General features: G+C 39.6%; 2 protein-coding genes, 1 long non-coding RNA gene, 1 other non-coding gene and 1 pseudogene across 6 annotated transcripts; 2 read left to right on the top strand and 3 right to left on the bottom strand.

Annotated features, from left to right (window-relative positions):
• Window positions 1-30970: 30970 nt before the first annotated feature.
• Window positions 30971-31682, bottom strand: LOC143861460 (uncharacterized; annotated as a pseudogene).
• Window positions 31683-59580: 27898 nt separating this feature from the next.
• Window positions 59581-59686, top strand: LOC143862760 (small nucleolar RNA R71). Its single transcript, XR_013240470.1, has one exon. It is a non-coding gene; the product is annotated as a small nucleolar RNA R71 (small nucleolar RNA).
• A 6475-nt stretch (window positions 59687-66161) lies between these two features.
• On the top strand, window positions 66162-101281 carry LOC143860605 (protein HOMOLOG OF MAMMALIAN LYST-INTERACTING PROTEIN 5-like). The gene is made up of 7 exons (XM_077371330.1): window positions 66162-66318; window positions 66433-66533; window positions 96596-96705; window positions 96828-96903; window positions 97131-97271; window positions 99479-99550; window positions 100117-101281. The coding sequence occupies exons 1-7, from the start codon at window positions 66225-66227 to the stop codon at window positions 100933-100935; spliced, it is 1413 nt and encodes a 470-aa protein (XP_077227445.1). The 5' UTR covers window positions 66162-66224; the 3' UTR covers window positions 100936-101281.
• A 15887-nt stretch (window positions 101282-117168) lies between these two features.
• On the bottom strand, window positions 117169-173531 carry LOC143860032 (S-adenosyl-L-methionine-dependent methyltransferases superfamily protein). 3 transcript variants are annotated; one of them, XR_013239549.1, is made up of 10 exons: window positions 173173-173531; window positions 168302-168363; window positions 159785-159836; window positions 150126-150185; window positions 141930-142044; window positions 141696-141790; window positions 118250-118356; window positions 118030-118124; window positions 117900-117944; window positions 117169-117765 (listed from the first exon to the last, which is right to left on the bottom strand). XR_013239549.1 is itself a non-coding variant. In XM_077370540.1 (10 exons), exons 1-10 carry the CDS (start codon window positions 173368-173370, stop codon window positions 117697-117699), a joined length of 918 nt encoding a protein of 305 aa, XP_077226655.1. In that variant the 5' UTR covers window positions 173371-173528; the 3' UTR covers window positions 117169-117696. The 3 variants fall into 3 exon arrangements, 2 of the variants coding, with proteins under 2 accessions (XP_077226655.1, XP_077226656.1); XM_077370540.1 differs by having other exon boundaries at window positions 118030-118144; window positions 173173-173528; XM_077370541.1 differs by lacking the exon at window positions 150126-150185 and having other exon boundaries at window positions 118030-118144; window positions 173173-173525.
• A 3886-nt stretch (window positions 173532-177417) lies between these two features.
• On the bottom strand, window positions 177418-208241 carry LOC143860045 (uncharacterized). The gene is made up of 3 exons (XR_013239557.1): window positions 208102-208241; window positions 207581-207677; window positions 177418-177702 (listed from the first exon to the last, which is right to left on the bottom strand). It is a non-coding gene; the product is annotated as an uncharacterized LOC143860045 (long non-coding RNA).
• Between the last annotated feature and the right edge of the window lie 80117 nt (window positions 208242-288358).

The raw sequence follows: 288358 nt of genomic DNA, 5'->3' as shown, positions 1-288358 counted from the left end.
AGGGTACAATGTTGCTTGTCTAAGGAATTCGATAGTATGGGTTTGTAAACATGACTCTGGACAAGACTAAAGGTTAGACATAACCTCTAATTTTGGGTAAAGTGAACTGCGACCGTTTGCGCATCGGGCTAGGGTAATGACATCCCTAACAAGAATTGAGGCAACTCAGGACATTTTTCTAGACTCGCTCAACATGCCCGCAGTGGGCTGGGGGTTTAGTGTATCCCTATTTAGGATGACACTCACATCTCTCGAGAGTAACTGGTAGGCTTACCTAACTCTAAGCTCAACATGTCCATAGATAGGACATGATAACATTTAAGTGCGTAATATGCAGGGCTATGCAGGGGATGAAGGCTTCAAGGTCCCTCTTGCCAATGTGCATAAGCAATTCCTTGTTCAATGTACCCGAACGCAACGGAAAGTTAGTACAGCAATGTTTTAACGCCACCACAAGGGCAACGTGCTAAGAGGTGGTGCTTTCACCACAAATGGATGCGAGACCAGCTGCACTTCGAATGATGAAATCCCAAGTAGTACAGAATCCGTTCCAAGGGCTACTCACTGCCGGGTAATATAGATATGCAAGTGGGTGATGAACACCCATAGTGTGTGCGTGAAAAATTTTAAAAAAAGGGGAGCCTAGGTGCCTCCTAGGGCATTTCCGCGCAATTGGCGACAATTTTGAGCATTGGCTCTTAGCAATCCCTGCAGAAGAAAATGTGACAAGTGTATATGTACTGGAAAGTAAATCAAACATTTATTTTATTTCGCTCGTCAGGAGTGTTCGCAACTTGCGAATACCCCTTAAGGCCACATCGGGTTAAGGATAACCCAAAGAAAGGAGAAAATTTGAATTAGTTGATTTTAAATTCTTGAAAGATGCCAATTTAGTTATATAGAGCTACAACCTATTCATTTTGATAACAGGCTCTGCTTGAGAGGGATTATCATGTTTAAATTTTTTTCCCCAGCAGAGTCGGCAGTATGTGAGAGCTGGTTTTTTCCCGTGTTTGCCCAGGACGACAGGGGATCATCACAGTCAGGTTTTTAAGGGGGTGTTATTTGATCCGCGTATCTTATGAACTCGGGACCAAGGTCCTAATTTTGCGAGATAGAGAAACTTAGAGTCGCCACCTAGGTTAAGGCCTAGGACCCGTGTCTATTCTTCCAAGGAAATAAGTAACGACTTGAATTTCGTTGGAAGAATAGTAATCAAGGGTTCCTTTGCTCTCGGCCTAGAACCTCATATTTTACTTGGTTTGTAAGACGTAGTCTTTATAGATATCTGGGTAAGGGTTGTGGTTACAATTGGGGAAGGTATTAGTCATCCCTTTTGCCCGGATTAATCCGGTCTCTTAACTTAGATTTGCATTTTAGAAGGATTTAAAACGAAATAATTTGATTTTATTTCCCTTGTTAGATTACACTTAATTCCGAATGTAAATGAAATGAATTTACAGAAAAAATTGAAAACAAGCGGTAGTTAACCGGATCGATATCGTAAGTTGCTTACGGAAGATCCAGATATTGCAACTACTTACGATCAGGTCAACTCAAATCAAACGGAAAATGACTGTACAGGAGGTAAAAAAGAAATCGAAACAAAGGCGGTGTTCGGTTCGATCCTGTTTGAGACCATATGTCACAGGCTCCAAAGGAACTCTGCAACTGATCCCAAGTAGGCCCCATCTCCTTAAATCAAAAGGAAAATGAAAGTACAGAAAGTAAAACAAAAGAAAGATAGCGGGGTTTATATAAGTTCGACGTGGGCCGAGAACTTATTCACCACCACATACCTTACTTATGTAAAGCAGTAAAGTGCAGAAAATAAAAAATAAGTCGTAAGGATTTTTGTCTCAAGTGCTCGGCCATAGAGGAACAAGTCTCTTTGACATCCCAACCTCGTACCTTACTTGTGCAGAAAGCTGTAAATTGCAGAAAGTAAAAGCAAGTCGGAGGGATTTTTGTCTCGAGCGCTCGGCCGTAGCGGCACAAGTCTCTTTGACATCTCAACCTCATACCTTACTGTAGACACCCCATTTTGACCGGACCCAAGTTCGCTATGCTTGGGCGTGTAGACACCCCATTTTGCTCTGCCTTAAGAAATTAGGGTTTTTCCATCGGTTTTCCAATGTTTTTCCTTCCCGCGTCCGTTTGTTACATTTCTAAATATTTTGGTCGTTTCCGTCGTGTTTCGCATTTTCCCGCTAAATGTTGAGAAAGATTATTCATAAGAATACGAGCAAGAAAGAAGTTGGACCCATTTGGTGGGGCCGCATGATGCATTTTGATTAAATTTGGACCCGTTTGGTGGGCCCGCATTGAACATTTGTTTAAATTCGAATCAACCGGTGGGGCCCACATTGGACCCACCAAACGGGACCCAATATCAGCAGGACCCATTACTTGCGGAACCCCCAAAGTGGGACTCACCATTAGCATGACTTAACTTTCTCTACCATTTCCACTAACTTCATTTTTCCCTTTAAAATAACACCATTATCTCCATTATCATTATATATTCCATTATTCCCACCACCATTCCCACCATTACCATTATATATTCCATTATCCCCACCACCATTCCCACCATTACCATCATATATTCCATTATTCCCACCACCATTCCCACCATTACCATTATATATTCCATTATTCCCACCACCATTCCCACCATTACCATTATATATTCCATTATTCCCACCACCATTCCCACCATTACCATTATATATTCCATTATTCTCCACCACACCCACCATTCTCATTATTTATTTCCACCTCTCCACTAAGTTTTTCACTATATAAAGAGAGGTGATGAGAGGAAGAAGAAGGGAGAGAAAAGAGGGGAGAAAGAAAAAAAAAGAAGAAAAGAGGGGAGAAAAAAAAAAAGAGAGGGAGAGAAAATAAGAGAGAAAGAGAGAGAGGAAAATATAAAAACAAAGAAGGAAGCGGAGCGTATCGCACGTCGGCCGGATTTTCGGATTTCTTCGGCTCTCGGATTCGGCGGAGATCTCCACCACAGGTAGGTACACTGTTCTCGAAATATTTTCGAATTTTTCCAAATTTTTGACGAAGAAAAATAAATTATATACTAAACAGATTCCAAAATTAATGAAATTTCGTGAAAAACTAATATGGTATTGATACTTTCTACCATGAATTTTTAAAGATTTTTGGATTTCGTTTGGTATATTATTTTATTCTTTCTTTGAAAATTAACAGATTTTGGGAGAATTGTTACTGACATGAGATCACAGCTAAAATTCTCAAAATTTTTACAGTAGTCTTTGATTTCATATTTCTTGTTTCTGTAAAAGTTTCAAGTGATTTGGATCTGTTTTCATATGGGATGTAGTGTTAATTCATAATCTGGTATGAAAATTGAAAAATCTGAAATTGGTAGTAATTAGTTTTTAAAATTCATGAAATTCTCACAGAATGCTATTTTTATTGATATCTCATTTCTGTATAAATTTCCATGAATTTAGATTTCTATTTCTAGTAGTTTCTGTGTTATTTTTACAATTTGGTCAATTAATTGTTAAATCAAAATTAAATATGAGCTTAATGTACAAATCTGTCAAAATCTTCCAGTAAGCTACATCTCATCATATCTTGCTGCTGTAGAAGTTTCAACTCATTTCGAATTTGTTTGCAATAGTTTCACTTGTAAAATCACTCATATGCTTAAAATTGATAAAATCCATTGAAAATTCGAAATTAATTAAAAATCATTGTGAAAATTTCCAAAGAACCTTAAAATTCTGTCACATGTTCACTCCTTAATCCATTGAAACATAAATTTTAGGATCTTTAGATTTCCCTGGAAAGATGGCCAGTGCATCCATAATCGTATCCCAATTGCAACCGATCTTTGACAATTTGATAATTTAAGCTATAGCATGTTGTTGGCTCCGAGGTTACTGTCCACGGAAATCCTGAGATCTGCCAGGCAATAAGATGCTATAACCTAAGTATTAAATTGCACATGGAAAGAGCGCACGATTCCCTCCCTTGGATGCCATTCTGGGCCGAAATTGGTGAACCCTAGAACCGTTGGTATTCCTTAAATGTCCAGAAACTGAAAATCTTCGAAATCTGAAATTCATTAACTCCAAGAACTGAAATCGATTCGTCTCGTGTCTCTCGGAACCGTTGGATTACGGTTTCTTTCATAAGAACCATTAGAGCCCAATTTAGGAACACTGGTGTCATGTCGTATCCTACGTTTTAAGGAGTTTTAGGTTTAGGGAGTCCTAGAGTCAGGAGTCCAGCCTCATCACGGACACTTGCTATGAATAGCAACCGTACCATAAGTCTAGTTACACTAGTCACCCACTCTTTCCCTAGGACAAGCCTAGTAAACTAGGATGTAGGCTAACCTGCATTAGTCTAAGGAACAACTTGCATTTAGATAAGAATCATATAGCATCTTAGACGAAATCCTAAGATAATAAAATCCTCAACTTGAATTAAATAACTTCTCATAAAACTATTGAAACAGTCAATCCCGTCTAGATCGGTGTCTTAGTTAAGTTAGGCATAAGTAGCTTAGCTTAGGTGCACCGAACTACGTCGACTCTGATCCCAGTGAGGCTTGGGTAAGTAGGCAGCTTGGATGTCTGATGGCATACCAACCGCGAGTCGGCACCACAACGAATTGTGGTGTTTTGTATATTAATTTTATTGTAAATTCTTAAATAAATCACTTAGGATTTTCCATGAAATTAGAATTTTAGGAGAACTTTCACTTAGATTGAATCCAAACCAATCAAGAAATCAAGATACACATTTAGGATTCACATTGAAATTAGATTATAGGGTGCATGTCACATAGATAGCACATTAACAAGGAGTTGAATGAGCCATTTAAAATAAATTTAAAAGAGTTACTTTTGAAATTGAAGACCGATTATCGGGCAGGAATGGTGCATGTGGTGGATAATTCCCCATACCTTCCATTCTTGTAACCAGGTAGCGAGTCTAGATTTCTGGTTAATTATGGGTCCTAGATCTCACATCTAGGTGGCGACTCTGTCAGTCTCTTTTGTGTGGAATTCGGATTGCCCTAGTGATCCCAAGTTCACATAAAAGACGAATTAAAATCAATAATAAAAGGCACATGCCAATCGCGTGGCTACGAGAGACCAAGGGAGAGTGCGTGGCGGCTCAAGCCCCACAACCCCTCTCGCGGGATCGGGTCCACAGTCTGGCGACTCTACTGGGGATTACCTAACTTCATTACAATTCCAAAGGATAACTCATTTGAATCGATTTTAACTGGCTCATGAAAACTCTATCTCTTTTATGCTTGTTAGATTAGCTTGTATGCTTTATTTTCTCATCACATTTACTCAAACTTAATCTAACAAAACCTGAAGGCATCATAGATTGCGCGAACTTATTGTACACACTTACATCACTTTCATCTAAACCCCTGCATCTCACATGCACACACATCCTATTTTAGGACCCGGAGTGTTATCTAGCATGGTTGACTGGGATTTCATCACCTGGTGCCTCTGTGCTAGAGAAGCATTCCACCCTTAGCCTAGTACCTTTATGGTACGTAAACGGATCTCTTGTTCACGTACTGATACGCCGGACACTAGTACAGTATATCGAACATGGATTCGCGCTAAGGGAACTCTTGGCCTTACCTCTAGATTAACCCACACATGCATGTAGTATACGAACACATGTGCATCACGTGTGTGAGCCTAGTTTAGGATATCTTACCCAATTGTGTGTGTGAGCCTAGTTTAGGATATCCTACCCATTTGTGTCTAGATTAGGCCGTAGTCCATCTTCCAATGGCTACGATCGGTCCTAGGTACACAAACAAAGTCATGAGTCGAGATCCTCTCTCCACTCCGCTAGATTAGGGTTAGGGTTGATGCCTTCAGGTAACACTGATAAAATGTGCGAAGATTAAAAAACTTTTCCTTTGGGATTAGGATGTAAATCCCATTCATTTCCAAAGATCTCATAGGATTAGTCATTCATGATCCATCCGTTGAAAGCAATCTTATGCTATCTCATCTCATCTTGATCTCATCTTGATCGTACGATTTTCAATCTTCTATTATCTGATTCGATCGTATATCCATACTTCCTTTATACTGGCAGGAACTTATCCCAATCTCATGTTCATGTAATCCTGATTATTCCTGTATCCTTTCTCCTGGCTTACAGGCACCATGTCTACTCGTACAATTCTTGACTGGCTCCGTGGTACATTAAGAGAATCCCGTATCTATGCCATAAGTGAGCAAGCAAAAAAATCTCTTCGGCTATGTGGCGACCATTAAGCTCGATTGGGGATTACTCTATGCCGCATCAGAATGTTGGGATCCCGATCATCATGTCTTCCGTTTTGGCAACCAAGAAATGTGTCCCACCTTTGAAGAATGGTGTGCCTTATTAGAATATCCTGTGGATGGCCCTCTGGTGAAGCCATCTTGTGTGTCGGATTATCGTCCTTTATTCCTTCGCTTGATGAATAATCCAGATGAATCCATGAACTCTTTCATCAAACACCAGGAAGTGTCCATGCAACAATTGATTGACATTTACCTCCTGTTGGGTACATTGGTGCTATTGATATTCAAAAAGCCCGACGTCGTGCTCTGAGATTCTGCTCCTTTGCTAGGTTCCTCAGTGTCCAGCCTTCTTGCTTTGCGTCAGCTGTTCTCTTGGACCTCGTTGATCAGATGGATCGTGGCGCCAATTCAATTCCTACTATGCTTGCAGAAACCTTCAATGGATTGGATGAGATGGCTCGTCTTCGTGCCAGCTCAGGTCCAGGCTCTTATGTTCGATCTTTTGCTGGGTCCTTCTCAGGATGTCCTGCATTACTTCAGGTGTGGTTATGCCACAAGCTAAAAATTGCAGCTCCTGTGCATTTTGATCATACGTTATACACCTTCAGTGAATGGCGTCATGATGTTTCTTTCGATCATAAAGGCGATTGGGTTGAATAGTTAAGTTCTCGCCAAGAAGATCAGATCTATTGGCAAATTCCTGGAGTCCAAGAAGCTGTCTTCAACACTGGAGAAGCTAACTACGTTCGTCTTCTTAGTCTCAAAAGGACTTCCTTCTATGTTCCTGCCAGGATCCAGCATCAGTACGGAGGGGAGCAATCCATTGTGCCTCCTTTTCGTCATTTCTATCCACCATGAGGATCTTTGGATCAATATTGTCATTTCTTTTATTGAGTCAAAAATTGTAAATCTGATTCCATTATAGATAAAAATTCAAAGAAATTTTTTTACTTGAGACATGTTATAGACAGTCAGTGATTCAGGGTTTTCAGCATTTTACATTGTAACCGATTGCTGTCAGTATAATCAATACAAAGGATGTTTGTTTTTTCTTTTGTCTCTATTGGTACAAACTATCTTATTTCATTTGTCAATCATTTAATCTAGTTTGATAACTTCCAAACAGGATTCTGAAAGATAGCAACCATCGCTCCTAAAAAAGACTCCCAAGCTAAGCCTGCCTGGTCTAGACCTACTTCAGTGTCTAGACTTGTTCGTCATTTTGATTCTCCTGTGCCATCCGCAGTACACTCACCTTCTTCACCAGAGTCTTCCGGTTCCTTTGAAGTGAACCAAATGGCTGACCCAACTGACCTTTTGCTCAGTATGCAAGAAATGATGAAAAACCTTACTCGGGACATGGCCGGAATGAAAGAAGAGATGGCAAACATGAAGACCCAGATAAGTGATAAGACTTCCACATCCAGACCCGTACTTCAGCCTTCTCATGTTCCAGCTCCGGAGTCGCATAGACCCGTTATCCAGCCTTTTGAGGTTGATATAGATGATGATCAGTACGCTGCAGAGTATTGCGCTCCAAAGGTTGATGGAGAAAAAGAAAATTTTGAAAATTTTGAGAAAGAAATGTCCGAAAAATTTAGTAAGATGGCTCATGAAATGGAGCAGATGAAGGTGCAGGGGCCAAAGAAATTTGATGTCTCTGAATTAATACTGTCTTCAACAGTATCTCTGCCGCCCAACTTCAAAGCTCCTGATTATGATAAATATGATGGAACTGGGTGCCCGCGTAACCACATGAGGTGGTTTATCATTTTATCCCAGCAGTACGGTTTGAGCCGTGAGCAGATGGCCCAGTTATTCCCGATCTCTTTGACTGGAATTGGGAAGAAGTGGTTCCTAAGGCTGAAACCGGAAGAGGTGAGAACCCTGGAAGACATTTCTGAGAAGTTGATAGAACAGTTTTCGATGGAGGAAGGTATTGAGGTCACGAAGAGAGACCTAAAACAGCTGAAGCAAGGTCCTCAGGAGACCTTTACTTTCTTTATCAGGCGTTGGAGACGCAAATCTGCTCAGCTGAGCCAGAGAATGTCTGAAGCAGAGCAGATAAAGATGGTTTTGAAAAGTTTGTCTCCTCAGTACTTTCATTTTCTTGCTCCTCAGCATTATCCGAGCTTTGACCACTTAATCAAGACGGGTACTCAGACGGAAGATGCCATAGCAAAGGGTCTGAGAGCAAAAGTTTCTACAGAGATTCGAGAAGGGAAAAGACCTATGGTCCAGCCCAAAGAAATTCATGCTGTCAGTTACACCAGGCCAGTGACCAGAGTTGCTGCAGAAGCTGCAAAAGCGCCAAGGAGAGTTGCGTATGACAGAAAGTTTGATCCTCTTCCATATCCGATAATAATGATATTCAAGAGGCTTATGAAAGACAGAATGATCCGGCTCCCGGATATCAAACCTCCACCCAATCCCTTACCCACATTCTGGAAGATGGATCAGTACTGTGAATATCATAGAGGTCCAGGGCATTTGACTGAGAATTGTTTGGCCTTGAAGCATGCCATTCAAAATATGATTGACAAAAATGAATTGGCAGTGGAGAGACCAAACGTCACTCAAAACCCACTTCCCAACCATCATGCCATGCCTCCTTCTACTACCAATGCCATCTTTACTGATGAGCCTTCGCTTGATCCTTCAACTCTCATTTGTACCATTACCCCAGAAAAAACCTATGTCATGAAGTTTGATGATGGGGAGCTGGAAGCATTAGAAAGGAGGAAGCCTTATACAATCTCATTTGACGATGATGAATGGGCTGAATCGTCTTCATCTCAGTTTGGTACATTTCAGATTGGCGGTGCTGGAAATACAAAGACAGCTCCTTATGTCTTAAGGGCTGAGGACTTTGAAGAAGATGAGTTATTATTGTTGGATGACCATTGTGACGAGATGCGTCACATGACCCGAGGTGGGCGTGTATTCAAACCTCCAGAGTTGAGTGTAGAAAATCCGGCAGAGGTTGCGCGAAATGCTGAAAACCAGAGACAGAATAAGGTCAGTAAGGTCAGCGCCGATGAAGAAGAAGAGAGCTTGTTAAAGCAGTTGAAAAAGACTCAGGCCAATATTTTCGTATGGGGTTTACTCATGGCCTCATCTAAGCACAGAAAATTAGTCCTTCAAGAGCTTAACTCAGCACAAGTCTCTGTAGACACTACTCCTGATGAGCTGGTAAGCTTGGTTGCCATGACAAGAGTGTCTAAGACTTTATCTTTCACTGACGACGATCTGCCTTCTGAGGGCCGAGACCACACCAAATCTCTGAAAATCACAGTAGTTTGCAACAAGAAGAGAGTACCAGAGGTGTTGGTTGATAATGGCTCTGCTCTGAATGTATGCCCGTTGAGTACTGCAACAACTCTTGGATTTGGTCCAGCGGATTTCATCCCATCTGAGCAGGGTATTCTGGCGTACGATGGCACTCGCCGAGATGTGATCGGAACTCTGGTCACCGAAATACAGATCGGAGGAGAAGACTTTGAGATAGAGTTCCAGGTTTTGGACATCAAAGCCTCATTTTTGTTGTTACTCGGCCGCCCTTGGTTGCACAAGTTTGGGGTTGTTCCATCCTCTCTTCACCAAAAGCTAAAGTTTCTTCGCAAAAACGGAGTGGTAACTGTGAAGGGAGACCCAGACCTGGAAGTAGGGCTGATTACTCAAGACCTGACTATGGAGAAAGCTGAGGATGTTAGTTTGACTGGATTCTCATTAGAGGTGACTGCCATCACCTTTAAAGAAGCTATGAATGAGGAAATTTGTTTTCTGACCAGTACAAACTCAAATGTCGTCAGGATGATTCGTCGACAGGGATATATGCCAGGTGCAGGGCTAGGTAGATACCATCAGGGTTTGACTGAGTTCCCTGAATTCGAATCCTTCAATGGTCTATTTGGGCTGGGGTACAAGCCTTCAAAGAAGGAAGTTAAAGAAATGAAGCTGCTGATGATGAAATGGGCTGAATGTCGCCGCAGGGGGTTAGAATTACCGATGGCGCCCATTAATTTGACGATGAATGGCCGTTTTCGAAAAGAGGGTACGGATGTCCCTTTCTGTGGCTTTGCCGAGACTTGGCTGGATGAGAGTACAGGGCAGAGATTGCCAGGCTTTGAAATCTTCTTTGATCTGGAATTAGAAGACCAGCAGACCGGTATGCAGATAATAGAAGTTGAAACAGAAGCTGATTGGGCAGACCATGTAGAGCCGAACCTTCTGAGTTCATTGTTTCTTGAAGATTCACAGACTATTGCTGTGATCGACCGAAGGATTTCAATTCTGAACCCTACCCATTTAATCATCCCGGCAGAGGAACCATTGACCAACTGGACTTTTCAGGTCATACCTCAGGTTACTTTCCTAAACAGTCGTGCCCCTCCAAAAGAGTCAGTTGTCCATAAGTACATGTCAGTCTTTGAGTCTGATTCAGAGTCTATTTATTCTAACAATTCTTTTGATGCAGGTACTATAAATGTCGAGTCTCCTGAGGTCGATGATGATTCCTCTTCTTCCAGCGGGATCAAGTCAGATGTTGTTTCTATCGTTGATTCAGATATTATTTCCATACATAATTCAGAGTCAATTGACATAAATGTCAATATCTTCGTTGAGTCTGTAAATTTGTTTCAAGAGTCTATTGTAAAGCCCGATGTGGGTGATTTTTCATTTGATGTACTTGATTCAGCATTCAATGAAATAAAAGATTCTTCTGTGTACATTCCTGTCTCTACTTTTATTTCTAATGTTTCTGCTTCAGAATCTGATAAAATTAATAATAACAATCAAGACTCCCCCTCTGATGAGGATACCGACGACACTCCTCCTGAAATCAAATACATGATTCAACAGGATGAGAGTCGCCGAGCAAAACCACTCGAAGAGGAAATTGAAACCGTGAATATAGATGACGAAACCTTGATTCAGGAGATTCGAATTGGCAAAACTTTATCTCTTGAAGAACACGAGGAATTAATCGCCTTACTTAAAAAGTTCAAGGAAGTTTTTGCTTGGTCATATGATGACATGCCAGGGTTAAGTGAAGAAATTGTTCAACATCGCTTACCCTTAATCCCTGGTATTAAGCCAAAGAAGCAAAAACTCCGAAAACTCAAAACTGAATGGGAGTTGAAAGTTTATGAAGAAGTTAAGAAGCTGTTGGAGGTAAAATTCATTCAAGTAGTTGAATACCCAGAATGGCTTGCAAACATTGTACCGGTGCCCAAAAAGGACGGGAAAGTTCGAATGTGTGTCGATTTTCGAGACCTGAACAAGGCAAGTCCTAAGGATGACTTTCCTCTTCCCAATATTGATCTCCTGGTTGATAATACAGCTGGTCATGCTCTTCTATCCTTTATGGATGGGTTCTCAGGCTACAATCAGATTAAGATGGCGCCCGAGGACTTGATGAAGACAGCGTTCATTACTCAGTGGAGTACATACTGCTACAGGGTGATGCCGTTTGGTTTGAAAAATGCGGGTGCAACATATCAGAGGGCTGCTACAACTCTTTTACATGATATGATCCATAAAGAGGTCGAGGTATATGTTGATGACATGATTGTGAAAGGCAAGACTCGACCTGAGCACACTGTTGCCCTGAGAAGGTTCTTTGAGCGGATCATGAAGTATCAGCTTCGCCTAAATTCGAGTAAGTGCGTCTTTGGTGTTACATCAGGAAAGCTCTTAGGATTTATGGTCAGTGAAAGAGGAATTGAAGTAGACCCGCAAAAGATTAAGGCAATTCAAGAAATGAAGCCGCCGAAGACAGAAAGGCAGATCCGATGTTTCCTTGGCAAAGTTCAGTATTTGAGACGGTTCATAGCACATCTGACGATGACGTGTGAACCCATTTTCAAGCTTCTGAAGAAGAATTCGTCGAAGAAGTGGAATGAAGAATGTCAGGAGGCATTTGAAAAGGTTAAGCAGTGTCTATCCTTGCCCCCTGTTCTATCGCCTGTCACTCCAGGCCAGCCATTATTGTTGTACTTGTCTACCACAGATACAGCGATGGGTTGCATGCTTGCTCAGCAAGATTCAGAGTCTAAACGGGAGAAGCCCATTTACTACATCAGTAAGAAGATGCTAGAGTACGAGTTGAAGTATACAGTTTTGGAAAAGACATGTCTAGCATTAGTTTGGGCTACCCAGAGGCTTAGACATTATTTGCTTTCAAGCAAGATCTTTTTGCTTTCACGGATGGATTACCTAAAATACTTGTTTGAGAAACCCGCCCTTACAGGAAGAACCGCAAGATGGTTGTTGTTATTATCTGAGTTTGACATCACTTATGTCACTCAGAAATCAATTAAAGGGCGTGTCGTTGCTGAACAGTTGGCTGATGCACCCATTGAAGAGAATGCTTTTCTGAAGGCAGAATTTCCTGACGAAGAGATTATGGATATTGAAGAAGAAGCTTCAAGTACTAAGTGGCTTATGTATTTTGATGGAGCTGTAAACAGTCGAGGACAAGGAGTAGGAGCTGTGCTTATATCCCCTCGAAAGGAGTATATTCCTGTTTCTATCAAATTACAATTTGAATGTACGAACAATATGGCTGAGTATGAAGCTTGCATCGCCGGGTTAGAGGCAGCCTTAGCTTTAGAGATTCAGGATATTGATGTGTTTGGGGATTCTATCTTGATCATTTGCCAGATTAATGGACAATGGAAAACTCGAGAAGATAAATTGATCCCTTATAACACTTATTTGGAATCTTTGGTCAGAAAGTTCAAGAACATCACGTTCACTCACTTGTCAAGGACCAGAAATCATTTTGCTGACGCTTTGGCTACTTTGGCCTTGATGTTAGACATTTCTGTATCAATGGAGGTTCAGCCGCTAGTTGTCAGACTTCAGTGGGCTCCTTCGCATGTGAATGCTATAGAGATCTTAGCCAGGTGTCCAGATGGGAAGCCTTGGTATACAGATGTCAGAAATCTTATTGCTGGTAAAGGACATCCTCCAGAAGCTTCAAGCAAAGAGAGAAAGACGCTTCAGAAGTTGGCTGCCAACTTTATTATTTGCGGAGAAGAGCTGTACAGAAGGTCATTTGATGGCATACAGCTTCTCTGTGTTGATGAAGATAAAGCTACAGAGCTTATTGAGCAGACCCATGAGGGAGTTTGTGGACCTCATATGAATGGCAAGATGTTGTCTAGAAAGATTTTGAGACTTGGATTCTATTGGCCCACGATGGAAGCAGACTGCTTCGCATTTGTGAAAAAGTGCCATAAGTGTCAAGTCTACGCAAATCTGATTCATGTTCCTCCTTCGGAGTTGCATTCTATGACTTCTCCATGGCCGTTTTCAGTATGGGGAATTGATATAATTGGGAAGGTTTATCCGAAGTCTTCGAGCGGGCATGAATACATTCTGGTCGCAATTGACTATTTTACGAAATGGATTGAAGCCGCTTCGTATGCTTCCATTACTTCGAACACAGTTGCGAAGTTCATCCGTGCCAACATTATTTGCAGATATGGAGTGCCTCATGAGCTAATTTTAGATAATGGGTCGCATTTCAAGAAAGAGGTGTTACACCTGTGTGAAGAATTCAAGATAAAGCATCACAAGTCCTCTCCTTACAGACCTCAAACAAACGGGGCTGTAGAGGCGGCAAATAAGAATATCAAAGTCATTATCAGTAAGATGACTGAAACTTATAAAGATTGGTCGAATAAGCTTCCATATGCCTTATGGGCTTATCGGACATCAATCAGATCTTCAACAGGTGTAACTCCATATTCTTTGGTGTATGGAATGGAGGCAGTCCTCCCTGTTGAGCTTAGAATTCCCTCTTTGAGAGTGATGATGGAAGCTGACTTACCAAAGTCTGATTGGGCTAGAGCCAGGTATGATGAGCTTCAGGATGATAGATGAGAAGAGGTTGAGAGCCTTGTACCATATCCAGGGATATCAGAGGCGAATTGAAAGAGCTTTCAACAAGAAAGTTCGCGTCCGAGATTTGAAGCCTGGAGATCTTATTTTGAAGTCCTACAGGGCACCGGTGTTTGATCCGAGAGGTAAATTTAGACCAAACTGGTCTGGTCCTTATATAGTTGATGAAGTCCTGCCTGGAAAAGCCGTAAGACTCCTCAATGAAAATGGAGAAAAATTAAATGAACCTACAAACCTGGATCAGTTAAAAAAGTATTATGCTTAAATACACCAGGAGGCCGTCTTTGATCGAACTGAGCTTTGAACCAACAGCCTAAATGTTTTAAACCGTTTTGCAAACCCTTTGGACCCATAAAACAATTTGTTTTCTTCGATAAACCCAAACTAGGGGCATTTATATATATATATATATATATATATATATATATATATATATATATATAAAGAGTAGTTTCAACTACGTTATGACCTGATCCCTTTTGAGGGTACGTAGGTAGCCTGATCAATTCGGGTTCGGTCACGTCTTTTACAGCTTTTTGAAGAAAAATTCCTTGAAGTCCAAATGGGGAGAACTACGCAGACCTGATTCCCACTGTCTTCAGGGATACGTACGTAGTCTGGAGGGTCCAGATTCGGTCTAATGACATGCAAATACATTAGGGTTTAGCCTTTTTGAACCTAAGCCTACCTGAAAATCCTTCTGGTGTATATAGGTCCAGGTTTATAGAGAAACAAACAAAAAAATAAAAATAAAAAAAAATGATGGAGTCTTAGACCCGCTAAGCTGAAAACCTGAAAGGGCAGTTTAGGCAAAAATCAGGGCATTGAGCCTGCTGGATGGAAAATCTGCAAGGGCAGACAGTCCAGGCAAAAATTAAGGCATGTGGTTCGCTAAATCGAAAACCCAAAAGGCGATTTGGTCATGGCAGGACTTCATGAAGGGCAGAGCTTTCTGAAAGCCGGTTGAACTTCTATTTTTCTCTTTGGCTCTTCTTTAATGTCTGAGTAAGTGCCATCAGAGCTTCTTTTGTTACTCTTTGAGTCAGGAGATTGAAACTAAGTAATCTGAAGGGATAATAACCATGATGGAGATCTTGAAAAGAGGTTGAAACATCTTTAAACATGTTTTTTTTTTTTAAAAAAAGACTCTAAGAGTGGTGGACTTTTAACCATATTTAAAATGTTTATCAGTTTAAGAAGCAGATTCAGTCTCTTTTAAAGTCTTATTTAAAACTCATCAAAATCTTTGGTCATTGTCTGTCAAAGTCAGTTTGTTGTCAAATCAAAGTCAATTTCCAGAGTCCTGTTTAGTCAGTATTCTTCCCAAAGCCGGGGTGATAAAGACTTAGAGACTCAGAGAAGTGGAGAATTTGCAGTTCATGTGGATAATGTAAAGCAGAGCAGTGTTCAGATATCGACAAGCTTTTAGCTCAGTTCCGATATCAGCAGATGGCGGAGATGAGAAAATTTTGAGCATAACAAGTTTCTAGTGCCTATGAAAAACCTTGTAAACCCAGGTGTTTATCAGAAAAATTTGTTGTAATCTCAAGTGTTCAGTAATAAAAGCCTTTGGCCCATTCCCTTTTTGTTGCTCTCTAATGAATTTTGTCATGGAAGTAATCATACTAGGGGCATCTTTTATGACTTATGTCATAAAAGATGTCAAGTAATCATTGAGATTTGAAATAAATATTTTTATAAAATAGAGACTAGAGAAGTTCGAACACTCTTTATATTGAGCTTCTTAGTCAGGTTATTTTCCTTTGGAGTTGAATTTCTTTGAAAAATCTTTATCCCAGTGGAGTCTAGAATTCACTCCAGAGATTTTCAAATTTCAGTAAAATGCTTTGCGTCTTTTTTAAAAAAAAAAAAAAAAAAAAAAAAGAGGTTTGACCTTCAAAAATTCTTTGAAGTTACTCGAATTTTGAAAGATTTTTAATAAAGATAAAAATTAACAGATTCTGTGTTTCACGATCTGGTCTTTCTTCTTTTGTTCTAAGGAGTTTCTTAACAGAAAAATTACCGAATTTGCGTTACGCGGTTTGGTCTTTTTGAGGATTTTAATAGGGAAAATTTTCGGATCCTGTGTTACACGGATTAGTCTTTTCTTCCTTCTCCCGGGTATTTAGTACCCTGATGATTAGTATTGTAATGTCAAGTAGTGACTTACCTAATCATCGTTCCGCAATATGCAGCTTCCTAACGTGTTAGGAGTCATGTGTATCTGCGAAGAGGTTTGTATGGGACCGTTTAGAAGGACATACGAATTTGGGTTTATGTGGAACTGTTTAGCAGAACCGCGTGATCCGGAGTGATTCGCTACCTTGAAAGAGAGGAGTCAGAATTACTCGGATAGTTAAACAGATTTATTTTCAGCAATGATCTGTATAACTATCGCTGGGCTTGAGACTTAGTCTCGCCTCGGGTATTAGAAGTTTGAGTTTAGCTCGAATATTCGAGTACCCTAATAAGTGGTCGAGTAAATTTTAGACTGATCGATGAGAAATTACCAAACTTGCGTTACGCGGTTTGGTCTTTTTGAAAGATTTTAACAGAGTTTGAAATTACCGAACTTGCGTTACGCGGTTTGGTCTTTTTGAAAGATTTTAACAGAGTTCGAAATTATCAAACCTGCGTTACGCGGTTTGGTCTTTTTGAAAGTTTTTTATTGGAGGAACTCGCCAAACCTGTGTTACACGGTTTGGAATTTTCTTCGGTCTTTTTGTGGGTTGCAATAAGGAAAATATTTCCGATCCAACGTTACGCAGATTGGTTTTTCCTTCCTTCGCCTGGGTACTTTGTACCCTGATGATTAGTAGTGCAATGTCACGTAGTGACTTGCCTAATCATCGTTCCGCAATGTGCAGCTTCCTAACGTGTTAGGAGTCATGCGTATCTGCGAAGAGGTTTGTATGGGACTGTTTAGCAGGACATACAAATTTGGGTTTATGTGGAACTGTTTAGCAAAACCGCGTGATCTGGAGTGATTCACTACCTTGAAAGAGAGGAGTCAGAGTTACTCGGATAGTTACACAGATTTATTTTCAGCAATGATCTGTATATCTATCGCTAGGCTTGAGATTTAGTCTCGCCTTGGTATTAGATGTTTGAGTTTAGCTCAATTATTCGAATACCATAATAATTGATCAAGTCTTAGACTGATCGGCATGATAAAAAAAATAGAAACTCTTTGAGTGATTGAAGTGATTAATTTGTTTGTTTGGTTGGTGCTCTTAGAGCAATTGTTATGTTTGCTTTGGCTTAGCCTGATAAAAAAAAAAGTGTTTGTGTTTTTGTAATTGTTCGTTCGTCTTTTGTTAACTAGTTTAGACAGTTGAGTCAGGAGTATTAGGGAGAGACTATCTCTTCGAGATGTCTTAGTCGCCGAGTTAAGAGTCGGTGAGAGGCTATCTCCCTATTATTGGTAGAGTTTTACCTTTGTGAATATCGTTTTAAAACTGAAAACCCAAAAATTTACTTTGCTTTCGGGTCAGTCAAAATGTGTCGTCTGTTCAGCTTTGCCATTCGCGTGACAAGCACACTCTGCCAAAGAGGGGCATCTGTAGACACCCCATTTTGACCGGACCCAAGTTCGCTATGCTTGGGCGTGTAGACACCCCATTTTGCTCTGCCTTAAGAAATTAGGGTTTTTCCATCGGTTTTCCAATGTTTTTCCTTCCCGCGTCCGTTTGTTACATTTCTAAATATTTTGGTCGTTTCCGTCGTGTTTCGCATTTTCCCGCTAAATGTTGAGAAAGATTATTCATAAGAATCCGAGCAAGAAAGAAGTTGGACCCATTTGGTGGGGCCGCATGATGCATTTTGATTAAATTTGGACCCGTTTGGTGGGCCCGCATTGAACATTTGTTTAAATTCGAATCAACCGGTGGGGCCCACATTGGACCCACCAAACGGGACCCAATATCGGCAGGACCCATTACTTGCGGAACCCCCAAAGTGGGACTCACCATTAGCATGACTTAACTTTCTCTACCATTTCCACTAACTTCATTTTTCCCTTTAAAATAACACCATTATCTCCATTATCATTATATATTCCATTATTCCCACCACCATTCCCACCATTACCATTATATATTCCATTATCCCCACCACCATTCCCACCATTACCATTATATATTCCATTATTCCCACCACCATTCCCACCATTACCATTATATATTCCATTATTCCCACCACCATTCCCACAATTACCATTATATATTCCATTATTCCCACCACCATTCCCACCATTACCATTATATATTCTATTATTCTCCACCACACCCACCATTCTCATTATTTATTTCCACCTCTCCACTAAGTTTTTCACTATATAAAGAGAGGTGATGAGAGGAAGAAGAAGGGAGAGAAAAGAGGGGAGAAAGAAAAAAAAAAGAAGAAAAGAGGGGAGAAAAAAAAAAGAAGAAAAGAGGGGAGAAAAAAAAAAGAAGAGAGGGAGAGAAAATAAGAGAGAAAGAGAGAGAGGAAAATATAAAAACAAAGAAGGAAGCGGAGCGGATCGCACGTCGGCCGGATTTTCGGATTTCTTCGGCTCTCGGATTCGGCGGAGATCTCCACCACAGGTAGGTACACTGTTCTCGAAATATTTTCGAATTTTTCCGAATTTTTGACGAAGAAAAATAAATTATATACTAAACAGATTCCAAAATTAATGAAATTTCGTGGAAAACTAATATGGTATTGATACTTTCTACCATCAATTTTTAAAGATTTTTGGATTTCGTTTGGTATATTATTTTATTCTTTCTTTGAAAATTAACAGATTTTGGGAGAATTGTTACTGACATGATATCACAGCTAAAATTCTCAAAAGATTTACAGTAGTCTTTGATTTCATTTTTCTTGTTTCTGTAAAAGTTTAAAGGGATTTGGATCTGTTTTCATATGGGATGTAGTGTTAATTCATAATCTGGTATGAAAATTGAAAAATCCGAAATTGGTAGTAAATAGTTTTTAAAATTCATGAAATTCTCACAAAATGCTATTTTTATTCATATCTCATTTCTGTAGAAATTTCCATGAATTTAGATTTCTATTTTTAGTAGTTTCTGTGTTATTTTTACAATCTGGTCAATTAATTGTTAAATCAAAATTAAATATGAGCTTAATGTAAAAATCTGTCAAAATCTTCCAGTAAGCTACATCTCATCATATCTTGCTGCTGTAGAAGTTTCAACTCATTTCGAATTTGTTTACAACAGTTTCACTTGTAAAATCACTCATATGCTTAAAATTGATAAAATCCATTGAAAATTCGAAATTAATTAAAAATCATTGTGAAAATTTCCAAAGAACCTTAAAATTCTGTCACATGTTCACTCCTTAATCCATTGAAACATAAATTTTAGGATCTTTAGATTTCCCTGGAAAGATGGCCAGTGCATCCATAATCGTATCCCAATTGCAACCGATCTTTGACAATTTGATAATTTAAGCTATAGCATGTTGTTGGCTCCGAGGTTACTGTCCACGGAAATCCTGAGATCTGCCAGGCAATAAGATGCTATAACCTAAGTATTAAATTGCACATGGAAAGAGCGCACGATTCCCTCCCTTGGATGCCATTCTGGGCCGAAATTGGTGAACCCTAGAACCGTTGGTATTCCTTAAATGTCCAGAAACTGAAAATCTTCGAAATCTGAAATTCATTAACTCCAAGAACTGAAATCGATTCATCTCGTGTCTCTCGGAACCGTTGGATTACGGTTTCCGTCATAAGAACCATTAGAGCCCAATTTAGGAACACTGGTGTCATGTCGTATCCTACGTTTTAAGGAGTTTTAGGTTTAGGGAGTCCTAGAGTCAGGAGTCCAGCCTCATCACGGACACTTGCTATGAATAGCAACCGTACCATAAGTCTAGTTACACTAGTCACCCACTCTTTCCCTAGGACAAGCCTAGTAAACTAGGATGTAGGCTAACCTGCATTAGTCTAAGGAACAACTTGCATTTAGATAAGAATCATATAGCATCTTAGATGAAATCCTAAGATAATAAAATCCTCAACTTGAATTAAATAACTTCTCATAAAACTATTGAAACAGTCAATCCCGTCTAGATCGGTGTCTTAGTTGAGTTAGGCATAAGTAGCTTAGCTTAGGTGCACCGAACTACGTCGACTCTGATCCCAGTGAGGCTTGGGTACGTAGGCAGCTTGGATGTCTGATGGCATACCAACCGCGAGTCGGCACCACAACGAATTGTGGTGTTTTGTATATTAATTTTATTGTAAATTCTTAAATAAATCACTTAGGATTTTCCATGAAATTAGAATTTTATGAGAACTTTCACTTAGATTGAATCCAAACCAATCAAGAAATCAAGATACACATTTAGGATTCACATTGAAATTAGATTATAGGGTGCATGTCACATAGATAGCACATTAACAAGGAGTTGAATGAGCCATTTAAAATAAATTTAAAAGAGTTACTTTTGAAATTGAAGACCGATTATCGGGCAGAAATGGTGCATGTGGTGGATAATTCCCCATACCTTCCATTCTTGTAACCAGGTAGCGAGTCTAGATTTCTGGTTAATTATGGGTCCTAGATCCCACATCTAGGTGGCGACTCTGTCAGTCTCTTTTGTGTGGAATTCGGATTGCCTTAGTGATCCCAAGTTCATATAAAAGACGAATTAAAATCAATAATAAAAGGCACATGCCAATCGCGTGGGTACGAGAGACCAAGGGAGAGTGCGTGGCGGTTCACGCCCCACAACCCCTCTCGCGGGATCGGGTCCACACTTACTGTGCAGAAAGCTATAAATTGCAGAAAGTAAAAGCAAGGCGGAGGGATTTATATCATAATCTCATAGGGCAATTTGAGCACCTGGGGTCCTATGATGTCACCACCTTGTACCTTACTGTGTAATGTAAAAGTACAGAAAGCAGTAAAGTGCAGGAATTAGTAAAAGGCAGGTAGAGCGGCTTGACACCAAAAACCTGGGGGCTAGATGTGCCGGACGTCTTATGATGAAACCCACCCTAGCAGTTTCGTAAATACTCAATTGGAATAAATTGCAGAAAGTAGTAAAGGGGCAAGTAGAGGGGCTTGACATCAGAAATGATGAAACTCACCCATACCCATTTTGTAAATACTCAACTGAAAGGTAAATAGTAGAAAGCAGTAAAGTGGCAGGTAGAGGGGCTTGACATCACGAATCATGAAACCCAACCATACCCGTTTTGTAATACACAACTGAAAAGTAAATGAATTAAATCTTTTTTTTATTTACATTTTTTTAGGATTTTATCTTACCATTGAAGAGGTGGGCAGCGTAACCGCACTTGTTGAAAAGAGGCCTTCGAGGCTGCGAAGAAATCGGCGGTGTAACGACGCTGTATTGATGCGGAAGCTTTGGGTTTGCCGAGATTTCGGCAGAACAACAGTGCTGCTATTGAAAAGCAGCTCGTAGTTCTGTGAAATTGGGCAGAACAACGGTGCAAAAAGAGGGTATCGCTCTGAAACTTCAGAATTTCGACGGAGTGCCGACGCCCAGGGTGAGCTACCTAGTGTTTCTCTACCTTCTCTCTTCTAAAAAATGCAAGCTAACTAGGTTTTTTTTTTGGATTTCTATAGGGGTTCGTTGTACAAAAATATACCAGAGGAGGGTGTATACACCCAAAACCAGAGAGGGAGAGAGAGGGAGAGAAAGGAATGAGAAAACCCTTACCCCCCCCCTTTCCTATTTATAAGCAGAGGGGTGGTTATTTTGGGGATTTTAGACCCTCGGACGAATTTGGAATTCGTCTGGGACTAATTTGGGGGGTGTGGCCCCATTCCCGGTTCCCGCGATGTTTTGTTTTATATGCTTTCGTCTTTTATCGGTAGTTTAAAACGCGCATAACTTCTTCGTTTGAACTCCGATTTACGCGCGGTCAGGTGCGTTGGATTCATCGTGTCGCGTACTTTCCAATGAACCTAATATTGTTTGGTTTTGGGAAACAAAATTTTCTTCGGTTTGCAGGAAAAAGGCGGGTGCTGTGTAGAAACAGGCGTTTTGGTTGCCGAAAAAGGCGAGTGCTATAAAAACAATCTTTCCTGTTTGTTTCTCTAGGATAACAATGTTTTTCGAAAATCATTCCCTTTTGTAAACACCGTAAAGAGAGATTGAGAGAAACACTATTGGTGCTCTGGGACTCGTCATAAGGTTCTTCTTCGCGACACCTATCATTAGTACCGCCTTGACAAAATTGGGTGTCTACACTTCCACATCACAGGCCAAAAGCCTGTTCTCGCACGGCCTTTCAACCAAGAAGTTAGCTTTGAATAAAAAATATTTATTTTTACCCAAAAACACTTTGTGTTCCGAAAACCACCGATATTAGGTTCATTGGAATCTTCTCGGAATAAGGAATCCAACGGATCTAATAACGTGCGATTCGGAGTCCAAATGGTGGAGTTTTGATCTGTCGAAACTCCCCAAAAACCCATCTAAGGAGACAAAAAATCATGTTTTTTAAAACCAAAAAAGATGAAAAATCACATGTTCCGAAGAGTTGCCGACCTGACATTGACATGTCAGTTTCAGTACCCGATTCGTACTCTACAAAATTGGATAACTCCAATTTCGCGAAGTGCAAAAATTTGGCACTCTGCGAAATTTTCTTGTTTTTCAGTTCAAAAACCCTTCCCAATTTCCAGAAAACCCTAGTTCTTTGCTTTAGAAGAGAGAAAGTAGAGAAATTCTTAGGTAGCTCACACTGGGCGTCGGCATTCTATTGAATCTCTGAAGATTCAGAGCGACATCCTTCAAATAGCGTCGTTATTCTGTCGAATTTCGCAAAACTACGAGCTATTTTCCATAATAGCGTCGTTGTTCTGCCGAAATCTCGGCAAACCCGAAGCCCCTTTGTCAAAATAGCATCATTGTGCTGCTGAATTCCGGAGAACGCGAGGCCCTATTATCTAAATAGAGTTGTTGTCTTGGCAAACCCGAAGTCCTTTCATCAACATAACGCCGTTGTACTGCTGAATTTCGGAGAACACGAGGCCCTATTATCGAAATAGTGCCTTGTTCTGCCGAGATTGGCAAACCCGAAGCCCTCTCATCTAATCAGCGTCGTTACGACACCGATTTCTCAACAAGCTCTCTCGCTCCTCTGGTAAATTTACACTTATTTTCTGGCTTTCTGCACTTCTATTACAAAACTCGGTGCAGGGTAGTTACGGGGTTTAGGGCTCCTTTTGTCCTAAATCATGTAACGTAAACCCCACCCCTCTCTATAAATAGGGCTACATTCCCTCTCTCCAGTCCTACCACAGACAAACGAGAAAGAGACAAGAGCCCTGGCGCTCCACGATGTTGGAGAAACGGAGGGAATCATAAACCCGGAGTTTCTTTTCCTTTATACACTGTCTTTTTCCGTTTGAATTAGTTAACAGACTATTTACAAAACAAAAGACGGTAAAAGAAAAGAAAAACAACATTTTATGTCTACTACATAGGCTGGATCAACGACCGATGGACATGGTTTCCTTGAGCACATTCCTTCTGAGCATAGGGTAATAGTCAGCCGCTACTTCATGTGCGATTGCAGTAGCTAAATCAGGTGTGATCATAGCTTCCCTATTATTCCATGCAACAGGGATAGATTTGGCGAGATCGTTAGAGAATTCTCGAGAAGGACGGAAGTGAGAGATTGGTTCAGAGGCCTCTTGCTTGACTCCATGCTGACTCATGATACGGCTTGGGATATAAAATGAGGTATCTTTTAGACCAAGGAGTCGGACATAAGAAGATCCTGGTGTGGATACGACAGCATGACAGTACATATGAGTTCTCCAATAAATGTTATCAGCTTTTGAGCTGGACATCCATGAATACCAGTCGGTGGCTTTCTCGAGGCGCCCAAAATGGTGCCAGTTTTGGTAATTGAAAAAGGAAAAATCCAGCAGGATACCGGGAGTAGCAATGTAGAGTTTCAAGCAAAGCCAAATGTAGAGAAGGATGGTGAATCCTGTAAACTGATGATCGGGATCTTTTTAAATCCTGTCTAATCCATTTAGAGTTTCGGCTAGGATGATAGACACTGGATTAGCTTTGTCTGGAACTTGGTCTACTATACTGAGTATACAAAATGAAGCTATACCGGGGTTTTGCCTTATGAGGTATCTAGCGTAAATGCAAAACAGAAGAGCCTTGTGTTGAGCCTCTTGATAGATGAGATCATCTATATTTTGAATAGAAGAAAAGGCTTCGATGAGCTGATCGATGAGTACACCTTTCGAAGTCATAAAACTAAGAGGATCATGACCGCGTATGCAAAAAAGTCATTTGACTTGGTGTACATAATTGTCCTGATGACATGTCTAATAGCTGACCCTTCCTCTGGCACTCCTAGTATGGTACAAAATTCCTCATAGGTGGGACAGATTTCTTCCAATCCAAAACGAAAGACATGGTTGTCTTTGTCCCAACACTGAGCGGCTGCTTGGAGGAGACTCCAATTGACTTGGATGAAAGGGAGTATGGGAAAGTACTGCTCGAAGAGGTTGGTGAAACAGCAGCTGAAATCTAAATTTTCGACGACGTAGAAATTGTGAATCCAGTCATCCAATTCTTTCTTGCGGTCCATGATCTACCTATACCGAAGACAGAGAACAAAAACACGGTAAACATTTGCTTTTGTATTTTTGTTTTTTTGTATTTTTACAAATTTTCTCAAATTTTAACAGAATTTTGATAGATCCTGGATTTGTGAGAAGCTGGAAGCGGGGTCTGCCCCTGCGATCTGAGAAATGAGAGGACACCCCTGAAAGATTGAATTTGATCAGGATTCAGATAACCCTGCTCTCGAGATGATAACTAGACAGAGGTCCGACACTTTGGCTGACAAAGGTTTGGCTGGGTATATCCTCCCCTGAGAGGTTATACTAATTTGAACGGAGCTCTAGCACGTTGGTCATAAAAAGGTATATAAAAAGTGAAGACAACATGCCCTGAATATGACTCCCAAATTACGAACAAGACACTGGTCGGAAAAGGGAGTCTATCTTTCCAAAGGAAGATAGAGATAATTCGGGCAGAGCTCTGCCGCTGTCTGGACCATGACAGTTGGTCGGGATGAGTCTAACCTTTTGGAAAGACAATGACCTGAAATTGAGCAGAGCTCGGGTACTGTGACCATAACAATGGTCATGACAAGATTGTCTTCATATAAGAAGACGGGTTGATTTGGGCAGAGCTTTGTTGCCACACACCATAACAAATGGTTTGGAAATGAGTCTAGCCTTTCGGAAAGATGGATTGGAATTTGAGCGGAGCTCGGGTACTGTGACCATAACAAATGGTTATGTTATCTTCGTACCAGAAGATGGGTAAATTTGGGCAGAGCTCTACCGCTACTGACCATAACAAAGGGCTGGAAAGGGTATATACTTTCAGAAAAGGCTGGCTTGATTTGAGCAGAGCTCGGGTACTGTGACCATAACGATGGTTAGAACAGGATTATCTTCGTACCAGAAGATGGGTTTGTTCGGGCAGAGCTTCGCCGCCACAGACCATAACAAATGGTCAAGAAGGTTTATCTCTGTGTGGGGAGATGAACTCAAACAGGGATTCAACCGGGATAATTGCGACAGAGCTTTGTAGTCCCAACTAGGCCAATTTTAGGAAGGTCTAATCTCTATGTGGAGAGACAAACTTAAACAGGGGTTTACCCGGAACAACTGGGACAGAGCTTCGCTGTCTTGACCATGACGATGGTCGAGGCATAGCTAGGCTCAAAAAAATAGTAGAGCTTGATGAGGCTGAGACCAGCACGGTCTAAACATTTATTTGAGCAAAGCTCTGCCGTTTTGACCATAACGATGGTCAGGATGGGTCTAAACTTTATAAAAATTAGAGCCCGATGAGGCTGAGACCAAGACGGTCTGGATAAGGAGATGATTGAGGGATTGCAAAATCTTTGAAAGATGGGACCAGAATGAGGGTCGTTTGGTTAAGCGATTAACTGTAGGACGAACATCCCTCTAGGGCACAATGTTGCTTATCCAAGGAATTCGACAGTATGGGTTTGCAAACATGACTCTAGACAAGACTAATAAAGGTTAAAAGTAAACTCTAACCTTGGGTAAAAGTAAGTTGCGACCGTTTGCGCATCGGGCTAGGGTAATGACATCCCTAGCAAGAATTGAGGCAACCCGGGGACACCTTTCTAGACTTGCTCAACATGCCCGAGGTGGGCTGGGAGTTTAGTGTATCCTTATTTAGATGACCCTCACATCTCTCGAGAGTAACTCATAGGCTTACCTAACTCTAAGCTCACCTGTCCTTAGACAGGACATAGTAATATCTAAGTGTGTAACTTTGCAACTTTAGAGAAACTCAAAGTCGCCACCTAGGTTAGGGCCTAGGACCCGTGTCTATTCTTCCAATGAAATGAGTAACGACTCGAATTTCGTGGGAAGAATAGTAATCAGGGGTTCCTTTTCTCTGGGCCTAGAAACTTATATTTTACTCTGTTTGCTTAAGGCACAGTCCTTACGGATATACAGGTAAGGGTTGTGGTTACAATTGGGGAAGGTATTAAGCACCCCTCTCGCTCGGCTTAATCTGGTCTCTTAACTTAGATTGGCATTTTGGAAGGATTTAAAATAAAAGGATTTGATCTTATTTCTCTTGTTAGATTATGCTTAATTCCGAATGTAAATGGAGTGAATTTACAAAAGGAAACAAAAATAAGTGATAATTAACCTGATCGGTGTTGTAAGTTGTTTACGGCTCCGAAAGGAACTAGCAACTATTCACGATCAGGTTAACTTGAATCAAACGGAAAATGACTGTAAAGAAAGTAAAAGTAAGGCAGAAGGGTTTATAACATAAGTTCAAGGGGCAATTTGTGTGCCCAAGATCCTATGATGTCACCACCTCGTACTTTACTGTGCAGAAAGCTGTAAATTGTAAAAAGTAAAGAGCAAGTCGGAGGGATTTACGCCACAAGGTATCGGCTGTAGTGGAACGACTCTTATGACATCTCAACCTCGTACCTTACTTGTGCAGAAAGCTGTAAAGTGCTGGAATTAGTAAAAGGCATATAGAGGGGCTTGACACCACGAATGATGAAACCCACCCTATAAGTTTCGTAAATACACAGCAGAAAGTAAATATAGTTAATCTGAGTGATAACGTAAGTTACTTGCGGGAGAGCCTGATTTCGCGACTTACTCACGACACAGATTAACTTGAATTAAATGGAAAAGGGTCAGATAAAGGGGCTTGACATCATGAATGATGAGACCTACCGTATCCGTTTTGTAAATACACAACAGAAAGTAAATACAGCTAATTTGATTGATATCGTAAGTTGCTTGCGGTAGAGCCTGATTCCGCAACTTACTCACGACACAGATTAACTCGAATTAAATGGAAAGGGGCAGATAAAGGGGCTTGACATCACAGATGATGAAACCCACCGTATCTGTTTTGTAAATACACAACAGAAAAGTAAATGAATTATATTATTTACATTTTTTAGGGTTTATCCTTACCGTTTGGAGAGTTGGGCAGCGTAACCAGCTTGTTTGGAGAGGGAGGCTTTAGAGATTGCCGAAATTTCAGCAGAACCACGGCACTATATTGAGGATAGGGCGTTGCGTTCTCTTAAATTCGGCAGCGCTTGTGCTGAAAGAGGGGCTTTCGAGGCTGCGGAGAAATCGGCGGCGTAACGGCACTGTATAGCCGAATTGCCTTCGAGTTTGTCGAGATTTCAGCAAAAAAATGGCGCTACTATGGAAAAGTAGCTCAAAGTTATGAGAAATTCACAAAACAACAGGGTAAACAAGAAAAAATGACACTCTGAACCTTCAGAAATTCGGCGGAGTGCCGACATTCGAAAAGAGCTACCTAGTGTTTCTCTACTTTCTCTCTTCTAAAGCAAGCTAACTAGGATTTCTGTCTGATTTTCTGCAGGGGTTTAGGGCTTGAAAAGGGAGAAATACACCGAAAGAAGGTGTATACACCTGAGGGGAGAGAAAGAGAGGAGGAGGGATAAAAAAAAACTTACCCCCCAGGGGAGGGGGTTTAAAATATCTTGGAAGAACCAAAATTCATCTCAGACAAATTTGGAATTTGTCTAAGACGAATTTGGGGGTGACATCACCCCAAAAAAGGTGGGTGATATCACACTCCCCCTTGTTTCGCCTTTTGCCTGTTTTGTTTTGTAGTGTTTTTGTCTCTTATCGACGATTTTGATCATCCATATCTCTTCTGATTGGACTCCGATTCGCACGCTGTGGACCCCGATCCGAGGGCGGTGAGGGAACGAGTCCCTACATCCTCTGAATCTCCACAACGTGAAGCAGAGCTCTACCAAGGAACTCTCGAAACGGATGCCACCCTCACAGCATAGCATGAGTGGCGATATAAAAAGAAAGAGATACATCCTGATCTGGAGCCAGGGCTCGAAACCAAGATATATCTAAAAATAACTCAAAGTCGCCATCCATGGACACGCCATGGAACCAAAACAAATGCTCTGTTTGCAATGGATAACCAGAGATACAAAAGGTCCGTGCCTGATGACGAATGGAGAAGGTCTGAAGAGCACCCCCAATTCGCCCGAGTGCGAACACTTGGTCTCTTATGCCATTTATTATAAACCCCGAAGAGTTTTGGGCTAAAATCATGTGAAATGGGAACAATCCTCAGGAGTCGTCTATCTAAGCATGCATTTTCCTGAGAATGGAAATGATGAGCACACAAAAAATAAATGAAAGAGGTGCCACCTAAATATAGCTAGGTTATGAGTGACATACCTAACTGGTGTCTAAGTTCTGGTGGACAAACGCATGCATGCTACAGCTAAAGGTATAAGGTCTGCACAAGAAAGTAAGAAAACACGACAAAATATACAATATAACAACACAACAAATCCTAAGACTCTAAACAATTCAGCCCGAGTCCTCGGATGGTCTGATGTTCATCCAAAGAAGCCTATGTATCCCCGCCTCCACGAGAATCAAGGCAACGTAGTTCTTCGCACCTATTCGAAACTATGATGCCTAAGACACCTAGACCTCTATCTTAGACTCGATCTAAAAGACCGGACTAGTTCTTAAAGTTTCTTGTACGATTATTTAAATTTCAGTGAATTGTAGATTTTAGGACACCCTATATGCCCTAACTAAATGCAGGTTAGCCCTAAGCTAATGCAGGTGGTTCCTACAACCTATGTGTAACTATGCTGTGTTTCCTAATGAAAACAAAGGGGTCACTAGCGCATCCTAGACCTAGTCATCAGTCGGCGATGTGGATCACCAACTGCCCGGACGGAGGCGTAACAGACTCCTAACTCTAACACAAACCACACACAACAAATCAAACAACACATCAAGGAGAAACTCTTAATTCTAAAACAAACGTAAACAAGCACATAACAAATCAAAGACAAACTCCTAACTCTAAAACTCTCTATCTAGGACAAAGTCCTAACTCTAGAGGAAGATCTTTTCGAAAAATAATGTTTTGGAAGATTTTTATATATATATTTTTTTAAAAGGGTTAAAATATTTATTTACAAAGTTTGGCTGGACTTGGGATATGGATCCCAAGCTGCACTACGTACCTCGTGGAAGAGGATCAAGCCAACGTAGTTCGAAAATCGAACTCTCCTAACTAAAGCCTAACACTCCAAATGATTTAAGGGTTTTTAATGTTTTTCAAATATTTTTTTTTTTATATATTTTTAAAGTTTTCAAATGTTTTTGAGTTTCAAATTTCTAATGTTTTTTTGGATTTTAAAGCTTTCCAATGCTCTTAACCTTTAAATGTTTTCAATCTTAAAGGGAACACGCAAGTAACACCACAAACTAGGGTAAAACCCTAACTCTAAAGGGGAAACCCCAAATAAGCAACTAGCGTCTCAAAGAGACAAACCACAACAAGAAAGATAGTGCCCCAAGAACAGAGAAAACAATCTAAGATCCCAAGTAGGGAAGGCTCTCATAAGACTGAGTTAGTCTTGAATGGAAATACTCCTAACTAATGACACCAGGGAGGGAGTACAAATGAGTCGGAGACTCTCTAATAACACTACCAAGTCAAAGACTCGCTCTAAAAGAGGAGGCCACTCTAACATGAGGCTAGGTAAGCCTCCTAAAGGGGAAACTCTCTATATGAGACAAGGCTTGTCTTTGAGACACAAATGACGTAAACAAGGGTTCTGATGAGACTGGGCAAGTCTCCTATATACAAAGGAGGAGTATGCTACTTGGACTGAGCAAGTCCCCTAAGGATGGGCTTGGGCTAGCGCCTTCATCGCCCGAAACCAAGTGAAAACCCTTGGAAATTGATAGCCCATTCCCGAAGAACTGATAGAAGCCTCAGAACTAATAAGAAACCTCAACTGAAAGTAAAGAATATCCCGCAAGCTTGGGTATAACTTTCATTCATTTTTAGCAAGATCCTTGCTATTGAAAAGCATTTCCTCGATCAAAACATCAGTGACAAAATACAAAATGTAGAATTTGAAGTTCAAAAACCAAAATTAGCGTACAATGAAACAACGGCATTGGTTTTGGAAAATCAAACAACTTGATTAAAAGAAAGGGAATTAACAGGGTGATGAGAAAGCTACCTTAGAAATGATATGGTCCTTGGTATTTAACAAACTGTGAAGATATTACCATAATTCTCCAAAATCAGCCGAAGGAATTGACAAGCCTGAGATTCCTAAGGTGGGATCCCTGGCTTCAAGATCAGCTTCAAGGGACTCTCCTTCTCTGCAATTTCTCGTAGTGAATCAAATTGAGTATGTGATCCGGACGAAAGCCAACACTCCCTTTCTCCAACCAATAAACATGGGCACCTCTATCTGACATAAAGCCTTGCCAATCTAAGAACACAACCGCCAAACTCCAGCACTGCATTTTCTGCTTTTAAAAGAAAATTAGTTTGAGGGCTTCTCCCAATCGGAAAAATTGGTGAGTCCTCATCACATAATCCATTGTCATTGCAATCGTATACCGCAGTGCTTGATGTAAATAAGAGAGAACCTTCACCATTCCAGTTTGATGCAGCCATCCTGACATCACTAGGGGAGTCTACACTTTGGGATGGAGGAGCACAAAAAATAACATAAGGAAATTGATGAATTGCTTTCGATCCCCTTAGACATGGGTTGATCCCAACTTTTATCAATTCATCATGATGATCCGAGGTCATTGTTTGTCCAAAAATTTGGCAACCTGGATGTTCCTCTCTCCATTTCTCTGCTACCATTCGACCAAGAACACCCGGACCTACAATCAACAGATCGCTTGCCCCAACCAATCCAGAAGAAGAAACCTCCAATCCTTCATTAGGTGCACCGAGGGCAGAAGATGCAAAGGAGGAAGGATGAGGTTGGAGAGACATTGAGATTGGGGGTCTTCGTTTCGTATGGAGATTAGGGTTTGGGAAGAAGAAGAGAGGATGTATTGGTGGTTTTGACCGGATTCCATGGAGGTGGCCGGCCGGAGTTGCAGAAATGGGTTGAGATGATCGGATTTGATGGGTTTCGGCTGTGGGTTATCCAAATGGGTTTAACAAAAAATTGCAGGTGACGTGGGTTTTGATGGAGGTGATGGTGGTTGTGGAAGTGAGGTGGTGGTGTTGGGAATGGGTTTGGTAGGGAAATGGGTTTAATGGGTAAATGAGAAAAAAAGGGGTTTGAAGGAGATGGAGAGTAAGGTGGATGATGATGGAGCTCGGATGGGGTAGAGATGGAGTTGGTTGGGGATAGAGGTTTCGGTGGGACTTGCCGGATTTAATGGCAGCCGGTGGTGGTTGGAAGATGAAGATGGAGGTGGAAGATGAGGATGGTTGGAGGAGGTGGGAACAGATGGTGGCGGCTGGCCGGTGGCTGGCTTGCCGGAGACGAGGCCAGAGGTGGAGGCGACTCTCTCTCCCTCTTTCTCTGTGATTCTCGCCCAAAATGAGGAGCCTCCCCCTCAACCCTAATTTGTTTTAGTATTTAAAGGGAAATGATAAATTCTCACCCCCCAATATTTCGTGGACAGCCCCCCTTTTAGTGTATTTGAATATTCTTTTATACTACAAAAGGGGGGGCTCGGGTAAGAAATGGGGCATAAATTATTTTCTCTTTACATGCTCTTAACCCTCTGATTTGATCCAGCGGCCAATGACGATTGCTTGCGAAGGAAGCAATATAAAATTGCCAAGAATGCCCTCCTTCACATGGGAAATGACGAATTTCACCCCTCCCCCCTCTGAACTTGCACCACGACACCGCCTTAGCTCGTTCGCTAGGCAAACGAGCTCGGATCCTGATGAAATTTTACAGGGACCTGGTGGGACCCTAACTGTAGTACCAGATCCCGCGAGAGGGGTGGGGCGCGAGCCGCCGCGCGCTCTCTCTTGGTCTCTCGTATCCACGCGATTGGCGTGTGTTTTTTAATTGTTGATTTTAATTCGTCTTTCTTGTGAACTTGGGATCACTAAGGCAATCCGAATTCCACACGAAAGAGACTGACAGAGTCGCCACCTAGATGTGGGATCTAGGACCCATAATTAACCAGAAATCTAGACTCGCTACCTGGTTACCAGAATGGAAGGTATGGGGAGTTATCCACCACATGCACCATTCTTGCCCGATAATCGGTCTTCGATTCCAAAAGCTAACTCTTTTAAATTTATTTTAAATGGCTCATTCAACTCTATGTTAAAATGCGAACTAAGTGACATGCATCCTAAAATCTAATTTCAATGTGAATCCTAGATGTGTATCTTGATTTATTAATTTGTCTGGATTCATTCTAAGTGAAAGTTCTCCTAGAATTCTAATTTCATGGAAAGTCTTAAGTGATTTGATTAAGTATTTACAAGAAAATTAATATACAAAATACCACAATTTGTTGTGGTGCCGACTCGCGGGTGGTATGCCATCAGACATCCAAGCTGCCTACGTACCCAAGCCTCACTGGGATCAGAGTCGACGTAGTTCGGTGCACCTAAGCTAAGCTACTTATGCCTAACTCAACTAGGACACCGACCTAAACGGGATTGATTGTTTTAACAGTTTTAAGAGAAGTTATTTAATTCAAGTTGAGAATTTTATTATCTTAGGATTTCATCTAAGATGCTATATGATTCTTATCTAAATGCAAGTTGTTCCTTAGACTAATGCAGGTTAGCCTACATCCTAGTTTACTAGGCTTGTCTTAAGGAAAGATTGGGTGACTAGTGTAACTAGACCTATGGCACGGTTGCTATTCATAGCAAGCGTCCGTGATGAGACTGGACTCCTAACTCTAGGACTCCTTAAAACCTAGGACACGGCACGACACTAGTGTTCCTAAATTGGGCTCTAATGGTTCTTAGATTGGAAACCATAATCCAATGGTTCCGGAAGACTCGAGACAAATCAATTCAAATTCTTGAAATTAATTAATTTCAGATTTCATGGATTTTCGATTTATGGACACTTGAGGATTACCAATGGCTCTAGGGTTTACCAATTTCGGCCCAGAATAGCATCCAAGGAAGGGAATCGTGCGCTCTTTCCTTGCGCAATTTAATACTTAGGTTATAACATTTTATTGCCTGGCATATCTCAGGATTTCCGTGGACAGTAACCTCGGAGCCAACAACATGCTATAGCTTAAGTATTCAAATTGTCAAAGATCGGTTGCAATTGGGATACGATTATGGATGCATTGACCATTTTTCCAGGGAATTCTACTGATCCTAAGATTTATGTTTCAATGGATTAAGGAGTTAATATGTGACAGAGATTTAAGGTTCTTTAGAAATATTCAGATGATTTTCAATTAATTTCGGATTTTCAATGAATTTTATCAATTTTAAACATATGAGTGATTTTACAAGTGAAACTGTAGCAAACGAATTCGAAATGAGTTGAAATTTCTACAGCAGCAAGATATGATGAAATGTAGCTTACTGGAAGAGTTTTACTGATTTTTACATTAAGCTCATATTTAATTTCGATTTAACAATTGATTGACCAGATTGCAAAAATAACACAGAAACCACTAGACATATGAATCTAAATTCAATGAAATTTCTACAGTAATAAGATATAAGTAAAAATAACATACTGAGAGATTTTCATGAATTTTGAAAACCATTTACTATCAGTTTCAGATTTTTTAATTTTCAGACTAGATTATGAATTAACCCTACATCCCATATGAAAACAGATCCAAATCACTTGCAACTTTTACAGCAACTAGAAATGTGAGATTTAAGACTACTGTAAAAAGTTTAAGAATTTTCGTTGTGATCTGATGTCAGTAAAAATTCCTCCAAAAGCTGGTAAATTTCAAAGAAAGCATAAAATATTTTATTTTCGAAACACTCATGGAGATCATGATTTTGAGTATACATATTTAATTTTTAACTAAATCCAATTAAATACTAAAAATCATGCAAATATACCAAATAATTCTAGAAAAATCTAAAAATTAAGTACCTACCTGTGATCGAAATCCTCGCCGAATCCGAGAGCCGAAAAATTCGAAAATCGCACCGCCGCTTGATCCGCTTCCGCTTTCTTTCTCTTTTTCTTTGTTTTATTTTCTTTTATATTTTTTTTTATATGGAACAAGGGAGAGAGATGGGGAGAAACAAATAAGGAGAGAAAGTAGAGAATGATAGTGTGAGAGTGAGAGAGTGAGAGATATTGAGGGAGGGAGATATTGAGGGAGAGAAAGAGAAAACTATCCAAAAACAATGTGTTGTCTTTTCTCCTCCTTCTTCCTCTCATCACCTCTCTTTATATAGTGAAAAACTTAGTGGAGAGGTGGAAATAAACAATGAGAATGGTGGGTGTGGTGGAGAATAATGGAAATAAACAGTGAGAATGGTGGGTGTGGTGGAGAATAATGGAAATAAACAATGAGAATGGTGGGTGTGGTGGAGAATAATGGAATATATAATGGTAATGGTGGGAATGGTGGTGGGGAATAATGGAATATATAATGTGAATGGTGGGTGTGGTGGAGAATAATGGAAATAAACAATGAGAATGGTGGGTGTGGTGGAGAATAATGGAATATATAATGGTAATGGTGGGAATGGTGGTGGGGAATAATGGAATATATAATGGTAATGGTGGGAACGGTGGTGGGAATAATGGAATATATAATGATAATGGAGATAATGGTGTTATTTTAAAGGGAAAAATGAAGTTAGTGGAAATGGTAAAGAAAGTTAAGTCATGCTAATGGTGAGTCCCACTTTATAGGATGATCTAAACCGTCCAAATGATGGATGATAATATAGATGGACATATCCCACAAATTAGCCATTGGATGAGCCAATCCGCCCAATTGGATGATCCAATCCGCCCAATTGGATGATCCAATCCGCCCCATTGGATGATCTAAACCGTCCAAATGATGGATGACAATATAGATGGACATATCCCACAAATTAGCCATTGGATGAGCCAATCCGCCCAATTGGATGATCCAATCCGCCCAATTGGATGATCCAATCCGCCCCATTGGATGAACTAAACCGTCCAAATGATGGATGACAATATAGATGGACATATCCCACAAATTAGCCATTGGATGAGCCAATCCGCCCAATTGGATGATCCAATCCGCCCAATTGGATGATCTATATTGCAAATTAGTTGTGCAACAAAATTAATTCTAATTAGAACAATCTCAACCATCAATTTGACGATCCACAGCTTTAAAAATCAATTTCAAGAATGGTTCGGATCGTTTGGTCTGCCTCAATATGGAATGGATGTGGACCCAAATATTTTCGTTAATCAACTCCATAGGGCAATCCAATCTCATCCCTAAATCATTTTCATGGGGATGATCCTAGCAGTTCAATGGATCGGCCATAGCATAAATAAATTGTGCCTCTAAAAACTGATACCCTGTGCCGATCCAATCCATCCAACTGATGGCCCATCAAATGAGTAGCTTAGATCATCACAATGCGGGCCCCATGTTTGATCCAAATATAAACAAATGCTCAAGGCGGGCCCATCAAACGGATCCAAATTCTCTCTTGCTCGGATTCTCATAAATAACCCTTCTCAACACTTAGCGGAAAAATGCGAAACACAGCAGAAATGATCGGAAAGATTGAGAAAGCATAAGGGACAGACACGGGAATGGAAAACACTGAAAAAGACTAATAACAAGAAAACTAACTTCTTTGTTTATTAAGGCGGAGCAAAATGGGGTGTCTACACTAACCTGCTCTAAGGTAGAATTTGGGGTTCCAATTTAATGATTTGATGGGGTTGTGCTCAAACAGGGAGGGATTAGGGTACGGTCAAAATGGGGTGTCTACACACGCGGTCAGGTCCGTTGGATTCCTTGTGTTCAAGGCTTTCCAATGAATCAGAAATTGGGTGCTTTCGAGAGACAGGGTGTCCTTTGGGCGCAAAAAAGAGAGTTTCGGACCCAAAGTTAACCTGCCGATTAGGAATGCCGTGTGCAGACGGGCTTACCGGTTTATGCCGTAAATAGCGGGTGTTGTGTAGAGAGGATTTGGGTTTGCTAAAAAGGGCATTTGCTGTGTTTAAACAGGCTTCTGGTGGCAGTGGTTTCTGTCTCTTATCGATAACTTCGATCGTCCATATCTCTTGCGATTGGACTCTGATTCGCACGCAGTCAGGCCCGTTGGATTCCTTGTGTCCAGGGCATTCCAATAAACCAGAAATCGGGTGCTTTTGAGAGACAGGGTGTCTTTAGGGTGCCTAAAAGAGAGTTTCAGGCCCTAAGTTAACCTACCGATTGAATTGCCGTGTGCAAGTGGGCTTACCGGTTTGTGCTGTAAAAGGTGCGTTGAAATACAGGTGTGACAATCCAAGAGGGGGGAGAACTGGTCAATTAGAAATTTTAGGCTTAATTAAGGGAAATTAAAAATTAATCAATTTAATTAAGCACTAATTAGTCTAACCCTTGTTCAAATAGGTATATCAATCAAATCTAGGGTTTAGACTTTCTAATCATGCACATTTAGCTAACCCTTATTCAAATAGATATTATAATGCAATTTAGGGTTTAGACATTTAACTTAAATGCATTCACTAACCCTTGTTAATGAAAGCATAAACATAAGTAAGGTTAGAGATTACCAATCACCACACATACGAGAGAGAGAGAGAGAGAAGAGCAAGCATCCACAAGGCATAAGATTTATAATGGTTCGGTCACAACTTGACCTACTCCACTCTTCCAAGTTTAACTCATTGGGATCTCCACTAAAATGATGAAGCCGTCCACCAGACTCCTTCATCTCCAAAGGGAAGAAACCCTTGCTTTTCCATTCTCAAGGGCCAGAGCGAAGCCCATCTTGTTAGCCCAAGAGTCCCCCATGGGTTCACTCAATCACCTTATTTTGATGATTAACAAACACAAATTTGGTACCTAAACTTGTTTATATTGTCACTTCTAGAAAAACTATGGTATTTTAATACATTGTCTAAGAAATCAACTCAAATCCTTTCTTAGACATCTTTATGTGCCCTAGGTGAATAAACATATTTATTACTTAGCACTTAGTTGTCCTACATATCCATTCTATAACATGCTTTATGTGATAACAAAGTGTAATAGGAAATCATAGATGGGTAAAATCTTGTGTATTTCCAAAAGACCTTTGATTGGATATCTTTTCATGACTTAGATGAACTTTGAAATGTATAGGTATATGTATGTTGTTCAAATAGTCATGAAAGTTCATGTTGAAATGTGTGTATCCAAGGTGGATTTTATCATGTGATATGTATATACTCTAAAATTCTTAGATCTTTTCCTAGAAATACAAAAGGATATAATATTTAGGGAAGTTGAAACATGAATCTAGATTCAATATATGACACTCACTTGAGTTAAAGTAAAAATTTCGTAGCAATCTAGTATTATATTTGGGCATTTACTCACTTGAGTAAAATTGAAACTCATATAGTGGTTGCACACAATACATTGTGATGGGAACACATGTCTCTCACACATATTTGGTTTTCCATGGCCTATGCACTTTGTGCTTAAATGCCTTATCTTTACTTATGTGGTATGTGGATGTAGGAAGTAGATGTTTGGACTTTGTACTTCATTTGTCATGTTCACCTTGTCCAAACATGATTAACTATCCATGAAGGCCTTAATATGGATCATATCTTTCTCATGAGGTATACTCTCACCTTCATGAATCATGGATGTCTCTCTAAGACATGGTACTTTATTGATCATTCTCACTATGTCTTAGTCCTATAGAATTGAACTAAAATTGATTTATACATATTCTATAGTTATCACGCCTTGTTTGATAATATCTAGACGTATGAGATGTTAAACCTTTATCTTAAAAGTCACTCAATTGGTATCCTTAGCCTTCTTAGTTTCTAAGAGGGAGATGGTGCATTCACCTTAATTAAAATACTTAACCATGTGGCTTTGTGTCAACATCTCAAACATGAATAGGTATACATTTATATGTGATCTCCCTAGCAAGTTATATATGTTACATATTTAGGAAAGTAAAGCTTGAATTTGAAAATATGATATCACATTTAGGGGGAGCATGAGCCAAAAAAAATTGTAAATCGTGTGTGCTATGCTTGTTTATCATGATGAGCTAGACTATGGCTATCATTTTACCATGGTAAACCGACACTTGGAGAGTAAGTGTCATTGTAGCCCAAGGTTTGAGTCTAACATGTCATCTTTTGGAAAATATATCCAAAATCGTTTGGAGTCATTGCAAGATTCATTTTCAAACGGGGAGCTTAAAGGTAAATTTGTCCTTAGTTACTTATCATATGATTCCTATTGTGGTTATCACCTCACATATGACAAGTACACTCATTTGGAGCATGGTTGCTCCATATGGGTTGCTCCATATGGGTTGTTCGGGCTTGTCTTGTGCTTTTATGTGTGTTTTTGAGTTTAAGACATGAAGCCCATAGCTTAGGTCTTAGTGCCATATTCTTCTAAGCTTTTTAACTTATCTTGGATGGTCTAATATGATATCATCTATTCCAAGAATGAGTTTTTGTGGCCAAGTATTCCATTGTCATATCTTTGGCCTATTGTGTCATGTTATGCCTTATTTCTTATGGTTTATATAAGGCCAATGACAAATACCAAAGGATAGATCTAATCTTTGCTATCTCTATGTTTATATGGGTCATTGTGAGATGCTCACATTGTCCATTCAAACATATCCCATCTAATTGTGCTAAAAATTGCATATCATTAAAAAAAAGGAGAGCTTAAATGATCTATCTTTTTAACTAAGCACTAAAACTTGCATATCCATCTAGATATACATTCATAGGATTAAATTACAATTGCTAATGGTAATTCCTATGGATTTGATTGCTTATCATATGTACCTTCACTTGGTTATCTAGATTTTCATGATAAGTTGCACTGTCATGCTAAAATAGAGAGTTAAATGTTTTTATTTCTATGCATGACAAATTCAAGCTGAGCATATAAGTTGAAAACATCTATTCTCGCTTATCATGATGGGTTCATTCATCCATCTCTTTATGATAAGATTCTAAAAGGAATTCACAAAAAAAAAAGAGCTTATCATGCTAATCTTTGAACTTGCTTGTTTCTTCATTCATGATAAGTATAAAATGAGCTTGAAATGCAATATTATGTTAAATATTATGGGTCATAGGTTCGATTTATATTGGATTTATACAAATGCTAAGATATACCCTAAAAACAATTGTGGTAAAAATGGAATGTCTTTTTGTTTTTTCTAACATAAGCTTGATTTGTATTAGTTTATTCATTTCCAATGTTGTTATGCTCTTATCATGCCATATATACTTTGATTTTAATTAGTAAATCATGTTAAGAAGTTAGGAGGAGCATCTAGTCTCACTGAATATCTATGATGCTTCATGAATTGTGCTTAAATGTTTACCTTCCATTTTTGCCGATGCCAAAAGGGAGAGAATTTATGTAATTGATTAGATCCATAATCATATGCATTCATGTACTATAATTTGTTAAATATAACTTATGCATATGTTGAGGGGGAGTAGCCACACACATCTTGCTTATCTAATCCTCATGAGAGGATCCTCCCACCTCTCTAATCAATTTGGTTTGTCATCATAAAAAAAGGGGAGATTATTAGCCCAAGGGTTCCCCATGGGTTCACTCAATCACCTTGTTTTGATGATTAACAAACACAAATTGAGTAGTCTTTTATGGACTAATTGTTTGCCTTGAGTGTTGTGCTATGGACAAGACATTCACAGGTCAATCCGTACTAGCACACACCATTGATGGCCTATGCTTGAAGATGAACCAAACATGTGTCACTAGAGCATATAAAAGATCCATCTAGAGGTACCAAGGAGAAGCTCATCATCAACCATCTCAAAGCATTGAACAAACAAAGGAAGATCAATGAAGGCCAAAGCTTGTGGATCAACAACTTGCAAACAAGCTAGAACCAATTGGTGGCATCATCCTTGGAAGGTGTCAAGCAAAGAAGCTCAACCTTGAAGATCCCAAAGCAAGCCATGCACTCAAAGAGAAGATCAAGCAATAGCTACCTCAAGAGTTCATTCAAGAGAGTGGTAAAAAAGGTAGATTGTATCACCCATCTCTCTTGTGTTTTCTCTTATCAAGGCACATCTTAAAACTCTTAAAAATATATTTTTCAAAGAGACTAACACACCCTTTAAGGACTTAAACGGATAAGTGAATGGCCATGGTGGTGTACCAACATGTTGGGACCCATACGGCATTCAACACAATATTGAACAAAACAGAGTTCCAAAGAAAAAACCTGGACCAGCAACTAAATCCTATCAAAACTTGTTTAAAATATTTTTAACAGATAGCTTTCATTTTTCTCATATCCGTAGAATATAAGAACGTCGAAATCCGACTAGAATAGAAAGAGATATGAATTTTTCAAAGCGGACACTGATTGCTGGAAATCCAGTCTCGGAACTCCGAGAATTATTCTCGGAACTCAGAGAAAATTCTCGGAGCTCCGAGAAATGATCCAGGTTCTAAAATTAAAAGCCCTGTTTGGTGTCTCGAATCTCCGAGCTCGGAACTCCTAGAATATTCTCGGAACTCCGAGCAGTGTATTTGTTCAAAAAATTATAGCCGTTGTGGCCCAACGGCTAATTGACTGTTTGACCCGAAAATAACTGTTTTGCCCCTAAAACGGTCATATTGAGTTGGGACACTATATATACCCATCTAATGGGTCTAAAACAAGCGATGAACATTGTCCAACTTCAACAAACCCTAGGAAATCATTTGTGAACTATTTTTAGGTTAATTTCTCTCACCAATCTCTTGTGCCTTGATTTTAGAAAATCATTTGAGATAGGCTTAGGCTTAAACTTGTTTATCTTTGAGAGTATATTAGGAGCTTCGTTGTGCATTGTAGCCTACTTAGAGGCAAAGCTTTCTTCTTCTTCTTCATTCGATCGGTGGCAAGGGCATCCGTGTTTAATTCCCTTGGATGAAACGCTTAGAACTCGGCGGAGAAGGAGAGTCATTGTAAAGGTGGAAGGGCATCCTTATCTAATTCCCTTGGAGTGTAATCACCTAGGAGCCGGGCAATTCTGGAGGTCTCAATAGTGAAAATCCTCAAGTACGACCTTGAGTAGAGTGGAGTAGGTTGTTGGCCGAACCACTATAAATCTTTGTCTCACTTGTGTGATTGGTATTTCTCTCTCCCTCTCACTCTCTTATTTGTGCTTACATTTTTACTTAGAATTGAGTGAGTTAGCATTGGCATTAAAACTTGAATATCTTTACATTGCTAAATTGGCTACCTTAATCACTTAATGAAGTTTGCTAATCAACAAGGGTTTTGAACTTACATTAATTTGTAATATTGTTTTAAGTTCAACCATTTCAAACTTAATTAAACAAGGGATAAAACTAGGGTGAAATTAGTAAAAGTTTTTTAAAGGCAAAAGTTTTATAAACATCCTATTCACCCCCCTCTAGGTTGCCAAACCGGGTTACTCCTCGGATTTCAATTGGTATTAGAGCTAGGGCTCTTGATTAAAACCCTAACCGGTTAAGAGTTAAAAGATCAAATTTTTTGGCAACTCTAAATATGGGGTCTAGGCTACCTATCTTTGATGGTTCGGATTATGGATCTTGGTTGATCCATATGAAGACATATCTTACTAGTCTAGATAAAGATATGATAAAGATAATTCAAAATAGTTTTGTTTTAAATGCTAAATCTAGAAAAATAAGTGATTATGATAAAAATGTTATCTTCATTAAATGTAAAGGCCCTTATTGCTATATGTTGCTCCTTACCACCACACATTAATGAGAAAGTATCCTCATGTACTAACGCGAAATTGATTTTGAACAAACTTGAAAAATCTAGTCAAAGTGAAATCCTATGCTTAAATGGGATAATTGAGAAATCAAATGAAAATGCTTTGAAAAATATTGATTTCACATTTGAAATACTACATTGTACATTTCAAGATTTGAATAAGAAACTTGAGGATGAACTAGTTAAGAATTCAAACTTGAAAAATAATTTATCTAGTATTCACAAGAAGTTTAGGTCACTAGAAATATATCATGCACATCTTAGTGAAGAAAATGAAATGTTTAAAAAAAAATTTATTGAACTAAGTGATACCATTGCTTCACTAAGAGAAGAAAACCAACTCCTTAAAGAAGAAGAAGAGAAATTCAAAATATTTTCATCTCTTGAATCAATGAATTTTAAAAATCAAGAATGAAACATTAGTGTTGGAAAATTATTATTTACATGAAAGTGCAAAACATAGTTTTCATCATAGTCATTCTTGTAAATCATCTTGTTCATCCCGTCCATCTACCTTCTCATATATATCTTCTGATTTTTGTGGTGGATTTGGACATTACAAATCTAAATACAAGTTTAGATTTGTAGAAAGTAGTAAGTTTGTTTGGGTTAGAAAAGATACATCAACTAGAACAAACTTGCTTGGAACCAACATGGTTTGGGTTCCAAAATCCCCTACTTGAATCACATCATATGATTAGTAGATTTAGGGGTAATGAGCTTAAAATGAAATATCATTTGAAAATGAATTTTTGATACAGTATGCTTATGGTTGGTTAACACTTTTGTATCAATATTCAATATGCTTAATTTGAAAATCTTTTCAAAATATGAGTGTATAGATACTATATGCCTATCTTTGTTTGAATAACATGTATCTATATATCTTCTTATAATTCAAAGTCTATATGCTTAAATGTAGTTAATTTAAGACTTTAATATGATGAGCCAAATTGAATATCATTTTGAGTTTTTTTGGCCTAAGTGCTCACATATACTTAAAAATTATCATGCACTTAGAATATGTCATTCATCCACATGACAACCACAATAGAGCATTCAATGTGAAAACCATAATTTATGCTAAATAGGAAAATCAACCACACCATTTCCCCATATGTTCAAATTGTACTTACAAGCATATCCTCAAATTTGAACATTATTTGATAGTTACTAGAAGCTAGGATGTACGATCTATCACATCTCTCTAGCAAAGTCAAAAAGAGAAGAAACCCATAAGTTCAAAGACTTCAACTCAAATGGAAATTTATGGCATCAAATAATATTTGAGTGACATTTGTGAATATGCCAAAATATTATTCTTTAAACTCTATTTTGGACAAATATGGCACTTGCTAGAAAATTTGGTACCTAAACTTGTTTACATTGTCACTTCTAGCAAAACTATCGTATTTTAATACATTGTCTAAGAAATCAACTCAAATCCTTTCTTAGACATCTTTATGTGCCCTAGGTGAATAAACATATTTATTACTTAGCACTTAGTTGTCCTACATATCCATTCTATAACATGCTTTATGTGATAACAAAGTGTAATAGGAAATCATAGATGGGTCAAATCTTGTGTATTTCCAAAAGACCTTTGATTGGATATCTTTTCATGACTTAGATGAACTTTGAAATGTATACGTAATGTTATATGTATGTTGTTCAAATAGTCATGAAAGTTCATGTTGGAATGTGTGTATCCAAGGTGGATTTTATCATGTGATATGTATATACTCTAAAATTCTTAGATCTTTTCCTAGAAATACAAAAGGATATAATATTTAGGGAAGTTGAAACATGAATCTAGATTCAATATATGACACTCACTTGAGTTAAATTGAAAATTTCGTAGGAATCTAGTATTATATTTGGGCATTTACTCACTTGAGTAAAATTAAAACTCATATAGTGGTTGCACACAATACATTGTGATGGGATCACATGTCTCTCACACATATTTGGTTTTCCATGGCCTATGCACTTTGTGCTTAAATGCCTTATCTTTACTTATGTGGTATGTGGATGTAGGAAGTAGATGTTTGGACTTTGTACTTCATTTGTCATGTTCACCTTGTCCAAACATGATTGACTATCCATGAAGGCCTTAATATGGATCATATCTTTCTCATGAGGTATACTCTCACCTTCATGAATCATGGATGTCTCTCTAAGACATGGTACTTTATTGATCATTCTCACTATGTCTTAGTCCTATAGAATTGAACTAAAATTGATTTATACATATTCTATAGTTATCACGCCTTGTTTGATAATATCTAGACGTATGAGATGTTAAACCTTTATCTTAAAAGTCACTCAATTGGTATCCTTAGCCTTCTTAGTTTCTAAGAGGGAGATGGTGCATTCACCTTAATTAAAATACTTAACCATGTGGCTTTGTGCCAACATCTCAAACATGAATAGGTATACATTTATATGTGATCTCCCTAGCAAGTTATATATGTTTCATATTTAGGAAAGTAAAGCTTGAATTTGAAAATATGATATCACATTTAGGGGGAGCATGAGCCAAAAAAATTGTAAATCTTTTGTGCTATGCTTATTTATCATGATGAGCTAGACTATGGCTATCATTTTACCATGATAAACCGACACTTGGAGAGTAAGTGTCATTGTAGCCCAAGGGTTGAGTCTAACGTGTCATCTTTTGGAACATATATCCAAAATCCTTTGGAGTCTATGCAAGGGCATCTCTTTGGATTCATGCATTGCAAGATTCATTTTCAAACAGGGAGCTTAAAGGTAAATTTGTCCTTAGTTACTTATCATATGATTCCTATTGTGGTTATCACCTCACATATGATAAGTACACTCATTTGGAGCATGGTTGCTCCATATGGGTTGTTCGAGCTTGTCTTGTGCTTTTATGTGTGTTTTTGAGTTTAAGACATGAAGCCCATAGCTTAGGTCTTAGTGCCATATTCTTCTAAGCTTTTTAACTTATCTTGGATGGTCTAATATGATATCATCTATTCCAAGAATGAGTTTTTGTGGCCAAGTATTCCAATGTCATATCTTTGGCCTATTGTGTCATGTTATGCCTTATTTCTTATGGTTTATATAAGGCCAATGACAAATACCAAAGGATCGATCTAATCTTTGCTATCTCTATGTTTATATATGTCATTGTGAGATGCTCACATTGTCCATTCAAACATATCCCCTCTAATTGTGCTAAAAATTGCATATCATTAAAAAAAAGGGAGAGCTTAAATGATCTATCTTTTTAACTAAGCACTAAAACTTGCATATCCATCTAGATATACATTCATAGGATTAAATTACAATTGCTAATGGTAGTTCCTATGGATTTGATTGCTTATCATATGTACCTTCACTTGGTTATCTACATTTTCATGATAAGTTGCACTGTCATGCTAAAATAGAGAGTTAAATGTTTTTATTTCTATGCATGACAAATTCAAGCTGAGCATATAACTTGAAAACATCTATTCTTGCTTATCATGATGGGTTCATTCATCCATCTTTTTATGATAAGATTCTAAAAGGAATTCACAAAAAAAGAGAGCTTATCATGCTAATCTTTGAACTTGCTTGTTTCTTCATTCATGATAAGTATAAAATGAGCATGAAATGCAATATTATGTTAAATATTATGGGTCATAGGTTCGATTTATATTGGATTTATACAAATGCTAAGATATACCCTAAAAACAATTGTGGTAAAAATGGAATGACTTTTTGTTTTTTCTAACATAAGCTTGATTTGTATTAGTTTATTCATTTCCAATGTTGTTATGCTCTTATCATGCCATATATACTTTGATTTTAATTAGTAAATCGTGTTAAGAAGTTAGGAGGAGCATCTAGTCTCACTGAATATCTATGATGCTTCATGAATTGTGCTTAAATGTTTACCTTCCATTTTTGCCGATGCCAAAAGGGAGAGAATTTATGTAATTGATTAGATCCATAATCATATGCATTCCTGTACTATAATTTGTTAAATATAACTTATGCATATGTTGAGGGGGAGTAGCCACACACATCTTGCTTATCTAATCCTCATGAGAGGATCCTCCCACCTCTCTAATCAATTTGGTTTGTCATCATAAAAAAAGGGGAGATTATTAGCCCAAGGGTTCCCCATGGGTTCACTCAATAACCTTGTTTTGATGATTAACAAACACAAATTGAGTAGTCTTTTATGGACTAATTGTTTGCCTAGTGTTGTGCTATGGACAAGACATTCACAGGTCAATCCGTGCTAGCACACACCATTGATGACCTATGCTTGAAGATGAACCAAACATGTGTCAAAAGAGCTAGAGCATACAAAAGATCCATCTAGAGGTACCAAGGAGAAGCTCATCATCAACCATCTCAAAGTATTGAACAAACAAAGGAAGATCAATGAAGGCCAAAGCTTGTAGATCAACAACTTGTAAAGGAGCTAGAACCAATTGGTGGCATCATCCTTGGAAGGTGTCAAGCAAAGAAGCTCAACCTTGAAGATCCCAAAGCAAGCCATGCACTCAAAGAGAAGATCAAGCAATGGCTACCTCAAGAGTTCATTCAAGAGAGTGGTAAAAAAGGTAAATTGTATCACCCATCTCTCTTGTGTTTTCTCTTATCAAGGCACTTCTTAAACTTTTAAAAATATATTTTTCAAAGAAACTAACACACCCTTTAAGGACTTAAACGGATAAGTGAATGGCCATAGTGGTGTACCAACATGTTGGGACCCATACGTCATTCAACACAATATTGAACAAAATAGAGTTCCAAAGAAATAACCTGGACCAGCAACTAAATCCTATCAAAACTTGTTTAAAATATTTTTAACAGATAGCTTTCATTTTTCTCATATCCGTAGAATATAAGAACGTCGAAATCCGACGAGAATCGAAAGAGATATGAATTTTTCAAAGCGGACACTGATTGCTGGAAATCCAGTCTCGGAACACAGAGAAAATTTTCGGAGCTCCGAGAAATGATCCAGGTTCTAAAATTAAAAGCCCTGTTTGGTGTCTCGAATGTCCGAGCTCAGAACTCCGATCAGTGTATTTGTTCAAAAAATTATAGCCGTTGTGGCCCAACGGCTAATTGACTGTTTGACCCGAAAATAACTGTTTTGCCCCTAAAACGGTCATATTGAGTTGGGACACTATATATACCCATCTAATGGGTCTAAAACAAGCGATGAACATTGTCCAACTTCAACAAACCCTAGGAAATCATTTGTGAACTATTTTTAGGTTAATTTCTCTCACCAACCTCTTGTGCCTTGATTTTAGAAAATCATTTGAGATAGGCTTAGGCTTAAACTTGCTTATCTTTGAGAGTATATTAGGTGCTTCGTTGTGCATTGTAGCCTACTTAGAGGCAAAGCTTTCTTCTTCTTCTTCATTCGATCGGTGGCAAGGGCATCCGTGTTTAATTCCCTTGGATGAAACGCTTAGAACTCGGCGGAGAAGGAGAGTCATTGTAAAGGTGGAAGGGCATCCTTATCTAATTCCCTTGGAGTGTAATCGCCTAGGAGCCGGGCATCGTGGAGGTCTCAATAGTGAAAATCCTCAAGTACGACCTTGAGTAGAGTGGAGTAGGTTGTTGGCCGAACCACTATAAATCTTTATCTCACTTGTGTGATTGGTATTTCTCTCTCCCTCTCACTCTCTTATTTGTGCTTACATTTTTACTTAGAATTGAGTGAGTTAGCATTGGCATTAAAACTTGAATATCTTTACATTGCTAAATTGGCTACCTTAATCACTTAATGAAGTTTGCTAATCAACAAGGGTTTTGAACTTACATTAATTTGTAATATTGTTTTAAGTTCAACCATTTCAAACTTAATTAAACAAGGGATAAAACTAGGGTGAAATTAGTAAAAGTTTTTTAAAGGCAAAAGTTTTATAAACATCCTATTCACCCCCCTCTAGGTTGCCAAACCGGGTTACTCCTCGGATTTCAATTGGTATTAGACCTAGGGCTCTTGATTAAGACCCTAACCGGTTAAGAGTTAAAAGATCAAATTTTTTGGCAACTCTAAATATGGGATCTAGGCTACCTATCTTTGATGGTTCGGATTATGGATCTTGGTTGATCCATATGAAGACATATCTTAATAGTCTAGATAAAGACATATCTTAAACGGATAAGTGAATGGGCATGGTGGTGTACCAACATGTTGGGACCCATACGGCATTTAACACAATATTGAACAAAACAGAGTTTCAAAGAAACAACCTGGACCAGCAACTAAATCCTGTCAAAACTTGTTTAAAATATTTTCAAATATTTTTGAAAATATTTTTAACAGATAGCTCTCATTTTTCTCATATCCGTAGAATATAAGAACGTCGAAATCCAACGAGAATCGAAGGAGATATGAATTTTTCAAAGCGGACACTAATTGCTGGAAATCCAGTCTCAAAACTCCGAGAATTATTCTCGGTGCTCCGAGAAATGATCCAGGTTCTAAAATTAAAAGCCCTGTTTGGTGTCTCGGATCTCCGAGAATACCCTCGGAGCTCCAAGCTCGGAACTCGTAGAATATTCTCGGAACTCCGAGCAGTGTATTTGTTCAAAAGATTATAGCCGTTGTGGCCCAACAGCTAGTTGACTGTTTGACCCGAAAATAACCTTTTTGCCCCTGAAATGGTCATATTGAGTTGGGACACTATATATACCCATCTAATGGGTCTAAAACAAGCGATGAACATTGTCCAACTTCAACAAATCCTAGGAAATCATTTGTGAACTATTTTTGGGTTAATTTCTCTCACAAATCTCGTGTGCCTTGATTTCAGAAAATCATTTGAGATTGGCTTAGGCTTAAACTTGTTTATCTTTGAGAGTATATTAGGAGCTTCATTGTGTATTGTAACCTACTTAGAGGTAAAGCTTTCTTCTTCTTCTTCATTCGATCAGTGGCAAGGGCATCCGTGTTTCATTCCCTTGGATGAAATGCTTAGAACTCGGCGGAGAAGGAGAGTCATTGTAAAGGTGGAAGGGCATCCTTATTTAATTCCCTTGGAGTGTAATCGCCTAGGAGCCGGGCATCATGGAGGTCTCAATAGTGGAAATCTTCAAGTACGACCTTGAGTAGAGTGGAGTAGGCCGTTGGCTGAACCACTATAAATCTGTCTCACTTGTGTGATTGGTATTTCTCTCTCCCTCTCACTCTCTTATTTGTGCTTACATTTTTACTTAGAATTAAGTGAGTTAGCATTGGCATTAAAACTTGAATATCTTTATATTGCTAAATTGGCCGTCTTAATCACTTAATGAAGTTTCCTGATCAACAAGGGTTTTGAACTTACATTAATTTGTAATATTGTTTTAAGTTCAACCATTTCAAACTTAATTAAACAAGGGATAAAACTAAGGTGAAATTAGTAAAAGTTTTTAAAAGGAAAAAGTTTTATAAACATCATATTCACCCCGCCCTCTAGGTTGCCAAACCGGGTTACTCCTCGGATTTCAATACATCTGCATGAAGCCTTCAGCAAGATGACACACCCTCATACACCGTCTTCACCTTTCTTGGGCTGAAGGGGAGACCCTCGTCTTCACCTTTCTTCACGGGCCGAAGAGAAGACCCTCTTCTTCATAATTATTACCGGGCCGAAGAGAAGACCCTCAATGAAGAACAAATGAAATGAAAAACACTGAATGCCTCTTAATAGGCGGATTACAACTTTGTAAGCTCACAATCACTCTCAAGAAATAGCAAAAGAAAAGCCATATGGAGTGCCTCTTGATAACATATAGAAATGGAAGATCAAAGAGGTTTTTAGCTTTTGAAATAAAAATGTTGAAGCTCAAAGAGAAATGGGATTTAATCTTTCTCTAATATTCAAAAGCTTGTAGATATATGTTTTAATCATGTATATATAGTGTATTTGAAAATATGACCGTTTGGGGTAAAACTGTAAATTATTGGCTTGAAAAAGTCAAGCAAAAAATGCCCCAACGGCTAGTTTGCTCGACTGCGGCTATCGACAGGGCTACGGCGGTCGCCCGCCCATATCGGGCGCCTTATTCTATTTTCAAATTTCTTACTGTCGCGGTCGACCGGCCACATGGCGGTCGCCCGGCCAGGGCTAACTGTTTGTTCAAAAAATTTGGCTCAAAAACCTATCTTGGTCGACCGACCCACGGCGGTCGCCCGCCCTAGACCCAAATTGGATTGCTTCTGTTGAAATAGAAGCGCATCCGCTATCCCCCGGATTATCCCGGGCGACTGGCCCGATAAAATTCGAGATGGCCTGGATTTCCAAGTTCCATCCCGTGGTCGCCCGGAGCAGCCTGGTCGACCGGCCCTGAGTGAAATTCCATTTTTAACTTTAAAATTCAGGGGCTTTTGGGCTATGGTCTTTAGGCTTAAGTCCAAGGTTTTCAAACACATTTTTGGGTGTGTTGATGGTTTTCAAATATGTAGACTGTTAAGTATAAAAACCATTTGAAAAAATTTTGTAAGTGCATTTAAACATAAAATCAAGAGGACTCCAAATACTTTCTAAAAATAGGAACCTCTAGTCTTCTTGCAATGTCTTAGCTCCTTTGCACTTTCTTGGACTTCTTCAGCTTGGGTGAACATCTTGTCCTTGTCATGGCTCTTGTGACTTGTCCTCCAATCTTCAATGCATGTTGAGGTACATGAGGTGTCACCATGGCATGTTCAACTCCAAGCTCCTTCTTGACACTTGCTAGGAACTTGTGGAATCTTCATGATGAGCTTCTTGATTTGAACATCTTCAAGTAAGGATGTCTTCAATGTAGCTGCAAGCTCTTGGTTCCTTTGCTCCTTGATCCACAAGCCATGTATTGTGAAGAGTTGTGTAATGGCGATTATGACATGAAAATCCTGTATACAACACAATACCTCAAAGTAACACATCAGTCCATAAATGCTAATCAATTTAGTTCGCTAGCATCAAAACAATAAGGTAAGGTGAATGATTAACCCTTGGGCTTACATTCTTCCCATTTTTTATGATGGCAAACAAATTGATTAGGGAGGCAGGATATATTAATCAAATAGATGAATAAGCATTAAACACTATAAATAATGAAGCAATGCCCCCCTCACTATATGCACAAGTATAATAAATGAATATAAAGCAAGTGGTGCATATACATTTGAACTACCTAATAAATTTCCAAAATTCTCGCCCTTTTGGCAACAACAAAAAGGTAGGGATATGCAAGTGTGGGTGCAAGTGGGGTGTCAAGATGAAGAACAACTCATAAGAGTCATTCAAAGTGTATATGATGTGTCAATGAAGCTCATATGAAGCTTATCAAAATGAAAACAAAGTGAAATGCATGATAAGCAGAGTTTTTTTTTTTTTAAGATATGTAAGTTAAGCACAATTATGGGAGCAATAGACTATATGAGCATATCACAATGATCTATATAAACATGAAAAAGTAACCATTTGGCTCTCCCCCCCTTTATTTGTCATTGGCCTTAGGTGAAACCTATGTGATAGAGCATGACCAGGCAGAATGGTTTAAAAGGTAAGTGATTTAAACACTTGGGCTTCATTTGTAACTTGTAAAAAGATGAGTCTCTACCTTAGCACGGATATACTCAAGTATTAGACATAACTTTCAAGTTCACAAGTTGCATTGTGTAGAGTATCTCTTAACAAGAAGCAGACAAGTCTCTTTCAAAGCATTGATATGCTCTGAACTATAATATAACATTTTTGAGATGACTTGTTTCTTGCTCATAGAGATTTACACATATCAAAGTGAAAGCCCCCCCTGACTGAGTGCATTTGATTTAAATGCAATAGATTAAGGCACATAGAACCCATGATTTAATTAATCACATTTAACCATTCGGATTGCTTCATTCATAAACCAATCACACTTTGACTATGAATGGATGATTATTAGACATAGAATATGAGTTTAAGGTAGATGGTCTAATAAACACGTGGATAGGAGAATGAAATCAATGAGGTACACATCCATGGCAATCAAAAGATCATGTATACATAGATGAGAACCATAAAGCTCAATATACATGATCAAGATGGAAGATTAATACCACATTTCTTTTATTACTTTAAGAAGTGATAAAAGTGGTATTTGAAAATCTCTCAAAAGAAGTAAAACTAAACTTCTTTTCTTCTATCCGAAACTCTTCTACTGATGAATGTTTAGAAGAGCTTAGATCAATGCTTGACCCTTTCTTCCATGTAAGGGAGCATCATTTGACAAATCTTTTCAGATTGAGAGATTGGATACTTGTTTTAAATCTTCTCCTTCAACAAAAGGTCATCCTTGAAAGGATGATCATGAAGTGCACATGCCAGCTTTTAGACAAAGTCTTCAATTTTCTTAGTCTCTGTTCATCCTTCACAGTGGAAGAATGTAAAGATAGACAGAGGAAAATTGAGCACATCTACCATCTTATTACATCTGGCACGATGGAAGGAGACAAGTACTATAAATAAGCTATGAAGGACATGATCTGAGTGGGGTCCTCCGAAGCTAAAATCTTGGAAGAGATGATGGGACATGAAAAACTCAAAAATATTTAAATCATCCCTCTTTCAAGAAATTGTCATTGGCCTTAAATAATTCTTATAATGCAGGGCTTGACAATACACAATGGCTATAGATAAGAATGTAAAAGCACAGCCATTGGAACTTATCATGATTAAAGATATTCTTATCTTTAAGAGCACATGATAAGAAATTACTTCATAGACAATGAGATGATCATCTCAAGCATTGTCCAATGAAGAAGGGTTCTAGAGATTTTTCAAACTCTAAAACAAGATACTTATCATTGGCAGAGATAGAAAAATATAAGTCTATCCAAGATAAGTATAAGGTCAGAGAAGATATGGCATTGAGGCACAGACAAACGGATCTTGTCAAAAGATGAGAGATGATCACAAATTTAAAGAATAGGACATGACCCAACTACAACACACATGGAGCAATGTGGCTCCACATGAGTGTACTTATCATATGTGATGCACATCAAAAATCATATGATAAGATGGATGGACAGACATTGAACATGTATAGCTCTCCCTTTGTAAGAAACTCATACAGTGTATGAATCCAAAGGGCTGTCCAACCACATAGACACAAAGGGATTTAAAGGTGAATGATTTTCAAACCACCCTTGGGCCACTAATGCATGATTGTTATAGGTAGTCATATGATATCTAAATAGATGACAACCTAGCAAACCATGCTCCCCCTAAATATGTGCAAATAATATATATATATATATATATATATGAGGAAAGTGTTGGTGAGCTTAAGCTCACCAAACTTATGGTGAGCTTAAGCGCCCAATCACATTGGGGCCTACTTTGTTAAGATGATCCAAAGCATTCATTTGAAAGGCCCTTACATAGATAGGGTGTGTACCAAAAATCAGCTCCATAGGATCATCCTAACCCATCCATTTGTGGAGGTCAAAATGGACAGACATTATTTGTCCACAAATCTGCCTATTTTTGTCCTCCACAAATGGAGGGGTTAGGATGATCCTATGGAGCTGATTTTTGGTACACACCCTATCTATGATAGGGCCTTGCAAATGAATGGTTTGGATCACCACAGAAAATGTGGGACCCATGTGATTGAGGCACTTAAGCTCACCATATATATATAACATACAAGGCACATATGACTTCTTATTATGGTTAAGATGCTGACTAATAGCCAAAGAAATTAATGTTTTAATTAAATATGAGTGTACACTCTCCATCTTACAAGGTAAGAGGACTAATAGTACCAATTGAGTAATTTTTAAATTTAAGTTTACCATCTTTACCATGTACCTAGTAGCATGCAAGGGGAAATAACTATAGATTATATAGATTATCAATTAGGCTTAAATTTATAGAACTTAGATATTATGAGAGAGATCAATAGAGTCCCATGTCTAAGAGAGACATCCATGGCTCATCCAATGGAAGCATTCATGGATAGTCTACTATTTTTGGACACAAGAACCATGGTCCAAACATCTATGCATATATCCACAAACCACCATATAAAGATAGGGCATTTAAGCACAAGTTGAAAAGCCCATGAAAAACCAAAATGTGTGGGATACAAGTGTTCCCATCACAATGTATTACATGATAACCACTACTCTGAGAAACAGCCCAATCAATGGTACTAGATTCCTATGACATTTTCAATTTTACTCAATTGAGTTTCATACATTGAATTTAGACTCATTTTTCAATTCTCTACACAAACAAAAATATTCATGCAGGACTGTAGAGAATAATCCAATGACTTCTAGATAATGTCAAGTGATGAACACCTTGGAAATATGCATGCATTCCCAAAAAGAACTACTATGACTAGATAATTTTATCTTAGCCATGAGAAGATATTCATTTTAGCTATTTTTGGAATACATTAATTTAGCCAATCAAGATTTCTTATTCATTTAATGATAATCATTAAGCACATAAGAATGGATTAGAAGGACAACTAGGTGAATAGTAATAAACATACTTACTCACCTAGGGCAAAAGAGATGTCTAAGAAAGGATTTGAGTGAATTGCCTTAGACATGGCTTTTACTACTCAATCTTGCTAGAAATGATATTCTTCCTAAGTTGAATATACTGAGATCTAGGAAATGCTAAGATTGTCTTAAATAGAGTTCAAGAATGATAGGAATGAACTTGAAAGATCAATTTGAACTCTAGGGCAAAAAAGATGGTTAATTTTTATGGAAGCACATATATGGCTTTTACTACTCAATCTTACTAGAAATGATATTCTTCCTAAGTTGAATATATTGAGATCTAGCAAATGCCGTGATTGTCCTAAATAGAGTTCAAGAATGATAGGAATGAACTTGAAAAATCAATTTGAACTTAAGGGCAAAAATGATGGTTAATTTTTATGGAAGCACATATATGGTTTTCACATTAAATTTTCTATTGTGAATTTTCTTGTGGATGCTAAGTGCATAAGTGATATGATTTGCACTTAGATAGGCTTTATCAAGAAAGAGATTCAATAAACCACAAAAATAAAAAAAGGTGTGATCATTTAAGCATAATGAGCAAAGATACAAACTATTAGGAACATGAATAATGATGAGTATCTAATGCTCAAAATTAAAAAGATATATCATTAAGCTCATGAAAACTAGATACAAAAAATATTCAATGAATTAAAGTACCTAGTAAGAAAGTGAATGATAAAATAATTTAGCATAGCCCATTAACAACTCATTCACTAATTAGATTAGAGGGACTCTTTTGGAACCAAAATTCCTTTGGTTCCATCCAAGTTTGTTTATGGGAGTGTATCTTTTCTTATCTAAACAAACTTGTTAGATTTCACAATTTCAAGCTTACACTCAGAATTGTGATGCTCAACTCTACCACAATAATTATGATTGGTAGAAGATGAGCAATTAGAATCATAAGACTATGAAGGCTGTTTATCTTTTTCTTCATGAAGTCTTTGATTATTAATGGAGAGTTCTTCATTCGTTTGTTCTTCATTTTCACAAACATGTTTATATTTTTCAACAAGTTCAATGTTTGTGATTTCAAGGCTTTTAATTTTTTTCTCAAAGGTATTGCATCTTTGAAGTAAGTCAACATTTTTATTTATCAAAAATATGCTCAATTGACTTAATTTTTCATTTCTCTTCAAACTTTCATTTATTTCTAATTTCAAATTTTCAATTAAAATTTCCAAATCATAAATTAAATGTTTGAAAGAAACTTCATTTGCAAAAATTATTTTTAAAGTATCTTTTTGTCTAAGAATTTCATCATTTGAAAAGAGACAAACATTTTTCTCAAAAATATTTTCAAATGAAGTCCAAATATCTTTTGCATTAATGCAATTTGAAATTTTATCAAAAAAGTTAGGAGTTAAACCACAACACAATAAGATCATTGCCTTTGAGTTCAAGGAAAACAATTTTATGTCACCTTCAGTGCATTTTCTTGAAAAACCCTCTTTAATGACATCTAAAATGCCATTATCTATGGATTTGAGATAGGCTTGCATTTGTGCTTTTCAAGCTCCATAATTTGTTCCATCAGAGAATGGAGGAATTAGGGTGGATCGACCTTTCTCAAAATCCATAGGGATTGTCACAGATCTTTTCTCTTTTAGATTTTTAAGATTTAAAAATCTTTTTAAGAGCGTAGGGTCTGATAGCAAATGAACTACAAGTGTGACAATCCAAGTGGGGGGGTGAATTGGTCAATTAGAAATTTTAGGCTTAATTAAGGGAGATTAAAAATTAATCCATTTAATTAAGCACTAATTAGTCTAATCCTGGTTCAAATAGGTATATCAATAAAATCTAGGGTTTAGACTTTCTAATCATGCACATTTAGCTAACCTTTGTTCAAATAGATATTATAATGCAATTTAGGGTTTAGACATTTAACTTAAGTGCATTCACTAACCCTTGTTCAATCAAAGCATAAACATAAGTAAAGTTAGAGATTACCAATCAACACACGTACGAGAGAGAAAGAGCAAGCATCCATAAGGCACAAGATTTATAGTGGTTCGGTCACAACTTGACCTACTCCACTCTTCCAAGTTTACCTCATTGGGATCTACACTAAAATGATGAAGCCGTACACCCAACTCCTTCATCTCCAAAGGGAAGAAACCCTTGTTTTTCCATTCTCAAGGGCCAAAACGAAGCCCATCTGCATGTGAGGACACACCCTCATACGCCGTCTTCACCTTTCTTGGGCTGAAGAGGAGACCCTCGTCTTCACCTTTCTTCACGGGCCGAAGAGAATACCCTCTTCTTCACAATTATTATCGGGCCGAAGAGAAGACCCTCAATGAAGAACAAATAAAATGAAAAACACTCAATGCCTCTTAATAGGTGGATTACAACTTTGTAAGCACACAATCACTCCCAAGAAATAGCAAAAGAAAAGCCCTATGGAGTGCCTCTTGATAACATGTAGAAATGGAAGATCAAAGAGGTTTTTAACGTTTGAAATAAAAATGTTGAAGCTCAAAGAGAAATGAGATTTGATCTTTCTCTAATGTTCAAAAGCTTGTAGAGATAGGTTTTAATCATGATATATAGCGTATTTGAAAATATGACCGTTTGGGGTAAAACTGTAAATTATTGGCTTGAAAAAGTCAAGCAAAAAACGCCTCAACAGCTAGTTTGCTCGACTGCGACGGTCGCTCGCCCCTATCAAACGCCCTATTCCATTTTCAAATTTCTTACCGTCGCGGTCGCCTGGCCACATGGCGGTCGCCCGGCCAGGGCTAATTGTTTGCTCAAAAAATTTGGCTCAAAAACCTATCTCGGTCGACCGACCCACGGCGGTCGCCCACCCTAGACCCAAATTAGATTGCTTCTATAGAAACAGAAGCGCATCCGCGTTCGCCCGGATCATCCCGGTCGACCAGCCCGATAAAATTCGAGATGGCCTAGATTTTCAGGTTCTATCCCGAGGTCGCCCGGAGTAGCCCGGTCGACCGGCCCTAAGTGAAATTTCATTTTTAACTTTAAAATTCAGGGGCTTTTGGGCTATGGTCTTTAGGCTTAAGTCCAAGGTTTTCAAACACATTTTTGGGTGTGGTGGTGGTTTTCAAAGATGTAAAATGTTAAGTATAAAAACCATTTAAAAACTTTTTGAAAGTGCATTTAAACATAAAATCAAGAGGACTCCAAATACATTCTAAAAATAAGAACCTTGAGTCTTCTTTGAATGTCTTTGCTCCTTTGCAGTTTCTTGAACTTCTTCAGCTTGGGTGAACATCTTGTCCTTGTCTTGGCTCTTGTGACTTGTCCTCCAATCTTTAATACATGTTGAGATACATGAGGTATCACCATGGCATGTTCAACTCCAAGCTCCTTCTTGACACTTGCTAGGAACTTTAGAATCTTCATGATGAGCTTCTTGATTTGAACATCTTCAAATGAGGATGTCTTCAATGTAGGTGCAAGCTCTTGGTTCCTTTGCTCCTTGATCCACATGCCATGTGTTGTGAAGAGTTGTGTAATGGCGATTATGACATGAAAATCCTATATACAACACAACACCACAAAGCAACACATCAGTCCATAAATGTAATCAATTTGGTTTGCTAGCATCAAAACAAGAAGGTAAGGTGAATGATTAACCCTTGGGAACCCTTGGGCTTACACAGGAGCTGTGTGGAACAGGCTTGTCGGTAGTTTTCAAAACGGTCTTCAGAAATCGTTTGGTACCCTAAAGAGAGATTGAGAGAAACACAACTGCTGCTCAGGAACTCGTCATAAGGTTCTTCCTCGTGCCACCTATCATTTATACTACCTTGACAAAATTGGGTGTCTACAGTATGTGTGTGGAGGATCTAAGTATTAAGTTCCAACCCATTCAAAGCGCGCAATACCTTTTCCTCAAATGTCGAATTGTGTTGAAGTGGAGGAATTGGTTGTTGCATGTCTCTATAGGCATTCTGTTGATTAGAAATTTTTTGCCTATAAGGTAAATTTTGAGAGACATTGGGTTGTTTCCATGCAAAGTTTGGGTGGTTTCTCCAGCCTAGTTTATAGGTGTTTGAAAATGGATTATTACCCTGATTGGGGAAACCTTCTGCAGCTTGGATGTGGTCTTGGATAAATTCAGGGAATTATGCAGCTGAAGGACAATCACTCATATAATGAGCAGGGCTGGCGCAAAGAGTGCACACCTCTTGGCCGTTTTGAGGTGGGGCCGGTTGCCTGGAATTCTGTCCTACAGCCAGTAATCGATCCAACTTTTGAGCTAGCATATCTACCTTGGTATTTATGTCCACCGATTTGCCTATCTCATAAATGCCACCTTTCTTCTGGGGTAGAGTGATAGCACTTTCAGTTCTAGATGCTGAGACATGATGCAAAGAATTTTCGCTAAGGGTCTCAAATAATGTCCATGCCTCATCCTCGTTTTTATGCATGAAAGTCCCACCACAATAGGCATCTACCATCTGCCTATGTCTGTCAATTAGTCCATCATAGAAATATTGAACTAACTGCCATTTAGGTACAACATGATGGGGGCATTTACGGATAAGGTCTTTGAGTCTTTCCCAAGTCTCATGAAATTGCTCACCATCAATTTGTGAGAAGCTAGTGATGGCGCGCTTGATCTGATTGGTCCGACCTATGGGAAAATACTTTTTAAGAAATTCCTGTTGCATTTCTGCCCATGTAGAGATAACCACTCCGTCCAAGGAATTGAGCCATTGTTTGGCTATATCCTTGAGAGAAAATGAGAACAAGATCAACTTCAGGGCATCATCTGATAGATTCTGGATTTTCGCTATGGAGCTTTGTTAGCCCAAGGGTTCAACTATTCACATTTACCTTCTTGTTTTGATGCTTGCAAACCCAAATTGATTAGTCTTTATGGACTAATGTGTTGCTTTGGAGTGTTGTGCCTTAAACAGGAACTTCATATGTCATATCGCCATTACACAATACAACACAACACAAGGGTTGAGGATCAACATGCGCAAAGGAACTAAAAGAGCTTGCACACATTGGAGGAATCATCCTTGGAAGATTTTCAAGCATAAAGCTCAACTTAAAGATCCCACAAGCATGCCTTGCACAATGCCAAGAGGAGCTTGAAGATGAACAAGTGTTAGTGACTATCTCAAACATTCAAAGTGAAGATGAATGAAGAAAATGAAGTCACATGTACCAAAGCATTCTCAAGTGTTCACATAGAAGCCAAAAGCCCAAGGAAGACCTTTGAAGTCAATACGATCAAGGTGTTAAGTAGTTTAACATTTCTAGATTGTATTAGAGATCTTTTTCATGTGGTTTTACATTTCAAAGTATTTTATAAACATCCATCAAAACCAAACTTGAAACATATTTGTATTTCATGGAAAACCATTTCAAATGTCCTAAACATTAGTAAAACAAAAGTCCATAGCCTAATGAACTAAAGCCCAAGTGCCAACCAAAGTTTACAGATAAAAAAGAATGACATTAGCACTTGAATTGTGAAAACAACACTTTAAAACTGATTTAAATGGTTCAAAACATTTTCACATATTTCTGAAAATAATTTTAACAGATAGCTCTCATGTTTCTAATAAGAACTTTAAAATCCGACGAGAAATGAGGGAGATATGATTTTTACAAACTGGGCTGAAAATATGCACTTTGCTGAAACACCAGACAGTGGCGGGCTACCGCCGAGCCCCGGTCTACCACTACGGCGCGAGAAACTAGCCGTTGGGGCATAACGGGTAGTTGATTTTTTGACCCGTTTTTTGCCTTTTCTTGCCCAAACTACCCCCAAACGGTCATGAATCATTATTGACTATAAATAGATTGTTTTCTCATGGATTAAACAACTTTTGGAGTGATTAAAAACCCTTTTTGAGCTTAAACTTTCAAAACCCATTTTATTCTTCAAAGAGCTTGAACTTGTGAAATCTATTTGAAGAAGATCTCCATAGGCCTACATTGTAATCATTCTTTGGAGAGTTTTGTGAGCGTACTTGTTGTGATCAAGCCTACAAGAGCTAAGAGAGTTGTTATCATTGTTCTTCTTCTTCGACAAGCTTTGTAAGAGGGTCTCCGATTCGGCCCGTTCAGAAAGGAGAATCAAGTCATTGTAATAGGGTATTCGAATCGGCCCAATAATAGAGGTGAATCATTGTAAGAGGGTTTCTTGATCCGGCCCGGTAAGAAAGGAGGATCTTATAGTGGAATAGCCAAGGAGGTCTTGGCAAATGGACGTAGACCTTATTATGGACTAAGGTTGAACCACTAAATCTCTTGTGTGGATCTTCCTTTTCTCTATCTCCTCCCTCATTGGTGATTGGTAACTTCTTCCCTTTACTTTTACTTTTGAATCTATATTAACAAGGGTTAGTTGTAATTTCAATTTAAGGTTAATCACATTACATATCTTTAAAATTTTAATTAATTCCAATTCACCCCCCCCCCCCCTCTTGGGTTGCCTAACCTAATTTCAAGCATATCTCTAGGAATTCATCAAGGTGCTTATACGGTTCCTCATTATTAAGTCCATAAAATGATAGGAGCATCTGAATAATGCTGGACTTAATTTCATATTGGGCTGCCTGTACAACAGGAATCCTAATGCATGAGGCCGACGTATAAGTCGAAGGAGTAAAAACAAACAGAAATAAAAGAAAAATAGATTGAACAAAAAAATTATAACTCAAACTAAACTAAAAAATAAATAAAAAATAACACAACTAAAATGGAAGAAAATAAACTACTAAATCAAACAAAGCAACCGTGCTTCTGGTTCGCCGGCAACGGAGCCAAAATTTGATCGAGTCGTTATCAGATCAATCTAAATCAAGTAACCTAATTTTTACTACTAGAACAGTGGTAAGAAAATGATTGTATCCACAGGAAATCAAAGGCTAAGATGTTATGGAAAGAAAGTAGTTTCAGATTTTGATGAAAAGAAAAAGTTTTGAAATTTAATTGGAAAACAAACAGAGAGTTGAGCAAAAGAATTGAGGGTTAAAAATCTATAAAAAACTGTCTTTAGGTTTTGAATTCACATTGATCCATTAATTACTCTCTGGCGCACACTTCGGTTTACTACGACTACAAGTCGAATGAAACCACAGAAAATTAATTGCAATTTGTCCTAGTTATAATCTATCTTGCCAATCACTATCGCCCTTCGCTATGCTTAACACACTTATTTTGGTCAGTTATAGATTATCATCGGCATAATCACAATCACCCTAAGAACTATTGCTTAAATAGAAAATTTTGAATCACAGAAACATGTTTTCTCAACTGAATTTAACAATAAAAATTTATTCAACCAAATAAGAGTTCTCACATCAAGCAATTAAACGTACGAAAACTAGAAATTAATTAATTAAATTCAATGCTCCATCTACACAAAAGAAAACTTAGCCACTCATGATGCTATTCAACACGACGTAGCAAAGATCATCTTCCACGAGATGCGGTGCAACGAAACTAGTCTGGTCCGGGTTATTGGAATTGGATGGCGAAATGAGGAGAGGGCTGCTGTGTGTGTAACAGAAGAGATGGTGGTACAAGAATGGTGGCTGCGAACGAGGGTAGTGATGGACTGCTATGGGTGGAGGCGAGGGTTATCAACAATTATGGTGGAAGCGAAGGCTGTTTGCTGTCCAGAAACTGACAAAGATGGGGCGAATAGATGGATCTAAAAAAAAATGAAAACGGTATGTGGTGCTGCTGCTCTGCAAAGGATGGGAAAAGGAGGTGTTTTAAAACTTTATGATGTAGGGAAGAGAAGAAATGAGCCAAGGTGTTGGTGGAATCTTTGTGCGTTGCAAGAATAGTAGCAAGGAAAGATTTGATGAGTTTTGGGGTGTGAAATGGCAGCAGCAGAAGAGGTACGGTGATGGGGTGTGAGCTTTCTCCTCTATGCCTCTTTCTCTCTTTTCTGGGCTAGGGTTTCTTGCCTTCTGAAGATTTTTTTTTCCAATTAGATATCCCCTCGGCCCAAGAAAATTGCGCCCTCCCAAAACTCATTTCACAAAACGTGTTCTCCTCCCCTCCACCGGATGAAATTTTGTTTTAAGTTATCCCTGTGTTTGGTTGCCTTAAAAATGGGACTTTTGTAGCATTTGGACGGGATTTGAACAGCCGAACCGCGTTTGGTTGATTTTTTTGGCCCAACACTCCTTTTGAAGATTGGGATTGTTGGAAGCTGGTCGGCGACGTGGAATACAAATGAGAGCCCATTTGCATACCACTAAATCGGTGTTTTTTTTGTGGGATTTATTTTTGCATGGAATTTTCAACCACTTCCACCTTTTGCCTTTACAACCAAACTACACTATTGAAAGACGCCACCTATCTCCTCTTTGACTGACATCCAACCCATCTCCCCATAGACTAGTCCCCAACAAACTTGCTTCCTTAGTAGCATCCCTCCTTTTAAGTAATCCAAACCGTCCATCTAGTTGACCTCAATATAATTAGATGGTGTTCCCAAAATAAATTCAATTGGATGATCAGCCCACCATTGGGTAATCCAAACCATCCATCTTTATGCTCAATAGCCTAAAAACCTCTTCTCCTTTGCAGCCCTTTGCAAAAACGTCCAAATATCACTCAATCAGATGAATTCTAGCTGGACACTTGAGAGTCCCAAATAAGCTGTCCTTTCTTGGATGATCCTAACCATTCATCTTGTTGAGATGCTACACCAATTTTGTTGAGCCACACTGTACAAGTTGTACCCCCAAACCATTTCTATAGGACGATCCAAACCGTCCAAATGATGGGTCAACACCGAAATGGGTTGTGCCCATAAATTATTCCCATGGGCTGATCTGAACAATCATTTGTGGGGCCTCAATGAGGTGCACCCAAAAATCATTTCAATTAAATGATCCGAACAGCCCATCTCTGAGGCCATAATGCAACTACGTTGTTCACCCTGAACTATCTCCATTATGTGATCTGGACCTTCCATTTTGTTAGCTTCAATGTATCAGGTGTGCCCCTCAGATTGTTTCAATAGCATGATCCTTTACGGTGATTTTTTCACCTCAATGTCGCGTATGAGACCCATGGAACCTAGATCCTGCAATTAAAAGAAATAACAAAGTGAGCCACATTAATCACAAATATTTAAGTAAAATCACTCATTTAATAGCACTTATTTATGAATAATTATGGCGCAATCAATTACCTCTTTGAGGGATGGTTTCCTAACTTCGGACGTTGCTATTTATAAGGAGAGAGGATAATATTTTACCCTCTTTCCAGTAGGTCGGTTTATGATTATTCGAAAGTACCACGTGTCGCTCATCAACGGTTAGTGCTAATTTTACCCACAACAGGTCCCACATGTTTTTTTGGTGATCTAAAACATTCATTTGATAGGCCCCATCATAGATAGGGTGTCCACAAAAAATCAGCTTCATAGGATCATCTTAACTCTTCGATTTGTGGAGCTAAAAAATGACAGATTTGTGACGGTTTATAGCCGTCCATTTTATGCTCCACAAATCGTAGGGTTGGGATGATCTTATGGACTTGATTTTTTGTGAACACCCTCTCTGTGTCAGGGCTCATCAAATGAATGCTTCACATCACCCAAATAAGGTGGGACCCATGTGTTTTTGGTCGACGGACTAGAGAATGATCTCTAGTCTGCACTTTCCACAATTACCCTATATTCAAAGAATGTTAGGGATGGCATTATGATATTCCCACACCCCCATGATTTTTAGAGTTTTCAGATGGTGTAAGACATAAGCTTGCATAGTTCATAGACCCGGCAAAAAGTGACCCGGACCCGCAGGTCTACCCGGTCTGTCCGGGTATTGCAGGGTCCGGGTCACAAATTAGAACCCGTTTTCTATTTTTACCCGGCCCGTACGGGTTGTGAAATTGATGACCCGTAGCGGGTTGACCCGTGGGTACCAGCGGGTACCCGTAAAACTTGAAGTTGGTTAAAAGTTAAAACCTAAATGGCTAAATCCCCAAAAAATACCATCATAAGGAAAACAAAGGAAAAAACAAAATCGCCAAAACCAAACTATCAGATCTACAAAAACCGAACCAATTGATTCTTCCGTTTTCCTAATCTGATCGTTTGTGTATTTAAAACCTGCAAAACAAAAACCAAATAAATAAACAAAAAATACCCTTTCCCCCTCTTTTACATAACAAACACCAAATAAACAAAACCCATCAAAATGCAAATGGGTTCTTCCCCGAAAGCAAATTAGACCCAGAAAACGCAAAGAAACCAAAAGAAAACGCACCCAGAAAACACAAAGAAATCAAAAGAAAACGCAATATACGAAATGGGTTTTTGTTTTCCTCATACCTGTAAACGAAGTTGAGGTGGCATTATCAATATGACGGTTGTTGTTTGTTGTTCTATCAACATTGTGGCAGCTCTCTATGTTCTACACTCTCTACACTTTTTTCTACACTCTCTACACTTCTTTCTCCATCATCCCACGGCCCGTGAGAGCTTTTGTTGAAAAAAAAGAAGTGGGAAATATAAATTTAAATTCGGAGGGTTACCTGCAGGTATACCCAACCCGCCGGGGTGAGGTACGGGTTCATGAAAGGTTACCCGTACCCGTGCCGGTACTCCAACCGTACCCGCCGGTACCCATACCCGCCCGGGTTGTACCCGGGCAGGTTACCCGTTTGCCGGGTCTAATAGTTCACTATTTTTTAAAAAGTACAGTCGGACATCACAAGATGATCCTAACCGTCTATTTGTTGGCCCACAATGTAAACAAGTTGTACCCCAAAATTCTATTCCCTTCCATGATCCTAGCCTTTTGATCTATAGAGGAACTGCATGTTATGGAAACCTTTATAGGAAGGCTAGGATCATCCTACAAAATAATTTTTGGGCACAACCTATTTAGGGCTATGATCCAAACCATCCATTTGCAGGCCACGATGTAAATAGGTCGTGTCCCAAAAATTATTTCCGTAGGATGATCCTAGCCTTCCGATCTATTGAGGAACAACCTATTTACGTTGTCGCCCATCAAAAGGACACTTTGGATTATCTTATGGGCAAATATGGAAATACTTTTGCGTTTTGGGAGGAAAGGGTTTTTTTGTCTTTTCAATAACAAGGAAAATAATATTAACGGTATTCCTCCCTCGCTCTCTGTGCACGCTGCGAAAATTCGATTGACATGGGGAGCGAGAACGAGCCAGCAAAGCTCCTTCTTCCATACCTTCAGAGAGCTGATGAATTGCAGAAACATGAACCACTTGTTGCCTATTACTGTAAGCACTCCTTTAGAATTCCTAATTACTCGAAACCCTAACCCTAGCTTTTAATTTTCTTGCTCATTTGGAGGAATTCCTTTTGTTTTTCATTTTTTTTTGTTTCCTTTTTAGGCCGATTATACGCAATGGAACGAGGGCTGATTATTCCCCAGAAGGAACGCACGAAGACGACGAATTCAATCCTCGTCTCGCTCATGAATCAGCTTGAAAAGGTCCCAACCCCAATTCTCAATTTCATATATTTTTTTTCTTTTTTGATTTTGTTTTTCTTCTTCTTTTTATTATTATGTGAAATTATGCTTATGATGAAAAATCTCTAGCGCAAAAACTATTGAACTGTTGCTGATTCCTTCCATGGAGGGCACGATTACCACTAGAACTGTTACCTCAATCTCTTATTAACACATCGAGGAGAGAAATTTGGTATTTTGGGCCTGCCCAGATGCCCAAATTGTAGAAAAAGTAGAAAATCTACAATGGGCAATTCATTCTTTCATTTTGGTGTTGTAGGGCATGTTACATTTTTATCAGCTAACCGAGGCCACTACTTCTCTTCTTTGTTTTGAATGGTAAATTACTTCATCAAAAAGGGACCGAGATGGTCAAAGACAAGAAAAAGAAAGGAAAAATATGAGGATAAAAAACAGAAAAGCAAGAAAACAACAAAGAAGCAAAGGCGCGAGTCAAGGAGGAAGATAATAAAAAAGCTCAAATGCCTCCCTTCGCGCCCCATCCCTAGCAAGCCTATCCACTACCTCATTAGCAAACCTTTTGATATGGTGGAAGGAAATCCTGGAAGATCCCATGATGTCTTTAATCTCGTTAAAAAAGGCGGCGAATCTCCAAGGGAAAATATGGGAGCCGGCCAACCAACGAATCATGTTGAGGGAATCTCCTTCTACCACTACTTCTCTTCTATTACTATAGCTTTTAACTTTCTGCCAATACTTGTTTTTGGCGTTGACGATTCTCCGTCAGTATTTTCTTAAAGGGAGGGTTTAAAGGGCTGATTTTTAAGTTAGGGGTGTTTGAGTTGGAATTGGAATGTTGAATGAAATTGGGGTTGGTAGTTTCTTGATTTATCAAGTTGTCATGATTTCCTGATGTTGGGATTGCAGTAATGGAGATAGGTGAAAGCAGATTGCAAATATGAGGATGAATGCTCAACTGGAAGATGTGGAAGATGTCATCTACTGCAACCTGTGACAGTGCATTTGATTTTGTTTGAATGGTAATGAATTTTACTAGATAATTTTGATAGGGAGCAATGACGTCATTGGGGGGGGGGGGAGCAATGACGTCATTGTCATTGGGGGGGCTGTTGAGTGCAGGGAGCGCCGGGAGGTCGTCAATGAACCAGCCCGCCGGTTTAGGAGGAAGTGTTGGGGAGATCGAAGGTCCGGGCGGAAATGAAACCGTAAGGGATGAACGTAGGTGGGATGTAGCTTGAGGAAGAAGGGGGATGAGATATGTACGAGCTGCAAGCCTAATAAAAGATGGTAGAATGGGGGATTGGATACATTCAAAATGTGCGTAGTTAAATTAAAAAAAGGTGGAATGTTGGAGATGCAAGCTCTAGTCATTGTGTGACTAGAATGTCCCTCGGGGAGATCAGAACAGGAGGATTCAACAAAACAGGGGTCAAGCTTCAGAAGAAACCAATCTCTCGCCTCTAGCTCTAGACCACCACCAAGAATAGTTGGAGGAACCATTTGCTGGAAATGCAGAAGAGCCTTCAGAGCTTCATGAGGGTTGAAATCCAGGCGAGATTACCCCTCTTTCTTTCTTTTTTTCCAACGGCACGTATTTCATTAAAAAAAGACCGAGATGGTCAATTACATATGCAGAAAAGGAAAATATAAAAAGAAGACAACAATGGAGAAGAGCAATAGAAGCCGGAATCAGGGAGGAAGGAAGTCAAACTGCTCAATATCCTCCAAATGCACCCCCCTCCCTAGCATGCCTATTTGCTTCCCCATTGGCCGTTCTCTAAATGTGATGGAATGAAATAGAAGATGCGCCCAATCTGTCCTTTATCTCGTCAAAATACTGAGCAAATCTCCAAGGGAAGATACGAGATCCACTCAACCACCGTATAACATTTAGGGAATCACCTTCAACCATGACTCTATCCAAATCTGCACCCCCGAAAAACTTAATACCTTGATGTACAGCATGTACGTCTGCTTCATTAGAGTCTGCCACACCGATTGGTCCAACAAAGGCCCACTTCACTATTCCATCTTCACCTCTAAGAACTCCCCCTATACCCGCCAGTCCCCCCCTTCTATCGATTCCAAATGTGAAGAGCGGTATGTGGGGAAACTTTGTTGCATACTGAATGGAATCTCATCCGTCAACAGAGAAATGGCTCTGCAAAAGAGGGCTTCAGGGAGCCCATCTTTACCAACTTGATTTGAAAGAGGTTCTATCATCTTTCCTCTGGATGTAAATGTGGATTTTTTGAAACAAGCATGGACATCTAGCGAGGGATCTCCTTTTGAGGAGTTATCACCATGGTATATCAAATTTGCCTTCGTCATCCAGGCAACCTGGTGGGAGATCAGCAGAGTGACACCACATGCGTGCTGTGGGAGCAATTTCAGGAGGATCGGGTTCAAAGTAGGTAGGTTCTTGGCGGTGGATGCATCGTGCATGGCGGGATACAATTACGATAAAGGTGAGATCAATGGAGTTCGACGCATGCTTGATGTGAGCAATTTCAGAAGGATTGAGTTTAAAGTCGGCAGGGTCTTGACGGTGGATGCATCGTGCATGGAGGGATACAATTAAGATAAAGGGACGGTGTTGATACAGACTCCAATTGTCTGCCTAGACAGTGTATCGGTGCCAAATTGCCAATTGTTGTAGATGTCTGTGTTCTGGGCGGAGACAGGGCTTTCTCATTCGATTGGAGAATGATCGGCAATCAGCTTAGAAATTGGTGTTGTTGGGGGTGGGGGTACCTCCTCTGCAGGGAGGAGATGGTTTGGGGCTAGGGAGGTCATGAGGGGCGGTGAGGAGAGAAGATTCTCACCCAGTGGAGGAGTTCAATCGCTATAGACGGAGGAGGTCAACTTAGCCAGTCACCAAAGCTCAGAAACCCATTAGTGGGGAGGGCAGAGTTGTAAATTTTGAAATTCAAAATTTTTCGTGCGCTATTGCAAACCCATCGCATGCAGGGCAGAGAAGGGAGGTGGCAGGATGGGGTCTTCGCCCCCGGCTAGGCGGCTGGACCCCAGAGAATAACTCTTTGCCTCTTTCCGTGGGGGATTGCCAAGAACCCATGGCCAAGTGGTAGGTCCGAGGGTGGTTTTGGTGTCTAGGGTAGATGATCATGAAAGTTCGAAGTGGTTTTAGTGTCTTCGCCCTCGGCTAGGCAGCTGGACCCCAGAGAATAACTCTTTGCCTCTTTTCGTGGGGGATTGCCAAGAACCCATGGCCAAGTGGTAGGTCCGAGGGTGGTTTTAGTGTCTAGGGTAGATGATCATGAAAGTTCGAAGTGGTTTTAGTGTCTTCGCCCTCGGCTAGGCGGCTGGACCCCAGAGAATAACTCTTTGCCTCTTTCCGTGGGGGATTGCCAAGAACCCATGGCCAAGTGGTAGGTCCGAGGGTGGTTTTAGTGTCTAGGGTAGATGATCATGAAAGTTTGAAGTGGAGGGAAGGCTCTTACTCTCCTAGAGACTCGTCTCCATATTCAGGTACGCAATCCTGATTTCCAGCTAATGTACATGGTTTGCCCATTATCCCATGTGTTTGGCAGGATGTAGGGTCAGGACCTCAACGGTAGAGGATGAGACTCCCCCCTCCTCCCAGGAGGGAGTTACCCATGTCCAAACCCTTTGGAAACCGACCTTGAGCAGTTTGAGGAAAGTGAATAAGTGTCTAAAGATCAGGAAGTTAGCTCATATGAAGAGATCCAGGATCTATCAGGTTGATAAATCCTCGGGCTCAATAGCGTGCGAAATCCCAGACCAGAATTATAAGATAATTTGGTGAGCCATATCATGGTGACAAGCAAGGCTCTGGGGCTTTCTTATGTGGGCTTGGAGTTGAATTTGCGATGAATGTTCCACCTGGCAGAATTACGGGACCTATGTTACAAAATCAAACTGATGCATCTAGATTTGAGGTTTCGAGGAGAATGATCAGCGAGCTTGTTAGATTACGTCTTCGGTTAATTATGAAACCACATAGGCCAGTAGATTAAGAGGCTGATGAAGAGGTAGAACAGGTAGGATACAGTCCTAGGGAGGGCAATGGAGTCAGATTGGTGTCTAATGAAGATCATGGTAAGGAATGTAAGAGGCCTGGGAAGACTTGATAAGAAAGCCCATATTAAGCAGCTGATGCGTAAGAATAAATTGTATATCCTGTGTATCCAAGAGACCAAGATGAAATGCATGCATAGAACTGTTTCGAAAGCGTTCTTTTGAAAGCGTTGGGTTGCCGGTCTTCTTGGGACTTCTTGACTATTGATGCAGTGGGCAACACTAGGCGAGTTTTAATGGCCTGGGATAGTCACAGTAGAGATGATTGATAATTATATTGGGAGATTCTCCGTATCTATTGTTATGAAGATATCCAACCACTTTTGCATTGGGCCTAAAGAGCAGATCTGCTACACGATTGGAGGAAATATTTTTTCTATATGGCTCCCTTCAAATTTAAAGCATATACCTCCATCTCTTATTTTTTTTTAAAATTGACATGTCTATTAATAATAACAAGATGTGCAAGAATTGAGGACAAGTAGTCCCACCCCATTACATAATATCATAAGATGCCAAAAGAGGATACTCCAATGGCCAAAAAAAGAAGAGAAAAGAGAAAACACCATTAGTAAGCTCTTAAACACTCCCATTTGTAGCCCCAAAAACGCACCTCCGGGAGAGATATCGGGATTGTAACCATTCTAAAAACTAGAGGGCCCTAGTGTCAGTACGACACAAGACTATCAACACCAACGCTTCAGTCATTGAAAATTTTCAGACCAATTAATACCACCATGGGTTCACCATCTAGGGATCAAGAGAAATCACGAGCAGGGAAGGATCAAGATCCCTCAAGCACCTCTCAGATAGCAATACATTTCATCCCTATCAACCCAACAATTGAAACGCTAAACCCACAAAGACAGATAAAATTACCAACTCCCAAAGAACATCCAGATTCTGATACCCTTAATTTACCTCCCATGGAAATATCACCAACAGACAGACAGAACAACTTCCATGGACTTCTATCAGCATCGCCACCCGCCCAAAAAACCATAGAGTGATCCAAAATTCCTTATCAGTCCCTAAGAGCCTTAAGCTCTCTACTACCACGCCCCGGTGGTTTCCCCTTTTTTTCTTCCTCATCCCTCTTCTCAATTTCTAAGAGCATTTTCTTGTTTTTTACCACATTTCCTTCAAACCCAATCCCCATAGCACTTCCCATCTTTGACATCTCCTCAAATTCCTCTGACAAAGCCTTATCCTCTTCCTCCGAGCTCTCCTTTGCCACCTCCTCAGAGTCTTGCTCAGCCCTAAAAAAGCACGACCTAATATTGCCGCTGAGGTCTGCGTCCAAGGAATCTCGGGGAATTGTGGAACCACTATTGGGGCTCTCACTAGCCTCTTCCATCCGGATATCTCCTCGTTTAGAACCTTCGTGTAAGGCTTTTTCTTCTTCCTCCATAGCTTTTTTGAATTGTGGTTATTCATAGACCGGTTCACAGCACTCTTCTAACTATTTCTTTCCAGTAAGCTCGTTAATCTCCTTCTCCTTTCCTTTGACGTCCTCCTGAAGTTTCTTCCATTGAAGTTTCAGATATTCAAGGGCCACATCCCCTTAAGCCGACTCCCGGTGCTTCCTCTTTCATTTGTGTCCCACTTTCTTGAAGGTTTGCTTTTCTCCAATACCCAGATCCTCCTCCCGGGCAGCTTTCCCTTTTCCTTTTTATCTCTAGGGGCTCCCCGTCCTCTGAAAAGGAGGGATCCCGAGACGAATCATAATTTTCTAGCATTGCAAGGAGGTTGGAGATGAACCTTTTCTTTTTCTTTTCACGTGATTCCAAATGTCTTACTACACCCTTCTTTTTATAAAAAGAACTGACCCTACTGACTAGTAGCAACGAGGGGTTGTAATAATTATCCACAACCCCATAAGAACCGTGCATGTTAGAAATGTTTTTCCTATGAAATCCTTTCGTATTCTGCCTTGGAAACTATTTTCCAGCCGGATGACGCTTAACAAAAGATCTCTATTTCATTTCACAAAGCGTCTTATTATATTTCACATTTACATGATCGAGGTTTTTGACGTCCATTACAGCCTTTGAGACAAGGGCTGGGTTACTATCATTCCTTTGATTCTTTTTAAAGTCCCCTCTTACTTGGTTATCCGTTCCTGATCCGCGCATTTAATTCCTTTGGTTTATCCAAATCACCTAGCCGGCCTACTTCTCTGCTATCTTTTGGAGGCCTTAGCATGTCAGCCAATGATGTTTCAGTCTGATTAAACCCCAATTCAAATTTGAATTCAGAATTTTCCACGGTTAATTTCCTTTCTTCTGAGCTAGAACTGATTTTGCTTTGCTCGCCTCGCCGGAGACTACCATATCATCTTATATCAATATACCGGAATGCGACTTTTCCCCTACCTTAGGTTCGGATATAACTCCCAGAAGGGACTTACCATTAATGCTCATTCCACCATTAATAGATTCTTCATCCACCGTGATCATAACACCTATTAAGGAACTTCTATTCTCAAGCTTCAAACTAATAAATGGGCTTAAATGTTTCTAATATGAGGTGAGAACTTTAGCTGAAGCAAAAGCCTTACAATGATCATGATTCCCTGACAGTTTAACTTGAAGAACTTGGCCAAAAACCCTACCCAACGCTTCAACTGTTGAGGAAGTCCAAGCATGAAATGGAATACCATCGAACCTTATCTTGATAGTCTTGGCACCTGTATGAAATGCCGGATTCCATGTATGTAAAGAAGTGCTGTAGCTCTCCAAAAACTCCCTCCTCGTTGTAGGACCCAGCTTGCTTGGTTCTCCTATTCAAACCTGAATAAAATCTTTAGAGGACTGATTACAAAAGGTTTTGGGAGTTGAGGGATGTTCTATGATTTTTGGGCCCATTCCCAGACCTTCTCAATAGGATTCATCTTCATAGAAGAGTGGCAGAGTTTATGGCTGGCTGCCAACCTGACGCCAACCCTCCTTTATCCTAGCTTGGGCACATCCAACGTAGGCCTTTGGATGCTCCAGTGAGAAGAAGTGACTCGTGCAAGTTGATGGAGTAAAAAGAGGTAGGGGCCGACTGAAAATAACTTGGGTAGAAACAGTGAGGAAAGACTTGATGCCTAGTGTCACGGACCTTTGGTTTGGGATTGAGGTCCGTGCGGCACTTGCGTTGCCTCACAACAAGCAAGTAAGCCTAACAAAGTTATGAGGATCAAACCTACAAAACAAACACAAATGGAGTGCTAAGTTTCCAAACACACACAAAGCAATAGGGCACACGCGTAGGCAAAATGTTAAGCTTTATTGATGATTCTAGAACAAGTTACAATAGGATCATGCCAAAAGGTCTACAACTCCTAAGGGTCCCCGATCACCCGTTGACTAGAATGGAATCCCTGCTAGGATATGCACTAGCAATGCACCACTCAATGGCCAACCAAGATCTCAGGGTAAAGAGCTTTAGCTACCAACCCCCTTAACCACCAGTGGCGACCAAAGGTGCTATAAACAACGCATTTCCAAGACGCAACGAGACGAGACGAGATGGATTTTAATACCAACTACGTCCTCACTACAAAATGTACATAGGCATGAGCCTTACATATTACATTGATAGACCAAGTCACGGGCCATAGGCCATGCGAACAGCGCTGGACGAAATGGCCACGTGACACTCCCCCACCCAATCATGTCGACGCCCTCGTCGACATTGCGTCCGTGTAGGTACGTATTTCATCTTCAGTGAGGTGGAGCTTTTCCCTTGGTTCCCAGCTAGCTTCTGAGTCTGGTAGGCCTTTCCACTTGATGAGGTATTCTAGTGTCGGTCTTCGAGAAGTTCCTCGCGGCTTGGTGCGTTCAGCCATGATACCCTCAACTTCAGGTGTGAAGGAAGTTGCGTGTGGTTCCTCTCGAATTGATGTGTTTCTGGTGTCGTCTTCCTTATCGGCTCGATAGGGCTTCAAACAACTGGCATGAAAGACAGGATGGATTCTGAGCCATGAAGGGAGTTGGACCCGGAAGGAGACGTTACCAACACGCTCAATGATGGGAAGGGGTCCTTCATATTTTCGAACCAAGCCTTTATGCACTTTGTGGGTAAACTTGAGCTGGCTAGAGTTCAATTTGACTAACACCAAGTCACCAACTTTGAAGTCATCTGGTCTTCTATCCTGATCTGCCCACCTCTTCATCCTCCTTGAAGCTTTCTCCAGATACGCTCTGGCGATGTCTACATTTGTGTGCCACTCTTTTGTCATATGATAAGCAGGGGGGCTATTGCCGATATAACCAGCAGCGATGGAATGGGGGGTGGAAGGTTGCCGGCCAGTCGCTAGCTCGAAGGGGCTTTGATTAGATGCAGAGCTCTTTTGTAAGTTGTAGCAAAACTGCGCTACATCGAGCAGGTGAACCCAATTTCGTTGGTTGGCGCTAACAAAGTGCCTCAAGTATTCTTCAAGTAGGGCATTGATCCTTTCTGTCTGTCCGTCAGCTTGGGGGTGTAGGCTCGAGGAGAAGTTCAACTTTGTGCCCAACAACTTAAACAATTCGGTCCACAAGCGGCCAGTGAATCTTGGGTCCCTGTCACTGACAATATTCTGAGGAAGGCCCCAATACTTCACAACATGGCGGAAGAATAGTCTAGCTGCCTCTTCTGCACTGCAATATAATGGCGCTGGTATGAAGGTTGCATACTTTGAAAACCTGTCCACGACCACTATGATAGAGCCAAACTCCCCAACTTTGGGTAAGCTCACAATAAAGTCTAGGGAGATACTCTCCCAAGGTCCCTTCGGCACTGGCAACGGGTCTAAGAGGCCCAGGGGCTTGTCCCTTTCCACCTTATCTTGCTGGCAAGTGAGGCACGTCCGAACATACTCTTCCACATCGTCGCTCATTCAGGGCCAGTAGTAATTACGTTCAACCAGGGCGAGAGTGCGATGAATCCCAGGGTGCCCTGCCCACAGAGTATCATGGCACTCTCTCAAAAGCTCCTTCCTTAGGTCACCTGATCGCGGAATGTATATTCGACACCGCTTGGTCAGTAGGAGACCATTTTGGGTCCAAAACCGTCGTGATTTCCCTGCCTTCACAAGCTGCATGATAGTTTGGGCGAATGGATCTTTCTCAAGCCCTTCACGAATACGGTCTTGAAGGTTGCTCTTTATTTGACACATGGAGGCGTTTTCATCCAATTTCAAGGTGGCCAACTCAGCCTTTCGACTGAGTGCGTCGGCTACTTGGTTCGATCGGCCCGGCTTGTATTCTAGAACCATGTCAAATTCTGCAAGGAAATCTTGCCATCGAGCTTGTTTTGGTGACAACTTTCTCTGGGTTTGGAAATAGCTTGTTGCTACATTATCGGTCTTGACAACAAACTTGGAGCCAAGAAGGTAATGTCTCCAAACTCGCAAGCAGTGTACTATTGCGGTCATCTCCTTTTCTTGCACGGTGTACCTTCGTTCAGTGTCATTGAGTTTGCGGCTCTCATAAGCAATCGGGTGCCCTTCTTGCATAAGCACACCGCCAATAGCATAGTCTGAGGCATCAGTCTGAACTTCAAATGGCAATGAATGGTTTGGCAGCTGTAGCACTGGCTCCACCATAACAACATCCTTGAGATTCTGAAAGGCAGTATTACATTTTTCGGACCATAACCACGGGCGATCTTTCTTCAATAAGTCTGTCAAAGGAGCCGCTCGATTTGAGTATCCTGATATGAACCGCCGATAGTAGTTAACAAGCCCGATTTAATTCAAAAAAAAAAAAAGTAGTTAACAAGCCCGAGGAATGACCGGAGTTCTCCCACCTTGGTTGGAATTTGCCATTCTTGGATGGCACGAACCTTCTCATTGTCCATGCGAATTTCTCCTCCACCCACTTCGTGACCCAAGAACATAATACGCTCCTGAGCAAATGAGCACTTCTCTAGCTTCACATAGAGTTGGTTATTTCTGAGTACCCCAAGGACCTTCTTTAAATGATCGCCGTGTTCTTCGAGAGTGTTGCTCTATACCACAATGTCATCGAGGTAGACCACTACAAACTTATCTAGAAACTCATGAAACAACCCATTCATCAAAGTACAAAAGGTTGCAGGGGCATTAGTAAGGCCAAATGGCATCACCAAGAATTCAAATGCACCATACCTTGTTACGCAGGTTGTCTTGGCCTCATCTCCTTCTGCAATTCGCACTTGGTAATAGCCGGATCGCAAATCCAGCTTGGAGAAGTATCTGGCTCCTCCCAGTTGGTCAAACAAGTCAGCAATTAGGGGGATAGGATACTTATTCTTCACAGTCAGCTTGTTGAGGGCCCTGTAGTCAATACACAATCGTAGACTCCCATCATGCTTCTTTTGGAATAGAACTGGGGCACCAAAGGGGGCCTTTGAAGGCCTAAGAAATCCTGCTTCTAGTAGCTCATTATGTTGCCTCCTAAGCTCTGCTAACTCTGGAGGGGCCATTCTGTAGGGGGCACGGGCTGGGGGTATGCTGCTAGGCTCTAGCTCGATTTTATGGTCCACTGCCCTCCTTGGCGGCAGCTTCTTGGGTAGCTTCTCAGGCATGACGTCTTTAAATTCTTCTATAACATCTTTGATGCTCGGGGGAATGATGATCTCCCCCACCAGTGCCTCTCCCATCTTTAAGGTTGCCACAAAGGTGGGTTCCCCTTTCTTTAAACCCTTCTTCAGTTGAAGGGCCGTCAAGTGTTCGACGTCCTTCCTCTCTTGTCTACTGGCAGGAATCATACAAGGTGCTTCTTCTCCAAACATACATAAGGAGTTTAAGTAGGGCATTGGAACTGCTTTGGCCTGGTTCAAGAATTCTATCCCCAAGATGACACAAAAATCATCTAAGGGTACTGCCATGAGATTGGTTGTTCCAGACCATTCCCCAATCTTGATTGGTACACTCCTTGCTTTCCCAGTGACGGGGCGGGCCTCTGAGTTTACTGCCTTCATTTTCCAGTCATCTTTTTCGAGCTTCAACGCCAAACGTTTTGCCTCTTGTTCCGAGACAAAGTTGTGTGTAGCACCTGTATCGATCATGGCCCGTGTCATCTTTCCATTGATGCATGCTTCACAATATACATCAAGCCTTTGGATGGGACTCCCTTAGAAAGAATTTTCTTGGCACCTTGTCCCTTGATAGCACTGCACAGGCTTAGAGCTGTCATCTTGGGTTCCTCCTCATCTTCTTCCTCTTCGTTCTGAGCATGGGGTGAGGAAGTTGAAGCTAGCAAAGCATTGACAGACCCCTTCTTTGGGCAAAACCGAGTGTAGTGTGGACCGGTGCATATGAAGCATGGCCTCTGTGACGCAGGAGTTGGTGCCTCATTATATTGTCTGGACCCTTCTCTAGGATAGGTTCTCCTATCACCCCCTGAACCCTGGATTCTTCCTTTTGTGCTACTAAAAGACCGATTAGAGGTATTCATGTTGCTGGGAGGCCTGTTGAAGTTGCTAGATGGCTTGTTGTTGAAGTCTTTCTTCCTGTTTGTTGCGTCATCCCCCACATGATCAAACAACTTTTCTGCTTCGCTCATTGCCGTAGCAAGGTTCTGAACTCCTCTTCTTCGGAGCTCTGTCTGGGACCAAGGCTTTAGTCCCTCCATGAATTGAAATAGCTTGTCCTCCTCTGACATGCTCTTTATATCAAGCATGAGAGCCGAAAATTTCTTCACATATTCTCGAATCGACCCGGTTTGTTGAAGGCGCCGTAGGTTCTTTCGGGCAATGAACTCCACATTCTCAGGCATGAATTGTGCCTTAAGTTCTCGCTTCATGTCTTCCCAACTGTCAATAATACATCGTCCCGCTTTAATCTCTTCATAACGGGTTCGCCACCACAATTTGGCATCATCACTGAGGTACATGCTGGCCGTAGTGACTTTGGCCTCCTCATCAAGATGTGTTGCACGAAAGAATTGTTCCATATCGAACAAGAAGTTCTGTAACTCCTTAGCATCACGGGCACCGGTGTAGCATCGTGGCTCAGGCACTCGTACCCTGCTACCCTGTCCATCATTGTGACCACCTATGCCATTACCGATGGTCCTCATGAGTAAATTCACCTGGCCAGTGAGGGTCTCAACTTGCTTTCGAAGATCCTCCATTGCGGCCTGATTCAATAACTCAGCAAGAGCATGGACTCGCTCTTCCACCTCTTCTATCATGCCCTTGGTCTCCACACCAAGGCCTTCTGTCAACTCGGCAAGATTAAACTGTTGTTGCTCTACCGCTGTCACCCTTTCCTCAACACCAGCAATCCGTTCTCTTGTACCTCGCACCGGTATTGGTTCTTGATCATCACGGACCTGACTAGACTCCGGAGGGAGTATTTGGGTAGCATTCTTCTTCGCCATTTCTGAATGTAGGTAGGAACTTCGGCTCTGATACCAACTGTCACGGACCTTTGGTTTGGGATTGAGGTCCGTGCGGCACTTGCGTTGCCTCACAACAAGCAAGTAAGCCTAACAAAGTTATGAGGATCAAACCTACAAAACAAACACAAATGGAGTGCTAAGTTTCCAAACACACACAAAGCAATAGGGCACACGCGTAGGCAAAATGTTAAGCTTTATTGATGATTCTAGAACAAGTTACAATAGGATCATGCCAAAAGGTCTACAACTCCTAAGGGTCCCCGATCACCCGTTGACTAGAATGGAATCCCTGCTAGGATATGCACTAGCAATGCACCACTCAATGGCCAACCAAGATCTCAGGGTAAAGAGCTTTAGCTACCAACCCCCTTAACCACCAGTGGCGACCAAAGGTGCTATAAACAACGCATTTCCAAGACGCAACGAGACGAGACGAGATGGATTTTAATACCAACTACGTCCTCACTACAAAATGTACATAGGCATGAGCCTTACATATTACATTGATAGACCAAGTCACGGGCCATAGGCCATGCGAACAGCGCTGGACGAAATGGCCACGTGACACTAGGAACGTAACAAAGAACATGACTTTGGATAGGAGAGAATGGAAGAAAATGATCCATGTAGCTGAACCCAACTAGTGTCAGGATTAGACTTAGTCAATTTGAGCCGGGTAGATTCTTTCACCTTCTTCATGAAAATTTTCTAAATGATTCATTAGCCGACCCCAACTAGTTTGGGACAAAGGCTTAGTTGAGTTGAGTTAAGTCCCGACCTCCTCGAGCTTCCATTTAGAAGCTTTCATACAGCCCACTAGGCACATTCTGAGAACTGTTTTCCTATCCTCTATCTCTTTGCCAGAGAGTCTAATTTCCGGAAAACGGCCACTAATTCCAGATTTAAGGGCAATCTCCTCCCTACCACTAGTCAAGGGCTTTTGAGGGCTCTCTACGCCAGCTCCACCTTTATCCAGCAAGCATTTTCTGCAACAACTAAGCCTTCCAAAATTATAGTATCCGCAGTCCTTACATTTCTAGTCGCCTACAAGAGGCTTATCTGAAATAATATTTAATCTTGCTCCCGCACCCCATCGACCTGATTCTCCCCTTTCTCCTGGGAGGGTTCTCCTGTCACGAAGTGGCCTCTCCTCCTCATTTCCTGACCCATAAGCAAGTACTTGAGCGCTTCTCGGTGAGGAACAAGGAGAGGAATTTATACTCTTCTCATTTCCGAGTAAGATTAGGTTTTTCCTACAACAATCTCTTTGAATCTCCATGGCTTGAAGAACATCAAAAATAGAGTAACCACCTTCTATAAGATCAGGTAGACATCTTTCAAGCTCTCAATCCTATAACCACATTTACAGAGCCCCCATCCAATGTCACTACCTAGACAAATCACCCCCGGGGATCTCTCGCGTCGGTGACTGAAAAAATCTCGGATCGTCATATTGTCTTGATCCCATCGGTCTTGATCTCGGTCATTTTTGTTTAGGGTTTTTTCACAGGCCCAACATCCATCTCTTATTCATTTGGGGTCTCCATTTAAAAAAAAACAGGATCTCCGACCAATCAAAGTGGATCTTCACAGGTGTATATGGGCCAATCTCAAGAGCCGATAAGAGGTTGTTGTGGCAAGAACTTGACGAGATCAGGATGAAATGGGCCTTTCCTTGGTGCATAGGGGGTGATTTCAATGTCACTAGGTTGGTGGAGGAAAGAGCAGGTTGCAGCAGGACGACTCAATGCTTGGATGCTTTCGCCAATTTCATAAGTAGACATGAGCTAGTGGACTTTTCGCTTAACGGGGCTTAATTCACTTGTGTGAGAAATGAGAGTCGGTGTCGAATATATAGATTTCTTATTTGACCCCGATGGTTGGCTTGATTCCCAGAAGTATACTAGAAGGCGCTGCCTAATACGATATCTAGGTCACATCCCCCTTTTAATCAACCACAGGCCACAGTCTGAGGGTCATATCCCATTCCGTTTTTGAGTTAGTGTGCCTTCAGTCTCCCAAGATGGAGGAGAGATTTGGGGGGTGGTGGAGCGAGGCCTCAGTTTCAGGTCCGATAGATGTAAGAATAAGAAAAAAGCTATGCTATATAAAAAGAAAGTTGGAGGAGTGGAATCAAAAGTCCAAGCATGCACAAAGAAAAAGAGGTTTCCCGACCGTAACTAGGAAATTGCTAGGGCAGATGAAGGTGGTCTCTCGCTAGTCGAGAGGAGGTGGGGGAGATGGGTTCCTTGAAAGAGTAATTCAACCGCTTGGTGCGCTTGGTGCTTCAGGAGGAAATCCTTTGGAGACAGAGATCTAGAGCCCTATGGCTTAAGGCGGGAGATAAGAAAACCACATACTTTCACGGAATAACAAGTCCTAGGAGGCGGGTTGATCGTATAAACTCATTGATGATTTGATGGGATACTTAGGAGGAAAATGAAATTATCGTCAAGGAGATAATGGATTTTTACTTGAGGTTATATTCATCATACCATGTAACCTGGCTAAAACCGGAAGGGGTTCCTTTTGACAAGCTTGGGGAGAGAGAGACAGAGTGCTTCTAAAAAAACCTTTTGAAGAGGAAGAGGTGAGATCGAGTCTCTTTGCTCTAGGTTGAGACAAAGCTCATGGGCCTAATGGATGTGGCATCGCTTTCTTCCAAAACTGTTGGGATTTTGTGAAAGATGATGTTCAATTCTTTTCGGAATTCTATGAAGGCTTGGAGTTAGCCAGAGTAATGAGAGCCACATTCATAGTACTTAACCCCAAGGTAAAGGGTGCAGTGAGCCTTGGGATTTTCGTGCTATCAGTTTAGTTGGATGCCTATACAAAGTCTTGGTAAAACTTTTGGCGGAGGGATTAAAGGTGTTGCCCAAGGAAGCAGGAATCTCTACTCATAATGGGGAATCGTGATTCTCTGAAACACGATTCGGAAACGGGAATCTTATTGATTCCCCAATTTTTGGGAATCCCATTTTGGAAACGTTGGAAGCGTGATTCTCATTCTATGAGAAACGCGTATCCCACTCTATGGGAAGCGCGTTTCCTATCTACCCTCGTTGCCTCTTGCTGATCCTCTTCTCTTCTTGGTGGTCCTCCTCTCTTCCTCTTCTTATTATTTACATGTAAAGTCATTTAAGTAAATGTCCATTTACTTTAGATTTACATGGAAATAAGGGAATAAACCCCATTTGAATTTATTAAAAATAGTTTCACGACCCAAATCTAAAAGGATAAAAAGTCAACTTTCTAGTTCTAGTACAAAATTCGAAAAAACAGGTCGGGTCAAAATCTTAGGTTCCAAACGATAGGGTATTTTTCCAATTTTAAAAATTCATAATTTGTTTTTTTGGTAGGTAAGTTGGGAGCCGACCCTAACTAGTTTGAGACAAGGCATAGTTGAGTTGAGTTGAGGTAGGTAAGCTAGGATCGAACCCCTGACCTCAGGTTGAAAATTTTCAACCTGAGTTCAGGGGTTCAAACATTTTTAAATCTCGAAAGTCAGGTAAAAAAATCTCATAATTTGGTTTCTAAAATTTTTCATCTTTGTCACGCACTGGTCAACACAGGCATTTCAGCTGATAGTGTTTTTTCTTTGAGTAAATGTTGGATCTTTTAACAAAAAGTGTTTTTTTTAATATTTGCTTCATATAATTATTTATTATATTTTTTTTGAAAAGCGATAATTTCATTAATATTTGGAATGCAATCGGGACCAGAGATCCAGCCTGCTTGTACAAATATTAGATATCTCAGACAGGACCAGTAGATTACAAAAACCTTCTTACAGGAGAAAGGATACATGTATCCTTCTCATGAACGAAGTGCACATTAAAGAGATTAAATAAGTTCCAAACCCTCTCGTTCCGCCCCCGCTTTAGCCATAGTGTCAGCCATTTCATTTGCTGTTCATCTTCGGTGCTCAAGTCGTGGGTTGAGCCTCGCATTAAATCCAATATTTTCGCCACAAACTCTTGTAGCCTCCAAGTGCCTTTTAAAGATTCAGAGGCCCAAGCAACCACATTTGAGGAATCGCCTTCAATGATGAACGGGCACTGGTCGTGTTCGAATGCCCATTGTATACCAAAGAGTAGAGCTCTAACCTCAGCCTCATTAGAGTCACATATTCCGCATGGCCCTGAATATGACATAACTACTGCGCCTGAAGAATTCCTAAAAACTCATCCGATCCCCGCTCTTCCAGGATTGCCCTTAGAGCTACCATCGAAGATTAATTTCATCCGTCCCGGTGGTGGGCATGACCACTTTGGTTTGGGCTTGGAGCGAATAGTTCTGTCCCAGATTATTAACCCCCAATCTCTTATAAGGTCACCCATTACATAAGGAGTCTGTTTCTTGATTTTTGTCCATGAAATCATTTCCACTTTAGCATCCGATGCTACACGGGTCACCGTTTTACTTTTTTCTTGAAAGATACGTCTATTGCGCTCTTTCCAGATGTTCCAGACTATGGGATATGGAGCTGTTGTCCAGAGGCATCTTCTCATTTCTCCAAAAGGTCCAGAGCGCCATCCAGAGAGGAGGGAGCAAATCGACTGAGGGAAGACCCAGGAAACCCCAAAAGCTGCGATCGCTTTAGTCCAAATATGATAAGCATACGGACAATGCAGTATTAGATGGTCCAGGGTCCCTTCGCTTTGGTGACAGAGGACGCTAGCCATACAAAAATGTCTTCTCTTGAGACGATCACATGTGTTTATCTTCCTGTGGATCAATGTCCATCCAAAAGCTACTACCCTTGGTGGGGCCAGTGACTTCCAAATTCGTTTTGCCGGGGACGGATGACCTTCATTTAACAAAAAGAAGAAAGACTTAGTAGAGAAGTCCCCATTTGGAGAAGGGATCCAAATTCTTTCATCCTCTTTATGTTGCGAGCAGTAGGTTCCTTCCAGGCTAAGAAGTAGTCTCTGGAATTCCTGAATTTCATCATCCTTGAGATTTCGACGCAAGCGAATATCCCAAAACCCTCTTCCACCCTATCCTTCTCTTACCAAGTAATCCGCTACAGTTGCTTCTTGATTCGAAGCAAGTCTAAAAAGCCCCGAAAATTGCAGAATTTTGATTGACCACGCCACAGGTCCAACCAAAACCTTACATTGGTACCTGTTCCAACTTTATAACGGATTGACCGATCAAAATCCTCTTTAACAGAGCAAATGGATTTCCAAGCACCTGAACCTTTACCACCCGTGGGTTTTTTGAAACTCCAATCCCCCCATTCAAACCCGTATTTTAATCCTGCCACCCCATGCCATAGAGCAGTTTTCTCTTTGCCATATCTCTAGAGCCACTTGCCAATCAAAGATTTATTGCGTAGTCTAATCTTTCCAATACCCAGGCCCCCGTTAGTCTTTGATTGTGCTACTTTGTCCCAGCTGATTAGGTGCCTTACCTTTTTCGATGTACCATCTCCGTCCCATAAAAAGTCTCTTTGTAGTCGCTCAATTCTCAGTGCCACCTTAACAGGTATCTTGTACAAGGACATGAAATATACAGGTAAATTGGAGAGGGTTGCTTTGATTAATGTAATCCTTCCCCCAAAAGAGATATATCTTTTCTTCCAAGTAGCCAATTTCCTTTCAATTCTTTCTACTACCGAATCCCATTGGGAGGCCGATGGGATGCCAAATCCTAAAGGTAGACCCAAGTAGGAGATCAGAAAGGATTCAGCTTTACACCCAATCGATCCTGCCAACCGCCGCACTTCTTGATGGTTGAGATTGATGCCCAAAAGTAGGCTTTTGCCTAAGTTGATTCTTAGACCGGATGCTACCTCAAACCACCTCAGAATTGTCATAACATTAGAAATAGCCCTGGGAGTGTATTGAAGGAAAATCAGTGTATCATCTGCAAATTGGAGATGCGTTATCTCTTCCTCCAACGATCCAACTCGAAACCCCCTATTCTGTCCCGTCCTGTTAGCCCTTGTCAACAATAAACTGAGTGCCTCCACTACCATAATGAACAAATAGGGAGCTAGTGGATCCCCCTGCCGAATCCCCCTTGATGCTTTAAAAAAGCCCTCCACTGAACCATTGATGATGACCGAGAACAAATTTTCAGAGATCAATGCTCTGACCCAACTCCTCCATGATGATCCAAAGCCCATTTTGTCTTGAATGAAATCAAGAACATCCCAATCAACATGGTCGTACGCTTTTTCTATGTCAATCTTGAAAATGAGACCTGGATGGCCACTTCTTTTTGCCGAATCAATAAGTTCATTAGCTATTAAAACACCATCAAGGATCTACCTGGAATAAAAAAGGTGTGAAATGATCTCCCCCATATAATTTTTCACTCTTCATGCTAACAATTTAGCAACTATCTTGGGAACACTGTGCAGCAAGCTGATTGGGCGGAAGTCTTTTACCTCAATAACACCCTCTTTCTTCGGGATTAGAGCAATGAAAGTCGCCTTCGCTGCTTCACTAATGATTCCCCTCTGAGCAAACTCCAGAAAGAACGCCATAATGTCCTTCTTCAAGAGCCTCCAGAAGAACTGGAAAAAAGCCATAGGATAGCCATCCAGCCCAGGGGCTTTGTCTCCCGCCATGGAAAATATGGCCTGTTCAACCTCCTCCTCTGTGAATAGCCGGTCCAGATTAAGTCTCTGATCATCCGAGATTTTCTTAAAACTGAGGCCTTCCATCTTCGGTCGCCACTCCACGGATTTTGAGTATAAGCTTGAGTAAAACTCCACTATTAAAGACTTGATAATATTGGGGTCCTCCACTACGGTATCATCCTGCTTAATGCAATTGATCAGGTTTATCCGTCTTCTTGAATTACCTATTCGGTGGAAGAATTTGGAATTCTTGTCCCCAGCCTTGAGCCATAGAACACGAGATTTCTGTCTCCATCGAATTTCTTCTCTGCGTAAGATTACCTCATTTTCGGTCAGAAGGTCCAACTGAAGTATCTGATCATCCTCTGGCAATGATCCCTCCTCCTCCTTGTTTTCTAAGGATGTCAGCCTGTTTGAAATGGTTTCTTTTCTCTGCTTCTACTCTTCATCAAAGGTTTTTTGCCACTCTCTGATCTTGAGTTTAAGTCCTTTCAATTTTTGACAAAGAACATATCCTTTCCACTCCCTGACCTGTAATTCCTCCCACCAATGCTCGACTTTTTCCGCGAATTCTGGTACTTCCAACAGGTCCAGGCTAAATCTGAAAGGGCGAGGGCCGCCAGTGAAATTTGAGAATTCCAGAACAAGCGGGTTGTGATCCGATTCCGTTCGAGGCATCGCTATCTGGGAGATTAGTGGGAAGCGCTCCTCCCATTCACGATTAAAAAGGACGCGATCAATCATTGCCATAACGAGGCGAGACTGGTTGTTAGACTAGGTAAACTTTGCTCCATTGAGGGGAATATCCAGTAATTCCTGATTCCGGATAAAGTTGGAGAAATTTCGCGTGCTAGTTGTGCTTCTAGACAATGTGTTCTTTTCCGATGGGTATCATATTGTATTGAAGTCACCTCCCAGAATCCAGGGGCCCTGCCATGATTCTCTTAGGGAATTCATCTCTTGCCGTCGGATGAGGAGTATATAATGGATATGAGGAGGACCGTAGACAATTGAGAGCATCCATTCCTCATTGCAGTCGGATGAGGAGTATATAATGGATATTAGGAACCTCCCTCCTCTGACTTCTTTGCAACAGAATCTGCCTTACTTCCAGATAACTATAATTCCCCCTGAAGTACCAACCGCGTCCTTGGCCACCCATTCTCGCTGATTTCTCCCCCAAGCCTTGGTGATTATGATATATGTAACCCCCATCAATTTAGATTCAATTATTGCCACCACATCTAACTGATTATGAACAATAAAAGCCCTCACTGCTCTAAATTTTCGGTCTTCTCTTAATCCCCTAATATTCCAGAAGCCTATCTTCATTGGGAGCGGGGACGTACTCCCAAGGCCTCAAATTATTCAGGTAGATCTCCCCCTCTGGCCTAGGATCCGTACAGGGCCCTTTTCTCCGCGGCATAGCAAGTACGATGTATGTTGCCAAACTTGGTGTTGCCAAAGATCATATCAATCAATTAGTCAGCCTTCGTCCAAGGAAGACAAATCTTAGAAATGTATTGAGTGCAGATGAGGTAGTAGATGTATGTTGCCAAGCAATGGGAGAAGGGTATTATTTGTAAGTTGGATATGGAGAAAGCTGATGACTGGGTGGAATGGGACCGCCTTCTCTATTTATTCAATAGAATGGGGTTTGGAGATAGGTGGTGTGCTTGGATTATGTCATGTGTGTCCTCTACCTTGTTCTCTATCTTTTTCAACGGGCCACCGAAAGGTTTCTTCAAATCTTCTAGAGAGTTGAGACAGGGGAATCCATTCTCACCATTCCTATTTGTGATAGTAGCAGAGACCCTCAACAGATGGATTGAGAAAAGGCCCAAGGGCTGATTGAAGGCTTTATGGTGGATCCTCCCAGGTGGATGTGTCACATATTCAATTTGCAAACAATACCTAGCTGTTTAGTGCTCCTGAGATGGATACTATACTATTTTTTTTTTGAATTATAATAAGATCGTAAGTTTGAAGGCCATTTTGAAGTATTATGAGGTGGTGATGGGTCAGAGATCTAATATGAGGAATTCAAGACTCCTTGGCATTAATATTCCAAACCACGAGATTGAGGGAGTGGCTGGACCTTTTGGTTGTTGTTAAATAGCTTCCCGTCAAAATATCCTCGGGCTTCCTATGTGCATAGGTCGGCTGAGGAAGAGGGCATGGGCCCCAATAGTGTAAAGAATAGAGAAGAGATTAGACACTTGGAAGGGGAATCTAGTCTCCGATTAAAGTGGAAGAATAACTCCGATTAAAGTGGTCTTGGCAAATTTACCATTTTATCAATTATCTATCTTCAAGTGCTCGATGAGCGTCATTAAGTGAATAAAGCATATACAAAGAAGATTCCTTTGGAGAGGATTGAACGAGAAACAAAAATTTCATTTGTTCAGTTGGAAGGAGGTATGGAGTCCCATGAAAGCCGGAGATCTTGGGATCTAGAGTCTGAAGGAAATAGACAAGGCTATGCTTGGGAAGTGGCCATGGCGGTTTAGGGAGCAGAGGGATCACCTTTGGGCTAAAGTCATTACGAGCAAATATGGGGCATTGTTAGGCCATTGGATTTCCGATGGCAATTATAGTCATAATGCCCTAACTATTTGTAGTGAAATTCTCAGACAGAAGCATAAATTTGTTGTGGGAATCCGGTTTAGGGTTTACAAGGGGATAAAATTAAGTTCTGGCATGACAATTGGTGTAATGATGTGCCCTTTGAGGTGGTTTTTCTAGCCTTATTCGTTGGGACCTCATATTAGGATGTGTTTGTGAAGGACTACTTTGAGTGGGAGGGAAATAGAATGTCTTGGAAACTTGATTTCGGGAGTAAATTTTTTGAGAGGCAAGTCGATCAGATAGTCAGATTGTTGTTAGAGATGGTTCAATCTTGCTACATCAAGAGGAATGAGGAGTCTTGTTACATCAGGAGATTGAGGAAGATAAAGGATTGGATCTGGTGCTCCTCCGGGGTCTTCAACGTCAAATCATTCTTCCGCCAACTGGCTCCTGGTCAAGCATCTTTGCGTCTTATCAGGATATGGGATGTACTGGCTCCGCCCGGGGTCCGAGCCTTTGGATGGACAAACTTCCTTGACAAAATACTCACGGTGGACCATCTGTGTAATAGGAAAATGCTAATCATTGATCATTGTGCTTTATGAGTGGGGGTAGCTGAGTTGGTTCATCATATGTTTTTGCACTGCCGGTTGGTCAGGGAGGTGTAGGGCAAAGTGATTAGTGGATTCAGTATATCATGGGTTTTCCCATCCAAGTTGGTTGATATGTTGGATAATTGGTTCTATGAACCATGGAGGAATGAAGGAAAAATTCTATGGCGGGTAGTTCTACTTGCCACCATTTGGTTACTGTGGAAAAAAATGAATGCCAAAGTGTTCAAGGGCCTTGAGAAAAGGTCTCATTTCATCTTTACCAAGGTGATAGCTTTAACAATAGCCAGGGTGAACAGGTTCTGGAATACGGGAAAAACGAAGTTGAATTTTGACCGGTGAAGCATAGGTAACCTTGGGCCAGCTGGAATGGGAGGCCTACTTAGAGATGATTAGGGGGTAACTTTACTAGCCTACTCAGGTTCCTTAGGGATGGCGGACACTAATGAGGCAAAGGTCAAAACAATTCTCCTGGTGCTGAGGCTTATTGAGACCATCTCCCTTGATCACATAATAGTCAAGGGAGATGGTCTCAATAACCCTTGTTCCTTAAGGATTATTCATCATGAGCATAAAGTTCATTCCCAAGAATGAGGCCGAGGCAAAATCTCTCTTGGCGGACCTAAAATGGTACGCTAACAATAGTCTCGGACCATTGATAATTGAAGGTGACTCTACCAATGTCGTTGGTTGGGCAAGGTGTGAAGGGTGGGCCTTGGCGAACTCATGCAATTATTGAAGAAATTCGGGACCTAGTGCGACTCATCAACCCATCCCTTCAGCATCGTAGGAGGACTGCTAATTCCAAAGCTGATGAGCTGGCAAAGGAGGTCGTCAATTTATCAGGCTTGAGAGTATTTTATACGCCTGAATCGGGCTGTTAGGGAGCACCTCCTCTGTTATTTTCTTGTTGAAATACAAGGTGACAATCCAAGAGGGGGGGTGAATTGGCTAATTAAAAATTTGGGGCTTAATTAAGTGGATCATTAAAATCAATTTACCCATTAAGCCTTAACAAGTCTAACCTTTTATCAATCAATAAATATAATGTAGGATAGGGATTAGATATGACTTTATGCTTATATACTCTAACCCTTGTTCAATGAAACATAAACACAAGTAGAGGGTAGAGATTACCAACTACCAAAGTGCAAAGAGAAGGAGATAAGAAAGCATCCACAAGGCACAAGTTTTATAGTGGTTCGGTCACTACTTGACCTACTCCACTCTTCCAAGTTTTCCTCCTTGGGATCTCCACTAAACCAATAAGATTCTTCAACGGGCGAATCTCAAAGGTGTACACCAACTTCTCCTTCAAAGGGATCACACCATTTTCACACAAAGCCTTGCGAGGACGCCTCCCTCTTACAATGATTCACCTTTCTTAACGGGCCGAATCAGAGATTATCACAAACAAATGAAGAAATAAAAATAAAAACTCTCTTTGCCTCTTAGATAGGCTGATTACAACTTTGAAAGCTCACAAACACTCCAAGGAAGATAAAATGTAAAGCCTATGGAGTATGTCTTGATAGAATGTACAAATACAAGTTCTAAGAGGTTTTAACCTTTCATATATTCAAGATAAAATTTAATCTTGCAAAAAGGTTGTTTAGAAAGGTTTTGATAGTGTATATATAGCCCACAAGGAAATATGACCGTTTGGGGGTAAAACTGTAAAATACAGGGTTGAGAAAGTCAACCTTATCAGGCTCTTAATTTAAATTTCAAAATTCATACCGGCGCGGTCGACCGGCCCTAGGGCGGTCGCCTGGCGAGAGCTACCTGTTTGAAATAAATTTTCTGCTCAAAAACACTAACGCAGTCGACCGGACCTACGGCGGTCGACCTCCAAGCCCAACTTGGATGTTTTCTGGATTTCCAGAAAACATATCTGCGGTCACCCGGCTTACCCCGGTCGGCCGGCCCGATAAATTTCGAGATGTCCTGGAGTTCCAGGTAGCATCCCGCGGTCGCCCGGCCCTGAGTAAAATTCTATTTTTAACTTTAAATTTCAGGGGCTTTGGGTTTTGGTCTTTTGGCTTAAGTCCTAGGTTTTCAAACACATTTTTTGGTGTGTGTATGGTTTCAAAAGATGTAAAAGCTTAGGTATGAAAACCATTTTAAAACCTTTTGAAAGTGCATTTAAACATAAAATCAAGAGGACTCCAAATACATTCTAAAGATAAGAACCTTGAGTCTTCTTGGAATGGCTTGACTCCATTGCACTTTCTTTGACTTCTTCGACTTGAGTGAACATCTTGAACTTTGTTTTGGCTCTTGTGACTTCCTCCAATCTTCAATGCATGTTGAGGTACATGAGGTGTCACCATGGCATGTTCAACTCCAAGCTCCTTCTTTACACTTGCTGGGGAACTTGTGGGATCTTCATGTTGAGCTCCTTGACTTGATCATCTCCAAATGGTGATGACTCCAATGTAGGTCCAAGCTCTTTGTTCTTTGCTTTCTTGATCCACAAGCCATGTGTTGTGAAGAGTTGTATAATGGCGATTATGACATGAAATTCCTGTATACAACACAACACCTCAAAGCAACACAGTCCATAAAAGCTAATCGATTTAGTTTGCTAGCATTAAAACAAGAAGGTAAGGTGAATTATTAACCCATGGGAACCCTTGGGCTTACACTTGTTTTTTGGGAACATCTTGTACCCTTTGTACTGTGTTCAACTTTTATCAATAAAAGTTACCTTTCAAAAATAAAAATAAAAGTTCATTCCCAAGAAGCCATGCAAATAAATAGTCATGCATCAAGAAAATAAGGTTTTTATAATAATGGGCAATGAATCAAAATCAAATGTCTACAATCTGAAAATGGCTTGGAACAATTTACTAGTAGGACTAAAAAGTCACTAAGCTATATAATAGGCCTCAAATGGGAAGCAAGGTAGGTAGGGGCTGGTCTAAGAGTGGGATGACAAGAAAAATGAGATCTGGGCAGTCAATGGCTGTGATGAAGTGGATCTCACCCGATGCCGCTAAAAGAATGTCCAAAAAGATTGATGGAGAATTAGATCTGACAGTTGTCACAGCAACAATATAAAAAAGAGCAACAAGGAATAGGTGGACATCTTCGAAAATCATTTGAACTACTTGAGATTGAGAAGGGGGCAGTAAGTGATGAAGCGATGTGACGGTGAACAGCGGAGGGTGAGAGAAGACAGCAGTTTTGTAATTGAGAATGAACTGCTGTTGTGGAGAAATCTGGTCAGAAAAGAAAGCGGCGAGGAGAGGTGGGGGGCCTGGAAGGTTTCAGCTGCATGTAATAGGCCGGTGGGTTGGGGGGTGGGGGTTGAGATAGGGAAGGAAAAGTGGACTGGTGTGGTCGTGGACTGCAATCCAGCCGCAAGGACTGGTTAAGGAGAAAACCGTTAGTAGGGAGAAAGGAAAAGAAGAGAAAAGGAAATGGAAAGAAGAGGAGAAATAGAAAAGACATAAGGGAAGGAAAGAAGAGCAGTTGAGAAGAGACATGAGAAGAGGGAGAAGAAGAAGAAAGAGAAAGAGAGGGAGAAGAAGGCTGTCTTTCTCCTTGACGGCTGCAGTGGTGGGTTGCCTTTGTGCTTTCACACAAGAAGTTAGGTTTTCCTCCTCCCTTGGGTGCTTCTTTATAATAGCTTAAGTGAAAAATGCGTGGGTCCCTACCTAATAGCCAATAGGATAAAAGCTCTCTTAAGTCATTTAACTTGAGTGACTTAAAAGACAAGCGGTGGGCTATGGTAAAAATATTAAAATGTGACAAATGTAACATGGTGAGGCGCGGCCCGAGTTGATGCAGACAACCCCTGCATCTTGGATGCCAAAAATTATAATAATCCCAAAATAGATACTCCCTAAAAATAGAAAGTTCTCAGAAAGAAAAGTATCCAAAAAATGGAAACTAGGCTAAATGATAAGTAGTCATGTCAGGATCACATCACGAGACCAAGAAAGACGAGGATCATAGGAGGGAATTTCGTCTTTAATTTACTAGATCATAAACCAAAATGAAATTTGGCCACTATGACCTATTCATGTTGCTGTCTTTGAGCTGATATATTACTTGTAAGAGGCTGATGCACTCCTTTCACATTTCTTTAAGAACAATATAATATTCCCTATATAAACAAAGGGAGGGAAGGAGAAGGGAGAGTCGTGGAGGTAGAGAAAAGACAGAACGACTCGCCTCTGCGATTCTTCACCTTTTACATAGCTATAACATGGCAGAGGACTCCTCATCCTCCGACAGAGAGATCACGGAAAGAGACTTTGAAAGAAAAAATAAGGTGGATACGGAAGAAGAGGCTAGAGGTGTGAGCGGAAAAAAGGCCAAGAAAAACGGGAGGAATAGGAAGATGAAAAAGGAAAGGTCACCATCAAAAGGAGAAATAGCAGAGGCTTACTCAGACCTTCAGTGGAAAAAGTTTTTGGAGGAGGCTAAGGGTAAAGAGGACGAACTAGAAGCCCTGACAGGCAAAAGAATTTCGCAACTCAACTCAACTCAACAAAGCCTTTGTCCCAAACTAGTTGGGGTCGGCTAAATGAATCCTTTAGAAAAATTTCATGAAGAAGGTGAAAGGAATCTACCCCGCTCTAATCCTGGCTCTAGTTGGGTTCTTCTATGTGGATCATTTCTTCCATTCTATCCTATCCAAGGTCATGTTCTCTGTCATGTTCCTAGTTATCAAGTCTTTCCTCACTGTTTCTACCCAAGTTGTTTTCGGCCTGCCCCTACCTCTTTTTATTCCATCAATTGGCACGAGTAGCCTCTTCTCACCAAAGCATCCAAAGGCCTACGTTGAATTTGTCCAAACCATCTTAAGGTGTGCTCTCCCATCTTCTCCTCAATTGGTGCCACTCCCACATTTTTACGAATGTCTTCATTTTTAATTCTATCTAACCTTGTGTGGTCGTACATCCATCTAAGCATTCGCATCTCTGCTACACTCATCTTATGCACATGCTGCTTCTTGGTGGCCCAACATTCTGAGTCGTACAGCATGGTTGGCCTCACAGCTGTCTTATAAAACTTTCCCTTCAACTTGGTAAGGATTTTACGGTCGCACAGAACTCCTGAGGCGAGCTTCCACTTCAACCAACCTGCTCTTATTCTATGGTTAACATCCTCTTCAATCTCTCCTTCCTTGTGTAAAATTGAACCAAGATAGCGAAAGATATCCCTCTTAGGTACCTCCTGTCCAGTCATATTGACTACATCCTCGTCGTGCCTCCTTACCCTACTCAGTCTAAAACCTGACAGGCAAAAGAAATATAACAGATATATGTGTTCCAATGCACCATCTTCCGTTCTTCAGAAAGCAGCTAGAGGAGAAAAATAAAGCTTTGGAGGAGGAATCAGAGTTGTCATCGGAGGACGAGAAGGATATGGCTGAACCTAGCAAGGTTCCTACACGAGACCCGGCTTTCTCTCGTGACTCCATGGATGCCAAACTTAGTGGGAATGTAAAGGGGTGCATGGAAAGGGCTGCTGGCAAAGAACCTGTGGAGGGGAACAAAGAGGCGTCTGTGGAGGAAGATAAGGCTTTTTCTAAGGAGTTTGAAAAGATGTCAAGGATGGAGACTGCTCTCGGTATCGGTTTTGAGGAAAACGTGGAAAAGACAATGGAAAAGCTGATGGAGATAGAGAGGCGGGATAGGGAGGGTAAGGTGAGGACTCTGGGCAGGGACTTAGAGAGCTCAAAGCTCTACAAAAATGATGAGGGGGTTCCTCATTCTGTAAAAAATTTTTGTTCTGGGATTGGGTGTAGTTTTTTGGGGACTCCTTGACACAAGTGTTGTCATAGGAAAAGTTCAAAAATTGGCAGTGTTTCTTCTTTTGGGATTCTGTAACTAAATCAAATTTTGTTGGGGTGATTACGGGGTTAGTGAGTAGTTTAGGAATTGTTATCTCTACTGCTCAGCCTCGACCCTAGTACGAGGGTTTTTGCTTTGACATGGAGTAATGGAGTCAGATATTGTGACTCAAGATGGGAAGGTGTTCTATCCAAGATTTTCGTGGAAGTTTGCAAAAGTTTGTTGGAAGCTCTTACATTTTTTTTTTTTTTTGGGTTGGATGGGGATTGTAAATGTAGATAGTTTTTGTTACTTTTTCGTTTTTCTTATCTTTTAGGGCTTTGGAGTTCTCTCCTAGGCCATCATACGATGTAATCGAGGGGGACTCTTGGTCCCTTCTTCATATATCTTCCGTATGTATTATCAATATATATTTGTCAATTTAAAAAAAACAATACCCTAACACAAAATCACCCTGTTGTAAAGAGAATATTTTATGATACAATTGGTAAATACGCAAAATATTCTTATCAAATGAATATATTTTACACAGTTATTCCCATATCCTTTTAGCAGCATTCAAAAACATCACATTAGTTCAAACCATGGTTTCAAATTTCGGTCGAAATTAGACAAAATCAATTAAGAAAGAATTTTGTGTTGTACAAAAATTCGGCTCAAACAAAATTTCGGTAATTTCGACTGAAATTTCTAGATAATATTAAAGAATAGATAAATTTCAATTTTTTTTTATTTTCCTTAAATTTCGGACTGAGATTTTAGGAAAAAATGAAAATTTGAAATTTCGGTCGAAATTTTAGACTGGATTTTCCCATTTCGATTTCAGTCTCGACTGAAACCCGAAATTTCGGATTTCGGTTGAAATTTCAAACCATGGTTCTAACAAATGGATCCATACTATTCTAGAGGTATGCCGTCTTGGACCCATTCACCATAAGAAGGTGTAGTATAGGAAGGTTACTTCATTTGATCGATACTATTTTAGAGCCATGCCATAATTTGGGCATTGTCTTGGATCCATTCACTATAAGAAGATGTACTAGAGGAAGGTACATCATTTGTAAGATAGTTCATTCACCTTTTGTGGTTAAGAAAGCTTGAACTGCTCTGGAACATTGGAGATATTTTGATCCATTCAATGAATGGATGTCATCTAAAGTCCAAGTAACTATGAAAGACTAAACATACCAGATCTTCCCTCTTCCAAAAAGAAAAATTAAGTAAATAAATAAAAGAACTTACTGCAATTGAAACACACCACATACGATTTAAAGGAGCACATGCTAGCCAAAATCACTACTTTATAAGTCATTTGGAACAAATCAGCAATCTCTCAAAATTCAAAAAACAAAAAAACAAAAACAAAAACAAAAACAAATCAGCATACTCTCATGACAACTCTGGCACTAATTTCCATCCTGGACACATTTGGTCAGCAAACACAATCTGTCTCTACTCATATATTTCAATTCATTAAAAGAGGAACTTAGTATGCTGGAACACCATTGGAAAACACAAAACTAAACCGTTTTGGTGGCTACAATCAGTCGAAAACCTTAGATTACAGTTTTACAATCCAGAAAACCCTAAATTAGGGTTTCACCAATTCGAAAAATGAAAAAATGGATGTGTGTATAAAGTAGAAGCAAGACTGGGAAAGCTAGAAAGAGGTACAGAAAAGTAAGAAGGAGAGGAACGGGAAAGAACTCATTGGGGTTGAATTCCAACCTCACAACATTCATCTCTTATATATATTTTGAAGTCTATCTAATTACATTTATCTCTTTCATATACTTTCTAATGATGGGTCCCATCCTATATAAACATAAATGTAATTCCATCACTTAAGTGATGGGTCTTTCACAATTACAAGTTCTTCATAACAGTTCGTAAATCTATAATCCCACGTTTGTATAAATTGTAGGTCCTTTGTTATGTTCTTGAGCTCTATTCTTCGTTGGTGCAGATCTGTTGTGGTTATCAATACAAGATCTTTATTTTTTATTTATTTTTGGTTCTGTACTTGTCTCCTCACTCTTGTGGATCTGTGATGATTATCTCACAGGATAAGAAGTCATTGAAGTTAGGGCCTGATGACCACCTACATGTAGAGGGATTTGCCTTAAATGTCTTTTCGAAGGCAGATAAACAAGACAGGGCTGGACGAGCTGACCTGTACAACAACTTCTATTTTATATCTTTCATTTGTTTTTAGTTGATTACTGCCGTTTCACATTTGGCAATAATTTACTCGGTAATTTTGGAAATCGGCACCTAATATTCTGGACTTGTTTCAGGAATACTGCAAAAACCTTTTATGCGGCAAGCATTTTCTCTGAGATTCTTAATCAGTTTGGTGAACTCCAGCCTGAAGTGAGTTCATAGTCTTACAGCATTGATGATTCTGGCAAGCTGTCAGAATTTTTGAGAAGAAATTTATCTAATGTTAGATAATTCTCTTGCCGTCCAAAAAAAAAATGTTAGATTATTTTCTTGTTATCTATTCTTTGTATATGATCTGCAGGATTGTTTTGATTTGATTTAACCAAGTTTATTTTTTATCTCTTTTCGACATGTTTACATGCCCTTTTCTCTGACAGATTGAGCAGAAACAGAAATATGCTGCTTGGAAAGCTGCAGATATAAGGAAAGCATTGAAGGAAGGACGGAGGCCTGAGCCAGGACCTCCTGGTGGCGATAAAGATCTGTCAATCCCCTCAGATACACCAAAAGGCACATACGTATGTTTCTGGAACTGATTTTGGGACATAACTCAAAGATATCAAACAGAAAATCTTAATTTACTTATCTATCTAATCTCTGTCTCTCTCTCTCTCTCTCTCTCTCTCTCTCTCTACACACACACACACACATATAAAGTGAAGCTACACCGCCGGCTTAAAATACAATGGGCCCACATTGTTTTGGTGATCCAAACCATTCATTTGATTGGCCCTCACATAGATAGGGTGTCCACCAAAAATCAGCTCCATAGGATCATCCCAACCCTACGATTTGTGGAGGCAAAAATGAACGTGTAAAAACCTTCACAAATTTGTCCATTTTTGCCTCCACAGTTTGAAGGGTTGGGATGATCCTATGGAGCTGATTTTTGGTGGACACCCTATCTATGTGAGGGCCAATCAAATGAATGGTTTGGATCACCAAAACAATGTGGGCCCATTGTATTTTAAGCCGGCGGTGTAGCTAAGTTAGCTACACCGGCGGTGTAGCTTCACTTTCCTCTATATATATATATATATATATATATATATATATATATATATATAATGCCTTCTTAGTGTGCCTTAAAAGTCTTTTGATGAATCTAGGGAATATTTTGTTAGGAAACACAATTTCATGCGAGTTTATTCAGCTTCTTTTGTTTTCGAAATCCAGATGAGAAAACTTCCTATGTTGAGTTGTGAAATAACAAAAATATTGAAGGCGGGTATATGAGGGCATTCTTTGTCCTAATTTCTTTGTTACATAAGGATTGATAACAACATTTCTTGGATATGTGAATTCCAATGCCGAGATCTCACTTTGATTTTCCAAAGGTTTCCAAATACACCGTAGATTAGCATCTATCCTTCGAATCTGGCTGTAAATACCTTCAATTTTGAGTTCTGGCAATAAGCACCCTCAATTTTGAGTTGTTCTTCAGACAATTGCTTATGTGGAATTCTACTACCAAATTCTTTTCATTCACCCAAAATCTCTCAAGCCACTTACATTTGTCATGCATGTGGGGTGATCGGGGCTATTAGTCTCGTCAACCCCATGGGACGGGACGGCATGGTGTAAGTTGACCTCTTGACTATAATTTACAGTACGCCAGCACTTTTTTTCTAGGGGTGCAACTTGGGTCGGGTTGAACCCGAACCCGACGGGTTGAACCCGAATTTGGGTTGGGTTGGGTTGGGTTGGGAAAAATCAACCCGAATTGGAAATCGGGTTGGGTCGGGTTGGGGTGTTGGGCAACCCGACCCGACCCGAAACCCGATTTCCAATTCCAATATGTATAAAATTTTTACTTCTATGTTTGTTTTGTCATTATATAACTCAAATTTAGAAAGAAATTAAAAACTTGCTGAAAGTTGTCCTAATTAACCCTCTTGTTGGGGAACATCTAATGACTAGGATGAGATGGAAATACAAGAATAAAATGGAGAAATAAAACAAATGGTGAAATCGGGTTGAGAAAATTACAAATCGGGTTGGGTCGGGTCGGGTTGAGAAAATTACAAATCGGGTTGGGTCGGGTCGGGTTGGAAAAATGGGTTCCTCGGGTTGGGTCGGGTTGGCCTCAACCCGACCCGAGTTGCACCCCTATTTTTTTCTGAACTGACCAAAATAACTGATTTCATAACTTTTTATAAAAGCCAAAGGATTGGTACTGCACATTGGTTGGTGGAAACAACGTGGGTTCACAGAATGATAAGGAATCCCATTGATGGGTTCACACTTTGGTTGGTGGAAGGCTGGAAGCATTGGTCTCTTGCTTCCACCAATCATCCTTGGCTCAACAGATGCACTCTACTGAAGGGGGGAATCCTTTATAAACTGCTTCCTAAATAGATGGAATCTTCAATTGTTTTTCCCCTTTTTTTATATTGCAACATTCTGATTCTTTTTATTTGGTAAGCTGCATTCATGCCTATGCTCTCAAAGTTGTGATATGTTCTAAGTTCTAACCACTGGCAAGAGGGTGGACCCATCACCCATCATGGTTTAACAAATAGCATAGCTAGATAATAACTATTATTTCTTGTATTCAGTAATAGTATCTCTTTTCTAATGTAGAAGCTGATAGGCTGTGGTAATCACTGGTAATTTTTTTTTTGATGGTTGTAGTCACCGTTAAAGTTGAAACAATTTTTCCGCCTAGCAAGGAGTGCCTCAAAAGATTTTGTCTCTCCTCATTTTTTTTCTTTTTTTTCTTCAGGATCTGGGACCAAGTGAGGGCTTTCCATCAAGCCATCCAGGAGTTGATCCATCATCTCGACCTTTGGACAAAGTTAATCATCAACCTTCTATAAACACTACACCTTGAGTATTAGTAATAGTAACTCTTTTTCTTTTGTAGAAGCATAATTTAAACCATTTCCAAAAAAAAACATATTTTTAAAAATATCTAACTTTAAGGTAATTTGGAGTACAAGCTGATAGTATGTAGTAACCATGGTTTGAAATTTCGGTTTCGGCACAAATTTTGGACCTAGCGGAAACCGAAATTTCCGCTGAAATCCCAAAATTTCGGCCGAAATTCAGTACAGACACGAAATTTTGATTTATGGGACCGAAATTCAGTACAGACACGAAATTTTGATTTATGGGACCGAAATTTCGGCGGAAATTTGGACAGGTATTTTTTTCAAAATTTCGCCAAAATGCCGAAATTTCGTAAGTTTCGATATTTCGGATTTCGGTCAAAATTTAAAACCATGGTGGTAACCACTGGTATTTTTTTTTTTTTTTTTTAATGGTTTTAATCACTGCTAAAGTAGAAACAACTTTTCCGCCTAGCAGGGAGTGCCCCAAAAGATTCTGTGTATCCTCATTTTTTTTTCTTTTTTTCTGCAGGATCTGGGACCAAGTATTAATCGTCAACCTTCTATAAACACTACACCTTCCTCGTATGGAAGTGGTGATTACCCTTCTAATGATTTTGAACAACTTCCACCCCCACCTCCACCTGCCAATAGACCAGAAAATTCATCTTATCCTCAGCCATACCATCAACAATCCTACTCTCATGAGTCATTGCCACATCAATCCTACTCTCACGAGTCACTGCCACATCAGCCCTACTCTCCTGACTCATTGCCACATCAACCCTACTCTCATGAGTCTTTGCCAAATACTTATCAGTCACATGAACAACAACAGTCTTCGCCACAAAGTTATCCTTCCCATGATCAACAGTCCTCGCCACAAAGTTATCCTTCCCATGATCAACAGTCTGCACCACAAACTTATCCTCCACATGAAAACGGAACCCCTTACACTTTCCCTAATTATCAGTCTTATCCTAGCTTCAACGATAGCACCCTTCCAACTGCTCCTACACACTACCCTTCTTACTATCAGGGGTCTGATCCTGCTCTCCCTCATCAATCAAGTGCACCTTCGCACCATTCGAGTCCTCCACCATCAAACTACCCATCAACAGTGCAATATAATTCTGCCAATGGGAGTGAAACCCGTCCTGGATCTGCACCTCCATCTACCTTTACATTCCATTATGACAGCAATTATCAGCCACCACCAGATAAGATCGCCGACGCACACAAGGCAGCGAGGTTTGCTGTTGGAGCTCTGGCATTTGATGATGTATCGGTGGCTGTGGATTTCCTTAGGCGCTCGCTTGATCTATTGACCAATCCATCGGCACATTACTAAGTCTTACCTGGGATCTTTCAAATGTTTGTTACTTTCTTGCTACAATGGCATTTGGTGTTAAGTTTGGTTGGTTGTACAGGTTGATGGATATATGCCTGCCTGTAATCTCACAGGCATTTATTAGTGATATAAATACTAGTTTCTCACAAAGTTAACTTGAAAATATGCAGCCTCATGTTCATCTATTAGTATATAAACCTTTCCAAATTTGATCTAATTATGATAGTGACAGTACTTGTACGGATGTCAAGCTTGTTTTCTACTCATATTTGTCTCTAGAGCAAGATCACTTTTTTTGTAAGGACGAAGCAAGTTTAATTGTGTGTGATCATAATTTCTTTGAAATCAGCTAGCATTGATCTCAGAAACAGGAAATGAGTGGCATGGAAAGATTGAGTTGTCTTAACAGTTGCTTTTCACGTCTCAAAATCAGTAAGCGTTCCGGGGATCAATGCACTTTGCAAAGAGGTAGGGGAATCCATGGACCGCATCTTTGTTCACTCCAGGTTTGCTAGAAACTTAGAAACGCACCCTCTTGCTTTGGCATTTCGTGGGTCTTCCCTGCTCATATAGGTGGCTTTTTTGAAGAGTGTAGAACTTTGCCCCTTGGCCTCGGAGAGGTTGAATATTATGGAGATTAGTCTTCTTAGTAAATATTTGGGTGGGTTGGAAAGAAAGGAATTATTGGGAAGGTGTGAGTCCACGATCTAGAGGTATCTCTTCTAATGCATTGTGATAGTTTTGGAGAGAGATTTGTTACAACTAGTAGATGCAGTCGTCTGCTCTGCGATGGATCTCCACCTGAAGCTGGATGGATCTCCCCCTGAAGTGGAAAGGTCAAACTCAACTTTGATGGCTCTAGCTAAGGTGTAACTTGGGTCTGGCGGGAGTGGGAGTAATCTTTAGAGATGATGTTAACACCATCAAGTGGGCCCTTCAAGTCCTATTGAAGAGAGAGATTCTAATGAAGCGGAAGAGCAAGCAATATTGCAAGTGATCCTACGGCTGATTGACTTCGAAGTCTATAAAGACATTCTTAGTGGGAGGTTCTTTAAGGGTGATGATAAATTCGCACCCGTGTAGGATGATTCACACCCATGTCACGTGAATCGACATAAAAAAGCGTTAATGTCTGATGTTTTTCGACGCCTTTTGAAGCTCTTTGACGTCAACTCACGTGAAAGTGGTGCGAATCATCCTACAGTGGGTGAATTTATCATCACCCGTTCTTTAAATGTTGAATGGTTTTCCAACAACTCCTACCCTTTTGAGATTCGTTTGCTACAATAGAGGAAGTTCTGGAATGAACGAAGGTTATTTGGTGCTGTTTCAACACGTGTGGAGATCGCCCAACAGTGATGCCGACCAATTAGCTAAATTTGTAGCGGCCGATGGAGCTTTTCGATTTTCTACCTACGTAAGACTGAACCTTTTCTTTATTATTAATCTCCGTTCTTGTTTCATGTGTACTTGTTGCTGTTAGTGCTATAGGACCATCTAGGTAGCTTTGTACTTCCCCCTATTTTATTTCTAAGTTACTTGCCATTCAAAAAACAGGTAAGGCTCTGTTGCTTTTAACTTAAAAATGGGAGTAAAACAGATTCCGAGGGCTGTTTGGATACAAGGATTTTAAAATCCTGGATTTCCTCAAAATCCTACATGGGAAATGAGCGTAAGTGGTCCGTCCTTTTCTTATTTCTTGCTCTCTTTTTGTCGAGTAAGAGTAGTAAGTGGTCCGTCCTTTTCTTATTTCTTGCTCTCTTTTTGTCGAGTAAGAGTAGGAGTTTGTCCTGTGTACTGCTTATCCTACATCTGGATTTCTTACTTAAAATCCAAGAAAACAATTGATATCCAAGATTTTAAAGAAATAGACCGTCCATCGTTTCTGTTTTCTCGCCCTCTTTTACTCTGCTTTCGAACAAAAAACCTGAATTCTAACATCCTCGTATTCAAACAGCTCCCTAAAAGTAGCATACATATTGTTTTACGTCCGTTTTAAATCCAAAGAACCGAAGTCTTACAATATTGTGTTTTTCCCTGCTATTCGATTATATTCCGATGCAATGCCCCTCTGATTTCTGCCCTAGACTTTCATCTGCCCTGCTTGTATGTTTGTCTATACTTCTTCCATGTGTAATATCGGGTTGGTAATTCCCTTACATAACACATCACCACATTACTGCTTAACTAATAACTATTATGTTAGGACGTTAACTAGTAATTAAAAACTCGACTCGGTCAAGAACTAGGCCAAGGTAAAACTGGGTCTAGTTTCACAAGCAGATGATGAATGCAGTTGTGTTTAAACCCGTGAGTTTTTACTTATGTTGAGTATATGGCATGAGTTGAATCTACTGAAGCTCACTTGAGAGCTGAATCTACTGAAGCTTGCTGGATATTTCACCGGAGAACAACCAGGGCTTACAGACATTAAGAAATCTACCTTTGATGATAAGGGTGGTAGAACTCTAAAGAATTGGTACGAATTACCTATTTCTTAGACTGTTCCACTTAGGATGTGCTACTTCGCTTTCTGTAGACACTTTCTTAAGGTTCTGTGGGAGAATGCATTGAACCCTCGTTTAGATGAGAAATTATTTGATGAAATATGATAGAAGTACCACCCTTGATAAGCAGCTCCTCCAAAAGTGAGCAGCTGTTGGATCAAATATCAAGGTTGGGATGATGAGTGCTTGTTTAAATGGCCCTTCATCATATAATTTCTCCGTTTACACATCATAATCACATCTGTCTGATGTGGCGCTAAACACTTTGGCGCGTGTATATATATATATATATATATATATATATATGATGATGATGAAAAAGATTGTGAGCTGGAGGGCACCAAGCTTATGGTACGCTCGAGGGTCCAATCACATGGGTCCCACATTTTTTGTGGTGATCCAAAACATTCATTTGCAAGGCCCCATCATAGATAAGGTGTGTAACAAAAATCAGCTCTATTGGATCATCCTAACCCCTCCAAAAGTGGAGGGCAAATATGGGCAGATTTGTGGCAAACGGTATCTCTCCATCTTGCCCTTCACTTTTGGATGGGTTAGGATGATCCTATGGAGCTAATTTTTTGTACACACCCCATCTATGTAAGGGCCTTTCAAATAACTGCTTTGGATCATCCTAACAAAGTGGGCCCCATGTGATTGGGCCTTCGAGCGCCCCATAAGCTTGGTGCGCTCAAACGCACAATCTCTCTCTCTCTCTCTCTCTCTCTCTCTCTCTCTCTCTCTCTCTCTCTATATATATATATATATATATATATATATATATATATATATATATATATATCACTCACAAAGAATCCAGTTTTTTTGTGAACGTGGTACACATTTATTTTGTGATAATAGTTCGGCTATTTCACTCACAAAGAATCCAGTTTTTCATGGCAAAAGCAAGCACATAAGGATCAAGTATCATTTCATTCGAGGCTTAGTAAATGGTGGAGTTGTCAACGTTTGTTTTTGCAAGACTCAAGATCAAGTTGCGGATATTTTTACAAAGGCTTTAAAGACCGATACATTCATCAAGATGAAGGCAAAACTCGGTATTGTAGTGGTCTAGCTTAAGAGGGGCTGTTGGAAATTAATCTTGACCACTAGATCTTGATCATCTATCCACTTGACTTCTTAGCTTGGAAGATTCTTGACCACATTGGAAATATCTTTTGTGACATTTAATGGCCTAGGGACTATGTTTTGTGTTTTGGAATTGTGCTAGTCATTTACTTTTCATGTGATAGTGTGTTAGTGGTACTTAGGGAAGCTAAGATTAGTTAAGTTTTATTAAATTCGGATTTGGAATGTAGGCTATGTTTTAGACTATGTATCTTCTTCATTTGTAAGTTCTTTTAGTGAAATTTGAAGGGTTTTGAATTGGAGGGAGAAGATGAGTTTCAAGAGAAGAAGATTGTTCTCTTGATGTCAAACACACAAAGAAAGTAACCCAAGTTGTTGTACTACTCAAAACCGTTCAAATTTCACTAAAGAACTTACAAATGAAGAAGATACATAGTCTAAAACATAGAGAGAGAGAGAAAGAGAGAAACGTTGGTACGCTCAAGCGTTCCTAACGTTGGTACGCTTGAGTGGAAAAAACCGCTTTCCATTGGTTGCTGCTAAGTGGGCCCAAAAAGTTAACGCTCGGTTGGGAAATTCAGGGTTTGAAGAGAAACGTATTCTTACAGACTCGTAAAAAAATTCGACAGATACCTTCTCCTCCCTATTCCGACGCACATCTACGCTTTCTCCTCTCTGGAAAAACCGAGCGACATCCACATCCACTTCTCTAAACAAGCAACAAGGTTAGTGTTTTTTCTTCTTTTTTTCTAGAGAACAAGCTTAGGGTTTCTTATTTTTTTTTAGGGTTTCTCTTTGGAAAACTTGTTTTTTCCTTTTTTTTTTCTTTTTAGGGTTTCCAAATCTCAGGGAAGCTTTGGGTTTGTAAGGTTTTTATACGGTTTGTGATGTATTTTTTTCGATTTCTTTTTGGAAAACTTGTTTATTTTTTCTTTTTTTTTTAGGGTTTCCAAATCTCACTGAAAACCCTGATTCGAAGTAATGCAGCTCGACTAAGCCTTTTTCTGTTTTTATCATGAGTTGTGGATGTATGAACTGTATAATGCCTTGATAACAGTGTCCCCTATTTCATGTTTATTTATCCAAGTGTTCATGTTGTTTGAACTGTATATTGATTTTCTTCTGAATCATTTATGGATGATATTTCTTATTGACAAAGCCTTTATAATTCAACCGTTTTTTAGTGCTTGACTTGTGCTTGTAAATATCTCTTTCATTTTCTCTACTTGTTTAGACAAGCTTTCCCCAAACTATAGCATAATTTTCATGTTATGACATGCCAATTTGGAATCAATCTGGGGATCTTGTTATTGCAGCTTCTTGGCATGCCATAACATGAAAAATATTTGTGATTGCAGATCCCCAGATTGATTGCTGGTTTTCTTGTTATTGCATCTCTTCAAATGGTTAATATGTCGTCGTTAATCTGTCATGGATGCCAAATGTTATGTGATCAATGAAAGAGACAGTTAACTGATTGGATTTTATTATGCTATATGACTCATGTTGCAATGTTGAGCTCATGCATTTAACCCAAACTACCCACCAAAAGAAATGTAGTGGTACTGATGCAAATTGGCATGCCATTACATGAAAATTATGCTATAGTTTGGGGAAAGCTTGTCTAAACAAGTAGAGAAAATGAAAGAGATATTTACAAGCACAAGTCAAGCTCTAAAAAACAGTTGAATTATAAAGGCTTTGTCAATAAGAAATATCATCCATAAATGATTCACAAGAAAAGCAATATACAGTTCAAACAACATGAACACTTGGACAAATAAACATGAAATAGGAGACACTATTATTATACAGTTCAAACATCCACAACTCATGATAAAAACAGAAAAAGGCTTAGTCAAGTTGCATTAGTACCACTTCGAATCAGGGTTTTCAGTGAGATTTGGAAACCCTAAGAAAAAGAAAAAATAAACAAGTTTTCCAAAAAGAAATCGAAAAAAATACGTCACAAACCATATAAAAACCTCACAAACCCAAACCTTCCCTGAGATTTGGAAACCCTAAAAAGAAGAAAAAGGAAAAAACAAGTTTTCCAAAGAGAAACCCTAAAAAAATCAGAAACCCTAAGCTTGTTCTGTGAAAAGAAAAGAAAAACAACTAACCTTGTTGCTTGTTTCTTAGATCGAGTGGATGTGGATGTTGCTCGATTTTTCCAGAGAGGAGAAAGCGTAGAGGTGCGTCGGAATAGGTAGGAGAAGGTATCTGTCAATTTTTTTGGTGGAGTCTGGAAGAATACGTTTCTCTTCAAACCCCGAATTTCCCAGCCAAGCGTTAACTTTTTGGGCCCACTTAGCAGCAACCAATGGGAAGCGGTTTATTTACTCGAGCGTACCAACGTTAGGAACGCTTGACTGTACCAATGTTTTTCTCATATATATATATATATATAAGGAATAAGATTGTACGCTCGACCGTACCTAAAGTTAGGTACGGTAGAGTGTCAAATCACATGGGTCCCCCATTTTTGGTGGGCATCTAAACCATTCATTTGCAAGGCCCCATCATAGATAGGGTGCATACCAAAAATCAGCACCATTGAATCATCCTAACCCCTCCAAAACTGGAGGCCAAAATGGGCATATTTGTGGACAAACACTGTCTGTCCATTTTGGCCTCCACAAATGGATGGGTTAGGATGATCCTATGGAGCTGATTTTTGGTATGCACCCTATCTATGATGGGGCCTTCCAAATGAATGGTTTATATGCTCACCAAAAATGTGGGACCCATGTGATTTGGCACTCTACCGTACCTAACTTTAGGTACGATCGAGCGTACAATCATTTTCCTATATATATATATAGAGAGAGAGAGAGAGGAAAATGATTGTGAGCTTGAAGCTCATATAGCTTATATGAGCTTGAGGGCCCAAACACATGTGGGCCCACATTGTTAGGATGATCCAAAATATTCATTTGAAAGGCCCTTACATAGATGGGTTTGTACCAAAAATCAGCCCCATAGGATCATCCTAACCCATCCAAAAGTAGATGGCAAAATGGACAAACACCATTTGCCACAAATCTGCCCATTTTTTCCCTCCGCTTTTGGAGGGGTTAGGATGATCCAATGGAGCTAATTTTTTATACACACCCTATCTATGATGGGGCCTTGCAAATGAATGGTTTGGATCACTACAAAAAATGTGGGACCCATGTGTTTGGGCCCTCAAGCTCATATGAGCTATATGAGCTTCAAGCTCACAATCATTTTCCTCATATATATATATATATATATATATATGAGGAAACTGTTGGTGAACTTAAGCTCACCAAACTTATGGTGAGCTAGCTTGCCCAATCACATGGGTCCCACATTTTGGGGAGTGATCCAAACCATTCATTTGCAAGGCCTTATCATAGATAGGGGGTGTACAAAAAATCAGCTCCATAGGATCATCCTAACCCCTCCATTTGTGGAGGACAAAAATGGGGCAGATTTGTGTGTCTGTCCATTTTTGTCCTCCACAAATGGAGGGGTTAGGATGATCCTATGGAGCTGATTTTTGGTACACCCCCATCTATGTAAGGGACTTTCAAATGAATGGTTTGGATCATCCTAACAAAGTGGGCCCCCATGTGATTGGGCAAGCTAGCTCACCAACAGTTTCCTCATATATATATATATATATATATATATATATATATAGAGAGAGAGAGAGAGAAGAAAAAAAAACGGTTCCTACACATATCTGTAGAGAGTTCTCTACACACTAGCTTAAAATACAGTGGGGGCCCACATTGTTTGGGTGATCCAAGCCATCCATTTTAAAGGCCCTCACATAGATAGGGTGTCTACAAAAAATCAGATCCATAGGATCATCCCAACCCTACGATTTGTAGAGGTAAAATGGATGTCTTTAAACCTTTACAAATTAGTCCATTTTTTGCCTCCACAGTTCGAATGGTTAGGATGATCCTATGGATCTGATTTTTTGTGGACACCCTATCTATGTGAGGGCCTTAAAAATGAATGGTTTGGATCACCCAAATAATGTGGCCCCCACTGTATTTTAAGCTAGTGTGTAGATAACTTATCTACACATATGTGTAGGAACCGTTTTCTCATATATATATATATATATGAGGAAAATGATTGTACGCTCGAGTGTACCAAGCTTATGGTACGCTCGAGTATCCAATCACATGTGGGCCCACTTTGTTAGGATAATCCAAAGCATTCATTTGAAAGGCCCTTACATAAATGGGATGTGTACCAAAAATCAGCTCCATAGGATCATCCTAACCCATCCATTTGTGGAGGTCAAAATGGACAGACACTGTTTGTCTACAAATCTGCCCATTTTTTCCCTCTACTTTTGGAGGGGTTAGGATGATTCAATGGGGCTGATTTTTGGTACACACCCTATCTATGATGGGGCCTTGCAAATGAATGCTTTGGATCACCACAAAAAATGTGGGACCCATGTGATTGGGCACTCGAGCGTACCATAAGCTTTGTACGCTCGAGTGTACAATCATTTTCCTGTGTGTGTGTGTATATATATATATATATATATATATATATATATATATATATATATATATAGAGAGAGAGAGAGAGAGAGAGAGAGAGAGAGAAGGGGGGGAGAGAGAGACCAAGTATTTTAGAAGACCAATTGTTATGATGCTATTTCTTTGTTTTTTATGAGTACCTTGATCTTGAATTTGCTTTTCATGTAGAAGATGGCATCCACGTACCATTCAAAAAATAAGAAGACATCCACTATCTTTTCTTTATGCATTTCATCGGTACTATTTCCAAACCTATATTCTCTACCTTCTCTTTGTCTTTTGTTTATTCTTCTTATCTGCTTCTTGGTATTTTTTATTTTCTTTGCATCTGTTTTTTCCCCGCAACTACATTTTAGCTGGTGTTTGGAAGTAGGATGTTTTCGTTCGAATGAGTTATCCCACACTTTAATTTGTTCCCGTTAGATCTGTACTCTACTTTGATGCTTTTTTTCCTGGCCTTCACTGTCAAATTTGCAACCATCTTGGTATTGAGTTCAGAATGTTTTCTTATGAACTAATTATTTTGTACCCATTATTTCTGGCTTAAAAATATATAGAAAAAAATTTGATCAACGCTGCCCCATTTTCTGTCTTATAACGGTCGGCTTAATGATTGTATAAATCCAATCCTAGTTTAGGTTTTGAGAAGCATAAAAAGGAGTAAATCATACACCCATAAATAGACTTATAATGGTAGAGTGATTGCCCTTGTGGTGTTCCAAAACTTTGGAACCCTCATAACAATCCCATCTATGTGTGAATAGAAAGTCCAAAAGGCATAAATCAAATCAGCACAAAATCTAAAAAATCTGCTCAAAATAGTCTTCTTGGAATTCTCGGAACTCCGAGCATGTCCCCGGATCTCCGAGAAATGGTCCAGGAATCAAATATTCAATACCTGCTTGTATTCTCGGAACTCCGGAAAATTGTCTCGGAACTCCGAGAATTAAAAATAAGTCATAACAAGAAAAAAATTGTACAAAGAAAAAGAACATAAACGAAGAGTCAGGTAAAATCGGAGAAAGACTCGCAGTTATTTGAGCTTAAGGAGACAGTTGTCAAATCCAAGGACGAAACATCACCTGCAAAGTTCAAATGACCATGAGCCCGTCACCAAAAGCAACCCGTGTGATGTTCACGAAAACAGGCATCAAGTACACCCCTAGGTGAACATCCACTCAAGATCTCCTATTAGTATGCATGTGTTTGTTAAACCTGTCGGAAAACACCGCTACATATGCATACTAATCATTTTGTAGGGACCCCGGTCCCTAAAACAATTCATCTTTAGTTGGCCACATTTGAGCTAATTAATAAATAAATTTTTTCCTGGAAAGATATCCCAAAGAAAAGTCTTTCCTAATCTAGGAATTGAAAGAGAAGTTCAAAAGACTTACTCGCCCTACGCGAAAATGCTGCGAGAGGTGCACCGTCGTGCGAAAGAGGAGATCTCCGCCGTACCAAGGAGCACGCTCTTGCTCCTCACCCTTTGAGGCTGCGTCTCTCCCTACCCTCCTCTCTCATGAAATGCGACGAACCATGATGGCTAGAGCGAGAAAGAGAGTAAAAAAATATGCTAAAACATCAGAAAAATCAGAGCGATAACGCGAGAGAAAACGAGTTAGAAATAAAGTGAATTCGGATCAAGTATATATAATACCCGATCCGAATCACAGGTTGCGATTTCGCAATCACAAGTTCAATTTACCAAGGATCGCACCTTGCGATTCGGGTAGTTTCGCCCCCAATTCAATACATTCGCATTCTTTTCGCTGCTCCCCAAGGTCATTTCATTCATTTCTCCTCCATGGATCTCCGAAATCGAGTCAATCAATCCCTTGGTCTCTCTCAAAGCTCCGTAGGGTTTTGAACCCTCAATAAAGTCACTCAGGGTCCTCCGAAAGGATTCTCGCTTTTGCGTCGTGCACTCAATGAATCCATGGAACTCCGGTTTATCCCTAGCAGAGTCAATGCAATCTATGATTGCCAATCCTCCTCAATAGAGTCAAGGCAGACAAATGCCTTTCAATCATTCCTAGAAAAGACACCCCTAGTCCCCGAAAAGGACTCTTGCCTTTACAATCACACGGACAACAAACCAATCAATTTTGGTTTGTCCCTAGCAAAGTCAACATGATTTGTAGTTGTCAACCATCCCCATCGGAGTCGACTACCTCTCAACACGGTCGGTGAATCTCAACTCCCTAGTAGAGTCAGCCCTTGCCAGTTAGAATCAACTCAGGTTGATCCCCAGCCAAAGTGAGGTAATCAAAATGCCCTTTAGTCATCCTTAGCAAGGTTTTATTGGGTTTCCAAACGAGGATTCTTCCATCTATAACAGCTTCTACAATCCTCCCACCGAAGTCATGGCAACCTAATGCCTTCATTCAATCCCCGACAAAGTTAAGGTAACCAAGTGCCTTCCAAATCATCCCATAAAGTTGCCAGGCAACTAAATGTCTCCCGATCAAGCTCCTTCAGCTCAATCGGAATTCTTTCCTACATGGAAAATCAGGGGGTCTTTCCTCCATTTCTCTGAATCCTTGCTTAGACCCTCGTTCTTGAGACCAGGTCTTCAGCAAACATACCTCATCAACTAAACCCGAAACCCTCTAAATCAATCGGATCCCTTCACCACAGATTCTTTTCCCCCACAATCAATCGAGTCCCGTCACCATGGATTCCTTCCCTCTAAATCAATCAAATCCCGTCACCACGGATTCTTAACCCTCTCAATCAATCAAATCCCACCACCACGGATTCCTTATCCCCCTCAATCAATCGAGTCCCGTCACCACAGATTCCTTTCCCCCTCAATCAATTGAATCCCGTCACCACAGATTCTTTACCCTCTCAATCAATCAAATCTCGTCACCACGGATTCTTCACTCCAAAATCCGGTTCGGATCCCAGCAAACGGGTCCCTTCCAAAAACTCCTGGATCGAATCCCAACGAACGGTTTCCCTCCAAAATCTGGATTGGACCCCAATGAACAGGGTCTTCTCTGACAATCCCGGATTAAACACACAACGGGTTTTTCTTTGACAAACCTAGAATTGGACTAGACTCGGATGAGTCTTCTTTGAAATTTGGATTGGACCCCAATGAACAGGGTCTTCTCCGACAATCCCTGATTAAACCCACAACGGATTTTTCTCCGAAAAACCTAGAATTGGACTAGACTCGGACAAGTCTTCTTCGAAATCTGGATTGGACCCTAATGAACAGGATCTTCTCCGACAATCCCGGATTAAACCCACAACGGGTTTTCTTCTGACAAACCTAGAATTGGACTAGACTCGGGACGAGTCATCTTCAAGATCTGGATTGGACCCCAACAAACAGGGTCATCTCTGACAATTACTTCACTTATGACCTTTAGAGGGTCATTGTCGAAGATCCGATCGAGATTGGATACTCCCCCAAACCAGGCCCAGGCATACGTTAGTGCCGCGGGGCTAGATGTACTTCTCCTCTTGGACCCTGGGCGGGTGGGGCCCAACATCATAGTTGCCTTGGCAGAGAGGTGGTGGATCACCACATCTTCCACTTTCCTATCGAAGAGGTAGACATGACGCAGCTTGCTTTCTCCGTACTCTCCGAATTCCCGATGGGGAGAGAGTGAGTCACTCTCACGCCAGTTTCAGAGGTGGAGTCTAGACAGACACTCGGTGTGCCTGACTTTGACACTGACAGGGAGTCGATCCGAGTCACCTATGCTTCTGGTAATACACGGGTGTTTTAAATCTTAAACCCACGATCTTAGGCAACAAAGAGTTGTACAATTAATCCTCATTGTTTTGATATTTTAAGTCAAGTTGATTCTCGACTCTTACCTTATAGATCACAAACAAAGACATATCCTTCTACCTCTGATTAGAGAGACACGTGTAACTATGGCTAGAAAATTTAACCAAAATGGTAACACCTTCCGCCACTAACCTTCAGAATCAAAAGATCCAAGATGTCATTGTGAATGACCTTTAGTGGACCGATACTCAAGGTGACACCCTAAACCGGTTAATCTCTGTATATTTTTATTTAATATACCCCATACAATTACTAAAGTCAGTAAAATCAAGCGAATCTAGAATTCTTCTCTTACCAATCTATCCTTGGATATGTGGTTCAAAAACTTAAGCCCTTGATTGGATGAATTCTTGTCCACAAGATTTCATTTATTTCTAACATTACTGATTATCTCATTCTAATGTAAGGTGGGCCAAGTTTGATCTTGAGAAGAGTGTAATCCAAGTAAATAAGGATTGGCCTGAAGAGAACCAAACTCACTAAATGGGGAATGAAAAATTAGAGAGAATCCATTATACTTACAAACCTTGATTTATAGTCAAAGGAATCAAGTTTTCTAGAATAAGGTTTCTAGTCCATATGAAACCAATATTCAGAAAGGAGTGGAGAGTAATAATGAATTCAACAACTACCTTTATTCTATTTCCCGGTATAATGGTCTACTCTCCTCTACTAAGCCCCTGACTCATAAGAAGACCTCACATAGAATTCTAAATATGAATAGCAATGCCTTAATCTATCTACCAATCTTTTCCAGAGTACTTACTAAATAGGAATCATACTATACAAAGATAGGATGTTACCTCACTTTCCAGCCACAATGAACCTAAGGTGTCCATACTTTATGTGTCATCTGTCACTCAAGATAAAGGCACTTGATACCAAGTTCAATCTCTCTAAATTGACCCCATTGAGCCAATACATCTGCAGGATAATAAATGTTGCCTTTGCCAAGAATCCTTTTGACCACTTTACTCAATGTTGGCATTTAGAATAACAAGAGGAGTAAAGTGACCACAACCAAGGTTCTGAATCTAAAGCCTTTCAAAATGTGCTCAAAACTACTACTTTGGTTAATATACTTTAAGGTTATCAAAACACATCGTAAGAGTACTTGCAAGTGTTTCGAATGATCTTAAAAAAATATTCACTAACTTCATTTAAGAATTCCTATGCATTTTTTGAGTCTTAAAAACATCTCGAATTGCATTTAGAAATGGAGCTCTTCCATTACTACTAGACTGATAGTGACATTGAACTCCCACTATTCATAAGCATCTTTTCGATTTGGGTTTAGTGGGCTTGTCATTCAATGGTGCATAGTCTAGCCTTTTGTAGTCTTTAACTTTGCGGATATATTCTATCATTTGCTAATGTTCTGACCCACTAAAGTACTCGGCATAATCGGTATCTAGAAAAGACACTGAGATACCAATAACTTTAATGTCATAGACACACACTTGCATTTCCAAACATGCTCACTTCTTATAACACCTATTTTGTCCACATTGGAGTTTAATTAAGTCAATCCACGATTTTAATCAACCCAGCTGAAAGGAATGACTAGAATGTATAGAACCACGGTAATATATAAGTGTGCTTCTAATTTGATACCAGACGTGCCATCATCGGCCGTCCATTGGGCCGTGCCACGATGCACAATTGGTTTCTACTTTAGAAAACACAATACCATGATTATGAAGAGACCGGTTGTGTCACCGTGAGTCGTCCGTTGGTCTGTGCCACAATACGCAATTGGTTCCCATATAAAATTCAGTCAATCTATCTTTGGGAAAAATTAGTTGGATTGCCTAGAATCACAAAAACATAAAAATGACTAAACATCAGACGTGTCATTACGGGCCATCCGTTGGGCCGTGCCACAACACACAAACAATTCTCAATTTAGGAAATCACAATATTGTGATTCTGGTGAGACATCAGCGTGCGTCGTGGGCCGTTCGTTAGGCCGTGCCATGACACACAATTGGCTCTCAACCATGAGACCAACTAGGGCCAGATAACCATATGAAGAGACCGGTTGTGTCACCGTGGGTCGTCCGCCAGCGGCATGCCGTTTTCCGGTGATATCAATTAGTGCCCAAAAGTAAATTTTTCTAACTTCAACTGGCCGCCAAACGCAATCCAGACATCGGATTGACGCACCGTTTATTGCATTGGAGTCTATAATCACAAGCAATGTTCTGGTGCTACTCAATCATTGATCCAATTTGTCGATTGAAGGCGGCAATCAAAATACAAGATTTGTTAATGACAAAAACCCTATTTCAATCAATTTCCACCATTTTAATGTGGTTTTCTCGACGTTTTTTCGCCGGACCACGGCTTTGATAACACAATGTAAGCGTTCAACACAATAGAAACAGCGGCAACAGATCTTGGCGATCCAACTTTGAGAAAAGCACAAATAACTATATGGATTGAAATTGAAACAGAAAAGTAACATACTGGAAGCCATGGATATTATTTTTGTTCTCCCTTGAAATGATTCCACTCCGGTATATCTCCTTGCTCAACAACTGACAGTGATGGGGACTGTTTTCCTCTTTCTCTTAGACGTTGATTCACAGAGAATTGGAAACGAATGTTGTGTGCAAGCAGGGACCGAGAGTTTCTATTATAGATGTTTGAGGGAATGGATGCAACTCCTCATTACGCTCACCCTTCTCTTAAACGTCTCTTTATGTTTAAACCTTTTTCCAATTATACCCTTTCACAATAAAGGGTTATGTCCATTCTTTTAAGAGGAAGTCTAAACTGAAGGGAGCCCTTGCAAAAAAGAGGTGAAAGGGTTCCCCCATTGGCAGCACATCACCATCATGTTTGACTTTTCATCCATTATTAATGCATGATGGTGATGTGTAGCCAATAGGAGAGCCCTTTCACCTCTTTTTGCAAGGGCTCCCTTCAGTATGGAATTCCTCTTCTTTTAAACACTTAACTAACTAAATTGACCTCGGCCGTTGATCTTGCTAGGGCCACATCTACCGTTAGGATTAACTCCTAACACGGAAGGGACAGAGAGTCAACATATCTTCTATTCTTTAATTGCTCCTACTCGTCATGGATTTGGAGATCTGCGTTATGGAGATTCTTGTATCAACGGAAGCCATTCCTAAAAATAGATGATAAAGAGCAATGGATTAGACAGCAGTTTAAAGGCCGAAACCAGTCATCTATTGCTATAAAAATTGCCTTTGGTGCTGCGGTGTACCACATCTGGGAAGAAAGGAATGCCCGGTACCATGGAAGCCCCCATATACATAAACACCAAACCCTTGAGAAAATCCTATGTGCTACGAGGCAACAGACCCTTTTTCTTAAGTTGTAGGACGAGGCGAATACTAGAAGCAAACTCATTGCTCACCACCTATGCTGAAAATCCCCACTATAGCGGCGATAAGGGATAGATGCTGCTCTCTCAAGAAGTGGAAAATAATAATAAGTGGGTAATCTCTGGATAGAGAGTGATTCCATGGTGGCTGTCAATTCCATTACTGGCGACTACAAATGCCTATGCAGAAAATCCCCACTATAGCGGCGATAAGGGACAGCTGCTGCTCTCTCAAGAAGTGGAAAATCACTCATTCTTGGCGGGAAGGAAATGGTGCCACTGACTACCTTTTGAAAACAGATTGTCCTTGTAAAGGCCCAAATTTAGATCCTAAAGCTATCCCTACCCCCTGCAGTTGATTATAAAAAATGATAGGGAAGGCTTTTGTTGCCCTTGGTTGTAATTTTCCGATTATTAATTTCTGGTTGGGGTGGGCGTTGTCTTGCCAAACCCCAGCTTCCCCATGGGAAGAATAAAAAAAAAAAACTTTTCCAAACCACCCAAGAGCCCAATATAACTAGATGACTTGTATTTACAAAATCCAAGGCTCTTGATGTAATAGTCCCACTAGACTAAAGCACCTAGCATCAACAAGCTATTAAAAACCTATCTACGTCACCTGCTTGCAGAGTGGTTAGGTAAGTGGGAGAAGTGACGTTAGATTGGAATTCATGGCAGTATGCAGTAAAATGGACGGCTCAAAAGGGTTAATAATACGAGGTACATAATTGTCGACAATTTGGATGGTTAAGATTTTCCAGTGCATGAGATTTCTTGCTATGACACATTATTGTAGGAGCAAACAGATGAATGCTTTACAAAACTACTGGTGGGTCTGTAATTTTGTCTCGGTAATTTTCCTCGTAAAAATATGAGCAGCCCATATAACTAATATATTATGTGCCAAAAATAAATCCATGAATGGAAAGATGAAGATTTTAGTGTCGAAAGAGAAGAAAATAAGACTTGCTTTTAGAATAGAAAGTAGTCCTCCAAAATGCCCAAGGTCTGTTCGATGAAGTTCAGATTGGATAATTTCTGATTATATTTATAAACTTGTGAGAACATGGTTCCCAAGGCATAGTTAATAAAGGTGAAAAGAGGACTTCTCACAATTAGAGTTGTTTTGGCTGTAGATAATTCATATATGGCACTGCATGTGTACGAAAACCAGAGAACAGGGATGAAGCAGGCATGATGGCTTAAAACATTCACCATTTTAAGAAGCTGACCTTGCTTTCACTTGAAGAGTATGAATGAAGAACCAGTCTCCAAATCCTTCTACTTTCTCATCATGAAATAAAACTATCGGGTGAAATTATAACAGGCATTCTAACTCTCTTGCAGCTGTGTTACATGACTAAACAGCCATCGCCATTGTCCCTTGGCATCACACCTTTCAGTCTCTCACACGACAAGTTTGCCCCCTTCATCTTCCATTCACTAACACAAACACTACTATTCCTAGCGTCGCTTATACAAACAAGGCTTCAACTCGGGCCATTCGATGTCTTCCTCTCGACTTGTCTCTGCCTGCAACAAGAACACAAATGGGAAGGAAATACCGATAACCCATTACAGTTACCCAAAACAGAAGATGGCAAATCATCTTTGTGGAAAACAGTAGAGCAATTATTCGACCAAAGCTAAAATCAATCCCACCATACCTTTTTCTTGAAGTAAAAAAGAACAAACATTTTGTTTGAGAAATCCTGCACAACAATATGAGTTGGCGATTAGCAGCATACATACAGACAGATTGTGATTGTTCCTAGAAGATGAGCCAAATGTAGGAACCTTAGATATGGAAGCAAACCCAAGCCTCTGGACAGCATTTGAGAACTTCTCTGGATCTGCTCCTCCATTATTTCGATCAAATCTGCTCCGTATTTCTGCTATCAAAAGCCAGCCACTGTAACATGATATTTATGTATTAAAAAAGGTACTGTGCAACACGAAAGAAGATTACAACATAATTATTCTGCAAATGATATGAGTTGGATAGACTAATACAAACCTTGGCTTGAGTACTCTATGTGCTTCCTGTAAGTACTTTGGGAAGTTGGTTCCCATCAGTGAAAGACAAAACACAGCGACATCTACTGATGATGAATCAAGAGGTGTCTGCGTCACAGCCAATTATATATTAGTAAATGAAAAGTAAAATACTCTTCGTATCACATGTAACTCAGGAGTCCACATAGAAAATGTTATAACAAAGGATCCACATATCACATGCAATTTTAGAGTTCACAAAGAAAATGTTAGAACAAAAAGGGTCCACATCATATATCATTTTCCCATTAGATAGAGGTTCAGTTAATAATAAAAAAGTTATCTCCATCTGTTTAATTGATCAACTGTGTGATACAATAGTACACTAAAAAGAATGTAAAAAAAAAACGATGCCAAGAAAAAAAAGATGGCCAAGTCTATATTCCAGTATTCCACATTAAAATTTTGGCACATCACGAAATCCCATGACATCTCTATGCAATAATGGACCAGAGAGCACCCAAACCACAAGAGATCTAATAGATATGGATATGGAGCGAAAAATCGACTACGAAAAAGGGTAGTAGTACATCCATGAGATACAGCATAAGACATATAAATAAAAACTAGAAAACTAGATAAAACTCAGAATTTTTTTATTTTATTTTTTCTGTTGGGGGGGGGGGGTGCGTGGGAAGGAATGGTAGCAGTTTCTTAATCAAGAAAACAGAACTTACATGGGGTACAGAGGTTGCCCAACAAAATAGTACATCGCTGTGGACCCCGCTTCTAGCAAGTGAGTCCGCTAAGTTGTTAGTGCTCCAAGTGATGAGAGAAAAGGAAAACTCATTTCCAGCACAAAGGTCATATAACTCTTTGATAAGATGTGCTAATTCATGAATCTTAGGGGGTGGTGCCCTGTTTGTTTTGTATGCATGTTGTCTTAGTATTGTTTATGTTTGTGTTGATTTCAGTGGTGCTTCCCTGTCCATACTTTTGGCATTTTATAACGGGTTCAAAGATGCTAATTATCAACTCTACTAATAACCGCCAGTTGGTATTGGTCTTCTATTCAAATTTTTGGATACTAGCTGATCCAAACGAAAGTAGTTTCAATATCTCGAGGTCTACAAGTAGTGATAGGTATCTGCTTTGAACCAGCAATATAGGTGGTTAAAATTGCCCTTCCTCCATGCTGAAGTTAACAGCTGATGATGGTCAATTAATTTCCATCATCAAAACTAGTCTCAGAGCTAAAGAGTCTAATGCCTTTGGGCAATCATTCTCGTCCAGTCACATTGGTTTAATATGCAATGCTCAGGCTTGCAAAACACACTTGTAATTATTATTTCCATACATGTTTTGTGTCGAATAGTGGATAAGCTTCAAAAAAATTGAAAAATTAAGACCAATTTGCTAGGGCTAGCCAAGAGTGGATTGAGCAGGAGTTGAACATAAGTAAACCGAGCTTGTAATTTTTAATTGAGAAATTCATTAACACATCACTCCATGTGAGAATTCTAACCGTCTCCGAAAGTTCTCAGCATTCTAAAGCATTTCAATAGGCTTCATGGCCACTTTCACTCCCATCTCATCCAAGAACAAGGGCTTAAAGAGAGGCTTAAACATTTAAGGCAGCAACACAGTTCTGAGTGAAATCACGTCCTTCAAGGCAACATCCATAGAAATTACAACCATGTCTCTAAGCATTCTTGCCCTTTTCTGATAGTTCTATACCAGCTCTTATCATAGAAGTATCATGGATTGAATTAGGAGGGGCATTTCTCAAAGAGAAACATGAGTAATCGGTCATGGCAGCAGAATTTGCACATGAAAAACTAGAGGGAGAAAGGCTTCTTGATCTGTGATTTTAAGCTTGATCTAGGTGAATATTTCACTAGATCTATGAGACTTGGCATTTGAGGATGTCTCAGAGAAAGATTATCTTCCAAATTCAGATGAAATCAAGACCGAATTTGAAGGAAAAAAAACCAATCAATGTTAAGAACGTGACAGTAAGTTCACACAACTAAACCTAGTTGTCAATATTACTTAAATTCTTAACCATTTGATCCCCAAATTATCAGCCAAATTGCTCCAAATTTGATATAGTATTGCTGAATATGAAGTTTACTTACAGTGACTGGAGCTTCAGGGGAGACCCAGAGCCTGAGAGCCATTCTCACAAGAAGTTCCTCATGTTTCAAGGAATTTGGTTTCAGCGACAGTTTTGGAAACGGAGGGGATCATTCTTGTATAACCTCCATTTCTTTGAATCCAAGGCAAACTTGCACAATTCACTTTCTTCTTCACTATTTCTCTTTTGGAAGGTGCAAAGATCCAGTGATGAGACACTGAATCAAAGGATGAATGGAATCCTTGCAAATCAAGGATCGGATAAACGAATTTTTATGAGAAAAGCTGAAGATTTCAGCTTGCAATCCCTTCAAATTTCATGAATTTTCAGCAAAAAAATTCTTTCTTGCAGAGATGGGAAAACTCCCTCCAAATTCTCCAAATGGAGATCTACTTTCAATTTCAAATTCAAAATTCAAAAGCTACCAAGAAATGGTGTGAAATGGGCTATTTACAGAGCCCTTACAATGTGAAAGACAAAAACACACCTATTAATTACTAAATGACTAAAAGCCATGCACACTAGCAAAATAACCATACTACCCCTACTTATGTAAAAGACCACTAAGGATATGAAAACAAATGAAAATGACTCAGCTACCCTAATAAGACAAATAGACCTAATCTAACGATCGATCACAAGCTGAGCTACCCTAATAAGACCAGATAGACCTAATCTAACAGTCAATCACAGGCTGATGTAAAGATTCCCAAGGGATGCCCTTGCGTCATAACCCAATCACGAAAGTTTCCCTTATCGCTATAATGAAAGCAAATGGCCCACGACAATGACAGAATGCTCCGAATAATCGACCCGTTTACGAAGTACAGTATCATGAAAGTTTGACGGAGTGCAAGAGAAGTAGGTGTTCAACTGGTATGAAGGTAACTGCTTGGTCATCTGACGACAACAGGAGCTACTATTAGAAGAATGAGGGCAACCCTAGCACAAGAAGAGGAACACCATTTGCTGCTTAACCCGTAACAGGAAATGCTATTCATACAGTAGTGGATCAGGGTATGCAATGAGCATAAGTCATGATAAAGGGTCCTGGGCGGTTTTAAGAAACTATATTTACATCTGGAATCGGATTTGCTCGAACGAGGTCCGGTTTTCAATTAACTAGGTCAACTATAGGTATTGGGTTTACCTTTGGCTTTGCTCCTGGAACTCAATCCTCCGTCTCTAAATCACCCCTAGGAACAAGCACTAAAAAAGAATGTTGATCCAAATCGGATGATCCTCAATCCAGAAGATACTAGATGTTGTGGTTGTAAAAAAATGAAAGAATGGGAGAAAGGAAGAGAGAAAAGTAGATATTTGACGCTAGTCAAATTGAAGAGTACTTTAAGAAGAATCATGATCACCCAAAGCCATAAGAAGACCAGAGGGTGATGGGGATCATCATAGGGCTCATATTCTAATTTTTGAGTGTCTTTTAGGTGTTTTTTAAGTCCCTTAAATTATAGGAGGGGCACCACAGTCTTTTCCCATCAAAATCACAAAGTTTTTTGAGTAATGAGTATTTTAAATAGGCCCCACACATGTATTATGAACATTTTAGATAGGGAGATTCATCAAGTCATTAGAGGGTATTTTAGTCTAAAAGTGTTAGGTTTTTATTTAGGGTTTTAAAACTTTCTAGTTCTCTTTCTTTCCCCACACACACACACATATATATAAACTCTTTTTTCTTATGAATGGCAAAAGAATTGTATTAAAAAGTAAAGAAACATGATACCTCACTGATGCAGCACCATGAAGAAAAATTGAGGAAAGGGGAGAGAAATAGACGAAAGGGAATAGAATTAGAAGAATAGGGGAAGCAGAGACGAAAATAACCAGAAGGATAGACGAATTTAGGGAGAGAAGAGAAGAAATCACAAGAGAGAAGAAGAAAATCAGAATTAGAGGGAGAAGAAACTTTATTCAATATTAATAATCATCAAAAGTTTCAAAATAAGCTGTAAAGAGGCTATATAGGCAAATAAACTAGAATTCTACTAAACATGAACTCTTAAAGAAGCCTACTAAAATAAGAACTCTAAATAGAATAAACTGCCCAAAATGGAAAATCAAATCCTAAAAACTAAATAAATTCCTAAAAAATCTAAAGGGCAAATATGCCTCTTATTTAGGCCTAGCATCATTCTCCCCCGGTTGAAAGATATAAACAATCTACTGAAGTAGTAGAAGCGTAATCCGGTGGAAGCAATCATGATGTCCAACGCTCGAGATAATCGGGAGAAGCATCTGCAAGGTCGGCGGAAGAAGAGGGAAAAAAGTGCCCATGTAGACTCATGCGAATAGAATCTGCGCTGGAGAAGTAAACTAGCTGGGAAGATCGCAACGTACTCCTCCTGGATTGGCAAAACAATTATGGGCAGTATCAATCCATGATCAGCATTAAGATGGTCATCTTGTGGACTGAAATCGGTGGGCTCGACCTCCATAATCATCTCAATCAGGGCATCTATTGGAGAAGCAATGCTATCAGTGTGCTCATGTAATGATATGGAATCGGCATCCTCAATGATCAGCTCGTGCTGTGTATGCTCTGGTAATGCCTCAACGATCTGGTCACTCGGCTCAGACTCAGGCAATGGATCAGCCTCACGTAGATCTGCCACAATATCTGCCTCAAAAGAGTGAAGCTCACTCTCTAGATGATCGGCAATCGGTGCGTCAGAAATCTCAGAAGCATCATGTGCAACGATGTCGATATCAGCAATCAACTGAGTCGCTAACTCTGGATCGTCCATCTCAAAGTCTGAATCTGATGGAATCAAAGGCTCAACATCAATGATCTCATCAATACTAGCATCTGGACAGGTAAGAATATCAGCAACGAGTAAGACGGCTGAAGTAGTGGAGCGGCTCTGCAAATCTGACTCACGCATGTGACGTTCTAAATTCACAGCTTCAATTTTAGCGTCGCGTGCACGACGGGCTGCTGCTTTTTCTCGTCGAGCAGCTTCTTCACGCTTCAATCTCCGTAGATAGTGGAGCGTATGAAGAGCCATAAAAAAATCACGACCATCCTTCCAACGACAGATTAGAGGCTCGCTTATTCTACGACGGTACGTTTCTATGTGGTCCCATGAGCATCGGGCCTGTCGTCGTACAGTTTTTTTAGCCCAGTAGATAGTCGCTTGGTGATCATGGCCATTGTACTCATGATATGCATCTAGAGCATCAATCCACTGTAAACATGCATCCTCATAATAGCTAAAGGGAGTGCTTCCATTCCAATAGCTTTCGTAGTACCCATCAAAATATGGAATAAATGGTGGAGGCATAGGACTCGATGTAGAAAACTGAAATCAACTGCTTGATCTCTCTGGCATGTCGAAAGAAGCACAACGTATGTCGTGGATCTGAAATCGGATGAGTGAAAGCTGATGATCGAAAGATCAACGGCTGAGATGGCTCCTGAAACTATGCTGAAGACTGCTGCCCGCTGCTGAAAATAGGCTGCATGCACTCAAAAAGTTGTCACGAACAACTTTCGTGTTGATGGTGAAACCCAATTTTAAGTGGAAACGGCTCTAAGTGAAGAGAGAGAAACTAGAGAGAGAAAATGTAGAGTGTAGAAGAGAGAAGTGCTGACTCTTTTTTTTTCTTTTTTTTCTGTTTTCTGAATTTATTTATTTTTTTGGGAGAGGGGTGCCTAAAGATAAAAAAGGGGTAGATATTACTTATATGGGGGGTGTCCAAGGGGAAGAGAGGTTAAAGCTGCTACTTTATTAATACGAGGGGGTGCCCAACAGAAAATATACGGGTACTTTTACTGTGATTATGATGTAACGGAATAATGGGACCACCCACTTTTGAGAATAAGAAGGCAACAGTAAACGACCACCTTAGTGTTGTGACCTTTTGTGACAGCTGCTTAATTTTGTCACCTACTGTTGTAGGTACACGAAAGATCCTTTTTTGGCTCTCTCTTCAGCCCTATGTCTCTTATCCCTAGGAGGTTCTTCCTCCAGTAGCAGGTTTTTTCGAAAAACTCCCATCTATTCGGGTGTGGTGGCAGGCAGGCCTATATTTCTTGGTTTCAATAGGACTCCTTACGAGTGTTGTTCCTATCTACTATTATCTAAAAATAATCAAGTTATTAATGACCGGGCGAAAGCAAGAAATAACCCCTCACGTGCGAAATTATATAAGATCTCCTTTAAGATCAAACAATTCCATCGAAACTTAAAGGTTAGGTTACTACCCGCCTCTACGGAAGAGGTGTACTTTGTACCGCCCGGAGGTCATATAGATCGGAACCCGGAGTGATAAGAACGAAAGGGTTGGTGTGGCTACAGTTACAACTACTGGCGCTTCAAAGGGCTTAGATTCTAAGGGCGCTACTGAAAGACAGACTATGTAAGCCACGAAAGCCTTTGGTACTTCAGTAGGGCGAGCAGCCCTTAAAAAACAAAAAAAGGCACTCATAAGTAAGCTCCCTTCCCCTATTTCTGCATTTCATTCGCCTAGTTCCCCCTATCAATGGAGTAAGGACATGTCCCCGATTCACGCCTTTCAAAGGTAGATGGCCAGCCTGCTGCCGGAATACTGATCGGAGCCTTTCCAAGTAAGCACAAAGAGACAAGAATAAGAAGTCACCTTGCTATTCTGGAGATGACATCAAGGAGGAAACCCCTACTGTGTCACGGAACTCCTCTCCAAAAAAGGTAACTTGTACAGCAAGGCAACTTGCCTTCTTGGAAGGAAAAAAATGTACTTCCTCTGTACGACGATAAGCCGAGAGGTTATGGATAAGTCGAAGCACGGACAATCATCACGGAGGCAGGCCTCTATTCCGCTAATGGGAGGAGGTTCGTGATGAGTTTATGGGTATTTATGCAATAAGGGCATATCGTTATGAAAGACAATTGATGCGTGAAGCTGCTCGACGAGAAGAAGCAGCTCGACATGAATAAGAAGCTGCAGCCCGCAGTGAGAGAAAAGTCGCAGCACGTCGTGCACGGGAAGCTAAAATTGAAGCTGAGAATTTAGAGCGTCGCATGAGTGAGTCAGATTTGCAGAGCCGCTCCACTACTTTATCCGTCTTACCCGTTGCTGATATTCTTACGGGTCCAGATGCTCGTATTGATGAGATCATTGATGTTGAGCCTTTGATTCCATCAGATTCAGACTCTGAGATGGACGATCCAGAGTTAGAGACTCAGTTGATTGCTGATATCAACATCGTTGCGCATGATGCTTCTGAGATTTCTGCCGCACCGATTGCCGATCATCTAGAGAGTGAGCTTCACTCTTCTAAGGCAGATATTGTGCCAGATCCACGTGAGGCTGACCCATTGCCTGAGTCCGAGCCGAGTGACCAGATCGTTGAGGCTTTACCCGAGCATACACAACACGAGCTGATAAATGAGGATGCCGATTCCATATCATTACATGAGCATACTGATAGCATTGCTTCTCCAGTAGATGCCCCGATCGAGATGATTATGGAGGTCGAGCCCGTTGATTTCAGTGTACGAGATGATCATCTTGATGCTAATCATGGATTGATACTGCCCATAGCTGTTTTGCCGATCCAGGAGTACGTTGCGATCTTCCCAGTTAGTTTACTTCCCCAGCGCAGGTTCTGTTCGCATGAGTCTACATGGGCACTTTCTTTCCTCTTCTTCCGCCGACCTTGCAGATGCTTCTCCCAATTGTCTCGAGCGTTAGACATCATGATTGTTTCTGCTGGATTACGCGTTCTACTACTTCAGTAGATTGTTTACATCTTTGACCCAGGTGGGCTAGAACTCGAGGGCGAGTTTTTTTTTTTTCAACATGGGAGAATGATGCAGATATTAGGATTTATTTCCGCATTATTTAATTTCTAGTATTTTTATTTCCATGTTATTAGTTTTAGGATTTTATATTCCATGTTATTTTTAGGAATTCTTATTTTCCATGTTATTTTTAGGAATTCTTATTTTCCATGTTATTTTTAGAAATTCTTATTTTAGTAGATTTCAATCTTTTAGGTTGTTTATTTGCCTATATATAGGCCTCTTTACAGCTTATTTTGTAACTTTTGATGATTATTGATATTGAATAAAGATTCTTCTCCCTCTAATTCTAGTTTTCTTCTTCTCTCTTCTGATTTCTTCTCTTCTCTCCCTAAATTCGTCTATTCTTCTGGTTATTTTTATCTTTTCTTCCCCTATTCTTCTAATTCTATCCCCTTTCGTCTATTTCTCTCCCCTTTCTTCAATTTCTTCTCAATATTCCTGCATCACTCACGACTGAGATGGTCAAAACAAGAATAGAAGAGAAAAAGAAATGAAAAAAGTAAGGTACAACGAGACCCTCAAGGAGGGAGATAATCAAATACTTATAATGACTTCTTAGAAACGTATGCCCTAGCTAGCCTCACTATTTGCTGATCTTATAATGTGCTTGAACAAAATGGATGAGCCGGCTACACGATATCAAATCTCATCAAAGTAATGTGCAAATCGGCACAGGGAGGTGTGGGACCCCTTGAGCCACATTATCATGTTAAGGGAGTCTCTCTCTATAGTCACCAGGTCTAAGTTGCTACTCTCAAGCAACATGACACCCTGCAGAATCTCTCTAAACTCCGCCTCCTTAGAGCCAACAATTCGTATTGGACCTGAAAAACCCATCCCATAGCCCCGTTCTTATCCCTGAGAACACCAACTACGGTCGGTCCCGAATTTCCAATACGAGATCTGTCGGAACTAAGCTTTTAGTGACCTATACTTGGTGGCTCCAGTCCTGTGAAATCATGCTCTCATGCTCTCGGCTAACCCAAATATCTTTCCATCCATTCCAAAGACCGTAAGTTGACACAAACCTGAAACTTGGAAGGGTTATCAGCCATGATATGGTTAGAGCTATCACCTTCAAGAAAATAAAATGAGAACTCTTTAAGAAATCTTTGAATATTCTAGCATTATGTTCTTTCCAATGTACCTAGATCATGACAAACAATGTTACATTCCATAGAATCTTCCTTTTCTTTCGCCATGGGATATGAGACCAACCCTCCAACAGATCAATGAGGTTGGAGGGGAAGACCCCTAAACTCTTACCTTTCTTTCTTTTTATCATCCCCTTCTCTCTTCTCCCCCCATCTCTCGCTTGGGATTATAAGTCGATAATCCTTTGATCATTCTCTTATCTTGCAGCATTTTCTTCATCTCCCCTCTTTCTTATTGTTAGTAGCATGTGTGAGTGATCTTATATAGCCTAAGGGCATAGTTGTCATTGTACCTCTCTTTTATATAAATACATAGGTGAGGGGGAGAACATCCCAACTCACTAATTCTCCTCTCATTCTCTTTCAGAGAGCCCTAGGGTTGTGATCCTTAGGGACAACCATTGACTTGCATCTTCCCTCCCAAAAACCTAACCCTAGATTTTCCCTCCCAAAACACTCGGCCTCCCCTTCTCCCCCCCCCCCCCCCCCTCCTCTTCCCCCAACGGCCCCCGTAAACCCCACCCGAGCCCTTTTCCATTCAGCGCCCCCTTCCTCCCCCCTCTGCCGTCGTCCCAGTCACCCAACCCCCCGACACCTCCCTTAAGCCTCTTCCCCCTCCCGTACGCCTCACCGCACCCCACCCGCCTCTCTCTGCCCTCCCCTCTCCCCGTCTAACCTCCACCAACCCCCTCGCCTCCCCTATTTTCCGTAAAGTAACCCCCACCCCCGTATTACTTCTGCAACCACCACCACCCTCCCCTCTCTACTTCCGTAACAACCCCCCCCCCCCCCCCTCTATTTTTCCACACCTAACCCCTTCTCCCCTGCTATTTCTGTAACCCTCTTCGCCTCCTAATTATTATTTTTATCTATCTCTCCTTCCTTAAACTTCCAACCCTAATCCCTTCTCTCCTCATGGTTTAAATCATTTCGAATCTTCTCTCTTATCGGCGGCTCCGACCTCGTATATTTTTTCTCTTTATGCCCTAGAGGCTCTCTCATGTCTCCTTGTTGTTTTTCTCTTCATCAGAGCCGCCTCACAGGCTCATCTAGTTGCTCTTCATTCTTCGTGTTGTATTCGTGGTTGAGGTTTTTCATCTTCTTTTATTGCTATAGATTCTCCCATCATTGAGGATTCCTCTCTTGGACAGGCCCCTACAGTCCCGTTCCTCCCACCCTACAGCTTCTTCTTCGTCTACCCCTTCTTCCTTAGTGGATGGATGATTCCCACCGACGACTACTGTCAAATTAGATGGGTCCAATTATCTGGATTGGAAGGTAGCTGTGGAGAGTTATCGCATTGCCAGAGGGAAGGTCTCTCTTATTCATCGTGATCCTCCCTCCTCCTCTGATTCCGCCTATGACAAGTGGGAGCAAAACGATGCTCTTATTCGCACACTCTTGTGGCAAAGCATGACCACTCAGCAAGGTTTTAAATCTCGGTTTCGGTTATCAGCGAAACCGAAATGTTTTAGTTTCGGTACGAAATTTCGGACGAAATCTTGTAAAAATTTCACCCCGAAACGTTTCTACGAAATTTCCGAAAAGTTTCGGCGAAGTTTGGTACTTTTCCAACTCACTGTGAATTTCGTTTCGTTTTCCACCGAAACCGAAATATTTAGACCGAAACGAAACGTTTCGGCCGAAATTTAAAACCATGCCACTCAGATTGCTGGCACCATGATACATCTTCCTACCGCCAAGCGAATTTGGGATCAGACTGCAGTTGTCTATTCTGGGGGGCAGTCTTGCTCGCATTTGTGCCACCTATTCACAGTGGATGCATCTCCGGCCTGGTGATACTCCCCTTTCACGTACTATAGCCAGTTTGTCTCTTATTATCAGTAGTTGGGTGCCCTCATGCCCTTCACAACTGACTTGACTGCTGCCACACAACAACGAGATCAGCTATGTGTTGTTCACTTCTTTGAGAAATTGGGTTCAGAGTTTCTCCCTCTTCAACATCAAATATTTGGTTCGGGTACTATGCCCTCCATGTAGGAGGTATATTTACAGGCTCAGCAGTGCGCCGTTGGTGATTCTATGCCCACTGCCCAGGTTGATGGATCTGCGACAGCGGCATATACTACCAGTGATCGTGCTACCCGTGATGGTGGCACCTTTGGCTGTGGCGGTCGTGGTGTTGATCATGACACTGATGGCGGCCGTGGTGTTGGTGGTCGTCCCCGCTCGTACTGTTCTCATTGCCGACGCGATGGATATTACCCTGAGACCTACTATGTTCTACATCCAGATATTCGTCTACCACCTAAGCCCCGCTCTGGCCGCACAGCACATCTATCTGCCCTGACATGTCTGATTCCTCGGCACCTTCATCCCAGCATGGTTCCACAGCTCCTTCCGATGGTGTCTATCTCTCTCGCGCTGACTATGATGAGTTCCAGCGCCTTAGGTCGGCCAGTCATCCTCCTACTGCCGGTTTTGCTCAGCCAGGTAGCTCTCCTTCATCTCTTCTTACTAGCTCCAGCTCCTGGATCATAGATTCTGGAGCCTCTAATCACATGACAGGTAATTCTTCCTCACTTAGTTCATTTCGCCCCCTTTCCTCTCAATCTATTACTCTTGCTGATGGGAGCACTACTCCTATCTCTGGTGCTGGGAGGATCTCCCCACGCCCTGGCCTTACCTTGTCCTCAGTCTTGTGTGTACCTAAGTCGCCCTTTAGCTTGCTTTCAGTCAGTCTCAGCTTACTAAGCATCTTCATTGCTCTGTCTCATTTTATCCCTCTTATTGTTTATTTCAGGATCTTTCGACTAGGAGGACGATTGGCTCGGGCCGTAAGATGGATGGGCTTTATCGTCTCAACTGTGGACCTTCTCGTCCCATTTTGCACAGCTCCGTCAACGCATATCAGTGCCACTATCGTCTTGGACACCCTTGTCTCGAGCGTCTCAGCGCACATCTATTGTTTCCTCTCATGTTCAGTCTTTTCAATGCGAGGCCTATGAACTTGGAAAACACCATCGTGTGTCGTTTCCTTCAAGGCTTGTTAGTCGGGCCTCGCACCCTTTTGCTTTAGTGCACTCTGATGTATGGGGTCCCGTGAGGACTACCTCTCTTTTTGGATATAGATATTTTGTTGTCTTAATGGATGATTTTTCTCGCATGACTTGGCTTTATTTACCTAAGGATCGATCTGAGGTTTTCTCTATTTTTCGTGAGTTTCATGCTGAGGTTACCAACCAATTTAATTGTACTTTAAAATGCTTGCGAATTGATAATGCTAAGGAATATTTCTCTAAAACCAATGGTTTTCAGGATTTTCTTTCCACTCGTGGCATTCTCCTCCAATCTTCATGTGCTCACACCTCTCAACAAAATGGTGTAGCTGAACGGAAGATGAGGTCATTGTTTGATGGGGCCCGCACTCTTCTACTTCAAATGCGGGCTCCCAAGAGCTATTAGGGTGATGCCATCCTCACAGCCTGCTAACTCGCCAATCGGCTTCCTTCTTTGGTTCTTGGTGGTTCATCCCCCTTTGATCTCTTTTGTCCTCATCAGGATCCATTTCCTCTCACTCCTAGGGTCTTTGGTTGTGTGTGCTTTGTCCACAATCTTGGTCCTGGACTCAATAAGTAGGACCTTTATCGTTGCTATAGCTCTCGCTTGGGTAGGCCCTTTGTCTCGACCGATGTTACCTTCTTTGAGTCAGAGTCTTACTTTGTCACTCCTCATGAAGGTATTCCTCCTGCTCCTGATCCTAGTATTCTGCTTCCTGTTCCGGTTCTCCCTGATCCCGTCATCCCTCCTCCTGCCTCTGGTGCTTTACCAGTATCTGATCCTCCTATTTGTGAGCCCTCTTCCTTACAGGTTCCTGCGACCCCCCCTCTGGCGACTACAAAGACATATCAGCGCAAGTTGAAGTCTACAGCCCCTCAGCCTCCTCCTGCGCCATTGACCTGTCAGCCGGAGATCACGACCACCTCCTCTCAGGTATCTACGGATTCTCCCATTGCTTCGCGTACTCGTTCTCATAGTACTGCTCATCTTATTTCATCAGTTGTTTCCTATGACTCTCTGACCCCTATGTTTTGGAGATTTGTGTCTTCTTTGTCTTCTTTTTCCTTGCCGCAGTCCTTGGCAGTAGCTCTTGGTCATCCTGGTTGGCGTGTGGCTACGGACCTTGAGATGGAGGCCCTTCAGGCTAACATACCTGGGATTTAGGTCCCCTTCCTCCTGGAGCTCGGCCCGCAGGTTGCCACTGGGTTTATGCAGTCAAACAGTTACCTGATGGGACAGTTGAGCGCTTTAAGGCGCGCTTAGTTGCTAAAGGTTATACTCAAACCTTTGGAGTTGATTATCACGAGACCTTCTCTCCGGTCGCCAAGATACCATCTGTCAGGGTTCTCTCGGTTGCAGTAAACAAAGGGTGGCCCCTACATCAGTTAGATGTTAAGAATGCCTTCTTACATGGTGAGCTTACTGAGGAGGTTTATATGGAGCAACCTCCTGGGAATGTTGCTGAGGAGGAGATGTCCTCCTCAATATGCCGATTGCGACGATCTATTTACGGCCTGAAAATGTCTCCTTGAGCTTGGATTGGGCGGTTCAGTGATGTTGTCATGTGTTTTGGCATGAAGCAATGTGCCGTTAATCACCCTGTCTTCAGTTATCAGTCTACTGCCGATTGTGTTTTATTGATAGTGTATGTAGATGTCATTATCATCATGGTTTTAAATTTCGACCGAAATCCGAAATTTCGGATTTCGGTCAACACCGAAACCAAAAAGGCCGAAATCCGAAATTGCCTAAATGTACCAAATTTTGGTATATTTCGGGAATTTCTTTTCCGACAAAATTTAATAAAAAATATTAATTTTTTATTCCTTTACCAAATTTCAGCCGAAATTACCAAAATTTCGGCCCAAAAAACTGACATTTCATGTGACTTTACCGAATTTCGGCCGAAATTTCAGTTTCAGTTGGGTCCAAAATTTATGCCGAAACCGAAATTTCAAACCATGATTATCATTACATGCGGTGATTCAATGGGGATACACAAACTGAAGACATTCTTGCAGAAAGAGTTCTCAACCAAAGATCTGGAATGCCTTTGATACTTTCTTGGCATTGAGGTTGCTTATTCCACTTGGGGTATCTCACTCTCACAGCGGAAATATGTGTTGGATCTTCTTGAGGAGACGGGTTACCTTGGAGTGAAACATGCCTCAGTTCCTATGGACCCAAATGTCAAGCTTCTTCCAGAAGAAGAAGATTTATTAGATGATCTTGGTAGATACAGGAGGCTAGTGGGTAAGCTCATATATTTTACAGTCACTCATCCAGACATATCATTTGTTGTTGGTACTGTTAGCCAACATATGAGCTCACCCCATACTTCACACCTGGCAGCTGTGATTCAGATTCTTCGCTACTTGAAAGGGGCACCAGGGAAATGCCTCATATTCAAGAAGAATGGGCAAATCAGGTTGGAAGGTTTTTCAGATGCAGACTGAGCAGGATCTCCTGCAGATAGGAGATCCACCACTGGATATTGTAGTTTTGTTGGCGGCAATTTAGTATCATGGAAGAGTAAGAAACAGGACATTGTTTCCAAGTCTAGTGTCGAAGCAGAATACCGAGCTATGTCCCATACTAGTGGCGAGCTTATTTGGTTACGTTCTCTCCTATCAGAGATTAGTTTCTCCCCATCTTCCCTAGCTCAGCTTTATTGTGACAAAAGGGCTGCGATTCATAGAGTTACTAATCCTGTCTTCCATGAGAGAGCCACATAGGTTGATTGTCACTTCATTCGCCAGCGAATTCATAAAGGCGAGATTTATATTTCTTTTACTCGGTCTGTGGACCAACTAGCTGATGTTTTCACTAAATCCCTCATTAAGGCTAAATTAAATGACATTTGTAACAAGCTTGGAATGTATAATATATACATTGCAGCTTGAGGGGGAGTGTTAGAAGCATGTGTGAGTGATCTTATGTAGCCTAAGGGCATAGTTATCATTGTACCTCTCTCTTTTATATAAATACACAAGTGAGGGGGAGAACATCCCAACACGCTAATTCTCCTCTCATTCTCTTGTCAAGACTTCCCATATCTCTTTCTTTCTAGTCTCATTTCATTTTCTCCATCCTTCCAGTTGAGTTCATAAATCGCTCCCCTTTTTCTACTCCTCTTTCTTAATTTTGATCTTTATCTTGATCGCTTTCTTGATCTATCTTGTTCTTGTTCTTGATCTTGATTATTTGCTCATTCTTTTGACTGTCATAGATTCACATCAATTTGGTATCAATGCCTAGATTCACACCAATTTGGTATCACATCAACGCTCACATCAAAGCGTGGAGGTAATGGACTGGAAAGTCACCGTTTATGTGTAATCAGGACAGAAGCCCAATCAACAGGCCAGATCATAGATCCTTTTCTACACCTCTTTCTTAATCTTGATCCCTTTCTCTCTTTTTTTCTTTTGAATTGCCTGTACCAATCCTCGAAACCTCAACGTATAAGGTTTAAGAAACATTCCAAGCCATCACAGCAAAGGAGAGAATTGGTATCAATGCCTATAAGGTTTAATCTTGATCGCTTTCTTGATCTTGATATATCTTGTTTTTCATCTTGATTATCTAATCTTTCTCTTGGCTGTCATAAACTTGGTATCAATGCCTAGATTCACATCAATTTGGTATTAGAGCAACATTCACATCAGAGGGTGGAGGTAATGGACCGGAAATGGTCACTGTTTATGTGTAATCTGGACAGAAGCCCAATCAACATGCCAGATCATCGATAGAGCATTGATTGACGAACCCAGGTAAGCAGAAGCTGACAGATGAATAACAACATTGATCAATGGTGCATTTCATCGATCAATGAACCAGAGCATCAATTGACAGTTTCGGGGTCGATCGAAAACTGTTGCGGGATAATGGTGGAAAAACTGTTTTAGTAACTTCTAAGTTTTTATTTCTTGCTTTTTCTTACGCATTTCTGAACAGATTTTGTAGTCTTTTGTCATAAAACTACCTTAGAATAGTAGAGAGGATTTTAGGGCTTCTTTGAATGGTTTGTAAGCATACATAAAGACATTGGTTTGTAAGCTTACTTTTGACTAGTGTTGAATATTGCAGCAAGTTTTCTTAAATATTTTCATGATTTTCTAGGGTTTCACATGAATCATAACCTAGGTTCTAAAAGGCACTTTTGACCAGTTTTGAATATAAAATTGCAGTTCGAGAGTCTGTGGCAAGGTTGCTTGAATATTTTCATGATATTCTAGGGCTTCATATGAACCTCAACATCTCTCTTTTTTTTTTGAAAAGGGCAAAATAATATTGAATAAACAGAACCGAGGTGGTCCTGAAGAAAACTCCGGATGCAAAAAGGATTTCCATCTCCAAGATGTCTCTCCATACCGTGACACCTTTGAGTTTAAAATTATCGGTGGAACACCAGTGACCTTTGGAGAACCCGTACTTACTTCCGATAACTCTAACCCACAAGGAGGACTGTTCTTCTCCAAACCTCCAGAGCCACTTTCCCAGAAGAGCCTGGTTAAAGCCTTGAACCCTCCTAAGGCCCAATCCTCCGCTTTTAATAGGGAGACAAACCGCACTCCACTTAACCAGAGAAATCCCCTTTGAAGTCCCCGATCTTCCCCACAAAAAACGTCTCTGAATTTGCTCAATTCGCTGAGCTACACTCACAGGGCATTTAAAAAGAGAGAAGAAGTATATTGGCATGTTGGATAAAACTGCCTTTATGAGAACCAGCCTACCGCCTTTGGAAACCAAGCTGCGCTTCCAGGTGGCCAATCTCCGTTCGATTCTGTGGATAATGGGGTTCCATAAGTTTTTATTTGGTCTTCCCACTCCTAGAGGTAGACCCAGATAGGAAGCTGGAAGAACATCTAAGGCGCACCCCAAAATGCCTGCAAAAGAGGATGCTTCGCAGTCGGGAACATTGATTGCATACAGCCTAGATTTCGCAAAATTGGATCTTTGGCCTGATGCCATCTCATAACATCTTAAGGTGGCTTTAAGATTTAGAATCTGGGATGCTACCGGAGGGCAAAACAGGAGAGTATCATCCGCGAATTGAAGGATCGATACTTCTACCTTATGTTTACCTATGAGAAATCCTTCAAAGAGACCTAATTCGCAACCTTTTTTCATCAGTCTGCAAAGGGATTCAGCTACAATCACAAAAAGAAAACGAGACAAAGGGTCCCCCTGCCGCAAACCGCGAGTCGATTTGAAGAAGCCTTTGGCTGAGCCGTTGATGAGAACGGAGAACCAAGCTGACGCTAAGCAATTTCGGATCCACCTTCTCCATCGGCCTCCAAAGCCCATTCGACCCAGTAGATAATCTAAAGATCCCCAATCCACCCTATCATAGGCCTTCTCCATGTCAAGCTTGCAGAGAATCCCTCCTTTCCCATTCCATTGATAATAATCAATAGCTTCATTGGCTATCAAAGAACAATCGAGAATTTGACGGTTTTTAATAAAAGCACTTTGACCGTCCGATATTATTGATGGTAAAACTGCTTTGAGACGATCCGCCAAAACCTTGGCGAGAACTTTGTATAGGCTACCCACCAAACTAATTGGACGATAATCCGAAACTTTTGACGCTCCTTCGATTTTTGGAATGAGGGAAATAAACGTCGCGCCTGTCCCTTTATCAAGGACTGCACCCTCAAAAAATTCATGGAAGAATTTTAGAAAGACCGATTTAACAGCTTCCCAACATGTTTGGAAAAAAGCCAGACAGAAACCATCTGGACCGGGGGCTTTATCTTTCGCTAAAGAAAACAGTGCTTTTCTAATTTCCTCCTCAGAAAAAGGAGTTTCCAACCTCGCGGATTCGACCAAGCTTAAACTTTCAAACGGAATCTCTTGGGGAATTGGCCGAAGAATCCTATCTGCAGAATACAGGGAACTGTAGAAGTCAACAATTTCTGCAATAATCTTCTCCTTATCCGTCACACACACCCCTTCTACTACTAAGGATTCAATTCTGTTCTTTCTTCTGCGAGCGCTGGCCATTGCATGGAAATAGGCTGTATTTTTATCACCCTCAGACAACCACTTGACTCGGGATTTTTTACGCCAAGAAATTTCTTCGAGTAGTAGCAGCTCTTTATGCTCGAGGCTTAATCTTCCACGAAGCTCGTAGTCTTCGTTCGAGGCCAGACCACAATCTTCGAGAGCATTTAGCTCCAGCATTCTATCCTCGAGCCTTCGCTTCCTGCCGAGGACAAACTCTTTCTTCTCTTTGGCCCACTCTTTCAATTGTGCCTTAAGGAATCATAATTTTTTACCAATGATCACATCTGCGGGACCATTAAAGACGCTCTCAATCCACCATTGTATTAGTCGAGCCTTTAGAAGGGGGTCTTCCAACCATGCTAACTCAAATCTAAAAGGAGCCGGACCCCACGACTCCATTTTAGGAGCTAAGAGAATAGGGCAGTGATCAGATACTGAATGAGATAAAGCTTTCTGATAGACTTCTAGAAGTATTGCCAACCAATCACCCGAAAGAAGAAATCTGTCAATTCGGCTCCTGATCGACCCTCTGGCCCAAGTAAAAGAGGCACCACCCAACGGTAAGTCCACTAGCTCATTGGATGCAATGAATTCAGCAAAGTCTCTCATGTCTGCATTGACTCTCTGGCTACCTAAGCGGTCTCTTATTGCTAAAATTTCGTTGAAGTCTCCCCCAATGCACCAAGGGAAGGAGCAAAGGCTTCGCAGCTTTGCTAATTCTTCCCATAAAAGACACTTCTCAGTGGATGATGTAGGACCATAGACTCCAGAGAATAACCAACCAGAATTGTCATTTGATTTTTGGAGTGCTACAGAAAGAGAAAAAACTCCACTCCAGACATCCTTGATGGTCCATTTGACTGTATCCCACGCCACCAGAATGCCCCCTGAAGCGCCTTTTGAAGCTAAGAAAACAAAATCCCAGTCGATTTTGAACCCCATGCTTCTCATGTCTATTCTACTAATATGCTCCCTCTTTGTTTCCTGAAGGCACACAACCTCAGGACGCCAAACTTTTACTAATTCTTTAATTTGAATTCTTTTCTCCTGAGATCCCAAACCATTGATATTCCAGGATAAGATCTTCATTAACAACCGTGATCAGATGAAATCTTCCCCGCTCTGGCGCTTAGAGCTCTTCCTTTTTTCTTGGATTGAGGTCCTTTACTATTCGACCCTGAATCATAATTGATGTTAGACTTTAATCTTATCAGCTCTCTTTCCTTTCGTTTCAAGTTTGCTTCAGAAACAGTGTTTGAAGTGGTAACTCCACCGACCTCCCTGAGCTCAGCCTCCTTAATACTGGATCTGTATTCCTCCTCCGGACCCGAAAAAACTAAACCCAGGTGATTGCTAACGTTCAGAGTATGATCCACCATCAAATCAACCACTACCTGAGGGGAGCCTGTCCCAGAATCATTCCTCGTTGGAACATGAGAGTGCTCTGAAACAACAGGCGGCAAACAAGTCACCGCCTTGCTACACCATCTCTGAGAAATGAGATGGGAGAAACTTCCAAGTGATACCTTTACTAAAGAACAAAGAGAGAGCGCCCTTGCTTCACCAGTAAAACTAAATACCCGCCCTCCAAAACCGCTAAAATCAAGCAGCACCTTTTTGTAGCCCAAAGAGCACTGTAGGAAAGAACTGCCAACTGGTAGAATGGTAGAATGCCTAAGCTGGTGACTAGGCTCTACCAAACTGCTCCCCCTTAGACTACCCTCCTCAGTCACTTCGTCTGGCTCGAAGATGGATTGAGAACCACTCGAGCAGTAAATAAGGAAAAGACCTCTGAGATATGGAGTCCATCAAAGAGGAAGGAGGAACATATGAAATGATCTCTTGACAAGAAGGACCTTGAGAGTGGTCGAGGTCTAAGGAAGCAGGAGAGAGAAACTTGGGCCCAGAATCGCACTCTGATTAACACCGAGGCTCGAGCTCATCAAAAATGGGAGAGAAAATAGAGGCCCAATTCTTCTCCTGTCTTTGTGGGCCCTTAGGAGAAGAAACTTGAGGGCCCACTGGGAAAAGGTCTTCGATTCCGGAAGTATCTAGAGGGCCCGAAATTGGCGACCCGAGAAACAAGGCGCGAGATACTTCGTAATGAGGTGGCGGAGATAAAGCTAAAATAATATCCTAAAAGCTATTGACCAGGAAAGAGGGCTGATCCCTTGCAGAGACGTCTCTGACAGGACCATTTAGACTTCGCCAGCTGTAGCCATTTGGGGATGCGGATTTTTGAATTTCAAAATTGGTGCCAGATGGTGTACTGCTATCCTGCGACCCATGCAGCGCACAATAGTCGGAATTCAAGAACACCTAAGATTCCACCCCCCCCTTCTTCCCCAATAGTTAACTCCGGCGCAACCAACGAGGTAGAATCGTCTTTAGTAACATTGAATGTAGCCTTGTCCGAATTTATGGTATGTTCACCTACTTCTTTGGCAAAAGCCCCTTCATTAACTGGATTGATGAAGGCTCTGCTCTCACCGCCCCTCTCCATCCGCTCCTCTAGAGAAAATGCAGAGAGATTTGCAGAGAGGTTATCTTCTTCGCTGCTTTCTCTTGAAGCTAGAATCCATCGGAGGGTTCCATCAATAGTGCTTTGAATAGATATCTCGCTTCCAGGAATTCCTTCTGATAATATTAACAACCTGCCTGCTTCGTAACCAAACCCCGCATAGCACGACGAACCGACCTCCACCACCTTACCGATTTTCCCCCCGATTCTTCGAAAGTTATCTGCGCACCAGGCCTCAGGAGGAACTCCTTCTATCTTCCACCAGAGTGGAGACCCAACCTTAGGGAATTTTGAATCCCATGGCATAAGATCTTCCAGAGGAGAGTGAGGTGGAAGACACTAGTCTTTGATTAATTGAGTTTTGTTAGCACCTACGGGGATGGAGATTTGAGTTTCTAAAGTTGCAATTTTATAAACTACTACCTCTACCCCATGACTACTATTGCGAGACAGTCAGGCCTCCATCGCCTCCAAATCACCATCCCATCCTTCCTTCATCTTTCCCCAAAAACCTAAGTCTGCATTGCTGATAGACTTCAAAGGGACTACTTCGAGACTAAAGGCGATACCGTCCGAGGTAGCCGGAAGTAATGTTGTCACTCGAGCTTTTGCTGCTTTGGGCTTTTGAGGAGTAAGGTCAGGCCTCTTTCTCTCCACCCGATTCACCTTCTTTTCTGGTTGTACTAGGAAGTTGAAATCCAAACTAGACCAGAACTTATTACACTTCCAGCATCGGGCCCTCTTTCTAAAGTTTTTGAAAGCACATTTGCAGCACCGCCAATCTCCCAGATCCCTATTTTTCCTTTTTTTGAAAACATTTTCCATTCTTCTTTCAGATTTGCTTTTTACTGGTAGCCATTTCGCCCCCCCATCACTGTGGGACCGATTTCCCAGCCCAGCTTCAAATGCAGGGCCCAGCGGAGGCGGGTTGACTCCAGGGTCAACAGAAATCCCTACTCCGGTAAAACTTCGCCGGAACCCAAGAGGAATCAAATTGGCCCCACTGGCCCATCTAGATTGAGCTCCCACTTCTCCCCTTACAGCGTCTGGGATCCTCGGAGGGGCCCGATTGGTTCCCCTCATAGGGAACTAACTTTACTAAAGCCTTCTCCTTTGTGAAGAATGTGCCGGCCTCAAGACAGGTTTAATCCACCTGATTCGGATTCCGAAACCCACGAAGACACTGAGATGGAAGGGGACTCCGAAACTGAGGAGACGGAAGAAGCGGAAGCTGAGGAAACGGAGGAGGAATCCGATGAGCCCTACGTGTTCACCGTAGAAGCTTCGACTACAGAAACGTCGGTGACTGGTTCGGAGAGGGAGGAGTTTGAGGCTGAAATGGCAAGAAATAGGGGAGGAGATGGTGCAAGGACTGACAATCCAATGCCTCCTAACTCCGAATCTCTCCGAGTCGCTTACCAATCGCCCATCGATCGCCGGAGAAGAAGATCTCCACGGCCACCAAGTCCCACGGCGTTTATAGATTTATCCACGGATTCTTCCTCGGAATGAGATCATTGACTAGAGAGATCATATCCTGCTGAAAGGGAAGAAGCACGGGAAGGTAAAATGGCATTTTCCGAGAGCTTTTTCACCCTCAGTAGAGAGAGGAGATAAGGAGAGTCTGTTGAGGCACCGTTTTGATTTAGTTTCTAAAGGGGTTCTTGGATTTCAGGGTTTGCTGGTAGGTTTTAGTTCACCATTTTTTTTTATCAAAGGTGGGAGAGAAGAAGTGAAATTGGTTTTCAGTATTTCTTCCCTTAGTGTATTGTTTCTTATATTTTTATCTGTTCACCTTTGTTGATGATTTTCAGCTTATCCAGCAAAAAGAAAATTCTCAACATCTCTCTTCTTCTTTTATTCCTTGTCAAGTGGAAGGACTGATTTCTAGCTTCCAGACGGTTGACTTCTTTCCCAAGAAATCAAATTTTCTCTTCCAAAACCATCACTTCTCCTCTTAGCCTTCTCCTTTGCATTTAGACTTCATGATTTGAGATGAATAGAGAGCTGGTCTCCTCCTCTAGTATAAGCTATGTTATCATTACTAGAAATTACAAATACACCCTTTTTGCGTAAAGACATTACAAACTAAAAGTAACTATTCTTTCCTTCTTATATAAAAAATAAACAAACATACAAACATAGCTTCGTTTAGTGTTTACGCCAATGTTTAAAAATAGGACCGGTGATCGAACTGGAAAAGGTCCCAATTCAATCGAAACCGTCTTGAACATAGGTCAATTAATTACTTAAAAAATGAAAAGAAAAACTTTGATTCTCTCCCATCAATTTAAACAGCGTAGTGAAATCCTATTTTTTCCTTCATCTCGCCTTCCAATTCCCCAACATATGGTCTCTTCCTTTCAAGATGCCAAGGTGAAGAAAATGGGAAAGATGATCATAAAGTGCAATGCACCAATCCCTGATGCCATGTAAGAAGCCTACCTGGAATTACAATAAAATGTAATTTCTCATTAATGGGGATACTAAAGATAAAATTACTCAGGCGAGAAGGTATATATATGCCTCTGAGAAGGAAATGAATACGGTATCAATAAAATCAACTGGAATACGTAGAAAACAAATATAAATGCTCTGTAACGTGAACTAAGTCAAAAAAAAAAAAATAGGAAAGCTGACTCCAACAGTAGAGAAAGATTGAATGTAATCTTATAATTTCTCAGATATGCTGAATGAATTATGGAAACAAATGGCAGTGGCAATAAGACCACAGTAATACACATAGCAGGTTGCACATATGTATGATACTACAAGCCAACTCATTAGGCCAACAAAGTATTTCAATCCAGAGAACTTACATTCGACATATCACAAGCAATTATCGAAGGATCATTTGAGACAAGATCGATGGAGAAGACTTTATTCTTTACATTTCTTGCAAGGGGAGCATCCCCTAAAATACAATGTAATGGAACAAAATCAACACAAAAGAACATAAAGAGTTCTAGTGACACATTTCATAATCTAAGTTCTCACTTCAGTATGAACAATTCCAAAATTATTGTGACAAAGAACTGATTCTAAGTTCTCACCACAGCCAAAATCAGCCACAGTCAAAGAAGGGCTCCGTCCCTTTAACCATTTGATAATGATGTTGACTGGCTGCTCTGGCCAGTGTGACATTTGCTCTTGATATCCTGTATGATACTAAGACATGCAATTAAAATGTAAGTTCCAGTAGAACTTGTCAAGATAAGGTATTAAGTGACAACTAAAATTTTTCTTAATCAGTAAAAGACTTTTTACAAGATTCATCACATTCTAAGGCATCCCTTTTTGTATGCTGAGAAAATAAAAGATTGAATATGTCAAAAGAAACAAATCAAATATTTAACAATCTACTAAGTACGTAAGACAAACACAACACAACAATCTAAACAAATTAGAGGACTTCAAATGAAAATGCACACTATTTGAGTGCAACCCGCAGAAAAGAAAAGAACATGGAATCTATCAAAGAGAATGTAATCATTCTACCAGTATATAACTCTTTAAAAGGGTGAAAAACATTCAAACCAATAAAAACTACGCTGAATCCAGCAGCCGCTTCTTCGGTTTATGAAGAAGATAAAATATGTAATGACTAAACTAAACATGTAATGACTAAACTAACCTAATACATTATTCAACACAGTACATATCAAATTTCACATGTAATTTATAAAAAAAAAAATTTTAAATGACAGCAAATTTTATTAAAAAAAGACCGACATGGTCAAGATACAAAGCAAAAATCAAATACAATCAATAAAAAGAGAGCAAAGGAGGAAGAGAATCGAAGAGAACAAGGGCTTCCTTTGAGGCATCCTCTCTAGCGAGACGGTCCGCCCCATGATATGCAGAGCGACGAACGTGATGAAGGTTCACAAGCACCAATCCATCCAATCATATAGTAAATATAAATCTAATAATATATAAGTAAAACAGAATCCTGCACTCTGTGAGTGCACCACATGGCAATCCCTCTTTATCCAGTTTTTATATTTTCCCCGTTTACCTCCCATTTTTACGCTCTTTCTTCTGAAACGACAATACGGTTCATCCCCTGCCCTATCATCTTCCCTTCTCTTCCTCTCCCTCTCTCATTAATTGTCACAAAATGGAATTTTTGGCTAAAATCTAGGAATCTTCTCTAGGTTTGAGGTCCATAAAACATATTGCAAAAAGGTATTCCATCTGAATCACCTTTGGCTTCATCATAATTCGTTCAATGATAAGGTCTTCTCTCTCTCACTCTAAATCCCATTCAGAGTGAGAACATTTTGCTTTGATGTATTTCCTTTTTTATTGTTCAAAATAAAGATTGGATTTTGTTTGATGGTAAATTTGAGGATTACATGGTTTTGTGTTCTCAGCGATTACTAGGTTAGTTGCTCACAAGGTCTCTCTTTTTACGTTGATAATTCGAAGGTTAGACTTTCTCAGGTCATCACTTTTGTTTATGAAACCCTCTTTTGACATTTTTCCTTTTCACTGTATTTGTATATGATAATCATCTTTTTTGTCAGTGTGATATTTCATAAATCCAGACTATAGTTAATATTACTTTGCATTTGTATGCTCCTGTTATGGATTTAAATTATATTTTCCAGTAAACCAAAGGAGAATTGTTTTGTAGCCTCTAATAAAGATAAAAATTATTCACCATCATCGGTAACATATTTATGTAACATTATACATGTAATGATGTAGTTGTCTTTAGGCATTCACCAGTAAAATCTTCATATTGTCAAGAAAAACGAAATTCTCTAGCCATATGAAGTATACTGTTATCCCAACCAACCAAAGTACACCTAATCTGATGTACATGTGAAAGTTGTATGTAACTAAGTAGCATTTTGTTTCTATAAAAAAATTAAGCAGCATTTTATTTTTATTTGTACCACTTTATATTCTCTCAATTATATTTAGTTCAGCTAATTTGCAATTAAAAGTTAAATCAAAGGAACGCTCAATTTGTCATATCATACTGCACCAATTCTTCCTTAAAGGTAAGTTCTTGGAAATCTTGACTCATATTTTTTATAATATTCTTTTTCCACATTTTTTAATATAATTACATTGAATATATTCTTCTGTTGCATTTATGCACAAGAATCTAAGTTGAATCATAGCCCTCCCCAAACCCCGCAATTTCGAGAGCCTCGTGCAATGGGACGCCTTTTTTTATCTAAGTTGAATCATAACTTACTAAGACACTATCAGTTCTACGTAAAAAAATGTTACAGCATAATTGATGTTAATTCTTTTCTACAATAGTCATCTGCTTAGATGAAAATATTTATTATTTAACCTATATAAGATTTCATTTTTTGTTATAAACTGAAATAGAAGAGGATTAGACTAAGTGATTGAATTTTATAGTTCTTACTTATTTTATAGACAATAATTGCATCTTTTAAGAATAAATCATATTATTTTGTAGGATGTTGAGATTTTTTTATTCGACTACTTTAGTTTTCGTTGTTCTTAATAGATTCAAATTGGCGATGGATCATATGGAAAGATGTAAAGCTGCCCGAATGAATTGAAGGTTAATTATTAATGCACAGAGGAAGAAGCGGCACTAGGCATGTTGAAATTCATTCTAGACATAATAGTGTACCCGCTTCTAGTATAAAGATCAATTTAGCAAATATATTGTCACTCTGTTGTCAATGCAGATAGTAGTATCCAAACATCAGCAAATGTTCGTAGAATTCATACAATTACGATAATATTCTTTACCCATCATGTTTTAATAATAGAGGTAAGATACTTATTAATTTAGTTTGAACTAGGAAATCCGCTGTTGACAATAAGTGAAGAAGAACAAAATACTAACGTTGTTGAAGAAGTCGGCCGAAGTAACTGTCATGTTACTTATGAAAACTTTCATTAATTTAAGTGTTCTTTTAGTGGATGCTTGTTTAAAAAAAATTATAACATTAAAAACCTACAACTTAGAGAGTTTGTATGGTTGATAACTTAGGATAATTCTACGAATCTTAGAACTTTGTATGTCCTGCGTATGTGTGTCCACACTATGCTGCAATACTATGGTACGAGGAACGAGTGCATAAATGTTAGAGGACAACAATTCCAAAATTCTCAATTTGTTGTCAACAAGGAAAGGTTGAGTTGCCTCTCCTACAGCCTCTTGAGTTTTAGGCAGAGCTTTTGAATTATATTAAAGGATGTCGTGCAGCAAAATTTCGAGACAATATAAATAGTTACAATTCAATTTTTGCATCGATGGGCGGGAACATTGATAATAGTATCAACGTTGGATGGGGACCATATGTGTTGGATTGTTAGTACCAAAGTCAGGAAAAAGAGCCTAAATTTGCTCAGCTCTATATATATGACACAAAGAATGAGGTGTCAAATAGAATGAGAGCAATTAGTAAGGATAACAGGTGTGACAACCTAAATATTACAATTGTTGAAGAATTGTTGAACATGTTCGATACTTATAATCAACTTACAAAGGTTTCCTGTATGGCAAAAGACTGTTTCAAGGAATCTAACTTACGTAATGTTCGTATAAGGCTTATTGGGAATCGTAGAATTCATATAATTACCAATGCTGGAAATATTCTTGACCCATAATGTTTTATTAATATAGGTAAGATACTTATTCATTTAGTTCGAACTAAGAAATTTGTTGTTGACAATAAGTGAAGTGGTTTATTTTTTATGCTATTAAACAGATAATATAACTTTTGGAGCGAGCAGAACTAGGACACGTAAAAGTCGTACTAATATTCCAGATTTAAGCATAAGTCCATGCTCTGGAGGTATACCCGTTAGCCAATCATGTCAAAGAAAGAGAACAAATGACGGGAATAGTGATAGTACACATAATTCTCTCCAGCTTATGCCCATAGTACAAATACTATGATGCAAGAAAATGAAATAAGTAATATACATAACTTTCTTAGTTTATACAAAAAGTATCAAACAATAATATTTTATTATTATTATTATTATCAGTTTAGATTCTTATCATAGATAAGCAATACTTATAAGTTATCAATTGATGTATTTTAACCAGAAAACTAGAATGTTTATGAAGAAAGAGATATATTAAGGGAGATGATTTTTTCACCTCCCCCCCAAGGATGATGTGCCCCCTTTTAACATGAATTGTGGGCAGATTTTAACGCTTTTTTACGTCAAACCACGTTGAAGGGGGCGCATTATTTCTACAGGGGGTGAAAAAATCAGCGCCCTATATTAATGGAAGAACAAAATACTAACGTTGTTGAAGAAGTCGGCCGAAGTAATTGTCCTGTTACTTATGAAAACTTTCATTAATTTAAGTGTCCTTTTAGTGGATACAACTCAACTCAACTCAACTAAGCCTTTGTCCCAAACTAGTTGGGGTCGGCTAATGAATGCTTTAGAAAATTTTCATGAAAAAGGTGAAAGGATCTACTCGGCTCAAATTGATTAAGTCTACTCCTCAAACTAGTTGGGTTCATCTACATGGATCATTTGCTTCCATTCTATCCTATCCAAGGTCATGTTCTCTGTTATGCTCCTAGCCCTCAAGTCAGTTGTTTTTGGTCTACCCCTACCTCTTTTTTTTCCATCAACTTGGCATGAGTCACTTCTTCTCACTGGAGCATCCAAAGGCCTACGTTGAATATGCCCAAACCATCTTAAGCGGTGCTCTCTCATCTTCTCCTCAATTGGTATCACCCCCACTTTTTTCCGAATGTCTTCATTTTTAATTCGATCTAACCTTGTGTGGCCGCACATCCATCTAAGCATTCGCATCTCCGCTAAACTCATCATATGCACATGCTGCTTCTTGGTGGCCCAACATTCTGAGCCGTACAGCATTGTTAGCCTCACCGCTGTTAGAAAAACTTTTGTGGATACTTGTTAAAAAAAATTTATAACATTAAAAACTTGTAACTTAGAGAGTTTGTACGGTTGATGAATTAGGGAAATTCTACGGATCTTGGAAGTTTGGAAGTCGTCATATGTGTGTCCACACTGTGCTGCAATACTGTGGTACGAGGAACGTGTGGATAACTGTAAGAGGCCAACGACTCCAAAATTCTCAATTTGCTGCTAATAAGGAAGGCAACTTGCAACCTCTGCCTGAGTTTTTGGCAAAGCTTTTGAATTATATTAAAGGACATCATGCTGCAAAATTTTGAGACAATATAACAAGTTACAATTCAATTTTTGCATTTACATCGATGGGCAGTAACATTGATAACAGTACCAACGATAGATGGGGACCATAAGTGTTTCGAATAAATGGACATAATCATGATCAAATTGGATTGTTGTTACCAAAGTCGGGAGAAAAGCATAAATTTGCTCAGCTCTCTATATATGACACAGAGAATAAGGTATTCAGTAAAATAAGAGCAATTAGCAAGGATAACAGGTGTGACAACCTTGATACTACAACTGTTGAAGGATTGTTGAACATGTTCGATACTTATAATCAACTTACAATGGTTTCCCGTGTGGCAAAAGACCGTTTCAAGGAATCTAACTTACGTAAGGTCCGTATAAGGTTTATTATTGGGAATCGTGGAAGAGACGCAAGTTAGTAGAATACGGCAACTACTTCTGAAGTAGTTGCACTTATTGTTGGCGACTTATGTAATACAACTGTGGAAAGAGATGTTATAGTAGAACACAGAAACTAAGGACTCAGATTTCCTCTCCAGGGGGATGGTTCAAATTCAATTTTGATGGGAGCTCACGGGGCAATCCGGGAAGGGCCGGTATTTGTGGTGCCTTCCGAGATCATAATGGAAATATATGCATGACTTTCTCTGGGCCGTTGGGTGTCTGCGATGCAAATCAAGCGGAGGTCTCGGCTCTTCTTTTTGGTCTTCAATGGTACGCAAAGCATATTCTCGGGCCATTGATTGCTGAATGTGACTCTTCCAATGCTATTGCGTAGGCTAGCAATAAGGCTTATGGCCCGTGGCGCCTTGCCTTCAAGATTGACGAGATAAGGGACCTAGTTGCTTCTCTTCGTCCTGTGCTGAAGCATACGCGGCGATCGGGCAATGATCTCGCTGATGTTCTTGCCAAGGGTGGGGTGGATGCGATTCTTTGGTGGTTGACACCCCTCCTGTTTTGTAACTTCTCCTTCTGTTTTTTTCTGCCCTGTCACTTGCTTCAGATGGGCCTCTTACATTTTCTTTGTTGTCTACGGGGACATCTTGTCCCTTTGTTCTATTTTTGATCTAATGAAATCTCACTACCTTTCAAAAAAAATAATAGTAGAACACAGAAGTGATGACCTGCAACGCATCGGTGATTTGCATCCAAGTTTTATGTCAACGCAGTACCCAATTATGTTCCCTTATGGAGAAGATGGCTTTCATCTAGGAATTCCATATAAAAGTAATCAAGGAAGAAGGCAAACGAAGAGACTTTGTGCGACAATGAGAGAATATTATGCATACAGAATTCAACAAAGACAAAATGAGATCCACACACTTATTTATGGTGGAGGATTGTTCCAACAGTTTTTAGTCGATGCTTATACAGTTATTGAAGAGGATCGATTGAGATGGATCCGTAATAACGAACCAGAGTTAAGAGCAGAAATGTATAAAGATTTATGTGATACAGTCGTGAGAAGTGATACCGCACTAGCTTCAGTGGGCCGTTTACAGGAAGCCCAAGATATATGGTACAAAATTATCAAGATGCAACGGCCATCTGTAGATGGGCTAGAAATCCTGATCTATTTATAACATTCACTGCAAATCCTAAGTGGCCTTAAATTCAACTTTTTAGATCAAATTCCTAGAAAAAAACCAGATGATAGACCAGTTATTGAATGTAGAGTTTTCAAGATTAACCTTGATCAATTAATAAGAGATCTTATTCAAGGTCAACATTTTAGCAGTCATAGAAGGTGTAATTTAGTAGTTTTGACAAATTTGTTTACACAAAATTTTATAAATAACAACCAAATATATACCATATTTTTTCCCCTTCCAGCTATCTATACTATTGAGTTTCAAAAAGAAGCCTATCACGCTCGCCTATATTCCTTTGTCTTCATCAATCAAATAAGTATCCAACACCACCTGAAATTGACAAGATCATTTCAGCAGAGATCCCGATGAGAAATGATTTTGCCACATATGCAGCTATAGCGGAACTTATGATGCATGGACCCTGTGGGGAAGCAAACAAGAAATCACCTTTCATGATCAGAGAAAATTACTGCTGCGAAAAATTACCTAAGAAATTTTACAATGAGACAATACCAACTGAAGATGGATTTCCGGTTTACAGAAGAATAGCCAATGATAAATTTGTACAAAAGGGAGATATAAAAATGGGCAACAGATATGGAGTACCAAATAGATATGCAGTACCACACAATGTTGATTTGATTGTAGAATATAAATCTCACATAAATGTCGAGTGGTACAACTGGTCAAGATCGATAAAATATGTGTTCGAGTACATCAATAAATGACCTGACAGGACAACAATGATAGTGGAACAAAACAAAGAATCAAATGAAGCGAACGAAAAATATATCTTCATAAGCATTATAAATTTCAAATAAGCTTTTATAAACGAAACTAATTTTTTAACATTCCAAAACCAAACATAGTAAAACTGCTAAATCATGAACAAATTTTCACTGATCGAATTTTATCTTTCATTATCAGAGGAAAAATGGCATAGCAGTGGATATGCAACAATGCAAAAGATAAATACCTGCAAATCCCATTTCTGGCAAAAGAATGGGCAAGCTTATTAGTTGATAAGAGCTTAATAAGTAATTTAGATGCTTGACCAAAAATTCCAATTGTCAAAGTAATTATTTAGACTAGGCCACCAGGGTTTAATATCAATTTTTTGTAAAACCTTTAAGAGACGGATACAAATTGGGATTGGCAAAGTTAAAACTAAAAAACCAAGAAACTAAAGGGGTGGAAAAGAAAAAGAAATAAAACACTAATATCCAGTAGGGAAAGATTTAAAAAAAAACAAACAGACAATACTAACAACATAATAAGAAAAAACAACAGAAGAAAAAGAGGGAGGTAGTTTAAGAGAGAAAGTGAGGGTGACCTTTGGTAGATTTTATGCAAAAACTTGCAAGCACCCTCTATGCCATTATATTGTTGTTTTAATCTGCCACTCCAGCAACTTCCTCTGGAGTTTGTCTCAGCCAATCTTGCTTAGAGACAATATTTATTATATGAAGAGAAAAAAAATAGGACAGAGAGAGGAACCTTGAGAGGTGGCGGAGCTCGGAGGAACTCGTCATGCATCTCCTTGCAGTCACAATCAGGCTTAATTTTTTTCAAATAAGTAGTGTAAGGCCAAAATTTCTAAAAAAAGCATTGACTTTTAACATGTAAATAAAATGAGATAAAGTGAACGTATAAATATTTGCTTGGAACATCATCGTGTAAAAAATCACAAAAAAGTAATCATGTTTCTCAAATAAAAGAAGATATTGTAGAGAAATATTAAATATTGTCTGAAGTTGCGCAGTTATGTGTTAAGTAAAATAAGACCAACTCTCACATCAAACTCAAGTTTCCATCAATTAATTTTAATCAAAGGAAACACCGTACCATCTACATTTCCTTGTTTTTAAACATAAACTGAATCTTTCTACATTTTCATACAGAGCATACAATAAATAAAACATGTCTTCCTCCACATTTTCATTTGAATAGAAATAAACTGAAATTATTTGCACAATTCTGCGAGAATAATTCCCAATCTATTTTAAAGACAACTGAAGAGTTTTGCATGTCCCAAAAAGAAAAAATATAAAAGAAAAGGCAGAACTGAAGAAGAGAGAAAGTATCAATCTTTCTGAAGCAAAAAAAAAAAGATATCAACTGAACCCAGTCTCGTATTTCATCTCAATCTCCGGAATCCCGGCAAGAGTCAGCGTTGGCACTTTAGAAAACAATTTGTTTTTGTAATTTATTTTTTCTTTATAGTTTTGGTTACAGCCTGTTGTAGATTTTTTTTTAGTGGAGATTGTTTTGGAGTAGCTGTAATGATAAGCTCTGCATCTGATTCTGCATTCGTCCTTTCTGTCGGTTCTTGACAGTTTGCAGTTCTATTTGCTGACAAATACAAATATTTGGTGTCCTAGATTTGTTTCAATATTTTAAAAAAAAAAATATTATCGACTGAGCGAGTTGTGTTTTAATTCTAATAATATATAAAAATATATTAATTTTTACAAGTTTTGAGAACTTTGATGTAATACCTGTTTTGTCTCCAATTTGCCATATTTGTCGACTTCAAGAATTTGTCACTGTGAAATTCTTTTCTCATTGAGAAATTGTATGCATTGACTCTCATTTAAAAGAGATATGATCTTCCTAATATTTTTTTTAATTTTTAATTGCAAATGACAAAACACTTTTTCTTCTTCCTGTCATTATAGAAAGTTGATCAATTAGTTAATAACAGTATATCAAACACAAAAACTTCAGTCTAGCAAACTTTTTTATAATAATTATGTATAATTTGTTTTCTCGGTTAAAGAGTAATAATGATGTGGTTACCTTTTGCTTGAGATTGCTTATCTGTATAACAGGCAAGTTCACTATTTTTTCTGCTTCCTTATCAACTATTACAAAAGTTGTTGCTTCTGTGTCATGATCAACTTTAACTTGCAACTTATACCTGCAATATTTTTTTGTATTCAATATAACAGTGCTAAATATTTTTATGTTTCTTATTAGAATAATTCTTTTGGGATTTACGTTGTCATTGGAAAGTCAACTTTCTTGTTGCATTAATCACCAAAACTTTTAAATAAATGCCCTCAAGTTTTTTGCCACAATAATTGCTTGACATAAGATCAATTACTCCGTGCTTCAACTTCTGTGATAGTAGATTTACAAAAAAATGTTGCATCATGTTATTTTCTTATATTAGTTTTAATTATTAGCCTTTATTTTTATATTTTTTTAGTATTGCAATGTTTAATAATCATTTTTTTGTTTTACTTTTTGCTCTCCTTCTCTAATGAAATTTAAGATCTCCTGCACTATTTGTTTATTTTTATCAATTAATTCTTTGTCAGCATCCACGGATATTTTTGGTAGCTATATTTATCGAAAACTTTTTACATCTCCAATAGTGTATAACATATTATTACTTTTTATTGAAAAATATTTTTTTAAGTTATAATTTTTAATGTACATTTTTGCTTGAACTCTATTACGTATGGAATGTCCAAGTTTACATATAGCTTCGTAAAGTAACTGGAAGAGAGTGATAGATTTCCTGCAAAATTGTAGTAAAAAGTTATATTACAAGATAGTAAAAAATTTCAATCTGTAAATTTAAAACTATCATCTCTGAATAATGTTGCAGCATCGGAATAAGTGTAGTTACGTACTCATAAATATTATGACTGTAATTGAGATGACAATAAGAATGGCATGCCCATAATTACGTAAGCAAATGTCTTGGTTTATTGTCTCTTTCAACTGTCCCCCATAGAGTTATTCGAATTATGTTTTTGCTGCCAAAATAATATTTTTAAGTATTGAAAGATTTATGTCTGTATTCTTATCATTAATTCTATACATGTATTTCTTTTGTTTTTATTGGTTTTTTTACCTCATGTCTTGAAGTTCAATAACTATTTTGTTCATTTTGTTACATTTTGCTTCTATCTCATCAATCCAAGAAATTGCAATAATTTGTCCAATAATATCTGTGCAATTTTTTTTTTTGTGTTGTATTAGTTGTTATAGTAAAAATTCAAGTTGCTTAAAATAGTTGAAAATATTTTTTATTTTACTTATGAGGTAGGTGTCAATATTCAATCGTCTGTTAAGATTATCAAAGACTATGAGTTCGAATTTATGGTAGGCGATAGCTTCATTTCTTGTCTTTATCTGCTTAACGGATGTTGCATCATTAAAGCTTATCATATATTTATGACTAGCCACCTTGCAATTATCTTTATTGCCAACTACACTGAAATTCTTGATTATGTATACATATTCCTCCTCAAGCAATGCTTTAAATTGCTAAAAAACTTTTTTTCTAATTGATGAGTGAATATGGTCACCCTGTATAAACATAAATGGATTTGTTAAAAATATCTAAAATAAGCTATGTTTTTAAAGACTAAAGAATCAAAGAGTTGAATTTGTAATTAACTACTGCTACATAATACTTACTTTTACATTGAGGAAAATGAGAGGCAGACTTAAAAGTACATTATTTGACTTAATAGTAACGGCATCCCCACATTCTTATTATTCGAACTAGAATTTTTCAATCTTCTTTGTTCTTCTGCAGTTCATTCAGAAAATGACATCTGCTTGTCATGTTAGGAAATTCGAATCTGTAAAATCAAAAAAGTTTATATTAGAAGATTTGAACTGTTTTTTTTGTTCTATAAATATTTAGATGCTTTAGGTTGTAAATAACTATGCACATTGATAAACATACTTGAAAATTTTATTAATTGCCCTACCGTATGTAAGTTACTAAAAATATCTTTATATACTATGTTTTTTGTGTAGCCACATTCCTTCTTGTCATCGTCTTTTATCAATATCTTCAAACCATCAGGAGATGTTACTCGAGAGACCAACATATAGTTGGGTCATGAGTGAAAACATGCTTTGACAGATATACATCAACTTGTTTAATAGTTTGGCCTTACCTTTTATTAATAGTCATTGCATTACAGTCTCAATGGAAAATTGTCTGCACATTAATACGAAGGCCACTTCAATTCAGTAAGTGTCAATATTATTCTGGAAATGAGAACTTTTGTTACAAATTTTTTAGCGTGCAATTACTTTTGCTTCAATAATACATGTGCCTATTGGGTTACAATTAGCCTTGTGCCATTGCACAAACCTGCATTTTAATTTATGTTTCTCAGAAGCATTATAAGAATTCCAATTTTCAGTTGAAGATTGGGATTCGGTAATCCTGGAAACTTTAATGTATTCAAAAACTCTTCTGGATATATCATGTCGTGATCAGCAACATTTGATGAAACCTTACATATGGAGTCTGAGCTTAGAAATGTCTGTTCCTCTATAGGAATAAATTGTAGCACATAAGAATTGATTTTATCGACTGTCAGATTTTTTGGTGTCAATATTGCACTTTCCTGAAGATGCTGTGGATCTTTGGAATTATGCTGAAATGACTGATATGTGATGGATATTATCATTTATGTGATTCTTTTCACCATATATAAGAAGATGATTTAGAATTTTTATCCAATTATGCTCAATCTCTTTTTCTCTTGATATTGTTGTAATGTTACCATCTCCGATATCTAAAACTCATTTGTCGAATTCAAATATTGATTCAACTGCAGTGTTGTCAACTGAATTTGGATTCAATCTCATATTTTTTGTTAAATTGAACAACTTGAAATGATCTCATAAGTAGGAATTGGTAATCGAAGCAAGCACAACTTCTTGTCTTCCTCTTTTGGAACAATTAGAATATGTCTGAAATCACCACAATGAAGTATAGTTTTTCCTCCAAATGGCTTGTCACTTAAATTCATATCATCAAATCTTAAGATGTCTCTTAAAGTACTCTCTCAGGATAATATTAACTACTGAATCGAAGTGGCCTTCGTATTGAAGCGAAGACAATTTCCAGTGAGAGACTGTTATGCAATGAATATTAACAAAAACCAAGGCCAAACTATTATACAAGTTAGTGTATATCTGTCGAAGCATGTTTTCACCCATGACCAACTATATGTTGATATCTCTCGAGTAACATGTCTGATGATCTGAAAATATTTATAAAAGACTATGACAAGAAGAAATATGACTACACCAAAAACATAGTATATAAAGAGGTTTTTAACAACTTACATACAGGTAGGGCAATTAATAAATTTTTCAAATATATTTATGAATGTACACAGTTATTTACAACCTAAAGCAACTAAATATTTACAAAATAAAAAAGGCACTACAAAATCTTCAAATATAAATTATTTAATTTAGCATATTCGGATTTCCAAAGATGACAAGCAAAAGTCATTTTCTGAATGAACTGCAGAAGAACAAATATGATTGGAAATTCAAGTTCGAATAACAAGAATGTGAGATGCCGTTGATGTAAAGTGAAAGTCTCCGTCTCAATCTCCTCGATGAAAAAGTAAGTATTACGTGACAGTATTTAATTACAAATTCAACACCTTAGTATTGCAGCACAGTGTGGACACACATACCAGGACTTCCAAAGTTCCAAGATTCGTAGAATTTCCCGAAGTCATCAACCATACAAACTCTCTTAAGTTACAGGATTTTAATATTATAAATTTTTTTTAACAAGTATCCACTAAAAGGACACTTAAATTAATGAAAGATTTCATAAGTAACAGGACAATTACTTCTGCCGACTTCTTCAACAACGTTAGTATTTTGTTCTTCCACTAATATAGGGTGCTGATTTTTTCACCCTTGTAGAAATAATGCGCCCCCTCCCCGTCCTCAACGTGATTTGACGTCAAAAAAACGTTAAAATCTGCCCACAATTCATGTTAAAAGGGGGGGGGGGCATCATCCTAAGGGGTGAAAAATTCATCTCCCTTAATATATCTCCTTCTTCATAAGTGTTTTGGTTTTCTGGTTAAAATACATCAATTGATCATTTATAAGTATTGCTTATCTACAATAAGAACCTAAACTGATAATAATAATAATAAAATAATATTAGTGTTTGATACTTTTTGTATAAACTAAAAAAGTTGTCTACATTACCGATTTCAATTTCTTGAATCATAGTATTTGCACTATCTATGGACATAAGCTGGAGAGAACTATGTGTACTATCACTATTCTCGTCATTTGTTTTCCTTCTTTGCCGCGATTGGCTAACGCGAGCATGAACTTATGCCTGGTACAACTTCCACGTGTCCTAATTTTGCTCGCTCCAAAAGTTATATTATATATTTAATAGCATAAAAATTAAACCAATTCACTTATTGTCAACAACAGATTTCCTAGTTCGAACTAAATGAATAAGTATCTTACCTCTATTAATAAAACATGATGGGTTAAGAATATTTCCAGCATTGGTAATTGTATGAATTCTACTAACATTTGCTAATGTTTGGATACTACTGTCCGCATTGACAACAGAGTGACACTATATTTACTAAATTGATCCTTCTAGTAGAAGCGGGTGCACTATTATGTCTAGAATGAATTTCAACAATCCTACTGCCGCTTTTTCCTCTCCGTACATTGATAATTAACCTTCGATGCATTCGGGGAGTTCTACATCTTTCCATATTATCCATTGCCAAATTGAATCTATTAAGAACAACGAAAACCTAAAGTAGTCGAATAAAAAAAATCTCAACATCCTAAGAAAGAATAAGATCTATTCTTAAAAGATACAAATATTGTCTACAAAATAAGTAAGAATTATAAACTTCAATCACTTATTATAATCCTCTTCTATTTCAATGTACATCACAAAAATGAAATATTATACAAGTTAGATAATAAATATTTTCATCAAAACAGATGACTATTGTAGAAAAGAATCAACATCAATTATGCTATAACAATTATATGTAGAACAGACGGTATCGTAAGTTATGAATCAATTTATTTTATTGTGCATAAATGCAATAGAAGAATATATATTCAATGTAATTATATTAGAAAATGAGGAAAAAAGAATATAAGGAAAAATATCAGTCAAGATTTCCAAAAACTCACCTTGAAGCAAGAATTGGTGCAGTATAATATGACAAATTAAGAGCTCCTTAGATCTAACCTTTAATTGCAAATTAGCTAAAATAAATATAATTTGTTCATCCCTCGTAGTAATAATATCTTGGGGTTTGCAGCGATCTCTCACTTTTCCCACGCAATTTGGAATACAAGATTTGTCGATATTTCCGATTGAATCTTCTTGTTACTGGTGGCTCCATCGGAATAAATCACTATTTCTTTCCTCCACAGAGAAATGTTTATTCCGAGTCACAAGAACAATCTATTTTTCAATACCTTTCTTGATTGGTACAAATAAAAAGAAAAATGCTTCTTAATTTTTTCCGTAAAAACAAAATGCCACTTAATTACATGCATCTTTCACATGTACATCAGATTAGATATACTTTGGTTGCTTGGGAAAAATAGGATCTTCATATGGCTATAGAATTTGGTGTTTGTTGACAATCTCAAAATTATACTGGTAAATGCCTAAAGACAGCTACATCATTACATATATAATGTTAAATAAATATGTGACATGATGGTGAATTACTTTTATTTTTATTAGAGGCTACAAAATAATTATCCTCTGTAAAGTTTACAGGAAAACATAATTTAAATCCATAACAAGAGCATAAAAAATACAAAGTAAAATTAATTATAACCTCGATTTATGAAATATTACACTAACAAAAAATGATGATTATCATATACAAATACAGTGAAAAGGAAGAAAAGTCAACAGAGGGTTTTATCCAAAAAAAAAACGATGACCTGGGAAAGTCTAACCTTCGAATAATCAACACCGAAAGAGAGACCTTCTGAGCAACTAACTTAGTGATCGTTGAGAACACAAAACCTTGGAATCACCAGAATTACCATAAAATAAAATTCAATCTTTAATTTGAACAATAAAAAAGGAACTACATCAAAACAAGTTATCACTCTGAATAGGATTTAGAGAGAGAGAGAGAGAGGACCTTGGCTGTGAACGAATTATGATGAAGCCAAAGGTGATTCGGATGGATCCTTTTTTTGCAATATATTTTATGGACCTCAAACCTAGAGAAGATTCATAGAACTTAGCCAAAAATTTCATCTTCTGACAATTAATGAGAGGGGGAGGGAGAGAAGATGAGAAGGCAGGAACTAAACCGTATTGTCGTGTCAGAAGAAAGAGTCTAAGAAGGGCAGGAAAGGGGAGGAAATATAAAAGCTGGATACAGAGGGATTGCCACGTGGCGCACTCACAGAGTGCAGGATTCTGTTTTACTTATATATTATTAGATTTATATGTATTATATGATTAGATGAATTGGTATTTATGGACCTTTCATCATGTTCATCACTCTGGCGGACCGTCTCGCTAGAGAGGGTGTCTCAGATGAAGCCCTTGCTCTCTTTGATTCTCTTCTTCCTTGGCTCTCTTTTTCTTGATTGTATTTTGTTTTCCTTTTCTTTGTTTTTGTTTTGTATCTTGACCATCTCGGTCTTTTTTATAATAAAATTGGCTATCATTTTCAAAAAAACTATTTATATGAATTGCACGAGAAATTTGGCATGTACTGTGTTGAATAATATATTAGGTTAGTTAAGTCATTACATGTAAGTTAGAGGGTATTGTAGTCATTGTACATTGGATGCTCTAGAAAAGGAAAACCTGACACCATTAATCCTTTTACGGCACTATTGAAACCTGGCTCCTCCAAATATGCATTTTGAAATTTGAAGTGTCTAGGGCCACCCAGTCAACTCAGTGCAGTCCATGCCGGAATGTATCAATCACATGCTGTTTGAAATGGATTCAATGAGAGCCATACTAATTTAGTCGTCATACATGTTATTTTCATTTCTAAGAAAAGAAAATACCCAATCTCCTAGAACACCCCCATCTGTGTAACAGTGTATCTTTGAGAAAAATGGAAAAACAAAACTTGAAATAATAGAAAATGAGAAAAAAAAATCCTAGAGCACCCCCATTTTATAAGGGATGACAAAAATACCCTTATCTCATTAAAAATGACAAAAATACCTCTATCTCATTGAAAATAACCAAACAACCACATAAATTTGAGAAAAATAGAAAAATAAGTAAATAATTAAAAATTCTCAAAACACGAAAAAAATTCAATATATAAGACTGGCAAAATTGAAAATGGATGGTGCCAAGACTCGCCAAAATATCCTGAAGGCATGGTTCTGTATCAACCCAATTAAGCTTAATGAAACTCAATAAAAAAGTGTATGCTTCCATTATGTCTAGTTAAAACTAGATCAATAGGCACTTGTAAGACAGTCCTACTCCCTTGAAACAGTCAGTTGGATGTATAGATAGACAGTTACTTGCATAAATATCAATGTCACAAAAATCATATGATAGTTAAAGCAAAAACTTATAAAAAGTAATCTTAAAGCAACATAAAATAAATCTAAATGTTGCTTCCGAGAAAGGACTTCTATTTTTGTTTAGTTATCTACAGTTTCATCATTTTCAGTTTCTCCCTTGGCTGCTTTAGAGCTACGTATTAAAAGTTTAAATTTGATCGTTTTTATTCCTCTTCTTCTAGGACACGGCATAAGAAATCAACTATTTCAAGCTCAGAGAAGAAAATCTCAAAATTATAACTTCTAGTGCTCGCATGCTTCTGCAACTAGAGGTCACCTAGGTTTACCTTTCAGACATTATTGTTTACCACCCCAACCATAATCGTTTACCAACCCAACCATATCAGGTTGCAGCTAATCATATAGCTCACAAAAGTAAAAAGATTGGAATATAGCTGCAAAGATGAAAAGGTAGTATCATTTAGATTCCCGCTTTGAAGTCATCTGAGTGCTCCTAATCCTACCAAGCCTTTTGGAGAAAACAACAAAAATGTTCCCAACAGAAAACTGGCTATGACATCCATCATCAAATTTGGGGGATTGTTGATGTATGTTTTCTATGCATGCTCTTGTTGTTATTAGTTACTGTCTTACTGAAAATATTTTTAATTTTACATATTGTAACATGAATTCAAGGACATTGCCAGTGCTGTTCTTCTACGTATGTTTTCACAACCAAATGGTTCCGCTACAGCCAAAAAAGCAGAAAAGAAGTATTGCAGTTTTCAATTCAGCTAATACAAATGAGGAGAAAGCCAAAAAGTTCTCATGGCAAGGAAGGTGATGAGAAAAAATCTTACTACATTAAATAGTGCTGGATCCTCCTTAAATAAGTTAAGCGCCTCACTACCACTGAAAAGACAATGAGATCACAAAACGTCAAATCAAATTGGGAGATAAGGCAAGCAAAAGATACTTAAGGACTTTTCCAAGCTAGAAATCAACTATACAAGTTCCAAATACGCAAGAAAATGACTAAATGCAACGATATAAATATGATTATTGTACAAGGTGGGGAACAGATGAGAGCTCATGAAAACCCTATTGCTGGATGCCAAACTAAACAAAAAAAATCAACAATAATGAGGAAGACACGGAACAAAAGGCAAACAACGAGTATGTGAAATGAACTTTGAGCCTCACACTAGACCTTAAGCTCTCAAATTGATTAACATGTGAAATAAACTATAAACCTCTCAAATATCATTAAAAAGCAATTTAACCTCCAAAATATCTCTTGGAATATTGATAGGAGAGAAGCGAGCGAGAGATTACATCCAGTTTTTTTATAGCTGAGAAAGGCCAGCCCTTAGAAAACACAGTTGAAGACGTACTCACTCAAAATTTGAAAATGATGTCTCTATTCACATTATACATTCTGCAAGAACATTAATTAAAGACCAATGCATTCCACTCATAATAGGTGGCCCACAAAAGTGCAGACGATAGGCATTAGACATTTACTCTCTTGGAAAAATGATCAATGTCATACGTTGTAACAAAGATGCGCGGCAAAAATTAATAGATTGCATGTTTAAGTTATTTAGTATAAACAAGAACAATAATTTACCTTATTTGTACAGAAATTGGCACTTAATGAAAATGTGTTTCATCTTAGTCCTTTGGTTTAGATGGAAATATGTGTTTCATCTTAAGATAGACCATATGGAACAAGAGAGCCAAGGCCCTCTTCTAGCTTGACCTATTTGCCCAATATTTCACCTTGTTGCGTGCTTTTATTTAGTCTCTTAATTTGTTGTCTAATAAAATTTGTTTGGTCCCTTGTTTAGAAGAAAAAAAAAGTAACAGGGCACAGAGGGACTCAGGCCCTATATTTTAACACAAAAGATCTTATTGAAACGTTAAACGGAAAAATGCCATGAATAAGAAAAGCCAATTGGATTCTTAGGCACAATCATAATATCTGAGATGAGTATGCAAGGAATCATCAAGTGGCACATAAAAGAGCTAGAAAACCTCTAAGTAGAATCTACCTCGCCTTTTTTTCCTTATGACAATTCTATCATGGAACCTAAATGTAAAATCAGCCTAAATGAAAAACCATACAGGGGTTTGTCAGAGATCATGACCATTACTCACAGAGATCCATTTCAAAAAAAATGACTATTACTCACAGTGTCACCTGCTTTAAGTAAACCCGGGCATGTATCTATGGTGGTAATTAAGTCTGTTAATAAGGGAGCAAAAGCTGCTCAGGGGCAAACTGATGGAGTTCAAGACAAGTCTTGCAGGGTCTGGGTCAATGGCCAAGGACATCCCGGTTAACTCAAAAGATTATTTCCTAATCTAATTTTAAACTTCCATGAGATTGCAGAAGCAGAGGAATGTGGAGATCAGACGGAGCTCATATGCAAGGTTTCAAGATTTGGCTTCAGTATGCATATGGTCATGACGGAAATGATAACATGCTAGTTTCGGATGGAAATTTTAGTAGAAATCCTGTAAAATCATGGAACGGGATGTATACATAAGCAAATAATGGAAACTTAAGATGAAACTTTAGGAAGTGCTAGAATACGTACAAATACACACCTAAAACCATCATCTAAGAAAAACAAATACTTATAATAGTTTAACATCGAACACCTAATGGCATGCACTGCTATGCATGTTGAATAATTCAGTAAATACCACATTTCACATTCATATAAATATGTATTCATAATGAATACACCGCATTTCACGTGCAATTCATATAAGCACAATTATGTAACCCATACTGATGTAGCATACCACTAATATACCTACAGTTTTGGTTTGGAATGCATTTCGGTTTTGGCATGTGTTTCAGCAAGGAAACATAAACATGTTCTTCATTTTGTCAGTTTCGGTAAAAAATTAAAACCATGCTCATATGCAACCTCTTTGACCCTGAGTGTGTATGGGTGGGGGTAGGGAGGTAGAGTATGGGAAACTGTCCAGTGACTGGGCTAGTCAAGCTTCAATTCAGCTGCATGGAAGAACTTAGGCAAACCTACTAAAGGAAAATCAAGTACCGGTAGAGGCAAGAGGGGTGGATCGTAGGACATCATCCCTGTATTTGATGGAGAAGGCCTTCCAAATCCCATCTCTATCCCATCTTTAAACGTGAAGGCAGTCGAGAGATAGATGCAGCTTTTTGGAGGAAGACAATTGGGTGAAGTACAACATGCTCAAAGTTAGTGGGTTTTAGGGATACATTTTGCTAGAAAAGAAAAAGATGGCATGGAGTTATTTACTATTCTAGAATAGAAGGATAAGGATCCGAGCATATTAGAAGAACATCTTGTGGAACAGTAAGGAAGAATGTAGAAAGTATCAATTGGTACGTTGGGAGAGGGTCTGCAAATCAAGAAGGGGGGATTTAGGATTGAGGGACTGAAAGAGATGAACAAGGCCCTCGTCAAATGGATATGGCATTTCAGGGAAAAGGAGCCTTACTATCGACAAATTACGATTGTTGAGAAGAGAGATTGGACATCAGGTGACAACCATCGGTGTTCGAGCCACGCTGTTTTGAGAGATATTTTGAGATTGACGGAATCTATGCAAGATGCATTTCAATTTAGAGTTGGCATCGGCATGCATTTTCGTGTCTTGTATGATTTGTGGTGTAGGTTCCGCCTATTGAAGGAGTAATTATGGGCATTATTTAGAGAGCCCTCATGTCGTGAGGCAAGCATTGAAGAGTCATTCTCTGAGGTGAATGGCAAGCTGGTGTAGAATATCATATTCTGCATGAACTATTTCAACAGAGATAATAACATGATGGCTGGCTTCTTGGGTGTCTTGATGCGGTTTACATCAGGTGACACAGTGATGGGGTGACAAAACGAGTGGAAATATAGTGCAGATGGGACCTTTTCAGTTAGCTACTCTAGGATACGTCCAAAAAAACTCTTTGTATGTGGGCGACCCAACAAGACGATAAATAAAGTCATTCGAAAACTCATTAATCGTAACCTTGAGATTCATCAGTAGTTTAAAAATAAATGGGAGGCATGAAGCAAAAAGAGAAACAAGGCACTACTTGTAGAACATTATCCGACGCAGATTACACTAGACAATCCATGATTGGGACATGCTTGAAAATTGGTATCTAACTATTTCACATAGCGAACATTGAGACTTTCACCCACCATTGCTGAGAAGTTGACCTAGCCAATTAAATACCAAACCAAATTACTGAATCACAATTACAAAACATCACTACATGTAGTTAAGAGGGTAAAATAGGCCGTCTAAAGCAGGCAAGAGTCCTTAATCTTTGGAACTTCTCACTATAAGGGCCCGTTTGGATGCCGAGAAGATTTTGATTTGGATTTCTCACATTTGCAGCCCTTTTTGTGTTGTGATTTGGATCCGGATCAAATCCTTGGATTTCCAAATCAGTCACTGACAGTGAAAAAAATCAGATTTCCAAATATGCTGTGGAAATAAGTAGTTGGAATTCCACAGATCAAGCAGTTTCTTTCACCCTCATTGCTCCTCAACCTCTCCCCTCCAGTAGGAAGTACCCCCTTCCCTCTCCGTCTCCACTCTCCCTCAACGTGAGCTGGCGGATGTATTCATTTTGTACTCAAAACTCAATTCCAAATCCAAATCCAAATACAAAATATGAGGTATCCAAACGGGCCCTTCTTCTTCATCATCAAATTCGTAGTTTAGAAAAACATGTTGATTTTTCCTAATTTAATTCATAATTGTTATCATTCTTAAGCCTCTAAACAAGAATCAAGTCTCTAAATCACAAGATCCAATCCTGCTTATGAAAATTATCAATTATAAGAGAGAGCACAAACTGTATCATAGCCAATGTCTCCATCTCATATCGATAAACTTCTTAACATCAATGCATGATGAAATTAATCCTTAAAAACTATCCAACCATAACTCCAATCTAGCCTTTCATAAGGTTAACAGCATCTAAAGAAAAAGATGGCATTTTTTTATGAAAAGGCTTAAAGCAGAAATTATGTTGAATAACTACTAATATGAGTGTCACGAAGCAAACTCCAAAAATAGTAATTGTAAATTAGACAATATATGTTAATAAATTCTAAATCTTCAACATATTTTAAATAATAAATGAGATATAACGAACTATATGATGGGAGATTTAATAGGTTACACAACTATAATGATAGAACCGAAAGCTTATGGTAAATTAAAATCTATACCAGTGGAAACCAAATAAAAGAGAAAAAGGAAATCCATCAGAATCGCAAAAGAATATATGGAGTGTGAAAACCATGCCTAACAGGGGTACTTTGCTCTTCTAGAAGAGCCCGTACAACATAGGGTGGCATGAATTGGCTGCCATGAGCTTCAATTATGGACATTTTTCCCAAATAAATTCCCAACATTATAAATTTATTATAACTCTTACACAGGTTGAAAACCAACATAAGAACTTGTCATTTTAATCTATTTTTAGCATCTCCCTACTTGTTCACATGCAAATAGATTCTCCCTTAGGCTATGAATAAAGCAACAATACAATCTACAAGACACAACTCATCTATACGAATACAAAGGTAAAACACAATCAAAATGCCAAATAACTCATTGGTCCAACACTTTCTATAATCCAAACTTTGAGCTTCTATTTGCCTAGCTACCCAATTTGATTTTGAGTTACCAATTCTAACAAAAATAATGTGCAACCTATTGATAGATTTATTTGTTTCAATGTTTTACTGTCCAACAATATATTTATATATAGGCTACTGACATTTGCACTACCATACTTTGATAAATAAACGAACTGACCTTCTCTTTTCCTTTTAATTGGCTGCTAAGAGATTTTTGGGAATTGTAATAGCTTTTGAAAGATGGTTAAATAACAAAAGACAATGTGAGGTCGTCTTATTAGCAAAACATGGTAATGGGAATATCAGTAGCCTATATATATATAGCAGAAGAGAAAAGGAAAGAATTATTTGAATTTCTCCCAAAATTCTATGAGAATTACACATCACTTTTTTGACTTTTTTTAACAAAGGCACCCATTCAACCCACATATTTTCAATCCTACCCCCTCCTTTATGCTTTTTAACAAAGGGACCCATTAAAGCCACATAATTTCAATCCTACCCCCCTCCTTTATGCTGTTTTAATTATGGAAACCTCTATAGAATGGAGGGCTAGGATCAGCCTATGGAAATGATTTTACGGGCACAACCTATTGATGTTGTGTTGCATCACATGGACGGTTTGGATCAACCTATGATGTGGTCCGTACAGTTCTTTGTCGGCCCATGCATCGCACGGGGTTTTTTACTAGTATATATATATATATATATATATATATATATATATATATATATAGAGAGAGAGAGAGAGGAAAGTGTTTCTACTCGGTCGGTGAGAGAACCTTCTCTAGTCCGCCAACCAAAAACATAGTGGGTCCATGTTCGGATGATCCAAAGCATTCATTTGATGGGCCCTGGCATAGATAGGGTGTGCCCAAAAAATTAGCTCCATAAGATCATCCTAGCCCTTCGATTTGTGGAGGTTAAAAACACAGTGAGCCCACATCGTTTTGATGATCCAAAGCATTCATTTGATGGGCCCTGACATAGATAGGATGTGCCTAAAAAATCATCTCCATAAGATCATCCTAACCCTTCGATTTATGTAGGTTAAAACGGATGCATATAAACTCCACAAATCTATCCATTTTTAACCTCCACAAGTCAAAGGGTTAGGATGATCCTATGCAGCTGATTTTTTTGTCACACCTTATCTATGCCAAGGCCTATCAAATGAATGTTTTGGATTATCCAAATAATGTGGGCCCACAGTGTTTTTTGGTGGGCGGACTAGAGAAGGTTCTCTAGCCGACCGACTAGAAACACTTTCCTCATAGATATATTAGTAAAAAACCACGTGCGATGCAGGGGGCCGACAAAGAACTGTACGGACCACATCATAGGTTGATCCAAACCGTCTATGTGATGGAACACAACAGAAATAGGTTGTGCCTGTAAAATCATTCCCATAGGCTGATCTTAGCCCTCCAATCTATAGAGGTTTCCATAATATGTTGTTCCTCTTAAGGTGCCCGGAATTCTTCAATATTTTGATAGGGGTCCTGAATCCATAGTATTATGCAATATGTTCACAAAAATCCGTAGTATTATGTAACATATGTACCCAATCCGTAATTTTGCAAAGAAAAAATGTCACTATGTTGACTTTGTCCACCTTTTTAATTACAAAAGCATAAGGAGGGGGGTAGGATTGAAATGATGTGGCTTTAATGGGTGCCTTTGTTAAAAAGCATAAAGGAGGGGGTAGGATTGAAAATATGTGGGTTGAATGCTTGCCTTTGTTAAAAAAAATCAAAAAAAGTGATGTGTAATTCTATTAGAATTTTGGAAGAAATTCAAATAATTCTCTCCTTTTCTCTTCTACTATATATATATATATATATATATATATATATATATATATGAGTAAAGTGTTTCTGAGCTCGAGCTCGAATAGCTTATCTGAGCTCGAGCGTCAAAAACTCATGTGGGCCCACATTTTTTGGGTGATCCAAAACATTCATTTGAAAGGCCCTTACATGGATAGGGTGTGTCCCAAAAGAAAGTTCCATAGGATCATCCTAACCCACCCAAAAGTGGAGGGGAAAATGAACTGATACTGTTTCTCCAGTGATCTGCCCATTTTTTCCCTCCACAAATGGAAGGGTTAGGATGATCCTATGGACCTGATTTTTTGTAGGCACCCTATCTATGTAAGGGCCTTTCAAATGAATGCTTTGGATTACCCCAAAAATGTGGGCCCACATGAGTTTTTAAGCTCGAGCTCAGAAACACTTCTCTCTCTCTCATATATATATATATATGAGAGAGAGAGAGAGTAAAGTGTTCCTGCACTCTTGTGCAAATAAGTTATCTGCACTCGAGTGCAGAAACAGGGTGGGCGGCCACATTTTTTCGGGGATCACAAGCATTCATTTGGAAGGCCCTTCCATGGATAGGGTGTGTCCCAAAAATCAGCCCCATTGGATCATCCTAACCCAATCAAAGGTGGAGGGGAAAATGGACAAACACTGTGTGTCCATGTTTCTGGCCATTTTTTCCCTCAACAAATGGCAGGGTTAGGATGATCCAATGGGGCTGATTTTTGGTACACATCCTATCCATGGAGGGCCTTCCAAGTGAATGCATTGGACCCCCCCAAAAATGTGGGACCACCCTGTTTCTGCACTCGAGTGCAGATAAGCTTATCTGCACAAGAGTGCAGGAATACTTTACTCATATATATATATATATATATATATATATATATATATATAGAGAGAGAGAGAGAGAGAGAGACACCATTCAAATATATATATATATATATATATATATATATATATATATATATATATAAGTAAAAACAATATGTGGTGTTGAAAGCTCAGTCTAAAATTTATACATGTTTTGTTCCGTTTTTCGAAAAATGTTATCTTGTTCAAAACGTGGCATATTATATACTGATGGAAATATTTTTTGAGTTTAATTTCCAAAAAAATATACAGTTTGTCAATCGGAGTTCTCTAGAAAAAGTTATCATCACGAGAGTGAAGGTCAGTCAAAGTGGACTGTTTTTGCGAAGTCCAAATTTCCAATTCAAAATTTTCATTCAGGTATCTGTTTTAGAAGGATCATCTATTTTAAAAGTTTTTAGGATGATAGTGGTCCAAATTCTACAAGTTTAAGGGGAAGGATTTGTTTAGAGTTTTTTGTTCGAATAGAGAAAAAATTTCTTGTCCATATCTACTTGTGTGTTTCCATTTGATAAGTGGTGCAATCTTCTAGTAATTTGAGAAAGAGAACAGTTTTCTTCTCAAATTTCTTAAGAGTTGATTTTTTGGACTAGTATCGTCTTTTCTATAGGATTCATTTCATAGAATTAGAGAAGAAGTGACTCGTGCCAAGTTGATGGTGTAAAAAGAGGTAGGGGCAGACCGAAAACAACTTGGGTAGAAACAGTGAGGAAAGACTTGATGGCTAGGAATGTAACAGAGAACATGACCTTGGATAAGAGAGTGGAAGAAAACGATTCATGTCGACAGGACCCAACTAGTGTCAGGATTACACTTAGTCAATTTGAGCCGGGTAGATTCTTTCACCTTCTTCATGAAAATTTTCTAAAGGATTCATTAGCCGACCCCAACTAGTTTGGGACAAAGGGTTAGTTGAGTTGAGTTGAGTTGAGATAAGTAAAAACAATTTGTATGGCCTTAACAAGCTTGACAAAGACAAGACCAGCAAATAATCTGAACCCACAAAGTACAAACAGAAAGCAATGCATACCTGCAGGTGTACAACTTCTCATTAATCATTCTAAAATGCCCTCCACGCAACCTAGCCCTCATCTGCAAGTTCATGGATAACATTATGACAATGAGGAGTACAAGAATTATAAGATAAAGAAACCAAAGACTAGAAAACTATAATTTGTTAAATGGGTAACAAAGCATTCTTCGCACATGTCATAATGATTACCTAAAATTATAGACCTAATATATTTTGGCAACATTATCTATTTAGTGATTGGCTGTGATATGGTTATTAATTTTACTCCATCTTTCTCAAGACAATATTAGGACAAAACAAATTAGATGTAAACTATAGTATTAATCTGGAGAAAAACTACTATTAGAAGTGGGAGTAAGCCCGCTTCCACAATAAGGGTATTTTGAGTATTTTTTGTGTTAATATAAAGCTTGATGGGGGAGGAGAGGTTGACTTCTCTATTTAAACTCCACCTTCTTCTCACATTCCCTCTAACAATCCTAACTTTTCTTATTATGAAACTAAAATGGCATCAGAGCATCTCATCCATTGATTAGTGCTTTTTCCTCTTCTTCTCTTCATCTTCAAATTTTTTTCTTTTCCTTCGGTACCTAAAATCCTAGTGAACTAATCCTCATCTCCTAGGATTTTCTTTATTGTGTCATACAATCATTCAATAGACTACACCTTTTGCGCCTTGTGTCACGGGGCCATTTTGTCAAGTGTTGTTTGGATGGACTATGGTCCTTTACATGTATATATGTAGGGTGTCAATATCAATTGAGGACTCGGTGTGCTTATTACTAAAACTGTAGTATGAACAATCATCAATAGACTACATATTTTAGTCGTTTATTATTGATTTCTAGCTAAATTGAGTTATTATTCCTTCTAGTTCTCTTCTTTTTCTCTTCTGCTTCTCTTCTACTTCTTCTTCCTCTTTTCTCTCCCTAGCCTACGTCACTAAGCCGATTCCTTGGGATGTTTTTCAAGCTCATTTCAAAGGTTTAGGACTTCGTAGATTAGATTAGTAGATAGTGGACATTTGGCTATGCTTTCACTCCTTTTATTTTTGAAATGGTTATGCTTGCACTCTTTTTGGTTTATCATTTTTGAAATGTATATGCTTTCACTCCTTTTGCTTTTTCATTTACTTAATGCCAAGAAGGTTGGCCCTCTTTGGTCCCCTCCACCGCGGGGGTATCTCAAAATAAACTTCGATGGTTCTAGCCTTGGCAATCCCGGCTCATCTAGAATTGGGGTTCTTCTTAGAGATGAGTTGGGAGCCACGATTTGGGCCTTTTCTTGCCCGATAAGCATAGCGGATTCTAACGAAGCAGAAGTCAATGCAGCTTTATAGGGTATTAGATTAGCGGAACATTTGGATTTCGCTAAGGTAATAGTGGAAGGAGACTCGTAGAATGTCATAGTGTGGTTGAAGGGGGGCAAACCTTTCCCTTGGAGATTCGCTGGTTGGATTGATGAGATTAGAGATCAGGTTGGAGGAGCGGCTATTGTATTCCATCATGTTAAAAGGTCTGCTAATTCAGAAGCGGATGGCCTGGCTAGAGGCGGAGTGGGGAGGCAGGAGCTAGAATTGTTTGATTTAGAATTGTTTGATTTTCTCCCCCTGATGTCTTGTTGTTTTTGTATCGCTGTTTTTATCTTGTTATTGGCTGCAGTCGACCCTCTCAGTCAACTATCCTTTGCTAGTATTCTTGCTCTTTATTGAATGAAATCTCTACCATTCAAAAAAAAAAATGGTGATGTCGTGCACTTTCTATGACTACTGATGTATTTATATTTTTTCTATTTATATAATTATGTGCACTGGACATACACTATCTCAAATACGACTCATTATGTGTTCGACACATAGATCACCTTTGGTTTTGTCACTAGGCATTAGTCCGCTCATTACACAGCGACCAACCCCAGTGCATGAGGTGTGAGCAGGATGATAGCAGGATGATACTATGTGACTGTCCGCCTAGAATGGCGATGGGTTGGTCACAATGTGTAGTGCCTTATATGATGAGATTACCTTATACAGAAGTCGCCTCAACTGGTGTCGATATGAGGTTTTGAGTGGAAATGATATAAGTAGAGATGCACCCACTCCTCGTAAAGCCTGAGAAAGCTGGATTTGAGATGTCGATCAGACGCTACAAGTAGCGACAGAATCGATAAACTCAGGTCAAGTGCTTGAAGAGCAATTGGACAAAGATCTGTACAGTGTGGAAAGGTTGGCAAACATATCTTTGCGAGTAATGCTCCACCGTAGCATGTAATTCATACCACAGGTGCTAAATAATAGTGGCCTCTGTTCTGTAGTGCAGGTGGGCAGACCCTTGGCTCCTTGTTGTGTGAATGTAATTGGTCTATGAGTAGATCCAAGTGTTCTTAATGACCCCTGACTATGTCACAAAAGTGGAGATCAACTGTTTTGCTCCTCTAGTGTGCTACCTATGGTCATGAATGGTGTGTCTAGCTAGGGAAGTCGGGTAAAGCATTTGGACAAAGCCTAGGGAAGTCGGGTAAAGCATTTGGACAAAGCCTAGTGGTAGGAGGGTGACAGGCAGACTGATAACATGTTCATGTTTGTTTGAAGTGATTGTGCCCTCAAATTTCTAAATAAGAGTGCACTCATTTGAGAGAAGCGCAATGCTATAGGTGGGTTGTGCAAGGTTCTGAGCGTAGGCCCGAAGGGATTAGAATTGCAGTCTGACATGGTCGAACAAGTCTGAGAGATAGTACGTGTTTTCCTATTTTAGCTGCACCAAGTTGGCATGATGTAGGTTTGATGTGGCTATGTTGGTGGTTTCCTCGTCTGTCATATGTTGTGTATCTCTATGAGAAGTTGATGATCATGAGGATTGATGAGGTTGAGACTTGAGAAATTAAGAGTGTATATTTGTTGTGCCCCACTATGTGCGAGTGGGAGATGTTGACTTTTTGGCTTTAAAGTGGACCCCATAAATGATACTCCCATGTGGGGCATTAAAAGTTTTGAAGACTCCCTTTTGACGTGAACAAGAGAGGGAAGAGAGTCATGGGTATGTTCCCCATTGACACGAATTCGAATGCCCCTGTAGTAACCCGATGCGCGTGGTTTACGGGTGATTGCACGCATCCATAGGGATTAGCCCCTCTCTAAAATGGGTAGGGATACCATATGTCAGAGAGAGAGAGAGAGAGAGAGAGAGAGAGAGAGAGAGGGGGGGGGGGGGGATAGAGTCATATGTGGACTTTTCTCCGTCTAGAGTTTGCCTAAAATAGAGATTCTCACCTCTCCCTCTCTCTCAAGAAACGTGAATGCGGGGGGGGATGTGTGTGAAAATTTACTCCACTTGCCCTCTCTCTATCTCGGTTCTTCTCTTCTCCATCTGGCTCCTACGATTGGGCATTCTCTAGGAATCCATTATGTGCCTTGGGATATAGGAGCGTTGATCTGGTAATTATTGCCCGTTACATGGCAAAATCCCACCGACGAGAGACGAAGACGGTTGACGAATGGGGATCAAAGCTCTGCAAATATTGTCCATTGCATTTGGGATTGACGGTGAAAGGAACGCTCTTATTTAGTGTATATTCAGATTCATTGTCTGGGCTAATGTTTTGGATTCCCTACAGAATCTCCAAATATTTCGCCAAATATCTCTCCAAGAAAAATTATACCATCTAAAGGTACCTTTAATTTCCCTTCCTCCAAAACTTAGATCATCTTTAACACCAATGGCCTCCCTCCATAGGCTAGAGCTCTCTTCACCAAACATCCATAACCATTTCACCAGTAAAGCCCTGTTAACTAACTTCTGACTTTTGATACCTCCTTTCTTAGACTTGCAAATCTCTTCCCACATGACCAAGTGAAATTTCCTACGACCGTCCAAGTCATTCCAATTCCATAAGGGGCCGTTGGATATGCGGATTTTAGAATCTTGGATTTCCACAAAATCGTCGATGGGAGACGAGAGAAGAAAGAGACCAGCCGTCGTTTTCTGATTTCTTGCCATTCTTTCCATCAGCAAGAGAGTAGGAGATCATCCCATGTTTCCAAGTTTTAGAAATCTCAGGATGGGGGAGAGATTTCTAAAACCTAGATTTCATACTTAAAATCCAAGATTCTAGGGAGAAGCGAAACGGACGGTCTCCTTCTTCTCTCGTCTCCCATCCAGGATTTTGAGGAAATCCAAGATTCTAAAATCCGCTATCCAAAGCGGCCCCTAAAAGTTCATCCGTAACTTCTCTAACCTCATAAATTATAATACCTCAAGCAGGACACCCCAGATCAGGACAAACAGTAAATCAGCAAGTTAGCTAAACGGACTTAACCAAGGTTATTCTGCCACCCAAAGACAGAATCTAACCTTCTTTCCATCCTTTCAAAGTGCTCGCATTGCCTTCACTGTTGCACAAACAGTGTCCTCTACTAGATGCACCATTATAATTGCCTTCCTCGCCACATTTATCACCCACTAAGCAAAATTCTCAACAGATTTAACCAAAAACACACATCATAGCATTAGTATCAACATCATAGAAACATTCCATCTCCACCCACATACCAAACATATAAAACCTCGAATGCAACAACACAAACACCATACACTCAATCGAGAACCCATCATACCCATGAATTTATATTCCCCATAGATACACCAAGCTAGTGACACTATTCAGGTTTGATATGCACAGCTCTGTAGGGACACAAACTCATAATAGTTAGGCATTCAAAAATATACTCAGTCTTGTGTTCAGGGTTTGTCCCTCCCAGTTTAATTGCAATATAAAATCATAGAATCCAATACCATAATTCAATATTTTGGAAACAAAAAAACAGAGAGAGATAAGTAAGAATGGAATTAGAAAGTGGCTAAGGATGTTACCTTGTCCAGAAAGCTAGTGGGCTTGGAAACGGATAAGTGGTTAGAGCGGGGGGTGGAAGTTCCTCTATCTGCATCGGATTTCCTTCGCTTTGGGTTCGGATGGTGAGGAGACGACGTTTGGACTTCCTCAGAGAGAGACTGAGAAGGGTTTTTGGATCTCTTTCGCCTCCTGTTTCTTTTCCGTCTCCCGTTCTCCATCTCTTCACTCTAAAAGGGTGGGGAAGGCAGGGAGGCGTCCTTCAAACCTCTCCGAAGTTTTTTATCAACTCAATGGCATGGACGCAGTTTTTTAAGGCGGTGGGGATGGTTCTCTTAGCTTTATACCTCAATTTTCTTTGGGTCCGTTGGAAGTCGACAGTGGGTGCTAGGGTTACTATGATACCTTTGGGACGTGTGCAGGGGTGCAACTCGGTCGGGTTGGATCGGGTTGATGCCCTAGCGTAACATGAGATAGCATTTCCTCAACCCTAACACGACCCAGCTCGGGTTAAGGAATTGAGGATGGTGTACTCTAACCCAACCCACCTCTAAATCTCTCAACACTAACCCAACCCATCTAACCCGCAAGCTAGTCGTGTTGGGTTCGGGTTCACCTTGGGCCAAACCAAAAAAATACAAGAAAAAACATAACCCAAAGAAAATAAGATAAAATTAGATAATGGAGGTGGGGTTCGGGTCAGGTTGGGTTGGGTTGCCAAGGCTTCAACCCTAACCTAGCTTGAAATTAAATCGAGTTGGCTTTTCCCAACCCAACCTAACCTATCTCTAAATCTCTTAACCCTAACCGAACCCATCTAACCTGAAATCGGGTCCAGCTGAGTTCAAGTTCACCTATGGTCAAACAAAAAAATACATGAAAAAATATAACCCACGGAAAATTAGAGGATGGAGGTCGGGTTTGGGTCAGGTCGGGTTGCCAAGGCCTTAACCCTATCCATTCATGACCCGAAATTAAATCAAATCGGCTTTTCCCAACCCTAACCCAAACCATCCCAACCCGAGCCAAATCGAGTTGAGCCCGACCCAAGTTGCACTCTTAGGTGTGTGCAGGTGAAGTTATCCTTTTAAGTGTACTACTCTCACTAGTGTTAGTGTTGGGCATTCTAAAAAAAGAGATTTTATATGATGGTGTGGCCATGTATAAACCTGTATTTTACAAAAAGTACAGTACGCCCTCACCATAGGATAATCCAACCCGTCCATTTATTGGGCCACGACGTAAATAGGTCATGCCCCAAAAATCGTTTCCATAGGATGATCCCAACTCTCTAATCTATAACAGTTTTCCATAATGTGCTGCCCATTTATAGATTGAAGGGTTAGCATCATCATTTGTAAACAATATTTGGTTCAAAGCCTATTTATGTTGTCGCCCAACAAATGGACAGTTTTGATCATCATCCTATGGAGTGGGCCATACTGTACTTTTTGAAAAATATGGGTTTATACAGTCACACAACATATAAAATCTCCTAAAAAATCAGCATGTTATGTAAAGGACAGTAAAACTTAAAACCATATCCAATTAAATAACAGGGAATTTAGGGCTAACTTTCCTATTTGTGAGTTGGAAACCTTAGTCTCTTCAAATAGCTCACATCTGCAAATATCCTAGAGTCGATTTCTTACTTATCTTTAACTCGTATGGAGTTTTCGTGATGCCATACTAGAAATTCTATTTAGGATGTGCGCTGTTATTTTCAACGCTTTGGCCCAATGTGAATCCTACTACATGCTTTGTACCGTATCATTGAATACAAGTTTGTCGCTCAGCAACGCCATTCTACTTAGATGTACTCGACATTTGTGTACTGAGCAACGATATAATTATCTTGCAGATACAATACGAATGCACCTAGATTGTAGCATGTTTAAAGTGTTTACCATAATATTCTACTCATATGTACAATTTTAATCTTTTAGTCGAGAGGGTACATATACATGTTTATAAATTCTAAACATGTCATCCCTAACCCACCCAGCCCAGCTCTAAATCTCTCAACACTAACCCAACCCATCTAACCCGTAATCAGGTCGTGTTAGGGTTCGGGTTCACCTTGGGCCAAACAAAAAAATACAAGAAAAAACATAACCCAAAGAAAATAAGATAAATTAGAGAATGGAAGTTGAGTTCAGATTGGGTCAGGTTGCCAAGGCCTCAACCCTAATCTGACCCGAAATTAAATCGAGTTGGCTTTTCCAAACCCAACTCAACCCACCTCTAAATCTCTTAACCCTAACCCAACCCATCTAACCTGAAATCAGATCGAATGGGTTCAGGTTCACCTAGTGCCAAACAAAAAAATACAAGAAAAAACATAACCCAAAGAAAATTAGAGTTGGCTTTTCCCAACCCTAACCCAAACCAAACCAACCCGAGCCAAAATCGAGTTGAACCTGTCGGGTTCCGGTTGAGCCTGACCCAAGCTGCACCGTTAGGTGTGCGCGCGTGAAGTTATCCTTTTAGGCGTACTGCTCTCACTAGTGTTAGTGTTGGGCATTCTAAGAAAAGAGATTTTATATGATGGTGTGGCCGTATAAACCCGTATTTTACAAGAAGTATGGTACGGCCCACACCATAGGATGATCCCAACAGTTCATTTATTGGGCCACAACGTAAATAGGTCGTGCCCAAATAATCTGTTCCATAGGATGATCCTAACCCTCCAATCTATAGAAGATTCCATAATGTGCAGTCCATTTATACATTCAAGGGTTAGGATTGAAATCCAAGTGTGGCAACCCAATAGGGGGATGAATTGGTCAATTAGAAATTTTAGGCTTAATTAAGGGAAGATTAAAAGTTAATTCACTAATTAAGCACTAATTAATCTAACCCTGGTTCAAATAGATATATTAATAAAAGCTAGGGTTTAGACATTCTACTCATGCACATTTACTAACCCTTGTTCAAATAGACCTTATAATGCAACTAGGGTTTATATATTTCAATCAAGTGCATTTACTAACCCTTGTTCAATCAAAAGAATAAAGATAAGTTAGGGTAAGAGTTTACCAATCACCACACGTGCAGAGAGAATGAGAAGAAGAAGCAACCACAAGGCATAAGATTTATAGTGGTTCGGTCTATCATGAGACCTACTCCACTCTTCCAAGTTGTTTACCTTGGGGTACTCTACTAAAGATGAGATTCTTCAATGGCGAATCTCCAAGCTGTACACCCAACTCCTCCAACTCCAAAAGGAACAAACCCTTTCTGCAAGAAGCCTTGAGAGGGGACAAACCCTCTTACATGATTCACCTTTGTTAACGGGCCGAATCGGAGACCCTCATCATGTCTTCACAATTCTTAACGGGCCGAAGAGAAGACCCTCATCTTCATAATTCTTACGGGCCGAAGTGAAGACCCTCAATGAAGAACAAAAGAAATGAAAAACACCCAATGCCTCTTAATAGGCGGAATACTAAGTTGTATAGCTCACAATCACTCCAAAGAAATAAACAAATGAAAGCCCTATGGAGTGCCTCTTGATAGAATGCGGAAATACAAGCTCAAAGAGGTTTTGCTTTTGATTTTGAAAGTTTAAGCTCAAAGAAAATGGGATTTAATCTTTCTCAAATGTTCAAAAGCTTGTTTAGATAGGTTTTAATGGTGTGTATATATAGTGTATTTGAAAATATGATCGTTTGTAAAAAAACTGGGTTGAAAAAGTCAACCTACGAAAGCCCCAACGGCTAAATTGCCCAACCATCGCCGTCAACCGAGCCACAGCAATCGTTCGCCCCTATCGGGCGCCCTTTTTTATTTTCAAATTCCTTACTACCGCGGTTGACCGGCCCATGGCGGTCGCCCGGCGAGGGCTACCTGTTCGCTAAAAAAATTCGGCTCAAAAACCTATCTCGGTCAACCGACCCTTGGCGGTCGTCCGCCCAAACCAATGACGGATTGTTCCTGGCGTTCCAGGGACACCTCTGTGGTCGCCCGACCAAACCTGGTTGACCGACCCAATAAATTCAGCAAGTGCTGGATTTCCAGCTACCTTTCCGCGGTCGCCTGGGAGACCCCCAATTTACCGGCCCTGCTTGAAAATCCATTTTACCATTAAAAACTCAGGGATTTTGGGCCATGGTCTTTGGGCTTAAGTCCTAGATTTTCAAACATATTTTTGGGTGTGTATATGGTTTTCAAAGATATAAAAAGTTAAGTATGAAAACCATTTGAAAACTTATTGAAAGTGCATTTAAACATAAAATCAAGAGGACTTCAAAATACAATCTAAAAGACGTAAACCTTGAGTCTTCTTAGAATGCATAGGCTCCTTTGCACTTTCTTGGACTTCTTCAGCTTGTGAGTGAACTTCTTGACCTTGCTTTGCTCTTGTGACTTCTCCTCCAATCTTCAATACATGTTGAATGGTACATGAGGTGTCACCAATGGTTGGTTGAACTCCAAGCTCATTCTTGACACTTACTAGGAACTTGTGAAATCTTCATGTTGAGCTTCTTGACTTGAATATCTTCAAATGATGATGTCTCCAATGTAGGTGGAAGCTATTGGTTCCTTTGATCCTTCATCCACAATACATGTGTTGAGAAGAGTTGTGTAATGGCGATTGTGACATGAAAATCATGTATATAACACAACACCTCAAAGCAACACATTAATCCATAAATGCTAATTAATTTGAGTTTGCTAGCATCAAAACAAGAAGGTAAGGTGAATGATTAACCCATGGGAACCCTTGGCCTTACATTCTCCCCATTTTTGATGATGACAAACAAATTGATTAGGGAGGCAGAAGATATTAAACAAATAGATAAATAAGCATTAAACACTATAAACAATAAAGCAATGCTCCCTCTCATTATATGCACAAATTTAATGAATGAATGTAAAGCATATGATGCATATACAATATGGACTACATAATCAATTCCCAAAACTCTTCCCGTTTTAACAACAGCAAAAAGGTAGGGATATGCAAGTGAAAGTGCAGGTGGGGTATCAAGATGCCTAATAACTTATCTAAGCTATGTGTGTAGTATATGATATACCATTGAAGCTCTTATAGGCTTATCAAAATGGAAATAAAGTAAAATGCATGATAAGCGATATTTTTTATTTTATTTTATTTTGTTATAAAGATTTGCCAGTTAAGCACAGGTATTGGGGCAGTAAACCATGTAAGCATATCACAATGGTCTATATAAACGTGAATAAGAAACCATTTGGCTCCCCCCCTATTAATTTATTATTGACCTTAGGTGAAATCTATGTAATAGGGCATGACAAGATAGAATGGTTGAAAAGGTGATTTGATTTAAACACATGGGCTTGATATCCAACTTTTGAAAAATATAAGTCTTTACCTAAGTAAGGATATGCTCGGATCTAAGACATAACTTTTCAAGTTCACAAGTTGCATCATGTAGGGGATCTCTTGACAATAAGCAGACAATTCTCTTCCAGAGCATTGATATGCTCTGAACTATAATATAACATTTTTGAGATGATTATTTTTTGCTCATAAAGATTTACACATATCAAAGTGAAAACTCCCCCTGACTATGTGCATCTAATCTAAATGTTAGTGTTCTAAGCACATAGGCCTTTGATTCACATTTAATCACCTTTAACCATTGAGATTGCTCCATTCAAATGATAATCAATGTTTGAATTGTAATTGATGATTATTAGACCAAGGATATGATCTTGAAGAAAACAGTCTAATAAACACATGGATAAAAGAATGAAACCAATGAGGTACATATCCATGGCAACCAAAGATCATGTATATATAGATAATAACTATAATGCTCCATATACATGAACAAATGATGGAAGATTGATACCACATTTCAATTAATATCTTTTGAAATGATAAAAGTGGTATTTAGAAATCGTTTGAAAGAAGTACAACTGAATTGTACATTCTTCTTTCTGGAACTCTTCTTCAGAAGTTTAGAAGAGCTTAGATCAATGCTTGACCCTTTCTTCCATGTAAGGGTAGCATATTTAAAAGTTCTTCCCAGATTGAGAGATTGGGTACTTGTTTTAAATCTTCCCCTTCATCAAAAGGATATCCTTGGGAGGATGCTCATAAAGTACACATGCCAGCCTTTAATCATGACCATCTTATTACATCTGGCATAATGGAAGGAGACAAATACCATAGACAAGCTGTGAATGGCTGATTATTTGAAATCAATCAACTTGAGTCATCCGAAGCTAAAATCTTGGAAGAGATGATGGGACATGACAAGCTCAAAGAATCAATTCTCTCTCACAAGTGATTGTTAGTGGCTTTTGATAAAACCTATGAGGCAAGGCATGACAATATAGAATGGCTATAGATATAATCATGTGAAATCATAGCCATAGGATCTTATCATAAAGAAAGATATCTTTTCCTTCAAAAGCACATGATAAGAGACAACTTCATAGGTAATAACAATATCAACTCAAGCACTATCCTATGAAGGGGAGTTCTAGAGATTTTTGAAACTCTAGAACAAGACACTTATCATTGGAAATGATGAAACCATATGAGTTCATCCAAGATAAGTATAAATCCTGTAAGGATAAGAATTTAAGGCCCAGGCTAAGGGAACTTGACATAGATGAGAGATAATATTAAGATGAAGGCACAAGTAAAGACCCAAATAACCACACATATGAAGCAATAAAGCTCCCTGTGTGGGAACTTATCATATGCGATGCACATCACACATCATATGATAAGATGGATGGACATACATTGAGCATGTATAACTCTCCCTTTGTAAAAGACTCATACAGTGTACAAATCTAAAGGGCTGTCCAACTATAGAGACACTAAAGGATTTAAAGGTGAATGATTTTCAAACCATTCCTGGGCCACTAATGCATGATTTGCTAGGGTTATTAAAGTATCAACCTAGCATACCATGCTCCCCCTAATATGTGCATATAATATATATATATATATATATATGTATGTATAACACATAAGGCACATATGGCTTATCATGGTTAAGATGTTGGCTAAAAGCCAAAGAAAATAGTATTTTAATTAAAGGTGAGTGTACCAATTAAGTGATTTTTAAATTTAAGTTTACCATCTTTACCAATTACCTAGTAGCATACAAGGGGAAATAACTATAGCTTATATAAATTATCAATTAAGCTTGAATCTATAGAACTTAGACATTATAAGAGGGATCAATAGAATCCCATGTCTAAGAGAGACATTCATGGCTCATGCAATGAAAGCATTCATGGATAGTCTACCATGTTTGGACACAAGAATCATGGTCAAAATATCTATGCCTACATAAGATAGGGCATTTAAGCACAGAGTGCAAAAGGCCCATGGAAAACTAAGATGTGTGGGATACAAGTGTTCCCATCACAATATGTTATATGATAACCTCTACAATGAGTAGCTGCTCAACAGAGATACTAGATTCCTATGACATTTTTAATTTTACTCAATTGAGTTTTACACATTGAATCTAGACTCATTTTCAATTCTATACAAAAAAATATATTCATGCAGGACTATAGAGAATAATCCAAGGACTTCTAGAGAATGTTAAGTGATGAATACCTTGGACAAATGCATTCAAAATAAACTACTATGACTAGATAGTTTTATCTTAGTCATGAAAGGATATTCATTTTAAGCTTTTTGGAATACATCAATTTAACACATCAAGATTTCTAATGCATTTAATGATAATCATTAAGCACATAAGAATGGGTTTGAAGGACAACTACGTGCATAATAATAAATATACTTACTTACCTAGGGCATAAGAGATGTCTAAGAAATGATTTGAGTGGATTTCCTTACACAAGGCTTTTAACACACAATCTTGCTAGAAATGATATTCTACTTAAGTTGAATATACTAAGATCTAGCAAATGCCAAAATTGTCCTAAATAGAGTTCAAAAATGAAAGAGATGAACTTAAAAGATCAATTTGAACTCGAGGGCAAAATGGTGGTCAATTTTCATGAAAACACATATATGGATGCTAAGTGCACAAATGATGTGATTTGCACTTAGATAGGCTTTTCAAAAAGGATATTCAATAAAGCACAAAAATATAGTCTGAGATAAGATATATCATTGAATTACTTTTAGACTATAGCAAGACAAAGATGTGATCATTTAAGCACATATGAATATAAATACATTCAAGTTAAGCACATCACACATATGAGTATCTATACTCAAGGATAACAAGATATATCAATTAAGCTCATGAAAACTAGATACAAAGAGTATTCAGTGAATTAAAGTATCTAGTAAGAATGTGAATGATATAACAATTTAATATAGCCCATAAACTAACTCATTCACTAATTAGTTTAGAGGGATTCTTTGGACCCAAAATCCCTTTGCTTCCATCCAAATTTGTTTGTCGGAGTATACCTTTTCTTATATAAACAAACTTGTTAGATTTCAGAATTCTAAGCTTACATTCAGAATTGTGATGTTCAAATCTACCATAATAATTACATGAGTAATGATTGGTATATGAGAGATGAGAAGCAATTAGAATCATAAGACTTTGAAGTATATTTACCTTTTTTTTATGAAGTCTTTGATTCTTAATGGAGAGTTCTTCATTTTCTTTGTTCTTCATATTCACAAACATGTTTATATTTTTTCATAAATTCAATGTTTGTGTTTTCAAGGCTTTTCATTTCTTTCTCAAAGGCATTGCATCTTTGAAATAAATCAATATTTTTATTTATAAAAAATATGCTCAATTGACTTAATTTCTAGTTTCTTTTCAAACTTTCATTTATTTCCAATTTTAAATTTTAATTTGAATTTCCAAATTGGAGATTGAAAGTTTGAAAGAACTTTCTTTTGCAAAAGATTTTTCTGAAGTCTCTTTTTGTCTAGAAATTTTATCATTTGAAAAGAGAAACATTTTTCTCAAAAATGATTTCTAATGAAGTCCAAATATCTTTTGCATTGATACAATTTAAAATATTGTCAAAAATGTTTGGAGTTAAATCACAACACAATAAAATCATTGCCTTTGAGTTCAAGGAAAATAATTTTAAATCACCTTCAGTGCATTTTCATAAAAAAAAATTCGCTCTTCAATGACATCTAAAATGTCATGATCTATGGTTTTGAGATAGGCTTGCATTTGTGCTTTCCAAGCACCATAATTCGTTCCATCAAAGCATGGAGGAATAGGGCGGATCGACCTTTCTAAAAAAATATTTGGATTGTCACAAATCTTTTCTCTTATAGATTTTTAAAGTTAAAAATCTCTTTAAGAGCCTAAGCTCGGATACCAAGGACCTACTCCACTCCACCAAGACTTCTTGGTGATTTCACTACGGATTCCCTTAATGGAGGGGAATCAACCCAATTACGATGATTCGGCTCCGCCTCGCAAGACTCGCCACGAACCGGAGAAAGCTACGCGTCTCCAACACTTGCTCTTGAGATGGCTCCACGTCTCTTCGCACTCGCCAAAAATACAATGATCTTGAAGAAAGAAAACTAAAATGCCTTTATGAAAGATGTACAAAAATAAGCCTAATTCCACTTCTTTGCTTAGAGATGAGAGAGGCACTAAAACACTTTGATTTTGATCTTTTGGATGTTCAAGATAATACAAAAAAGATGGTTTAGAAAGGTTGGGATAGTGTATATATAGCCCATTTGAAAATATGATTGTTTGGGGGTAAAACTGTAAAAAACTGGGTTGAAAGAGTCAACCTACGCAAGCCCCAACAGCTAGTTTGCCAGACCGTCACGGTCAACCGGGCACAGCGGTCGCCCGCCCCTATCTGGCGCCCTTTTTTGTTTTCAAATTTCTTACCGTCGCGGTCGACCAGCCCCATGGCGGTCGCCCGACGAGGCTACTTATTCGCTCAAAAATTAGGCTCAAAACCTTTTCGCGGTTGACCGGACCTTGGCGGTCGCCCGCCCAAACCATGCTGGAATGGTTCTGATTCAACAGAACCATTTTTGCGGTCACCTGGCTCACCCCGGTCGACCGGCCCGCCTTTGGATCGCAAGTGCTGGATTTCCAGCCTTACTTCCGCGGTCGCTTGGGAACCCCCGGCCGACCGGCCCTGTATAAAATCTGTTTTTTTTTACTTTGACAAATTAGGGGCTTTTGGGCCATGGTCTTTGGGCTTCAGTCCTATGTTTTTAAATACATTTTCAAGTTAGTTTTAAAACATGGTTAAGTGCCTTTGACATCTCTAAAAACAAAGGAGACGAGAATACATTCTAAAAGACTTGAAAAGCACTTTAATCTTCTCTTGAACTTCAAGGCTTCAAGTCAACTTCGCTTCTTGGATCATCCAAGCTTTGGTACTTCAAATGCTTTCCAATTAAGCTTCTAGGCCTCGATCCAAGCTTCCTTAAATGCAAACTAATAGGATTTACAACTAAAGACAATCAAACACATTAGTGATACAAAATCACTTGAGATTGGAATCATCAAAACAAGAATGAGATGCCAAGGGTGTGAACCATTGGGCTTACATTCTCCCCCTTTTTCATGATGACAACCACAAGGGAATTTTTAATAAAAGCATATACCTTTCTCTCCCCCTTTGGAATCAATAAAATGTTGGGGCAAGAGATACATAAAGAGAATAAAATTTTCAATTATTAGGCTCCCCCTAAATCAAGGAAATTTTGAAAACAACAACTCCTCCTATTTGATTGACAAATATAATAGATGAGGGATTGAGAAAAAGATATACAAAATAAGTTAAAGCTCTCCCCTTTTTTGGAAATAACTCCCCCTATCAAAGATAAAAACTCAAAACAAGAGGGAAACACTTTTTTTTTTGATAAAAAATAAACATGCCAAGGTAAGCAAATAAACAAGAATACATTTGAACCTTGGGCTTTAAATCACAAACTATGAAGGATACTCAAGATTTAGCACAAACCCCTAAACTAAACCAATTTCAAAATGAAATCAAGTTAGGGCTTTGGGAGTCCAAGCTTTCTTGGTCCCACGGCTATTCCTACTTAGCTTAGATGCACATTGAAATTGACAATGCCCATGATGGTCACAATAATGACATCAATAAGGGGTTAGCAAGACTTGTTCGATTATGATAGACGTGTTGAGGTCTTTAACTAGCCTTTTTGAGGATTATGTCTATAATTTTGTCTCCATTCATAAAACCATATAGACACATCCTTAGCCTCTCATTTTCATTTTGAAGATGATTTATTTGTTTTAAAAATTCAAAATTTTCATCTTCAAATGACTCGGATGAACTTGCCATATTTTGAAAGCTCAAAATATGAGTCTCAAGTCCACTCAAGTAACCCTTAAGGGTCTCATTTTCAAGGTTTAAGTTATTTTCCATTTTGGCTTGCGCTTAAAATCTATGAGAAAAGTCTTGATTTAAAACTTCAAGTTCTTTTTGAATTTGAGAAAGATATTCAATGAATATAGATGCTCTCTGTAGATACCCTCATTTTGCTACACTTTAACCAACAATAACCTAATATATTGATCCGTGAAAAAATATGCATCCTCAAATTTTTTGAAAACCAAAATGATAAAGAGATGTACCTGGTAAGATAATTAGATCCGAAAAATTGAAAAAATACCCTGATGGTGACTTTAGAGTATTAAATCTATAAAAGAGTCCATCTATCATGGATTTATATTTTTACGTCATTATGTCTCGATCTGACTTTACGGATCTTCAATCGGGACAAAATAATCTAGGATCACTTCACAGCCCGGGACCTGATTCCATTCCGAGACCCGATTTTCGTAAATCATTAAATTAAAGGCAGATCTTGACCTGTGTGTCTTTCCTTACCAAGAATTTGTGATCATTTAGTCAAAATAAGATCGATCAAGGTTAATCTCAAATTCAGAATAAACATTGTGTCACTTAATTGAGCAAAAACCCAGTGAAAAATCACGGATCAAGGCATGATGAATGAGAACTGTCGAAATTATTCCATTAAATCATCGATAACAAAACTTTTTAAAGTCTTAATTGGTGTTGATGTCATGGTTTAATAGTTTTAGCCGTTGATCCAAAATTGATCGAATCGGTTGGTTCATTTGGATCACCGATTTGCTCAATCTTTGGAAAAACGATCTGCCGATGGAGATCGATGGCTCTCATTGGTCAAAAAACTTGGAATCAATATTTCTATAGCAATGTTGGGGTTAAATGAAAGAGAAAAAATCGAGGATTCCAAATTCAAAAAAATTATCGAAAACGGACATCAAAATCTCCGAAAAATGGCATTTCCTCATTTTCCTCGCTTTCTCTCTCCTCCTCCCTTTCTCTCTCTACTCCCTTGTTCTCCACACGTTTTCCCCTCTATGGGAAAATATGTAGCCACTTATTTCCACCCCATCTCCTCCCAAGAACACCCCCTTTGTGTTGATTTTCCTAGATCCTTGCTTCGTGGCCAAGTCAATCACAATCTCCATCAAATATATCTTCAAGATACATATCTCTTGATGGATTTTGAGCATATTTCCTCCACATTCTCCCTCCAAAAACCAATGGCCTAGATCCCCCATCAAGACACATGCCGTCTCCATGTTCATCCCTTCACCACCAAGTCAATCACAATCTCCATCAAAGGAATGCCCAAGATATGTGATCAATCCTACCCATCTAATTCCAATCAAATATAATATTCTAAACAAGGCAACCTTGCTCACCCATTCACCTATAAATACCCCCTCATTCTCCCCATTTAAAAAAAAGAAAAAGAGGATTTTCAGCCCTCCCCTCCAAAAATTCGTCCAAACCTCCTTTTCCCTCTCTCTCATTTCTTCTTATCTTCCCTCTTTGGTGGTGGAATCGCAAAGGAATCAAGTCATCTTCAAGGAATCATCTTCTGCGCCTGGAACGAGGATCGACACCAAAAAACGGAGAAGTAGGTCAAAACTATTGAGGAGTAATGTAAATTCTTTTAAAATTTTAAAGGGGTACTGCTATAGGAATCGAGAGCACCATTGATATTGGAACCAACAACCCTGTTCATGCTACTGTGTGATAAGGCTATTTGTTGAGTTGCCACAGTTGGTAGTGCTGTTTGTTACAATAGCAGTGGTGTTATCTTGGAGAATGATATATACCAGGCCATGATATTCTTTTGCCATAGTCTCATACCCATGATGACCTTTACATGCCATGTGGAACCAAAAGCCTAAACTACATGCATCGAATACTTGTGCCCAAGTGAGTAGTTTGCATTGAATACATGAATACAGACTATAAATGGTCATATATATGCCTATGATGGTGCATACATGCAAATTAAAAAAAAAAAAAACCGAGTGAACGATATGCACTGTACAGGCATGAGATGCAAGCTGGTGTGCCAAGCCGTTTTAATGAAACCCAATACCTGTAATCCAGCCCCCCTCTGTGCCTATCCACCTTGACCCTAACCATTAACCCCACCTAAGCCCGAACCCCCAGCTCGTAATCCGAGCTCGTAACCCGACCCCACACTAGCCTAAGCCACACCCTACCTACTCTAACCTCGCCCCAACAGCACCCTAAATCTCAACCCGAGCCTTACCCAACTCATAGACTTACCCAAACCCAACCCTTGGTTCAAATCCCTAAATCCCAACCATCCATAACGTCAGCCCACTGATGTTATCATACCACTCTATGTTGGTAACGACACTATTATGATAGTCAGTGTTAGACCTAAAATCGGTAACAGGTACAGCAGTGATGTAAGAGCTGAGCTGGATGACTAGGGGAGCTGAGTCCTGAAGGACCGGAGTGAACGAGGAGTGAGGTGGTCGAGAAAGAGTCCTGCTATGAGGGCTGAGTCCTGCACAAGGCAAGCGAGGTCAGAAGACCAGAGCCTTTCCAGCCGGTTTGCAAGTTTCGAGGTCATCAGAGTGCCAAGAACAGAGAATGCCAAAGCTGACGTGCTGTCAAAACTGGCTGCCTCTGGATATACCACTCTCGGAAGCATACACATGGAGTTTCTACAGAGGTCCAGCATCGACAGTAAAGCCATGGAAGTCATGCAGGTGGAAGATGAGCCGTGCTGGATGGATGAGATCATGGGTTATCTGCGCGATGCTAGACTCCCGGAGGATAAGAAAGAAGCTCGTAAGGTGATACAGAGAGCTGCCCGATTCTCCCTCAGTGGTGACAATCTATACAAAAGGTCATATACTCTCCCATATCTGAAGTGTCTGAGGCTGAGCGACGCCGCGTATGCACTACAAGAGACTCATGAAGGAATTTGCGGAGAACATCTGGGGGGCAAAGCCCTGGCGATAAAGGTGCTGCTCAGAGGACTGTATTGGCCTACTATCAGGCAGGATGCCCTGGATCTGGTTAAAAGGTGTGAGAGGTGTCAGAAGTTCTCTCCTACCATCCACCAGCCTGCCGTAGCAATGGCTCCAATTATTAGTCCGCTTCCCTTCGCAGTATGGACAGGTGTCCAGGACAGATGGCGGCCTGTAAGAGGCTGGAGTTCACCTACTCCAGGACAGGTGGCAGGCTGTGAGTGGCTGGAGTTCACCTACTCTAGGACAGGTGGCAGCCTGTGAGTGGCTGGAGTTTACCTGCTCTGGGACAGGTGGCAGGCTGTGAGTGGCTGGAGTTTTTACACCCCATCAGTTGCCCCCCAGTTTTCCAAGTCATTGAGTGACTTGGGAAAGTGTGGTTGATCGCTTATCTGGATGGACAGGTGTTGTGTGGAAGTGAATCAGAGGGTTCAGTCTGGAGGTCCAGTCCGGAGTCCGGCTGGAAGTGGAGTCCGGAGATCCAGTCCGGAGTACGGAGCATGGAGTACGGAGTACGGAGCACGGAGTACGGAGCATGGAGTGCGGAGCATGTAGTACGGAGCGGAGATGTGAATTTTCATGCACGTAGGAACACGCGCGTGTTTGATCGTATTTTTGAGTGGGAGAATGTGTCCGTCATAAATATGGGACACGTGGCGCCATTCGAGTGTCCTCGAGATGCGTGCGTCGTATTTAATGCCCCACCGCCTCTGAAAAGCTATAAAAGGAGGTATTTAATCATACGCTCGTCTCGGGCTTCGTAGACCCCTTGGATCTGGTTTGCTACCAGCTGCGAGTCGCAGTACGCTTTCAATTTTTGGGCGCCGGTCTGAATCGCCAGGCTCATTCCGGCAAGGAGGGCCTCATATTCCGCCTCATTATTTGATGCACGGAACCCGAATCTCAGGGCGTAATCCGCAGTGAACTCATCAGGCCCAGTGAGGATGAGGCCAGCTCCACAGCCGTTTTTATTTGAAGATCCGTCGACATATACTTCCCAAGTCGGTGTGCTGGTTATGGAGTCCTGTCCGGCTGAAGGTGGCCTGATTTCCGTCCAAATTTCCTCTGTCATACGCTCTTCAGGGACTACTTTCTCTATAACTGGGAGCTGCAATGCTTCAGGGTGGACGACCTGCTGGGGGATAGTGCACTCGGCTACAAAGTCTGCCAGTACTTGGGCCTTGATAGCTGGCCTGGGTGCGTACTGAATATCGAACTCGCTTAGCTCTACAGCCCATTTCACAAGTCGCCCGGAGATATCTGGTCGATGGAGAACTTGTCGAAGTGGCTGATCAGTCAAGACCTTTACAGTATGAGCTTGGAAGTACGGCCTTAACTTCCTGGCGGCCATTACCAGCGCGTAAGCCAATTTCTCGACCCGATGGTACCTTGTTTCTGCGTCGTGAAGAACCTTGCTGACATAATAAATAGGTTTTTGCTGGCGGTGCTCTTCACGGACGAGTACAGCTGCCAGAGCCGTGGAGCTGATGGAGAGATACAAAAATAGCTCCTCGCCCGGCTCTGGCTTTGTTAATAATGGCGGAGAGGACAAATATCTTTTCAGCTCTTCGAATGCGACCTGGCATTCTTCCGTCCAGGGCGCGGTCTTGAGTCCCTTGACCGCGCTGAAAAAGGGGAGGCACCTTTCCGCTGATTTGGAGATAAAGCGACCCAACGCCGCTATCATTCCTGTGAGCCGCTGGACTTCCCTGATGGTTTTTGGGGCAGTAAGCTCCATCACGGCTCTGATCTTTTCTGGATTTGCTTCTATCCCTCGCTGGCTCACCATGAATCCTAAGAACTTCCCCGAGCTGACACCAAATGTGCACTTGGTGGGGTTAAGTTTCATGTTGTGCTTCTTCAGGACCTGGAATGTTTCTCTGAGATCAGACGCATGATCCTGCGCACTCCGACTTTTGACCAACATATCGTCTACATAGACTTCCATGTTACGGCCGATCTGGTTCTGAAAAAGTTTGTTCACAAGCCTTTGGTAAGTGGCTCCGGCATTTTTGAGGCCGAAGGGCATAACTCGGTAGCAGTAAGTCCCTTGATCTGTGACGAAGGAGGTCTTTGGTATATCCGACTCGTACATCTTGATCTGATTGTATCCGGAGAAGGCGTCCATGAAGCTCAACAGTTCATGACCCGCTGTGGCGTCAATGAGTTGGTCGATCTTCGGGAGTGGATAGCTGTCCTTAGGACAAGCCTTATTCAGATCGGTGAAGTCGACGCAGGTCCTCCATTTCCCATTAGTCTTCTTGACTAGGACTACGTTTGCCAACCAGTCCGGGTATCGAATCTCGCGAATGAAGTTAGCCTTCAGAAGCCTCTCCACTTCTTCTTTTATTGCCTGCCGCCTTTCGAAGGCGAAATGTCGTCTCTTCTGCTTCACCGGTCTGCAGGTTGAATCAACACCGAGCCTGTGTGTGCTGATCTCTGGATCAATGCCGGGCATATCGGCGGGAACCCATGCAAAGACATCTGCATTGTCCTGGAGAAAATTGGTGAGCTGGTGCTGAATGTCGGTGCTGAGGGAGGAACCGATCAGAGCGACTTTCTCACTGTCCTCTGGGCACAGTGGGATGGAGAGGAGGTCTTCAGCAGGTTGAGTCCCTCTGAGCTCGTCCCTTACATCGAGCAGTTCAATTGGCAGTGACTCCACTGCATTTTTGCCTTTAAGTGCCGTTGCGTAGCACTCTCTGGATTGAGGCTGATCTCCTCGAACTTCCCCCACACCATTGGGGGTTATGAACTTCATTTTTTGGTGGTAGGCCGAGGCTACTGCACGGATGAGGTTCTGGCCAGGCCGTCCCAAGATAGCATTATAGACCGAAGTGGCCCTTACTACTAGAAAGTTGACCATGGCGAAAGCTTGACAAGGTGGATCTCCGACAAGAACAGGGAGCTCGATCTGCCCCACCACTTTCACGACCTCTCCGGAGAAGCCAAATAAATCTGAGTTTGCCGGCTTCAGACGGTCGTCGCCTATCATCATTTTCTCAAAGGCGTGGTAGTATAGAATGTCCGCCGAACTCCCATTGTCTACGAGGATTTTCTTCACCTCCCAGTTGGCGAAGAGCATGGTTAAAACCAGTGCATCGTCGTGGGGCAGGATAAGATTATCCAGATCTGCATCTGAGAAGGAGATCTCATTCTCCGTTCTCGTCTTTTTGCTGGTTGTGTGCACGGCGTTAACTCGCCGTGCATATGCTTTGCGGGCGGTAGAAGAGGTGCCCCCAGCTGCAGGCCCACCCATAATTGTACCGATGACCCCCCTTGGCTGAGGTTGGGGTGCCTCAGGCTGCGCATTGCCCAGCTGAGGGGTTTTGTCCCGAGCAGGCGGCTGCTGTGATCTTCGAGGGCTGCGGCCCTGGGGGCTCTTTCCTCTGCGCTCTTGGTTGCGGCTGTCAGTTCGGATATACTTTTTCAAATAGCCCCGGCTGATGAGTTCTTCAATTTCCTGCTTGAGTTGCCAACAATCATCTGTGTCGTGGCCGTGGTCCTTGTGGAACCGGCAGTACTTTGAGGGATCTCTCCTGTTTCCCTTGGAGATCATTCTAGCAGGCCACTTCACGAACTCTTCTTCGCTGATCGCCGCCAGTATGTGCTTTCTGGAGGTGTTGAGAGGCGTGAAGTTTTCTTCTCTTCTCTGAGGAGGCGGAGACTTCTCTCTCCTGGGAGGTTTATCCTCCCTGCGCTGCTTAGGGAGATTCTTCTCTTCAGAGGTTATCCTCCGATTTGAATTAAGAGCAGCCAGTGTTTCTTCCACCGTTATGTACTCTTCTGCTCCGGCCATAAGATCCGCTAGTGAGTGAGGATTTTGTCGAGCTACCGCTCGACGGAATTCATTAGACCTGGCGCCTGCGAGGAGCGCATTCATTCCTGCTGAGGGATCTAGATTTGGCACTTGAAGTGCCTCCCTGTTGAATCGGCGGACGAACACCTTCAGAGGCTCGTTGTCGTCCTGTCGCAAGGCCATCAGGGAAGCGGTTGTTTTCCTTGGCCTGCGGCTGCTCATGAAGTGGCGGACAAGATCCTCTCCAAAATCATCAAAATTGTTGATGGAGTTCGGTTTGATCATGGAATACCAGTCTCTTGCCGCGCCAGTCAGCGTCGTTGGAAACGCTCTGCAAAGAAAGCCATCGGAAGCTCCGTGGAGGAGCATAATTGTTCTGAACGTTTCCAAGTGGTCCACGGGGTCTGTAGTGCCGTCATACTGAGGGACGGCGGGCATTTTAAACCCTCTGGGTGCTGGGGCACCCAGAACATCATCAGTGAATGGCGTCCTGCTTGAGAACGCCCTGGAGACGGGCCGGCTCTGGTCCTTCGCCAGTTCCTCTATCAGATGGTCCATCTCCTCCATTCTCTGTAGCAGCGGATCCGTCCTGTGGTCCAAGGACCTGATCCTTTCCACAGACTGGCTCGCCGCAGAGCCGGATTGGCTCTCCCGACTCATACGACGAGGTCGGCGCTTCGCTGGTGGCGCGCGATCTTCATGAGCTCGGCGCCTCTGTGTGGAGGGGGAACGCGACCTTTCACGGCGATGAGGCTCTGTTTGGGCATGCCTCGTCGCGGGGTGAGGGACTTGTCTGGTGGAATGATGAGTTCGGCCCTCACCATGGTGTGATGACTCTCCCCTGTGGACGTCTGGCCTTCCTTGGACAGATCGCTGAGCCTCTGGGGGTGGTTGAGGGGGTACTTGAAGTAGTTGCTGGTACTGCCCAACGAGGGCTGTCATCTGCTGAAATAGAGCTTGAACCTGCTCCGGGGTGGGCAAAGGATTCAGATGTTCTGAGCGAGCGGGGCTCTGATCTGCTGTAGCAGAAGCTGCTACTACTAGTGATGCAATTCGCTCGCTCCGGGTCCTGCGGGGTAGCGCGGTTTGGGTAGTCCGCGCCCGCGCAGTAGGCATCCGCGTACTCTTGCGTCTTGCCATTTTTGTGAGTAGGGTGTAAAGACAGCTTTTAGTTCTGGGTCCCACGGATGGCGCCAATCTGTTAGACCTAAAATCGGTAACAGGTACAGCAGTGATGTAAGAGCTGAGCTGGATGACTAGGGGAGCTGAGTCCTGAAGGACCGGAGTGAACGAGGAGTGAGGTGGTCGAGAAAGAGTCCTGCTATGAGGGCTGAGTCCTGCACAAGGCAAGCGAGGTCAGAAGACCAGACCGGGTTTTACTCCGGACAGGCCCTTCGACACTCAAGTCAGTATGAGCAGGAGTGAAGGGGAGATGTCTAAGAGTTTAGGGAGAGAAGGGATTTTCGCATTACCCATTGGTTTGAGCTTTGAATCCCTTTTTATAGGGAATACCTGGTGAGGTGTCCTGGATAGGTGTCCAGGACAGATGGCGGCCTGTAAGAGGCTGGAGTTCACCTACTCCAGGACAGGTGGCAGGCTGTGAGTGGCTGGAGTTCACCTACTCTGGGACAGGTGGCAGCCTGTGAGTGGCTGGAGTTTACTTGCTCTGGGACAGGTGGCAGCCTGTGAGTGGCTGGAGTTTTTACACCCCATCAGTCAGTTTTGATGAACATTCCACTTGATATATCTAATGTTTCAAAATGATATTTGTTAAGCAAGGTATATGGTGTCGTTATCAAAATAAGGTAGTATAAGCATTAGTGGGTAATGTTAGCATCGCCCCCACCCCAAACTCAACAGCACCCATAGACTTCACCTCCAGACCCAATCTCCATTAATTTATAAATATCTGGTACCCACACATCCGTGTCTATCCGGTTACACCAGGTAGTCCATACCATCAAAGCCCATACCCTCATCCTCTTAGCATTAGGATCCACTCGGCTTTACAACTTAACTCACCCTCGCCCATGGCCCACTCAGCCTATCTACCTTACCCCATAACCCGCAACTCGGCCTCGACCCCGAGTCAGCCCAAGCAAACCCCAACCTCGACCCCGCGTCAGCCCACAACTCGGACCTGCAACCCCGACCCGACCCGAACCCGGTTCAGCCCCAACCCAACCCTATCCGGTTCAGGCCCAACCCATCCGGTTTAATCCAACCCAATCCGGTTCAGTTCGGGTTCAACCCGAGCCAACACGGGTCTAGCCCGGTCTAACCCAATTCAATCTGAACCCAAACCCAACCCCAGGACCCACTCGGCCTAGGAGATTCAAATTAATCCAATGGTTCATTCGGCTAAAGCTAACACCATACAACCCAACGGGGCCCACTCGGCCCAAGGTTAACCCGACCCTAACGCCTAATGGTTCATCCGGCTAGCCCCCCTCAACCCATGCCCAAATCCCATTAGCCGAGCCTTAGTTGAACAAACCTTTAGCTATAGCTATGACCATCCATATTTGCCATACCCTCACATCAGACCTCACATTCCCTTCTACATCTATATTCTGTTAGTGATTTTGCATTTTCAAAATCATGTATATTACATGTTTTAGTGTTTTGGAAAATATTTTATCAAAAGCGTTTGGGAAAAAGAAAATGTTTTCTTGGAAATATTTGCTTTTACAAAAGGATGTAGAAGTGTAGTTGAAAAGATAGTTCCACATCGGATGAGAGAAAAGAAAGAGAAGGGCTTATAAAGCACTACCTTTTCTAACTCTTGTTGATTGCACATTGGGTTGAACCCATGGTTGGACCTGCGGGACGGTGCAACGCACCGTTCGCACACGCGCACGCGCGGTGTGGGCAATGGGCTATAGGGCGCATAGTGGCGCTTTATTGGCGCTTTTTAGGCGCACTTTGCACTTCGCACGTACGCAATGTGCGAAGAAGGATTGGAGCCTTTAATTTTTCCAGATTTGATCTGCACCGTTGGATCAAGATGAAGGTGGACCGGTCAAATGGTTCGCAGGCCCATCAAGCCGAATGGTTCAGTTGGGTTGGGCTTCGGTTCGGGCCTAACGGTCGGCCCAACGGGCCCATGACTCCAACAGTCAAAGGGTGTGATCAAATGGGTTGTGTCCCTTCCCCCAACGGTCATGTGCCAAGGGGGTGCGATCCACACCATAGATGGTTGATCTAACGATGACTGGGTTGGAGAGAGGATTTACTCAAACCAACAGTCACCTCTAGAATCGATCAGGACCATTCAATATCAATGGGTGCGATCTAACGGTCAGATTTCAAACATTCTGGAAAGGTGCCCTGTAGAGGTGTTTTTCACACTGAAAAGACACCAGATGGTCTATAAAAAATGTGCAAACTTCTTATTTCAAATAAAAATCGAATTGGCAATTCTGACTGATTTTACACTCTCTTCTACACTCCTACAAAAATCCCCAAGTATTTCTACATACTGTTTTCCTTTTGTTTACTGTTCTAGATACTGTTTATCTGCAGAAACAGAATCTAGAGATTTCTCTAAGGCTTGAAATTTCGGAAGGGCATTTCGGGTTTGATTCCGCTAGTGCTACGCGTCATCAAACATTAGTAGGGCTTCCCTACTAGGCTTCATTGTATCTTGGAGGCAATTCGCGGATCCCCTTTGCACACTACTAGTGGGGGCGAATCTTGTCTTAAGGAAAGTGATATCACGCCTTGAAGCAACAAGTTTCTGTTTTCTATCATCAACAGTACCCTCAACAAATTTTCCAACAATCTTAAGACAAGAATCTTCTACTGTTGTTTCAATGGCACTTTTCAGTTCGTCAAATGACCCAAGACTTTGTCAAACTCGAACGTTTCGACAAAGGAAATTTCAAGCGCTGGCAGAAGAAGTTGCACTTCATTTTGACATCACTCAAAGTGGTCCATGTTCTCACTACTCTAAAGCCGTCAGCAAATGAAAATGAAACTTTGGCGGAGGCTCGTGCAAGGATGAAGTGGGAACATGATGACTACATTTGCAAAGGGCACATCCTAAATGCTATGTCAGATACACTATTTGACATATATCAAGGCATGGGATCGGCAAGTGAAATCTGGAATGCACTTGAAGCCAAATACTTGGCGGAAGATGCCAGTAGCAAGAAATTCACTGTGAGTCAATTTTTAAATTTTAAAATGGTAGATGATAAGTCTGTTATTGATCAATTACATGAAATACAACATGTAATTAATCAAATTCATTTGCAAGGCATCCTTCTTGATGATTCCTTCATTGTCCCGTCAATTATTGACAAACTTCCACCAAATTGGAAAGACTTTAGAAAAAGTCTAAAACACAAGAAAGAGGAAATGTCTATTGAAGACTTGGCTCAATGCCTCAGGATTGAGGAAGAGTCAAGAATCAGAGACAAGAAAGAAAATAAAACTGTATCCTCTAAGATCCATTTGGTGGAAAATGTCAAGAATTCGAACCAACAAAGAAAAGTCAATTGGAAGAGAAACAAACACCCTGAAAAGAATACTAATAAGAATAAGAAAAGAAAGGGTGCTTGTTTCAACTGTGGCAAACCAGGCCATTACAAGAGTGAGTGCCGACTTCTTAAGGATAAGAAGTCGGGTGCACCAACAGACAAAGAAAAGTTTGTCGCCATGATTTCAGAGGCAAATATGCTTGAAGATGGCAATGATTGGTGGATTGACTCTGGTGCGACGATGCATGTCTGTAAAGACAGGAACCTGTTTTCAACTTATGAAACAGTTGAAGATGGAAGCGTGTTATACATGGGAAATTCGTCGACAGCAGAAGTCAAAGGGAAGGGCAAGGTGGAACTTGAGTTCACATCTGGCAAGCGACTCACTCTAACCGGTGTCTACCATGTACCAGAAATTAGAAAGAACTTAGTGTCTGGAAGCATTCTCAACAAGAATGGCTTCAAACTTGTATTTGAATCTGACAAGTTCATTCTTTCTAAGGGGGGTACTTTTGTTGGGAAGGGATATATGTATGAAGGGATGTTCAAACTTAATATCAATAAAGTGAATGTCTTTGCTTATGTTTTGGATTCTTCTTTATCTTTATGGCATAATCGTTTAGGACATTTAAATACTAGGAAAATGAATGATATGGTTAAGTTAACCTTAATTCCTAAATATGAAAATGACTTAGTAGATAGATGTAAAACATGCATGCAAACCAAGATAATCACTAAGTCATTTCCTAAAGTAGATAGAACTTCTAACTTGTTAGATTTAATTCATAGTGATGTATGTGACATACATAGTGTTCCCACAAAGGGAGGTAAAAAGTATTTTGTTACATTTATTGATGATTATTCTAAGTACTGTTATGTTTATCTACTTAGTCATAAAGATGAGGTTTTAGAAAAATTTAAGATTTATAAAACTGAAGTAGAAAACCAATGTATAAAAAGTATTAAATGTCTCAGATCAGATAGAGGTGGTGAATATCACTTTCCTCATTTCTGTGAATCAGTAGGCATAGTCCATGAAACTTCTGCCCCTTATACACCACAACAAAATGGTGTAGCAGAAAGGAAGAATAGGACACTTACTGAAATGATTAATGCTATGCTTGTTAATTCTGGTTTAAATAAAAGTTTTTGGGGTGAAGCCTTACTTACAGCTTGTCACATTTTGAATAGGGTACCAAGTAAGAAATCTGATATAACCCCTTATGAATTGTGGAAGAAAAGGAAACCAAACTTAAGTTACCTTAAAGTTTGGGGTTGTAGATCTATAGTTAAAGTCCCTAAACCTAAGTTAAGAAAATTAGGTGAAAGGGGTATTGAGTGTATCTTTTTGGGATATGCTAGTCACAGTAAGGCCTATAGGTTCTTAGTTATAGAACCTAATGATTTCATAGATGTCAATACCATAATTGAATCTAGAGATGCCTTTTTCTATGAAAATAGGTTCACTGCAATTCCTAAAGAAATTGAACCTACAACTTCTGTAGATCATCCTTTAAAATCACAAACAGAAGTTGGTGAACCTAGTGTACAACCTAGTAAAATAAGAAGAAGTTCAAGAGATAGAAGGGATAGGAGTTTTGGCCCTGACTTTGTAACCTACCTGGTAGAAGGGACAAGGGAAAAACTCCAAGGTTCTGTCTTGTTAAACTTAAGCATAGAAAGTGACCCTCAAACCTACGGAGAAGCCATAAAGTCACAAGATGTTGCTTTTTGGAAAGAAGCAATTAATGACGAAATGGATTCTATCATGGGTAATAAAACTTGGATTTTGGTTGATCTACCACCTGGGTCTAAACCTATAGGATGTAAATGGATCTTCAAGAAGAAGATCAATGTAGATGGGACCATAGAAAAGTTTAAGGCAAGGTTAGTTGCCAAAGGGTTTACTCAAAAACCCGGTATTGATTACTTTGACACTTATGCACCTGTTGCTAGGATTTCTACCATTAGAGTGTTGATTGCCCTTGCTTCCATATACAAACTTCACATTCACCAGATGGATGTTAAAACCGCATTCTTAAATGGTGAACTTGATGAAGAAGTGTATATGGAACAACCTGAGGGATTTATTCTGCCAGGCCAAGAGCATAAAGTATGTAAGCTTATCAAATCTTTGTATGGGCTTAAGCAAGCCCCTAAACAATGGCATGAAAGATTTGATAAAGTCTTAGTGTCAAATGGTTATAAGATACATGAGTCAGATAAATGTATATACAGTAAATTCAAGGGTGGCAAAGGTGTTGTTATTTGTTTATATGTTGATGACATGTTAATTTTTAGTACCGATATTGAAAGCATTCAATGTACTAAATCATATCTTTCTCAAAACTTTGATATGAAAGATATGGGTGAAGCTGATGTGATTTTGGGTATTAGAATCATAAGACAGGATAATGGTCTTATTCTAACACAATCACATTATATTGAGAAAGTTCTAAAAAAGTTTAACCATTTTGAATGTTCACCCATTTCAACACCTTTTGACCCAAATATAAAATTGTATCTTAATACTGGTAGGACTATCTCTCAACTAGGGTATGCTAGTGTAATTGGTAGTCTTATGTATGCTATGACTTGTACTAGGCCAGACATAGCATATGTTGTAGGTAAACTTAGTAGGTTTACCAGTAATCCTAGTTTTTCTCATTGGAATGCAGTCTATAGAGTTTTAAAATATTTAAAGAAAACTATAGACTATGGTTTATGTTATAGTGGGTATCCAACTGTAATAGAAGGATACTCTGATGCTAGTTGGATAACTGAGCGTATAGACCATTTATCAACCAGTGGGTGGATTTTCACCCTTGGTGGGGGAGCAGTCTCCTGGGCCTCTAAGAAACAGACATGCATAACAACTTCAACTATGGAAGCAGAGTTTATAGCTCTGGCAGCATGCTGTAAAGAGGCGGAATGGCTTCGGAATTTGTTATTGGAAATTCCGTTATGGTCTAAACCAATGCCATCGATTTATGTCCATTGTGATAGTCAGGCTACACTATCAAGGGCATATAATCATGTTTATAATGGTAAGTCCAGACATATAGGACTTAGACATAGTGCTATAAGAGAGTTACTTACTAATGGAGTAGTAACTATTGATTTTGTGAGATCGAGCCAAAACTTGGCCGATCCATTCACTAAAGCTCTTGCAAGAGATCTGGTGTGTAAAACATCATTAGGGATGGGGTTAAAGCCATTAACCAATAGTCACCAATGATGGAACATCAACTCAACACTTGAATAAACATCAAGTCTTGAGTTCAATGAGTCCAAGTACATCATATGGAGTGACTGCAAGCACTATAATCTGTATTATTTGCCATCCCAAGGTAAAGTGCTTGGTACCTGTAATGTTTAAAAGGAGAAGGCTGAGTATTTAAACTCTTAATAGGCTTATAACATAGTGTTGGAGTGTTTTAGTTACAGGGGCACTCTTGATAAGCCTACCTATGTGAGTGTGGAAGTGGTGCCGCTTCCTATGAGACCTGGCTAGTCTCTAGAGCGCTCACGAAACCAAGATATAGACACAAGGCCAGTACATGTGTCGGTTTTAGAAATTGCCCAAAGAGGTGAAATCTTGTGTGTGAGACGTATCCAGTTAACCAAATAGAATAGCTAGTTCAAAGATACGTCTACTATGCAATTCTGGTTAACTTTGATATGTCCTCACTAAGTGAAGGTTCAAATCGAGAGATACCTTCATCTATGCATAAGAGTTCCAAGCCTGATGAGAAAATTTTCTTTGATTTTGAAAATGGTGGGGGATTGTTAGTGATTTTGCATTTTCAAAATCATGTATATTACATGTTTTAGTGTTTTGGAAAATGTTTTATCAAAAGCGTTTGGGAAAAAGAAAATATTTTCTTGGAAATATTTGCTTTTACAAAAGGATGTAGAAGTGTAGTTGAAAAGATAGTTCCACATCGGATGAGAGAAAAGAAAGAGAAGGGCTTATAAAGCACTACCTTTTCTAACTCTTGTTGATTACACATTGGGTTGAACCCATGGTTGGACCCGCGGGACGGTGCAACGCACCGTTCGCACACGCGCACGCGCACGCGCGCGCGCGGCGTGGGCAATGGGCTATAGGGCGCATAGTGGCACTTTATTGGCGCTTTTTAGGCGCACTTTGCACTTCGTACGTACGCAACGTCGCGAGGAGCGATTGGAGCCTTTAATTTTTCTAGATTTGATCTGCACCGTTGGATCAAGATGAAGGTGGACCGGTCAAATGGTTCGCAGGCCCATCAAGCCGAATGGTTCAGTTGGGTTGGGCTTCGGTTCGGGCCTAACGGTCGGCCCAACGGGCCCATGACTCCAACAGTCAAAGGGTGTGATCAAATGGGTTGTGTCCCTTCCCCCAACGGTCATGTGCCAAGGGGGTGCGATCCACACCATAGATGGTTGATCTAACGATGACTGGGTTGGAGAGAGGATTTACTCAAACCAACAGTCACCTCTAGAATCGATCAGGACCATTCAATATCAATGGGTGCGATCTAACGGTCAGATTTCAAACATTCTGGAAAGGTGCCCTGTAGAGGTGTTTTTCACACTGAAAAGACACCAGATGGTCTATAAAAAATGTGCAAACTTCTTATTTCAAATAAAAATCGAATTGGCAATTCTGACTGATTTTACACTCTCTTCTACACTCCTACAAAAATCCCCAAGTATTTCTACATACTGTTTTCCTTTTGTTTACTGTTCTAGATACTGTTTATCTGCAGAAACAGAATCTAGAGATTTCTCTAAGGCTTGAAATTTCGGAAGGGCATTTCGGGTTTGATTCCGCTAGTGCTACGCGTCATCAAACATTAGTAGGGCTTCCCTACTAGGCTTCATTGTATCTTGGAGGCAATTCGCGGATCCCCTTTGCACACTACTAGTGGGGGCGAATCTTGTCTTAAGGAAAGTGATATCACGCCTTGAAGCAACAAGTTTCTGTTTTCTATCATCAACAGTACCCTCAACAAATTTTCCAACATATTCCACACACCCCACCCATAGTCACTGACCAATTCCCCATTCCGTATCCTATTTCCCACATCTCATCCAACCTCACCTATTTCCATTCATCCCATCAAACCTTTTTCATGCCTATAGCCCATACACCCATAGCCCATAGCATGCTCCTAAAGTGATCTAACAGATCTTATCTAGATCATTTGACCTCACAATTATCCCACCACTATTCGGTCATCTCCTTGGGCCCCACCACCATTCGGTCACAAACTTGGGCCCCACCACCATTCGGTTACAAACTAGGCCCACTCGAGAGAATCTAACGAGGCACCCCAAGTTGACCCGAGTCAACCCATAACTCTACCCAACCCGAGTGGACCTTCATCCATGTCCGAGCCCACCCAACTCCATGGCCATGTCAAGCATGCCCATCCCTTGAACCCATGTGCTGTGCATGTGTCACTACACTTCATTCTATATGAAAGCAAGAGATTCAAACTATATGAAATTCCAATACCTTATTCATCTGCCACAACTCATGTGAAACCAACTTGTCCAGTTCAAACCAAAGTCAAAACCCACTAGCCAAATACCCAATGGTTTCAAAACCGATCTCACTTGGCCTATCTCATAGATTCACCTCTTGAATCCTCACAATCTAATTTCCTGATGATTCTTTCAAAGCTTAAATTCAAATCCAAATCCGAAGGCCCAATTCCAAAATCCAAACCTGAGTCTTCAATCCAAGATCTCATCTCAAATCCCAAGCTCAAATCTTCCTATGGAACTACGTGTGGCTTGATCCTCACCACGGGGTACGTAGGCAACTTGGCACTCCCAAGTTCAGTCGCACCTTTCTGTACCTTTCTCCGTCCTTACCTTTCTCCGTCCTCCACACCCGTCTTCATCTCTTCCATTCTGTTGTTCACTCTCTCATTGCCTTTAAACCTTTTTGCATGTTAAATGTTTCTTTTTGCTTCATTGCATGATTAATTGCATAATTGTTCTTATCGTATGCTTAGAAATCACATGCTAGGTGTTTTGCTTTGCTTTCTCTTGCTTTGCATGCTAGTTGCTTTATTTGCATGATTAAGGTTGTTTGTTTAATTTGGAACTCAAAAGACTTCAAAAATCTTAAAGAATCTAAGAACTCGTAATCACTTGAATTAGAACATTCCAATCTCCTAAATATAAAGTTCTAGGCTCTAAACTTAGAGATCACACTCTAGGTCCTCAAAATAGAATTCTTAGAATCCAAAGTTCACAAACATACTAAAAATGCAACTTAGGTTCATTGCATTAAATCTAGGTTCATATAGCATAGGTCATTTCACCTCAAATCAATCAATCTAATTCAACTCAAACCAAATCTCAACAATCTCATAAAATGTCAAATCACTCATATAGGCGGCATCTAAGCATTCTAGTTAGGCATTTAGGATCATCACTCCTGGCCCGTATGAGTCTAAACTGTGAACGGCTAAACAGTTAGAATGCATTTAGGTTAGTAAAATTCACTTTCCACCCTTAGTTAAAATTAAATAATTAAAGCTTTTAAAAGTTAGGCAAGGTCGGTGCTGTACACTTCGTGTGGTACACCTTCCGATCTCGTAACCAGGTAACTTACCCAGAACTCAAAACGTAGACCAAATTAACAGAGTTAATCATGGGTCCTAGATCCCTAATCTAGGTGGCGACTCTGGTTAGTTGCTTCTTTCGTGAAGTTAGGATTTTTATCCTAAATTTATGGAAAAAGCAATCATATTCAAATCCAATGGACAAAGGCGCTATCATCATCACAAAAACACCACCCTCGTGGGGCCACCCCCCTCCGGGACGGGATCCACACTCTCCCTAACTTCTTATCATGAATACAAGATAAACTAGGTATAGATGCAATGATAAGAGCATAACAACATAGAAACAAGATACCAAATGTAAATCAAGTCTATGTTGGAGAAAAAGCAAAGAGACATTACATTTTAGCTCAAATTTGTAGGGTATATGAATAAAACCAAATATTGAATAACCCTATGACCTATAATTAATTTCACAAGAATAATATGGCAAAATAAAGCTCATGGTATACTTATCATGAAAGAAATAGACCCGTAATTAATCTCACAAGAATAATATGGCAAAATAGAGCTCATGTTATACTTATCATGAAGGAAATAGAGTAAATGTAAAGTTTAGTATGATAAGCCCCCCCATTTTTTGTTGTTGTTAAGATATGCAACATAAATCACAATTGGTGGGAAAATATTGGAATGGACAATTTAAACATCTTACAATGATCGATACAAATGTAAAGATAGCAATAATTAGCTCTCCCCCTAAAGATTTGTCATTGGACTTGGATAAAACCTATGAATTAAGGCATGCCAAGACATAATTGGCTAAAAATATGATAATGAATGCTTGGCCAAAAAAACTTACCTTTGGAATAGATGATAACATATTAGACCATCCAAGATAAGTCTAAACCCTAAGATGATATGATATTACGGCTAAGGCTATGGGCTTTTTGTCTTATACGAGAAAAGACAGATGATATTAAAATAAGAATATAAGACAAGCCCAAACAAAACACGTATGGGGCAACAATGCTCCAAATGAGTGTACTTACATATGTGGAATGATAATCACATTAAGGGAAATATGATTGTCGACCTCGATCTGAGGATGATGAGGAAACGAGTCCCTACATGCTTTAGATCTCCACATGAATGAGAGCTCTACCAAAGAACTCTCGAAACGGATGCCACCCTCATAGCAAAGCACGAGTGGCGATATAAATGAAGTATCTCTCGATTCGGGGACAAGTCCAGATTCGAGACATATCTAAACAAAATCAGAGCCACCACCATGGATAGGCCATGGAACCCCAAAATCAAATCCTCTGTGCAATGGATAACCAGAAATATATATGGGTCCGTGCCTGATTACGAATGGAGAAGGTCTGAAGAGCACCCCCAATTCGTCCGAGTGCGAACACTTGGTCTCTTATGCCATTTTTATTAATTTCAAAGAACTTTAGGCAAAATCATGTGAAATGGGAACATATATCTCCGAGGAGACGTCTATCTAATCATGCATGTCTCGGAGATAAAATAGTAATCACGCACAAAATAAATGGAAGAAGTGTCACCTACGCATAGCTAGGTTATAAGTGACATACCTAATGGGTGTTTAAGTTCTGGTGGACAAACACATGCATGCTACAGCTAAAAGTATAAGGTCTCTACAAGAAAGTAAGAAAACACAACAAAACATATAATATGACAAAACAACAAATCCTAAGACTCTAAACAATTTAACTCGAGTCTTCGGATGGTCTGATGTTCATCAAAAGAAGCCTACGTATCTCCGCCTCCACAAGAATCAGAGTCACGTAGTTCTTCGCGCCTATTCTAAGCTATGATGCCTAAGACACCTAGACCTCTATCCTAGACTCGATCTAAAAGACCGGACCGGTTATTAAAATTTCTTGTAAGATTATTTAAATTCCAGTGAATTGTGGATTTTAGGACACCCTATATGCCCTAACTAAATGCAGATTAGCTCTAAGCTAATGCAGGTGGTTCCTACAACCTATGTGTAACTAGGCTGTGTTTCCTAACGAAAACAAAGGGTGGACTAACGTATCCTACTCTAGTCATCACTCGGCGATGTGGATCGCTGACTGACCGGACGGAGGCGTTCCTATAACTCTAGGACAGACCCCTAACTCTAAAACAAGCACACAACAAACAAACAATCGAATAACCTATCAAAAGAAACTCCTAACTCTAAAACTTTCTATCTAGGAGAAACTCCTAACTCTAGAGGAAGATCTTTTGAAAACAAGGTTTTAAAGGTTGCTTATTCAAAAAGATTTAAAATGCTATTTACAAAAGTTTGGTTGGACTTGGGATATAAATCCCAAGCTGCACTGCGTACCTCGTGGAAGAGGATCAAGCCAACGTAGTTCGAAACGAACTTCCTAACTACGCTCACGAAAACTTAACTTCTCTAAATGATTTAAGGGTTTTAATATTTTTCAAATGTTTTTTATATTTTTAAAGCTTTCAAATGATTTATAGTTTCAAATTTCTAATATTTTTGGATTTTAAAATATTCCAATGCTTTTGGATCTTTAGATGAATTCACTCTTACAGAGAACAAACAAGCATAACCATAAACTAGGGCAAAGCCCTAAAGCAAAAAGGGGTAACCCCAAACAAGCAACAAAGGTCTCAAAGAGACGATCCACAACAACCAAACAAGCGTCCCAAGAAGAGAGAAAACGATCCAAGATCCCAAGCAAGCTAATAACACTAAAGAGGGGTACAAATGAGTCAATGACTCTCTAATAACGCTACCAAGAATGGGGTAAAAAAATGAGTCAAAGACTCGCTAGAAGAAATGGTTATTGTAACATGAGGCTGGGTAAGCCTCGCAAAGGGGAAACTCTCTAAATGAGACAATGCTTGTCTCCAAATAGGGGCTCTATCAATGAGGCAAGGCATGCCTCCTATACACAAAGGTGGGCTCTAAGTATCCATATCATTGCCCTTGCAATGAGGAGCGATAATCACTATCTTAAGGTAAATGTCTAAAATGCTATGAGAGTCTCTATAAAAGGGAAGAAAGAAATAGGGTTGCTACAAGGACTGAACAAGTCCCCTAAAGATGGGCTTGGGCTAACGCCTTCATCGCCTTGCCTCCACAACTTCAGCCAAATCGCAATATTAAGATGATTTCAATCTTCCTCAAAGGACAATTCGCAGAATACATAATTAGTATAGAATCTTCATGCATAGAGCATTTAATGCAGAATACTAATACAAAAGATTTCAAGGTTATAGATTCATGAAACTAATAGCCACACTTTGTAATTATTTCCTCTTGTTCACGACAACATGCCATTTATACCTTCTTTTCCTAAACAATGAACTTGCATGCTCTGTAAAATATTGAATTAATATATGATAAAAAATTAACTCCAATTTTTCTTTTCTTTCAAACATGTTATGCTTCCTTAGCAGAAATAACAAGACATGCACATAACTGAAACATATCCATAGTGTAAGAAATTCAAGATTTGGAATTCTTGCAAACAAAATACATCTAATTAGCCCAAAAAAATAAAAATAAAAATAAAAAATCAACCAGAACGCATTCAGAAATTAAATATAGAATGTGATATAAAACCAAGGATGAACTCTGATCACGATACAAGCATATATTGAGGGATATGTGACAAATTCCATCAAGCAATAAGAATATCACTTCCTAGAGGAAAAGGCAAACAAGGGATAAGTAATGATCGTAAAAATTCACCCAACAGGTCATTAAAAATCTCAAAGGATCTTTCACAAAACATTTCCAAAAGAAAATACAAGCTATAGCAATACATTCAACAAAACTGGGTTGGCCCTCCCTGTTCCAAATTAAAATACTCAAACTAAATGGAAATAACTAACAAATATAACTACTGATATTTAATACTTCTAAAAGGAACAAATGATTCTGCAAACATATGAGTATAGAACTTCACAAGTGCTATTCTATAGTGCAATCAGAAAAACAAGTACAGAACTTCCCAAGTGCTACAAATGAAATGGGCTCATAAGCATGGGTTAGACAAGTATTATACTATGGTTAAACTAAAATGGGACATGATAACAACATCATCGTGCTTTTAAAATTTCCATCAAGACATTTTATTTTATAGTAACCAAAGAACTTTCAAATGCATTTACTAGCCTAATATTAACTGACACAGTCCACTAAAACAGGCATAACTTTTTATCCACTGCTCTAAATTTCGATCACGAGTACTTGTTAGAAAGATCTTGAAAAGACCTAAAACTTTGTAGTCTATCCTTTTCTCTAATTCTGTTGTTTATTTGGCCAAAAATGCGGTTTAAAAACCGCCCAGAAACTGGTGGCGGGAATTGCACCTGCATCACAGAGTCAACAACAAGCACTCCAACTGCTACTCGATTTCTTTCTCCTTATTCTATTTTAAATCCATTACCAATTGCAACAGCTTTTGACAACTAGTAGTCACAAAAAGAGATGAATTTACTCCTTTTTTTTTTATAAAAGTACAATGATGAAAATAACAATGGCCCATGCTAAGGAAAGTAGGATGATACTGACAAATGAAATTCAATAGTCAACACTGGGGCAAAATTCCGATAAAAGACATCTAAAACCAGGCAAATAAACCATGGTTGTCCCAACAAAGAAAAAGAAGCTTGGTGCCCTTGCTCATGTACTTACTATAGTAAAAATGCATCCACAGTATCACATGAATATTAGTTTATTATATCCTATAAAATGACCTTAGCACAACCGTGCTTTAATACTTCTCTAACCTGCCATGCCTTGATATTAGAGGTCAGATGTTCGCATAGGAATGCATAAATATCTAAGACTTCTTAATGTATAGATCAAGGCAAACCCAAATCAAATATCTAATTGAATAAATCTGGGAACAAAACACATAATTGTGAACATTCGAACAATAGAAACAAGTCAATTTTATATGCCCGTCAAAACAAAGTAGTGCCAACATTATCAATGGAAGGGTCATCATAGACATTGTCCTATTTTAATGTCTACACCAAGCTTCTTCTCTATCCTCATTTGATCATGACAATGATTAATTTGTGATCGCAATTGTCCATTCATCACAAGATTACTCTCAACAAAACAAAACTGGCAGCCCATTACCATTGAGAATCATACAAAACGTACCACATTGATTATCAACTCATCATCACACAAGAAGAGAGAAAGAGAAAAAAAATCAGTAAAGAAAGTCTCTGTAATTCAAACTTATTGCTATATGATTTGAGGCAAGAAAATCATAAAAATTTAAAAGAGAAAGTCTTACCTAAATTGCTCCACTAAAAAAAAAGAATCAATGGCCTTAACTTCTCTTCTTTGAATATTCTCCTTCCGAAATGGCACCCGATCTAGAGCTAATATCTCTGCCGAGAATGAAAATAAGGTTCGAGTATAGATTTTTCCAAAACCAAGTGGAAAATCTTTCAGATCTGAGATTTGAAAAATATGGATCTAGGATTTTCAGCAAAAGAGATGACAGATCTAGCCAGAGAAGATAAGGAAAAAAAAAAGAAAAGAAAAAAAAGAACCATTTCAAAAAAAAGGATCAATGAGATCTAGGGTTAAATTTTTTTTTTTTTAGAAAAATCAGATCTGATGATGATTCAAAGAGAGAAATGTTAATACTACAAAGAGAAGAAGAAATTAGGTAAAATGATGGCCGGCCGAGGCTTGCCGGAGCTCTATTGGAGCTTGATCAAAGAAGACATGGTTAGGATTTGGAAAAAAATATGGTTTAAAGATGAAAAAAACTAAAACTATACGGATCTAATGGTGATAAGAAAATACAGTAGCTCAAAGATGAATAGCGGCCAGATCTTGACTGGAATCCGGCATAATCCGATGAAGAAGATGATCGGATAAGAGAGGAGAAACCCTAACTTGGCCTTGCTTTTCTTTCTCTCTCTCTCTCTCTATCTCTCTCTCTCTCTCTCAACGAGAATGAGAATCCCCTCCTTTTTTTATTATTTCTTTTTATAAAATGAAAAGGCCACTGATATTGGCACCCCCCATTTGATGAGTGCACAGAATTTGATGGGCGCGCGAATCAGCCGCTGCCCAGACGAGATAATTCACCCTCCTTCTATGCCCTTGATTCAATAGCTTGGTAAATACACCCCTAGTGCAGATAATTCACCCCCCTTCTATGCACAACAAAGTAAATGAAGGGCTTTTCCACCTTTCTGCTTGGACAACCCCCTTCTTCAATAACGCACCCCTCTTTTCACCATAAGCACAAATGAAAGCACCTCATTGAAATTCAATAATTACACAACTCAGCTCGTCTTTTCTGCTTCAACTAGTACATGGATTGATATTGGCACTCCTCTAATTTGATAATGCACTCTCATCTTCACAGCATTGATGGTGACACAAACTTGACTTGTCTTTTCCTCTGAATTCTTTTCGAGCAGGAAATTACGACCACTCTCCTTAGGACAATGACAATCTTTCAAGGGATTTATTCAATTTCGGGTTTTCAACTTTGGGGTTTGTCCAATTTTAGGGGTATTAGGGTCCGGTCAAAATGGGGTATCTACAATGATAAGCCACCAATGACAAATTTACCTATAAAGCTCCCCCTTTGAAAATGAATCATACAATGTATTACTCCAAAGGGATGTCCAAACATAGACTCCAGGGTTCTTCAAATGAACAAGTTAAGATCACCCCTTGGGCTACAATGACACTTACACTCTAAGTAATTGTTTATCATAATTAAAATAATAACCATAGTATAGCTCTACATGATTAATAATCATAGCAGAAAAGATAAGCAAATTTTGGCTCATGCTCCCCCTAAGTGATATCGTATTCTATAAGTTCAAATTTACTTCCCTAAGTATATACACATAAGCTAGGGAGATCATACATATACCTATTTATGATTGAGATGATGGCACAAGGCCAAATGATTAAGTATTTTAATGAATGTGAAGGTACCGTTCCCTCGAGAGGGCATATGTACCGATTGAATAGCTTTTAATATTGATTTTTGACATCTCAAACATGTAGAAACTAACAAACGAGGGTACATGGTCTAAACATCTATATCTATATCCATTACCACAAACAAAAAGATGAGGCATAAAGTGCATAAGCCCATTTAAAACAAAAATGTGTGGGATACAAGTGTTCTCAATACAATGTATAGTGTCCCAACCACCATAGTGAGTTAGTGAGTTAAATGCCCAAATTCAATTCTAAATTCAACAATTTTCATTTCACATGATATTTTCAATTTGACTAAAGTAAGTCTCATATATTGAACCTAGATTCATTTTCAACTTTCCTATATAATATATCCTTATATGATTTTAGGAAATAAACCAAGGACTTTAGAATATATATATGTCAAGTGATAACACCTTAGACACATGCATTCCATTATGACTTTTATGACTATTTGGATGAATTTCATATAATATCAACTTTATATTTGAAGGTTCATCATAGTTATGTGATGATATCCAATTAAGATTTTTTGGAATACATTTACTTTAACCCATCAAGATTTCTTATACATTTAATGATTAATAATTAAGCACACAAGAATGGGTTTGAAGGACAACTAGGTACATGAAAATAGACACGTTTTCTCACCCAGGGCATAAAAGATGTCTAAAAAGTGATCATTTTCCTAGACAAGGCATTTAATTTCTTAATTTTGCTAGAAATGATATATAAGTGACAAATAATCTAGCAAAAGCCAATTTTGTCCAAACTAGAGTTCAAGTATGAAAGATGTATACTAATGAGTTTAACAACAACTCATGGGCAATGGTGAGGTTGATAATCATTTAAGCATCGATATGGTTTTCACATTAAGTTCTCTATTGTGGCTTGTCATGTGGATGAAAAACTAAGTGCAATGTGGTGTAAGTTATGGTGTGTGCACTTAGCCAAAATATTCTGGAATGATATTCAATTGAGTGCAATATATCAAAGTCTAATTGTAAATACGTTTTAGCATATAGACTTTGAATTCTAAAAAGAGATTTATCATTTAAGAACAATCATGATAGATACATGGAGTCAAACAAGAATAAGCATAAGGTATCTATACAAATAAATTTATAAATTGATATTCAAATTAAAGCACATACATAAACTAGATATCAACATAGGATATCTAAGGAACCTTTTCCAATAGATATGACAGTCAAGCACAATTCACTAGATACAATGATTTCTTTATATCATTATTAAGTATGTAGTATCTAGGAAACAAGATCAAAAGATATAACTTTTAAGCACAAGCAATTTTTAAAAGATTTTTAATTTTAGCATATACCCCTAAATCTACTAAGCATATAAAATGCCTCAAGTACGGGGGTTTTGGAACCCAAACCATCTTGGGCCCAACTAAGTTTGTATAATGTAATGAGTCTTTTCTAACCCACACAAACTTAAAACTATTTACAAATATAAATTTGCATTTAGATTTGTAATGTCCAATCTTACCACAATAATTACAAGAAGCATATGAATAGGTAGATGGACCGGATGAACATGATGATCTACAAGAATGCATATGATGACAAGTATGTTTTGAATTTTCTGGTAGATTGTGATTTTCCAACATAAGTTTCTCATTCTTGATTTGTAAATCATTAATTTCCATTTTAAGGTTATTTAATTCAAGAGATGAGGAAACTTTAATTCTTTCTTCTTCTTCTTCTTGTGTACATTTTTTATGTTCCAACAAAACTTTTTCTACTTTATCACTAAGAGATTTATTTTTCAAGATTAAACTTTCATTAGTGGAGGCAAGTGAATCATATTCTTTCTTTAAAATATCAAAGTCTCTTATTTTGCATTGCAAAGAATTTTTCATAGTTTTATTTTTTGATATTTGCAGATCCAACTTTTCATAAAGTTTTTCACATGCAACTAACAACTCATCATTTGTGAATCATCATCAAAATCATTTTCTAATGCCATAAGACAAATGTTTTCTTTAAAGTTCTTTTCAATTGTAATCCAATTTTTTTTTGCATTTTTGCAAGATGAAATGTTTTCAAACATGTCATATGGTAAAGAGCAAGAAAGTACAATCATAGCTTTTGAATTTAATGAAAACATCTTCTTATCATGATAACTAATTTTTCAAGATTTTGAGTTTAGTGCAAAGCCATTTTCAATTACTTTTAATAACTCACTATCTAGACTCTTGAGATGAGACCTCATACGGATAGACCAAGTTCCATAGTCGGTTCCATCAAAACAAGGAAGACTAGAAGCCATTAGGTTGCTAATATAGATATTTTCTCTTGAAGAAATTTGAAAGTTCAAAAATCTATATAAGAGCCTCTAGCTCTGATACCAAGTAAAACTCCACTAAGCAACCCAAGAGGGGGGGTGAATTGGGTTTCTTTAAAAACAAAACTTTAAGGATTTAAAAACTTAGCTCACACTAGTTTTAGTTTAGTTTAAAAAGATTAAGAATGAGATTCAAATTCAAGAGTTAAGGCACTTACCAATAGAGAAGAGATGAAGAGACAAGAGGCTTGACACAAGGGTTTTTATAGTTGTTCGGTCTTAAACCCAAGACCTACTCCACTCTTCTCAAGTTTCTCTCCTTGAGGATTCCACTAGTCTTCTTTCAAGGAACTTAAATACGGCGTTCCTTCCGCCAAGTACAATCCGAGCGTCCAAGGGTCTTAAATATGGCTTCCTTCGTTGCCAAGTACAATGTAGAGAAGAAAGGATGTAGCACACTTGCCTCTTAGTAGGCTGATTACAAGTAAATAACACTCACTCTCACTCAAGAAACAATGAACAAGTAAAAACCCTAAGGTCTCTCAAGAATAATCTAAAGTCAAGGCACAAGAGAGAAGGGGAGAGTAATTTCCTTACTAGAATGATGTAAATACCCTTATTAATGCTCAAGAAAGGTTAGATTAATCATTGAGTGTTTTCCCAAAGGCCCCAAGGTTCATATATATAGGGGAGAGCAAAATATGGCATTTTTAGACCCCCCAACGGTGGTCTTGGAGTCCGTGCTTGGAGCTCCGAGTGGACCGTTACAGGTTATTTTTTTTAACCTGGAACATTTCTCGGAGCTCCAAGAAATTGTCTCGGAGCTCCGTGAATAATTCTCGAAGTTCCGAGTAGGGCATTTTCAGCAGGATATTCCTATCTTGTAAAATTCATATCTCCTCTTGTCGGATTTCAACGTTCTTATACTCTATGGATATTAGAAAAATGAGAGCTATCTGTTAAAAATATTTTTAAAATTATTTGAAAATATTTTAAATTTTTTTTTATAGGATTTAGTTGCTGGTCCAGGTTGGCTTTCAGGTTCAAATGTGATGGAATGCCATATGGGTCCCAAAATGTTGGTACACCACCATGACCATTCACTTATCCATTTAAGTTCTTCTTTAAGCTTATTAGGCTCTTTGAAAAATATTTTTTTAGGGGTTTTAAGATGTGGCTTGACTAGAGAAAACACAAGAGAGATAAGTGATACAATCTACCCTTTTTACCACTCTCTTGAATGAACTCTTGAGGTAGCCATTGCTTGATCTTCTCTTTGACTGCATGGCTTGCTTTGGGATATTCAAGGTTGAGCTTTTTTGCTTGTCACATTTCAATGATGATCCCACCATTTGGTTCAAGCTCCTTTACAAGTTGTTGATCCACAATCTTTGGCCTTCATTGATCTTCCTTTGTTTGTTCAATGCTTTGAGATGACTAATTTTGAGCTTCTCCTTAGTTGATCCTCCAAGGTATGATTGATCCAAGTATGCTTTAGCTCCTTTGCATTGTGTTTGATCCATCTTCAAGCATAGGTCATCAATGGTGTGTGCTACCATGGATTGACTTGTGAATTACCTGTCTATAGCACAACACTCAAGGCAAACAATCAGTCCATAAACGACTAATCCATTTGAGTTTGTTAATCATCAAAACAAGGTGATTGAATCAACCCATGAGAACCCTTGGGCTAACAGTTGACTTGATCCATAGCTGAAAGATTGGTGGAATCCGCGGACAAAATGTGAGTAAAATGGGCACAAAACTGCGAAAATGACCAAATTAGGGGGGATATTCTCGAAATTGGGGGAATATTCCCCCAAATTCGTCCCAGAAGAATTGGGAATTCGTCCCAGACGAATCCTAATTCATCTAGGACGAGAATGGCAGGGTTGTAGGGCTTTATACCCATACAACCTTCATTTTCCTCATTCTCTGTTGAGTTGTGTTGGTTTCTCTCCGAGGTTTTTGAGTTTTCTTCGCGTTCTTTGCGAGGTTTTTGAGTTTTCTTCAGCTTGTAGCAGATATGGTGCGCCGGCCTCATATTCAGGGGAGAGACATTGGACGGGAGTCCTCAGGGGACGAGGGGCGGGGTCGCGCTCCATGGTACCTGAGTACCCTTCTGAGAGGTACGGTCGGACACGTCTCGCGGTGGAAAGGTATGCTCTTTGAACTTAGCTTTTTATAATTCCTAGACTTAGGAATATATTTATCTTTTGGCGATTGTTCTCCTTTCAGTAGTATAGCTCCTTAGTGGTTTCTCATCGCCTTTGACACAGGCTCTTCCTCATATGGTTACGAGAGGGCCTGTGAGAGACACCAGGATTAGATGGGAGGCCCTACACCCCCTGGCTCAGGTACATATAGTGGGGACGGGTTTAGACAGATTTGTCTATACCGATTCTGAGGGCGTGGGTACAGGTTTTGTGTTTGCTGTCGTTGAGAGATGGTGGGAGACGACCCACACTTTGCACTTCCCGATCGGGAAAGTAATGATGACTCATGCAGCCTTTTCCGCATTGACGGGACTCCGGATGGGAGGGATCCCCATTTAGCTGACTGATGTTATAGAGGCAGATGTCAGAGAGCTTTTAGGAGTGCTAGAGCACGATCCTCTGGACCAGGATGGTAGACCTCCACATGCTTCCTTGCGGAGGCTCCAAATGGGCCGATTAGATCACTGACCAGTCAGACCAGCAGTTCGAGGAGATGACTACTATCGCCAGTGGGCGAGGAGCTTTTTTATGGGCCTTCTGGGTCGCACCTTGTTTAGCAACACAGGGAATACCATTCGGAGAGAGTTCTTGAGCATCATCCACGATATTGGTAGGCTCGCGGAGTATGACTGGGGAGGAGCGGCTTACGCTTATCTGATCCGTGAGATGGATGCTTCGTCACGAGATGGATCACACTCTCTGTGTGGTCTCTAGTACATTTGGGCGCTACGCTTCTATCCCTTCTCTCTTTAATTTTGAAAATATTCTAGTTGCTCCTTTATAATTCATTGTTTATGTTATGAACTGTTTAAGCAACTGAAATGTTTTCTGATGACTTTGAACAGGCATGGGCTTACGAGTGCTTCAACTTTCTTGCTCCTGTACCGAGGCAGCCGGCGAGGGTTTTCTTTCCAGCGCAGATATGCTGGACAGTCTGTGAGACAGGATCACGTCCTCTGTATTCGGCAGATCAGGTTCGTCGAGTGATAGTCCAGATTCAGCTAGATACTGTGAGTACTTTAAATTGTTTTTATTTTCAGTACTGCATCCTCTTAATTTGAATTATATTCAATGTTTCTGATGCACGGCTTATGACTTGGCAGGTTCGGTGGAGACCCTTGGATGATCACCCAGACATCATGGGTGATGCATATGCTTATGCGAGGAGCGTTACTCGGAGGATAGTGGAGTTTGTTTGCCATATGGGACTAGCCATCTACCTTCCTGACAGGATCGTCCGACAGTTTTGGGCACAAGAGTCAGAGGATCCCCTACGATCCTGTTGGCAGTTTGAGGACCATAGACTGGGTGCCTGAGGCTCCGCGAGGGGTCCTGCAGACACAGGGATTTATCGTCCCAGACGACCACTTCCGGCGGGGAGACTACAGATCTTAGGCCTCTGTCGCTGATGGGTCCTTTGACCTCAGGAGAGGTATTCCTTTATACCTTCCTTTATTTTTCCATTCAATTCGGATTGTTTGGTTTTGAAATGCAATATCTGATGCGAAACTTTTGCTTTCTATAGGAGGATCCGGATACAGATGATGTCCCTGAGGCTCCTGCGTTTGAAGAGGAACCTTACGATGAGGACAGGGATTTCTATGCCGCCATCAGGGCCACAGCCGTTACGGCTAGAGGTGGTCCAGTGATCAAAGATCCTGCTCCTACTGCACCAGTGCTAGAGAGAGAGAGAGAGAGAGACATGTTACTCGTAGTAGGGGAAAGAGCCAGTGATGGCGCCTTCTTCGACGTCTTCTTCTCCGGCGAGGACAGCTCCTCGCCTGCCAACTGTAGTGAGAGCTCATGCCCGAGCATCTCACAGACGAGCTACTTGACCCGATTCTTCAGGGGCTGGTCCTTCTTCACTTCCTGAGTACTTTCCGCTGCCATGCTGGACGATACCTTCCTACGTCAGGAGAGGGGAGTTTGAGTTGATTTGGCCATCAGGGGCGATTGGATACCCCATTCCGGGGACCTATGCCGGGGTAAGCGAATTTGATTATGCATTAACTTCAGAATTTGAATTTTGCTTGCATTTTTTATTTGATTTTGCTTGGCAATTGTAGATCCCTCGCAATTAGGCGAACCAGCTGTTGCTGATGGTGGGTGCTCTACGGACACTTGCTAGTGATGAGATAGGAAAGAATGAGAAGATGGCGGCAGCTCGGCAGGAGGACACTCATCTTATTACTGGGTTCCAGCATGAGATAGAGACCTTGAGACAGAGGTTGGCTGCGTGCGAGCGTCCACGGACTAGACAGGTATTTGCTCTTCTTATTTATGATTTTGAATTCCTGTACCTATGATTTGATATATCTTGATGTTCTGATACATCTTGTGGGTACAGGGGAGGAGGCAGAGGGAAACCCTGAGCCAGATGAGGTGTACAGGCCAGAGATGCATGTAGAAGAGGGTCGGGACTGTACCGACGATAGAGACGATAAGACTGACGAGGACTATGTCCCAGAGGCCCCTGAGGCTATTGAGACTACCTTGCCTGATCGTAGGAGGGGTAAGAGGGATGTGTGGACACCCCATTTTGACCAGACCCTAGAGCTTCCAAAATCAAATAAAAAATCCCGCGGTTGAATAAAACCCCAAAATTTCCAAAGAACCGAGTCCCGGGTGATAGATAAACCCGAAGAGTCCCCATTGGTAGTTAATTCAAAGAGGCTTTTCGAAGCCTTGATCCCCATACTCATTTTCCCTAAATTCGTAAAAATTGCAAAAAAGACCCCAGAGTTTGGTATTCACTCTTTTAGTTAATTCCCCGAGCTCTAATGTTTATCCGGCCACCTTGTTTTGATATTTACGCTAATTCACTTTGTCTTAGGGTTTAAAGAGTTGTTGAAGGGTTATCATGTTTCTCAAGATAGCTCTCGCAAGCTAATTAAAGAAGAAAAGACAGGCAGTTCGGTGCACTTATGAAAACTTAGTTGTGCCGAAAAAAGATCATTTGTCCCACTCTTACTCTTGCCTGCACCACCCCTTTGTTGCAAAAAGTACTCAAAAGATACATATGAGAGGGCTGTCCGGAGAAAATATAAGGGGAGCTCAAATATCATTTTATTTTCTTTAACCCTTTCTATTGCCCGGACCACCCATTATAGGGTTAAAGTGTAGTCAGAGAGGTGGCTGTCCAGAGTAGAAAATGGGGCAAAATATATCATTTCCCTTTCATAAAAAGGGAACTGAACTAGGGTTTAGGGAGGGGTCTTCTTATTTGGGGGGGACACACAAAGAAAGAGATAGAGAGAGGGAGAGCGGGAGCTTCAAAGGGAGAGCCGAGCTACATCTCACCCGATCCCCACCTCCATATTCTTCACCGCTCCACCAATCCTCCTTCATTTCACCAAAACCAAACCCATCCCCACCTCCATCTTCTCTACTAACCATCAGCCACCATCAAAACCTTCTTCTTCATCTCCTTCTTCAAGCCCATCTCCATCTCAGCCACCATTCTCAACCTCCAGCCGCCCACCATCTTCTTCCCATCTTATCTTCATCAAATTCCTCTTCATTTAAAACCCCCAGCCATCATCACCATTTAGACCCAAACCCATTTCTGTTTATTCCAAACCCACTTCATTTTCACCTCTACAATCTCGACCACCACGAACCCCATCTCCGGCCGAAGCTCCGATCTACCTCCACCTGAACCCTGCTCCTATGCCACTTGAAACCCATCTCATAACTCCACAACCATCTCTAGCCCATTTCCCTAACCCAAACCCTAACTCCGGCTAACCCCAAACCCATTACTTCCGGCCCAATTTCATCTTCTCCGGCTATCCTGCCAGAATCCGGCCACCCTTTCCCCTGCAAATCAAACCCCCAAACCTCCTTCTACCAATACCAAACCCATTCCCATCTCCACCCTTTTGCCTTTATTGCAGCCATCATCTCTACCTTCTCCGACCCACTGCCACTATCTTTCGTCAAACCCACCCCCATTTTTTTTTTCCATTTCAATCTCCTTTGCTACCACCTCTCTACATCTATCTCCACATCCGGCCTTCCAAGCTGCTACCCGCGTCCATCTCCTCCCTCGAAACCCCATTCTCGCCACCTCATTCCTCTTCCCAAATACCATTAAAACCCACCTCAAACCCCATTTCTACCCTGATCAGAACCCATCCTCATAAATTGCCAAAGAAGTGAAGAGGAAAAGTTGTAGAGAAGTTGTTGATCTCGTCTTTCATCTCCGATCCGAGCTCCACCGTCGCTTCTTTCAGACAAAGGTGAAGGTCTTCAGGTAACTCCTATCATATTAATTCCATACCTTGATTAGATTTAAATTGGTGAGCTCATGATGGTAATCCTCTGAATTCTTCTCTGATTTGGCCTTCATGAGGCTATTGATTATGCTTTGTTACTCTAAAATGGGGTTAACAATTTCCTTCATATTTTTTACTGTTTCGGATGAGAAATTCCTGTATAGACTAAAGTTTTTATTGGAATTTTGAAGGCCTTGAAAGATCATATCCTCGGATTAGGTTTTAGTTGTGGAATAGTAGCCCCGAAATTGACCTTACAAAATCATGTGACTGTTTAAGGTTAACTCATTCAGATTTTTCTATGGGTTAGATGTAAGGTACTGTTTCATCTTCTTCATTTTCATCTAGATTCTAACCTTTTGTTGGTAATTGAAATAGTTTTGTTTCTTATTTGGACCTTGATTATGGCATATTAGTGAGCATCATGGGTATTTTGGTCTTGTACAGAGGAGTTTTCATCCCTTCACATATGAGGACATTTTGATAGTGAATTGGTGGAATAATTCCATTTGAGAGATCTCTTTGGAATGTAGCACTTCTGTCTCTAAATTTTCAAGAAAATCATTTTTTGCAAATAAAGTAGAGGATCTCTTCTTCTTTCACATTTATCTACAGGTGAGGTAACAGGGTGAATGTTTGGTCCATGTGGACATGATGTTATATACATGTCTTTCTTTGATTGTATGTTTTTGTGCCCATGGACAATTTAAAGATTTCTTCACTGGTCCCTTTTTCTTTGTTCTCTTTAGAAGGTTATTGTAATGATGAAGGAGGTTTGTTGTGATTAGTGCTATTGGATGTTGAGGTTGGCATTGTCATTTTAGATGGTTATGAATCTCGAAGTTCTCATGTATACTGTTCTTTCAGGATTCACAGAATACTTGTTTCTTTCGTTTCGGATCATTGTAGGAATTAGTCTATAGACATTTTTTTCTTCATAATCGTGAAGTGATCGAACTACTACTCTATGTTGTTGCACTAATGAGAGTGATTTATTTTCACAAGGCATTTTTCAAATCATACAGAACTTCTGGAATTTCAAAGTGGATTCTCCATTTCAGAATTTCCATGAAAAGAATCCTTTAAAGCTGGGTTCCCTTTTTTGGAGGATAAAATGATTTCTAATGGTTATTCCCATAAGGAAGCAAGATGAGTCTAGTGTAATTACTAAGGCTGGGTGGTATTGATGTTGACATTATTGTTGAAAATGACAGCATCATCTCTATTAATTGTCTTAGTTCATTTAGGCTTCTTAATTAGCATGAAAGTCTACCAGTATATTTTATGTCTTAATTTTTAATTCATCAAGGTCAACTGTTTCATGCTTTTGCATATATCACATATATCTTTCTACCAAGGTTTCAATCATTGTTTAAGCTTAACTGCTTCCTTTTTGTGTTAACACATCAATTATGAGAAAGTTTTGCGCCTTTGTATAAGGAAATGTAGCAATATTGTTCAGTTAGGTAAAGATTTTATGATCTATGTTAGCCCTAATTGTTTGAAATGTTTTACCTCTATTTGGTTTCCCTTGGGAAATGATTTTAACAGTAATTTATTCTATAGGGTTTGCAATGCGATGTACTGCAAAGTAGTTGCAGGGTTTGAGGGGTTTCCTTTCTTTTTCGGAACTATTCTTTGCACGTTCCTCGGGATCCTTTTCGAGTTTTGGGATTCCATCGATTTTGGGAACACTTCTCTGGGGTTTAGGTGGCGATGAAGGCGTTAGCCCGAGCACATCTTTAGGGGACTCGTTCGGTTCTAGTAGCACTCCCCTCTTTTGTTTAGTTGGCTTGCCCAGCCTCTTAGATGTTTTTAGTCATTTTTTTAGAACCCTTCCCATTGCAAGGATAATGAAAGAGTCATCTAGAGCCCTACTGGGAGACACACTATGTCTCATTAAGGTGATTCTCCTTTGGAGACACGCCTTGTCGATTAGAGCCCACCTTAGGAACGTTACCTTGGTTTTCTAGAGAGGCATACCTTGCCTCATTTGTAGAGCCCTTATTTGGAGACAAGCCTTGTCTCATTTAGAAATTTTTCCCTTTAGGAGGCTTACCTAGCCTCATATTAGAACAACCCCTTTCTTCTAGCGAGTCTTTGACTCATTTTTCCCCATTTCTTGGTAGCGTTATTAGTGGTTTTTGACTTATTCGCCCCCTCTTATATAGTAGTTAGACACCATTTGTCTTGTCAGTACTCTTTTTAGCGTCATTGGCTAGAAGTCAATCCTTAGGGTTAGAAGCTTTTCATCTGTCATTTGTTTAGGGGTTTTACTCCATAGGTTAGATATCCCTTCCTATGGAGACTGGCTAAGTCTCGTCAGCTTTTGGTCTTCTCTTTGAGATTGTTTACTCGTATCGGAATTTTAGTTCCCTCTTTTGTTTTTCTTTCCCCCTAGGCTTTAGGGATCCTGTTTCCCTCTTTAATACCCTACTGTAATATGGTGGGTATAGAGGCTCTTCTATCGGATCCTCTTTAGCTGAAAGGGTGTTAACTTACTTTAGATGCCTAAAATGTAAAAACACTTGAAAATTCAAAACACCAAAACTATCAGAAATTGAAAAACTCAAAATATTGGAGCATTTAAAAAATATTCAAAAACATTTGAAAACCTTAAATCATCTTAAGTGTTGAGTGTTTTGGGATTGTAGTTTAGGAAAGTTTATTTTTGAACTACGTTGGCTTGATCCTCTTTCATGAGGTACGTAGTGCAGCTTGGGATCTTTATCCCAAGTCCATCCAAACTTTTGAAAATAATATTTTTAAATCTCTTTGAATAAACAACTTTAAAATCTTGTTTTCAAAAAGCTCTTCCTCTAGAGTTAGGAGTTTGTTCTAGATAGAGGGTTTTAGAGTTAGGTATTTATCCTTGATTTGTTGTGTGCTTGTTGTGTGTTTGTGTTAGAGTTAGGAGTTTGTCCTACCTAGGAGCGCCTTCATTTGGTCAGTTGGCGATTCACATCGCCGACTGATGCCTAGGTCTAGGATACGTTAGTGATCTCATGGTTGTTCTTAGAACACACAGCCTAGTTACACATAGGTTGTAGGAATCACCTGCATTAGCTTAGGGTTAACCTGCATTTAATTAGGTCATATAGGGTGTCCTAAAATCCACAATCCACTGAAATTAAAATAATCGCATAAGAAGCTTTAATAACTAGTCCGGTCTTTTAGGTCGGGTCTAGGATAGAGGTCTAGATGTCTTAGGCATCATAGCTTAGAATAGGTGCGAAGAACTACGTTGCCTTGATTCTTGTGGAGGCGGGGATACGTAGGCTTCTTTGGATGAACATCAGATCATCTAAAGACTCGGGTTTAAGCATTAGAGTCTTAGGGTCTGTTGTTAGCACTTTATGACTTCTGTTTGTATATTGATGATGATTTTTGCATAGGATTATGATAGTGCGTGTTCATTTCTTGGCTTTCTCACATGCTTATTCTTTTATCTGCCTGTATTTCTGTTTATTCTTTATTTCGTTTACTATATCTTAATTCATTTCATGATTAACTGCTAGTTTTAGATTTCTCATCTTGTGTAGACCTTATACCTTTAGCTGTAGCATTCATGTGTTTGCTTATCAGAATTTAGACTCCTATTAGGCATGACACTCATAACCTAGCAATGCTTAGGTGACACACTTCTTTTATTTATTTTGTATGTGCTTATTATCCCCGAGTCATGCATTGTTAAGTAGGCATTTTTCTCGGGGATATTCGTTCCCATTTCACATGATTTTCACCAAAAACTCTTCAAAGTTAATAAATAAATGGCATAAGAGACTAAGTGCTTGCACTTGGGCGAATTGGGGGTACTCTTCGGATCTTCCTCATTCGTTACCAGGCACGGACCTTTTGTATCTCTGGTTATCCGTTGCAAGCAGAGCATTTATTTTCTTGGTTCCATGATGTATCCATAGATGACGACTCTGAGTTTGTTTTAGGTACGTCTTGGTTTGAGGATTTATCCTTGGATCAAGAGGTATCTCTTTCATTCATTTTGTATCGCCACTCGTGCTATGCTGCGAGGGTGGCATCATTTCGAGAGTTCCTTGGTAGAGCTCTCCTTCACATGTGGAGATTTCAGAGGATTGCAGAGGGATCTTGCGTCCCTCGGCATAGATTCTCTTAGATAGGGTCCACAGGCTAGCGACTCCACTGGGAGTTCTTGAAACATTGCCTAACTCTGTACATATGCAATTTTTACTAATTTTTATAAAATTTGGCCAAAAATAAAGTTAAATGGGAACTTTTTCGCTTGGAATCCAGGGGCACCAGATTGGTGTGTCAATAAAACGAGGGAATCACACACTGCACAGCATGCATTATCATATTCTTTATCTCTCTCATTATTTTTTTTTATTATTTGTTATTGGCTCCACGGGATAGATACAATGCGTGCCAGATGGGATGTCATTACCTTGATGGTGCTGTTGAATCTATTTCCAAGCTATGCGCCGGTGTTGCACCCGTAAACACTCGGTGCACTTGTGTTTACAGCAGTTGATGAGCAATGAAGCATACTATGTATAACATTGGGCGTACTTTTATTATACATATTAAGTATGGTTCATACGCATAGTACCCGATAGATTGAGTCCGGAGCCCTACTTTGTTTTATATCTTATGTATATACTTACTGACTTAGTGAAACCAACAAGGAGGTGCTTGTCTTTATATACATATCTATATTGCATTCACATAGGGACGAACATGTGTTGCTTACACATGTGAAGCCTAGAGTTATGAGCCTTGTCCCACTTGTAGACTAGGATAGCTCACCTTGCGTTCTACAGCACAGTCTGTTAGCCCAAGGGTTCAACAAGTACTCCTATTGAATTGTTTTGATGATTAACAAACTAAATTTGTTTTAAAGGTTTTATACACTAATGATTTCCATTGGCAAAGTTATAATGTTCACAGTGTACCATCCTCAAGAGTGCATGACAAGGTTGAACTCGAGGTTGAACTCAAGCACAAGAATGGCAAATCAACTCAAGCATCAATGGAGTTGAGTGAAGACATGTCAAAGCCTCTACAAGGTGCCAACAAGATTGAAGACCAAGTAAATTTAGAATGTAAACGGTCCTCAATGTTTAGTCTAGGTCTATGGCACAAAGGAGAGTTAAAATCAACCTAGATAGAATTTAATGGGTTTGTGAATGTTCATAGTGGTGTCTCAACATTGTTGGACCCTCATAACACTCCATTTATCTTGAAAAATCAAAGTTCCAAAAGCCCAAACAAAATCAGCAAAATATAAGGAAAATCTGCTGGCCGTAGGCTTCTCGGAACTCCGAGAATATTCTCGGAGCTCCGAGCTCGGAACTCCGAGAAAATTCTCGGAACTCCGAGAATTGTTCCAGGTTCAAAAAATTAGCCGCTCGGAGCTCCGAGCCCGGAGTCCGAGACGACCGTTGGGGTGCGAATATTTTGTCTTTTTTTGTCCCCTCTATTTATATGAACTTAGGGACTCTTGGGTTTTTCACCCAAGGACATTACAAAGATTTCAAGAGCACAAAAAGTCATTTGTTCTCCTTCTCTTGAAGATCTTCACTCTCCATCTCTCTCTTGTGCCATTTACCTTAGATTATTCTTGAGAGACCTTAGGACCTTCACTTGTTCAATCTTGTTCTTGTGAGAGTGAGTGAGCTTTACCTTAAATTAGCCTATCTAGAGGCAAGCAAGCTTTTTCATTTCATCTTCTTTGTATTTGGCACAAAGGGCGCCGTAGAAGACCCTTGGAGCGTAGAGCTCGATTTGTACAAGGCGGAAGGAACGCCGTATTTAAGTTCCTTGGAGAAGATAGTGGAATCCTCAAGGAGAGTAACTTGAGAAGAGTGGAGTAGGTCTTGAGATAAGACCGAACCACTATAAAAATCTTGGTGTCAAAGCTTCTTTGCCTCTTCACCTCTTCTTGTGTGGTAAGTTTTCACTATTGCTTTGAATACTATTTTTGATTTCCTATTCAATCTAAAACTAGTGCAATCTAAGTTTTCAAAATTCTTAAAATTTGAAAAGAAACCCAATTCACCCCCTCTTGGGTTGCTAAGTGGAATTTCACTTGGTATCAGAGCATAGGCTCTTACATAGGAATTCTCTTTGAAAACCTACAAGGGAAAGATTCAAATGGCAACCTTTTCTCATAGCAATGAGGGGCAATCCACCACTAGACCTCCCTTCTTCAATGGCTCAAACTATCCATATTGGAAAGCTAGAATGAGAGTGTTTTTAAAATCTTTGGATTTTGATGTTTGGAGAAGTATCCAAAATGGATATAATGAACCTAGTGTTGATATGGAACTATGGGATGAAAATGAAAGAAGATAATCCACTATCAATGCAAAAGCAATGAATGCCTTGATTTGTGCCTTATCTCCCGAGGAGTTCAATCGAGTTTCTACTCTTGAAACCGCTAAGGAGATTTGGGATATGCTAGAGGTAGCTCATGAAGGGACAAATCAAGTGAAAGAGTCCAAGATGAATCTTCTCTTTAGAGAGTATGAGCTATTCATGATGGACCCAAATGAAACCATTGCCGAAATGCATACTAGGTTCACAAACATAACAAATGGGTTGAGATCCTTAGGTAAACAATTGTCTAGCAAGGACTTAGTTACCAAAATACTTAGGTCTTTACCTAAAGATTGGGATCCCAAGGTCACCGCCATTGAAGAAGCAAAAGACGTATCAAAAATGGGCTTAGAAGACTTAATAGGTTCCTTAACAACTTATGAAATGATTTTAAAAGGAAGAGAAACCTTAAACAAACAAAAGGAAGATACAAAAAGGAAAGGAATAGCTTTCAAAGCAAGAGTTGAGAGTGAAGAGGAAGAGAGTGAAGAAGACACACAAGATGATCTTGCTCTCTTCACCAAGAGATTCAAGAAATTTCTCAAATTCAAGAAAGGAGGCAACTCTAGCCAAGGAAGAAATAGACCCTCAAACAAAGAGGAGATGAGATGCTATAAGTGCAACAAGGTTGGTCATATACGGCCAAATTGCCCACTCATCAACAACAATGACAAGGATAGGAAGAATAGAAGACATGGCAAAAAGGCTTTGTGTGCGGCGGCTTGGGATGAAGGGAGTGCTTCATCCGGAAATGAATCCAACGGAAAGGATGAAGATGACCTTTGCTTCATGGGACTCGCCGATGTAACACAAGACATCTCCTTATCCGAGGTAAATGATGTTGATGATTTATCTCATGAATTCTCTAATGATGAACTAATTTTTGCTTGTGAAAAACTTCATGAAAATTTGGATTTACAACTCGCCAAAAACAAAACAATGAAAAAGTCCTTACAAAATGTCACTAGGGATTTTGGGGATTTTGGGTTCATGAAAAAGGAATTCGATTTGCAAACCAATACAAGTGAAAAATTGTTTTTGGAAAACAAAGCTTTGAATGAAGAAGTAGACAAATTAATCTTTGAAAACAAAAGCTTAAAAGAAGAAAATGAGAAACTTATTTTGAAATGCAAAGAACTTGATTTGACATTTTAAAAATTCTCATGTGGCAAAAATAAACTAGATGAAATTCTTGAAAATAAGCTTGTCTCTCTAGAAAAAAATGGTCTTGGTTACCAACCCTTTTCTAAAGGAAAAGCCTCATTCAAAAATAAAGCTATAGGAAATTTCTCCTACATCCATGCTAACACTAGTGCCTTTATTCCCACTTGTCACTATTGTGGTAGAATAGGACACTTAAGGTTTGCATGCAATGTTAAGAAATCAAAAGCAACAAAATTTATGTGGGTTAAAAAGAATGAGCTTTATGATGTTGCTAACCTTGAAGGACCCAAGAAAAAGTGGGTACCTAAAACTTCAACATGAGCTTTGATTCTTGTAGGTGTGCTTGAAAGGAAAACCCTCAAAGGACAAATGGTTTTTGGATAGCGGTTGCTCAAGGCACATGACGGGAGATGTAAGCAAGTTCGCCTTTGTCACCATGAGTCATCAAGGAAATGTCACCTTTGGGGATGATACAAGAAGCAAAATCCTCGGTGAAGGTACCATTAAAATTAAGGACATTAAGGTTGAACATGTTTTGCTCGTTGACGGTCTTTCATTTAATTTAATAAGCATTAGTCAACTATGTGATCTTGGTCACAAAGTTCTTTTTGAAAAAGATAGATGTAAAATTTTGAATTCCAAGAATAATGATGTTGAATTTGTTGCATATAGAGATGGCAATATGTATTCATTAGCATTAGAAGACCTTGAAAATCAAAACATCCAATGTCTCTCCGCCATGGATGATAACCCTTGGTTATGGCATAGGAGACTTGGTCATGCTCATATGGATTTAATTTCAAGATTATCTTCTAAGAATCTTGTGAGAGAGTTACCTAAACTCAAATACATTAGAGATAAAGTTTGTAGTGCTTGCATTCATGGAAAACATGCTAAAAACTCTTTTAAACCCATAAGTGTATTATCTACCTCTTGTCCACTCCAACTCCTTCATATGGACCTATTTGGTCCCATGAAGACTAGTAGTAGAGGAGGAAGTAGATATGTATATGTGATTGTTGATGACTACTCTCGATTCACTTGGGTGTTATTCTTAACTAGTAAAGATGAAACCTTCAAGAAATTTGTCAACTTGTGCAAGCGAATTCAAAATGAACAAGGGGTTTTCATAAATGAAATTAGAAGTGATCATGGAACCGAGTTTGAGAACTTTGAGTTTGATACCTTTTGCAATGAAAATGGAATCAAGCACAATTTCTCGGCTCCAAGAACTCCCCAACAAAATGGGGTAGTTGAAAGGAAAAATAGATCTATTATTGAAATGGCTAGAACTATGTTAAATGAGCACAATGTTCCAAGAAACTTTTGGGCGGAAGCCGTTCACTCGGCTTGCTATATTTTAAATAGAGTGCTCATTAGACCTCACCTTAACAAAACACCTTATGAACTATGGAGTGGAACACCCCCCAAAGTTAGCTATTTCAAAGTCTTTGGTTGTAAATGTTTTATATTAAACATGAAAGACACCTTGCATAAGTTTGATTCAAAATCCGATGAAGGTATCTTCTTAGGCTATTCAACCCATAGTAAAGCCTATAGAGTCTATAACAAAAGAACTCAAATTGTGGAAGAATCCGTGCATGTCAAATTTGACGAGTCATTTGAACCTCCTAATGTCATTAATGAAGATGATGATGGTGTCAATCTTCTAGAGCCTCTTAGTCAAGTAGAGTCCATTGTCCAACCCTTAGAAAATCTTAATTTAGAAGGTCAACCTATAGAAGAACTTGAAGTAGAAAGTCTTCCTAAACATAGTAGAATCATGTCTAGTCACCCCTCTACTCAAATCATAGGTGAAACCTCACAAGGAGTTAAGACAAGATCTCACTATAAGAATGTTTGTGCCAACATGGCCTTTATCTCCCAAATAGAACCCAAGTCCATAAAAGAAGCTGAAAAGGATGAATTTTGGATGATTGCTATGAATGAGGAACTAAACCAATTTGAGAGAAACCAAGTATGGAGGTTAGTTCCTAGGCCTAGTGATCACCCGGTTATTGGGACTAAATGGGTGTTTAGAAACAAACTCGATGAGCATGGAGATATTCAAAGGAATAAAGCTAGATTGGTAGCCCAAGGTTACAACCAAGAGGAAGGTATCGATTATGATGAGACCTTTGCTCCGGTTGCTAGATTGGAAGCCATAAGGATGCTACTTGCATTTGCATCCCATAAAAACTTTAAGTTGTATCAAATGGATGTGAAGAGTGCATTCCTAAATGGGTATATTATGGAGGAAGTTTATGTTGAACAACCTCCCGGTTTTGAGGATTTCAAATACCCTAATCACGTATATAGGTTGGACAAAGCCTTGTATGGTCTAAAGCAAGCTCCTAGAGCTTGGTATGAGAGGCTTAGCTCCTTCCTATTAGAGAGTGGCTTTCAAATGGGCACGGTTGACAAAACCTTGTTTATTAAAAGAAAAGGAAAAGATATGCTTATTGTTCAAGTCTATGTAGATGATACAATATTTGGTGCTACCAATGATAAGATGTGTGAAGAATTCGCACAATCCATGCAAAAAGAGTTTGAGATGAGTATGATGGGAGAGCTTACCTATTTCCTAGGACTTCAAATCAAACAATGTAAAAATGGAATTTTCATCAACCAAGAGAAGTATACTAAGGAACTCCTTAAGAAATTTGGCATGGATAGCTCTCAAATCAAGCCAACTCCTATGAGCACTTCCACCAAATTAGAAAAGGATGAAAGTGGGAAACCGGTTGATGAGAAAAAGTTTAGAGGAATGATAGGAAGTCTATTATATTTGACCGCTAGTCGGCCGGATATAATGTTTAGCGTGTGCATTTGTGCTAGGTTTCAATCGGGTCCTAAAGAGTCTCATTTGAGTGCCGTTAAGAGGATATTCAAATATCTCAAAGGAACTCCTTCTTTAGGATTATGGTATGAACGATCGAATGAATTCAATCTAGTAGGATTTTCGGATGCCGACTTTGCCGGTTGTAGAATTGATAGAAAAAGCACAAGTGGCACTTGTCAATTTCTAGGAAGGTCTCTAGTGTCCTGGTTTAGCAAAAAACAAAACTCGGTAGCCTTGTCTACAACCGAAGCAGAATACATTGCGGCCGGCGCTTGTTGTGCACAAATCCTATGGATGAAGAACACTCTCATGGACTATAATCTTGCATTTAGTAATGTTCCAATCCATTGTGATAATACAAGCGCCATCAACTTGACAAAAAATCCAATTCAACATTCTAGGACTAAGCACATAGAGGTAAGGCATCATTTCTTAAGAGATCATTCTCAAAAAGGGGATATTGAAATTAAGTACATCCACACCAATGAACAATTGGCGGATATCTTCACAAAACCCCTTAATGAGGATCGATTTTGTGACCTTAGGAGTGGACTCAACATTTGGAGTCTAGATCAAATGAAAGAGTTTGCACATGAAGCATGAATAGAAGACATAATTATCTTTGTATATATATATCTCATATTTTGATTGTGACTACATGGTTTTTGATGATCCAACCCTAACTCTAAAAATCACTCAATTGGTACCCATAGCCCACTTCATTTCAAGGGGGAGTCGGTACTATCACCCTCAATTAAGATACTTAAAACTTTGGCCTTGCGCCATCATCAAAACCCTCGGAAAGTCATCTATGTTCATGCATTGGATCATGATTGGTTAAGTTGCAACTCAAAATATCACATGTAACTCTGTTCTCCTCCCATTCAAAAAAAAAAAAAAAAAAAAAAAAAAAAAAAATCTCGGAACTCCGAGATTTTGTCTCGGAACTCCGAGGAAATGAACAGAGGGCTCTGGAACGTTTCTCGGAACTCCGAGAAAATTTCTCGGAACTCCGAGATTTCTTCCAGGCTTCTCGGAACTCCGAGAAAATTTCTCGGAACTCCGAGAAAATTTCTCGGAACTCCGAGAATCGGACAGTAGAAAAATAAAAAAATTGCGTGTGTTCTCGGAACTCCGAGAATCGGACAGTAGCAAAACAAAAAAACGCGTGTGTTCTCGGAACTCCGAGCCTATTTCTCGGAGCTCCGAGAATCGGTCCAGGAGCGTTAAAACCCCTGGATCCGGTTCTTTTTTTTCATTTTCTACTCTCCCCTTTCCCTCTTCCTTCCCTTTCTTCTCAAATACTACATCCATTTTCGTTCTTAATCTTCCTTTTTCAACTTCCACAACCCCTTTTCCTCCTTCAAACCATTTCCTTTACCTCTCTTCTTCCTACCAACCCATTTTTCTTCTTCAAACCCTAAAATTTCTCCTTTTTTTTCGTTTTTCTTCTTCTTCCTTTCTCCCCTTCTTCTATTTTCTTCCATTCTAGGGCTATTTCCTTGTTTTTAAACCCTTATCCGTCTCTATTTCTCTATTTTTCTCTATTTCTCTCTATTTCTCTTATTCTCCTTCATTTTAGGGCTATCTCTCTACTCACATTTCTTCTCACAATGCCTCCCAAAACCAAAAATCTCAACATTGGAGGCTCCTCCCAAGCTGCAGACCCTGAATACTTTCCTGAAGAAGTTCCCGAGGAAGAAGGGCCTTCTCGGAAGAAGGCAAAGGCAAAGGCTGTAGCGGCTGAGGTTGTGCCTAACTCATTTTTTACTGGGGATAAAGCCAAGAAACTCTGGGCCGACATCGGCACTAGGGGCATCCTCACCGGCAGGTACATTGATCCTCCTGTCCTTCAAAATTTCGACTTACAGGCCAAATTTGATGCCCTTCACTGGACATCCATCCTACACCTCAATGAACCAGTATACCCTCGATTGGTGCGTCTCTTCTACGCCAATCTCACAATTTCTCCTTCCTTCTTCAAAATTGAATCCAAAATCAAGAAAACAGTGATCAAACTCAACTATCACACCTTTGCCACTCTTCTTGGGATCAGCTTTGATGGCCTCACCCACTATTTCTGGCCGGAAGATGGGACCCATTCACTTGATGATATCGATCATGACACGGTCTATGGTAGGATTACGCGGAACTACCACTCTGGTATGCCCGTCCAATCCGCCGACCTCATTCCGGTAGCACGTATGCTTCACAACTTTATGTACCACATCTTCATCCCTCGTGGTGGGATGCGTGAAGCCCTCAGACCCTTAGAGGCCTATCTTATCTACAGCATTCTCGAGGGCCGCCAGCTTTGTCTGCCGTACATCATGTTTCGCTACATGTTTCAGACCCCTGGCCGCTACCGCTCTTCGTTGCCCTATGGCATGGTCCTCACCCGTGTCTTCCGTCACTTTGGCATCACCTTGGATGGTGAACTGACCATGACTCCGACTGCCCCGTTTGATGAGCAGACCTTTAACCGAATGGCTTTGAATCAAGTCGCGGTTGACGATGCTCCTGCCGCTGAAGGCGGCTACGAAGCCGATGCTCAGGCTGCACCGGCCCCGCAGCCATCACAGGATACATCTTCATACTGCACTCGCCAGGATTTGGCTCAGATGCAGGAGGCTATTGAACGATCCATGGCCTCACAATTTGCGCAGCTATCTACCCATGTTGACTCTGAGATCTCTGCTCGCTTCCAGACCATGACTACCCATGTTGATGAGCAGTGGGCCGCTTATTATCGCTACCTCTCCGGTGACCAGTGGGGCCAGGCACCGGGCAGCTCTTCTCATCAGCCACCGCCTCCTCCGCCTCAGTAGATGGCTCGAGTTCTCTGATGCTCAGATTTCTATTTCTATTCGGTGTATCTATCTGTTTCTGTTATGTATTGATAGTCTTTGGACTATACGCTGGTTGTATGGATCTTTTTTTTGGGATGTTTTAGGTTTATCTATATCTGTCACCATTATGCTGTGTCATGAATGCTATGTATGCTGACTGATTGTATGCACTTTTCTGTATGCCATTTCACATCCTCTATATATATCTCTATGTTTCATTCTTTTTGCTTGCATACCATGTATTATGCCTACTCTCTTTATCGCATTTCACGTTACTTGTTCATTTGCTCTCACCTACCCTCACTCCTTTTGTTCCACCTTTTTGGTGATGACAAAAGGGGGAGAATATTTGAGCTCCCAATGCATATATTAAGGGGGAGCAAAGCTCTATGCTTAAAATGTTGCAATCAAATTTTCATCCTTAAAGTAATGCCTTAAATGTTCAATTAAATCAAACTCTTAGGGGGAGCCCAAAGTGTTTTATTCATCCCTAAAGGGGGAGCTCCTACCCTAAAACAAATTATGTTTGTCATCATCAAAAAGGGGGAGATTGTTAGCCCAAGGGTTCAACAAGTACTCCTATTGAATTGTTTTGATGATTAACAAACTAAATTTGTTTTAAAGGTTTTATACACTAATGATTTCCATTGGCAAAGTTATAATGTTCACAGTGTACCATCCTCAAGAGTGCATGACAAGGTTGAACTCGAGGTTGAACTCAAGCACAAGAATGGCAAATCAACTCAAGCATCAATGGAGTTGAGTGAAGACATGTCAAAGCCTCTACAAGGTGCCAACAAGATTGAAGACCAAGTAAATTTAGAATGTAAACGGTCCTCAATGTTTAGTCTAGGTCTATGGCACAAAGGAGAGTTAAAATCAACCTAGATAGAATTTAATGGGTTTGTGAATGTTCATAGTGGTGTCTCAACATTGTTGGACCCTCATGACACTCCATTTATCTTGAAAAATCAAAGTTCCAAAAGCCCAAACAAAATCAGCAAAATATAAGGAAAATCTGCTGGCCGTAGGCTTCTCGGAACTCCGAGAATATTCTCGGAGCTCCGAGCTCGGAACTCCGAGAAAATTCTCGGAACTCCGAGAATTGTTCCAGGTTCAAAAAATTAGCCGCTCGGAGCTCCGAGCCCGGAGTCCGAGACGACCGTTGGGGTGCGAATATTTTGTCTTTTTTTGTCCCCTCTATTTATATGAACTTAGGGACTCTTGGGTTTTTCACCCAAGGACATTACAAAGATTTCAAGAGCACAAAAAGTCATTTGTTCTCCTTCTCTTGAAGATCTTCACTCTCCATCTCTCTCTTGTGCCATTTACCTTAGATTATTCTTGAGAGACCTTAGGACCTTCACTTGTTCAATCTTGTTCTTGTGAGAGTGAGTGAGCTTTACCTTAAATTAGCCTATCTAGAGGCAAGCAAGCTTTTTCATTTCATCTTCTTTGTATTTGGCACAAAGGGCGCCGTAGAAGACCCTTGGAGCGTAGAGCTCGATTTGTACAAGGCGGAAGGAACGCCGTATTTAAGTTCCTTGGAGAAGATAGTGGAATCCTCAAGGAGAGTAACTTGAGAAGAGTGGAGTAGGTCTTGAGATAAGACCGAACCACTATAAAAATCTTGGTGTCAAAGCTTCTTTGCCTCTTCACCTCTTCTTGTGTGGTAAGTTTTCACTATTGCTTTGAATACTATTTTTGATTTCCTATTCAATCTAAAACTAGTGCAATCTAAGTTTTCAAAATTCTTAAAATTTGAAAAGAAACCCAATTCACCCCCTCTTGGGTTGCTAAGTGGAATTTCACAGTCCTAGTACACTCACTAGACAGTTTTGAGTCAAGACTTTCTTGATTCCGCTAGATTAGATTAGGGCTGGTGCCCCTGTTTAGGGTGTATATATATGTATATATATGTGTGCCTAGTGTATTATTCTTATATTAGGACCTATCTTTTCGAATAAGGTTTCTCTATCTATTTCAATCATACCCTTCTTTCAGACCTGGTCGATGACCCTTGCTCTTGCTTGGTCATCATTCAGATCCCGGTCTACCCTGTTATCTTTATCATATGATTATTCCTGTATCTCAGATTTATATTTGTTTTGTCGGCTGTCAGATCGGGGCCTACTTTCTACTGATGTTTTCTGGTCTATTATCAACGATTAGAGTTTGTTTGCTATTTTAGTTTTGGATCTGGCCGATTGTTCTTGTTCACCACCTTTTATGACCAAGGTCCATTTCTTGATTCCTCATTATCCGCTTCACTTAAAATCTGTGAACCTAATCACTCCTTGTGGTAGCTGTTAGACCAGGACTTGTCCATCAGTAAAGTTTTCGGGTCTGACTATTAGCTATATTCTTTCACCCTCCAGTTCTCTAACCTGGTCAGTAATTTTCCTTGGTCGTTATCTTGACTATGGTCTATGTTCTGCTTCTTGAGTGTACAGTTGTGTCGTTCCTTTGTACATGTCTTATTTGCTAAGTCGATTTACAATTTTTCATCTTCTTGTACATACCCTATTTGTTGAGTCAATCGTTTTGATTATGACCCATTCTCAGTGGGTATTCCTGGTCTAATGCATCCTATTTACATTCTTTCAACATGGTGGGTGGCATTTCTTTTGCCATTGTTGTGACCATAGCCTGTCTTTTCATTCTTGGATTGTACAGATTCCTTGTGTATATCTGATTCTGTCGGTTGATTAGATTAGGACCCATTTCTAGTGAGATATCCCTGGTTTAGTCAATCGCATTTACATTCTTTCAGGTTTACCTGATTACTGGCCTATATTTGTCGTTCTCATGGCCACAATATATATTACCCTTCAATTGTGTACTCATTCTTTTGTTATGTCATGTATTCATATTGTGTATACATTACACATCCTTTCGTTGTGTCATAGGTTCATGTTGTGTATATGTTACTCTCCGATTGTGTACCCATTCTCTTGTTGTATCATATATCCATATTGTGTATATATTACTTATTAGGTTATTCTTGTCTGATTATCTGTTTTGTCTTAGATCTGGTCGATGGCTAGTCCGTTGTTTTTATGGCTATGGTCCATCATTTCTGATCGCCTTGATCATATAGTTGTTGGTATCTATCATTTAGATTTTAGATCTGGTCCTTAATCCTACTTTTGTCATTCTTATGGCCATGGTCTATTATCTGAGCCATTGATTTTCCATTTGATTCATGTCTACCTATCATATGTCCTTTTACCCTTGGATCATATCGAAATCATTGATGGAAAAATTTGATCTTACCTGTATCCTTTGAGTGCATGATTATTGCTGAGATTAAAAACCTATTTAGATTATGGGTGTTTATCACTCCTACTCTTTCATACCCTAAAAGAGAGCAGTCGTATTCAAAAAAGACCTAAAGGAGTGGATTGAGGATCATTTGATACTTTTATAGGTGTAGGTCATATTATCACAGCCTATTTTCCTTTGACCTTCATAACACAGTTTTCTTTGACTTTCCAAATTAAAATACCCATTGATGTGTTCAAGATTACTCTTATCTGTATTTGTTCAGAATCTTTATCCCATGACTATTGAACTAATGTGTGCGCTTCCAATTCAAGAGTCTGTGTTTAGCAAAAGACCACCCTTTCAAAGGACTAACCATGCCCAAACACATTTGAGCCAGGTAACCTTTGCTTCCCCTACAATGCCAACATAACTTTTTATTGTCCCACTTAATCCAATCCTTATTGGGTTACCTTTTCTAAGATTCCTACTCCAGGATCGAACTCTGTAGTCATCATTATCATGGAGGCAGGTGTGTTACTCATGAACTTTAGTGCCAAGTCGTTGTCTTTGTCTAAGTGTCATGTTTCAAGATTCAGTTTCTGTTAAATGTGTACCAACTCCTGTGTTGAAAGTTGGTGAGTTTTGTAGTGTCAATGTCACAAAAAAAGGGGTGTGTCCTGTTTGTCAAGTCCTTCTTATTCAGAGTTAGTGTTTTGTCTTCTGTCAAATTTGATGTAAAGTCCATTGAGGCGCGTCGAAAAAAAGAAAAAGAAAAAAGTCAATCATCGTAGTCTTCAATTCAATAAAGTGTTTGATGGCGTATCTTTGATACTCTACGATTCACTCTTAGATCTAATGTTTAAATAACTAAAGACACCCTTCTCGGATGAGAATGCAGATAAAATTTCCCTCGAGATCTGAAAATGATCAAACGAGAGAAAACGTTGAGCATAGCCACTTGAAGAAGAAATCGAAGCCATTAATAGTGGTATCGAAATCAGAAACTCGGGAACGATGGATTGGCAAAACTTTATCTCCCGAGGAGAGCAAGGAATTGATAAACCTATTTAGAGGGGTTCAGGATGGTCTTGCTTGATCTTATAAGGATAAACCGGGTGAGTGCCCCATCGTTGTGCAAGGCAAGACTTCATCTACTTTAGACATCAGGTCGAAGAGCAAAATGCTAGAGAAGTAAATACCAGACCACAAGTGAAGCTGATGAGAACAATGAGAAAAGACTTTCAGAAAATGAAGTTATAGATTTGAGCCCTAAAAAAATAAAAATACTTGGGCTGCATATTTTCAGTGTGATTCTGAGGTGGAACATTTCAAGAGTAAGCATATTCCTAATGTTTAAAGGCAAAAGGAAAATATGAGAGAATATTCAAAAGAAAGAATAGTGTGAGAGGAGACAAGAAGGAGAAGAGAATGTGTTCCTAAGACAACTCCTTAGGAGTAACGAAGACCCAGATGACGGAGTCAATGATAAATAGAATATGAGAATCGTCTTCACCATTTGGAGACAAACGAGAGTTGTAGAATCTTGAGTGCCAATTCAAGATCACCAAGATTCGAAAGTCGAGCATCGTGGTTGAAGTTTTGCCCAAGAATACCGCCAGACTCCTCGACAAAAAATATTTAAAGTCTTTGAACCTTAAGCAAAAGAGCTTGTACGTCAAATACACCAGGAGGCCATCTTTAGAGGTTTGAGCCTTTATAGCAAAAATCCTAACGTCATAAAATCCATTTGTACACCCTTTGGGCCAAAAGTCAAATGAAACCCTTTCTTTCTAACCACAATATAAACCAGGGGCATTCTTTTTTTAAGAGTTTGAACTACGTTATGAACTGATCCCTACCTCTTCAAGGGTATGTAGGCATTTGATTAATTTAGATTCGGTCAACCTTTGGGGATAAAAGCTAAAGCATTTTCCTTTCAAAAATTTGAAGCTAAATGCTAAACCATTCTTTGAAAAACCCCAAAGCGAACTACGCGGAGATGATCCTCCATTTTTGGGTAACGTAGGAAGTATGGATAGACCAGATTCGGTCCAAATCTTTAGAACCTTAGGTAATCAACCCCTTTGAACCCAAGCCCACCTAGAAAGTCCTTCTGTTGAAATAAGCAACGGTTCAAGGCAAATGAAACCAAAAACAGAAAGAGAAACGAGAAAAATGGGAGTCTGAAAACCCGCTAGGTTGAAAACCCGAAGGGGCAGCCTAGATAAAGTCATTTTCTTGTTAAGTCAATAACCAAAGGGATTGGCTTATGCAAAGTAAGGGTAGCGGTCTTCTGGATTGAAAATTTGAAGAGGCAATCTAGTCAGAGACAGAGACTTCCTATGAAGAGAGAATTGATGAGATACAGAAGGAGTTCCTCAGTTATGAAGAATTCCAGATTGTAGATAGTGCAAGAAAAACCTGAGACGAGTAGTCTGCGAGAATGAAAACTTGGAAGACATTTAGTTTTGACTTCTTTCGAAAAGAGAAATCAAGGAGATGGAGAAGTAATCACTACACAGGGCAGGATCTTGGAATCCGAGTAGCGTCGGCAGGACTTACTTTGACACCTTTCTAAACTAGGGGTAATAAGACTAAGCAATCCGAAGGGTGTAATAACCATGACGGATGTCGCGATGGAAGAAACTAAAGCCTCTTGACATGGTTTTCTAGAGTACTCTAAGAATGGCTAGCCTTACCATAAAAAAAATACACTTTATCTAAGGGTGAATCAAAAGTGAGTCAAGTCTCTTGAATAATGTCAATTTCCTTTGATAATCGAGTCTTTTTGAATAATGCCAATTTTCTTTGATCGAGTCTTTGGAAGTTTGTTCCCTGTTTGTATCATTTTTTCTCTCAATGTCGAAAGTATTAGGCACTGGAAGAGCGAGAGTACACCTTTTGAAATGTGAAGAGAATTCAAAGTAGATCCTAGTTTAGGAATTAAAGAGGGTAAGAGACTTCTTATTCAGACTTGCCTGAGACATCAAACTTCAAGTAACATTGAGCAAAAAGGAAGAATTCTTAGATTCAGCCTTTGTGGAGATTGTTTTACCCTTATACCAAAGAAAGAACCCCATATAAATTCAATTTTTTTCTACTTATGCTGGTTCTGCTTTCTTAAGATTTTGCCATGGAAGCATATCACACTAGGGGCATCTTTTATGACTTGCGTCATAAAAGATATTAAACAATGATAACTGGGACAGCTATTCTTAGCAAATAGAAACAAGAGAAGCTTGAACACACTCTTTGAGTTGAATTCCTTGATCAAATTATCTCTTTTGGAGTCAAAGTTTCAGAAACTCCAATTTCCAGCGGAGTCTAGAATCTACTCCCGCAACCTTCAAACCTCAGCAAAATGCTTTTCACCTGTTATAGAGTAAGTATCCAAAAATCTCATCAATTTACTTGAGTTTTGTTTTCAGCAAAGATCATGCACTCCTAGTTACTCTCGGTGAGAGGTGACTGATCCATTAGTGAAATCAATCAAAGTTGATGGATTTTTCTTCAATTATTTTAGAAAGTTTTTTTTTTATAAGGATAGAAACTGACGGCTCGGTACTTCAGAGTCCGGTCTTTTCTTTCATTGTTTTTAAGTTTTTAATGAGGATAAAAATTGATAGCTCTGTGCTACGGAGTCAGGTCTTTTCTTCCATCATTTTGAGTTTTTAATAAGGATAGAATTGACAGCTCCGTGCTACGGAGTCTGGTCTTTTCTTCATCATTTTGAGTTTAAAACAAGGATAAAAGTTGACAACTCTATGCTTCAGAGTTTGGTCTTTTCTTCCATCATTTTCAGAAGTTTTAATAAGGATAAATATTGATGGCTCCGTGTTTCATGATTTAGTTTCTTCTTCCATCGTTTTGAAAAGTTTTGTAACCTCAAATATCCCAGAAATGAAAACGTTTGGTTTATCCCTTGTGTTTTGCTCTCTTTTTATGAATCTTGTCAAGTTGTCATTGAAATACTAGGGGCATCTTTTATGACCTAGTTTACCAGATCATAAAAGATGTCAAACAAGCGATGTTGATTGAGATGGCTATTCTAGACGAATATGTATCAAGAGAAGCTTGAACACACTTTCATGCATCAAGCTCTTCGATCAAATTGTTTCAATGAGGTCAAACTCTAAAAAAATCTGATCCTCAGTGGGTTCCAGAATTTGTTTTCTTATATATATATATATATATATATATATATATATATATATGTATATAGTTTTCAAAATTCAGCAGAATTTTGTTCGTTTTGAAAAGGGTTAATACCCGAAAATTTTATCGAATCATTTGGGTTTTTCGGTTAGACGCCTAAAATGTAAAAACACTTGAAAATTTCAAAACACCAAAACCATCAGAAATTGAAAAACGCAAAAACATTGGAGCATTTAAAAAACATTCAAAAACATTTGAAAACCTTAAATCATCTAAAGTGTTGAGTGTTTTGGGATTGTAGTTTAGAAAAGTTTGTTTTCGAACTACGTTGGCTTGATCCTCTTTCATGAGGTACGTAGTGCAGCTTGGGATCTTTATCCCAAGTCCAGCCAAACTTTTGAAAATAACATTTTTAAATCTCTTTGAATAAACAACTTTAAAATCGTGTTTTGAAAAAGCTCTTCCTCTAGAGTTAGGAGTTTGTTCTATATACAGGATTATAGAGTTAGGTGTTTGTCCTTGATTTGTTGTGTGCTTGTTGTGTGTTTGTGTTAGAGTTAGGAGTTTGTCCTAGCTAGGAGCGCCTCCATCCGGTTAGTTGGCGATTCACATCGCCGACTGATGACTAGGTCTAAGATGCGTTAGTGATCCCATGGTTTTCCTTAGGACACACAACCTAGTTACACATAGGTTGTAGGAACCACCTGCATTAGCTTAAGGTTAACCTGCATTTAGTTAGGTTATATAGGGTATCCTAAAATCCACAATCCACTTGAATTTAAATAATCGCATAAGAAGCTTTAATAACTAGTCCGGTCTTTTAGGTCGGGTCTAGGATAGAGGTCTAGATGTCTTAGTCATCATAGCTTAGAATAGGTGCGAAGAACTACGTTGCCTTGATTCTTGTGGAGGCGGGGATACGTATGCTTCTTTGGATGAACATCAGATCATCTAAAGACTCGAGTTTAAGCATTAGAGTCTTAGGGTCTGTTGTTAGCACTTTAGGGCTTCTGTTTGTATATTGATGATGATTTTTGCATAGGATCATGATAGTGTGTGTTCATTTCTTGGCTTGCTCACATGTTTATTCTTTTATTTGCTTGTATTTCTATTTATTCTATATTTCGTTTACTATATCTTAATTCATTTCATGATTAACAACTAGTTTTAGATTTCTCATCCTGTGTAGACCTTGTACCTTTAGCTGTAGCAAGCATGTGTTTGCTTATCAGAATTTAGACACATATTACGCTTGACACTCATAACCTAGCAATGCTTAGGTGACACACTTCTTTTATTTATTTTGTATGTGCTTATTATCCCCGGGTCATGCATGTTTAGGTAGACGTTTTCCTCAGGGATATTCGTTCCCATTTCATATGATTTTCACCCAAAACTCTTCTAAGTTAATAAATAAATGGCATAAGAGACTAGGTGCTTGCACTTGGGAGAATTGGGGGTGCTCTTCGGATATTCCTCATTCGTCACCAGGCACAGACCTTTTGTATCTCTGGTTATCCGTTGCAAGCAAAGCATCTGTTTTCTTGGTTCCATGGCGTATCCATGGATGGCGACTCTGAGTTTGTTTTAGGTACGTCTTGGTTTGAGGATTTATCCTTATATCAAGAGGTTTCTCTTTCATTCATTTTGTATCGCCACTCGTGCTATGCTGCGAGGGTGCCATCATTTCGAGAGTTCCTTGGTAGAGCTCTACTTCACATGTAGAGATCTCAAAGGATTGCAGGGGGATCTCGCGTCCCTCGGCACAGATTCTCTCAGATCGGGGTCCACAGGCGGTGAGACAAAGCACTGCTAGGGCGACGAGAGTGAGGGTTGGAGTTGGTCCCGGAGGCATGTATGCGCTTCCTCCTTCAGCACCAGATGTTGGCCCTAGCGATAGAGCAGTCGCAACTACTGGAGGTGAGCCTGACTCGATCCGAGGATTACTCGTTACAAGGATGACGATGACATCTAGTTCGCTTCATTGTCTTTTGGACGATGTTCATATGGGTTTTAGAAAGCTAGGAGATTCTTCAGTTTCTCAGCTTGGAGCAACCGCTACACCTCCTGTCTTCCTACATCAGGATCGTCCAGAGCAGGATCCGAGAGATCCACCACAGCCAGAGCAGTGATTTGCGTATTCTGTTTTTTTTTCTCTTTTTTCCTTTTTGGGTTCCCCAGTTGGGGATGAGATGTATTTTGTAATTGATCAGACATATATATGGATCGCTTTTGACTGGTTTGCTTTTATCTGTAATTGTTTGTGCTTGTTGCTTTTTGAAAAAAGTGGATTTTTGTATAAATAGACATCCATTCTAGATGGGTATTTATACAAAAAATGGCCCTAATATGGTTCTAACAACAACTTGAATTTTGAGCATTTTGCATTATTAGCAAATGCTGATCTTGATTTTGAGCATTTTGCGTTATTAGCAAAGGTTAATAATGTAAAATGCCCCTTGCATGGTTTCTTAATGATTTGATCATGTATTTTTGTGTTATTTGTCATATTTTTATGATTAATAATACAAAAATGCCCCTAGTGTATTCATTCCCATAGACAAGAGAAAGCTAAATACAAGGTAAGAAATAAGATAGTAACTTTATTGCGATGATAGGGAGACACATTTTGATAGCCACAGAATGTAAGGTTGCATTTTTTCGAACGTTTCTTTTCTGTACACAGAGTACCGGACTGGATCTTGAGCTTTTGAGAACTGTATAAGGAGTACTGAGTTGACCTTCTCCTTCTTAAGTACTAGGACAATGTTTGCTAACCACTCGGCATATGTGACGACCTTTAGAAATCCTTCTTTCAATTGGTTTGGCACCTCGTCTTTGATTTTAAGAAGCCATTTGGGCCTCATTTTTTTGAGCTTTTGTTTCTTCGGCTTCGTTTCCGGATAGAGAGGGATATGATGCTGGACAATGTCCTCACTTAATCCTGGCATATCCTTATGTGACCAGGCAAAGACTTCTTTGAATTCTTTTAACAATTTGATTAATTTCGTACGCTCTTCAGGGGATAAGGTTTTGCCAATCTTAATCTCCTGAGGGAGGGATTCAGTGCTTATGTTAATAGTTTCAAACTCATCTTCTAATGGTTTGCTCGACGCTGCTCCCTTCATTCTATTAATTTCTTAATCTCAAGGGGAGTATCGTCAGCTTCCTCATCTGAGGAGGTTTGTTCGATATTATTTAAAGCGTTAGTTTCAATATTATGAAGAGACAAATGCGAGTACAAAGAAAGTTCTTTGATTGATTCAAAAGATACATTGGAAGAACTGACCGACGCACCTTCTTCAGGCTCAATTAAATTTGAAACATTTTCAGAAGATGAGTCAGAATCAGAAGAAGAGTCTGACTCAAAGGATGCGAAATCTATATCCGAAGGGATGGCTGTAGTGAGGAGTGGGACGAAGGTGTCTATCCAGTTGGAGAGCTCTGAATTGCCAGCATCGATAATGAAATCCCAGGGGTGATGGCAACCCAAGAGGGGAGTGAATTGGGTATTTAAAAATTCTTGCCAAAAATAAATGAAGAAGGGAAATCAAATGGCAAATAAACAATCAAGCCCGAAAAGTAAAAATCCAATGCACAAAACAAATTAAAGGGCAAGAGTAAAGAGAGAGTGCACCGAGATTTTTAAGTGGTTCGGTCCCAACCTCGGACCTACTCCACTCCACCAACAAAACTGTTGATGGCTTCACTACGGATTCCTTTAATGGCGAGGAATCAACCCAATTACAACTTGGTTCGGCTACGCCTCGCAAGACTCGCCACGAACCGGAGAAAGCTTCACGTCTCCAACACTCGCTCTTGGGATGGCTACGCGTTCCTTCGCACTCGCCGAATATACAAATGAATGTAAAAAGAAAATGAAAATACAAACCCTCTCCAACGGTGGATAAAGCTCTCAAGCTTTTACAAATAAAACTTGCTCACAAGATGTACAAATTGAAGCTCTAGATCTAATCCCTTTAGATACGTCCCAAATGAGACACAAGGGTGTTTAATCATTCTTCACAAGATTAAAACATGTTTGGGAATGTAAGAGTTGTTTTTTAAGAGGTCTTAAATGAGGTATATATAGCTCATTTGAAAATATGACCGTTTGAGGGCAAAAGGGTAGGTTGAAAAAGTCAAGCCCCGTAGGCTCCAACGGCTACATTGCCAGGCCGCGGTGGTCGACCGAGCTGTGGCGGTCGCGCCCTTATCGGGTTCGTCTTTTTAATTTCAAATTTCAAACCGCAGCGGTCGACCGAGCCATGGCGGTCGTCCGGGGAGAACAACCTGGACATATTTATTTTTGTCCAAATTTCTATCCGCGGTCGTCCGGCCATTGGCGGTCGACCGGCCCGACCTTACTGGATTGTTTCTGGATTTCCAAAAACACATCCGAGGTCGACCGAAACACCTCGGTCGATCGGCCCGCTATTGAAAGCCAAGTCTGGATTTCTAGACATGCTTCCGCGGTCGCTCGGCAAACCCCGGTCGACCGGCCTTAGTAAAAATTCCATTTTAACTTTTAAACTTCAGGGGCTTTTGGGCCAAGGTCTTTGGGCTTTTCCCTATGCTTTCAAATATATTTTCAAATACATTTTCATGTTCATTTAGATACATTTTCAAGTTCATTTCAAATACATTTTCAGGTTAATTTCAAATAGTTTTTAAGGCCTTTGAAACTCAATTACTTGTACCTCTAAAATGGATGTCTAAGTGGGATTAGACTTACATTCTAACACAAGACATTCACATGCAAATCTTCAACTTTGAAGCTCTTCATGTTTTGGTCACTTCCATGGCTCTTCTCTTGATTCTTTGGCTCTTCAAGATGTCTCCTTGATTTATCGAAGCCTTCGAATTCCTTTGGCTTCCAATGAGATGTCTTCAATTGGTTCATGCCACGATCCATGCTTCCTTGACTTTGGTGTTGATTTCTTGATTTCCAATACATGCACTTTAAAACATCAAACACATTAGATAAACAAAACACATCAACTTGTGTTTGGAATCATCAAAACAAGAAGGTACTGCCAAGGTGAGAACCATTGGGCTTACATTCTCCCCCTTTTTGATGATGACAACACACAAGGTGATTGCCACATTTAAGCACAATAAACCTAAAACTTCTCCACCTTTGTCATCAACCAAAAAGGATGGGGTGAGAGTTTAAGCATAAGGGTAAAACATATACAAATAAAACTTCCATTTGTCAAGGAATGAAACAATCTAAAACTCCCCCTATTTAAAAACGAAATTCAAAACAAGGAGGGTTTAGACACATAAATGGGATTTTGAAAGATAACACAATTTCAAGCTTCCCCAAAATCAAATCTCCCCCTATTTGTAATACAAATAGAATATATGTGGGGGTCATCAAAACATATTGCCAAGGTAAAGATGTAACAATCTAAATAAGAACCTTGGGCACAAACTATCAAAATCATAAAGATATTCAAGTTAAAGCACAAGCCCCTAATCTAACGCAAAAGCATAGAAAACTAGGTTGGGGCCTTTGGAACCCAAACCAACTTGGTTCCAATAGGTTTAGATTTACCTAAAATGTTCTTTTCAATCCATACCATTTTATTTTTAGGTAATAGTCTAAACATACATTGATTTTTAAAATGTCCAATTCTACCATAAAAATGACATTTTGCACAACATGTAGAAGGACATGTAAAATCACAAGAAGATTTATGATTTTCAAAAGATTTCTTCTCTTCTTGCAAACCTTGGTTGAAAACCAAATTTTCATTTTCTTTCTCAAATGAATTACATCTTTGAATCAAAACATTGTTAGCACTAATCAAGTTTTCATTTATTTGATTCAAAGCTTCATTTTTGAGCGAGAAATTTCAATTTCAATTTTTAAAGAATCAATTTCTTTTTGCATGTTGGAAATTGAAATGTTGAAATCCTTTTCAATATCAAAACATTTTACATGCACATTAGAATTTACAACACAATCATGTATATGAGATTCAGTAGAATCTACAAATGCAAAATGACAATCATGTGATTTATAAATATTTTCAAGTTTAACCCAAACTTCATGAGCATTTTTACATTTTGAAACTTTCTCAAGTATATGAGGAGACAATGAGCAACAAATGGCGATTAAAGTTTTAGCATTCAAATCAAGCCATTTTGGATCAATTTTTCCCCTTTCCTTTTTAGAAAAAGATAAATCATTTTCAAGAATATCCAAGATATCATAATCTAAGGATTCTAAAAAGAAACTCATACGAATTTTTCAATTAGCATAATCATTTTCATCAAACCAAGGTGGTTCAAAAACGGATTGGCCTAGATGAAAGTCCATGGGTTTTTGCCACAAAAAAAATCTTTTCCCTAAATAAGAGCCTTGTGCTCTGATACCAAGTGAAATCCCAAGGGTGATGGCAACCCAAGATGGGGGGTGAATTGGGTATTTAAAAATTCTTGCCAAAAATAAATGCGGAAGCGAAATCAAATGGCAAATAAACAATGATGCCCACAAAGTAAAAATCCAATGCACAAAACAAATTAAAGGGCAAGAGTAAAGAGAGAGTGCACTAAGATTTTTAAGTGGTTTGGTCCCAACCTCGGGCCTACTCCACTCCACCAACAAAATCGTTGATGGCTTCACTACGGATTCCTTTAATGGCGAGGAATCAACCCAATTACAACTTGGTTCGGCTACGCCTCACAAGATTCGCCACGAACCGGAGAAAGCTCTGCGTCTCCAACATCGCTCTTGGGATGGCTACGCGTCCCTTCGCACTCGCCGAATATTCAAATGAATGTAAAAAGAAAATAAAAATACAAACCCTCTCCAAGGGTGGATGAAGCTCTCAAGCTTTTACAAATAAAACTTGTTCACAAAGATGTACAAATTGAAGCTCTAGATCTAATCCCTTTAGATATATCCCAAATGAGGCACAAGGGTGTTTAATCACTCTTCACAAGATTAAAACATGTTTGGGAATGTAAAAGTTATTTTTTAAGAGGTCTTAAATGAGGTATATATAGCTCATTTGAAAATATGACCGTTTGAGGGCAAAAGGGTAAAAAATTGGGTTGAAAAAGTCAAGCCCCGCAGGTTCCAACGGCTACATTGCCAGGCCGCGACTGTCGACCGGGCTGTGGCGGTCACCCGCCCTTATCGGGTTCATCTTTTTAATTTCAAATTTCAAACCGTAGCAGTCGACCGAGCCATGGCGGTAGTTCGGGGAGAGCAACCTAGACATATTTATTTTTGTTCAAATTTCTATCCGCGATAGTCCGGCCATTGGCAGTCGACCGGCCTGACCTTACTGGATTGTTTCTGGAATTACAAAAACACATCCGCAGTCGACCGAAACACCCCGGTCGACCGGCCTACTATTGAAAGCCAAGTCTGGATTTCCAGACATGCTTCCGCGGTCGCCCGACAAACCGCGGTCGACCGGCCCTAGTAAAAATTCCATTTTAACTTTAAAACTTCAGGAGCTTTTGGGCCAAGGTATTTGGGCTTTTCCCTATGCTTTCAAATATATTTTCAAATACATTTTCAAGTTCATTTCAAATACATTTTCATGTTAATTTCAAATAGTTTTTAAGGCCTTTGAAACTCAATTGCGTGTGCCTCTAAAAGGGATGTCTAAGTGGGATTAGACTTACATTCTAACACAAGACATTCACATGTAAATCTTCAACATTGAAGCTCTTCTTGTCTTGGTCACTTCCATGGATCTTCTCTTGATTCTTTGGCTCTTCAAGATGTCTCCTTGATTTATCCAAGTCTTCGAATTCCTTTGGCTTCCAATGAGATATCTTCAATTGGTTCATGCCACGATCCATGCTTCCTTGACTTTGGTGTTTGATTTCTTGATTTCCAATACATGCACTTTGAACATCAAACACATTAGATAAACAAAACACATCAAATTGTGTTTGGAATCATCAAAACAAGAAGGTAATGCCAAGGTGAGAACCATTGGGCTTACAAGTAATCATACTCTGAGGGGAGAACAATGGAACGAATTTCTTGATCATGAAGACTGCAAGAGGGTCTTCTTGGAACATTGATCACATCAGTACTGGTTCAAGGTAATTTGCCCAATCAAACTTTAAAATCTCTGCGCGTCTGTATTGTTTTCTCCACCAAATATCATCTTCTTCACCTGGCCAACCCGTAGCAAAGAAAATCTGAAAACCAGGAACTCTCTCACCCGTGATGGGATGTGTAGACCACTCTGGAAAACCATAGTAAAGGAAGTCTTCTCCTTCTCGGTAATATTGACCATTCAGGGTTAACCTGATATTTGGTATAGGCATGACCTCACCAGCTTTCCTGTATGGCCTTCTTCAGGCTATACTGTGGTACATATCTTGTTCCACCTGATATGTGTTGTGAGAGCCTAAACCAGTCGTAGCGACATTGGAAGGAAAATGCAGATCATATTCCTTGTTGATATCGTCCTAATCCCATTCTAGGGATGTATCCGTTAATTTTGAGCATAGTGGACACAACATAATTGATATCGTGAGGGAGTGGAACCAATTCTTTCTTGGCTTGCTCCCAGTTGATATGGGTGACATCGAGGTGGAACCCGTTGAGGTAGATACTACCTTCGGCTGAATTACCATGGGGATCGGACAAGATAGCACCAACTTCTAAGTCTTCGTCACCTCGAATTGTGATAACTCTGCTACATTTCTTGAATTTGAGCTTTTGATGTAGAGAAGAAGGGATAGCCCCTACTGTGTGAAGCCAAGGTCGTCCTAACAGCAAATTGAAGGATGACTTGATGTCAAGTACTTGGAATTCAACATCAAAGGTTTCACCGACCATAAATATGGCAGTGGACAGAGTTCCAACTACATCTCGGTGGGAGTTATCATCGGCCATGATGCCTTGATCAGATGGAGTGAAGTCATTGGGATCGAAACCAATAGCTGTGGCCGTGCTCAGTGGACAGATGTTCAAGGCCGAACCATTGTCCACGAGTACGGTGGGTACCATCTTCTGATTACATAATACAGTAACAATGAGAGGCTTGGAATGGTTCTTTCCTTCAAGGGTCAGATCTTGGTCTGAAAATGAAAGAGCCGTAGAGGCTCTGACTACTACAACCAAATTAGTGAGCTGCTCGGGTGTAGTGTCCTTTGATACTTGAGAAGTCTGCAAGCTTTTGAGGAGGACCTCTCTGTGCTTCAGGGAAACCATCAATAACACCCATAATGAGATATCTGCCTGAGTTTTACTGAGCTGCCTGATGATGTTTAGATCTTCCTGATCAACTTTTTTGCTAACGACCTTTCGTTTGACCGTGTTGACCTGGTCATCTGTCCTGAGCTCTGGGGGTTTGAAATTCTTATCACCCCTAGTGGGATGTCCTACTTCTGAGGTCTCAAGATTACTGACTTCAAGATCTTCTAATGAAAGAACGAACAGAGTCTCGTTTATTCCAGCTTCAACTAGGTCTAGGGCATAAGGCTCTTCGTCGAAGTCTGTACAAATGGCAAGAGGGTATGATTCCTCTTCCCCGATTTCTCATATGTAAATATTATTATCGGTTACCCACGGATAGGGTTCGATAGTGCAAATTAGGGACGCGAAGTTGTTTCGCGGAGATTCGGTGAAGATGGCACTGGTAGTGGGAGACGAAGGATTATGATTTGGGAGAGGATTGGTGTTGATGTTTGGCCCAGATGGGAGGATGAACTATTTTTTGTCGAGAAGGTCTTGGATATCATGTTTTAAAGAGAGACATCTATCAGTTTGGTGTCCCTTACCTTGATGGTACTCGCATTATTCCCTGTTGTTCCATGTTCTGGGTAGAGGGTTGGGAGGTGGACGGGGTGCAAGTAGGAATATTTTCTTGGCTTGAAGAAGTAATTTCATGATGGTGGTGGGCGCAGCTGGTAGGGGAGTGAATTCCTGAAGCATCCTATTGACAATAGGAGGTCCTGAAGGAGTATTACTTTGCTGCCAGAGAAATGGAGTCTCAGAGATTTCTAGAGCTGGCTTGGCCTCATTGACTTCTTTGGACACATGAGGCTTCTTAGGTTGAGTGGTTCTAGGCTCAGGGGAAATTTTGCTTAGCCAACCACAAGCTAGAGAATCCTCGATTTTATTTCCAGTATCGGTGAAGTGTCTAAGACTGGTGAAACTCTAAATGGCTATGGGACGCTAGAAAGACAAAGTCAGGTTCTGCTGCATCATATGATCTGCTCTTCCTCAGTGGGTCGCTTAAGCATCTGAGTTGTCTTATGACGCCAACATTTCACAAAATCGGAGAAGGACTCCATGGGTTCTCGTCTGGTGGTCTAAAGATCCCGACGAGAGGTTTCAATGCCATCTTCGTAGGAGAACTGCTTGATGAACTCATTTATGATTCGCTCCAAACCCATAGTTGGTAGTTCAGGTAAACTTAGGAGCCATTTTTGTGCTACTCCTTTTAAGGACATTTGGAACACAAGGGCTAGCTGATCTGGTGAAAGACCTTGTGACAGAAGCACACTCTCGAATACAACGAGATGGTTATGAGGAGAACCAGTTCCATCATACTTGCTGATTTCAGGCCATTTGAAACTGGCTGGAAGCTGTACATCGGAAAATAAAGAAACGACTTGGATGGAGAGTCCTGTCGAACCCTGAACTTTGATGAGTTTGAGGTCTTGGTTGACCTTGGCAAACTTATCTTCCCATTATTTTAGAATCTGAGAAAAGTGGTGATTCTCATCTGCATACTGAACTCTCAAAAATGGGTCTGGAAGGTGAGCTGTGGACAGATTAGTGGGCTGAGCCGGTGCAGTTTCTTGAACAGGAGGAGGAATAGGTTGTGGTGGTGCAGGAGGTGTTACCGTAACCTGAGGGGGGATCTCAACACAGCATTCTCCTCTGAGAGATGGCGGAGATTTTTAGTAAGTTCTGCTACTGCCTGTTGCAGCTCTTGGATAATCTGGGATTGATCTGGAGGTTCAACCATGATGGCGAGAGGGATTGAAGGACTATAAGGTTCTGAACTTGCTACCAGAAGAGTAGGAATTGAAGAACTGGGTGGTTCGGAAGTCCTTTCTAAACGGGCTTGGGTTCGGGCCCAGGCTTTTGACTTCTTTGATGCAATGGTTATAAGTATAAGAAACTTTCTACCTGCAGATGGGAAGGTACACTAATTTTTAGAATTTATCCATGGAAAGTGGAAGAGTTATGTAAACAAAATGGCAAATACAAACAAAACTTTTATTTATGTGTCTGACCAATATTTACAACATTTATACATGAAGGCCTGTGCTGACCTCACTTCTATCATTATTTCTTTACAAGGATTTCTTAAAAAAGTAAAAAAGAAAGAAAGAAAAAAAAGAAACTTGTTATCTTCAGTATAGAAGTAATCCACAACCTGGCAGTTCTGAACTGGACGGATAGTATCAGAGGGGGCTACGCGTCATTAGAAGAACCCACAAATTCGGTTTCTGGAGAGATGTACGCAATCAGTGCTGAGTAGTAGTTTGGGTGTATTCTTCCCCACGAGGAACATAGATGTCACGCAGAGGGACTACTATACGGCCTTCCCAAGTTGAGTAGAGAGTCCTGCCCAAATTTGAACTGATTCTCTTTGGTAAGTAGAAGCGAGTGAGTGACTCTCAATGATGTTGTTTTGCTCTGAACTGATGCATGATTCGGTGAGGGATGTAGAAGGAAGTGTATTCTAGACACAAGAGACAAACATACTCAGTTTAGGAGGTTCTTAAGGTGAAAGAGTAAGAACTCGGGGCTGTCCAAGCAATATCGCAACTGTCATGGGTTTCTAACCAGTCATGCCAGTCAGGTTCACTATTGAAATGAACTTTTGGTTTCCACGACCAAAAGTTTGAGATACAAGGGGTTGTTCTGGGATGGGGGATTGCTATATGAAGCTTGAGACAAAGCCAAATATACAGAAAGGTTGGACATCCTGAGAAAGGAAGGTGAGGGTGTTTAGAAACTCGGTCTAACCCTCTGAAGGTTTCAGCTAGAATAGTGGGCACATGGTTGGCATCCAGAGACAACTAGTCTATAGCACTAAGAAAGGAGAGAGAGACTGGATTGTCTTCCTAGCACATGATGTAGTTTGCATACATACAAAGTGTATAGGCCTCATGCCGACATTGCTGAAATGCTGTGTCATGCAGGTCTCCTTATGAGGAGTAGGCGTCTATGAGTCTATCTATGTATAGACCATCTATTGACATAAAATCTTCAAGGTCCTGTCCTGGCATACAAAGGAGCCTAATACACATGAGCCTGTTAATCCCATATTTGGGCTCGGAGTGGATGATGGGTCCATTCTGCATATACCGTAAAAGTGTACAACATTCTTCGAAAGTGGGACATACTTCCTGAAGACCAAAACAAAAGACGTAATACCGGGGATCCTAAAATTGTGCCACCGTTTTGGGGAGACTCCAATCTACTTGAATAGACTCATGGAATGGAAATGTATACTCATGATGAGTCATGTAGGAGAAACAGGAAGAGCTTATTGATTCCGCGTAACTTCGTATCCATTCAAAAGGATTGATACAATACCTATGCACATACTTTTATTTATTCACATTTCCTTTTTCTTTTACACAGCTGCCTTTGACAGGCAATTTAGAAAACAAAATTGGTAAAAGAAAAGAAAAACTGGACGGTGCTCTCTGTCTTTTACATAGGTTGGATCAACGACCAAGGGAAGTAGTTGCAGGAAAGATTTCTGCTTCGAGTTCGGAGTAGTAGTTGGTTGCTACTTCGTTTACATGCGAGGAGGCTAGATCACGAGAAGAAAGGGTTTTCCTCTTTTTTCATTTTGAGGCGATAGTCGTAGCGAATTCGTTGGAAAACTCTTGTGGAGGACATAAGTGGGTGATAGGTTCAATGACCTCCTGTCTAGCCCCATATTGACGCATGATGCGGCTTGGGATATAGAATGAAGTGTCTTGCAAACCAAGGAGCTGAATGTAAGAAGATCCTGGTGAAGACAGGACATTAGGGCAATACCCATGTATCTTCCAATAGATGTTCTTGGATTTTAAACTAGACATCCATGCATGCCAGCCGGATACTGTTTCCAAGTGTTGGAAATGATGCCAATTATGGAAGTTGTATATTGAGACATCCAATCAGGAACCTGGGGTGGCGATATAAAGCTTTAAACAAAGCCAGAAATGAAGAAGAATGGGAAATCCTGTAAACTGACGATTGGGATCATCTCGGACTTTTTCTAATCCATTTAGAGTCTCGACTAGGATGATAGGTACCGGGTTTGCTCCATCGGGGATCTGATCCAATATGCTAAGAATACGAAAGGAAGCTTCGTTGGATTCTTGTCTTGTGACATACTTAGCATAAACGCAGAATAAGAGAGCTCTGTGACGAGCTTCTTGGTAAAGGAGATCATCCATATCTCGAACTGGAGAGAAAGTCTCAATTAACCGATTAACGAGAACTCCTTTTGAATTCATGAAGTTTAAGGGGTCCTGCCCTTTGAAGCAGAAAAGCCTTTCGACTCGTTGAACATAACCCGACCTAGAGAAGGGTCTGACGCTGATTCCATCTTCGGGTACTCCTAGTAAGGTACAAAATTCCTCATAGGTGGGGCAGATTTCTTCTAATCCAAACCGAAAAACATGGTTATCTGTATCCCAACATTGAGTAGCTGCTCGAAGGAGATTCCAATCGACATGAATGGAAGAGAGCAAAGGAAAATACACTGCTCAAAAGGATTGGTAAACCAATGACTGTAATCGAAACTTTCGACGTTGTAGAAGTTGTGAATCCAGTCATCCAATTCTTCTCGGTGATTCATGATCTACCTATAAGGAAGACAGAGAACCAATATACAGTAAATCAAATGAAAAAAGATGGGTAAAACATTTGTTTTTGGTAATTTTGTTAGTTCTTTTTTTTTAATAAAATTTTCTTTTTACAAATTTTTCGAACAGATCCTGAACTAGAAAGGGATGGAGAGCAACGTCTGCCCTGGCGATTTGAGAATTGAGAGACATCCCTTAGAGGCTGAATTCAAATATGGTTTTGATACAGATCTAACCCTGACCTCATGACGATAAACGGACAGAGGTCTGATACCTGGGTTACGACAAAGATTTGGCTGGGAATATCTTATGATGAGAAGATACATTTATAGAAACCAGACATTTTGAACGTAACAGACCAAGAAATGGGCATTCCATTAAAAGGTGACGAAGACAAATCTGGAGGAGTTTTGTCCTCGCTTGTTACTATGAGCTGGTTGAAAATGAGTCTAATCCCATGAAAAGACTAAATGGGATTAAAGTAAGGCTCAGATATTTAACCATAACAAATGGTCAAGACAATCTTTGTACCGGAAGATGGGTTGAATTGGGCAGAGCTTCGCCGCCAAGGAGCCAAAAGTGGTTCGAAAATGGGTCTAACTTTTTAGAAAGACAGATTGGAATTTTGAGGGATGCTCGGGTACTGTGACCATGGTTTGGATGAGAGCTTCTTCATACCAGAAGATGGGTTGAATTAGGCGGAGCTTCGTCGCCACATACCTTAACTTAGGTTGGGAGGAGCCTAACCTTCGGAAAGACTGACTTGAAATTTAGCAGAGTTCGGGTACGTTTACAACAGTAGCAATGGTCATGACATAGTTGGATTGGGCAGGGCTTTGCCGCCATGGACTATAACCAATGGTTGGGAAATGAGGTCTAACCTTTTGGAAGGACGGATTGGAATTTTGAGAGGAACTCGGGTACTGGGACCACAACAAATGGTTCAGACAAGGCTATAACAGAAGATGGGCTGATTCGGGCAGAGCTTCGCTATCCAAGCCTTAACAGAAGGTTTATCTCTGTGTGAAGAGATAACTTTTGGATGGTTAAAAAAGTGGTCTCAATCGGGTAGGGCTTCGCCGTCTTGACTGAAATGATAGTTTAAGATGGATAGAGGTGCAGAAAGACAGTATAGCCTGACGTGGCTGAGACCAGAATGGTTTGTTTTTTTAGAAAAATGATTAAGGGATTGCAAAATTTTGCAAGATGCGACCAGAATGAGGGGGCACTTGGTTAAGCGCATTAACCGTAAGACGAACATTCTTCCAGGATACAATCACTGCTTATCTAAGGAATTTGATGATATGGGTTAGCAAGCATAACTCTGGACAAGACTAAAGGTTAGACATAACCTCTAATTTTGGGTAAATTGAACTGCGACCCAGTGCGTATCGGACTAGGGTAATGACATCCCTAGTAAGAATTGAGCAACCTGGGGACACCTTTCTGGACTCGCTCGACATGCCCGCAGTGGGCTAGTGGTATAGTGTATCCCTATTTTAGATGATGCTCACATCTCTCGAAAGTAACTGATAGGCTTACCTAACTCTAAGCTCAACACATCCTTAGACAGGACATGGTAATATCCAAGCGCACAATATGCTGGGCTATGCAGGGGATGAAGGTTTCAAAGTCCCTCTTGCTAATGTGCACAAGCAATTCCTTGTTCATTGTACCCGAACGCAACGAAAAGTTAGTACAACATTCTTTTAACGTCACAACAAGGGTGACGTGCAAAGAGGTGGTGCTTTCACCGTAAATGGATGCGTGACCAACATATTCGGGTGATGAAATCCCAAATACAACCGAATCCGTTCCAAGGGCTACTTACTGCCGGGTAAATAGGTATGCAAGTGGGCGATGAACTCCCATGGTATGTGCGTGAAATTTAAAAACAAGGGGTAGCCAGGTGCCTCTCGGGGCATTTTCGTGCAATTGGAGGCAATTTTTTGCAGCAATTTTGAGCATTGGCTCTTAGCAATCCTTGTAGAAGAAATGCGGCAAGTGTATATGTACTAGAAAGTAAACCTAACACTTGGTTTATTTCACTCGTCGGGAGTGTTTGCAACTTGCGAATATATTCGCAACTTGCGAATACCCCTGAAGGCTACATCGGGTTAAGCATAACCCTAAGAAAGGAGAAAAATCGAATTAGTTGATTTTAAATTCTTAAAAAATGCCAATTTGGTTATATGGAGCTACAACCTTTCGATTTTTAATGAGAAGACCTGCTGAGAGGATTTATCATGTTTAATCAATTTTCCCCAGCAGAGTTGCCAGTCTGTGGGAGCCGGTTTTTTCCCGTGTTTGCGCAAGACGACAGGGGATCACCACAATCGCATTTTCAGGGGGCGTTATTTGATCCGTGTATCTTTCGAACTCTGGACCGTAATCCGAACTTCGCGAGATAGAGAAAATTTAGAGTCGCCACCTAGTTTAGGGCCTAGGACCCGTGTCTATTCTCCCAAGGAAATGAGCAACGACTCGAATTTCATTGGAAAAATAGTAATCAGGGGTTCCTATGCTCTGGGCCTAGAACCTTATATTTTGCTCTGTTTGCCTTAAGGCATGGTCCTTACAGATATCTAGGTAAGGGTTGTGGTTACAATTGGCGAAGGTGTTAGGCACCCCCTCTTGCCCGAATTAATCCAGTCTCTTAACTTAGATTGGCATTTTGGAAGGATTTGAAATGAAATAATTTGATTTTTTTATTTCCCTTGTTAGATTATACTTAATTCCGTATGTAAATGAAGTAAATTTACAAAAGAAATAGAAAATAAGCGATAGTTAACCTAACCGGTATTGTAAGTTGTATACGGCTCTCATAAAGAATTCACGACGACTTATTCATGATGCAGGTTAGCTTAAATCAAACGAAAAATGACTGTACAGAAAGTAAAAGTAAGGCAGAGGGGTTTATAACATAAGTTCAGGGGGCAATTTGTGCGCCAGGATCTTATGATGTCACCACCTCATACTTTACTGTGCAGAAAGTTATAAATTGCAGAAAGTAAAAGCAAGTCGAAGGGAATAATGTCTCAAGCGCTTGGCCGTAGCGAAACAAGTCTCTTTGGCACCTCAACCTCGTACCTTATTGTGCATAAAGCTGTAAATTGTAGAAAGTAAAAGCAAGTCGGAGGGAATAATGTCTCAAGCGCTCGGCCGTAGCAGAACAACCTTCTTTGACACCTCAAGCTCGTACCTTACTATGCATAAAGCTGTAAATTGCAGAAAGTAAAAGCAAATAGGAGGGAATAATGTCTCCAGCGCTCGGTCGTAGCGGAACAAGTCTCTTTGACACCTCAACCTTGTACCTTATTGTGCATAAAGCTGTAAAGTGCTGGAATTAGTAAAAGGCAAGTAAAGGGGCTTGACATCAGAAATGATGAAATCCACCCTACTAGTTTAGTAAATACAATTGAAAAGTAGTAAAGGTTGAGGGGCTTGACATCACGGATGATGAAACCCACCCATACCCGTTTTGTAAATACAACTGGAGAGTAGTAAAGGGGCAGGTTGAGGGGCTTGACATCATGGATGATGAAACCCACCCATACCCGCTTTGTAAATACAATTGGAAAGTAGTAAAGGGGCAGGTTGAGGGGCTTGACATCACGGATGATGAAACCCACCCATGCCCGTTTTGTAAATACATAACTGAAAAGTAAATGGATTACATCTTTCTGTTATTTACATTTTTTAGAGTTTTATTCTTACCACTTGGAGAGTTGGGTAGCGTAATTGCGCTTGTTTGAAGAGGGAGACTTCAAAGTTTGCTGAAATTTTGGCAGAACCACGACGCTATGTTGAGAATGGGGCGTTGGGTTATGTGAAATTCAGCAGTGCTACCGCGCTGTGTTGAAAGGGAGCCTTCGAGGTTGTGAAGAAATTGGCGGCGCAACGACGTTGTATAACCAAATCGCCTCCGAGTTTGTCAAGATTTCGGTAGAACAACGACGCTACTATGGAAAAGTAGCTCATAGTTCTTCGTAATTCGGCAGAACATTGGCGTAAAAAGGAAACGACACTCTGAACCTTCAAACATTCGGCGGAGAGCCGAGGTTCGAAAGGAGCTACCTAGTGTTTCTCTACCTTCTCTCTTCTAAAAGCAAGCTAACTAGGGTTTCTGTATAATTTTCTGCAGGGGTTCGGAGTTTGAATCTCACTCAGAAGGGGAAGAATTACACTGAAGGAAGGTGTATATAACCAGAGAGAGAGAGAATGGCCAAATAGTTCACAATATGAGCAAACCAATGAGTATGGTTATGAGAAACAACGAACAATTGTTCATCAGGGAAAGACTCTCTAAGCAACTCGGTGGTGGCGGGGGGCTCAATTAGGATCCTAGATAGATGATCTGCTACCACATTTTCGGAACCTTTCTTCTCCCGAATTTCCAGATCAAATTCCTGTAGCAAGAGAATCCATCTAATCAACCTGGGTTTGTTATCTTTCTGGGCAAGCAAATGCCTAAGAGCGGCATGATCAAAATATACCACAACCTTGGATCCTAAAAGATTTGACCATAATTTATGAAGAGCGAACACCACAGCTAGCAATTCTTTCTCAGTTGTAGTGTAATTAAGTTGAGCATCTGAGAATGTTTTGCTAGCATAATAAATGACAATGGGCTTTTTGTTCACTCTTTGTCCTATCACTGCTCCAACTGCATACGCAGAGGTGTCACATAGGAAGAGACCAGTCAGGTGGTTGCATTATGGGTGCTTCAGTCAAAGAAGTTCTGAGAGTATTGAAGGCTTTAAGGCATGCATCATTAAAGACAAATGGTGCATCCTTGGCAAACAAATTGCACAAGGGTCTAGAAATAGTGTTGAAGTCTTTGATGAAACACCTATAGAAGCCCGCATGACCTAAAAGAGAACGGACCTGACGAATTGAAGTAGGGGGTGGGAGTTTTGATACTATCCCCCGTTGAGACACAATGCGGCCAAGAACAATCCCCTGTTGAACCATAAAATGGCTCTTCTCCCAACTTAAAATAAGATTAGTCTCCATGCAGCGTTTCAACATAAGATAGCCATCACGCACCTTTGGAAAGTAGCTGGTGCATTACATAGTCTAAATGGCATCTGTTGGAATGCGAATGTACCATAGGGGCATGTGAAGGTAGTTTTCTCTTGGTCTTCTGGACACACATGCACTTGATTATACTCGGAATAACCATCCACGAAACATAAATGGTTCTGGCCTGCTAATTTCTCAAGAACTTGGTCAATGAAAGGCAGAGGGAAGTGATCCTTGCGGGTGGCTGTGTTCAACTTATGATAATCAATGCACACTCGCCAACCTATCATTGTGCGAGTGGGAACCATGTCACCTTGATCATTCTCCACCACAGTGATGCCAGCCTTCTTTGGCACCACTTGAGTAGGACTCACCCACTTACTGTCTGAGATGGGATAAATAATACCAGCATCTAACCATTTCACCACCTCATTCTTAACAACCTTGCGCATGTTGGGATTCAATCTTCTTTGCGCATCGCGGAAAGGCTTCGGACCATCTTCACAATAAATGCGATGCATGCAGATGGATGGGCTGATTCCTTTTAAATCCGCACCCGACCACCCAATGGCAGCCTTATGATCCTTGAGAACACCCAACAGTTGGCTTTCTTGGTCAGATGTCAAACTGGAAGCAATGATGATAGGTAAAGTATCATTTGACCCTAAGAAAGCATACTTCAATGAATTTGGCAGTGGTTTCAAATCCAAAACCGGCGGTGACTCAGTAGAACAAGGTTTTGGCTTTTTAGCCAGGCTGAGCAATGGCTCATAATTGATAGTCCATGGATGCCTATATGGGGGAGTTGGGAAATCTAACAATGTGTTCACCTCCTCTGTACATGCCTCAATATCGAAATCTTCCACCCCAAAAGAAGTCAAAACACTTTGCAATGGATCGTCTTCTAAAAATTGGGAAGTGTGATCTGACACCACTTCATTGATAAGATCCACTGCAAAACATTCCTCCTCACGCTGAAGTCCTAAAGAAGCATTGAAGATGTTCAATCAGAGCTTCTTATTGCTAAAGGAAATATCCACTGCACCTGACGTATAATTTATGCAAGTATTGGCGGTGGCTAGGATGGACGTCCTAAGATAATCGGCTGTTGTTTCCCATTATTTGCCATTTCCATGTCAAGTACTAGGAAATCAACAGGAAAATAAAGCTCATCCTCTTTCACCAAAACATCCTCAATTAGACCTCTAGGTACCTTTATGGACCGATCGGCAAGTTGGAGAATAACTTTTGTGGTCTTCAACTCTCCAAACCAAAATTGTTCATAAACTGAGCTAGGTAACAGATTGTCGGTTTCTCCTAGATCAAGGAGTGCTCACTCAATGGAAAGGGTTCCAATGACACATGATATAAGAAGAGATCCATGTCCTTAAGTTTAGGGAGAGTTTATTTGATAGTACCGCACTCACTTGTTCAGTCAAATGGACTGTTTTCTGAACCTGGGCTTTCAGCTTATGCTTTTGTGTGCATAATTTTTTTTTAAATTTAGCATAAGCTGGAACTTGCTTGGTTGCATCAAGAAGGGGCAAATTAATTTGAACTTGTTTGAACAATTCTAACATCTCTTCCATCTTGGCGCCCTTCTTCCCAAATAAGGAAGCTGAAGGAGTCTCCAAACATGAGGGGAAAGGGGCTTTTGGCATGTAGGAATCAGGTTCGCTCTCCCCAACTTGTTTGTTCTCCTAGTCTTTGGCAACTTGAGTCTTGGTGACTGCACTAGACGCTTTCTAAGTACTTTCTTCAGAGGTTCCTACCACTCGGCCATTCCTTAAAGTCATGACTGCCTTGGCTTGCTCATGGAACACTTTGTTGCTAGGCTGGCTATTCGGATTACTTACCGCTTGACTCGGTAGTTGGCGTTCCTCTCTTCCACTAATGGCATCCGCTAGTTGGCCCAATTGGGTTTCTAGTTTGTTGATGGATTAGGTATGTGAGTAGAGGATCTAAGTATTAAGTTCAAACCCATTCAAAGCGCGCAACACTTTTTCCTCAAATGATGAATTTTGTTGAGGTAGAGGAATTGGTTGTTGCGTGTCTCTATAGGCATTCTGTTGATTGAAATTTTTTTGCCTATAAGGTAAATTTTGAGAGACATTGGGTTGTTTCCATGCAAAGTTTGAGTGATTTCTACAACCCGGATTATATGTATTTGAAAATGGATCAATGCCGGGTTTGGAGAAACCTTGTGCAGCTTGCATGTGCTCTTGGATAAATTCAGGGAATTGCGCAGCTGAAGGAGAATCGCTCATAAAATGAGCAGGGCTGGCGCAAAGAGCACACACCTCTTGGCAGTTTTGAGATGGGGCTGACTGCCTGGAATTCTGTCCTACAGCCAGTAATCGGTCCAACTTCTGAGCTAGCATATCCACAGATTGGCCTATCTCATAAATGTCGCCTTTCTTTTGGGGGCTAGTGAGGGAATTTTCAGTTCTAGAGCCCGAGACATGATGCAAAGAATTTTTGCTAAGGGTCTCAAATAATTTCTATGCCTCTTCCTCGCTTTTACGCATGAAAGTCCCACCACAAGAGGCGTATACCATCTGCCTATGTCTGTCAATCAGTCCATCATAGAAACATTGGACTAATTGTCATTTAGGCACAACATGATGGGGGCATTTATGAATAAGGTCTTTGAGTCTTTCCCAAGTCTCATGAAATTGCTCACCATCAATTTGCGAGAAGCTAATGATGATGCGCCTAATCTGATTGGTTCAACCTATGCGAAAATATTTTTTAAGAAATTCTTGTTGCATTTCTGCCCATGTGGAGATAACCACCGCATCCAAGGAATTGAGCCATTGTTTGGCTTTATCCTTGAGAGAGAATGGGAGCAAAATCAACTTCAGGGCATCATCCGAAATATTCTGGATTTTTACAGTGAAGCATATCTCCAGGAATTCATCAAGGTGCTTATATTGTTCCTCATTATTACGTCCATAAAAAGATGGAAGCATCTGAATGATGCTGGACTTAATTTCATATTGGACTGCTTGAACAGTAGGAAACCTAATGCATGAGGCTGACGTATATGCCGAAGGGGTAAAATGCTCACTCAAAAGACATCTTATCGGGTCGTCCTCTGCCATTTTTTTATTTTGCCGAATTAGAGTTTTCAATTTCAGGATCTAAATCAATTAATTCAGATTGACACGAACGATGACCATGCATCTATTGACTCAAAGCTAAAAAACTAAAATAAAATAAGAAAAGAAAAGCTTACAACCAGTGGTGCGGCTGTTGGGATCAATGCGTTGGAATCTCTTTGCTTCGCCCACTTGGTTGCCTGCAAAAACCAACAAAAAGAAACGAATTAGATTGAACTAAAAACTACAACTAAAACTAGAATAAAATAAAATAAAAAACTAACATAACGGAAACAGAAAGGAAAGAAACTACTAAATCAAATAAAGCAACCGTGCTTCAGTTCCACGGCAACGACATACCGCAAGACAAAGAGAAGAAGAAAAGGAGGAAGACAGAAAAAGACTTTCGGAAAATGCGCAAGATGTGATTTTTCACCCATTGGTCTGCAATCTCTAACCTTTAGGACAAGGTTGATTTCAAGAGGGGTGGAATGTCACATGCCTAATTAATGGGACCCACTTGCGGGAGAATAAATTAATTAAGTATTTTAGATAATAAGATCAGATCTTACAGATCTGCTATTTTTAGCAGTTAAGTTAGATTAGGATAGTCTTTAATTATTATTTCTATTCTTATAATAAGATCTTCTAGATCTTTCTATGTTTATCTTTGAGTGCTTTATATAAGCACATGTTATTATTAATGGAAAAGCAAATGAAGAAATTTGTTTGAAAAATCATGTCTCTGTGCACAAAGGAGGATTGATCATTCCCTCAAAGTGGATCAAAATGCCGATCTTCCCTCTAAGAAGATCAATTCCGTTACGAACCGATTAGGTTCGTAACAAGTGGTGTCAGAGCGGTCGATGCTGCGTCATGGCTACGTCTATAAATTTGATGCGCGAAGATTTTCAGAAGATCAAAGCTCTTGTTTTGGAATTGATGGAGGTACATCAACGGTTTGCAAAAGGCTTGAATGTTACGTGCCTAATTAATAGGACCCACTTGCGGTAGAATAAATTAATTAAGTATTTTAGATAATAAGATCATATCTTATAGATCTGCTATGATCTTACATATCTGCTATTTTTAGTAGTTAGGTTAGATTAGGATAGTCTTTAATTGTTATTTCTATTATTATAATAAGATCTTTCTATGTTTATCTTGGAGTGCTTTATATAAGCACATGCTATTCTAATGGAATCAAGGAATGAAGAATTGTCGCTAAAAATTGTGTTTATGCACAAAGGAGGACTAATCCTTCTCTCGAAGTGGATCAAGAGGCCGATTTTCCCTCTACGAAGATCAATCACGTTACGAACCTATTCGGGTTTGTAACAATAGGTATCAGAGCAGTCGTTCCTGCGCCATGAATACATCTTTGGAGATTTTGGATTCCTGGCGCGATGATTTTCAGAAGATGAAAGTATTTGTTTTGAAAATGATAGAAGAGCAACGACGATATGCGGAAGGCCTCAACAAAATCAGCATGCTGATCAAGAAAATACGTGAAGAAGAAAGAAAGCAAATAAAAGAAAAGACAGTTACAAAAAGGAAACGGTGAAATAGAAAAAGAGGAGAAAAGAAGAAAAGGTGAAAAAGCCACGAAAGAAAGTTCGTCGCCAAAGAATCTACCGTTCCTCTTCTCACCCACAGTCATCTATGCATCAACATCCAAATTATTCTAGGAAAACACAACGAAGGACCTTTGATGAACACCCCAATGAGATTGTTTTGAAAATAGAGTTGTCTCATCCATTGATGAAGACATACCGCAAGACAAAGAGAAGAAGAAAAGGAGGGAGAAGGAAAAAGACATTCGGAAAGTGCGCAAGATCTGATTTTTCACCAACTAACAAGCGATTAATCTCCAACCATGGGGACAAGGTTGATTCCAAGAGGGGTGGAATGATACGTGCCTAGATGAGTCCCATTTAGAATGGAATAAATTACTTAATCATTTTAGAGAATAAGATCAGATCTTACTAGATCTGATATATTTAGTAGCTGGATAGATTAGAATACTAATTTAGATTAGGATAATCTTTATTTAGTTATTTTTATTCTTAACAAAGATATTTTTATATTTATCTTGGAGTGCTTTATGGAAATCAAGATCTTTCCATTTTTAGTTATCTTTCTTGATCTTTCTAGATCTTTCCATTACAGCACATGCTACTGTAATGGAAATCAAAGAATGAAGAATTTTCCCAAAAAATTGTGTTTATGCACAAACGAGGCTACTGCAATGGAAATCAAGGAATGAAGAATTTTCCCAAAAAATTGTGTTTATGCACAAAGGAGGACTGATCCTTCCCTCGAAGTGGATCAAGAGGCCGATCTTCCCTCTAAGAAGATCAATCACGTTACGAACCGATTCGGGTTCGTAACAGGCAACCATAAATGTACGATGAATTTTTCTTCCGAATTGGGGCAATGATATTACTACAGTTTTGCCCTTTCCCCTCCTTAAATTTTCTATTATTCTGTGAAGAGGGGCAATGCCATTATGCCAATGTCTCACGTATTTTCTTAAATGAGAAAATCTCTCTAGTTACTTTCAATATTTTAGAGTTATTTTCTTTTCGATTTGTGATTTTCTCCCGATATTCTAGTTCTATGTAACAAATTTCCTAATTCGTGTCGGAGGGTGAGAACGAGATTTTATGCTCCGTTTGGATGCCAAATTTTTTTTTTTGGTTCTTGGGACTTTTGTGGAACAAAAAACTTCCTGGAAGATTGGTGGGAAAAAAAACTCCCTGGAAGTATCCCGGTAAAATAAAAATCCCATGTTTGGTTGACCGGACTATGGTGGGAAAAAAAATCTCGGTAAAATAAAAATCCCATGCTTTGTTTGGTTGCTTGAACTGTTGGGAAGAAACAAGTTCTTCTTTTGGTTATTTTGGTTCCTCGGATTTCGTGCAGAATTATTTTGGTTCCTTGGATATTTTTTTTCCAGCTTTGGGTTTCGTGCGGGGTTATTTTAGTTCGTGGGATTTTTTTGGGCCCACTATTTAACCAGCAACCAAACGTGGGTTTCCTGCAGAAATTTCACAAAAGTCCCAAGAACCAAAAAAATTCTGGCATCCAAACGGAGCTTAGTGTTTTAGTTAGAAGGATTCGGGAGTTAGACAGACGTGTGGAAAGGAGGGATATTTCCTTGTTAATATTTTATTCCAAAATTTCCTTTAAACATGTGAGAGAGATCTTAGGAGATTCCCATCTTAAGGAATGAGAGAGAGAGAGAGAGAGAGAGAGAGAGAGAGAGAGAGATTTCCTCCACCACACGCCTATTTTTTAGACAAATCTAAGAAAGGTATTTTCCATGGCATTTTTCTGCCGTCATAGTCAACGGATCCGATCAATTACATTGGTCTGGTGGAATCATCGTGATGGGATGATCTGGGACCCTTGCTCTAGATGTGTCTTTTTTGGGTTTTTTTTATAAGAATTTAGTTGTTATTTTTGCAATCTTTTATTTAATTTATGATATTTTCGCAATCCTTAATCTAATTTGTGAGATCTCTATTCAACTCTAGGCTTCGAAGTTTGATCTTAATAAATTCACATATGGGTGGCCCAACCAATCAATGGTCCTTGTCATTTCAAATTAATTGCTTTCTTTATTGAAACCCAATTTTCTCTTTTCAGTCCTTGTCCTTGATTATTTGATCAAAAAATCTTTAGTAAAAGCTCCTAAATTCATTTTTTCTAGTAGAAATATTGAGATATATGAATGTTTTTCATAGTGATCCATATTATTTTTGTATGGACTGTTTTGTTGGATCAATTTTGTTTGGTGGAAATTGGCATCTTTGTTGATTATTATAGACTAATCCTTGGTAACTGTTTTTTAAACTGTGGCTGTTTGAGCTATGTTATCATTAGTTTTTCAAAGTTGAAAATGAACCATTCAGAAACCAAAATTTAATGTTCAAGGGGCCGATTTAAGATACTTGGGAGTAGATTTATCACTCCCCTTGGCATATTGTGTAATCTTTTGATTTTTTTAATAAACTCTGTAAAAAAATTCGTTGATTATTGTATGACAACCATTAGTTGCCCCCCAACACCGGGGTAAATTCCTCGCTCCGCCCCTGGCTGGACACGGCTGCCCTTGGTATTAGAGCCAACAACAGCCCAGTTTTTAAGAAGCTACTGTTGGATCAAATATCAAGGGTAGTACTTCCATCATACCACGAATATGAGTCTGTACAACCACTCATCATATAATTTCTCTAGGGAAATGATGATCTATTCGCACCCACTGAAGGATGATCCGTACCCCTTGTAACGTAAATTCTGGCAGACTTTATCGTTTTTTTTTTTTGGTGTAAAAGTGGTGCGAATGATCCTACAGTGGTGCAAATTTATCATACCATGTTAAAACTCCTGATTCAAAGTATCGACTTCAAGCTTCGTTCTCTCATGAAAAGTGCCCCCCATCGCCACGAATTGAAAAGACGTTTTCGAAGGCTTTTCGTAGGTTATAGCCGTCCAAAAAGGTCATCAATCTCGGCGGTATGCTGCAAAGTTATAGGTTTCTTCAATTTCCTGGACACTCAAAATATTCTACTGACCCACTCTACCAAATTTGTAAATATTCTACTGACCCTACGTTACCACTTACCACATAACAAACATACCAAGAATAAAGTGTCTAAAAGGAATGATATCCTCACTTATTTTGATGAAGACCCTCCTAAGTCTATTATAACATTTGCTTGTTTTGCTGTTTTTTTGTGAATCTTAGTCAAAAAGATAAAAAAAAGATCCATTTATATACGTGCCACATTTTTCAAACATTCAATTCGGTATGATTGAGACTCATATTAGGTAGATAGTCATTGTCTTTCTAAGCAAGTGATGGCTCCAAGTATGAATGATTCAAAGCCAAATGTAGTAGCTAATTCTCGAATGTACTTTACTAATTATTCCTTTATTTGTCTCTAATATCTGCAGTACTTTCAGTTGTTTTTTTGGCTGAGAATTTTTTTACTTCAAATTAAGGTAAAGAGTGGGACTTGGAGGACAGTCACTATTGAGCTCAATCCTAACTATGATTATCAGATTCCAACGAAAATGATAATGTATGCTACACAAGGTTAACATCATTGTTTCGAGGTTCGGTCATTCCTGATATTATTCAGTAGAGATGGAGATGAAATAGTGAAAGTTGGGACTTCGTGCCATTTGCTTATAATATACATAACTGCCATTTGCCTATAATATACATAATTATAGGAAGATCCTCAGACACCTTGATTTTTTTGAGGAACATCCTTTTCTTTTATTACATTCAAGTAAAGGGGTATAATTTTTTTTTTGAAATGGAAGTAAAGGGGTATAATAATGGACCTATTGAGAAAATCTGCTGGGTAAATCCGATCTGATCATGCACAAGTCAATAGAAAAGTAAAACAAGAAGCAAACCACAAGATGAACACTGAGATTTACGTGGTTCGGCCAAGATGCCTACATCCACGAGCAAAAGCATGATCTTTCACTATGAGAAAAACAATATATGTACAAGGATTACAATGGATTAACACAAAACCCACAAACATGTAGCCTTTTCCTTGCTTCTCAACCAAGATCGTACCTAAGAGAACCTTGAGAAAAATCCCAAGTGAAAACCCGAGAAGAAATCCTGTGAGGAACCCAGGAAGAAACCCTCTTTCTCCTCTCTCTTTCTCTCTCCTGCTATCTCTCTCTCTTCTCTTTTCTCTATCCTAAGTGATGCAGCCCAAATCATAGGGCTGATTTGTTTCTATTTTCCTGCATGAATAGGGTAGATTTGTTTCCAATTTCATACATGCCAATTAGATAGATTTATTTCCATTTTCTTTCATGCTAATTAGGATAGATTTATTTCTATTTTGTGCATGGCCAAATAAGGAACATGCCATTCCAGGCATGGTTAATTAGGGCAGTTTAGTATTGTGTTTACTTTTATTTAGGTTGCCTTTAATGAGGAAGCATCAATTATAGATATTTTCCCTTTTGTTTGTATGAGATTCCTTTTTTAGAATCCCTCATCATCTTATTTGAGGGAGTGGATGAGACATGTAATGGCACTTCTGTTTTGATTACCAATTAATGAATTAAGAGAGAAGACATCCACTCTTGGAGTTTTCTTCTCTTCTCTCTATTTTACTATCGTAAGACTACGATTTCCTATTCTTGTGATTTATTTTCGCACTTCCGCTGTATCGGATTGCATTATCTGGTATTAGAGCCTGAGTTTGTGATCAAGGTAGACGGCTCGAGTAGCGGTTCAAGAAGCGATGGAAGAATCCATAGAGGAGATCCTAGCGCTGAGGAGGCAAGTGGAGGAACTCACGGAACAGTTGAGATCAGTTCATACATCTTCTCAAGCCGGAAATGACGAATCAGACGTAGACACCGTGAGCCAACGTCAGGGATATCTGCCACGACGTCCAACGAGGGCTGAGGCTACCGGAGGCAATTCCAGGCATTGGGAATCAGGTCTCAGGGCTGGGGAACTTGAAAACTTTATATTGTTACTTACAACAAGAAATTGTAGATTGCGAGTCACCACCAATCTACGACGAATATTCAGATGAAGGATATTTAATCCTTCCTAAAAGTTCAGAAAATGGGTTTTTGCCTTTTGAAGAGAACCAAGTGATCAATAAATCACTTGAAGTGATGATTGATGAGGTCCATAAAATAATGAATGGAGGACCAAACGAGATTAAATCTGATTGCAAATTAGGAGGATTAATAGAGATCGAAAGGATGGGCGAATGGAAACATATTATGTCAATTTCTTTATCAGTTTATCTTGACCCATTTTTATTAGATTCTATATTGAAGTCTACAGTGGATACTCATAGCTTCAAAATCATCGAAGATCAAGAAAGAATTCATTTTTACCTTGCGGGTTATATAACGTGGTTGGTTCAATTTCAGTTAATGGTCGTTCTTCGTTGCTTCAAAATTCGAGGAAGAGTATTTTTGAACTATGGAAGAATGATGGAGGCGAGAACCACCGAGGACATGTGCTATTTGGAAGATTCAAATCCGAGGACGGATTTTCTCAACCCGGGGAGGCTGATGCAGCCCAAATCATAGGGCTGTTTTGTTTCTATTTTCCTACATGATTAGGGTAGATTTGTTTCCAATTTCGTACATGCCAATCAGATAGATTTATTTCCATTTTATTTCATGCTAATTAGGATAGATTTATTTCTATTTTGTGCATGGATAAATAAGGAACATGCCATTCCAGGCATGGCTAATTAGGGCAGTTTAGTATTGTGTTTTCTTTTATTTAGGTTGCCTTTAATGAGGAAGCATCAATTATAGATGTTTTCCCTTTTGCTTGTATGAGATTCCTTTTTTAGAATCCCTCCTAATCTTATTTGAGGGAGTGGATGAGACATGTAATGGCACTTCTGTTTTGATTATCAATTAATGAATTAAGAAAGAAGATATCCACTCTTGGAGTTTTCTTCTTTTCTCTCTATTTTGGTATCGCAGGACTACGATTTCCTATTCTTGTGATTTATTTTCGCACTTCCACTGTATCGGATTGCATTACCAAGCCTCTCCTCTTGCTGTCAACACCAAGAAAACCCCTTGGTCTTGTGAAGAGAAACTTTTATTGTTTCTATGTTCTCCAAAAAAACCCAAAAGATCTCTTTCCTATTTCGGTTTCCAACCGTATAAGGAAACAAGACACTTTTCCTGCAGGACAATTACAATTAGAACGGAATTGAAATTACCAGTATTTTCAATTTCTGGGGGTTGGAGCATCCAAAGGATTTGAGGAGGTCAGCTAGGTTGACAAACAAGGCCACATAGCTCTACTTTGAGGAGGATACACCATATGGTATAGTGCATCACCATCGTCGATTGTTGCCTACTTCCATTCATTAACTTCTTTGCATGGGGAATCAATTGCACTTTTGTTAGCTATTTTTGGCAACATTAATGTTATGTGTTGTACATGAGTGGAGAGACATTTGTAGTGAGCATTGGATGTAACTAGCATTGAATGAGGGAATGATCAGTGGAATACCACATCATCAAGTGGGGACCAACCTGCTCACGCCTATTGCTTGACACCTCATCAATTAACAATTCATTTATAGCTAATGTTTAGAAAATATGCCGGACAAATCCGATTCGATCATGCGCAAATAAATAGAAAAGTAAAATTAAAAACAAGCCATAAGATGTACGTCGGGATTTTACTTGGTTATGCCTCCACGGATGAGAACATGATCTTCCACTATGGAAAACCATTATACAAGAAATACAATGGATTTAACCCTAAAGCCACAAACCCGCAATTCAATTTAATTAATTACTAACTCGCATCCAATGAGAGTTATTTCGGCTCCAATTTGTCTTCGAAAAATTCTCTAATTGTCTCTTGTTAACTATTACCAACGACATGTATATTGTAAGGCGAACGGCTATTGATCACCTAAGTTTTGATTGGAATCGAACCTACATTGATTGATTCGTTACATCTAATGTCACTTGCCTATGAAGTTATCAGGTTATGATATATCACCACTGCGCAAAGCGACTCGGACGATGCAAGATTCACAAAGATTTGGCTTCTGAATATCATATTGAAGTGAACACCGAAGAACCATGAAGATTAAGAAGAGAAGACCTCTCAAGACAACTTAGAATTTTACATGAAGGATCCCTCGTGACAAGTTTGAATAGTTTTGGCTCTTAGGGAGTCCACCCATTGACTTTAAATATCCCTAGGAAGAACACTCACCGAGTAAGATAAATGTCTGTTGATAATTCCCCTCAGAAATGCTAATTTAAAGTTCCAGACGTCCGGGATTTTTGCGGATGTCCGCCTGTAACCTGGTTGTTTATTGAAAAACAACAGAGGCGAGCGCGGATGTTCGTCTGTAAGTGGACTCAAAAATAAAAAATAGCCGAGCCGAAGTCGAACGTCCGGGTAACTGGTGGACGTCCGTATGAGAATTGAAATTAAAATAAAAAATGGTCGAGCCAATGCTGGACGTCCGGGAAACCGGCGGACGTCCGTGACAGACTTAGGCGCTACTTTGAAATTTAAAAGGCACTATTTTCCAGATGTCTGGACTTCGTCCGCGATGCTCGTGAAAGCCAAAAATTAGGGTTTCTTTTGGGCTCACATATAAATAGACTCTTATAACCCTAAAAACACAACTCTTGCATTTGTTAGCCTTCATTGTCATCTTTAATCTCTACCTACACTCCCTTTGACCAGAGGTTGAAAAAGAACATTCATTTACTTCTCTCAAATACCATTACTTTCATCTTTCAAGAGAGATTTATTAGGGATCTTTGTATTGAGTGAGACAAGAGTTGCTTTACAAGCTTATTCCTTTGTAATAGCCTAAAGAAGAGGCAAGAGCACTTATACTTCCTTTTCTCATTGTAAAGAAGGGTTGTGATCCTTGGAGAGTTTCAAGACTCGTTGTTTATAAGGAGGCCTCGGACCCGGCCGTGGTGTCTGGAATAGTGGAGAATCCCAAGAATGACAATCTTAGAAGAGTGGAGTAGGTCTTTTGAGAAGACGGAACCACTATAAATCTTGGTGTTCTTTGTAGTGTGCTTCTCCCTTCCTCTCATTGCTCCTTGTGATTGGTAATATCCTTAAACTCTAGTCTTTACACTCATAAAGTAATCAGGGTTAAAATTAGTCTAAGAAGTTTTTGAAAAAATATGTTTTGTAAAACAAGTTTTGCTAAACAACAGAATTTTTATTATACCCAACTCACCCCCTCTTTGTTGCTTGGTTGAATTTCATTTGGTATCAGAGCAAGGGCTCTTACTATAAGTTTTTGTTTTTCAAAATCTTCAAAGAGTAAAAGATCATCGCAACCCCTCCCTAAAATGTCGAAGGACAGTCTGTGATGATGTAAGCCCAAGGGTTCCCATGGGTCTAATCATTCACCTTACCTTTCGTTTTGATGCTAGCAAACTCAAATTGATTAGCATTTATGGACTAATGTGTTGCTTTGAGGTGTTGTGTTATATACAGGATTTTCATGTCATAATCGCCAATACACAATTCTTTTCAACACATGGCTTGTGGATCAAGGATCAAATGAACCAACCGCTTGCACCTACATTGGAGACATAATCATTTGAAGATGTTCAAGTCAAGAAGCTCAACATGAAGATTCCACAAGTTTCTAGCAAGTGTCAAGAAGGAGCTTGGAGTGAACATGCCTTTGTGACACCTCATGTACCTCATAACATTCATTGAAGATTGGAGGGAGTCACAAGAGCTAGAATGAGTTCAAGAAGTTCACTCACAAGCCAAAGAAGTCCAAGGAGGTGCAAAGGAGCGAATACATTCCAAGAAGACTCTACGGTATCGTTTTTAGAATGTATTTAGAGTCCTCTTGATTTATGTAAAATGCACTTTTAAAAGGTTTTCAAATGGTTTTCATACTTAACTTTTCACATCTTTGAAAACCATACACACACCCAAAAAATGTGTTTGAAAACCTAGGACTAAAGCCCAAAGACCATGGCCCAAAAGCCCCTGAACTATAAAGTAAAAATGGAATTTTATATAGGGCCGGTCGATCGAGGTGTCCCAGGCGACCGCAGGAAGCTTGCTGGAAATCCAGCACTTGCAGGAAAATAGCGGGCTGGTCGACCGGGTCAAGCCGGCCGACCGCAGAGGTGTCCCTAGAAAGCCAGGAACAATCCGTCATGGGTTCGGGCGGGCGACCACCATGGGTCCGTCGACCGAGATAGGTTTTTGAGCCGAATTTTCGAGGGAACAGGTAGCCCTCGCCGGGCGACCGCCATAGGGATGGTCGACCGCGACGATTAAAAATTTAAAAATATATAAGTGTGCCCGATAGGGGCGGGCGACCGTTGTGGCCAGGTCAACCACCACGGTCTGGCAAACTAGTCGTTGGTGCTTTCATAGGTTGACTTTTTCATCCCTGTTTATTACAGTTTTACCCCCAAACGGTCCTATTTTCAAATGGGCTATATTCTCACCATTAAAACCTATCTAAATAAGCTTTTGAACATTTGAGAAAGATCAAAACCCATTTTTCTTGAGCTAAAACCTTCTATCAAAAGCTAAACCTCTTTGATCTTGCATTTGCACATTTTATCAAGAGGAACTCTATAGGCTTTACATTTTATCTTTCCTTGGAGTGTTGGTGAGCAATCAAAGTTTGTAATCCGCCTAACTAAGAGGCCAGAGAGTTTTTCATTTATTTTCTTCATTGTATTTGAGGGTCTTTTCTTCGGCCCGGTAACAAAGGTGAAGACGTTGTGAGGGTCTACTCTTCGGCCCGTTAAGAAAGGAGAAGACAGTGTAAGAGGGTGTGATACCTCATCAAGGCTTTGTGCATAAAGGGTTTGTTCCCTTTGGAGTTGGAGGAGTCGGGTGTACGGCTTCGAGATTCGCCCTTTGACGAATCTCATTGTCATAGTGGAACGCCCCAAGGAGTTTAACTTGGAAGAGTTGAGTACGTCTTGTGATAGACCGAACCACTATAAATCTTATGCCTTGTGGATGCTTTCTGTCCTCATTCTCTTTGCACTTTGTGGTGATTGGTAAACTCTATCCTTTCTTATATTTATGTTTTATTAAAACAAAGGTTAGGGCAAATAGGCTTAAAGAAACATCTAAACCCTAAATATCATTATCTTGAATATTTGAACAAGGGTTAGATTAATAAGTACTTAATTAGTAAATAAATTTTAATAATCTATTTAATTAAGCCCAAATTTTAATTGACCAATTCACCCCCTCTTCGGTTGTCTCATTTGTATTTCATTTGGTATCAGAGCTAAGGCTCTTAAAGAGATTTTTAAATTTAAAAATCTACAAGAGAAAGATCTGTGGCAATTCAAATGGATCTCGAGTTAGGCCAATCCGCTCTAATTCCTCCATTTTTTGATTGAACGAATTTTGGAGCTTGGAAAGTAAAAATTTTAGCCTATCTCAAATCCATAGATTATGACATGTTAGATGTCATTGAAAGGTGATTTTTTATTTCAAGGAAATGTAGTAAAAATGATTCAAAATTATTTTTCTTGAACTCAAAAGCAATGATTTTATTGTGTAGTAGTTTTACCCAAAGTATCTTTGAGAAAATTTCAACATGTTTAAATGCAAAAGACATTTGGACCACATTTGAAAATATTTTTGAGAAAAATATTTGTTTCTTTCAAACGATAAAATTCTTGAACAAAAAGAGACCTAAAAATCTTTTCCAAATAAAGAAAATGTTGAAACTTCAATTTTCAATTTCAAGAATAAAATTGAAGGATTAAAAATGGAAATTGATGAAAGTTTAAAAAGGAATGAAAAATTAAGTCAATTGAGCAAAATCTTGATAAATAAAAATGATGACTTAATTCAAAGATGTAATGCTTTTGAGAAAGAAAAAGAAAGCCTTGAAATCACAAACAAGGATTTAAATGAAAAATATATACTTGTTTGTGAAAATGAAGAAAAATTGAATGCTAATTTATCTCAACAAATAAACTGCCTTGAAAATCAAGTAAATGAGATAAAATTAGTAAATGAAGAACTCTCCATAAATAACCAAATATTGCAAGAGAAAGACAAACATGTTTGTCATCATGTGCATTCTTGTAGTTTTTCATGTTCCTCATTGTTAGCCCAAGGGTTCAACAAGTACTCCTATTGAATCGTTTTGATGATTAACAAACTCAATTTGTTATAAAGGTTTAATACACTAATAATTTCCATTGGCAAAGTTATGATGTTTACAGTGTACCATCCTCAAGAGTGCATGACAAGGATCAACTCAAGCACAAGAATGGCAAATCAACTCAAGCACAAGAATGGAAAATCAACTCAAGCACAAAAATGGCAAATCAACTTAAAAGTTCAAGCTTGGCTCAAGCATTAATGGAGTTGAGTGAAGACATGTCAAAGCCCCTACAAGGTGCCAACAAGATTGAAGACCAAGTAAATTTAGAATGTAAATGGTCCTTAATGTTTAGTCTAGGTCTATGGCACAAAGGAGAGTTAAAATCAACCTAGATAGAATTTAATGGGTTTGTGAATGTTCATAGTGGTGTCCCAATATTGTTGGACCCTCATGACATTCCATTTATCTTGAAAAATCAAAGTTCCAAAAGCCCAAACAAAAACAGCAAAAATATAAGGAAATTCTGCTGTTCGTAGGCTTCTCGGAACTCCGAGAATATTCTCGGAGCTCCGAGAATTGTTCCAGGTTCAAAAATTATGTCACTCGGAGCTCCAAGCCCGGAGTCCGAGACGACCGTTGGGGAGCGAAATTTTGTGTTTTCTTTGCCCTCCCTATATATATGAACCTAGGGACTCTTGCTTGGGCTTTTCACCTAAGGATTTTACAAAGAGAGCACTAAAAGCCATTTATTGTCCTTCTCTTGAAGATCTTCACTCTCCATCTCTCTCTTGTGCCATTTACCTTAGATTATTCTTGAGAGACCTTAGGATCTTCATTTGTTCATTTTGTTCTTGTGAGAGTGAGTGAGCTTTACCTTAAATTAGCCTATCTAGAGGCAAGCAAGCCTTTTCATTTCATCTTCTTTGTATTTGGCACAAAGGGCGCCGTAGAAGACCCTTGGAGCGTGGAGCTCGATTTGTACAAGGCGGAAGGAACGCCGTATTTAAGTTCCTTGGAGAAGATAGTGGAATCCTCAAGGAGAGTAACTTGAGAAGAGTGGAGTAGGTCTTGAGCTAAGACCGAACCACTATAAAAATCTTTGTGTCAAAGCTTCTTTGCCTCTTCACCTCTTCTTGTGTGGTAAGTTTTCACCATTGCTTTGAATACTATTTTTGATTTCCTATTAAATCTAAAACTAGTGCAATCTAAGTTTTCAAAATTCTTAAAATTTGAAAAGAAACCCAATTCACCCCCTCTTGGGCTGCTAAGAGGAATTTCACTTGGTATCAGAGCATAGGCTCTTACATAGGAATTCTCTTTGAAAACCTACAAGGGAAAGATTCAAATGGCAACCTTTTCTCATAGCAATGAGGGGCAATCCGCCACTAGACCTCCCTTCTTCAATGGCTCAAACTATCCATATTGGAAAGCTAGAATGAGAGTGTTTTTAAAATCTTTGGATTTTGATGTTTGGAGAAGTATCCAAAATGGATATAATGAACCTAGTGTTGATATGGAACTATGGGATGAAAATGAAAGAAGAGAATCCACTATCAATGCAAAAGCAATGAATGCCTTGATTTGTGCCTTATCTCCCGAAGAGTTCAATCGAGTTTCTACTCTTGAAACCGCTAAGGAGATTTGGGATATGCTAGAGATAGCTCATGAAGGGACAAATCAAGTGAAAGAGTCCAAGATGAATCTTCTCTTTAGAGAGTATGAGCTATTCGTGATGGACCCAAATGAAACCATTGCCGAAATGCATACTAGGTTCACAAACATAACAAATGGGTTGAGATCCTTAGGTAAACAATTGTCTAGCAAGGACTTAGTTACCAAAATACTTAGGTCTTTACCTAAAGATTGGGATCCCAAGGTCACCGCCATTGAAGAAGCAAAAGACGTATAAAAAATGGGCTTAGAAGACTTAATAGGTTCCTTAATAACTTTTGAAATGGTTTTAAAAGGAAGAGAAACCTTAAACAAACAAAAGAAAGATACAAAAAGGAAAGGAATAGCTTTCAAAGCAAGAGTTGAGAGTGAAGAGGAAGAGAGTGAAGAAGACACACAAGATGATCTCGGTCTTTTCACCAAGAGATTCAAGAAATTTCTCAAATTCAAGAAAGGAGGCAACTCTAGCCAAGGAAGAAATAGGCCTTCAAACAAAGAGGAGATGAGATGCTATAAGTGCAACAAGGTTGGTCATATATGGCCAAATTGCCCACTCATCAACAACAATGACAAGGATAGGAAGAATAGAAGACATGGCAAAAAGGCTTTGTGTGCGGCGGCTTGGGATGAAGGGAGTGCTTCATCCGGAAATGAATCCAACGGAAAGGATGAAGATGACCTTTGCTTCATGGGACTCGCCGATGTAACACAAGATATCTCCTTATCCGAGGTAAATGATGTTGATGATATATCTCATGAATTCTCTAATGATGAACTAATTTTTGCTTGTGAAAAACTTCATGAAAATTTGGATTTACAACTCGCCAAAAACAAAACAATGAAAAAGTCCTTACAAAATGTCACTAGGGATTTTGGGTTCATGAAAAAGGAATTCGATTTGCAAACCAATACAAGTGAAAAATTGATTTTGGAAAACAAAGCTTTGAATGAAGAAGTAGACAAATTAATCTTTGAAAACAAAAGCTTAAAAGAAGAAAATGAGAAACTTGTTTTGAAATGCAAAGAACTTGATTTAACATTTAAAAAATTCTCATGTGGCAAAAATAAACTAGATGAAATTCTTGAAAATAAGCTTGTCTCTCTAGAAAAAAATGGTCTTGGTTACCAACCCTTTTCTAAAGGAAAAGCCTCATTCAAAAATAAAGTTATAGGAAATTTCTCCCACCTCCATGCAAACACTAGTGCTTTTATTCCCACTTGTCACTATTGTGGTAGAATAGGACACTTAAGGTTTGCATGCAATGTTAAGAAATCAAAAGCAACAAAATTTATGTGGGTTAAAAAGAATGAGCTTTATGATGTTGCTAACCTTGAAGGACCCAAGAAAAAGTGGGTACCTAAAACTTCAACATGAGCTTTGTTTCTTGTAGGTGTGCTTGAAAGGAAAACCCTCAAAGGACAAGTGGTTCTTGGATAGCGGTTGCTCAAGGCACATGACGGGAGATGTAAGCAAGTTCGCCTTTATCACCATGAGTCATCAAGGAAATGTCACCTTTGGGGATGATACAAGAAGCAAAATCCTCGGTGAAGGTACCATTAAAATTAAGGACATTAAGGTTGAACATGTTTTGCTCGTTGACGGTCTTTCATTTAATTTGATAAGCATTAGTCAACTATGTGATCTTGGTCACAAAGTTCTTTTTGAAAAAGATAGATGTAAAATTTTGAATTCCAAGAATAATGAAGTTGAATTTGTTGCATATAGAGATGGCAATATGTATTCATTAGTATTAGAAGACCTTGAAAACCAAAACATCCAATGTCTCTCCGCCATGGATGATAACCCTTGGTTATGGCATAGGAGACTTGGTCATGCTCATATGGATTTAATTTCAAGATTATCTTCTAAGAATCTTGTGAGAGAGTTACCTAAACTCAAATACATTAGAGATAGTGCTTGCATTCATGGAAAACATGCTAAAGACTCTTTTAAACCCATAAGTGTATTATCTACCTCTTGTCCACTCCAACTCCTTCACATGGACCTATTTGGTCCCATGAAGACTAGTAGTAGAGGAGGCAGTAGATATGTATATGTAATTGTTGATGACTACTCTAGATTCACTTGGGTGTTGTTTTTAACTAGTAAAGATGAAACCTTCAAGAAATTTTTCAACTTGTGCAAGCGAATTCAAAATGAACAAGGGGTTTTCATAAATGAAATTAGAAGTGATCATGGAACCGAGTTTGAGAACATTGAGTTTGATACCTTTTGTAATGAAAATGGAATCAAGCACAATTTCTGGGCTCCAAGAACTCCCCAACAAAATGGGGTAGTTGAAAGGAAAAATAGATCACTTATTGAAATGGCTAGAACCATGTTAAATGAGCACAATGTTCCAAGAAACTTTTGGGCAGAAGCCGTTCACACGGCTTGCTATATTTTAAATAGAGTGCTCATTAGACCTCACCTTAACAAAACACCTTATGAACTATGGAGTGGAACACTCCCCAAAGTTAGCTATTTCAAAGTTTTTGGTTGTAAATGTTTTATATTAAACATGAAAGACACCTTGCACAAGTTTGATTCAAAATCCGATAAAGGTATCTTCTTAGGCTATTCAACCCATAGTAAAGCTTATAGAGTCTATAACAAAAGAACTCAAATTGTGGAAGAATCCGTGCATGTCAAATTTGATGAGTCATTTGAACCTCCTAAAGTCATTAATGACGATGATGACGGTGTCAATCTTCTAGAGCCTCATAGCCAAGTAGAGTCCATTACTCAACCCTTAGAAAATCTTGATTTAGAAGGCCAACATATAGAAGAACTTGAAGTAGAAAGTCTTCCTAAACATAGTAGAATCATGTCTAGTCACCCTTCTACTCAAATCATAGGTGAAACCTCACAAGGAGTTAAGACAAGATCTCACTATAAGAATGTTTGTGCCAATATGGCCTTTATCTCCCAAATAGAACCCAAATCCATAAAAGAAGCTGAAAATGATGAATTTTGGATGATTGCTATGAATGAGGAACTAAACCAATTTGAGAGAAACCAAGTATGGAGGTTAGTTCCTAGGCCTAGTGATCACCCGGTTATTGGGACTAAATGGGTGTTTAGAAACAAACTCGATGAGCATGGAGATATTCAAAGGAATAAAGCTAGATTAGTAGCCCAAGGTTACAACCAAGAGGAAGGTATCGATTATGATGAGACCTTTGCTCCGGATGCTAGATTGGAAGCCATAAGGATGCTACTTGCCTTTGCATCCCATAAAAACTTTAAGTTGTATCAAATGGATGTGAAGAGTGCATTCCTAAATGGGTATATTATGGAGGAAGTTTATGTTGAACAACCTCCCAGTTTTGAGGATCTCAAATACCCTAATCACGTATATAGGTTGGACAAAGCCTTGTATGGTCTAAAGCAAGCTCCTAGAGCTTGGTATGAGAGGCTCAGCTCCTTCCTATTAGAGAGCGGCTTTCAAATGGGCACCGTTGACAAAACCTTGTTCATTAAAAGAAAAGGAAAAGATATGCTTATTGTTCAAGTCTATGTAGATGACACAATATTTGGTGCTACCAATGATAAGATGTGTGAAGAATTCGCACAATCCATGCAAAAAGACTTTGAGATGAGTATGATGGGAGACTTTACCTATTTCCTAGGACTTCAAATCAAACAATGTAAAAATAGAATTTTCATCAACCAAGAGAAGTATACTAAGGAACTCCTTAAGAAATTTGGCATGGATAGCTCCCAAATCAAGCCAACTCCTATGAGTACTTCCACCAAATTAGAAAAGGATGAAATTGGCAAACCGGTTGATGAGAAAAAGTTTAGAGGAATGATAGGTAGTCTATTATATTTGACCGCTAGTCGGCCGGATATAATGTTTAGTGTGTGTATTTGTGCTAGGTTTCAATCGGCTCCTAAAGAGTCTCATTTGAGTGCCGTTAAGAGGATATTCAAATACCTCAAAGGAACTCCCTCTTTAGGTTTATGGTATGAACGATCGAATGAGTTCAATCTAGTAGGATTTTCGGACGCCGACTTTGCCGGTTGTAGAATTGATAGAAAAAGCACAAGTGGCACTTGTCAATTCCTTGGAAGGTCTCTAGTGTCTTGGTTTAACAAAAAACAAAACTCGGTAGCCTTGTCTACTACTGAAGCAGAATATATTGCGGCCGGCGCTTGTTGTGCACAAATCCTATGGATGAAGAACACTCTCATGGACTACAATCTTGCATTTAGTAATGTTCCAATCCATTGCGATAATACAAGTGCCATCAACTTGACCAAAAATCCAATTCAACATTCTAGAACTAAGCACATAGAGGTAAGGCATCATTTCTTAAGAGATCATTCTCAAAAAGGGGATATTAAAATTAAGTACATCCACACCAATGAACAATTGGCGGACATCTTCACAAAACCTCTTAATGAGGATCGATTTTGTGACCTTAGGAGTGGACTAACATTTGGAGTCTAGATCAAGTGAAAGAGTTTGCACATGAAGCATAAATAGAAGACACAATTATCTTTGTATATGTCTATATATATCTCATATTTTGATTGTGACTACATGGTTTTAGATGATCCAACCCTAACTCTAAAAATCACTCAATTGGTACCCATAGCCCACTTCATTTCAAGGGGGAGTCGGTACCATCACCCTAAATTAAGATACCTAAAACTCTGGCCATGCGCCATCATCTACACCCTCGGTAAGTCATCTGCGTGTTCATGCATTGTATCATGGTTAAGTTGCAATTTGAAATATCACATGTAACTATGTTCTCCTCACATTCAATTCAATTCAAAAAAAAAAAATAATAATAATTCTCGGAACTCCGAGAAAATGGACAGAGGGCTCTGGAGCGTTTCTCGGAACTCCGAGATTTCTTCCAGATTGTCCTCGGAGCTCCGAGAAAATTTCTCGGAACTCCGAGAATATTTCTCGGAACTCCGAGAATCGGACAGTAGAAAAATAAAAAAAATTGCGTGTGTTCTCGGAACTCCGAGAAAATTTCTCGGAACTCCGAGAATCGGACAGTAGAAAAATAAAAAAATTGCTTGTGTTCTCGGAACTCCGAGAATATTTCTAGGAGCTTCGAGAATCGGGCCAGGAGCGTTAAAACCCCTGGACCCGGTTCATTTTTACTTATTTTTCTCTCCTCTTTTCCTCTTCATTCCATTTCTCCTCAAACCCTACCTCCATTTTCGTTGTTTTTCTTCCTTTTTCTCCCTACACCTTCCTCCACAACTCTCTTCTCCCTTCAAAATCCCTCTCTTCTTCCCAAAAACCTTTTTTTTTTCTTCTTCTTAAAACCCTAGAATTTCACCCCTTTTTCGTTCTTTCCTTCTTCCCTTCTCCATTTCTTCTACTTTCCTCCATTCTAGGGCTATTCTCTCTTTTTACACCATTATTCTTCTCTATTTCCCTCTATTTCTCTCTAATTCTCTCTATTTCTCTCTATTTCTCACAATTTCTTTCATTTTAGGGCTCTCTTCTCTTCTTTATTTTTCTCTCTACTCACATCCTTCTCTCACCATGCCTCCTAAAACCAAAAATCTCAACATTGGAGGCTCCTCCCAAGCTGCAGATTCCGAATACGTTCCTGAAGAAGTTCCCAAGGAAGAAGGGCCGTCTCGGAAGAAGGCGAAGGCGAAGGCTGTGGCGGCCGAGGTTATGCCCAACTCATTTTTCACTGGGGATAAGGCCAAGAAACTCTGGGCCGACGTCGGCACTAGGGGCATCCTCACCGGCAGGTACATTGATCCCCCTATCCTTCAACATTTTGATTTACAGGCCAAATTTGATGCCCTCCATTGGACACCCATCCTTCACCTCAATGAACCAGTATACCCTCGATTGGTGCGTCTCTTCTACGCCAATCTCACAATTTCCCCTTCCTTCTTCAAAATTGAATCCAAAATCAAGAAAACAGTCATCAAACTCAACTATCACACCTTTGCCACTCTTCTTGGGATTAGCTCTGATGGCCTCACACACTATTTCTGGCCGGAAGATGGGACACATTCACTTGATGATATCGATCATGACACGGTCTATGGTCGGATTACGCGGCGCTACCGCTCAAATATGCCCGTCCAATCCGCCGACCTCATTCCGGTAGCGCGCATGCTTCACAATTTCATGTACCACATTCACTCCTCGTGCTGGGATGCGTGAATCCCTCAGACCTTTAGAGGCCTATCTTATCTACAGCATCCTCGAGGGCCGCCAGCTTTGTCTGCCGTACATCATGTTCCGCTTCATGTTTCAGACCCCTGGCTGCTACCGCTCTTCGTTGCCCTATGGCATGGTCCTCACCCGTGTCTTCCGCCACTTTGGCATCACCTTGGATGGAGAACTGACCATGACTCCGACTGCCCCGTTTGACGTTCAGACCTTTAACCGCATGGCTCTGAATCAAGCAGCAATTGAGGTTGATTCTGACGATGAAGGCGGCTACGAAGCCGAGGCCTAGGCTGCACCAGCACCCCAGCCATCACAGGATACCTCTCAGTTCTGCACTCGCCAGGATTTGGCTCACATGCAGGAGGCTATTGAGCGATCCATGGCCTCACAATTCGCGCAGCTGTCTACCCATGTCGACTCTGAGATTTCTGCTCGCTTCCAGACCCTGACTACGCATGTTGATGACCAGTGGACCGCCTATTATCGCTACCTCTTCGGTGAGCAGTGGGGCTAGGCGCCGGGCAGCTCTTCTCATCAGCCACTGCCTCCTCCGCATCAGTAGATGGCTCGAGTTATCTGATGTTGGCTCTTGTTTTTGCTCAGATTTCTATTTCTATTCGGCGTATCTATCTGTTCTATTTTGTATCGATAGTCTTTGGACTACACGTTGGTTGTATGGATTTTTTTTGGAATGTATTAGGTTTATCTACATGATGTGTCATGAATGCTATGTACGCTGACTGATTGTATGCACTTCTCTGTATGCCCATTCACATCCTCTCTCTCTATATATATATATATATATCTCTTTTGTTTTCTGTGAGGTGTGCTTTTATGTTCCATTCTTTTTGCTTGCATACATTGTATTATGCCTACTCTCTCTATAGCATTACACGTTACTTGTTCATTTGCTCTCACCTACCCTCACTCCTTTTGTTCCACCTTTTTGGTGATGACAAAAGGGGGAGAATAATTGAGCTCCCAATGCATATATTAAGGGGGAGCAAAGCTCTATGCTTAAAATTTTGCAATCAAATTTTCATCCTTAAAGTAATGCCTTAAATGTTCAATTAAATCAAACTCTTAGGGGGAGCCCAAAGTGTTTTATTCATCCCTAAAGGGGGAGCTCCTACCCTAAAACAAATTATGTTTGTCATCATCAAAAAGGGGGAGATTGTTAGCCCAAGGGTTCAACAAGTACTCCTATTGAATCGTTTTGATGATTAACAAACTCAATTTGTTATAAAGGTTTAATACACTAATAATTTTCATTGGCAAAGTTATGATGTTCACAGTGTACCATCCTCAAGAGTGCATGACAAGGATCAACTCAAGCACAAGAATGGCAAATCAACTCAAGCACAACTCAAGCACAAGAATGGCAAATCAACTCAAGCACAAAAATGGCAAATCAACTTAAAAGTTCAAGCTTGGCTCAAGCATCAATGGAGTTGAGTGAAGACATGTCAAAGTCCCTACAAGGTGCCAACAAGATTGAAGACCAAGTAAATTTAGAATGTAAATGGTCCTTAATGTTTAGTCTAGGTCTATGGCACAAAGGAGAGTTAAAATCAACCTAGATAGACTTTAATGGGTTTGTGAATGTTCATAGTGGTGTCCCAACATTGTTGGACCCTCATGACATTCCATTTATCTTGAAAAATCAAAGTTCCAAAAGCCCAAACAAAAACAGCAAAAATATAAGGAAATTCTGCTGTTCGTAGGCTTCTCGGAGCTCCGAGCTCGGAACTCCGAGAATTGTTCCAGGTTCAAAAATTATGTCGCTCGGAGCTCCGAGCCCGGAGTCCGAGACGACCGTTGGGGAGCAAAATTTTGTGTTTTCTTTGCCCTCCCTATATATATGAACCTAGGGACTCTTGGGCTTTTCACCTAAGGATTTTACAAAGATTTCAAGAGCACTAAAAGCCATTTATTCTCCTTCTCTTGAAGATCTTCACTCTCCATCTCTCTCTTGTGCCATTTACCTTAGATTATTCTTGAGAGACCTTAGGACCTTCATTTGTTCATCTTGTTCTTGTGAGAGTGAGTGAGCTTTACCTTAAATTAGCATATCTAGAGGCAAGCAAGCCTTTTCATTTCATCTTCTTTGTATTTGGCACAAAGGGCGCCGTAGAAGACCCTTGGAGCGTGGAGCTCGATTTGTACAAGGCGGAAGGAACGCCGTATTTAAGTTCCTTGGAGAAGATAGTGGAATCCTCAAGGAGAGTAACTTGAGAAGAGTGGAGTAGGTCTTGAGCTAAGACCGAACCACTATAAAAATCTTTGTGTCAAAGCTTCTTTGCCTCTTCACCTCTTCTTGTGTGGTAAGTTTTCACCATTGCTTTGAATACTATTTTTGATTTCCTATTAAATCTAAAACTAGTGCAATCTAAGTTTTCAAAATTCTTAAAATTTGGAAAGAAACCCAATTCACCCCCTCTTGGGTTGCTAAGAGGAATTTCACTCATCTACCAATTTTTACTCATGTACTTATTGTGGTAGATTAGGACATCATAAATCTAGGTGTAAGCTTAGATTTGTGAAGTCAAACAAGTTTGTTTGGGTAAGAAAAGATACACTCCCGCAAACAAACTTGGTAGGAACCAAAGTAATTTGGATTCCAAAATTCCCCATTAAAACTATTCATTGAATATGTTAATAAAATGGGTTGTGCTTAATTGCTATATCTTATGAATTCTCTCTATATACTATATTTTAAATGTTGCATTTTTTGTATCTAGATTACTTGTGCATTTAATATTATATCATTTTATTTATTATCTTAGATACATACCATTATTCATGTTTTAATAGAATGTATCTTTGCAAATTGTGCTTTAATGATCACATCATATTCATGCTATAGTCTACAAGCAAAACAATGATATACTTGTTGTAGACTATATCTTTGTACTTTATTGAATATCATCTAGAATTTTTAGTCTAAGTACACACACCTTGTCTAATTTCTTCTTGCACTTAGTATTCATCCACAAAAAAAATCCACCATAGAAAATTTCAAAGTGAAAACCATAAGTGTGCTTCCATGAAAATCAACCTCTCTTTGCCCATGAGTTCAATTTGATCTATCAAGTCCATTTCCTCCATATTTGAACTCTATCTTGGACAAATTTGGCACTTGCTAGATGTTAGGACATTCAACTTGTTTGAGATGTCATCTCTACCAAAATTAATGAGTCAAAAGCCATGTCTAAGAAAATTCACTCAAACCCCTTCTTAGACATCTCTTGTGCCCTAGGTGTGTAATCATGTCTATTTCTTTACATTTAGTTGTCCTTCAAACCCATTCTTATGTGCTTAATGATTATCATTAAATACATAAGAAATCTTGATGGGTTAAAGTATATATGTTAAAAAAAAAACTTAAAATGAATATTCTATCGTGACTAAGATCAAAATATCTAGTCATTCATTTTGGAATACATGTGTCCAAGGTGTTTATCATTTGATATACTCTAAAGAGTCCTTGGATCTTTCCCTATTTTCATATAGGAATATATTATATAGGGAAGCTGGAAATGAGTCTAGATTCAATATATGAAACTCATTTGAGTAAAGTTGAAAATGCTATAGCAATCTAGTATCATTGTTGGGCATTTACCCATACTGGTGTTTGGTATATGATACATTGTGATGAGAACACTTGTCTCCCATACATTTTGGTTTTCCATGGGATTATGCTCTTGGTGCTTAATACCCTACCTTTGTATTGTGGTTTGTGGATGTAGGTATAGATGTTTGGACCATGAACTCTTTTGTGTCATGATCATTGTGTCCAAACATGGTAGACAATCCATGAATGCTTTAAAATGTCATATCTTGCTCATGACTACCCATAGTGGTATGTTCTCTCTTATATGAGCCATGGATGTCTTTCTCAAACATATTGCTCTATAGTCTATTTTTCTGTTGTCTGAGTTCTATAGATTTGAGCCAAGTTGTCATATCTATATAATCTATAGTTTTATCCCCTTGAAGGGTATTGGTTGCATGGTAAAGATGGTAAACCTGAAGTTAAAAATCACTCAATTGGTACTCTTTGTCCTCTTACCTAGTAAGTTGGAGAGTGTACACTCATATCTTTAATTAAAACAACTAATCTCTTTGGCTTCTAGCCAACATCTTCAGCATGATAAAGCCATATGTGCATTGAAGTGTTGCTTATATATATGACATATATATGTGCACATAATTAGGGGGTGCATGGTCTGCTAGGATGTCATTTCTTTTGGAATTACTTGATTACCCCTAGCAATCATGGATTAGTAGCCCAAGGGTTGATTGTAAATCATTCACCTCTAAATCCCTTGGTGCTTGGGTTGGACTGCCCTTTGGATTCATACTTTGTATGAGTCTCTAACAAAGGAGGAGCCATATATATGAAAATGTCTGTCCATCTATCTTATCATATGCTGATCAATATGTATATCACATTACATATGATAAGTGGACTCATTTGGAGCCCCATTGCTCCATTTGTAGTGTAGTTGGGTCTTGTTCTAAACCTTCTTATTTTATAGTCATCACTCATGTATGGCAAGTACCCTTTGCCTGAGCCTTAATGTCACATTCTTGTAGGCTTTATACTTATCTTGGATGAACTTATATGGTTTCATCATTTCCCATGATAAGTATCTCGTTCTAGAGTTTCAAAAACTCTCTATCTTTTGCTTTTATTGGGCGCTCGCCCTAGCCTTTTGTTGGTTGATTTTGAATGTTCTTGCGTTTTAGGTGAATTTTGGATAAAATCCAAAATTCACCAAAAATACAACGACCAGAGTCGCCACCTAGGTTAGGGCTCTGTTTAAGCATGGTCTAGACATTAATCTGAGTAAGGGATATGGTTATATGGGGGAAGGTGTTAGGCACCCCCATGGTGGGGTAAACCCAGTCTCTTGACTTGATGGATATAAGAAAACTTAGCAAAATTTGGTTTAAACTCTTTTTACGATTAAGCTTATTCCCAGGTTGGGATTTAAACATAAAGAAATAAGGAAATCGAGAAAATAGGGAAATGGTTGATCCTTAACTATACAAGGAAGATGGCTCCCACTATATGACCTGGGGCTATAGGATCCCCAAATCTTATAGCGACCTTCGATCTTGGCGAAATAGAATGTAAATGATAGAACATAAACGACATAATGTAAATGACGGAAAGTAAATGATAGAAAGTTAATAAATGAATTCGTTTCTCTCCATTTTTTCGTCACCTTATCTCTCACGACCTATGGTGGGGCCTGAGACAGAGTGGTGGGATAAGGAGAGAGAAAGGAACTCTAACTGTGAAAATGGATGGGATTTAGGCTATATGGTTTGGGGCCAATGGATCCCCAAACCCTATAGCTACCTACTACCGAGTTGTAATGGAAATGCGTAAAGCTATAAAAAACGGTAAAAGTATCTAGGGATTCGGAAATCCCTTCACCTCCCGATGTTTGACTGGGTGTCGCTCCGATTCCTCAGAATTTCGGCAGAGGGGCGACGTCCCGGGGTTTGGAAGAGATTCAGAAAGAAACTGGGTAGTCAGGGGTGACCATTTCCAGTTTTGGAGGGAATCCCAGAAGCTTTTCCTTTCTCTCTCTTTTCTCTCTTTTCTCTCTCTCTCTCTCTTCTCTCTCTCCCCTCTCTCTCTCTCTCTCTCTCTCTCTCTCTCTCTCTCTCTCTCTCTCTCTCTCTCTCTCGGCCTCGGCCAAATTTTTTTCTTTCCAAACGGCAAGGGGGGACGTAGCTTGTATTTTCCCAAGCCTGGCTGCGATTTTCCAGGATTGGAAAATTGCAAGGGGGGTTCTGAGTGTAAAAATTGGTTCCAGGTTCACGAAAATGGTTCTGGATTCTCGGAAAGTGGTTTTTGGTTCCCAGTTCCCAAAAGTAAAAGTGGTTTTCGGTAGCCAAAAGCCCAAAAGTGGCTTTCGGTTCCCAAAAAAGTGTTTTTGGTAGCCAAAAATGGTTCCTGGTTCCCCAAAAGTAGTTTTATTGTGGGGTTTTTCTCAGTTTGGGGGTAAGATCTTTGGTATCTTGGGTTTCCATAAGAGGCGAGGTGTCATGTGCTAACGGGCTTTTGGGTCAGATCTCTGGGATCTCGGTTTGACAAACTTGGGACTCGTTTTAAAGATTTTTGTGAATTCAGGATGCTTTAAATGCGAGCTCAGTTGGAAAGGGAATACTTGTTTTCAGACTTCTTGCTTTGAAAACCGAAGAAAGATCAAGAGAAAGATCGAAAGAAGGACCAGAGAAGCTTTGGGAGTCATTATAGGAGTCATCATCACGCCTATCTATCATTAGTCTTATCATGAATTCCTGACAAAATGGGGTCTCTACAGTTGACTCACTAAGTCAACCCTAAAGAGTAATCTCGATCCATCATCCCCAAGGCAGGTACTGCCACCTTCTCACCATTGTCTGCAACTTGAAAACCTTTCTCTGATCCAACTACGGTAGAGACCTTATACGTGCACATGCTACTCTGTTTCCAACCAACCGTCGAGATCTTAGTAACACCAGTCACCGTGTCTCCGACCAGACGATATAACCCCCCACACTTCTCTCCTTGCATCAGAACCATATAAATCCATGTGTGATTTGTTGGAAGGGTTTTCACCCCAGGCGAAATCGCTATGAGCAATGGAACTAGAAATTGCGTAGAATAAAAAAAATTTCTATTTCGCCCGTTAACCTAGGATCCTAGAGAACTAGATGATCATATGGTGATTGAAATAAACATTCAAAGATCAGTACTTTACCTTTAGAATTCGAAGTTATGAATTCTTCTGCTTGATCTAATCCTCGAATGTCCGTGCATGTTCTCAATGCCGTGAATCCGCAAGTTGAATCGACGGATTCCGGTTCTTTTGCACAATTGGAGATGGAATAACTTTTATTCCAGCAAGTAACTGATTCAAATCAGTCCTTTAGGTTGAGAGAAATAATTCCTTTTTTGAAGCCTTTGCTAAATTCTATCAAATAGAACTAGTTTTCCTATAGAGAGAGAGAGTAGAGAGAGAAACTAGTGAGAGACTAGAAGAGAGAGAGAGAGAGAGAGAGTGAAATTGGAAATTCTCAAAAGGGGAGAGAAAATTCAAAATTTTTAGAGTTATGAGACATCCAAAAATGTTCAAGAGGGTGTCTATATATAGATGAGAGTGGTTTTAGTTGGTATGGATTTGTTTCCCTACAAAATCTCTTTTAAATCCTATCTTATGCTGAGTTTCACAT

Source organism: Tasmannia lanceolata, unplaced genomic scaffold (assembly GCF_043159265.1).
Source record: "Tasmannia lanceolata isolate RefF3 unplaced genomic scaffold, GAP_Taslan_0.1 ptg000037l, whole genome shotgun sequence".
NCBI lineage: Eukaryota > Viridiplantae > Streptophyta > Magnoliopsida > Canellales > Winteraceae > Tasmannia > Tasmannia lanceolata.
Note: the sequence above shows the minus strand (reverse complement) of the source record. Positions and strands in the feature narration are given on the sequence as shown.

What these genes read in the sequence shown, in the direction of transcription:
- LOC143860605 (XM_077371330.1), top strand. Translation starts at nt 66,225, where the DNA reads ATGGGGAGCGAGAACGAGCCAGCAAAGCTCCTTCTTCCATACCTTCAG. An exon ending in ACCACTTGTTGCCTATTACT is followed by an intron (nt 66,319 to 66,432) that starts GTAAGCACTCCT and finishes TTTCCTTTTTAG; the next exon opens with GCCGATTATACGCAATGGAA. An exon ending in AGGGCTGGACGAGCTGACCT is followed by an intron (nt 96,706 to 96,827) that starts GTACAACAACTT and finishes GACTTGTTTCAG; the next exon opens with GAATACTGCAAAAACCTTTT.
- LOC143860032 (XM_077370540.1), bottom strand. Translation starts at nt 173,370, where the DNA reads ATGGAGAACGGGAGACGGAAAAGAAACAGGAGGCGAAAGAGATCCAAA. An exon ending in TTGCTTGTGATATGTCGAAT is followed by an intron (nt 118,357 to 141,695) that starts GTAAGTTCTCTG and finishes GCTGTGACGCAG; the next exon opens with ACACCTCTTGATTCATCATC. An exon ending in CATAGAGTACTCAAGCCAAG is followed by an intron (nt 118,145 to 118,249) that starts GTTTGTATTAGT and finishes ATCATGTTACAG; the next exon opens with TGGCTGGCTTTTGATAGCAG.